This window comes from Plutella xylostella, chromosome 6 (genome assembly GCF_932276165.1).
Source record: "Plutella xylostella chromosome 6, ilPluXylo3.1, whole genome shotgun sequence".
Lineage (NCBI taxonomy): Eukaryota > Metazoa > Arthropoda > Insecta > Lepidoptera > Plutellidae > Plutella > Plutella xylostella.
In genome coordinates, this window is record NC_063986.1 from 11,519,359 (window position 1) to 11,763,151 (window position 243,793).

The 243,793-nt window shown below is 39.7% G+C and overlaps 15 protein-coding genes and 5 long non-coding RNA genes across 25 annotated transcripts; 10 read left to right on the top strand and 10 right to left on the bottom strand.

Moving 5' to 3' along the window:
• Positions 1 to 1,900: 1,900 nt before the first annotated feature.
• LOC105387856 (pro-resilin) lies at positions 1,901 to 16,839 on the top strand. Of its 2 annotated transcripts, none has more exons than XM_038120170.2 (4): positions 1,901 to 2,052; positions 2,544 to 2,587; positions 14,915 to 14,990; positions 15,264 to 16,839. In XM_038120170.2, exons 2-4 carry the CDS (start codon positions 2,564 to 2,566, stop codon positions 16,544 to 16,546), a joined length of 1,383 nt encoding a protein of 460 aa, XP_037976098.2. In that variant the 5' UTR covers positions 1,901 to 2,052; positions 2,544 to 2,563; the 3' UTR covers positions 16,547 to 16,839. The 2 variants fall into 2 exon arrangements, with proteins under 2 accessions (XP_037976098.2, XP_037976099.2); XM_038120171.2 differs by having other exon boundaries at positions 1,902 to 2,052; positions 15,285 to 16,839.
• On the bottom strand, positions 12,687 to 14,194 carry LOC119693220. The gene is made up of 3 exons (XR_007266349.1): positions 13,570 to 14,194; positions 12,861 to 13,425; positions 12,687 to 12,823 (listed from the first exon to the last, which is right to left on the bottom strand). It is a non-coding gene; the product is annotated as an uncharacterized LOC119693220 (long non-coding RNA).
• A 648-nt stretch (positions 16,840 to 17,487) lies between the features above and the next one.
• LOC105387857 (high-affinity choline transporter 1) lies at positions 17,488 to 42,087 on the bottom strand. The gene is made up of 11 exons (XM_048621667.1): positions 41,569 to 42,087; positions 40,462 to 40,646; positions 36,010 to 36,117; positions 35,430 to 35,585; positions 32,083 to 32,381; positions 31,516 to 31,645; positions 30,804 to 31,002; positions 30,317 to 30,451; positions 26,292 to 26,425; positions 25,570 to 25,708; positions 17,488 to 19,381 (listed from the first exon to the last, which is right to left on the bottom strand). Exons 2-11 carry the CDS (start codon positions 40,625 to 40,627, stop codon positions 19,066 to 19,068), a joined length of 1,782 nt encoding a protein of 593 aa, XP_048477624.1. The 5' UTR covers positions 40,628 to 40,646; positions 41,569 to 42,087; the 3' UTR covers positions 17,488 to 19,065.
• A 510-nt stretch (positions 42,088 to 42,597) lies between these two features.
• On the top strand, positions 42,598 to 51,962 carry LOC105387858. Its single transcript, XM_048621566.1, has 14 exons — positions 42,598 to 42,743; positions 43,887 to 44,010; positions 45,017 to 45,163; positions 45,778 to 45,953; positions 46,336 to 46,530; positions 46,798 to 47,013; positions 47,127 to 47,307; positions 47,493 to 47,706; positions 47,954 to 48,098; positions 48,467 to 48,598; positions 49,653 to 49,801; positions 50,245 to 50,485; positions 51,407 to 51,553; positions 51,823 to 51,962. The coding sequence occupies exons 1-14, from the start codon at positions 42,732 to 42,734 to the stop codon at positions 51,886 to 51,888; spliced, it is 2,145 nt and encodes a 714-aa protein (XP_048477523.1). The 5' UTR covers positions 42,598 to 42,731; the 3' UTR covers positions 51,889 to 51,962.
• Positions 51,963 to 55,037: 3,075 nt separating this feature from the next.
• Positions 55,038 to 99,994, bottom strand: LOC105387876 (mitogen-activated protein kinase kinase kinase 4). Its single transcript, XM_048621565.1, has 32 exons — positions 99,658 to 99,994; positions 95,684 to 95,815; positions 92,111 to 92,220; positions 89,834 to 89,946; positions 89,132 to 89,308; positions 87,457 to 87,617; positions 86,955 to 87,061; positions 85,726 to 85,904; positions 85,141 to 85,277; positions 83,592 to 83,761; positions 83,087 to 83,294; positions 82,607 to 82,721; positions 82,101 to 82,213; positions 81,333 to 81,492; positions 80,902 to 80,987; positions 80,414 to 80,495; positions 80,067 to 80,203; positions 78,202 to 78,318; positions 77,648 to 77,789; positions 72,264 to 72,422; positions 70,969 to 71,088; positions 69,704 to 69,891; positions 67,878 to 67,959; positions 67,551 to 67,667; positions 66,993 to 67,104; positions 66,292 to 66,482; positions 65,106 to 65,270; positions 63,725 to 63,890; positions 58,657 to 58,779; positions 56,944 to 57,044; positions 56,367 to 56,546; positions 55,038 to 55,519 (listed from the first exon to the last, which is right to left on the bottom strand). Exons 1-32 carry the CDS (start codon positions 99,741 to 99,743, stop codon positions 55,463 to 55,465), a joined length of 4,293 nt encoding a protein of 1,430 aa, XP_048477522.1. The 5' UTR covers positions 99,744 to 99,994; the 3' UTR covers positions 55,038 to 55,462.
• LOC125488599 lies at positions 59,325 to 60,842 on the top strand. Of its 2 annotated transcripts, XR_007266328.1 has the most exons (3): positions 59,325 to 59,774; positions 59,886 to 60,051; positions 60,358 to 60,842. It is a non-coding gene; the product is annotated as an uncharacterized LOC125488599 (long non-coding RNA). The 2 variants fall into 2 exon arrangements; XR_007266327.1 differs by having other exon boundaries at positions 59,325 to 60,051.
• Positions 99,995 to 102,809: 2,815 nt separating the features above from the next.
• LOC125488627 (uncharacterized protein DDB_G0283697-like) lies at positions 102,810 to 104,693 on the bottom strand. The gene has a single exon (XM_048621685.1). The coding sequence runs from the start codon at positions 103,724 to 103,726 to the stop codon at positions 102,989 to 102,991; it is 738 nt and encodes a 245-aa protein (XP_048477642.1). The 5' UTR covers positions 103,727 to 104,693; the 3' UTR covers positions 102,810 to 102,988.
• On the top strand, positions 104,556 to 105,443 carry LOC125488677. The gene has a single exon (XM_048621872.1). It carries the CDS (start codon positions 104,556 to 104,558, stop codon positions 105,441 to 105,443), a length of 888 nt encoding a protein of 295 aa, XP_048477829.1.
• A 1,516-nt stretch (positions 105,444 to 106,959) lies between these two features.
• Positions 106,960 to 107,967, bottom strand: LOC105383109 (formin-1). Its single transcript, XM_048621686.1, has one exon. The coding sequence runs from the start codon at positions 107,887 to 107,889 to the stop codon at positions 107,077 to 107,079; it is 813 nt and encodes a 270-aa protein (XP_048477643.1). The 5' UTR covers positions 107,890 to 107,967; the 3' UTR covers positions 106,960 to 107,076.
• A 1,092-nt stretch (positions 107,968 to 109,059) lies between these two features.
• On the top strand, positions 109,060 to 110,181 carry LOC125488678 (nematocyst expressed protein 4-like). Its single transcript, XM_048621873.1, has 2 exons — positions 109,060 to 109,068; positions 109,159 to 110,181. Exons 1-2 carry the CDS (start codon positions 109,060 to 109,062, stop codon positions 110,176 to 110,178), a joined length of 1,029 nt encoding a protein of 342 aa, XP_048477830.1. The 3' UTR covers positions 110,179 to 110,181.
• A 3,728-nt stretch (positions 110,182 to 113,909) lies between these two features.
• Positions 113,910 to 127,814, bottom strand: LOC105383111 (scavenger receptor class B member 1). Of its 4 annotated transcripts, XM_048621687.1 has the most exons (12): positions 127,609 to 127,814; positions 127,501 to 127,574; positions 121,561 to 121,636; positions 119,859 to 119,953; positions 119,070 to 119,233; positions 118,550 to 118,697; positions 117,661 to 117,861; positions 117,294 to 117,418; positions 116,519 to 116,787; positions 116,187 to 116,305; positions 115,646 to 115,771; positions 113,910 to 114,818 (listed from the first exon to the last, which is right to left on the bottom strand). In XM_048621687.1, the coding sequence occupies exons 3-12, from the start codon at positions 121,613 to 121,615 to the stop codon at positions 114,582 to 114,584; spliced, it is 1,539 nt and encodes a 512-aa protein (XP_048477644.1). In that variant the 5' UTR covers positions 121,616 to 121,636; positions 127,501 to 127,574; positions 127,609 to 127,814; the 3' UTR covers positions 113,910 to 114,581. The 4 variants fall into 4 exon arrangements, with proteins under 4 accessions (XP_048477644.1, XP_048477647.1, XP_048477645.1 ...); XM_048621690.1 differs by lacking the exons at positions 127,501 to 127,574; positions 127,609 to 127,814 and adding an exon at positions 122,442 to 122,720; XM_048621688.1 differs by lacking the exons at positions 127,501 to 127,574; positions 127,609 to 127,814 and adding an exon at positions 122,406 to 122,720.
• Positions 127,815 to 134,982: 7,168 nt separating this feature from the next.
• LOC125488476 (synaptic vesicle 2-related protein-like) lies at positions 134,983 to 140,810 on the top strand. Its single transcript, XM_048621874.1, has 9 exons — positions 134,983 to 135,142; positions 135,410 to 135,571; positions 135,857 to 136,019; positions 136,369 to 136,490; positions 136,691 to 136,926; positions 139,456 to 139,604; positions 139,922 to 140,072; positions 140,206 to 140,486; positions 140,675 to 140,810. Exons 1-9 carry the CDS (start codon positions 135,022 to 135,024, stop codon positions 140,808 to 140,810), a joined length of 1,521 nt encoding a protein of 506 aa, XP_048477831.1. The 5' UTR covers positions 134,983 to 135,021.
• Positions 140,811 to 141,135: 325 nt separating this feature from the next.
• Positions 141,136 to 149,822, top strand: LOC105383112 (synaptic vesicle glycoprotein 2A). The gene is made up of 10 exons (XM_038119981.2): positions 141,136 to 141,447; positions 141,860 to 142,021; positions 147,225 to 147,387; positions 147,612 to 147,733; positions 147,902 to 148,137; positions 148,324 to 148,472; positions 148,633 to 148,777; positions 148,886 to 149,166; positions 149,313 to 149,440; positions 149,742 to 149,822. Exons 1-10 carry the CDS (start codon positions 141,315 to 141,317, stop codon positions 149,795 to 149,797), a joined length of 1,575 nt encoding a protein of 524 aa, XP_037975909.2. The 5' UTR covers positions 141,136 to 141,314; the 3' UTR covers positions 149,798 to 149,822.
• LOC125488628 lies at positions 142,142 to 143,862 on the top strand. Its single transcript, XR_007266359.1, has 3 exons — positions 142,142 to 142,759; positions 142,796 to 143,325; positions 143,455 to 143,862. It is a non-coding gene; the product is annotated as an uncharacterized LOC125488628 (long non-coding RNA).
• A 142-nt stretch (positions 149,823 to 149,964) lies between the features above and the next one.
• LOC105383113 (synaptic vesicle glycoprotein 2B) lies at positions 149,965 to 175,368 on the bottom strand. The gene is made up of 12 exons (XM_038119980.2): positions 175,022 to 175,368; positions 168,904 to 168,957; positions 158,481 to 158,642; positions 157,952 to 158,096; positions 157,297 to 157,436; positions 156,854 to 157,101; positions 156,375 to 156,574; positions 155,970 to 156,090; positions 155,435 to 155,570; positions 154,647 to 154,806; positions 150,466 to 150,593; positions 149,965 to 150,091 (listed from the first exon to the last, which is right to left on the bottom strand). Exons 1-12 carry the CDS (start codon positions 175,041 to 175,043, stop codon positions 150,030 to 150,032), a joined length of 1,578 nt encoding a protein of 525 aa, XP_037975908.1. The 5' UTR covers positions 175,044 to 175,368; the 3' UTR covers positions 149,965 to 150,029.
• A 5,559-nt stretch (positions 175,369 to 180,927) lies between these two features.
• On the top strand, positions 180,928 to 190,196 carry LOC105383114 (synaptic vesicle glycoprotein 2A). Its single transcript, XM_048621592.1, has 10 exons — positions 180,928 to 181,280; positions 182,600 to 182,809; positions 183,654 to 183,816; positions 184,255 to 184,439; positions 186,580 to 186,764; positions 187,209 to 187,360; positions 187,895 to 188,124; positions 188,528 to 188,720; positions 189,128 to 189,255; positions 189,590 to 190,196. The coding sequence occupies exons 1-10, from the start codon at positions 181,166 to 181,168 to the stop codon at positions 189,643 to 189,645; spliced, it is 1,617 nt and encodes a 538-aa protein (XP_048477549.1). The 5' UTR covers positions 180,928 to 181,165; the 3' UTR covers positions 189,646 to 190,196.
• LOC105383145 (mothers against decapentaplegic homolog 6) lies at positions 190,060 to 212,924 on the bottom strand. Its single transcript, XM_038119761.2, has 5 exons — positions 212,567 to 212,924; positions 203,164 to 203,220; positions 197,110 to 197,190; positions 193,442 to 193,629; positions 190,060 to 192,583 (listed from the first exon to the last, which is right to left on the bottom strand). The coding sequence occupies exons 1-5, from the start codon at positions 212,832 to 212,834 to the stop codon at positions 192,239 to 192,241; spliced, it is 939 nt and encodes a 312-aa protein (XP_037975689.1). The 5' UTR covers positions 212,835 to 212,924; the 3' UTR covers positions 190,060 to 192,238.
• A 14,968-nt stretch (positions 212,925 to 227,892) lies between these two features.
• LOC105383115 (heterogeneous nuclear ribonucleoprotein H) lies at positions 227,893 to 243,514 on the bottom strand. The gene is made up of 8 exons (XM_038119991.2): positions 243,246 to 243,514; positions 242,748 to 242,876; positions 242,280 to 242,444; positions 241,283 to 241,421; positions 239,187 to 239,323; positions 238,514 to 238,638; positions 237,388 to 237,495; positions 227,893 to 229,827 (listed from the first exon to the last, which is right to left on the bottom strand). Exons 1-8 carry the CDS (start codon positions 243,361 to 243,363, stop codon positions 229,717 to 229,719), a joined length of 1,032 nt encoding a protein of 343 aa, XP_037975919.1. The 5' UTR covers positions 243,364 to 243,514; the 3' UTR covers positions 227,893 to 229,716.
• LOC125488622 lies at positions 230,530 to 231,512 on the top strand. The gene is made up of 2 exons (XR_007266355.1): positions 230,530 to 230,924; positions 231,157 to 231,512. It is a non-coding gene; the product is annotated as an uncharacterized LOC125488622 (long non-coding RNA).
• On the bottom strand, positions 234,022 to 235,953 carry LOC125488623. The gene is made up of 3 exons (XR_007266356.1): positions 235,857 to 235,953; positions 235,338 to 235,446; positions 234,022 to 234,199 (listed from the first exon to the last, which is right to left on the bottom strand). It is a non-coding gene; the product is annotated as an uncharacterized LOC125488623 (long non-coding RNA).
• Positions 243,515 to 243,793: the final 279 nt, after the last annotated feature.

Consider the following 243,793-nt stretch of genomic DNA (forward strand, 5'->3'; position numbering starts at 1 on the left):
GTAATAAAGATCACTTAAGATTATTGCTCTTATAAATAAGTGATATAAAAACTCATTGGAATATTTTATATTCGTTATATAACAATAAGTATTAATTATCAACATCCTAATCCTAATCCTAACTAATATTATAAATGCGAAAGTAACTGTGTCTGTCTGTCTGTCTGTCTGTCTGTCTGTTACTCTTTCACGCCAAAACTACTGAACGGATTTGAATGAAATTTGGTACACATACGGTCTAGACCCTGGGAAAGAACATAGGCTACTTTTTATCCCGGAATTCCCACGGGAAAACTTTTTAAGGCGAAGCGAAGCGCGCGGGAACAGCTAGTTGATAATAAAATTGAATATTGCAGGTGGCTTCATATAGCAAGATTTTGAAATTTGGTGATATGACACTGAAACTTTTTCATTGCTCGTGAGTATATTATGCCCCGACGCTCGACGACGGGGGCGCGTGTTTGTGCGTGTTTTGTTCATGGTGTTGCAAAAGTGGCACAAAGTCGTAACAGAACATTCCTTCTCCATAAATACGTGATCAACAATGTCATGTGACGTCTCTGCATGGGGAATTCATTTTTTTACGAATTTACATAAGTCGTAGAGCCAGTCATTCAGAATGCGGCCCAGATTCAACCTTCATATCTTTATCCTATATAATCTTCATCCTTCGTCATAATACCCTTTTAGTAAAAACGAAATACTGATTCAAAAACAGCACAGGCATGAAACGTTCTTGAAAATGTACTAATTCTGAAAGCTAAGGTCTTTCCGTTGCTCGCATCATGTACTCAGCTCCTGATTTAGAGTTCTATGACACATCCTGCGGCCTTGGACCAACTGAGCTCACCATCGCCCTACTTTTTAGATCCTTTTAGGATAACATTAGGCATCACATACACACAATAAGTGAATGAGTAGAGCTACACATGCGAATGCTAATTTTAGCAGGCACTTTCCTTAATTGTATGATGAAGAATGTACAGAGCAAGTGTATGGGGCTTGGGAGATGAGGTGTACGAATCTCTTGTCCAAGGATGCTTGAAGATATAGTGCAGACATAAATTGAGTTAAGGGTGTTACTGGAACTAACTAGCGCCACCAATAAACAAAAAAAAAACTTTACTTAGCGGTTTTCCCAAAACTGCTAGGTGCTAGGTCTGTTCGTCATACTAATTTTAAAGTAGACCTTACCTTTTTCCTAGTACCTTAATTGAACATAAAAGTTGATTTCATTTCCGTCAGAAAAGAAATACCTAGTTAATAACTATTTTTTTAGCTGCTAGGTTAGTTTTACCCAAGGATCAAATGTGCGTACAATGATTTGTATCATCTTCCTCTTACCTCTAGGTATATTTGGATGATTACGAGTTACGATGTGTACGAGTATATTGCTAGTTTCTACATACATATAAATTCAATTATTACCTTCCTTCCTGTCAATTCAGATTTCGAAATTGTTTAAGAGTAATACTTAAGTACTAGTAAACCAAATCACCTTAAATCATACCAACCTCTCATGCAAGACAAAAATTAAAGACATCAAACAATTTACTATTTATTAGAATTAACTAAATTACTTTACCAAATATATTTCATAACTGAATAAAAAATATGCGGTTTTGAAATGTACAGACCTACTATAAGTACTTAAATACCTGTATTATCTTATAGCCTGTTATCACATAGGACTATATTGTCATATAGCTTGGCTGTGGAATTATTGTACTTACTAAATTAGATTAACAAAAACCTAAAAACAATTAATCAGACAAGACCCCATAAATTCAATAATTTAGATCTCAAGATGGGATCTTGCAAAAGAATAATGTAGTTAAACAAAAGAGTACGGAGATCTCCCCCAATGGGTGAAGAGGGGATCCACGTATATACCGCGTGCGCGCGCGCAGCCCCGGCACAGTGCGGCCAACGCACGCACAGCAGGGGACAGCGTTCCAAATTCAAACTTTTGACAGTTCAAAGTTGCCAGTTAGTGCGGTTTTTTTTCCACGTTGGTGTTTTCCCCTTAACTCTTGGATTGGTGCCCTCCCGGTGAGTTTGAGTGAATCAGTGAGGGTTTTCCGAATTTCAGTGATTTCATTGGAATGTAATTTTCATGAGAAAAACATCGAGTATGTTTGTAAATAAATTTAATTTGAACGACTTGTAAATACAGTATAAAAATTATAATGAAGAAAAAGGGTATTTAAAAAATACTTTATTGATCAAAATAATAAGTTAATTTCCGGATACCTATTTATTTGGAAATAAATCCCTGAAAAATTACACTTTGAATATAATTTCAGTAATATTACCTCTGATACAACTTCAGTAACTTGATAGCTATCATTATTCCTATACGTGATATTTTGTTACTATCGTCTTAATATTATTAGTAGTGCGTTAAGGAAATCCCTATACCTACTGATCTGTGCGGAATTCTCAGTACATAATTTTAGTACTCATTTGGTTTTCCATTAATAAGTTCCTTTCAATATAAAGGTTTAAATATTTATATTAACTTGTAATACTTAATTTCGCAGCAGTTCATCATCAACTCTACATGATGGCTTTCTTCAAGAGTTTGGTGAGTACACTTATTATTTAAATAAAATTTGAATAAGGTATAAATAACTCAAAAGTGTATTAAGTACTGTAGCTCCATACAACTTGATAGTTGCTGAAGTGGGCTGCGATTACAATACAATACAATTTATTTGTACCAAGAACAGAAATTACAACACAAAACACACACTTAAAAAACAAAACAGTACAAAGAGGCGGCCTTATTGCTTATAGGAATCTCTACCAGACAACCTTTGGATGGAAAAGAGTGAGTCTATATACTATTACACTTGCTTTGTCAAACCATCTAATGTTAATCTTTGAAATAATGAATATTCAATAAGCGGTTTGTTAGTTTCAGAAGGTACAAAATTGCATTGATGCATTCCTTGTCAACTTCAGAGCTACCAAGTTGTTGGAACCGAACTACGAATATAATACAAAAATTCTTAATTCTTGTATAATATTAGATTGTATAAGATGATAGAATTACGGATACGCGTCGCCACTGATGCGTGCGGATTGCTAAGTATTATGATTAATGGCTCTGTGTCGCTATACCACAATACAGTGCTAGTCATGTTACATGTTTTATTCCGAACAACCAGCATAACTTTTAGCATCAAATTTACAAATAATCTTTAATATACGTATGCTACCTAAGCTAATAAGAATAAGCTAAGATATTATAAAAACTAGCTTGTTAATAAAGATTGAACTTTACTTTTTATATTATAGTCATTATCACTATATTATCATAACTACATAGTACATACAAAGTAAAGTCGCTTTCCGCGTCTCTATTTCTATACCTATCTATGCTTAGATCTATAAAATTACACTATGGATTTTGAGGCGTTTTTTTTTATAGGTAGAGGTAATTTAAAGGGAAGGTTTATTTGTAATTTTATCCCGGAATTCCCACAGGAAATCCATTTAAGGGTAAAGCTATAGTTAATTATTATTATTGTAAAAAGTGACACATATACATTTGAATGTACAGTGCGACAAACTTACCTGTTCCGGTGAGAGCGAATTAAATTGATCCATATCTCATTACTTGGCCATTGGCCACAGCATCTGCTCTAGATGGGAGTTGCAGCACTCGTAGGTGTATAACTTAAAATCTTATAGAATGAAGAAATATTAGACATTTACGTGAGCTCTCACCGGAACAGATAAGTTTGTGGCACTGTATACCTGTCTTATAGCTGAATCGCTTGTCACAATAAAAAGGAAAGTGCTCTGTTGTAATGTAAACCTAATGTTTTAATAAAAGCAGGATTATCTCGAGGTACTCGCTGAGAAAGTGAATGAAGTATTCATCATCAAAGTGATGGGCCGGGACCTACAAATTATATTGTTTCGCTTTTGATTTCATCGGTTTTGTGAAACGATGCATGAAAAATATTGCCAGAATACCAAAAAGTTATAGTCATACGTAAATATTTTTCGTCCGTTATAACTAGCTATTACGTTATTTTGTGTTCTATAAGAAAAAAAAATTGCACGAAGAAAATAAACAATTCACAAACCCTTTTCTGAGTGAGCTACTGTTGTAATCAATGTCAATATTGCATACTCTCGTGTACATACAAAGAACTGTCCACTGTCCGTCGGTAAAGTCATACACAAACATCATATTTATTTACAGTTCTCGTTAGAGACGTCCACTGTTGCATAATGGACAACTGATCCCATACGACTTGTGTTGTTTATGTCAAAAATATATATAATTTAATGTTAATAAATATAAATTAAGCAATAAAAATTAAATGGTGCTAAACAAACATCATTATTAGCATTCTTTTGAATACATTATTGATGTTCCTAAATAATCGTCTGATATTCCGAAAAAACAAAATTAATAATGTTTATTGGATAATAAACATAAAAATAGTTTATTATGTTGATAAAAATTCACCCTGAATCTATAAATGCTTCATTGTCTTAATAAGTAATGCAGTGGCTGATTTAAAAATTAATGTTAAATCGAGGAGTAAGGTCTTTTAAAAAAAACTGTAATAACAAAATTTGATAAGTATCTAAATCTATTCACCGCGGTAACCTATTTCCAGCCTGCCAAGAAAAGATTTGTTTAACCTCTGAAAAAAAGACTGTTCTAATAAGATTAAAAAGCTATCTGGCTACTCCGAAACGGACATCGGACGGATCTTTCATAAAGTGATTCTGATAATATTATTGTAGTAAACAATAAAACGTGAATCTAAGGGCAACAAAGTAGACGCTGTAAGGGCGCGCTCGCAGCTTGCGTCACCCCAATCTGTCGGGAAACCGCACGAAGTTGCGTCACTCCGCAGGGCACTATTATGACGCATCTTTATTAAGCTAGCAGTCTTTCAATGTGGAGGTTGAACTAAACAAAGCCCTCAAAAAATAGAACAGTTTTTTTGTTTTTAACACAAATAGTAAAAAATATATCTAAACTGAGATGAGATGGCCAAAATATTTCAAATTAATCTTTAAAACGTATGATTGTACCTGATCCTAACAAAAAACGCACCACACCATTCTCAAACTATCCAGATAACATCCGATTTATGAATAGGTCAGAAGAGTCAGAACTCATTAAAAACACGGTATTTTCACCTACTCTCCTCAAAGAAAGCCTAAAAGGCCAAGGCCACGAGATGTGTGCCGCCGACACTTCCTACACCGGCGTGACGCAACACACACACATACACTGCAAACACAAAACCTCTTCTATGTAGCGTAACGCATTTACTCTCTACGGTCACAGAATTTGGTTAAGCGTGCCCATAAACAATAAACGGTTATGTCAGCTGTACGTGTGAGCTTGTCCCGTACTAAGATAATTCACACGAATGCGATAGAAAAGGAAATGTATTTAAAGTAGTTTACATAATAAATTGTGTTTTGTGTGTATACGGCCTAACGCCATTGACGGAAGATTAAAACTAAGCACTGTATTTTACTTGCAAAACTACAGATTATAACTATTTTAGCATGTCGTTTCTTTTTGGCCCAGTATACATTTATGTTCTTGCTTGTACCTATGTAATGAAAATCCAAACTAAAAATATACGATATTAAGTTCGAAAGTTATTAAGTACTCTTTTTATCATAACAAAAACTGCATAGGGTACGTATAGGTATTATATTAAATTTTTGTGACGAGTTTGGTCGAAGCGTACTTTGTAAATGACATAACTCTCCTTATCAATTTTGCATTCACAAATCGAATCACGTCTGATTTCGATTCATGATTGACACCGACGGTACAGTGGGTAGATCCGGAGATCACGATAGGGATATCGTCTTTCGCAACATTATAAACATACAAAATGTATGTAAATGATTTCGTCCGTCCGAGGCTGCTATAGTTGTTCACGAACTAGCGTCGTGACGGTAGTTAAAACTAAAATCTCCGTGTCAAATTGAAATTTGTAATCCAAGTTTCTGTGGGAACCAGCTGTTTGTTCCATAATTGGATTCAGAAATATACAAAATCACAATTTTTAAGAATTTAATAGTTTAATCGGGTTATTTTAACATAAATAAGAGTAAAAAATATTCTATTCCGAGGGTCGCTGTTTGAAGAAAAAATACAGATGAAAAGTTTACCACCTAATTGAAAATTTAATGTTAACTGCATGACACAAGCAATAAATGTTGAATACAATAACTTTGGGATGCTGCAATAATTAAGTGGTCTACACAAGTATAGTTGAGTTCAAACAACAAATAGGTATACATTCACAATCCATAGTTGTGTTTGATTAATCATCATGGTAATCATATACGACATAAGTTGACTTGACATGACATTCCTGTCGGTCGCCTCAACTCCTACGACCCGTGAATAGCTGGCGGAGATGCGACGAGAGCTAACGACCACAGACGAGCTTTCTATTGTCACAGATTACAATCAGTTATGTCACAGCCTCACAGATGAATGTGATTGAGGTCGCATCGCGCGCCGCCGCCGGGAAACCTCGCAAAATCTAACAAAAATTATGCAACCCAAATTTTGTAAAGGTCACACATTTGAAATGTTTAATTTCCCAGATTGCTATGTCTTTTGTAAATAGTTTTGCAATCAATATATTATAGGGTTTTGCTGGATTTATCGTATTGAATTTACGCAGTAAAGTTATTGAGTAACTCTGTGTTTGTTTCTGTGGCCATTAACACATCACACTTTAACGAAGAAAACACTGGGTCAACAGTTCGTGACACCGATCAGAGGAAATTAATCAAGCAAATAACATACCATTACGAGCTTGCTTCGTGTAAGAACAGTATTCACATTCCATTTCGGAGTTGCAAGGGATCTATTGGTTGTGCACCTGTGCTAGCCGTCAATGTAAAATGTGCATTTGTATGCATTCGGCAGATTGTTCTAACATTCCTCACTCTTACTTTCTCTGGGAAGCGCGTGCGCATCACGTGACATCTTACGTCACTTGATTTTGTTTTTAAACTTTAACGTACTTAAAGGCAAACGTAACTTGGCTATACAGCCAGCTCATTTGAATTTGGCATCGTTCGCATGTGCAAATTTAATGAAGATGTTAATGGAATCTCATTTGCGTAATCAAATATTTTGTGGTTTAAAAATATAAAGGACCTTCTTCTGGTTAATAATTTAAGGCGTATTTGACTTCCATGTTTACATAAATTTGGTTTAAAACGGTGTTCTGTAGATTTGGCGACATTTCGCAAGCCGTGATGGCGACACCGTGCGCCGCTTCCGTGTGCAGCTCCATTATGTGCTCATGATATTGAAATGCACTTCCTCACTCGCTTGTGGCGGAAAATCTCTATTATATTTCACTTTCGTCGACACAATGGACCAGATGAGAGTTTTCAAAGAAAAAGTACATAAATGCAACTGTTCGCAGCTGAACTACACATTCAGCTAACACACCGGTTTCTAATTAACCTTTTTTTCGAAAACATCATTAAGTTTGCGCGTCCGATGCCATTGTTCACCGCCACGAGAGCAGAATTCATTGCTAAAGTGCACTCCATTAAAAATAATAGATAATCTTAACAAATAGCATTATGTTCAGTCAATTAGTTTAACAATAACAATAGTTAAGATATAGTGGTGTAAACGTAATTTTGAACAATACCGTTTTGCGCGTTGCGTGTTGGCCATTGTTGCCGTTCCCATGGCAACGGCTGTCACTAGTGATGTGAACCACATTCTCGAGTCTACGCTGTGGACTGTGGTGCATCAGATATCTGCACTATTTCTGATTTCACTGTGATTTGTGGCGGCATTGTGTTTCACTACATGTATGCAGTGTTTCATCATGGTTCACGTGTGAGGTAAATTTGTGCATAATATAAGACATACTTAAAGATAAATCACTATAATAAGTGCTTTATGTCAAGAGATCAGTGGATACTGGACACTCGAATACCCGTGGATCTATGGAGCTTTACCACTCCTGAGTCATTAAATAAGCACTTAGAGTTTATATTTTTATTGAGTACCTTGCAGTTGAGACCGCATCACTCTACGCCTTAATTACGTATCTATAAACTGAAAAAAGAGAATTTAAACAATAAGTCTGAAAAAGAAGAATGCGAATTGCGTAAATCAGATAAAATCATCTATTTCCGTAATTCGAAATTATCTCCTCTCTATCGCGACAGTTGTATCGTTTTTTATTAAAGAATCTTTGTATCCGCCTTTATGTGATTAAGACGATGACGGGCGAAGAAAAATAAGAAGTCTTCACACATTGGAAGTTATACTTACCTAAGTAGTTTTGACTTTTCCGTGGCTTTTACGTATTGCGTAGCTTAGTGCAGCTTAGTAACTAAGTACCTATAGTTAAATACGAAAGCTTAGTTTTTCCTATACTTACCATCGGCTATTGTTATGAATACAGTTTTGGTAAAATAAACAGACCCGTTAGTTGTCGGTTAGTAGCTTTCACCTGTCAAAGTGTCACCCCTATACCTATACTAAATACACTCATTAGATAAAATTTATCAATATGCGCAGCAAAATTTCTCAAAATGGTAATTTATTTCAAAATGTCTTAAAAGCATGTATGAATTAGGTAGAAGATACCATGAAAATTTTTCTATTTTTAATAAATTAAGTAATTCAAAGCTTTTTTTTCAGTTTTATGAAGTTTTGTAACTGACACATTACATATTACCACATGGCCACTTATACCAAAAATAATTAACATATACGATCAAAAGTAAATACGTACGAATTAAAAACCGTGAAATTGCATCTCAACATCTTCACATGTTAGGTTTAGACATTCTGAGACTTATGACCTCCTTTTTACAAAGACTGGCTGCGGAGAAAGTGCTATAATACTATTTATTATACTTTAGTGCATAATAACCTCACTAATGGAGATCTCATAACACTTTTATTATATTTCCGTGACATAATCTGCCGGTCGCACGGTGTCAGTGTCATGGTTTACTACAGGGAGATGTTTATAGTTTGCGTGGTTTACTTTATATGTTTACTACCTGTCTAGTTAACGTATGTGCTTCGCGAGATAGCTGGATGTTTTTGGCTGCTATATTAAGTATATCTAAAAGTTACATAATTTTTAAATGCTTAGGTGTGCATTTGTTGAAATTAGTAAGTAACTATGTTTCAAGGTGCTCATTGCCACATCTCGCCGAGTCCCATTGTACGTGTTGTAATGTAGATCCAGGCCATTCTGAGGTTTTTCTCTAAGGATGTGTGTTGTAATGAAGTTTTTATTCAGACGAGAAGCAAGAAAGCAACTGTACATGTCTTTTTACAAAAAAAATACATATATTAAAAGTTATATTTTACAATATAATATTTAAGTGAGGGCTGAGGGTGCACAGGATCGAAAGGTGTGGAAGATGAAAGGGGAGGCCTTTGCCCAGCAGTGGGAAAATAAATAGGCTATACAAAAAAAAAAACTAAATAAGAGCGTCACTTGAATTAGGTACTTACTTACACCGAAAAACTGCTTTCAGAATTGTAAATCTGCTTCATTTTAATATACCTATTACATTTTGGGTTCCCTTGGTCTATTGCCGTTTCTGGAGTTTCCTTTATCAAACTCATCGTTAATAATAATATGATCATCAACCCTCTATTATTTCTGGTCGTCCGACCGTCTGACAGGTGACCTGGTGGTGATACGGTAGCTATTTAAAGATCTCTGCACTGCTGTATTCAATACCTTTTATGTCGATATTACAATATGATTGGGTAGTTAGAATATCGTGTGGTATCGAATACTTACACGTAACAAGGTTCGGAATGTCATCGACTTCAATTATGCATAGAATGGAGAAGTACAGGCGGTACGTGTGATTCACACGAGACACTCGCAAATATATCATTATTCACTTGTACGACTGTTGTATTGTTGTGGAGAATAATCTCTTTATTGATTAGGGGTGAATGCTTGCAATTTTTCTCATATGCATAGTAGATGGCTCACTACATGTGTATCCGATGAAACTGTGTCGTAATAATCATAGGTAACTAATACAGGCATATTCTCTCTCTCTTCTTATATCGACTTCTCATTATCACAGTTCACGAGAATGTTATAGTTTACGTATGGTGTTTTCTGACAATGATTTCTAAACCGAAGAAGTACTATTCCTTCACAATATTATCTTCACCTATCTACCAGAAACTTTCAAGGCTCGGATGCTTATCACTATAACTACAGCAAGCTTACCCCACAGGCACGAGCATATAATAAATACAATAGGGCGGTTGCGCAAGGGCGGACGGACGAAAAACTCACGTTTTATTTAGATAAACATCGCGTTTAGGTGGATACGCGAAAGCTGAATCCATTATTAGCATATGCAAGAGGCATTTACACGACACGCTTACTGAAGTCCGCTGTTTATGATGCCACGGATACAGTAGGTGTTGATTTACCAAGTGCGCCCTTACACTGGCGAACAATGAAGCAGTTCCACTCACAAAATACCAACAGCAAATGGTCCATTTCAAAACATTTCATTCAAAATTTTAATACCATGTTTCTGTGCTCTGTTAAATGTGAGTACTTCAATACATCAATGATAAAGTTCGGCTTCGTTAGCTAGCCTTTTCTGTTTAGGAGTAATTTGGTACTAATGTTACTGGAACTTTTTTATTGCTCGCGAATGTATCTTTACTTACTATAGTCTATTTTTTTAACAAACGAGTAGGTACTAAAAAAAATAGTCCCAAGTCGCAAGGTTGGGTAACATTGACATTGGGGACTTTTCTTCAATTATCTACTAACAAAAGAACAATGTTGTCTATTTGTCTACGTGTCTGTAACCTGAGTGCTATAATTTGCTGACATTGAAAAGAAAATTGCGTTAAGTAAACCATAAGCGATTTTGACAAGGATTTTCATATTTTTCATAAAAAGCAACACTCTGTGCGTCTGGGTCTAGACCAACCACCACCTAGGTCGTGGTCTTTCAGGGGTACCAACGGCGCTTCCAATGTATGCTCCATAATTCTCCGACTAACCTATTCCTAAACCACTGCACGTGAACAAAATAAGCACTCCATGCCCTACTACACTTAAAGAACCATGACTTGAATCCCAAATACACAATTAAATTGGAAACACTCTAAATTCTAAAGTTATAGCGTCTAAGTTTATCTCCGTAGCTTGACGAGTCTACGTGCTTTGCTCCCCAATTATCCAGTCGACTTCATCATTACATCATGAGTGGTTGCAACACCACCACTGAGGAGTGAGGAGTCAAGGCGATGGCGGATCATTGCCGCGTGATGACGCCTGCGTGTCCCGGGCTATTTGAGATCATTTGCGCGATTGGGCAAACACCGTTTTTGGATGACCTTCTGTTTTGGTGTAGAGGAAACTTTAATTTGTTGGTCAATCTTTTTGAAATTAATTACGTCTATGCCTACTGTATAAAAGTTTATCCTGTGTAACATAGTTACACCAGATGGGGAGGTCATCGAAAACGGTTTTATATCAGTTCCAAAGTCATATATGTATGGATACTAATATTATCAATGTTCTACATGTATTATATTAAATACAATTGAAACTAAATTTCGAAAACATAAGCACTGGGAACCAAACCCGATAAATATGAAACTGTCACATAATTGTTGTTTCATCTACGTACAAAAACCTATTATAAATGTAAATTGAGCACAGGCAGAGCTAAATATAGAAAGAATCGATACATGAAAGCTGAACGAATGAATGAGTAATGATCCACAAACTGCTCCAGAATGTAAAATGAGACGATTGTGTCGCAGAGGATCGAAGGCGGTGTAGATCATTTATAGAAAGACTTTTTGTGTCGAACATGAAAACTTATCCCAGCATTTCCACGGGAAATCCAAGTAAATTCGTCATTTATTGATAATTTTTAAACCTACATGAAAAGATTTTACGCAAATTAACATTTAGGGCGGCTTGCAAGAACGTCTTAAAACTCGATTTTGTTCAATTTGAGCTCAGTTTAAGCGTAAATCAGCAAAATCCTCTTGCACGATCTCGATTTAGTGTCAAATCTCGATTTAGAGAAACGTCAAAATTAAACCGGCAAAATCTCGGTTTTACGCGTAAATCGAGATTTAACTTCTTTGTCAAATGTCAAAAGCAATCTTTGAAGTATTATTTTTGTTTGTTTTGTTGTTAGTAATTAGAATTTCTAGTTAACTTACTCGGTAATATCAAAAATGTATTATTCAGACCGAGACCGATCCACTTGTACTGGATAACGAGAGCCTGCAGTCTGTTCCTCGCTTTGTGTACCTTGGCAGCACGATCACAAGCCAGGGTGGGGCAGACGAAGATGTCGCAGCTAGAATAAATAAGGCGAAAGCTGCCTTCGCACACTTAAGATCGGTGTGGGACTCCAACGTACTCAAGCGTCGCGTGAAAATCTCCTTCTTCAACTCCGTGGTGAAGTCGGTTCTGCTGTTCGGTTGTGAAACGTGGAGAGTGACTAAGGGATTGATGAACCAAATACAAGTGTTCGTCAACAAATCCCTGAGGTCGATCCTCCGCATCTTCTGGCCGAACACAATCCGGAACGCTGACCTGTGGAAAGTGTGCAAACAGTCGCCCATAGAGCAAGAAATCGCATTGCGAAAATGGAGATGGATCGGTCACACTATAAGAAGGGGAGCCGATAACATGGCAAGCATCGCTTTCGAGTGGAAACCGCTAGGAGGCCATCGGAGACGCGGTCGCCCTGTGCACACATGGCGGCGCACAGTGGACGGCGAGCTGCGAGCGCAAGGCTTGAGCTGGACGGAGGCCAGAGCGGTTGCTGAGGACAGGACGGCGTGGGGCACTCTCGTGAAGGCCCTCTGTACCACTGGGGTACCTTAGGACGACAACATTATTCAGACGACGATAAAGAAATGATTGAATATTTGAATACCCCTTACTTTTATAGGAGGGTTAACTACCAAAATAACAGATTTGTTTTGTGCTTATCGAGATGATGAATTTATAAAAAGCTTTCGTCTTACAAAAAATACCACAACAATCTATATAGACCAACCTCCTCGTGCCTTACAGTCTGGGAACAATGCAAGAACTTTGCTGATCAATAACTATTTTGCAAGGTTATAGCGTCACCAGTACCAAACACCAGTTGATTTAAAAACATGTTTATTATTATTAATTACCACTGTATATTATATCTAAATCTTAAAATATGACTTGTTGTTTTATTTTGCTTGATGATTGTTTCGCTTCTTTACTTAAAATATTGAATGTTGTTTTGGCATTCCTCTGGGGGGAGATTAACATCAGCCGACACCGTTTCCCAGTCTTGTCCATGGAGCTCCACTGTCTGAACTACAGACGCGTTTAAAACTTTGCTATCTAGGTATATCTGCAAACATAAAAATCCAAATAAAAATTTGAGTAAATCACAATACTCTAGCTACCTACATACTTTATTACCTACTATTATACAATTTATTGCCAATTTTATTTTGTAAGTAGCCATATGGCTAGATATAATAATAGAACTTACTTGAGATCTGCATTTTTTCACTTGAGTGCTGTTTTTTCGTCTTTGTTTTCAGGTTTTTGTACCTACCAGTAAATTCTCAGTAGTTCTGGGTACATAAGTGGTGTTGGCGTTATATTATTCTTTCCTCAGCATCTTCCAAGCCTTCTGTTTTTCGGCTACGGTCTAACCATCAGTTTTTTATTTATTTTCAATTATGAAATTATATGTGTCTACGAGGTTACATAAAAGCATACTTTCGTCACATGTAAAATTGGGTGCCCGTTGGTGTTTTTTACCTTCCATTTTTATAATTTATCAATTAGGTACCTATTTATATTTCGGTAACTGCACACGGTTGTTTGTTTATCAAGTGACAGTAACACTCGGTGACGGGACTGACATGTGACGACAAGTATATTTCATTTCACCCAAAATATTAGCCCACTTCATTGGAAACTATCAAATTTGAAATCAAATAGTGTATAACGAATCGTATAGACCGAATGAGAAATTGAATGATATCATAAACTAGGTTTTGTTAAATCTCTTTAGAAAAACCATGGCGCAAGACAGTTTTAAATCGTTTTAAATAAAAATCAGTTTAGTCTTAAGAAACGTTTAATAAAGCTATGCTTAGGGGTTCTTTTCTGCAAGCCGCCCTAAGGCTCAGTGAAACGTCACTAACATAGCACATTAATTAAAGTAATCAAAATAATAGGTAACATCTGTCAAAGTGATACTTAATTATTATACAACAATTACTTTGATGTAACATAATAACAATCGTAGTTCAACTTGTACGTAATGTTATCTATTAATCTTCACACTGTGATGTTGTGAAATAGAATTAAAGATGGAGAGGATAACAGTAATTTAACATTCAATCAATTGTTCTTTAGTACCCTGTTGAGAGCTTGCGTAAACTGTGCGTAACTTTATTTCTCAGAACCAAAAAACATATTCAGTATTTACATAGTGACAAGTATGATTCGATAAGCTCATCTTCAAATTAGCAATTGGTCACCTCTCATCACGATTATGTACTTTTATTTGTAATATTTGTACAATAAAGAGTTAAATAAATAAATAAATAAATAAAAGTTATCATCATCAGCCAATTCAATGCTGCACACGAGCGTCCTCTCACATCGATAAATAACACTGACTTCATCATTAAAAGATAGTAAGAAAGAAAAACGTTTGCTATATATAAGGCACCATGCATCCTTTATTGGTGTGCGCGAAAGAAACCTCCCTTAGTTACGGTGTATCAACCGTACTTTATACATAATTATATACCTATGTCCTAAGTCCCGTGAGAAGTAGAAAGTAGATGACTAATATTTACGTTCGTTCTTGTCTGCAGATGTTGACTGCGCTGCTGTGCGCCGCGCTGACCACCGCCGGCGCGCGCCCGCCGCGCAAACACTACAAACGTGATGGTAACTATCCTTTCCTTTTTATGCCCCATCAAATATATCATATAAGAGGTCCAGGTTCAGCTTGAAATTTGTTTCCGCTTATAACCATGTTGATTTTAATAGCCATAGAATTGATGAAGCTCTATTTCTCTCTATCTATAATATTTTTAATCTTTTGTACAGCCTATATGACATAATGATGGACATAAAATTTAACTTTACTCTATACGAACACATATCCTAATTTCATTACACTCAGGCCGCTGATAAAAAGCATACTAACCTCAATTAAAGCCCCCATTCCTCTGCACGCAGCGCCGCTCAGCAACTCGTACTTGCCGCCGTCGCGCCCGTCCAGCAGCTACGGCGCCCCCCCGCGCCCCTCCAGCAGCTATGGCGCCCCTTCCAAGCCCTCAAGCAGCTATGGAGCGCCCCCGTCCAGACCTTCTAGCAGCTATGGAGCGCCCCCTCCGTCATCTAGCTACGGAGCGCCGTCCAAGCCCCCATCCAGCTCCTACGGCGCCCCTCCTTCCAGCTCCTATGGAGCCCCCGCGCCGCGCCCGTCCTCCAGCTACGGAGCTCCGCCGAAACCATCCAGCTCATACGGAGCCCCCGCCAGGCCCCCAGCGACCAGCTACGGAGTGCCCACTGGACCTTCCTCGTCGTACGGAGCGCCTCCCAAGCCGTCCAGCAGCTACGGTGCGCCAGCACCTAAGCCATCCAGCTCGTATGGAGCCCCGGCCCCAGCCCCTTCAAGCTCCTACGGTGCTCCGCCATCTAGCTCCTACGGAGCGCCCGCTCCGGCACCCTCGTCCAGCTACGGCGCGCCGGCTTCCGCGCCCTCCAACTCGTACGGAGCCCCGGCCGCTCCCCCGTCCACCTCCTACGGAACCCCCGCCCTGCCGCCCTCGTCCAGCTATGGCGCTCCGGCCGCGGCCCCGCCATCATCGTCTTACGGTGCTCCCTCATCAGGACATGGCGGCGGCAGCAGTGGCTTCGGAAGCAGCGGGTTCGGCGGTAGCAGCGGCTTCGGAGGAGGCAGCTTCGGTGGCAGCGCTCCTTCCTCTAGCTACGGAGCACCCTCAGCCCCGTCTAGTTCATACGGCGCCCCGGCCCAGGCTCCCTCGAGCTCCTACGGGGCTCCCTCGCAGGCACCGTCCAGCTCGTATGGCGCGCCTAGCGCTGGCGGCTTCTCATCCAGTGGATCAGGATTCGGTTCATCTGGCGGCGGCGGCGGCGGTGGCTACTCTTCTGGCGGTTCTGGTGGCTACTCGGGCGGTCACTCCTCGGGCGGCGGCGGCGGCTACTCGTCCGGTGGTGGCTCCGGCGGGTACCCGAGCGGAGGCGGCGGTGGATACTCAAGCGGTGGATCGGGAGGCTACTCGTCCGGTGGCGGCTCGGGAGGCTACTCATCCGGTGGTGGCTCAGGCGGCTACTCATCCGGAGGCTCCGGTGGGTACTCATCTGGCGGATCAGGCGGCCACGGTGGCTCGAGCGGCGGCGGCGGCGGCTACCCCAGCAGCGTGCCGGCCACCATCAACCAGAGCTACGACTCCAACGGTGGCTACGTCTACTAAGCCAGCTGTAACATTCATGAGATTGCTATCGAGTCCTTCTGTCCGTCAGTCAGGTAGAGAGCGCGTTGTAAATTGGACGTCTAGATGTTGTTTGTGATCGGTTCCGTAGTTCTCTTCAAGCTTAGTCTCTCTATTTATTTAGAATCGCGCTCAAATGAAAGCTCTCGGCTGGATGTGTCCAACGAAAGGAAAAAAGTATTAATTATTTAATGTAATAGGAAAGAACTGTACAAAAATTTAGCGGTTAAGTACAAAGGTATTTTTTGTATGAATAAAACTTTTTGTAAATAATATCCACGACTTTCTTTTCTTATGTTTTATAGGAGCAGGGTTAATGAAAGTCGAGAACCAACATACTATAAGTTTAATATCTGTAGTCGCGCGGGCGCAGGGATGTCACAACATTATTACACATTTTTTTTCACATTTTCAAATGTTCAACAAGAACTAAGAATAGGTCAATAGTATATCTACTAGCTAACAGTGGACCGACAACTCTGTGATGTCAATGAGCATTTCTAAACAAATCTTTACAATATATCGCGATGCAATAAATAGTTACTTTTTAGTTATTGTGTAGATACGAGGAAATCCCCAAGGGCTTATGGTACATATATATTTATTTGTAAATAATTATCAGGCTATGGAAGATGCGAGATAGTTCATAGGTATTACAGAAAACAATCGATGCCAAGCTTAGTTGTGATATTACCAGATATTACACTTAGTATGCAATAAATCATTTGAATTTGAATATTATTATAGTCGGTATACATCTTTGCATAAGATAGGTAAATAAATAAAATATATCAATATACGGATATATTCATTTGATGACGATTTCATCACCTACATAAAAGTTATTCATGTTTATACATTGATTGATCATAATATCGGTATTTAAATAAGAGGGGTTCCAAGTTTCTGGTTCAGAAAACGCCTAATATTTATTCGAGTATGTATGTATTCAGTATTTACATGAAATGCGCAGAAACATCTCCAAGTAGCGGTCGAAGAACAACAACATGGACTAAATCTACACTTACACGTAATGATATGTCTCCATTTCACTCTAGTATCTATAATATTATATATTTAAGTCACAGGTCATGATATGTATAGTTTATTTTTAAGTCTTAGTGAAGAGTAATCGTAGAATCAGTGAATGTATCACATTCCCTGAACTGCGAAGGTTTTACATGCGTTTTCTAACCAGCCATTTACTTAATATCTATTTATAGGTTTATAAAACCATGATATATATAATATTTTGTTACGTGTGGACAGATACTTTATATAAACACATACAATTTGCTTAAACATCTACTCGATATGTTTTGATTACATTCATTTGAACGATAATAATTAAATTGTATACTATATTATTATTTAATATAGATAAATATTTTTAAGAAATATTGATTTTGTTTTGTAGTAATACTACTTACAAAACATTAATTTTGATATATTTTTTCTAAAAAGCTTTTTTTTATTTTAAACACACCAATACTTGATTAATTACAATACGTGAATTTAATTTGCTTGGTCGCTGAAAATCGACTCTTCATAATTTACCAACATTAATCACACGTAGATATAACATACTAGTTTATCAGGTATAGTCATACCTTTAAGTAGTAGTAGTAATAATACACATTTTTAAGTAGGTAAGTACACCTATCATGATAAAGCTAATCAAAAAGCGTAAGTACACAATAAAGATAATTAAAATATAAAAATTACTACATATTTACACAAAAATCCATAAATTCGATCACTCTCACAAATTGATCTCATAAATAAATAATAACAAGAAATCGCAATAAAAAAGCTTCGCCTATAAAAGAATTAAAGCTGCTAAGTTGTACTTTTCTATACATACTACATAATTCATTAAACATTTGATAAAAACAATGAACAGAGTCTAAACACTTAACTTTGCTTTTGAAGCGACTAGGTACGTTTCTTTCAATATAATATTCACTCTATTCTCAAAATATAAACTCGTTCTTTTGATGAAACATTTTGGTCTCGTGGAGGCGAAGTGTGCGTCGACCCTACCGTACGTTCATGACTCTACGAAGCAACATGAAACATATTATAATGTGCTTCTTCTCTACTTTAATTGACTCAAATAAGGAATCTTTTATTGATATAAACATTTACATACATTTAAGTATTTAGGTATAATCATCTCTAACGATTTACGCAAAGCCTTTTAGGACTAGAATTCACAATTTGATATGTATGAGTTGCGATAAACAGTCGCTTTCCTAACGTGTAAGAATACGTACAAACATTAAGTATAACATTCATTTAGATACTCTATTGCTTTTGCTAAGACATCGTGTGCATTTATATACCGAGTGACTTACACTATCACCATCCACTGTGATGCTGGAAGAGTCACGAGGTTGAGCTTAGTGGACTAGGTGATTCGATGTAGATCAGGCGACTCTGCCGAACTCTGTCGAACATTGCCGAGCACGCCCGAGCACCTAGTAGAGGTAATAATCGTCTCAGAAAGCCGTCTGCTTGCCCAGCGGCTGCATCGGCGGGGGGGCGCTGCTGCTGCCGAACAGGGGGGTCGGGCCATCATTAGGGTCATCTAAATCATCATCATCTTCCAAAGCCGGGTTGATGCGGCCCGACTTCTCGTCCGGCCCGACGAGGGTCTGCGCGGCGCCGTACAGCCGGCCCGGGACTCCCCCCAGCACCGACATCTGCTCGCCGGCTTCCGACGGCTCGTCCACGCGCCGGATGTCCTCGGGGATGTTCACCACACAGTTGAAGTAGTCCGACTCGGGGCTCAGGTAGCCGTTGTTGAACAGGTACCTGAGGAAGGAGCGGGTTAGTGTTGAGGTTTAAGGTAGGCGGATTGTTGGGGTTTGTTGGGCATACGGGAAATGCTACAAACTACTGGAAATGTACAAAGGTATTTCTTAAATCAAATAAAAGTAAAACGAATTGACCAAGTAGTATTTGAATATGATTGTTAATACGCCTAATTTATCACCTTCATTTATGTTACTGATATATCCGTGACATGATAGTAATATGAAAGCACTCATCGTAATTGCTAATAGACAATAGCAGGATCGACAGTCGAGATATATATTATATCTCGAACAAATAGTAAGTAACTGTCGTAAAATATTATCGTTGCGTTACGCTCATAATGTATCGAACACGATTGAGAGGAAACTATCAATACACACAACGATATACTGTTTCATATCGATGCCCACACGCGAAAATTCAAGCATGTTGTTCATCGATGAAATTCAATATTTACCTTTGAACAAACAAAGTGGTTATAGTATTGCTAGTGGGCAAACATCATTTGCTTTTGAAACCTGACTATGCCTCTACAGGATGCTTCATGTCTACGGTCTAGGTATCAAGAGTCAAATAAAAATAGAATGTGCATGTTTGTAGGAACTTCACATCACGATGCTATTTCAGTTAAATAGTAGTTATATTAATCACAAACCAATAAGTATCGATAGCTTTAATTCCCAACCCTTAGTTAGTTCCACTACAGAAATATTGTATTTATTCCCTGCACAGTAATAATATGTCTATTACAAATGGTTTGGTTAATAACAGAGCTGTCCACCAGCGATCTACATATTGTGCATGAATATTCAAGCTACGACTTTGTGACAAGAATAATAAGTAGGTAGTCAGTAAAGACTAGACACTAATTGAGACAAGAACTAATATAATATAGATTTGATTCTTTAATCACATTAAAATAGATGCATCGAAGAGCCAACTAAAATGTACAAATCTGAAAATACAACCACCCGATTCCTATCACTAGCACTCAGACGAAATGGAAAATCAATATGTCTGATTTACCGGACGAAGCTCGGAGTGATGTGTAAAGTTTTGTAGGTTTATTGGTTGTTTCACCTGTAGATGTGTTCAAATAACTCACGTGGGGCGCGGGTTTACTGGAGATGTGCTTAGGTTGAACGGCTAAACTCTTTTTGGATGAAGTTTCTCAGATTTCTCAGTTGCACGATAGCATACCTCACGCAGTAGTGGCGCTGTCGAGGCACACCTCCGCCTGCACCTACTATGCGGATGACACCGAGGACGCTATCGGCAACCTCGCTAAAACGGCAATAACAGCACCGAAGTAACGGATCCTCGAGTACAACCTAAAGATGGCAATAAAAAATCGGGACAAAGAGGTCGTTGCCCAGCAATCAAGGCTTTTGGCAACGCAAAATGGAGCGGAATAGGAGAATTTTGATTTTAATTTTATATTGACGGCCAAACCGTATTGCATGTATTTTATAGTTTTGTTATGTATAGTATATAGCATGTATTGTATAGTTTTGATATGTAGGTATTGTATAGTATATCATGAATTAATAAAAGTCATTCACATTAAAATCCTGGTACATTCAACGTCGTGACTACAGTGATGAAAATCTAATAAAATTCAAATCTTACGTTGAAAGCATTTCATTTTCTGAGGTCTATGACTGCGACGATCCAAACGCTGCCTACACTAGCTTTATAGAGCTATTCACTCTTTTATATAAACTGTGTTTCCCTTTGAAAAAAATAAAAGTTTCCCTCAGGAAAACACCTAAGTGGATAAGTAAGGGTATAAAAAAATGCAGTAAAAGGAAAAGAGAATTGCTTAGGATATATCAATATAATAAAACAACTGAGAATAAAAATAAACTTAGGATATATTCAAATAGATTTAAAAAAGTAATTCATTTGACACAGCGAGCTCAAAACGGCTATCTCATTGAAACTGCTGATTCTAAGTCCAAAGCTATGTGGCAAATAATAAAAAAATCTAAATTTAATAACATAAAAGAGCCTATCTCAAAAATTGACATTAATTCTCATATAATCACTGACCCAACTGACATTGCTAATGCTTTTAATAACTATTTTATTGACGAACCTAAATTACCCTCTAATGACATTAAACCTAACCTACTAGACAATGTAAATCATACTTTTTTCATGCCACCATCCATCCCCACTGACATTTTAAAGATAATAAAAGAGCTAAAGAACACTAATAGTGTAGGTCATGATGAAGTTACGACTAAGGTCATAAAAACCGTAGCTGAATCAATATCATTCCCACTAAGCTACATAATGAACCTATGTATGACAATGGGTGTATTTCCAAAGAGACTCAAAACCACTGTCATTATCCCCATTCACAAAAAGAATGTATTCAATATTATCGTCCTATTGCCCTGTTATCCATTTTCTCAAAAATTCTCGAAAAATATATTAATAATTCTATTTACCAGTATCTTGTCAAATTTAATATCCTTGTAAATGAACAATACGGATTCCGGAGAAACACAACAATAAACATGGCCATATTTAATTTTCTTCATCAAACACTGATTAACATTGACAACAGAAAACCCTGCTGTGCAATGTTTATGGACATGACTAAGGCGTTTGACTTAGTCGACCATAAATTCTTACTTAGGAAACTACATTCTTATGGAATTCGTGGCAATATTCATAAGCTTATTGAATCTTATTTAAGCGAAAGATTCCAATTGGTAGAAATAACCAAAATAAGTTTGGACACTAAATGTGAAACTACCTATAGGTCTCTACAGAGGATAAACAGTCGTGGTGTACCCCAAGGTAGTGTCTTAGGGCCTCTATTGTTCATTTTATATATTAATGACCTACCCCTTCACACAAAACTTCCAATGGTGCTATTCGCAGATGATAGCACACTTCTCATAGAATGCAATGATCCTCAATCTTATGAAATTGAAGTAAATTACTCACTTGGCACTGTTATAAACTGGCTTACAGGTAACAATCTTTTAATAAACCTGGAGAAAACTAAGCTCATGCATTTTTACCAGAGAAAACTACCAGATCACATAAATGTAAGCCATGACGGAAAGGTGGTTGAAACCACTAATGTCACTCGCTTTCTTGGACTATTGATTGACAGCAATCTGTCCTGGAAATTCCATGTAGACCATGTATGTAAGAGAATGAGTAAAGCTGCGTACGCCCTTCACAAACTTTCACGTACTACAAATCTAAAAACACTCCTAACTGCTTATCATGGTAATGCAGCTTCAATATTACGATACGGAGTTATATTCTGGGGCAACTCCACAGATAAAGATAAGGTATTCAAAGCTCAAAAACAGTGCATTCGAGCAATGTTTAATTTAAGAAGCACTGATTCATGTCGATCATACTTTATCAAAAACAGTCTATTAACATTTCCTTGCTTGTACATTTATGAGATACTACTATTTGTAAAAACAAATCCAAATTTATTTAAAACAATGACCGATGTCACTTTAAGACTAGGTCGCAACAGAGACAGGCTGTTCACTGAGCGCTACAACACTACACTCTTAACTAAGAGTATTGTGTGTATGGGCCCTAAGCTGTACAACAAACTGCCTTACAATATAAGATGTCTTGACATTATTAAATTTAAAAATGAACTGAATTGTATTCTCCAAAAAAAATGTTATTATACAATTAATGACTACCTAAATGACATTTTATAATTTATTATGAATGACTATTATTGTATGACTATTTAATTATTTTATTGCTATTATTGTGTTATCTCAGTTTGAACTTAATTTATATAAATTTGCATGAATTCTATAGTGTAGGTAATCCAAAAAGTTGTACGTACTGTATAGTGCAAAGCATGGAGAACTTATATTTTTGTAACACCATTTTATTTACCCATGTTTACAATAAATGAATTTTTATCTTTTTATCTTTAAAATATTATCTGTATAAGAACTAACCAATAAAATTAAGATAGTTTTAAGAACACTGTCACATATTAACACCAGGCAAAACAACAGCGATGACAAAAGGAGTGTGTGGCCACTGACAGGCGTCTATTAAGTTCTCTGAAGACAGCTGACACTGGCCCTACCCTTCAAATGTTTGTTGCCATTATAATTGTAAGTGTGACTGTGTGAAACAAAGAAAAAAAAAAAAAAAAAAAAAAAAAAACAAGAAATGCACAACTGGGGGTTTTTAGTCGGTTAAAGGCCGACACTACCTGGGTCCCCTTCCCAGGTGTCTGTGTAGATTTTCCTCCAGGAGCGCAAAAAAAAAAAAAATTATTAATAATATATAGGTATATATATATAAAAGATAAAATATATATATTATAAGCTTCCACATTGAGTAGTGAGTAGTTAAAAGATGAAGACAAAAAACAACCAAACTCTCACAATATATTGATCTCTCAAAAAGGCACGGACATAAAGTCTGTGGAGTGATAATAAAATCTTAAAAAAAAAAAAAAAAAAAAATTCTCAGATAGGTACAGATAATATGAAAAATATTAGTTAGGACTTTTGGAACGATCGAGATTCTTCAAAGTTTTTTTCATGAACTGATAGGTACTTTATTTTTTGGGGCGATCTAATTCAATTATTTTCATATAAGAAGTAATAGGTATAGGAAGGCAACTGGGTATGTACAAGATGCACTCGGGTGAAAGCTGGCGGGGCGCCAGGAGGGTGACTCCAACTTGACATAAAAAGAACGTACGAGAGATATCATGCAATTGGTATTTTTAATACAACGAGATAGAGTCGCTTACACTGTAACGCTCTGAAACTTCGTTGTACATAAGATAGAGTGAACTCTCAGGTTTTCAGATACTTTTTAACCTTTTGCATGGAAATGAGGAGCCGTGAAGATGCTCCGCAAGAGACGACGATGGCTCGGGGCGTCTTTTGTTGTTTATAAATGTGTCGCTTATTTTTTCATGAAATTTTCAGACCTTTGAACTGTAGCCGTGTAGGATGAAATGAAAATTTCTTATTTGGCTAATAATGTTAGAAATCCACGCAAAGTATAGATAAATGCAATATTAGTAGGTAAATACGTACTTTTGTCTACCCCATATTGCATGACATAGCAAGCACTCATGCTCAGGTACAACTTTTTGTTAGTGAGATTGAAGGAAACCTACAAAAATATAAGGCCAGTTTCAAAACTACTTAAAAATATCTGGAGCACTTTCATAGCGCGAGCGGAGCACAGCGGAAACTTGTCAAGTTCCTCACACAATCAGGAAACTTCTAGGATTCTGCCCAAGTTTCGCGATAGCCACTTTAGCGTGCACTATTGCACTACTTTTTTGACCCTAGCATACTATCTGTTAGGTCACCAGCAAAGGCTCTGTAAGAGCCCTACTTAGCTATGTATATCGAAATCGGTAAAACTATGCTAGACATTATAATACAATACAACATAGTAAGTAGCTGGGTATTGGTCAGTAGGGAAACGACATAAATGAGGAGCCGCATCCAATAAATATATAGAAAATAAAATGTTAATAAGAATACTTGAAGGTGAAACCTTTGAGCTTTTGTAGAACTTTCTAGTGACAGCGCTAACAGCGGGAGCGGAAGTAAAGTTAGCGACTTGAAAATGCAATTGAAGCAAGTTCTAAGAAGTAGTTTGCGTCGCAGGAATAAAATTTATTAGCTGACTCTGTGGAGTGGAGATGTCTTGAAAAGTCAGAGAAAAGTTTATTTAATGTATTATATCAGAAAGTGGTGGCACTCCACGTCATTCCTTTGCTCCCGTCTTCTTCTCAGCGTGTCGGCGGTAGATCCGGACTAGAGATTATCACTGCGGTAAGAGGATTTCTAGAAGCCGTTGAATCTCCAAGCTGAGCTGCAAGCTGCTAGGTATAAAATTCACAGTTGATACGTTACTTAATCGCTCCTATAGCTCCCCTGTAGAGTCTTTCTTCTTATCATATCGTGTCTATGTATGTAGAAAATCACCTAACACAAAATAACATATTACTTACGATAATACTAATTACACACTTTCCCTGAAATACATTCTGGTAACAGTGTTTACCCTGTGATCACAACCCATCACGTCCCCACTGATGCACAGGTCTCCTAGCTTCCAATGAAGGAATGTTTTTGAATTTAGTCCACCACGAAGTTCCTGTAGAGATATGTGTATGTATGAAATCAAGGTATACTCACACGGAGAGCCAGGACACGAAGGCGAGCGTGAAGAGCGACATGCACATGGCCATGGTGCGGAAGGGGAACAGCTGCACCTCGCTCTCGGGGTCCCAGCCCGGGTAGTGGATCAGCGGGGGCAGGCCCAGCATCTTCTCTCCTGGGGGGACGAAGGGAGATTGAGATTTGAGGTTCCTTTACCTGCCAGTTTCAATAACTCTATCTACCGATAGCTGGTTGTTATTTTCATACGATTTTGACAGTCTGTAACATTTAAATGTGTTAAAAACGTATGAAAGTAACTACCCAGTCATCGGTAGATAGAGTTATTTAAAACTGGCAGTAAGTCGCCATCGGTGATAGTGAGTACTGCTGCTGGGAAGTGACTGTTTTTTGACGAAATTATACGTAGTTTCAGAGATATATCATGTAATCGGTACTTACGTTAAATGCGATGAAACATATAAAAGGGTTGGTCTAGCTTCACATAAACGACTGAACGATAGCTATTGTGATATATGTAGATAGGTAATTTGCAACAAGATAGTTAGCGCAGCCGATCTCCAAAACTTCGTATATAATTATGTAAAGGTATGGTAACCCTGCTGACATATTGATTAATATGTTTCTTATTTCACGAACTCCCATGCAATTTAATTGTATGGATAGCCATCGTTACTCATTTCGAACTCTCAGTTAGTTAACGTTAACCTAAAACCGTGCACAGTCATGTAACGACAAACCTCCAGACAGCCTGACGGCGAACGCCACGATGTACGCGGCCAGTGACCCGTACGTGTTGCAGTACTTCTTGAAGTGCACCACCATCAGCAGCTGCGGGAACAGGATCACGTACACCAGGTCCGAGCACATCGACCTGGTGGGAGAGAGAGAGAGAGAGATTGGGGTCAGAGAGAGATACGCGGGTCACAGAGAGAGATGTATGCGGGTCAGAGAGGAAAATACGCGGGTTAGGAGAGTGTTTTGTTCCCACATTGTTTATAGTCCGTCTCTTGTATGTATATATTTATGTTTAATACATCTAGTTATAATGTTATGTATCGAAGGAATGAACATCGACCTCTATACTAATAGGGGTAAAAGAACAGAATTTTTTGTCAAAAATTAACAAGCAATTCTAAATTTCAGAAGCTACCTAACTGCTAGGGTTCATCAATATGAATTAGATATTATTATACTTACTGTGTTGGTAAAAATGCTAAAATAATCTACTGGTAACTACAATTACCTACATCTTGAAATCCTATCAAAGCCCTTATTAAAACTGAATGTGGGATAAACTACAGTAATCGTGCCGAGGAGCCTACCATCGCAACGAAGGTACAGTAAAGTAATTGGCGAGGATGCCATAAACAAGCCTATTTTAAGACAAGGTCGTAAGTATTATATTCGCGCGGTTACTTTCATCATTCGACCCTAATAAAACGTTTAGCAGATTTGTGGGAACCAACGAACCGGCTGGTAAAAATTGGAGGCTTAATTTATCGTGCGTCATATTTTCTACATTAATGCTATGGCACCTTATTATGGTGTGGTGAGATTCTATTCACACATCATCACTGATTCTATTAAAGTTTAGTTATACTGTGGGATTACTTTCAATAAAAGAATAATGTCATAAGGCTTTTCTTAACTTTATAACCGGAGTGCACAATTCTTATCAGCTAATGTAGAGACAGTATTTAATCTTACATTTTATGAGGTTCCCGTCAAGTGCAGATTTCTCCTAATTTCAATGCACCCGGGTGCACATCAGAAGCATAAAAATGCAATTTGACTCTACATTAGAATACTAAGTAAAATGAAAAGTGTATCAAAGTTACGATGTGATGTTTTACACATAAACATCCACTACAGGTCACGGCAATTTCTTGTGACAATAATTATAATAAATATTTTCATCAAAGATCATAAGACAAAATCATTAGCAATTTTTGTATGGAAACACTAGGGTAAAAGATTCATATTTCTAATAACTTCACGAAATCTAACTTAAAACATAAATACCTACAGTTGTATAATAGCCTACTATACATTCCCTAACAGAGCGGACCTCCAATGGTGCTGGGACACCTAAGGCCAGGTTACACATTGCACAATGACGATAAAACCATCATAAAGCGAGTAACGATCGCTCCCGTGCACCTCACACTCGCGGCGGCGGCGGCGGCGGCGGCGGCGGCTTGCGTCACATATAGAGCAGACGGGGTAGAGGATACGGACAGATGTAATATGCTAGCGGAGCTCCTGTCTAAATTGTTAATCATACATCCATCGTACTAATTGATGTACTTAGTTTAGTTGGCTGAATTTTACCAATAAAACTTTATAGAGCTAATTTTCAGCCGTAAAAAGGTGGAGGCATAGGGGAAATTCTCCAGCTTATGCTAGTCCTGCTATTACACGATATGTATGCCCTTAAACCTAAATGCAGAAATAAAGTGCTCTATATCTATAAGATATTTCCCTGAATTTTCTGTGTCAGGTTTTATTACTATTTCCGTCACAGAGGTAGAGACCATAATATTAGCTACAATCACTACAGTGCAAAGTCTGTAAAAGTCACAAAACTTTCATTAGACGCTATCAACATGTCAGCAATAGTAAACATAGCAGGATAATAATTGGTTGTTTGCACGCAATAAGATTTATTTTAAGCCTGCTACCATACAAAATTCCGTTATACATACGTTTATAAACCCCATAGCCCTAGCTAGAAAAGTATTGAATAGAATTAAGTAACTGCTCGACCAAGTCAAACCAGAAGATCACTCATATACATATTATTTCAAACATAATGAATTCTATAAAACTTTCATATAATCTTATGGGCTCATAGCGTAGTTTGAGGGTACATAGTATATCTCGTAGTGCGACAGAAGGGCGCACATCTCGAGACCGGCCGTCTCAAGGACGCGTCGTGATCATCGCGACAGTAAACTGCGGATAATCCGAACATTCGGCCATTTGTACCGACATCGTGACTGCTCGCCAACGTCGCTAATAAGTAATAACCATCAAACTGATACTAGTTAATTGGTACCTAATAGTTGCTGTTTTTCAACGTCTCAATCAGGCCGCTAATTTAAAATCCCCGAATAATATACCAAACCGGGTCCTAATCAAAGACAAATTCCTTGATTAGAAAAACTCACAAGTCGTTATTTTAAATTATAGTTACCTACCAATTAAAAAAATGTATGGATCAAAACGTGCCAGATCATGATTGAATATCAGATGTCTCTAGAGATGATCCCGGTCTAGATTACCGTCTGTAGCCGACAGATAATGGATGGTTGATCCGCGGACGAAGTTCTCTTGTGTACCTCGCTGTGATCCCCGGACGACCATCCACTATGCACCTGACACTAGCTGGGTATCGATCGTTCAGAGTTTGAATTTAGAAATTAAGATTTGATGCAGTATCTTCAGATAATATTGGTACTGCTAGGAATAAGTCATAACATAAAATAATGACTTAACCTATGCAGGAGTCCTGAAAAGGCACATAAGAAGCAGAGGATTGAAAATACCTTTCATAAATCAAAATTTGTCCTTACATGTATGTAGTTACTAATCGGGTCCGTTCCGCTAATGCCCTTATGCACATGCAGAAATGCAGTTCTTATTACAAAATTTAATATGCCATCTGATATAATATTCGCAGTAATAAAATATTTAGTTTAAGGCCGACTGACCCAGTAATGTAACTCACACATTAGCTGACAAGTGCAGTTTGATGGCGGGTTTAGTCGTCGTTTAGTTGTAGCTTGAGACAAGGGCCGAGTTGCGACATGCCTTAATCGTTGCTATCATATCTTATAGAGTACGGAGAATACAGTGGGTGCCGCTTATGGGTGAGCTAATGACAAAATGTTGCTGATCATTTAATATTCCTTAACGAAACAAAGTTATTGCTTTGTTTAATCCCACTTATTTGTTTAATCAGTTCATAAAGAAACAATTTTTATGATGTGAAATGGTTCTCAGACTTTAACTCAATATTAAAAGTTTCATTTGTATTCATGGAGTCTGCCAGAGTTTCACAATATCATTCTTGTTTCATGCGTCTTCAAGTCAATCAGAAAACAATCAAAGGCAAGATGATAACTCCACGTTAAGAGAAGATATTAGAAGAAGAACATGCTCTACTTATAGCGCTTGTAGTCTGTATTTAATGTACTATGTGTATGTGTGTCTGTGTGTGTGTGTGTGTGTGTGTGTGTCTGTGTGTGTGTATGTGTGTCGCCACTGTACTCCCGCTACTCTGGCGCGGCAGCGTGCACCTACGATCGGTCACGGTGCCTCGCATCATTATTTGTCATCATGAGACATAAACCCAGAATAATGTGACCGTCGCCGCTGCAACATTCACCGAATACCTGCAGACACCAGCTCAGAGCACGAGCGGCCTCGGCGATCACTTCATTACGTGTAATTATTTAGCATAGGGTAGTGTGAAGTACTATGCAGTGGTTACATTGACTGCAGAAGGAAAGGGTAAGATGCCGGGTAAGATTTTTGGTAAACACAGTTCATGGTTATTATTTGATCTCTTTGTCCTTAGAGAGATCTCTGTTTTACAAATACAGGTTTTCTACATAGTATCGGCGAAAATCAGGATCAAGAAGGCTGATATTATAATGATTTGACGCTCGGGTAAACCCTATGCGCAGAACTCAATAACAGGCTTATGATGACGATTACTAGCTTCCTTATTCATCCTGGTTGAGTCCAGTGTACTCACCAAAGCCCGTAGATGGAGGGGATGGTGAGCGCCATGACGGTGGAGAGGAAGCCCACCACGAGGATGGCCACGCGCATCACCCAGATGATCTCCATCTCGGACGCGCGCTGACGGAAGATCAGCTTGTACACGTTCCTGTGGGGAAATGGCGTGTGAGAGCGGACGTTCGCACGAGCGTGGCACTTGTTTTGGTGCGGACGTCCGCGCAACGCAGACTTATATGAGGCGGTGAGCGAAAATGTGGCTTATCTTTTGCAGATACAATTGATTTTAATTGTGTTTGCAAAAACATAGGCCACTTTGTTGCTCATTGCCTCATATAGTGCAGGATTTGGGATAAAAGGAGCAAATTACATTCGGCGCACACTGGTGAAACATCGATCGACACGTAGCAACATTTTCTTAGCTTATCCTTTAACAGCAGATACAAAAACTGGCCCAGACACTCTATGCTGTATATCACCAACTCGTCACTTCATTCACCTACCTGGCAAACATAGACGAAGCGCTGAGCACGCTGGAGTCAGCGGAGGACATGACAGCGGCCGACACGGCGCCCAGCCCGAAGAACGACACGAAGTCCGGCGTGAGGTGCTGCAGAACCAGCGGCAGGATCATGGACGTCTGGTCCGCCGTCAGCTCGCCGTTCTCTGTGAGGTCGCCCTTGAAGTCTGTCTCGTTCCAGGCTAAAGAAGATTGGTTCGCTATCAGTATTGGTGGTGGTAGTTAAATCAACGGGTGAGACAGACGCTTCTCAAGAAGAGATACCTAATCGAAAACACCACCTTCTTTGGTCCACCAATCTGCTGAGGACCAACAAAGGAGGTCAGGCCGTAAAAACACCTATGCAAAAAGCTGAAATAGAGTCCCTCAGACATTTGAACACATTCGGTCACATCGTGTAAATACACAATCTTTTTACCATCAAATTAGCAGGCTACAAAGCCCTCACTACCTGCAATACCTGTCCTACTAATATTATAAAAGTTTGTGAATATGAGAGTTTGTGAATATGAGTTTGTGTGTATGTTTGTTACTTTTCTCGTCAAAACGGCTAAACCGATTTTAATGAAATTTGGTATGGAGTTAGCTGACACCCTAGATTAACATATAGGCTACTTTTTATCCCGTATTTCCAAACCAAAACCTTTTTAAAGCGAAGCGAAGCTCGCGGCAACAGCTAGTCTATTACAACTCACCGGTCCCCTTGGCGATGGCTCCGATGAGCACGGGCGGGATGGCCATGAGGATGCAGCCCGCGGCCGCCACGTACGACAGCAGCTGCGCGCGCCCCGCCGTCTTGCTGGACAGCACGCGCTGGAAGTACACCTGCGGAGAGGACCAGGGTTAGGAGAGGTCAGGATAAAAATTGGTTAACAAGGTAAATTTACGGTACTAGCTGCGAGTGAGAGTTCGTGGATCGGTAGCCGAAGTGAATCATTACAGAGTCGTACTGGAAGGGGAGATAGAGCTTTTGAAGATGTTATGTACCTATGCTGCAAAGTTGGAGCGGCAAGAGTTGAGGTATATACCATATGTGAATGGTTCTGGAAAAAGATAGGTGATACAATTTTCTGAAGAAGGTTAAAAAGAGTATGTGACAGAAAATGTGATGTAGGTAGAGCTAGTCCATGACAGTGGAATGAGATTGATAGTTATAATATCATTCGCTAAGAATTAACCTTGTTTTATCTGAGGAATTATTATTATGGCCTGGATTCTGGACCTAATTTATGAAATTCAAGTATGTAGATTCCACCACCCACCTGCCAAGGAATGCCTCCAAATATGAGCAGCAGGCCATAATCCACATAGAACCAGTAATACGCCGGATCTATATGTCCTATCCAATCAACGTCCATGGAGCTGAGTGGCTTGACGTGGTCATTGGCCCACGCGAACGGGATGCACATCCACAGGCCAATGAAGATGCAGAAGAGCTGGATGACGTCGGTGTAGGCCACGGAGTAGAGCCCGCCGAACAGCGTGTAGAACACGGCGACGCACGCGCTGAAGATCACGGACGTGCGGTGGTCCATGTCGATGATCACGACTAGGGTCGCGCCTGGAAGGAAACACTGGTTTAGGGACTATGAAAGGAAAAATATGGAAGTGGAATTCAATTTAGAAACTGTTTTTGTACATAATAGGCACTGATTTCAAGTAATATATGGGTCATTCTATTTTATTCTCATAGGGGGTGAAGTTCCTGTACGTGGCTCTCTCGAGTGGAACCTTTGTACATATCCCCTTGATTTCAGCTCAGCCAGCCTAGCTCCCGAGTAAACTGGAGTAGCAAGCCTGGGTGTTGCAATAGCTGAGGTTGTTGGTCCAAGAATAGATAGGTAATCTGGTTTCTGTAGTAGGTGGACACGCTAACAGAATATGTTCAACCGTCTCATCTACTTCCTTACATGTCCTACATAAGGGACTAGTTGAGTTACCTATGGTATATAAGTGTTTATTCACGCAACAATGTCTTGTTATTAATCTAAATAAATAAATATACACATATATCTGATATAATTTAGGAGCCTCGCCCTTAAATAAAAACTTCTTGTTAAATATATAACGTTTATATGTAACTTATACCTAAGTAACATCACTAATAAAAAGGAAGTCACTGAATTCACTGACACCCGACCCCGCAAACATAATAGGAACTCGTACAATCCATGCTTACAACCCGCTTGAGCCTTTTCCGATATAGCGGTACATTTGAAATGTTCACAGGAAAATTGGAAAGGGAGTTAAAGTGGAATCCTTTTTCCTCCCCCTTTTTCACCCCCTTCCCCATCCCGAACCAACAACACAGCCACTACGGTATTACGAAAAAAAAAGTTCAGGAACGCTGTAAGCAGAGCTGGTATCGCTGAACCTAACTCTCTGTCTTTTAAATGCAAAACAATATTCATGTTCTTCAGCGCATTTTTTCCTTCGTTCTCGTTAGCCTTTATTTGAAACTAGATTTCATAAATCCGTACTTGGTCCTCACTCAGGTTCTGAAGTTAATTTATCAAGTTTCTTATTCCTTAACGAGATTTCGTCTGAGATTCCTTTGAAATCCTTTCCGCAACTCGGATTAGGGTATTAAAGTAAATCCTGTTTCACCTTGAAGATTGGCTCAAGTCCAAGTTGATACGAAAAGTACTATTTATTACTGTTATTAAAATGATTAGGTAGGTAGTGGTACCAATGGTGCCTACGAACTTTGAATAACATTTGGTTTTTGACAATAAAATGTAAGTGCATTTCACGTATTAAATATACTAACGAGTATTTTAAGTAATTATATTTTGCTGTTGAGACATCTCATGATAGTCTCTTATGAGTTTTTAAAGTACCTAGTAGAAGCACTATTTCAATTAGTTTATTGCGAGAAAAAGCAAACTACCCGAAGAGTATGTACAGCAGGAGGGAGGGATATTTATTATTTATCTTTAATTACATTCGCCATTGTAAACGAAGAATATCCTCTACTCTACTTAATTGTTTATTGAGCTGATGTAACACATTGATGTTTTTCTTTCTGTGGAATTGCTGAAGACAGGGCAATGTATTTCATATTTTCATACTGATCAATATTATCTAAATTAGCGAGTACCAATAGGTAAAAAAATGGGTCTCAGATGTTCTTTAGGATAGCAGTTAGTTCACTGATAAGGATTACACCCTGTACCTCTATATTAATTTCCTGCTATGAGTTTCAATTATACCTGGTTAAGTATTGTTATTTCTACTAGCTACTTATTGTACCTATACAATATATTATTACTACTTAACCCTGTCAACCCATTCAGGGATTACATACGTGAGCATAAGTAGTTAATATAATTAATTACGTAGTAAAATATATCCGTTCGTTTCTAGACGTGACATGAGTATGTATAATTTCAATAAATAATGAATAACAACAGAACAGTCCCCCTGCGTAATCGATATAACCTTATACAATCTTTATACTTAAACCACACTAATATTAGACTGAAAATCAATATGAGTTGAAGTAAGACCCAAAAATATTCAACCTGAAATGTCCATTTATCCTTTTATCCTCACAGTTCTGTTATCCTTTGCATAGAGAAATCTCATTTTGTGACTATTGGGACGTCACACCGTGAATACTATATATGAGAAGCAAGGCACCCCCATTCATCCCCTGAGTCGATATATGAATTATAATATCTACTTGTATTACAGAAACTACACACGCGACCACACATAGCTCCATGTAAATATGCGCTACAGTGTTACTCACAAATTGCTCACAAACCGTAATTATCGGCCGACACCCGCAGACTCGCTATCCTTTATAATTTAATAATGAACGCTGAAATTTCACCCCATTTCAGAAACTGAAATAATTAATTCGTGAAACCATGATGTGAAATACGTTACAAAGTTGTTATAGAAGAATAATGAACTTAGCTTTAGATTCAGAGCTATTAAAACACAATCTAAAAGTTCAACTTCGTATAGTTTACAGAAATATACATTAAAATGGTATCGTTATGTATCAAGCCTGTCCTTTTAAAATAATCTATTTTATAGGTACTTACTTTCAATTAAAATCGCAACAAAAATATTTGAGTTTTTAAACGTAACATAAAATGAAGAGCCATCGTATTATGTAGTTAATTACACTGCTTATGGAAATTCGTCGTTTAATCTAATGTAGGTATATTTTTTTATTTCACAGATATATTTTAACGTAAATTTCACAAGTTCAGTTTATTTAGGATCGTGAGTAAATGTCGTTACGTTTGGGTAAATATGGAACGGAACATTTTTATTAACGTGCACAGTGAACGAAATATAATACTTCTACAGTTAGAGAAGAGAGTCTAAATCTAGAAATAAATTATATAATATACATTTTCTATAAGTCCATGGATCTTTAAGACCAGTGAAATTGTTCGCTTCACTTGCCCAAGACAAAGAAAGAGCTTCAAATACGACTTACTATAACAACAATTATACTAATTTTACTTTATACTTCATAAATGCCAGTGAGTACCCCTCCACGTACCCAGAGCACCCAGTATGCCGGCCGTCCAGAACACCTCCACACTCACCCAGAGCAGCAAGTATGCCGGAACACCTCCACACTCACCCAGAGCAGCGAGAATGCCGGCAGCCCAGAACACCTCCCCGCACAGCGCGGGCAGGAACAGCAGCCCGCCCATGCGGCTGCCGAACGAGTCCTGCAGCGGGTCCAGCATGGTCACGTAGCCCTGCTTGCGCATCGGGTTCGCGAAGAATATGCCGCCTGTGGACAAGGGGGTAGATGATTCGGTTGCTTATCTACGTAGTGCGGTTTTAGCACTAAAACAAAAACCTCACCTTATTTTTCAATATCTGGTGAATGATGTTATTCTATGATATGTATTCTAGAGCAAGATAACAACATTACGATAGAATTTAGAGGCATCATGGCAAATAGCACTGAACAGATATGAATTAATGTTGGTAAAAAATAAAAAATATATGTAAGTATAAAGCTTTTCTTCCGAGCATGCCAGTGGCAAACATTAGAGCAGGTCTTCAAAACCGTGGCGAAATAATTGGCTAGAGAATTAGCGTCATTTGCTGACTGCCCAGGGTCCGCCTGTAAGGAATGGAACGGTTGATTCGTCAATCTAAGAAGCTCCTTTAGCCCTAATAATGATGATTAAGATCACAGCTTAACTCACCGAAGACGAGCGACAGTGCGTACCCGAAGGGCGCCTGGCACCACACCAGCCCCGACGTGTAGATGGCCTCCGCCGTGCCGTTGATGTAGCCGCCCCCCACCCACGTGGCTGTGGGGGGAAGAGGATGCTTTAGAATGGAATATAGAGGGTAGATCCATAGGCTGTGGGGGGGAAGAGAGCTTTAGATATGTAGGTATATTATAGAGGGTTGATTCATACATAGCTTCTAAAGAGGGTCATTTTGTAACCTAGATGAATGAGTTTTTGTTATGTTGCTAAGAAAACGTTGTCGCTTGCGATTTATCTTATTAGATTGAAAAATAATTGGCTGTATCTGTATCTACGTAGCTTCTTACTACGAGCATTATAAAACTGAATGTTTTCTTTTTACAAAATTGTGTAGCAAACTACCTTCTAACTAAAAACATCGGGATTTTCATCTACGAAACAACCAGCAACACGTAATTTTCGCTCCAAAATAAAAGGCAAAACGACCACATAAATCCGTAGCTCCGAGTTCTTTGGTTTCTTCTCATTTTCGGTGGATAATAAAGAAATCTGAGATCGTTAGTCTTTTCATATCTCGCGTTGTTAGACGGATTACATAAAAGAGGATTTTTTTATCCGTCTTCATAAAAGATAAGTACCTGCTGTCTTTATAAACCTGGCCTGAAAAAAGGGTGTTTGTTAGGACTTGTTTGTATGTCGTATCCTACGATTTTTAGGTCTATAAAGGATACCCTGATTTCATATGTGTGCTTTTAGCAGTATTTTTAGTGAGACAGTCAGCTAGTGAGATACTCCCCATTTGTTAAAATTAGCCACCTATACAAACCTATATATAATTACTTATGTTATCTAGAGATAATAATATGCTACAAAAGTAGATATGTATAATTGTATATTATGTGCCTATAACATATTTCAGAGAATTACTCTCCGGGGATGAGACGAGCTAATTTCAATATTTTAACATGACACATTAAGGGCCACTTGCACCAACATATTAAATCTAGATTAAGTGTTAAATCTCGATTTAGTGTCAAACTTTATATGGACTGACGTTTCTTAAATCGAGATTTGACACTAAATCTAGATTTAATATGTTTCTGCAAGTGGCCCTAAGTTTGGGATAAGCACATTAAGACCCTGCATAATATTATCCAACTTCTAGCGCGCTTGGTTACGTCCCCGCACAAATAAATATACCAACTTACGGTATATAAACATATTTTGTTTTTATTAATGGTAGGTATAGCCGTCGGCCGAGGCCATCTACACGTCGGGGCTGGTGTGGTGCCAGGCGCCCTTCGGATACGCACTGTCGCTCGTCTTCGGTGAGTACATCTGTGATCTTCATCATCATATTTAGGTTTATCGGTGGAAAATAAAAACATCATCCAGATTTTGTTAAAAGTTTTGATCGAAATAATTACCTACTGAACCAGAACCATACTGTCAGCTCAATCCACCAAAATATGTGTTTGTATTTATTTTTATGTTCCTGATTCGGGATCAGAATCCTGATAATGATAATAAGTATTTATATTACATGTTTCCGGACGCTTCCGTGCTTCGGACGGCACGTTAAGCCGTGGGTCCCGGTTGCTGCTTCGGCAGCAGTCGTTAAGACTAGTCAGAGGCCTTCGGGCGGCTTGAAAACATCTGACAGTCGGGTTGCCCACTTACCCGACAACTCTCTCAGCACAAGCTTGCTTGTGTTGGGGTCCACCAACCCGCACTTGGCCAGCGTGGTGGACTAGGCCTTAAAACCCTTCCTTCATTGGAAGGAGACCCGTGCCCCAGCAGTGGGGACGTAATGGGTTGTGATGATTACATGTTTATTTTTATGGTATTATTCCTCATCGTTCTTACATTACCATTTAAGTTACATGTTGTATAAATTTAGCGGCCCCTCCAGCCTCGTGCCGCTAGGGGAGGACGGGGAGAGATGGCCGTTCCGGTCAGGTCTTCATTAGTCGCATTTATTTATGTTTCATTTATTTATGTTTCATTTGCTCCCCTCATTTCTATTCGCGCGCGAGTTCGTTAGATGCTGTGTGTTTCTATTAACGCTCGTTCGTTTTATTCCACCTATCTCTGTTTGCTGTAGAAATAAAATATACAGATAATTTTTTTTTATATCATTTGAGCTTTATACAATACTGAAAAAAGAGGAAGAGTTATGTAGTTTAACCGCTTTACAATCATGATAGTGCCGTAAATTGTACAGAAAGCCTTCTTCAATAGTACAATGTGAGGAGAAACTACCATCACAAAGTAATAGCTCTTTATGTCCGCAGAGAAGTGGGAAAAGGCGTTACTAGCCGACGTTCCTACCAAACTTGCTGAAGTGCTGAGCCGGAGGATTACAGTCGATAGTTTAAGAGTTTTCGTCAGAAAACATTTTAGGAAACAATGGCTTAGCTATGAGAAGATTTACTTATGATTTTGACCATTATTTACAGTATTTCATTTCTTACATAATTACTAGACCATTTATTTTCTAGACACGATGATATACATAATTATATATCAAGTACAATTACGATTACTTATATGCATACGGCATAGCAAGTTTACACACTAGGTAGGTATATGTAAAATAAGATTTTAGCCCGCATTATTTGTAGATCATTTTCTAGACACTGATATTCATAAAATTTAGTTCAAGAATATACGGCGTAGGAAAGCTTTCGTAGCCCGTAGACGCCTACGCCGCCCTCGTAGCATTTGTCGTAGCAAGTACATCATTGTAATTAAAACAAGCCCATCACCTCTATGACTGGCACTAACACAAAGGAAAATTGTACATACAGGGTACATTTTATCGCCCAGTCATCTAATTACCAAGGTCCCAGGCAGAACAAAGGATTCCAAATTTGAAATGTCACAGGTATTCTCGCCCACGCTTCTGCAAAACGCCGCCCACGCGGGGCAGCGCGCACATCGCCACCACATCCGCTTCCGGATGGCGGAAGGATGAGATGTAAATTGGGGGGAAATTTGGGGGCAATTTGAAAACGATTTGAGCTGTAATTTTGGTAATCGCCGTGAACAACGTAAAATTTATGGCATTTTCTTGTTTTAGCCTGGTTTGGAAGTTTTTTAGTCTGTTTGTATAAATACATTTAGTAATAGTAGTTTTAAACTAATGCTTTTATATTGTCCTGGTGGATGAGCGGGGTACCTAGTAAGACAGGCTACCGCCTAGTACAAGGGCCCTTGCCACTTTTGAATGTAATGTGTTTATGACAATAAACTATTTTGATTTTGATTTTTTGATTTTTGTAATGAAATCGAAATTCTGTTAATAAATTACTTCAAATTACTTTGCTTGCTAGCAACTACAAACCTGCAAGCCCATAAATAAATTCAAACCAGTTCTGAGAACGGAGATTGTAGGTCATCATAATGCTCATAATTCTTTGACAATAAAACCTCAAGGCAGCTATAAAATAGAAATTCATTCAGAGCTCCAGTACTTTCAGTGCCGTGCGTAAACTCTGAGCAACGACAGCCTTCAGCTGAAGGTCAAAGGTCGAAGGCTAGTTATAGCTATTTACAATGCTCTGAGTCTAGTGTACCTAGACCTATTTTCATAGAAAGTTTATGATTTGAATGGCAGGCCATTGAAATGTGTTATGTGAAAATCACTTGATGCCTAATCTCTGTCATTGATGATGATTGATGATTTTATGTTTACGTGCATTGGTTTTGGTCGATGAACTGATAATATTAATGAAGGGTACTATACAATATTCTGAATTAACAATTAATAGTTGAGTTAACTAGCTAGTGGAGTCGTTATTAGAAAATTCTACTTAAACTATTTCATTCGAAAATGTATTTATAAGTTACACTTTTACCTTGAAGAATGAATTCGTCGACTTTAAATTACTAATCAATAATCACACACGTAGCTTTTAATTATAATAAGTACCTTACTAGTAACCTTGTATCCTACTAATTTATTTACTTAATTAAATTTATTGATTAACTCACACGTGTCAAATGTTGTGATAATTTCAGCCCCTATTAATTTCGGGGAAAGCTATTCTAATTATACTTGTTTTTCGATGTTTTCCGTAAGCCTGAAATATCTTTCGCATCAAACCCAAAAAGTGTATTCAACGTTTCAACTCTGTCGAGGAATGCCAACTATTATTATTTGACAGTTCACTTACATTCATCCCTGTTACATTCTTGGGGCCCTATCATGAAGTCAAAAGAAGTAACATTTACGAAGTAATTAAAGTCAAATTAATTGCAATTTGAATCCGAAAATCGTTTTCAAAGCAACTTTGCGACAGGGAGCCTATTTGGGTTCCCATAGTTAGACCAACGACACTCCGAAACCCACGGAAACCAAATTGGCACTTATATACATACAGCTAACATCGGATACTACTAACTGATATCTTCATTAACTCAGCAGCGACGCAAACTCACCAGTCATAGTAAAGATGCCGACGAACAGCCCAATGGACCGTCCAGCCAGCATGACCTCCTCCTCGCTGTCATCTCCCTTGGGCTTCTTCCTGCCGGCCCAGATGCCCACGGCCAGGATCAGCACGTAGAACAGGATGATGGAGATCACGCCGCCGATGTTGATCATGGTGGGGCCGGTGGTGACGCTGCGGGGGGAGGGGGGGGTTAGAATAATAAAAAAACTGATTTACATTCTGTGACCTGTTAGTAACAAAGTAATAGGGTAAGGAGAAGGGTAATTAAGGTACTTAAACCTTTTGTTTAGATTGAAAAGAGGTATATGTATTGTAAGTTAGGAAGCCGCTTGCTGTCGTAGCTTGTGTTATTGGAGATAGGAACGCACCTAGTAACAGCCAATCAAAAAGCTATACATATAAAATGTAGAGGTGCTTGGTCTCTAATTAATTGAGCAATATCTAAGGATGATTGGATATAGATTTTTAGATATAATATATCAACGGCGATATAAACCACTTTAGTGGTTTCAAAATTCAGACTTAAAACCTTTATAAAACAAAAAAGTTACTGAAAATTGGCAACCTGACTTAACTTAATGCATTAGTCTTCATAAAAACAAATGTTACGCGTAGAAAGGAACAAGAAAAACCTCTCTCAAAAATAGGGAAACTTTATAACAAATCACATTAAAACTTTCCTAACAGTTGGGCTGGTCAAAAGGTTTGTGATACTTACATCTATTCTAAGTACTTTGTTATGCTTTGTATGATATATTAGAACACAAATGTATAAGCTATCAGTGCATAATGTTTCTTTTAAGATTTAACGATAGGTCATAATGATGGGTTTATATTTTAAACTGGTAGGAAGGTACATGGCAGTAGCAGCTAAGTAAGTACATATTTTTTCCTTAAATTTGTTATCGGCTACATTACACAAAAACTTTTCACCTGAATCAGCTTGGGAAAAGGTTACAAGCAGGTAAAGGTCTATCGATCGTGATCGGTTGCATAATTTATACGTTTCTCGAAAACCTTATGTTATTCACTCTGCTAAGCTTAAAATATCATTTCCATTCATTGAAAAGGTTATAGAGTGAGTTGTACTTACGTGTTCACTCAAAATCCGACTGCGTCCGCCGCAACCACTCTCCTAAACACTTCTACAGTTACTCATTCTCACTTGTAAATCTATATAAACATTCGAACAACGTCCTTACCCCGATAAAATTACGATTCAAAATATATAATCTAAACGTGTCATCTTATTACTACGATATGTTTGACTCATCACTATTGGTGCACAGTTTAACAGTTGAACGAGATACTCTAGTGTCAGTTGTTAGGCCGAGAGCAACTGTCGCCCCATCGGAGGGAGGTTTTCTGCGACGGACTGTTTCTGGTCCTAAAGCTTAGCCCGCACATGAGCGCGAGGCGGCGCGGCCCGAGACATGAACCCGCCTGGTGGTCCACTGGCGCGGGTGGTGCTGGCAGCCGCGTGGTGACAGGTGCTGGCGCGGGCGGGGGCAGCTGTGCGCCCGATCGATCCACGTGACGTCATTGGTCGCAGCTCCCGCGGCCCGCGCATGCGCCGCGGCTCCGCCCGCCCACCACCTCTCCACAACGCCTCCTATAGCGCCCTCACCATCTCTGTGTGAGTACGGAGAGGGTACCGTATTAGCTGAATGTAGCAAGTAATGGTAACGCTCTGTGCAGATACAATCGCGCACAGGTAGTTACAGAGAATGGAAAGGTGAAATGGGAAGCGTGGTCGTTTATCCATTGACAAATTGATGGATGGTTCAAATGAGTAATGGAGGGTAATGGCTACTTGAGAATATGTTACAAATAGAATCAGTATTGAAATGGCTTGATAATTTCAGGCTTTAACATATAGGTAGAGACAAAATACATATATTATTATGGCATGGAGGGTACACCCGAGTCCGCGTTGTTCTATGATGGTAGGTGAATATTGGGGATATTCACGGGATATTGCATAGTGAAAATCACTTTTGATAATCTCGAAACAAGGCCTTCATCTTTAAAATTATCAAATAGGCTGATTATTGACATTATTGTTTTTTTTAAGACAATATAGATATCGATAATAACATGTCAGTCATAATCTGTCATAACAACAATGTAAATAATCCTCAATCAATGTAGGTAATGGATAATGTATTTGGAATATAATCTCAAAAATCTTGTGTATTTATTAGTTTTTGGCTTCATTTTTTATTTCCGTAAGCAGAAACCTCGGAGAAGGACAGGATGCACGATAAAGTAAGATGATAAGAAACCATTGAATTATATTCATTGCAAGAAACACAGTCATGTCCATCAACAGTGCTTCACTCATACCGACGACATTTTCCCCGTTAATTTAGTTTTAAGACAAAATATAGCTGCATATTAATAAAATGGGGGGATGAAACCTTTTTTTTATCAATGATTTCAAAATTTTATCGTTTTTCATTATTGTCATTCACATATAATATGTACTCGTCTGTCAATCAATACAAAACAAACACCTGTAAATTTCACGTAAACAGCATAAAATGAAATAAAATCGCCGTGTTATACTTTTTACCCCTTATCTCAATGTATTTCGAATGGAACATAAGACATTTCATATTCGTTGTTGGATTCATAATAATGTATTACAGTAAGAGGAAAAATACAAAAAAATGCACGATCAGGTAAGATTTCTGAAGTGGCCGTGACTCGTGGCTCGTGGCCAGTCAGATTAGTGTCACGTCAGTAGCTGTACGGTTTATCATCCAGTTCCTTTACATTTAGCTCCTTGATACAATGCCAATACAGTAGTATACTTCTGCCAGTGGATGGAAGTTAGCTGATGATAATGAAGCTGGCAAAAGGATATAAACATAAATAGAAAATGTGAGGGTGTGATGATTGACGTCATTGCATTCATTATTGGCATTCACAGTCGCCAGTGATTGCCCTTCAGGCCCTTTTAAGAAGCCAAGGCTTTAGCGCAGTCACTAAGAGCCTCTTAAATCTATCTTTAAAACGACCCCTTTGATTGTTATTAAAAGTTTCTAAGCATAGATTTACAATCTATAGAGACTTCAGGACTCAGAAAACTATTTTTATATTAAGTATATTATTATATTTTGCGGAATCTAGATAGGTATGCAGTTTTCCTTACCATGATTTTTTTCTTACGGTCAAAGAACTCATTGGTACATGTCAGCGCCGGGATTCGAACCCGCATCTCTGGCGTGAGAAGCGGCCGCTTACCTGCTACATCGCTCTAGCGTTGGTAAGCTTTGGTCTTCTTGGGCCGATGGCCTCTGACAGGTGCCGAGATGAGGGAGATCGATGAGTGTTATGGCTTTCTTAACTACTTCAGAGTATACAAGTAGTTTGTCTTACTGTACTGTCTACCTAATTGTATTTCAGATCAATCGTCTCCCGGAAGTATGGAAAACGTGTAATAAGATCCGTGCAGCTGCGTTCCGCGTTGGACTCAACTTATGGGACTGGTACCGCCCTCTGGACCCCGATGGCAACAACATTATATCAGGTACGCGTCAGGGAACCCTGGCGTTAGACGCCCTTGGGCCTACTGAAAAGATGGTCTTCGAGGTTAGCCGGTAATGGCTCCATGAGACAGACCGATGTCAGAGGGTTGTGATGTGAGATTTTCTAGCAGTGGACGAGTGTTAGCTGAAGATAATGAGAATGAGGTTGAAGTATCAAACATGCTGTATTTTAGGACTAATTTTCTTGTATCCTTCATCTACCATAGTAAGGATTGTACCAACTCTAGTGCCTTTGATGTTGATGAAATAAAAACGCTTTGTTGCTAGTTTTGGCTACGCCTTGTGAAGGAAATCTTGTTTAATAATTGAACCAATTGTTTCAACGTTAGATATTGATAACTTTTCACCATCTTAACAGGTTTTATTACCCTTGCCTTGTTAGCACCTCTCAGTATTCAGGAAGTAAACAAGAGCTTTCAAAGCTGGTGCACAAGCTCGGAATACTAAATAGAGAGCTTATGGTGAAGTTTTACTTTTTACTTTTATCTGCAAAGCTGGGCAGAGTCTGCTTAGTGAAACGAAGCATGCAGCGAAGGCATTAGCGGTATCATGGCGGCAATCTCTTTGAAATGGATAATTTTAGCGCAGGCGAATGAATTGTTGAGCTCATTTAATGTTTTATTAGAGCTTGAAAAGAAATAAAAACTTAGAGAGGATATATGAGGGAGTTTGTTTTATGAGTTTAAATTAAATTATATTTTATCTTACGACTTCATTGGCTAATAAAAGAAGTCAGGTCAGGTATAGTCAGGTAAGTACTTCACTTCTACGCATAATAATTATGTTTAAAAGAAGGTTAAAATATGATGACTAGGAAACTACCCGCCAAACATACCCACATCTTAATTTTACAATGGTCTCTTAGTTGCAAATTACAGACGCTCCAATCACCCCCAATAACCAAAAACTTCACTATCCCTCATTAAAATTCCACCCGTTTCTCCAACAGTCTGCATTCTATATTTACCCTTACCGTTCGGTCCTCAGAGTCGAAGTTCGTATCGATCCTGGCGGGGCCGCTACGCTCGGTGACCGGGCTGAGTGACGCGGAGATTGCGCAGCTGGCCGACTACTTCCGAACCCAGGATGGACGCGTGCTGTACCACCAGCTGTGCTCCGTTATACATGGGGAAGGTAACGTGTGACTGATGAATACCCGATACCCTAGTAGGTGATGACCATAGTAATGCAACTTTATCTACATGGTTATCTCGAGTAACTAGAACCTTTGTAACTACGTGGAACGATGCGATGGTTTTATTTAATTTATGCATGTGTCTGTCACCACGTAGTGCTGAAACAGATCGACCTGTACGAGTTGTTCACTAACTTTCGTGAATATATTTTAACACTTTCCTCTTGACTATACCTACAATAACGACTAAACATCAATATCAGACCATTTATAGATACCTAGATAGATAGATAGAATATTCTTTATATGCACACACACACATGAAATAAACTTACATAACTTAAATACTAACACATATGTTCAAAAATGGCGGCCTTATCGCTTAAAGCGATTTTTTCAAGACAACCTTAGGGTGGAAGGATATTATTACATACTTGTAAGATTACATTTATATTACATACTTGTAAGAGCTAAGTTACAGTCACCTTCCTCTTGTTTTACAGTTCCCCTGTCAGTACTCTCATAGCTGCTGCTAGTCTTATACCCATGTATGACTCCATAAATAGAAAAGCCTGTCCTTGATTAACCCCCTATATCCCCTACTATCCACCAGACCGCGCCACCAACGCGCAGGCCTCATCCAACTGTCTGCTGGAGGCGTGCCCGCCGCCGCCGCCGCCCGCGTGCCGCTCGCTGGACCGCTGGCAGCGCCGCCGCGTGTGCTGCCTGCTCGCCACCATCGGGGGCAGGGACGTGCCGCTGCAGCCCTACTTCCAGGACTATGAGCTGGTTAGTTAGGCGTCAGGCGGTATGGTGGTAGGAAGAAGAACCTTGGGGTAAACGAGTTTTTGAGTGGAAATCCCGAACAAGCAAAGGTAGCGTGCAGGTCTATGAGGTTGCATAATAGTTATGCATATCCATTATGTAGGCACTCCATTTCAATGGATTGACCAGCCTGATTTTACACAGGTTGAAGAAAAAGCTGCAAACGTCCCAAAACAGAATATTACTGGCCAATGATGGTTCTGATGTATTTTTAGGAAAACATGACACAAGAAGCCAATCATTGTGCAATTAAAATATTAGCTTTGACCATATTTTGGACCTACATCTCTCAGGTTATCAAACTGATTTAAAAAATGTTTATGACACACCGCTTGTCTCCATCCAGGTAGCCAAGAACGACGGTCGCATCACATTCGCGCACTTCGCCCGCATCCTCAACCACGTGGGGCTGCTGCTCGCGCCGGACGACTTCAACCTGCTGGTGCGCCGGTTCATCGTGGACTCCTACACGCTGGATTATGTCGAGTTCCTGAAGGAAATCGAGGCGGTGAAGAAGATGGGCATCGCTGGACTTGGGCCTGTACGTAACTGTATTATTATGATTTACTGCTGCGGTTGTGACAAAATTACCGTGTTGGCGCATCCTTAAATATACAGAGTGAAATTTTATCAGTGAAAGTTTCAAGTATGCCGGGGTCAAGATTTTTAAAAAGAGGCTCCTCTTGTCATTAATATAATTCCACCCCATTATGAAACAGCTAACGGCTTCACTATTTCTATAAATATTGCTGTATAAACTACACCCTCAAACCTGTTCAACTACGAGTAGCATCCGTCCTTCTTCCAGGAGTACCTCCACCCTCATGCAGTGCTAGACACGACTCCGGAAAAGCTGGCTCGTCCAGAAATAGACGCTGGTCTGCCGACCACGGCACTGGGACCCAATGACGTGTTCCATCCGATACTGAAGCCGAAACCGCCTACCAGACAACTGGTGGAGATTATGCTCAGGGTTCAGGAGTTTGTCAAGCAGAGGAGGATACGGATTTCAGAGTTTTTACGGGTATGTAGGGATTGGTGCCATTCTTGATCGTTTGTGAGAAATGATATTGGCGTTTTGATCATCGAGTCTGTGTCTTCTAAAGAACTTATCCTCTATATTCTACTCAAACCCAGGAGCACGACCCTCTGAACAGCGGTCGCATGGCTCCGGAGAACTTCCGTCGCGCCCTGGACACGTGCGGGCTGCACCAGGTTCTTACTCCAGACGAGGTGCTCTGCATCATGAAGCACTACATGGACCCTAATGACAGCAGGCGAGTCTGCTGGCGCACGTTCGAGGACGACTGCGATCAGGGTTCGTAGCTAACAAATCCAATAAGTTTATGTAGGTCTTGTATTTCTTAATATGATGGATAAAATACATTGCTGTATGCTTGTTGTAGTCTCCATAATAGTTTTATAAAATTGATTCTTCATTTCAAAAGAACTAATGCTTCAGGCCAGACTCATTGCTCTAGTTTTAATCCTTGCACCCCTCAGTATTCACGACAAAAGAGCTCGAGAAGCACCCAGACTTCGTTCCCGGCGGTGTCAGCGAGCTGGTGGCCGCTTTGCCGCCGGCGGGGTCGGCGGAGGCGCGCGGGGACGTGTCTGAAGACAGCCTGGACCTGTGCCAGGCCGCCATGCTGAGGGTCCGGGCTGCTTGCAAGGAGCGGTCAATTGATCTCAGGCCCGCGTTCCGGGATCATGATGAGTTAGTTTTCTGTGTATTTTTTATTCATAAGACCAAATTTTTTATCTCCAGGTTTGGCATAATTATGACGCTACGGGATTTAGCAGATCGCTTGCCAAAATATATATATATATATCCTTATCCTTCCAAATCCATCCTTCTATTAACCGCTTCAAACAACAACTTTAGCGTAGCTGCGCTTGCAGCCGTGTAGGTTTTCCCCAAACATCTCTTTTCCTCCCTTACTCCTGACTCCCTTCCTCCTCAGACACAACAACGGGCACGTGTCGCGCGCGCACGTGCGGCGCGTGCTGGCTCGGCTGGGCGTGCTGCCCACGGCGGCGCAAGTGAGGGCTCTGGAGTACCGCTACCTAGACGACTGTGGGTTCAGCTATCTGCGGTTGTTGGAGGATGTGAGTGTAGTAGTAGGCTATGTGTTGTTAACAATCTTAATAAGTTGATTAACCAATTAATTGGTAATCGCGAATCCTCTGTTACAGAAGACGTAAATACCCTCCTTGCATTCTATCTAAAGTTTTCCGCATCAAACTCTAATCAAAGGAAGTTCTTATGTACGTTTACAGTTCCTCAGCCAACCTAGGCAACTCGGGTTATCCAACACTACAGCATTAAAGTATATAGTCGTCAACGAACTCACCATAGTTAATTACCACGATCTATAGCGCCATCCAATGAACGGGCTAGTGGTTCAATCAAAAAGGAGATTCAACCAGATGCCTGCGACATATACACAGACTGATAGTCTTCCTATTCCACTCAGCTGGAAGAGCGTCCGGTGGAGAGCGCGGTGCTGGCGGGCCCCTCGGCGGTGGTGCGGCAGTCCAGCAAGTCACGTGGACCGAGTCCTCTGGAGACGGATATTGTGCAGATACTGGCCAAGATCAAGGGCAAGGTATGGATTTGCATTGATTTCTTCGACGTGTGGTGTTATTTAGGAAGATTCCTAAGAAAATCCTTGTGGTGTTCTAGGGATGCTGCATGGGTTGTATCATGGTTGAAGATCAGCATACCAATTCATAGTTTAGATTTTTTGTCATTACAGTTCAAATCATGTATTTTTTTTATTTTTTATTTTATTTATTAGGGACAACAAACAATTGTACACATACATTATGTAACACGTATATATAAGAAGAGTAATTTGGTGTACAATCCACACCGTTATCCACAGATTAAGTTTTTAAATACAATTGCAAGTAGGTACTTACAAAGAGTGACTAAATTAAACACAAAGACTAAACGCTAAACAACCCAGGGGAAGGGACGGGGAGGGGGAGAGGAAAGAGGATTGAAGTGACATTTAAGTAGTATGTGTGTGTGTATGAGTTACTACATGTGTATGTTATTGAGTGTTTCAGTTATATGTTTCTTATAACAATAGGGAGTAAGTGTGAACACGTCAGCGTCATTAAAGAGTTGATTATACCTAAGTTGCTACAAGGCGATGCAGTGGCGCGCGCTTGCCGGCGTTGGTGCGGCAGCTGGAGGACGCGAACGTTCGCGCAGCTCGCTGCCGGCCGCCTCGCCGCGGCACGCGATAGCTTATGGAGTTGATTAGTTCAATGGAATCGAACCGATGTCTACAAAGATTGTATAGCATCATGGCTCCGAGAAGTATCCGCCTAGATTTAAGTGTAGACATTTTAAATTTGACATGTAAGTTGACTTATAGCACAGAAGCCATAATTATTTGGGTGCCCTAGGTGCAATTGGATGTGTTGTCGAATCGAGTCAAGACCGAGTGACATCAACGATCATTATTCCTGAATTTACGAGTATCTAGACGGCAGCCATTTTACCACAGTCACTTCTTCTTCTTATCGTGTCGACGACAAACCAACAAAGTCGCTAATAATGCATGCCCAGAACTGGGCCACTGATACTGTACCGCTGGTAGCGGTCATAGTCACTCTATCCAACTGACTCACCCCTTATTACCTCCCCAGATGGTGCGTGAAGGCGTTCGCCCCATGGAGTTCCTGCGTCAGTTCGACCCTCACAATGAGCTTGTGGTGCCCCGAGCTGACTTCTACCGCGGCCTGGCCAGCGCCGGCGTCTCGCTCACCCCCGTGGAGATGGACACGCTCATGGAAGTGTTAGTAGAAGACGGAAGATCGGTTTATTAGTCAACTTGATGATGTCGTGTCTTAACTAACTATATCTTCAGACAGTGAGGCATATAACAAGCGCAACAACTCTATGTCCTCATTCATCTACTGCCGGTTACCTACTAACATAAACTACCTACCTATATATGGTCGTTGCACGGTCCCTCTACTGACATCCTACAGAAAAGGCCTATGTCCAACAGTAAACCTGACCCGAAAGATGATCAGAAAACTTATAATTCTAAAACAACGTATATACATATATCATTGAAGGCCATTAGTACGCAGATAGGAAAACTAGGTTTAGATACAACATCACATACAGCGCTTATAAAATCAATCAGCGAACATACCTAACTACAACCACGTTACAAACATACAGCGCTACTCATCGCCTCATCTCCTAACCCTTCACCTTCCTCCCCTTCAGCTTCGCGGCCCCAGCGCGCCGTCGGTTCATAGACTACGTGCGTTTCTGCGACACAGTGGGCGAAGCCCTGACGCAGGGCGGGCTGGAGCGCGCGCCGCTGTTGACGCCCGTGCCGCACATCCCGACCATAGACACGCCGCTCAACTTCCTCAACTTCGAGGAGAGGCATATTGTCTCTGGCGCGATGGCCAAGCTGGCTAAGTTTCCGGATCAGCTGTCCAATATTATGGAGGTTTTCAAGGTTAGTTGCTAATGATAATAACGGGGGAAGATACCTACTTTACCTAACCTATAAGTACATAAATACCTAATAGTTATAGCGTGATTAGGCTTTTATAGTTCATTTTGCTCTTCGATCATATTATATTGATCGAAGATTTTGCTAGTCAATTAATTACGAGTAACTATCGAACTTTTTATTATAATATTAGTTTGGATTTCCTTTAACTTAATTTATGCCACCTAACGCTTTAACTATCGCCTACGGCCTACTGAATATAACTATAATAATTACCTACTGTCTTTGCTTATATTACCGTAAAGTTACTGATAAAGATAGACCATCAGCGCGCCCCACCTACGGCGAAACCAACGACTTACACAAACTGCTGCTATCCATTGCTGCTTACTAGGGCATGCAATACCGCAATACCGGTATTCGTAATACCGGTATTAGGGACAAAATTCACGCTTTTTTCAATACCGGTACTGAAAGTTAATACCGGTATTGAAGTAATACCGGAATCGGACTTTTTTAGGCTATAATGAAGCGATTAAGATATAGTATTCCTATGTACTGTGAAAGCGCACTTGTTTCCAACCGTTTGATGCAGTTTTCGGCCGTTTGATATCTACTGTTGTCCATGCGTAAACGGACACTGGATGTAAAAATAATAATTTATTGTAAAATTTAAACTCTAATACTCAATTTTCGTAAAAATCTATTACAAAATACTGAATTTCATTGCTTTTTCTCGTTTTATTTTGACCTATACGACCTTTAATCACAATATATGCCATTTATTACAAGGAAATCTAATACCGGTATTAATACCGGGATCCCGGTATTGAGTTGCAATACCGGAACTCAATACCGGTATTGAAAATAGTTCCGGTATTGCATGCCCTACTGCTTACCTTCCACCACCACTTCTCCCCGCAGGACATAGACAAGCAGCAGTGCGGCTCGCTGCCTCGCGTGTCGCTGGACCGCGCGCTCGGGCAGCGGGGGCTGCTGCCGCTGCTGAGTGCCAGGGAGCGGGAGCTCGTGTACAAGTGCTTCGGGTATAGAAAAGGGTGCGGGGATGAGGTATGAATTTTATTAATACCGCCAACCATTGATGGAGTTCCCAAGAGCAATGTGTGTGCAAGATATGACGGATGATGAGTAGAACGAATTTTGGTTCTGTTTAGTCATTAAGCACTACTCTTCAACAAAGACGACTCGGGCATAATCATAGAAGCCTCAGTCCAGTTAACGTGTTCGCTTAATTCAGCATCTCCGCGTATCAGTGTCAGACTACTAAAAAATCTTATAATACCTACCAACCTTTGCTTGACAATTTATTGCATTTCCAGGTGAACTACCGTGCCCTGAGCAAGGCACTAGACATTTTGTTTGCGACTTCGAGCGCGCCGTGCTAAGGGGCCCGCTGCTTAGAACGAGTCACATCACGTCGTCTTCATCTCTGTTCACACTAAAACATCACGTGGTAATGTTAAAATAAGTGCTCCGTGTTGGCATGTGTGTTAAAATCAGTCTATCTGTGATAGTGTAAATTACATGTCAATGAAAAGAAAAGCAAATATAATAAAATACAACAGTTTATTATTCATTTCATAATTATAATAGGTGTGGTACATAACAATACATCCAACGTTGTGAAATACGCCTTTATACTTTACATAGGTAGTCATCAAATTAAAATATTGACCAAACACACATAATTTTACTACAGACAACAAAGTATACTGCAATAAGTCTAGGTCTAGATCGAGATAAACTAACTATAAATGTATAATTTCAATAAAATGTATCTCGAAAATATATATATTGTTACAAATGGCACTACATAAAAATTTCATTCTTAAGGGTCTGCAATAGGGAATCGAGGGTTGGCATTGTCATAGAATTATGTAGTAAATGATGCTCTACAGCCTTGAAAAAAATCACACAGGTAGTTGAAGAGTCTAGCTAGGTGCTGAATCATTCGAATTTAAGTAAATGATTATGGATAACTGTATATTAATTTCAGAATATCAAGAAAAACCAGTCAATCACACTCCCGTATTGTAACAACTGTGTCGTAATTATAAAGAATTTTCATATGATTTTTATCATATTATAAAGTTAAAGGCTTGGACTAGGCGCTAAATACCTTGTTTTTTAATAAACACACACTTATTTTGTGTAAATTAATCCCAAACTTGAGCAATTTTTTTCCCTCAAATCTTCATACAAATATCTATGGCGGCTTTCTGTGTTATAAAATCATAAACACAAGTGACGTTTGACTCAGTTGGCCGCTGGCCTCCAAAGAAGGGTCACGTCGGTTTAGGCAGCACTGACAGCTCGCGATCTTATCGTGTACAGATACAAAATCACTGCACATTGGTTGTCATTGCACTTTTTCAACTTTTATGACACCAACATAATTTGATTTGAAATTGAGGAAGCATAATTCTTCCAGTATATTCAATACATTAAATTAAATTAGATAGTGTGCAATATTCTCGTGATATTACAGTCTCGTAAAGGTCTGATGAGGAGCAGGAATATAGCGAATGGATCTAAGTGATGACAATACGCACGAACATTAGGTTAGGGATCAAAAATACAGTCTCTTGGTGCTGGTTGAGGTATGGTCTCGTGAGGATCTGATGAGGGCAGTAACACGGTGGTGGCTCAATTTTATTTCAAAGATGTTAATAGCTAAAAGCATCGAGTTTGGGCTATTAAGTATGTTTTTCAGAGAGAGAGAAAGATATTTTGTTTTTCCTCTGGATGTGTTAGGTTTACTGGGTTTACTAAGTTCATTCTGTTAATGGCATCAAGTTGTTATGTGTTCATAAGTAATAATTATTTATTAACAAAATGCTGTTGATTCTCCACGAAAATGTAAAAATAAAAATAAAATAAATAAAAATAAATTCGTAACGTAAAATTGTCAATGACGGAATTTCTTCTATAGACAGTAGCCACAAAAAAAACAAACGATAGATGGCGTGATTTGAAGATAAAGATACATTTTTTCGACACATAGACAGCAACAACAAAAAAAATACAGATTTAAAGAAAAGAAACACATACTTATACAAAACAACAAAGAAAAAAAAGGATACACATCAAAATAACTGGAAAAAATATAAGCCCCAATTTACTTGTGTGGGACAGGGAGTATAATATTTTTTTTGGGGTACCTACTCCCCATCTATGCGAAATATAAGCTTGATATCTTTACCCGTTTCTGAGAAAACTGTCAGTCAGACAGACGGACAACAAAGAGATCCTATAACGGTTGCTTTTTTTCTTTTGACGTTCGAAACCCTAAAATTAAGTTAAAATATTATGCTGCCAAAAAATGTACTTACAGGTATTGAAAAAGCGGTATATAAACAAATTATACCAGCAGAGGGTTCACCATTTAGCTGAAGGTTACTTAGAAAACGGCCTTGAGTGGCGGTCAAGTTGGTCCCCGCCTGCGATACTTTCCATTAACATTGGGACTCGTTTTCATGTTTTTAGCGTACAGTTAGGTTTTTAGTTTTTTATAATTGTATTTTTTTATTTGTAACTTTTTAGTTGTTTTTATTTTATGAAATTTTACGTCGGTAGGTAGTTCATGATCATTTTTTATTTCAATAATTTTGGTGTTGTTATTTAAATACCTTCAATATGCATATTTTTGTAATGTGAAAATCAAGTCCTTTCATTTGATACCTTACACGGCAAAGTTGAATTATTATTTTTTCGATCATCACGTTATGTCCTCAAGAGGGCGCTATGTACATTTTAATGGAACGTCACATAGCCTATAGCCATCGCGTCATCAATACGCTTCTAACAATACCTCATACATCAAAATCTATCAAGCCGTTTAGGCTACAGGAGGGAACAAAGAAACAGACAAACATACATATATACATACATACAATCAAAAAACATTACCCTCCTCCTTCGGCAGTCGGGTAAAAAGGAGTAAGACAGGGGGTCATTCTGAACTTTTGCTCTACGAGTTTTGGAAATTAACAAAAAAAAATCTTTTTCATAGAAACTTTGTTGGGCATGTGACTTTTTACCATGGAACGAATATTTTTTTTCGCGAATTTGCAAATCTCGTAGAACAAAAGTTGTTCAGAATGACCCCTTGAGTCATCCCCTTTTGGCTTAGTATAGCCCTTTTGCGACACTATGTATTTACTTTGCTTTGTCGTCGGGGTTCAGTTGGCTGGAGGATGCCCGAAACTTATTATCTACACTTTAATACTTTTAGTTACCTTTCTACAAGTAAATACCACATTTGTTTGAGGAAGCTAATCGGGTTCCGAGTATAGAGTAAAGTGGCACCCCTATTAATTTCTACTCTTTCCTGGTGCCTACCAGTGTAAGTAAGAATTATACTTACTTACCCTAAAATCACCCAAAATGTACTTGAACATAATTGTCAATAAAGTTGGCGAGTAAAAGTTTATCGACCCACTGTGCAAACTTACATGTGTGCGTGTCACTGCGTGTGCTGTGTGAAGAGCATTGAAAACCCAAAATTGGCGCGGCACGTCACCCTGTACGGGCCCTTAAAACCTAATTAAGTAACACTTTCAAACTTCATAAGTTTCATTCTCTCTAAAAACTACCGTATAATTAATTTGATTCAAGTTATAAATTTGACTTGACTAGCAAAGTGTATAAAATACCTCCTATAACCAAACATCCATTTCATTTACATAACATAGTATTTATGAATAGTTCTAGCGAAGGTATGGGGCGATTACGGGAAGACTGTTTACAAGAAAAGAAATTGTAGCTTAGCTAGTAGTTTGCTAATGAATGACTGGCGCTTAATAATTATCGATCTTATGTATAGTATACTGTATGTTGACATCATAAGACCACAAAACATGATCTCATACGTTTATAAGAACAATTTCCTGACTCTTGGAATGAAGAATAATGAATATAGGAATGAAGTTTTGACCCTTATTGCTATAGTTTTAAAGTTCACATCTTAGTCTTGAAGTAGCCTGGTTCGCAGTTGCAGTCGTCGTCCGATTTTATCTGTTTAAAGATAATAATTAAAATTATTCATTTGTTACAGCTAAATTGTTTGATTGTTGATAACAAGAGGCACAATATTGTATGCGTGAAATCGATATTATGCACGCAAATAAAGAAACAATATCAAAATGGCGAAATTACTTTTCAAAAGGTTACCTTTAGTGTTAACTAGAGGCGGAACATTCAATGCGTGAAATAATGGCGGACGGACTCCTGTAGCTTAATTCCTAGTTTCACCATAGTCTGTTAGATCATTAATACCCCTGTTACATTATAATGTCATCTATTATACGTCATCTTCATATTAAATTTTTGACAGATGTGTCAAAAGTCAACAACTAATACCTTGTTATAATCTAACAGAGTATGGTGAAAATGCTATTTTTGCTCATTAAAACTCCTACTCTTATGGCCACCATTTTCATATAGTTTCTGAATCTGCATCTGCAGCACTATCAGTGACTGACCATAAGGAAGTGATGCGTAGCCAGCTCATGAGCCGCGGGGCGCGCCTCGGGCTCGTGCGTGAGGCAGCTCCGGCAGAACGCCGCGCCCTCCGCCGACAGCGAGGGCGGGGGCTCGGGCCGCCCGCCCATGCCCACCACGAACATGATCTGGTAGTTGCTGTGTCTGATGATGATAGCACTAGTCACTAACCATGAGGAAGTGGTGTGTAGCCAGCTCGTGAGCCGCGGGGCGCGCCTCGGGCTCGTGCGTGAGGCAGCTCCGGCAGAACGCCGCGCCCTCCGCTGACAGAGACGCCGGGGGCTCGGGCCGCCCGCCCATGCCCACCACGAACATTATCTGGTAGTTGCTGTGTCTGATGATGATAGCACTAGTCACTAACCATGAGGAAATGATGCGTAGCGAGCTCGTGCGCCGCGGGGCGCGCTTCAGGCTCGTGCGTGAGGCAGCTCCGGCAGAACGCCGCGCCCTCCGCCGACAGCGAGGCCGGGGGCTCGGGCCGCCCGCCCATGCCCACCACGAACATTATCTGGTAGTTGCTGTCGTATTCGGAGAAGGGACGCTGGGGGGGAGATGAAATGGGATTAATTAATTATTGATTTAGAACCTCTTGAAACCACAGTCATGCACTGTCGCTAGCGGTAAAGGTATAATGCGGCCACACTATTGTCATTATATGTAAGTTTTACGGTAGCGGATAACTCTGCGGATGGAATAGACTGTTCAGATAGTCATCAGAGTCTCCGCTGAACATAGATTTGGTGTGATACTTCCATACTCCATCTTGCATTTACATTAATATTAAAAGATTTATTTTTACAAAGGTTTATTTTTATTAGGGCCGGTGGTTCAGGCCTTGAGACTATCAGATGTGAGCAAAAATTACAAATAATAAAGAATTGATAGGTAATAATCTAATGCACTAAAAATACCAAAGAAGAAGGAAATGTTAACCATACCTTCCCGGAGGCCATTTCAGTGACAACGCATCCTAGAGACCAAATGTCAGCCGCGCGACCGTGGCCTGAAGACTTCATGAACACTTCAGGGGCCATGTATGCTGAAATAAAAAAATACATTAATGTTAAGCATGAAATAATTAATTTTGGATGTATTACAAAGCCACCGGCCGCCATCAAGCCTCAGAACTCTTCCTAATCGTAGCGATGCATGGGTTTACGAGTGCTGATTCGAAGAGTCTTCTTGTAAACTCTAGCTCACACTTTAGAACTATAGCATACTTTGACGAGTTCGATTCAATATACTTGGATGTGCCGCGTGTTTTGAAACTATACAAGGCCAGAACGCAGAGGTTGGGACTGCTCGCGTATATTTTCAAATTAAAATGGTGCCATGATTTACTTGAAACTATACAAGGCCATTACGCACTAATCGCGTATATTTTCAAGTAAGTTGGGCCAAAATTATGGCTTGAAAATATACTGCAGCAGTTACCACTGCGTACTAATCGTGTATATTTTCAAGTGCCAAGCGGCAATACGAGCATTTGAAACTATACGTGATTAGTTACCAGGTAGCCCTTTTCAATTGTTGCTCTCTCTTTCTTTCATGCGAAATAGTAATAAGTCTATTGCTTTCTAAACATTGCATCATCATTCCGCACTTGGCATTGTTTTCGATACGTGTTTTTTGTTTACACCGTACAGTTAAAAATTAAATTGAAGAACTGTTGTAAATAGTAAAAATGATCTCAGAAGACGGTGTAGAACAATTCATAAAGACAATTACTTACGTTGAAATCAAAACTTGATGAAAAATATGTAATATGAATAAGTCCAAGTAGCAAAAAGTCAACACCAATTGATCCCAATTTTTTAAAACATTTAATTTAGTTGGTTATAATAATATTTTGATGCGCTGTTAAATGTACTTTAATATTGCCGACGGCGTCATTAAGCTAGTCTTTTCCGTTCAGGAGCTATCGTCATTCTAACTTTTTCATTGCTCGTGAGTGTAGTAGGTATTACTCTTAATTCATATAAATAATAAGATATTAGTATTCTTACTTGCAAGTATGATTGCTAATTAGAGCTTGTTCATCTTTATTTATTAACATTCTATAGGTATGACAGGCATAACAAGTAAATTGTAAGTATTCATGTAGTACATGTACCGAAATAGTTAAGTAAATCAGAATCAGCATGTAGGTATAAATTATATGCGACAAGTACGCCAATCAAGCAATGTGCGTAATAGCATTGTATATTTTCAAGAACGATTCAGTAAATCCCAACTTGAAAGTATACGCGATTAGTACGCACAAATCGTGTATATTTTCAAGTAAAATATAATTTTTTTTCACTTGAAACTATACAGTGCTAGTACACTATGGGTGCGTTCTGGCCTTGTATAGTTTCAAAACACGCGGATGTGCCCGGAAGGAAATATTTGTCGTGAGTGTATATATCGGATGCCCTTCAGCCCGCTGGACTGTACGTCTAGTACAGGTTTGATAGTTTGCCGAAAACTATAAAAGTTTCAGTTTTCTCGCATACGAAGTGGCGCGTCTAGCGGAAACTATCATGAAACTTTTGACAGATAATTTATGCAGGTGACAGAAGAATACGAAAACTTTTTTCGTTTACATAAATGCAAAACTCGTAATAGAGGCCCTGAATTTTAAGAGGGCTGTTGATATAAGTGTTACTGACCCTGCGTGCCGACGGTGCCCTGCAGCTCGCCGACGGCGGTGGTGTTGGCGCGGATCTTTACGGCGCACCCGAAGTCGCCCAGCTTCAGGCAGTGGCCCTCGTTGGTCAGGAATATGTTGCCGCCTGAAAAAGATAACACAAATTGTGGAAAGTAGTAAAATATCTTATACAGAATGGCCCTGTACATATGTCGTGGTCTAACTGCCAGTTTCAATACTCTATCTATCCATAGCTGACAGTTTCTATCATACGGTTTTGGCCATTGACAAAAGAATAAAGAGGACATGCCATATCAACGAAAAAAATGCGCTTACCTAAACTTCGGTGTCAATTAAAATGGCGGCTTTTTTCTTGAAAAATGTAAACAAATTGTTTGACAGCTGAAGTACCTTGTGTTTGGATGTCAATCTTGGTCAATCAACATGGCGACCGATCGCAATGTTGTAATTTTAGGCAAAGACAAAACTACTGTTGTCCTTTTTTACGTACGATAACACCAATAAGTTAAAAAGAGACGACGATATATTTTTAAGTACCGATTTTTATGCCAAGTCCTCTTTATTCTTTTGTCAATGGTTTTGGCACACAAAAAGTTGCATTCTGTCAAAATCCTATGAAGGTAACTGTCAGCTATCGATAGAATAGCAAGGACTTTGTATTATAACAGGGGCGCGATTCACATCTCAACCGAAATATTTGTAAAGCGATACGAACGAGTTACGAGATGAAATCCGCAATGTTTAAAAACGCGATTCATAGCACACATACTTTGATCTCGTTTTCATATCGCTAGTTCGTATTGGGATGGCTTGAGTGAAATGAATGAAACTATATTTTTTTTAATTGCCATGCAAAAATTATAAATACTACCACTAATTGTTTTAAATAATTTTGTTCCTACAATATATTTTGTTGGAATTAGTGTCGATAGCAAGTATCAAGAAATAGCTTTTTAATTCAACGTTGAAGAAATTCATAACCTGTGGCACTTTTGACAGCCGCCATGTTTTCTCCATAAAAACATTGATTTTCTTTGCTCATTTTCGTGTCAACGTAGTTTTTTTGGAAAATAAGAAGAAAGGAAGTTTAACTTACTTAGAGAAATACGACTGAGACATGTAAGTATCAATGTATTAACCTATTTTTTTTGAAATATAAATGTTACCGGTTGTAGTCAAGAAGGTATTGTAATTTACGATGTATCCAATTTCTGTTTTGAATTGTTTTAGAAACACAAGCAGCAGCCGATGTGCTTGAGTAGCAGAAGGAGCAACTGCGCTGTGAGAGGGCCACGGCTTCAGCCCTCACAATGATAGCTGATTAGCTGAAGTAATGAACAGACAGGCTGCAGTCAATGAGAGGCTTCTTGAGGAGGGGTTCCTCATATGGAAAAAGGTAGGTTATTCCTAAATGTTTGGCTAAATAATAGAATAGAATTTAACTTCATTGTTACCCCAATAATGTCTTAGGAAAACTGGTGTTGAATATTTATGTTACAGCGTAGTTTTGTTTAGTATCTGTCTGTAATTTTTTAGAACAATATCATACTGAACTTTTCATTTTGTCTTTTCTAGGCTAATGAAAGGAACAATCAAGACCAGACTTAAAGTAAAATAATACGTATACATAATTTATAATATCGGAATAAGTACAAAATATTTTTGTAGGTATATGTTTTAACTATAAATTGAAAATCCACAGATTTTAGCGGCGACGCAGTTTCGCGACCAGTGAAGCTCTGGCTCCGCGACCGGCGTGGAGCGCGCGGTCAGCGCGGCGCTGCTGCGGCTGCTGCGCGGGAGGATCCCGTCCCTGCGCATGCGCCTGGCCTTCAATGACCTCACGCCTCTCTTCTTCCTCTTCTTCATGCGTCAATTCAAACAGAGGAGCACCTGTGATTACTGATTACCTAAGTTCCTATATACAATAATAGTTTAATAATTGTTAACAAAATATTGTATATATAAGTATTAATAATTACTTATACAAAAGGCTAAAAGCATTTTGTACCAGCCAACCTATAGGAGAGAATATGAGAAAAATAATAAGACTTTAATCTTTGATTGCCATTATCTGTAGCTTTATTAAGTGGTAAAGGGACCTAATTACTACCTATATTTTTTTAGTATTTGTGATAATTCATAGAATTTATTAGTTCTATCAATAAATAAAATATACATGCATTACAATGTTCAATAATTCATTAACTTACAATTTGCACACTGAGGGAATGTGTATGCTTTCGGTTAAAATATTCTTCCTCATTCTGCGAGGGCCTCAGGCCAAAACCCACACCAATCAAATAAATATCACTAATACAAGCTTACTATAAAGGAAAATTACGAATTCGGTAAAGATGGAAACGTATCTCGTAGGGACGGCTGTCCGGCTGAAAAATGGCTTGAAGATCTTGGAGAGATGCGTACAAGGTCAATTTCACTTTTAGCAGTATTTTCTGAAAACGATTTAACAATTTCACCCTTTTCTTCGAAAGTTTAAAATCGCTAAAACGTCAAAATATGACAGATAAGCGATATCAAAAAGTTCAACAAAAATGACATGAATCGCGTCATTCTCCATTCCGTTCATTCATTTTGCGATCTCGAAACGATCTTACTATGTAGCTTGTTTTTAGTGCCATGTGAATCGCAATTTCATAGCTCGTTCGTAAAAATCTGAAAACGAGATGAAAACGAAGTTGTTTTTTGTGACACGAATCACCCTCCTGGACTGAGTACTGCCAAAATTTTAATTACTAAAACACGTCGTAAGCTGTTGTAATAAGATTCAATTTGGCAATCAACGTTTTAAGAGCCAAAACGAGCCGAGCGAGATAGCTAGATTAAAGGCCGTTTGTCCCTTACTAACGCTTGCCATCCCAAAAAAAAACGTGATAATTGGTAGAAATTATTTGATTTGATTTGAATTGAAAATGTTAGATTTTTATTTCAAACAATGATTTAATTATCATACGAACTCTAAGCATAACTTATAATTAAATAATAACTTTAAACTTACTAATAAGATTAAAGTTATTATTTAATAAGATATTATTTTGTATCGTACCTCATAATATGTTAAACCTGTCATTATTTCAAACACTTGGTAGTATTCTTTTTATTACCTCATGCCAACCCTTTCATCTGTCATGGCGGTTTGTTTTGAATTTATTTGTTGTTGTCTTGTCATACCCATTTATTTTTGCAAATTAGTAAGTTTCATTGAAGAAATTGAGAAAAAGTGCTGTGTACAAGTTTGTAAAAGTGAATCGTGTGGTGGTTGTGGCATATTATTTTACAGGTAAGCCGAGAAAGGTAATGTTAGATTTATAACAAATAGGGTAACCATGCGGTATGACATTACCTATTACCTAGCTTCCACTGTCTGCCCGTCTGTCTTTCAATGTGCCATGACTAACTATATATATTTTATTTCTTTGTCAGATTTCCCAAGAATGAAGATAAGAAAAAAATATGGCCAGCCATCCAGATTTTGTTCCGGTGTCACAATAGATCATCATCATCCAGTTCAATGTAATGAAGAACCACACATGAGTTCCAGTTGTGAAGGCATTAGCTAATTCATATTTAAATTTTAACATACTTATTCCATAATGGAAAATCTAATTCCTTAAAGAATTTAGGCAGTAAGATTGGCCTCCGGTAGAATTGTATAAACAATATTGTTTAGCCATGTTTAGTAATAATAAAAATAAATTAAATAAATACAGTGTCTTTTATTTGAATTTGTCATAATCTACTATATCTCATTCCACGGGGAAAGACATTTGATAAGTCAAAGTCAAAACAAACAAAAACTAGACTTATTCGAAAGTAATAAGGGTTCTGTCAGATGTCTTTCCCCGTGGAATGGGATATAAACTATCCTTGATAATCACAAAATAATTTTATTTGTCATAGCCAGCAATCCCGAAGATATATATATCTCCGATATACGCAACTCCGAAGAGTGACTAAGATTTTATCGACCTATGGTAGCGATTGTTTAGTAGAATTATCCATAAATTGTTTACCTATAAAGCAAAAATAATTTTTTTCGGTCCCAATTTTTGATCACTGTAATATTTATATTATTACAACAAGTCCCCAAAGTCCCACGTAACACAAATTTCGTGGTCACCTTATTAGAAAGGGACAAACGGCCTCTTTACTACACCTCCTGCTCGGCTCGCTTTTGGGTTCCGAGTACCCAGTCCTGTTATATATACAAAGTCCTTACAATAAACCATGACCGAAGGCGATCAAATCTGTGAACAAATCCGGAAATCCGAATACTCTATGCAATGAAGCTGTCATTTAGTATGTAAACTAATATTTTTACACGAAACGAACGCTTTGCCAACTTGATTGAGTCTAGTGAAAATTGAGAATGCAACTAGTTTTTATAAATCGGTGGGCCTTTCTGGCCTACCACCCCGCCAGAGGGGAACGTCTGCCTATGTCGTCTCCAGACCATTCATACTCAATGATATAAACTATCGCCGTCCTTGATAATCACAAAATAATTTCATTTGACATAGACAGCATCCCGAAGATACATATATATCTCCGATATATGCAACTCCGAAGAGTGACTAAGATTTTGTCGACCTACGACGGTAGCGATTGTTTAGTAGAATTATCCATAAATTGTTTAGGTACCTATAAAGCAAAAATATTTTTTTTTGGGTCCCAATTTTTGATCACTGTAATAATTATATTATTACAACAAGTCCCCAAAGTCCCACGTAACACAAATTTCGTGGTCACCTTATTAGAAAGGGACCAACGGCCTCTTTACTACACCTCCTGCTCGGCTCGCTTTTGGGTTGCGAGTACTCAGTCCTGTTATAATACAAAGTCCTTGTAGAATAGAGTTATTGAAAATTGCAGTAAGAGACACAAGGTGAAAGAGGACATCATTACGAGCATCAAGCTCAGTTCACACTATAGAATCAATGGAAGGAAGAGAATGCTATTAGCATTAAAATCTAGGCACTAAAACACCCTAGGTTCACGTCGATTATACACGTTCTTCTATACTCTTGGTATACCAAAAAGAGACTCACTCTTAATATCCCTATGAGCGATCTGCCGATTATGCAGCTCCAATATCGCGCTGACGAGTTGCTTCGTATACTTCCTCACGGTGGGCTCGGGCAGCCCGCCGGAGGTCGCCACCAGCGCCTCGAGGGACCCCTCCACGCAGAGTTCCATGAAGATCAGCATTTCTTCCTGGTGGGGAGAGGAGTTTGTAATGGATATTGAAATATACTAAAGTGGAATTTCTCCAAACGCTAAACATATTTAGTAGCCTGTCAAACGTCTGTAAGTTAGTACGAAATGAATTTAAAATTTTATTTAAATACAATTTTAAATACGTTTACCGTTTGGTTAAAGTGACCCTAAGTGAAACGCCTTGATATTAATTAAATCAACTTTTAAATACTGCGCACACGTTTAGTTTTTTACAGTCCAATCAGAAAGAGGGAGATATCCTAATGTTGGGGAAGTGGCCACGGAAAGATAATGACTGTCTAAAAAAATTCAAGGATCAAAAATTGGGGGTGGTCGACTTGGGCGGCTATAAAAACAAACCTAGAAGGCATAGTAAACTATTTTTGGAACACAGCGTTGCGTGACATGCTTGCTGGGAATGTTACATTACACTTCGTAAGTATATATTAAGTACTAGCTGTTCCCGCGAGCTTCGCTTCGTCTTAAAAAGTTTTCCCGTCTGAATCCCGAGATAAAATGTAGCCTATGTTCTTTTTCAGGGTCTAGAAGTCTAGACAATATGTATACCAAATTTCATTTAAATCCGTTCAGCATTGATCACTATGTACACAGTCACAAGTATACAGACTGACCCGGTGCAGCTCGGCGCCATGGTAGCGCACGAGGTGCGGGTGCGTGACGCCCTCCAGCACGCGCAGCTCGTTGCACGCGCGTGTTGATCACTGTGTACACAAGTATACAGACTGACCCGGTGCAGCTCGGCGCCGTGGTAGCGCACGAGGTGCGGGTGCGTGACGCCCTCCAGCACGCGCAGCTCGTTGCACGCGCGTGTTGATCACTGTGTACACAAGTATACAGACTGACCCGGTGCAGCTCGGCGCCGTGGTAGCGCACGAGGTGCGGGTGCGTGACGCCCTCCAGCACGCGCAGCTCGTTGCACGCGCGTGTTGATCACTGTGTACACAAGTATACAGACTGACCCGGTGCAGCTCGGCGCCGTGGTAGCGCACGAGGTGCGGGTGCGTGACGCCCTCCAGCACGCGCAGCTCGTTGCACGCGCGTGTTGATCACTGTGTACACAAGTATACAGACTGACCCGGTGCAGCTCGGCGCCGTGGTAGCGCACGAGGTGCGGGTGCGTGACGCCCTCCAGCACGCGCAGCTCGTTGCACGCGCGTGTTGATCACTGTGTACACAAGTATACAGACTGACCCGGTGCAGCTCGGCGCCGTGGTAGCGCACGAGGTGCGGGTGCGTGACGCCCTCCAGCACGCGCAGCTCGTTGCACGCGCGGGGCAGCCGCCGGTCGCCCGCGCCCACTGCGAGCTCCTTCATGGCGAGCAGCTGACCCGTCTCCGTGTTGATTACTGTGTACACCTGGGGAGGGATAACGGTAACATTAGAACGAAGATTTTGTAAGAATATTCAGGGGATATAGGGAATGATTTGACCCGAGCCACGTATCTATTAAATCTTATTTACGATAGGCGGAACCTAGTCAGCAACTTACAGCTAATCTGATAGACCATCCTCTTAGGCGTGACAAACGCTATTCCAGCTGTATCTGTCACCGTCATGCTTAGAAGAACTTATCCATTGCCCGCATCTGACTCCAACACCCTGCCTGCCTTGTTGCCGCGGAATCTAACCACGGCTCTATATCATTAGCTTATGTAGCATTAAATGTAAAAATTGCATGGCAGCTTCCCTTTGTTCGGTTTTTTTAAATCTAAAGTAACCTACCTAGTTTCTATCCAGATCCACAGTAGTAGAGGAACCTATGATTGCAAGTTTCACATCGTCCAACGACGTCGCGCTTATTTCTTTGGGGACCCGATTCGCTCATAATTTTATTATTCCCCTAATGTGCTCTCAGGTTCCTTACCTTCCCGAAGGTCCCCTGTCCTATCTTCAGCCCGCGCTGCCACTTGAAGGTGACCTGCCGCAGCTTGGGCTCGTAGCTGTGAGCGCCCGCGGCCGACTCCAGCACCCTGCCTACTGCCTTGTTGTTGCGGAGCGCCGAGTCACCTCGAATATCGGGCGACAATGGACGACATCGCCCGGTGTTTTGTGTCCATTTATATTAGTTCAATCGATTAAATAGCAGTATTTAATCGATTGAATGAATCGCGGAGAATCGTGGGTTTGTCAACATAGATAAAGATCCTATTTAGCGGGCGCATCACACAAGCCTATGATTTCGCGACGTTGTGAGACATGTTTATGTTTAGCAAGATTTGGCAACGACACGCTGTCTTCTTTGGGGTCCCGAATCGCTCGTAATTATTCCCCTAATGCCGCCTAATCTTACCTTCCCAAACGTCCCCTGTCCTATCTTCTTTGGTATCTCTGACATCGCAAGTAATTTTGACCCCTAATGTGCTCTCAGCTTGCTTACCTTCCCGAAGGTCCCCTGTCCTATCTTCAGCCCGCGCTGCCACTTGAAGGTGACCTGCCGTAGTTTAGGCTCGTAGCTGTGAGCTCCCGCCTCCGATTCCAGTACCCTCCCTACTGCCTTGTTGTTGCGGAGCGCCGAGTCTCGGGCCGAGTCCAGCCGTTGGATGGCGTCTTGGACGCGGCGGCGGTGCACTGGAGTTAGGAGAGAAATTTATGTTTATTTCAGACACATATAATAAGATTCGATTCATAGCTCAATCGCTCAAATAGTAAACAGTTGGTAGTAACAGAAAATAGCGGATCAGTGAAATCAATATTTAAACAATATTCAGTTCGACAGTTCTAGACAGTAGACAGTTAAACAGAAAATAGCGAAACAGTGGAAAAAATAGCAAAAAAGCAGCCTCCCTCACTTCCTGCCTTGGTGAAACATAAAAGAAGCTTTTCATTCCTGATTCCTGAATTTTTCAACAACCTCAATAGGTGTATTCCGCAGTGAAGTGTATTCTGGTCGTTATTTATTTATTTATACTTTATTGCACAATTTACAATAGTAATAATGTACAATCAGGTGGACTTAATGCTAAAAGCATTTTCTGCAGGAGATACAAAGAACAAAAACTACGTGTGTGCAATAGGAAAAAAATAATAATAAAAAATGTCGTTACTGACATTACGTAATGTTTCTAAATAAATACTAACTGGAAGTCTCAACTCCATGGAAGTTGAGCACTGGCTCTGGCTCAGTGGGAGGCGTGGGCGGCGTGGGCACCCCAGCCCCCGCGCCCACGTACACGCCAGGCGGCTTTGGACTCTGTGGAGAAGAGGGTAAGGGTCAAATTTCATCACACTAGAGGCCCTACTTTTCATGCGAGAAAACGGATACTTTCATAGTGCTGGGTACAGAATGCTGTAACGGTTGGGAGAAGCCTACATCCAGTCTTAGACAATGAGGATATGATAATAATATTCTGAGCAAACTACTTTTTGATTTTTTTTAAATCCATACATAAATGGCAAAGTTATATAGCGTCCTGCCCGTGCTCGGATTCAGTGCTATGACGTCACCCGCTCGCGGCTGGGACTGGCAAGCGTTTTTTGAAATACTACAGTTAAATCACTGTATCTTCGTCATTTCTTGTCCGATTTGGATATTTCTTTCAACATACTCCATGGTTTTTTACTGCCATCGATCTACATACTTAACAAAATCATGACTGATCCTCATTCTCATTCATTTTCACCTGGTTTCACACTCACATGTTTCCTGGCGTGGTGGCGGCCGTGCTGCGGCGAGGCGGCGGGCTCGGCGGCGCGCGCCGGGTCCCGCGAGCCGATCACGTGCGTGATGCAGCGGTCCATACACTGCTTAAGGTCCTGTGAGGAAGAAGAAATTGTTGAAATTAAACATTGGTTCGAATTTTTCTTTTGAAGTTACAAAGTCGATTTTGCATTTCGCTTATGATCTCTGTCAAGATAGGATCTCCAATTAACGAGACGAGACTGAAATGACCTGCCGACAGCGCATTACATGACTCGTCTAAATACTGTTGTGCAAAACCTGATTAAAGAAAGTTAGAGTCTTACCTCAAACTCGACATCGGTGAGGTATTTAGTGTTGTAGGGATCACAGGCAAGCATGAGAAATTCTAGGCCTTGATTGGCCCATCTGAAACAACAAAACGATAATAGATTAGTAATGTTTCTATAAGTCTTGAAAGAAAAAAAAACCGGGTTGCTAGGTTCTGTAGTTTATCCTAATCTTTTGCCGTTACTATTCATTGCTTCGTTACTGATGACATAAGATTCTAGAATAAACCGGGAAACCGGAAGTTTTAAAACTAGGCTCAGAAAGAACCCACTTTTGTTCGATCCATACGTGTGTATTACCTAGGTCTCAACCCTCTTCCTCGCTCACACCGCTCAGTCACAAACTTCATCCAGCACATGGCGAACTGCACGACCCCGCGCGCCGCGCGCCGCGCCCACTGCTCCTGCGCCTGGGCCAGGGCGGCGGCGCTGACGCTGGGCGGAGAGGGCTGGCTGAGTCTTCTTCAGCCTATAGTAGTCCATTGGTATTGGACTCCCTATCTAAAGCTTTCCGCTTCGAATCTTTTGGGACCTATTGTAATGCATCCTACTAATTTTATCGTCGTTTCTTACTCATTCACGGAATAACGCATAATTATAGAAAGCCGAAACCCTGGATTGACACATAGATACCTACCTATGCTGCTTTTCATCCCGGATTTCCCACTAGAAAAACTTTTAAAGCGAAACAAAGAATCTGGCAGCGGCTAGTTTAGGATACTATTTAGTTTATTACCTAGGTCTAAGCCCTCTTCCCCTCTCACACCGCTCAGTGACAAACTTCATCCAGCACATGGCGAACTGCACGACCCCGCGCGCCGCGCGCCGCGCCCACTGCTCCTGCGCCTGCGCCAGGGCGGCGGCGCTGACGCTGGGCGGGGAGGGCTGGCCGAGTCATGTCTTCAGCCTATAGCAGTCCATTGGTGGACGCACTCTCTATCTAAAGCTTTCCGCATCCAATCTTTTGGGACCTATTGTAGTGCATCCTACTAATTTTATCGTCGTTTCTTGCTTATTCACGGAAAAAGGCATATAGTAAGCCGAAACTCTGGATTGAAACAATAGCTATTTAAAATACTAGCAACGCCATCTGTTGGTCACTAGCACGCAACAACAACATATACTTTTCATCCCGGATTTCCCATAGGAACTGGCATTGGCTAGTTTAGAATACTATTTAGTTACATATAAGCATAGTTTATTACCTAGGCCTCAACCCTCTTCCTCTCTCACACCGCTCAGTGACAAACTTCATCCAGCACATGGCGAACTGCACGACCCCGCGCGCCGCGCGCCGCGCCCACTGCTCCTGCGCCTGCGCCAGGGCGGCGGCGCTGATGATGGGCGGAGAGGGCTGGCTATTGATGTATCCTAGCCTATCTATAGCAATCCATTGGTGGACGCACTCTTTATCTAAAGCTTTCCGCATCCAATCTTTTGGGACCTATTGTAGTGCATCCTACTAATTTTATCGTCGTTTCTTGCTTATTCACGGAAAAAGGCATATAGTAAGCCGGAACCCTAGATAGAAACATGGATACCTACCTATGCTGCGGACGGACTCTCTATCTAAAGCCTTCCGCATCCAATCTTATGGGACCTATTGTAGTGCATCCTACTAATGGTAAATTTTATCGTCGTTTCTTACTCATTCACGGAATAAGGCATATAGTAAGCCGAAACCCTGGATTGACACATGGATGCTGCTTTTCATTCCGGATTTTCCACTGGAACACATTCTAAATCGAAACGAAGCATCTGGCAGCAGCTAGTTTAGAATGCTTTATCCGAGCCTTATTAAGTTTATATGCAGCATATATTACCTAGGTCTAAGACCTCGGCCTCTCTCACACCGCTCAGTGACAAACTTCATCCAGCACATGGCGAACTGCACGACCCCGCGCGCCGCGCGCCGCGCCCACTGCTCCTGCGCCTGCGCCAGGGCGGCGGCGCTGACGCTGGGCGGGGACGGCTCGCTGTTGGAGAGGAGGAGCTCGATGGATGACGGGATCTGTGGGGAAGAGGGGAATTGCGGTTTGAAGGTTCTCTATTTAGGTGTCAGGGGACAAACACTACATATAGGGTTTGTTACCGGGGTGACAAGATAAGCGTCAATCGCTAACTGTACTACTACTTTCTGCCGGACGTGCATAAGGAACTGGGAAGCTTATTTCATGCACCCCGTTTCGTTCCGTATTCAAGGTTATTCTTGCACATGATTGGTTTTAAGCTGCGTACAGACCGGCCCAACGAACGCCAACGAACGGGTTTCACTGACCTTCGTTGCTGTAATCTGCCCTGTATTATGTATGATAAATATCCATCGTTGGGATAACCGTTGGCGTTCGTTGGCCCGGTCTGTACGCAGCTTTAAGTTCTTAATCCAGCCAATTACGGACAGTAGACTCTTGCCTGTGATTGGCCGTAATAAGAATGTAAGGCCAATCACGTTCAAGAATGACATTATTTACCTGTGTCTGCGTGGCCTCGCACAGTGGGTCGACGTCGTCGGTGGTGCTCTGCGCGCGCATCTAGCCAATCACGCGCAAGCTTCACTAGATACTTGTCTGCGATTGCCCGTTATAAGAACGTCAGGCCAATCACGTTCAAGAATGTCATTCCGTACCTGTGTCTGCGTGGCGTCGCACAGTGGGTCGACGTCGTCGGTGGTGCTCTGCGCGCGCATCTAGCCAATCACGCGCAAGCCTCACTAGATACTTGTCTATGATTGACCGTAATAAAAACGTCAGGCCAATCACGTTAAAGAATGACATTGTGTACCTGTGTCTGCGTGGCGTCGCACAGTGGGTCGACACTGTATGTACCTGTTAGTGGCCCTGACCCCTGACTGCTATGCCGGAGGTCCCGGGTTCGATTCCCGGCTGGGGCAGAGAGTTGTTTAAAGACAGATATTTGTACTCGGGTTTTGGGTGTTGATATTTATATTTAATATGTATCTATCTATGTATTTGTGTACATATATCAGCTGCCCGATACCCATAACACAGGCTCTGCCTAGCTTGAGGTCAGATAGCTGTGTGTGAGATGTCCCCACATATTATATATTAGATATATATACTGTATGTACCTGTGTCTGCGTGGTGTCACACAGTGGGTCGACGTCGTCGGTGGTGCTCTGAGCTCGCATGACGCGGGGCCTGCCGCGGGATACGGAACTGCTTACTGCCTTGTGGATCTCGCGGTGGATCTGTTAAATAGTTAGTTTACGAGTTAAAATATTGTGCAACATAGGTATGCTGTAGGGCACAGGGTACTTTCTACACCAAAAAATGTATTACGGCAATATGAAACTTGTATATTTATTTCGGAATGGCATTATTATACAATCGCTACATCTACAAATAAGTAATTATGTATATATTAATTGGCTTTGGATGGCTTACATAAAAAGTATCTATGTAACAAAAAAATCATGACAAACTAACTGCTGAACCAACTAAGAAAAAATGCTGTGAAAGTACCTATTATAAATGCGTATTATAAAAATAAGTTATTATCAAAAGTATCAATCACAAACACTGCAAAAAAGCTTATAAAAACACAAAACAAAAGTTTACACACACAGTACGCCTGTTTAAAAAACACATAAATTAATATTAGAACGCATCTGCAAGAAACAATGAAACAAAACAGCATCGACCACAAAATCAGCTAGCGCTGAAAAAGCCCGCCACCAAAACGACAAATTCAAAAATCGAACGACAACTTTTTAAACCCCACAGATTAGTTTCTTTCGTACCAGGGGGTTAAAGGATTCGTGTATGAGGACCGTTTCCGGACGCTTGCGTCTCATGGGGACCATTTCCGGACGCATTGGCTGAAGGGACGACGGTCTTTGCCTCCCGTTTGTCTTCTCATTCGCTCGGAATGGCTCTTCCACGAATTTGTACAGCTCTTTGTGTAGCTGTGGAGTTTGTTAGTAAGAGGTTTATAATTATATAAGAGTAATAATTGTTATTTTTATACATATATTATATATATATATATATATTATGATGTGTATAAATAAGAGTTCTGTATAATATGTAAGAGGTAATTTTTGTAAATAATTGAGAAATACATAGCTAATCTAATAAAATCTGGTGCATTGTGCGAAGTGGTATTAAAATCTTAAAAACTACAACATAGTACAATCAGCGTCATAACATAGGTATACACTTTTTAACCATGAAACTCATAAACCGCTTATTCATTCATTCAAACACTGTATGGTATACTGCATCTTTGGATAACTTTTGTAAAAAAGTGCTAATTATAACGCTGACCGTACTAATCTGCTATTCTGTGCCATTACAGTGTACAGTGTACAGCCGTACTAAACACTCTAAACCAACCTTAAACTTACAACATGCGTCACATTACCTCAAAACCCAGCCGGAACACCTGTAGAAGCAGCTCTCTAAGCCTCGCGTTGACATTCTCCACCAGTTCTTTTGACAGTTCCGCCGGCACGCGCCCGCTGCGCTCCACTATGCTGATGGTTTGTTGGACTATGCACTCCCGGTAGGACATTAGGCTCTCCTGAAATGGGAATTGAGTTGAATTAACATAGATTTCAGGTGAATAGCGAGAGTACGGCTCATGCATGACCTACTTATTTCTGCATATTGGCCAAATTACATAAGTTGTTCTTAGCGTGCCTGCATCTTTTAAATGAAAGACAGTGAGTATTCACAAATATGTTCTCCATCTCTGTTCTGAAGCCTCTCCCGTCACAGCTAGTACAATAAGTGTATATGTCGCAGGCAACTGGTTTAATCTTCTGTTTGATTGAACCACTAGCCCGTTCATTGGATGGCGCTGTTCAGTTGTATGACTAGACCGAACGTTGATTGTACAAGCGTCACAAAACGTCCAACTAGTTAGCTGACTTAAAATCAGTCAGGTGGTGAATAAAACAAATATGGCGTCTAACAGCTAACAGCTGACACAAATAACACACTATATTGTGAGTTTTTTGCAAATAAATTAGCTTTAAAGTGCGTTATTTGTGTTAAAATAGTGTGAAAACATGAATTAACCTATTAATACGCCGCGGGCGGATAGTTTCAAAGAAAAAAAGTGGCGAAACTGGATAATTATGAACAACAATATGAAGGTACGTTTATTGTTATTGTTTAGTTAATTTGTGAGATAAGAGCTTTGTAACATAGTCTTTTTGTTGACTCTTGTCAGGTGATGTTCACCCTAACCACACATTATAAAGTTGCTATACTATATCCCATTCAACGACTTCGCTGAATGACGTTCAGTCAAGACGTCGAACGTTACAATCAACGACTTGACGAGTTGTCCTTTAGTCATACAACTGAATAGCGCCATCCAATGAACGGGCTAGTGGTTCAATCAAACAGGAGATTAAACCAGTTGCCTGCGACATATACATAGTTTTAATGAATGGTTCAGCGAGTCTACTCACTAAGATATTATCTCTATCTGCTGTGAAGGCGAGCGGCGGCGGTGTAGCGGTGCAGCGAGTTCAGTATTTTTTTGTTGTTCCTACATTTTTACTGCCATCTGTCGGTAGTGGACGGTACTTGTAGCTATTCTAGTGACTATACTCACAAATATCTTCTCTCTCTCGGCGGTGAAGGCGGGCGGGGTGCGACACAGCTGGTACACGCAGTGTCTGCACTAGTGAGTGGCACAGCGTAGATACTGTGCGCCTCGCGACACAGCTGGTACACGCAGTGTCTGCACTAGTGAGTGGCACAGCGTAGATACTGTGCGCCTCGCGACACAGCTGGTACACGCAGTGTCTGCACTAGTGAGTGGCACAGCGTAGATACTGTGCGCCTCGCGACACAGCTGGTACACGCAGTGTCTGCACTAGTGAGTGGCACAGCGTAGATACTGTGCGCCTCGCGACACAGCTGGTACACGCAGTGTCTGCACTAGTGAGTGGCACAGCGTAGATACTGTGCGCCTCGAGACACATGGTACACGCAGTGTCTGCACTAGTGAGTGGCACAGCGTAGATACTGTGCGCCTCGCGACACAGCTGGTACACGCAGTGTCTGCACTAGTGAGTGGCACAGCGTAGATACTGTGCGCCTCGCGACACAGCTGGTACACGCAGTGTCTGCACTAGTGAGTGGCACAGCGTAGATACTGTGCGCCTCGCGACACAGCTGGTACACGCAGTGTCTGCACTAGTGAGTGGCACAGCGTAGATACTGTGCGCCTCGAGACACATGGTACACGCAGTGTCTGCACTAGTGAGTGGCACAGCGTAGATACTGTGCGCCTCGCGACACAGCTGGTACACGCAGTGTCTGCACTAGTGAGTGGCACAGCGTAGATACTGTGCGCCTCGCGACACAGCTGGTACACGCAGTGTCTGCACTAGTGAGTGGCACAGCGTAGATACTGTGCGCCTCGCGACACAGCTGGTACACGCAGTGTCTGCACTAGTGAGTGGCACAGCGTAGATACTGTGCGCCTCGCGACACAGCTGGTACACGCAGTGTCTGCACTAGTGAGTGGCACAGCGTAGATACTGTGCGCCTCGCGACACAGCTGGTACACGCAGTGTCTGCACTAGTGAGTGGCACAGCGTAGATACTGTGCGCCTCGCGACACAGCTGGTACACGCAGTGTCTGCACTAGTGAGTGGCACAGCGTAGATACTGTGCGCCTCGCGACACAGCTGGTACACGCAGTGTCTGCACTAGTGAGTGGCACAGCTGGTACACGCAGTGTCTGTACTAGTGAGTGGCACAGCTAGTAGCACAGTGAGTGTACTCACAAAGATCTAGACGGTCGAATGGCGTAGTGGTTAGTGGCCCTGACTGCTATGTTGAAGGTCCCGGGTTCGATTCCCGGCTGGGGCAGATATTTGTTTAAAGACAGATATTTGTACTCGGGTCTTGGGTGTTGGTATTTATATTTAGTATCTATCTATCTATGTATTTGTGTAGATATATCAGCTGTCCGACACCCATAACACAGGTTCTGCCTAGCTTGGTGTCGGATGGCCGTGTGTGAGATGTCCCCAGATATTTATTTATTTATTATTATTATCTTCTCTCTATCCGCCGTGAATGCGGGTGGCCTAGCAGTGCAGTGCAGCGAATTCAGTATTTTTTTGTTGTGTGAGAAGTTGTGCGCAGGAACGTATTAAAATATCGATTGATGTTGGTTGTAAAAGAAGTCTTTTATTAAATATGTCCGGTGCTTATATACCTATATTAATGCTAGCGCAGCACTACATGCTTATGTTGCAGTTCATTCTAACTACTAGCCAATTTGCAGATACTACCATGCTACACCTCCCCTTTAACTTCCTTCACCCTCGGGGTAGCGAAAGAAAAATAATTTCAATGTTAAAGAAATTATTTTTCAAACCTATAAGTTATGATAGTACTTGCAATTACAATATTGTGATATTCTACTCTACCTAAATGCATTGTTATAAATAAAAGTGCAAGGCAGAGCTATTGTAAAATGCTGACAAGTTTCCTAGTGTTAGATTGCTGTATGCTATTAACAAATTCTTGAACAAAATAATGACCTGGATAATTGCTATTTACCTGTCTTTAAATTTAATTTTGAATGAAATCGTTACAACAAGTTACACACACACACATATTTTATAACTAAAAATGAACATGTAATATAGAAACTGAACATGAAAATTTCTGTAAAATAAAATGTCACAATTTATACATGAAGTTTTTGAAAACACCTATAATTCGATAAAAAAATAATAAATTACTGATACATTTCTGAAACAAATATAATCGCATCTAAATATGTGTAACCAAAATACATATTACTTTTATACCTTTTAACTTCTTTATTTATCTTCACCTATAAGTACCATTTATAATCTAAAATAAACCATTATCATAATAATAACACAACACAACATATTATAAAGTACGTAAGTACCTATATGACATACCATTAGTTACATTATTAATATGACATGACATGTACAGAGTGATTCATTTCCTAGGCTTGTTATAACTGTTCTATAGTCATCCTTTCACATTTAATTTTACTCATTAATTTATTTACTTGAAAATAGTTCTTATCTAACTAGTGTCACGTTAATTAAAAAAATATCTAAATACAAAATCAAATACCTACTACAACTTCAACGCAATTTACTTGAACATTCCTATCGTGGTATCGGTATCGGTACATTTTCCCCATTCATACACATTTACACTTTTGGTTTTTAACCCATAATGAGCATCCTGTAGCTCTCAGTCATCACTCTGATTACTGACATTCTGAACTCTGGGAAGTGAGAACTACCGTAACATTTGGGTGATGAAACCAATTGCTAGTCAAAACTCCTTAACCTTTGTGTCCTCAATCATTCATTCTAATCTTGTATACTATTCACATTAATGCCTTACTACTAATTAATATTATTATGTCTTTCACTGAGGGCACGATAGTCCAAACACTATGATCAAGAACATAATTCTCCTAGGGCTGTATCTCTACACCCTTAATCTACTTTGTGGGCATGGTCACCCTACTTATTGGCATATCAGGCCACCTATTTTGTGCACCTGTATAATATAAAATAGAGCCGCTACAATTTAAAGCAATGGCCTCCAATCTGAGCTCCTCAACTCCTTATTATATATTTTACCAATGTACCGATCCATAAAACTTTCTATTTCACAACAAAAAATATCATTTACCTACTTATTAATTCATTTACTGAAAATCTCTATTCAATTGTCATTAGGTAGTCGGTTTTACTAACTTGACCTAGAAACTTTCTGCAGTCATTCAACTCTGAATGCATTACTTACATATTTATTAGCGATACCTAACTTGTATGCTATTTTTAGAATACCTATTCAAATGGTTATGTTTTAGAAGAAAAAAAAAATTTACTCGTGATTTGTGACACTAGATATTACAATTACTTAAATGCGAGATTAAACCCTTGTTAAAAAAAATATTTTATCAAAATCAAAATCTATAATTCTAATCCTTCCTGAATTAATTAATTTGACTCACAGTAACAATATAATGATGACGGCTGGGCGGACGTGACGCACGATGACACTGATGATTGCTCGATGCACGTGGTTGGTCATCTTCTTGAGTTGGCCGGGATAACCCTGGTCCGCTTGATGGCCGGGATAGCCCTGACCTGTTCGAGCCGGGATAACCCTGACTCCTCGTCCGGTCGCAGTATTTCTTCGTTTTTTCTGGTCTCACTTGTACATGTTTTCTTCAAGTCATTCACCGAGGTTGGTTGCCTTGGTGCTGCTGGTGTTTATTCTTGGCACTGGTACTGCAGGTGTTGGTGTTGGTGTGCTGGTTCTGGTCTGTCGGCCGAAGTTGATCATCTTCGTGGGCCGACCGGCGCCGCTACCAGCAGCGCCGGCCTGGCAAGGTCGCCATGTGAGAAGTTGTGCGCAGGAACGTATTAAAATATCGATTGATGTTGGTTGTAAAAGAAGTCTTTTATTAAATATGTCCGGTGCTTATATACCTATATTAATGCTAGCGCAGCACTACATGCTTATGTTGCAGTTCATTCTAACTACTAGCCAATTTGCAGATACTACCATGCTACAGTTGTTCCTACATTTTCTATCCGCTTTCACTGCCATCTGTCGGTAGTCACCGCTACTTGTAGCTACTCCAGCGACTCACAAAGATGTTGTCCCTCTCCTGTGTGAAGGCGGGCGGGGTGCGACACAGCTGCTAAATATTATAGTGTCTTTACTAGTGAGTGGTACAGCCAGTAGTACAGTGACTATACTCACAAAGATCTTGTCCCTCTCCTGTGTGAAGGCGGGCGGGGTGCGCGCGGCGAGCACTCGCGCGAACTGCACCGTCTGGATCGCCATGTCGCGGTGCGACGCGTAGATACTGTGCGCCTCGCGACAGAGTTGGTACACGAAGTGTCTGCGAGAAAGAAAGAAACAGTTACTTGACATTTAGTAATATGTAAGTCAATGAAATTGACGAAAGAAAACAAAGAGGATCCGGCATTAACATTGTTACTTAAAAATATATCGTAGTCTCTTTTTAACTTGTTCCAAACATTCAAGGAAATTTGCCGCCATCTTAGTTGACAGAGTTTAGGCACGCACGTTTTTTTCGTCAGAATGTCAAGTCCTCTTTTTTCTTTCGTCATTGGCAATGACAATAAGATATACTGACAATGACAATAAGATAAATTAATATACATACATACGAACGTACAAATGAAAATAAAATAATCCGCCGGAGCTTTAATATCCACGTAAAACCACGTACCAATTACCTATTTGTAATATTTATTGTAGTTATGTAGACAAAATATGTATTTACTAACCTCATAGCCTCAACGTCTTCCTCATCACTGGGGTAGTCCTCTTCCCTCTTGGAAAAGTCCTTGAAATTGTCCGTGAACTGTTTCAGCAGCCGGTCGATTTGGTTACACACAATGTCCCTGTGAAATGAAGTTAATAATATTATAAATAATTATGTTTGGATTAGGTTATTATAGGTTATAAACATGATTATGCGAGGTACTAGAGACACATGAATCACATGAAGCTTAGGACCGCCAAACACCAAAAGATGTAGTGGGGATACTTGGCGAAAGGCCAGAATCCTTGGTAAATTTCACAGTTTTCCTAAGCTGCGTAGACCAAAGTACCAGAGTTGCATGATTCAGGTGAAGCTAACTGACATCATTACAGGCATGCATTTGACGAGCTTCACCATTCAATTCAATTCAATTCAATTCAATCATTTATTGGTAATAACTTAAATAATATTACAAGTCATTTACATAGGTATAGGTAATTGGTAATTATGCACTAGGTATAATTAAGTTACTTATACAATATAACATATACTAGCTAAAGTAGGTAGTTATATAATTTTATTCATAAAGTAGAAGCATTGATAGTTAGGTATTTCTTTATACATATAAATAATTTAGTTATTAGGTAGTACATCTATAGTTTTTAGGTATTACTATTAAGTAACAATATTTCAGCATTATTTGCATATTTGCATTGTGTTTTAGTATGATAGTATCTTATTTAAAAGCTTTATACACACTGTTTTTCATCGTTATGAGAGTTACTGTTGGTAGTAGGTACCAATAGTGCATGGGGTGGCGAGGTGAGGTCAAAGAACTCATTTATAGTATAGCATGCCGAATTAAGCAACATATTTTTAAGTTTTTTTGTAAAGGTGGCCTCATTTGTTTCGTTTTTAATGTTCTCAGGGATTACGTTATATATTTTTGGTCCTATTATGTGGATGAGTTTATTAGACTTAGTTAGCCTGCAGCCGGGACAGTACAGCTTATCTTCACGGCGAGGGCAGGTGTTTGGACGAACATCCTTGTTTGTTGGGAAAAGGCTAAGATTACGCCTTACGTATTTAGCTATTTCTAATATGTATAGACACGGCAGCGTTAATATTTTGAGTTTTATGAATAGTTGCTTTGCTGGGGTGTCCCAAGGTACGCCCGCCATTATGCGCAGTGCACGTTTCTGAGATCTGAAAGCACGTCCTGCATCAGTTGAGTTGGCCCAGATATCGACACCATAACTTAGTATTGAGTGGAAATATCCAAAGTAGGCTTTTTTCATGTTATCTTCAGACAATGTAGGTTTTAATCTGCTAAGAGCATAAGAGGCTGATGATAGTTTAGAACAAATATTGTCAATTTGCGGTATCCACGTCAGGCCGGAATCAAAGGTGAATCCTAGGTATTTGACTGTGTCGACTTGAGGGACTAATAAGTTGTTACAAACGATGTTCAGTTCATGGCCTCTGGTTTTTCTCATTTGGAAGTGAATTATGTTTGTTTTTTCAACGTTTAACGCCATTCCGTTGGCAGCGAACCAGTTAGATAGTGGTATTACTATGCACCGGTATTACCTAGGTCCAGCCAGGTCCAGCAGTGGTTCTTGTTTGATAAGCAAGGTACCAGGAGCACATGACTCACGTGAAGATAAATCGTGCAGAAGCATGATCACAGGATCCGTTCAGGACCGTGAGAAATCCGGTTAAATCTACCAGGTGTGCATGACTCACGTGAAGCTAACAGGTGCGAGCACGGCGACGCACTTGACTCTCTTGGCGATCCTTTCCGGTCGTGAATCTCCATGAAAAGAGCCTATGCCTTCAGTAAGCTACTATGTCTTTTGAGCAAGGTACCAAGAGTGCATAACTCACGTGAAGCTAACCGGCGCGAGCACGGCGACACACTTGACTCTCTTAGCCAGCCGCGCGGTGAACGCCCACTCGTCTTGAAGACACGCGCGCGGGAGGAAATTGGCCGCTGAGATAGTCGTTAGGTAGGAGAGGTATTGCTGGAATGTGAATATGGATAAGTAGATTAAACAAAACAAGACGTTAACTGCGGGTGTTATAATCATGATCGAAAGATAAGAGTGGATTCGGAACGCGTCCTTGGCGTAATAGACCCATAGACCAACGTCCCAATGGCGTCGCGTGGATTCCACATTCCACAGTAATTTTGTCAGCCAGTCATTTGCCATAAGAGAAAACGGTGAGCTTACCTTGAGCACATTTTCTATGGTCGTATCGAATGTAGTTATGAGGAGAATTAGCTGTTCCTTCGCTGCGTCGCTGGCTGGATAGCTGCAACAGTAAATTATACGATAAATAGAACAGTTTTGGTAATAGTAGCTATTCTGCAGACAGAGATTAAAATTTTAACGCTGTCAAACTATAAATTTTCCTAACGAAAAAAGGAAATTTACGGGAAAACTCATAGAGTCAAATTTTAATTAATAGAATCGACTTCAATATGCACACGAGTGTAATCCCCGAAGGGGTAGTCAGAGGTGACTTGAACTTGAAAGCCATTGCACTCAAGCAATAGGTTGGGAGCTATATTACCATTTTGGTATAGGGATAAAATAGGTTTCCTTACTACATATGTATTGCTTTGTAGTCTTAGTTAGTATTTATAACACAACTGCCTAACCTTATACACGAATACTACGACTACACATAATATCTAGTCTGAGAGAATCAAACTCACCCGTCCAAGGCGGTTTCAATGTTGCGCACAAACACGGCGCGGATGTCCGTGGCTATGTCGATGCCCTCCTTCAGTTCGTGGATCATCTGCAATTCAAAACACTATGCTATAAATAGTCCTGGAACCAAGGAACATAAATAATTAAATGCATAAAGTTGACAAATTACTCCAGTTCCTGTAGTTTTAAGTTTCGTTAATAAACGCAAATGGCAATGAGTGGCTCGAAAACATCTGACAGTCGGGTTGCCCACTTACCTGACAACTCTCAGCACAAGCTTGCTTGTGTTGGGTCCACCAACCCGCACTTGGCCAGCGTGGTGGACTAGGCCTAAACCCTTCCTTCATTGGAAGGAGACTTGTGACCCAGCAGTGGGGACGTGATGGGTCGTGATGCCGCAGTATGTTATGTACATTATCTATACAGGGTGTACCTGTTTGATGGTGAGGCAGGAGGGGCGGTGCGGCGCGGCGTGCAGGCGCAGCGCGAGGTAGTCGTGCACCACCTCCATGCTGACGGTGCTCAGGAGCAGGAAGTGTCCCCGGTACGAGGGTAGGTTCATGGCGAGGGATTCCGGAGACCAGCAGCCGTATCTGGTGGGAGAGAGGTTGTTAGGCGGTGGGTTTTGCTGGATGTGTGGTTTTTGGGTGGGCACTCTGGGGTGAAAAGATTATTTATTATTATTATTATTATTATTATTATTATTAGTTAAAGTTTTATTTTTCACCAGGTTCATAATGTCATAGTGTTCACAGGCACCCCAGAGGCTGAGTGTTCTTTGCCATAATTTATCAAAATCGGCTTAGCCGTTCAAAAATTATGTGACTTTTAAGCCCTGTTTCACAATGTCTGGTTAGTGGCTACCTGTGAAATAAAATAAATGCTGTCACTCTCTGTTATTTTTTTTAGACAGTGACAGCATTGAAATGAAATGAAATAGGCCCTTAGTGTTGAAAGTCGGGGGGTTTTTAACATTAGTAAGGTTATAGATCAGAAACAACCACGCACTAACCTCCGCAACTCATACGCGTTCTTGACCTCCTCGTCCCTTGCGTCCTCGTCCCCCTCCCGCGCCCCGCCCCCCTCCGCCGGCTCCTCCTCTTCGTAGTGCTCCAGGATCGAACCCGGGACCTTCGGCATAGCAGTCAGGGCCACTAACCACTACGCCATTCGACCGTTGTAGAAACAACCACACACTAACCTCCGCAACTCATACGCGTTCTTCACTTCCTCATCCCTTGCGTCCTCGTCCCCCTCCCGCGCCCCGCCCCCCTCCGCCGGCTCCTCCTCTTCGTAGTGGTCTAGGTGGGCACTCTGGGAACAACCATGTCATATTACCATATAGGTACCACCATATACTATGTGAAGAGTTACTAGAACAGCCTGACGTATAACTTTTTCGTTATATACTTCCGGCACACAGAGACCCTATTCTGACTAGAAAATCATTACTGCACGGTGGAAAATCATGCGGCGCGGCGTCTCCTGATGTCTTTACTATCAGTAGTTTTGCAAGTTGCGCGGCGTCACTATGATCTGTCCCCTAGTAGATGATTTGTCACATAGATACTTGGCTTAAACCGTTACTCATCAATTAAAAAGAACAACATATTAGCCATATTTCTATTTTGAAAAACATTTGCAAAAAAAATGTTACAGCGGGATGGATGGATAGAAGATTAGTATAAAATATTATATATAACTCACATCAGGCTTCTCGAAAGTCATGTAGACTTTCTGCAGGATGTACTTGCGCAGCTTCTGTATGAACATCATGCTGCGCCGCACGCCCTGAGTCTTCAGGATCTCGCTCAGGTAATGTCTGAAACAATTACAAACTTTGTAATAAAATAATATTTGCTTCGTGCTTTTAGGTTCTTATTTTGTTAAAACTTGTACTGATTTACTAACCACCGAGATTAATAAAATACAAGCTCATTGCTGCACATTTGATAATAGAGATTAGACCAGACTTCACCTCACAGAGCTAATCATCCAAATCACAATACTTTTCATGTAGGGAGTCTTTATAACTTACGTTAGAGTAATAATATTAAGAAAAAAATTGCTGGGTAAGCCACAGGAGTGGTGAAAACTCCGTGACGAATCTGTGTCCAGATTTAGTATTTGGACGATAAAAATAGTTAGCCTATATACGATACCTCTCAGAAATAACAATCCGCTCACCTATACGGCGACACTTCACATTTAGCCAGCAGACTCAGCGACGTCAACTCTTCAAGCGACGTCAGATTGTATACATCATCACACACGATACTGTTCTTCCGTGGGACGCCGTCCGAGTGGTAGCCGCTCTCGTGGGACGCCGTCGTGTCCGTCGTGTCGGTGCCCGAGTCGGGTAGAATGATCTCGGGCGTGGGAGGCGCGCTGGGGTCTGGGGAGAAAAGGTATATTTAGGGGATGATTGTTCTGTTTAACTTAATCTCGAGGTGTGAAATGCAATCGCTCAGTCCGTTAAGATTGTAAATAATACTTACTATCGGAACAGTCGTATCTCAGAGCTGATCATATCAATCTTCTCTCCCGCTCCCTCTATCTTCTCTCTCGCTTGAGCTTGGTTTGGATTGAGGCAGGCGTCTGATTGTCCGCATCCTAGTTCGTAGGGAGGTTAGAAGTCACAGACACGCTAAGACGAAAGATGTAAGAGGGAACCACAGAAGAAGTAACTCACCGCTGTTGCTAACAATCTTCTCTCCCGCTCTCTCTCCCACTCCCTCCCCCTTCTCTCTCGCCCCAGGGGCGTCGTTCACGGAGCCCTCGCTGGTGCTGGAGTCGGTCGGGCTGCCGTCCAGCGATAGGTTGAAGCGGACTTGGCACGGCTTGAGGCATGCGTCCGATTGTCTATGGATAAAAAAAACATACAGGAAGGTTATATGAGGAAACCCTTCGATTGAGTTTTATAGTGCTCTTTGGGGGTGGACTGTACAAGCAGTAGAAGATTGTTGGCTGATGACGATGATGATATAGCTACCAACGATAGTGTTTCAAAGTATCTCTTTAAGAAATAGAAACGGTTATGACGACGGAAATGAGTATGTAAACAGAAATGATGAATTTCTTCACAACTTACACTATTCAGGATATTTTTATACAACTTTACAGGCTTTTTTATCATCATCATCATCATCATCATCATCATCAGCCAATAATCATCCACTGCTGGACATAGGCCTCTCCCAAGGAGCGCCACAACACTCGGTCCTCGGCCTTCCTCATCCAACCACTACCCGCCACCCGCCTAAGGTCGTCAGTCCAGCGGGCAGGAGGGCGTCCCACGCTGCGTTTGCCTGTTCGTGGTCTCCACTCGAGAACTCGTCTACCCCAACGGTTATCGGTTCTTCGGCAGATATGACCAGCGCACTGCCACTTCAGCTTGCATATTTTGACAGATATGTCGGTAACCTTAGTCCTCTGACTGATAACCTCATTTCTGATACGATCCATCAGAGAAGCCCCAAGTATAGCTCTCTCCATAGCACGCTGAGCGACTTTAAATCGGTGGACCTGTCCTACCGTCAGTGTCCACGTCTCTGCACCATACGTCATCACTGGCAGGACGCACTGGTTGAAGACTTTTGTCTTCAGGCTCTGAGGAATGGCCGAGGAGAATATGTGACGAAGTTTCCCGAATGCAGCCCAACCCAGTTGGATGCGTCTTGCAGCCTCCTTGTCGAAGTTGCTTCTGCCTAGCCGAATAGTCTGCCCGAGGTAGACATATTCTTGCACAACTTCGATTGTTGCCTCACCAACGGCGACCGGCTCCGGTTTGATGTGAGCATTGTACATGACTTTCGTCTTGTCCAAGTTCATACCGAGGCCTACACGTCGGGAAGCAGCATTTAGGCCACTTAACATCCAGCTGAGTTCCTGCAGAGATTCTGCCATAATAACGATGTCGTAAGCGAAGCGGAGGTGTGACATGTACTCGCCATTTATACATATGCCATGTCTTTTCCAGTCCAACGTCTTAAAGACATCTTCCAATGCATTGGTGAACAGTTTCGGAGATATTACATCCCCCTGTCTCACTCCACGTTGCAGTTGGATAGGTCTTGTCTTGTGGTCCTGTACTTGGACAGTCATAGTAGAGACATTTTTTTAAAATAAAAAATGTAGACTTATCCTATTGGCATCCCACATAGCACGTGTGATCCTGATGGTCGAATATTACTGCCTGATTTTGAGTATACTTCTCGTGCACAAGCAAAAATCACCCTTACCTGCTCGAGTCAGAGTCCACGCTCTGCAAGTGTTGGTAACGGTGTCTCTCCTTCAACATCATAGTCCTTATGAGCTTGCGAATAGCGACCATTTTCATCCGCATGTGCAGCGCTATGTTGTACCATAGACACATTGCCTGCAGGACGAAAGATATAATGTTATTTTTGGAATATCATGGTAAAATTTATTGTAAGGATGGGGAATGGGTAGCTTAACTTTAGCAAAGCCGGTAAAACCTAACTTCATCAATAATTAACTTCTTGTTCAGAAGCCATAGAAGGCAGTTCGTTATTGATCATATCTGGCTATAAAGAAGTAGACGAGATCTTGAGAGGACACCAGGTACGCTGTAGGTAGATGGGACGTTCACCAACCCTCTGGCACGACAGCCTTAGACAGGTAGCTGGTAGTGATAGGGCTTTGTAGAGGCCAGTTAGTTCAATGGTGGACGATTATGGGCTTAATAGTCTACATGAAAGCACACAAAAAGTTCACTAATAGACGTGCCCAAAAACCTCATATCAAGTAATAACGCTCCAAAACTCCACCACACACAACCAACAATATCCCTTCTTCCAACAAACCTTAAGTCTATTCTTGAACAGCGTGGTGGCTATGAGCGGGTGTTCGACAGTCATGGCCTTGCTCGAGGGGTATAGCGCCACCGCGTTGTAGAACGAGTCCAGTAGCGTGCCCACTTCGCGGAGACACTTGCCGATAGCGTCCGCGCAGGGTTGGCAGTCGAAGGAGAGGCAACCGTATTCTGGGAATAATAGAGGAGGATTTAGGGTGAATTTCTACACATACGATTTAATAAAAAGAAGAAAATGGTATCTATATTTCGATTATCCGTCTTTTCTCATACATATTTACAATGTGTTTTTTTTCGAACCCGACAAACTTTAAGGGTGTATTCTACGAGTGATTTCATCTGAAAAATACACCCATATGTGGGGTCAAATCTCAATATTCTATAAATGGCGGCCATTTTAAAGTTTTAGATACTTACCCCCAAATTCATACTGTGCTACCACAAAAAACTTTAAACATTGTTTAACAAGTGTTTAAAACTAAATTTGACAAATTTTGTAGGGGTTTGACAGCGCTAAACAACTGTTAAACACTGTCTATTTTTTTGTGGTAAGGCCCATAGACCCTAATTGTAAAGTTACAACAAGGATAAAATTTACTTTGACATACACGAGTTTCGACTCTAGACGTCAGCCAAAAAGTTGAAATTCGAATATCACAACGTCAATTTTAAACCTATTGTAAAGTGTCAAAAAGCTTTATATCTCAAGATTTAAACGCCTTACGGACATGAAATAAAATGATTTTATCCGCAAAAAGTCATCTCTATCCAATAAAAATATGCACAACTGCTAGAAAGTTACATAAAATAAGTTACAAGCACCTAATCTAGTTTTTTTAAAAACAGCAAAATTGTACATTTACTTGAATTACTTTGAAAATAGCCCCCCCTGTGATGGTATTTTTATGTATTTATTAAAAAGTATTTGAAATAAGCTAAATAATGATACCAAAACCGTATCACTACGTTGAGGCAGTCAATAATTATTGAAAGTTCAAAACACACCGTGTAGTTTTGACACTTTCCACCCTCGCCCCACCCCGCACTTCCAAACCTATCTTTGGCGCATTGGCAAGTCAGTTCCTATCTGACTGAAAATAAAATCAGTCTACCACCGCCACCTAAAACAGTTCGACGTGGTATTCCCCACTCTATACCCTAAACTAATTTCTTAAATACTTATCCGTTATATGTATATGAAACAAGGTGAATATCACTAACCTTCTTTTTCATCTTCAGTCTTGTCAAAGTCGCTGGTGTCGGAGTGTTCGCCCGCCGAGTCTGCCTTGCGGCGGCCGCGCGGCTCGCACGGCTTCGTGTTTATAAACCTGCAACAGATTATTACAAGTGTCAGAAAGAAGATTTCGCACGTACCGTGATAGAAATGAGGACAAAAGCCGCCATATTGTAAATGCATAGACGCACACGGGTGAGAGACCCTCATCTCAATGTAATAGGCATGATATCATAACCAGCCCAACAAGTAATTGATCTATGCCAGTAAAGTGGTCTAAGCCAACTTTCACTCTCATCTTCGCTTTCATCTGGGGTGGATTTTTTTTAACTGAATTGTTAAGTACCTGTGAGACACCTCACATATTATGACAACTCGTCTACTCCAACGGTTATCGGTTCTTCGGCAGATATGACCAGCCCACTGCCACTTCAGCTTGCATATTTTGACAGCTATGTCGGTAACCTTAGTCCGTTCTGTCAGTCTCACCTATACTCCATGATATTCTTCACAACAGCGGGCACGATGCTGCGCTGCGCACACAAGTAGGCGTCCTGCTGCGCCAGCGACCGCCCCGCTATGACCGCTTGCAGTTCTAGCCAGATCAGGTCTTTCAACTCGTTCTGCCACACTTGCTCCTCGCGGCTGATCTGTAAGCAGGTGGATTTGTGGATTTATAGTGTAGGGTAGCAACGGCGCCAAGTTCTTCATAAATGTAAAAAGTAGGTTTTCCATTGACCTTTTCGTTATGCGTAAGAGTCGTGTTTTTTAACTGTGGATGCTGTTGACAACAAAATAAAGGCAACGCATTTTTTTTAAAACGATTTGACATTTCAGTGCTTCTTCGATCTTACCCCTTGGCTGATGAAGGCGACTTTTAGATGACCTGATTAAAGCATAATATGCTTCATACCACATACACACTCGCATATATAACACAGCAGCTGGTGGCAAAACATTGAAGAAGCATACCTACACATTCGAATGACACAATTTTGCTCAAAACCTTACCGTCCTTCTCGCGCCCTTATCGCTCGCGCCCATGTTAATCAACAGACTGAACGTCTTGTGGAAGTTGACTCGTGACTGCGGCAGCTCGCGGCACTCGTCTAGCGGCTCCTGTTGCTGGCTGTCTTTCTTCTTAATTAGCATGACATACAATTTTACACTGGCACTTTTGGAAAAAAAAAAACATTTCACTAACCGTCCGTCTCGCGCCCTTATCGCTCGCGCCCATGTTGATCAACAGACTAAACGCCTTGTGGAAGTTGACTCTGGACTGCGGCAGCTCGCGGCACTCGTCCGGGGGCTCCAGCTGCTGTCTTTCTTCTTGATTAGCATGACATACAATTATACACTGGCACTTTTTGAAAAAAACCGACCGAGCCGGTTGACCGAGCACTTCAGCCGGGAGGTTAAAGACATGAAGCGGTTGCATGTTTAGATAAAACCTTCACTTACCGTTCTTCTCGCGCCCTTATCGCTCGCGCCCATATTAATCAACAGACTGAACGTCTTGTGGAAGTTGACTCTCGACTGCGGCAGCTCGCGGCACTCGTCTAGCGGCTCCTGTTGCTGGCTGTCGGGGGAACACTTCAGCCGGGACGTCAGAGACATGAAGCGGTTGCATCCTAACTAATATTATAAATGCGAAAGTAACTGTGTCTGTCTGTCTGTTACTCTTTAACGCCAAAACTACTGAACGGATTTAAATGAAATTTAGTATACATATGGTCTAGACTCTGAGATGAAATTTAGACCATAGGCTACTTTTTATCCCGGAATTCCCACGGGAAAACTTTTTATGGCGAAGCGAAGCTCGCGGGAACAGCTAGTGTTTATATAAAAACTTCACTAACCGTTCTTCTCGCGCCCTTATCGCTCGCGCCCATATTGATCAGCAGCCTGAACGTCTTGTGGAAGTTGACTCTGGACTGCGGCAGCTCGCGGCACTCGTCCGGGGGCTCCAGCTGCTGTCTTTCTTCTTGATTAGCATGACATACAATTATACACTGGCACTTTTTGAAAAAAAAAGATACTTTTCCTTATCGCTCGCGCCTATGTTAATCAGCAGACTGAACGTTTTGTGGAAGTTGACCGAGCACTTCAGCCGGGAGGTTCAAGACATGAAGCGGTTGCATGTTTAGATAAAATTTTCACTTACCGTTCTTCTCGCGCCCTTATCGCTCGCGCCCATATTGATCAGCAGACTGAACGTCTTGTGGAAGTTGACTCGGGACTGCGGCAGCTCGCGGCACTCGTCTAGCGGCTCCTGTTGCTGGCTGTCGGGGGAACACTTCAGCCGGGAGGTCAGAGACATGAAGCGGTTGCATGACTCCACCTGGAAGGGAGGGAATATTGGGTTATTGTGGAGGTCAGATAAATAAAGAAATGGTTGAATATTGAAGAGGAATGTTGCCCTGAATGTTGTTTCTGAATGAGGATGATTTATATTACAGGACGGGGTAAGCTTTTTGAGAACAGACAAGGTTTCGAATCCTGTACGATCATTGATAGACCCTTATATCTGCTAAGACAGAGAAATGCATTCCTTAATACTAAGCTTCATTTAGTATAATGTGTCGGTTCCTTGCACTTTCTATCTTCTTTTTAACGTAAGTGAGAGTGCTTCTATACAGACAGGGTTTGTCATCGTGCCGTGGTGAAGCCAATTGCAGTGACTTACACTGACTAAGTCAGTGGATGTAAGTGTAGTAGACTCAGTTGATGTATGTTATGTTAATTAATCAAATGCAGTAGATCTCCACCAGACGATAAAACGGGATTCGATCGCGCCATATATGTTTTTTTTTATTATTATTAATTAGCATACTGTGTCGGCCCCCGGGTAGATGAGTGTAGTTACCAGTGTGGGCAGCGCGGGCGGCGGGTTGCTGTCGGCTCGCTCGCCCAGCTCCAGCTTCAGGTCGCGCTCGCGGCTGCGCGCCAGCATCATCGTCGCTCGCTTCTTCACACGCTCTATGAGGGGAATATATAATATAATATACAATTTATTTATTTAATTAAAAACACAGATTTTAAGCCTAGCTACAGTCACTTAAAACTAAATTTTAATATCTAGGTAATTAAAGTAATTATCTAACTTATACAAGTTATCATTTGTATGTTAACAGGACTTAAAATTTATAATATTAACTACTCACCCCTGATACCTGAACTAGGTGTTAACCTGTATCTCAGGCACCAGGTATAATATAGATAACGAAACATTTATTTGAGACACTGACAATATTTAAAAAAAAAACAATGACAATATTAACAAGAAATAATACAATACAAAAGACACAAAAACGCAGTAGGTTGCTGTCTACTTTTCTGTTAATATACCCTTTTTGCAACACCCTGTAGAGCACCAAAAAGCCAGCTCGATATGTGCTGTGGCATGCATGCATCATTAGGTGTTAGTTATAATGAAAAACAATAGGCTTATGTTTCTTCATGATGAAGGGCTCTCTGTAGGGGAATTGTAGTAGGATCAGAAGCGAACAAGGTTATGAAGAATCATATACTTTGTCTGTTGGTAGGTATTACGACTTAAAAATGCTCATTGAAAGCTTCGAAATAAATAGCTGTGAGGTTTTGGGACTTGTGGAGGAGTTTCACATTGCCTTATAGAGATTCTACCTACATACATAAAACGTTTATTATTTTTATATGGGATGAAATTAAAGCACAGGCATAATATTGCCTTATTAATATTACAAAAGTGTTGTCTCGTCCATTATATCATGTAACTTTCTGAACCGGTAGCGCATCCAATACCGTGAACCAGTGATGTCTTCGAGTTATCAATGAAATGGCTGCCAAACCGGTTAAAGTCATTATTAAAGCTGCTCAATACTAATTTACATTCCTTGGTAGCAATATTTTAAATTGAAACTATGTATTATGTAGTTAATATTTGTTGTTTTTCTTATGTACCCTGTATATGAGAGGACAGAAGATGTATTCAGGGAGATGCAAGAGATTCTCGTCTAGTTACTTAATTTTCAGCAGGTATTGAGAACTTCAGTAAATATTGGAAACTCATACCAAAGGTATACCGAATAACATCAAACAATCAAATATAAAAGGTCAACATATTATAATACTCTCTAAACGAAATAGTTTTAGGAGTATGTTTTTTGTAATTGTAATAGCATAATGTTCTTGTAATTATCAGTATATTTATTGATCAGAATGAATATCTCTACGACGCCGACAGTGGTGGCGCTTTCACGTGCTATTTATGTAATCACATTTCAATGACACAGGCGAACGACCTCTACGGACGGTTTGTTATTATTTATATCAACTTCATATCGATTTTATATCCGCCGGCGATCGGTATTAGCTGCCCGCCGCTCATTTATTAATTAGTTTTGAAAGCATAGCTAGTCTAGAATTTATGACTGCGAAGAGTTAAATAGCCGGTATCAAACATGTTACATACGAATGTAAGGGTCAACTTTAGCGAGATATCTTCAAAAACAGGTAAGTTGATGTTCCTTATAATCTGCTCCTTTGGCAGGTGTGTTGGAGATATACTGATCATAAACTGGGAAACCGGCGGAGTTATTAAAATGTAACCTACAACAGTCGCGCCGCCATCGCTCAGCCGATAAGATAACAACACAGTTTGACGTGTGTTTAGTTTTTATCATAATTGAGTCTACTCCCCGTACCCACACGCAATATTATGAAATATCGGCGGACACTATAAATATGAGATTGTTATCTTGCAAAATTGGGGTGTTACAGCCAACCCGGGCCGTCATACCAGTGGACGCTACCAAGACGTTAGCTTTAACGAATGATAGGATGGGATAATAGAGCAATGTAAGTATATACGTATCAGTATCATCATTATCATGAGTCACGATCCATCCCGTCCCCATTGCTGGGGCACGAGGTACTTCCAATGAAGAAAGGGTTTAGGCCTAGTCCACCACGCTGGCCTAGAGCGGGTTGGTGGACCCCAATTAACACAAGCAAGCTTGTGCAGAGAGAGTTGTCGGTGAAGTGGGCAAATGTTTTCAAGCTGCCCGAAGGCCTCTAGGCTTCTCCCAAGGAACACCACAATACTCTGTCCTCGATCATCGTAATCCACTCACCACCGGCAACTAGTCTGTTTATATCTGACCTGGCGAGTCGATAATCTCCTTCTGATAGAAGTTGTCGACGGTGTTCCGTCTGTTGTTCCTGAACACGACCCCCTTCTGCGCAGCGCTCTCACACTCGCCCAGAATAGTCCTGAAAATAACAACAAGATATTATTATGTATCTATGAATAGAGTAACTGAAAGACTAACCAATTAAAATATTATTAATGTATTAAGTTTAATGGTATTTAAATTTGTACTGTCTTGCAGGAGTGTGTTAGGTAGTTGATGCAGCTAGATCATTGGAATGAAATCTATGTACCATCTATTATGTATAAAAGGTTTAAGGTCTATACTGTCTAGGCATATTGTAGAGTTTGTTGTCTATTTCCCACCTTTCCTTCGCATTTCTTGTTCCGATGAAAGCTTAATATTCAATAATCAATTCGGCAGTAAAAAGTTAGTAATATATTATTATCATTAATGTCCCTGACACGTTTTTAACTTCGGTTAAGTTATTCGATAGTTATGGCGTAATAACGTATGCAACTAGACGTTCTAGTATGTTAGAATCTAGACCAGCCTTGCATAGCAAACAAATCCCATATAAATACAACCGCATATATATGTATTATGTACGGTACAACTGTACATGTATGAATGATATTAATAAAGTTTTATCCAGTTCTAGGTTTTATATGAATTTACTAACTTACACAGTGTTGCTTGGCATAGGTATTACGAGATAGTGCTTAAGTCCGAGAGGGGCTTATCTTATCATTATCAGCAACAATAATAGCATTATTCAATAGATTACAGTTTCCAGTTACGAGAAAAGAAACAAGCATATAATTCGTAGTAGGGAAAACTTTTCCCGGAAAAGTGAGCCACTAGGTGTCAGTAAGGAGCGTCGTTGAGTAAAGTATCACCTGTTCCTTTAAATATGATGCAGAGGTGGATGAAACTCCATACAGAGGTTGGCCCTATCTGATAAAGATATTATTATTAAAGTAGTACAAATTTAATTATTCCAATATTATTATTATATTCACCATGTATACTAACACTAGCTCTTAAGAATAAATTGTACATACTAATAACTATGGATCTTGTAAATCTGAAATAAATAAATTGAATTGAATTATTAAATATACTTCCGGTGCACCCTGGACAGTCAACGACTGAGGCTAATCTGACTGGCCAATCAATTCTAAACGGTGACAAACCCTATAGTATCATTACTAAACATGATGCAAAGCACCCTACTCACCCTACGTTGCATTGATCAGAAGGGCTAGTACGGGCAGCATTTAAGACGTGACAAAAGTTTTGCCTCGCCGTCACTCACATCGCGCAGCCTCAAGAGTGAGCGCGACGGAGAACTTTTGTCACGTCTTATTAGCGCCCTATGCTACACGGCCAGGTTAGTTATCTACTAGGTTTCGCTTCTTCAGTCAGTATTTAACCTTGAGTACCTACCTATTACCAAAAAAACTCAAATTGTGTTAAGAGCACTTAGCGTGTACTGTGACTCAACAACACCCATCTGCTAATAAATCTACACAGTCATTGTAGCTGGCTGTTTTAGTGGCAAGTACTTGTAGCCCCACTTGCACAAACATATTAAATCTAGATTTAGTGTTAAATCTCGATTTAGTGTCAAAATTTATATGGACTGTCGTTTCTTAAATCGAGATTTGACACTAAATCTAGTTTTAATATGATTCTGCAAGTGGCTCGTAATGTCTAACTTAACGTGGTTTATCAGAGAATGCACCGTATATTGATATAATGTTACTAAACTAGACTTTTTAACACTTAAACGTGAGCAGCTCACCTCTGGTCTTCCGGAGGGGTAGTCAGTAGAAGCCTTCACTACGCGCTTATCCACTGGCATCTCCCTTCTATCACATTCACAAGTCCTTTACACATTTCTCCCGATTACTTGATACACTTATTGTTATCCTCCAATCAGAGAAATAAATATAATTTTGTCATTAACTATATTTTTGCACACCTTCACTACATACATAATATTATTATGTGTTTACAAATTTGTAAATATATTAATAAAAGCACTAAGCATAATATTTGCACTACATGTCAACACGGCACCCCCAATAGCATCCCGGCTAGCACTGGCCGCTCTGTTATCGATGTATCGAGTGACCTTCCGTACGTGGGTGCTCATGTAGATCTCTCCACTTGTGCACGTAAACTATAGTGTTTGAATGTAACTCTTACGATTATGGACACAAGGCATATGAGTAGATTGGTTGTCAACTCATGCTGATGCAGATCGATTTCTTGATTTTTCATGGGATAGATGGATAGACCTATATTATATTCTCTGTGGGGGTGTGTGTAGTGCCTTTTTAATGGAACCTTTGTGCATTATATCCTAGGTCTAAACTGCCTTCCTAAGCTTGGACCATTTCCCGTTTTGGTACATGTCAGCGCCGGGATTCGAACCCAGTTTAATCTAAAAAGTGGGAACTTTTCCACACAAATAATCGCCAAATTACCCTACAGGGAAATGAGCATGTTCATCACTGAAAACTAACAGAGAAGTAGGTACCTACTACCTATACTATTCCATAAATGATGAGAGTTTAGTTCTACGCATAGTGATACCACCAAGTTAACTGCTTCATTTATGTGTGTCGGTAATTTAATTATGTTTAATGGATTAACGCAGTTACCGCGATCGATAATAAATGTATCCTACAGACTATAACATCCGATGCACGATTTCATTTGTACTTATATTCATTTAGCTCAATCATTTAGAGAATCTGGATAAAATGAATTAACTAAGAAGTTTTACAAATATTTCAGATCTTACAAAATGGTTAAACCAGAAAAAAAGATAAAAATAAGTTCAAATGCCTGACCAACAGCCATTATTATAAGCGATATTTTTTAATGAAAACCAGCTAAATGCCATCACAGCACAACAGCGTGTTGGCCATTAGAGTGCGGCCGTGAACTTGGTTCCTATACAAGTTCGAATGAAACACATAGTAATTACTGAGCGCCGCATGCAATATGTAGTTACTCTTATTATATCACGTGTTTTGTATAAAATTTACCACTTATGTGTTTATGTTTTAATATTTATCTCTCTCTCTCTCTCTCTCTCAGCCTTCCGTAGTCCACTGTTGGACATAGGCCTCTCCTAACGATCGTTAATATTTATCATCTAATACTAAACCGACCGCGTTTGATGATCCACAGATGCAATGCGGATTATGATAAAGACTCTCTCATGGTGACTATGGGGTACCCCCTACTTTCAAAGGTCCAGGGTACAAATGCCAGCACTTCAAACCACCACGTTCCGTGGGGGTCGCTCTTACATGAGAAAAATATATTTCACAGCACTCCACAACGACTCTAACTCGTTATATGAAACGTACCGCCATGACAGCTCTCCCTTTCTTTATTTGTTTTCTACATGAATTGCCTTCCAGAAGCCCTAGTAAGGCGTAAGACGCGTAAGCTAAGACGAGACAAAAGTTTTGCGTCGCGCTCACTCACATCGCGCGGCTTTGAGAGCGAGTGCGACGAAAAACTTTACCCCTTCTGGATTTTATCACCATCCAAGTGCCCACCTGCGCTTCTCCTTGCTCCTGATCCGCGCGCGCGGCGGCGTGGTGCCCAGCAGGTCGGCCGGAGCCCCATCTCCCTCGTCCTCCAGCAGATGCAGGGAGGATCGGGGCCCGGAGCGCCGGATCACCACGTCACTGGAACAAACGAACGTCCGCATTAGTGCTAACCCTTAATCATGCTATGAGCATATGGAGGATCTCACATTGTTTTGAACATTAACCCTGTAAGTTAAAGGCGAAGATTAGTGAAAAGTGTGAAAAAAACCATGCCGGGTTAAGGGTTAAATGGTAGAACAACTTGATCGCTTTCGAGAGTTTAGTGCCCAGGAGGGAAACTGCATGTTAGCAGTTTACTGAGTTAGCAGCGGCAGCGTATCGGTTTAGTATGCCTATACAATGTGTTGTTTTTCGAACCCGACAAACTTTAAGGGTGTATTCTATGAGTGATTTCATCGAGAAAACATCCCCATTTGTGGGGTCAAATCTCAATATTCTAGAAATGGCGGCCATTTTAAAGTTTTAGAGGCTTAGTTTTCATAAAAAATCATATCCTTACGGAAATGAAATAAAATGATTTTATCCGCAAAAAGTCATCTCTATCCAATAAAAATATGCAGAACTGCTGAAAAGTTACATAAAATAAATTACAAGAACCTAATCTAGTTTTTTTGACAAAAAAAAACAGCATAAATTTACATTTAGGTACTTGAATAACTTTGAAAATAGTTCCCCTTTGATGGTGTTTTTATGTATTCATTAAAAAGTATTTGAAATAAGCTAAACAATGATACCAAAACCGTATCACTACGTCGAGGCAGTCAAAAATTATTGAAAGTTCAAAACACACCTAACGGAGCGCCGCAGCTCAGGTAGCAATCCATTGAGTGAAAGAGTTTTGATTGTAAATGAAATCAACTTACATGACCCCCGTTAGGTGTGTTTTGAACTTTGTATAATATAGTGTTCACAGTTTCCTATTTTGTTTTTCACGCGCCCAACAAGTGAGCAGTTTCACTACTGGGCACGCAGCCTAAGACGGTACACCTCTGATCAAGGAACATGACGGTCTCCGCTGATTCAGTTGTAGTCGGTAGCAAATGGCTTTCCAACTGTGATCGCTGTCTTAGGCTGATTAACACCTCAATTTAGAGGAATATAAACTTCTGAAACTTGACTGTGACTTGTTTCAGATTTATTTACAAACTTACGTAGGCAGGTAGGCAGCCTACACACTTACACAGTTTTCAGAATATGACATATTATGAAATATGTAGAGGTAAGCATTTAGCGCGCTCCACCTATGTACTTGTGATAATGCTGCCCCTGTATCCGGAGTAGAACAACATGATTCACATCGGAAATTAGCTTTCTTTCTTGTATTATCTTTAACCTGTGTGAGTTCTGATAAGATAACTTCATAGTTATGAGTGCTATTCGAGTCAATGGCATATTTTTGGATAACGGCATCATCTATAATAATAACTGCCCATAAAACCGTCTGCACTGAATTTGACTGAACGTTGTGACATAGGTGCGAGAATAACATAAACGTATCCAGCTAAATATTATGTATACGTCGTCGCATACCGTTACGATTTATCGTATTGTATTTATACTCTACTTTTTATGAGACTACACGGAATATTTTCCGATGATCATAGCCTGTAATTGTCCATTGCTAGACATGGACCTTTCTAGGGATCACCACAACACTCTGTCCTCGACCTTCCTAATCCAAGCATCAGCATCAGCACCCTGGCTGGTACAGCAACGGCTACCTAGCTGTTTAAAAAGGTTTTAGTGGTAAGGCCCACAACCTCATGGTAATTTTAATTATGTTCGGAATTCCCTTTGTACCAGATACTGAGTTATCATTGCTTTAACATCACACATTGCGAATAAAAATAATAGTTGGAAATACCTAATACATATTTAGGTACTCGTACATTATATATGTATCAGACGCATTGCATTAGTACCAAAGGGATTTCCCTGGCTAACTTCCTCGACGTGCCCATGGACTTTGTCAGGACAGTGAGTGCGATGGTGGATGGTTCACTAGGGCTAAAGAGGAGACTTGTGCCCGCTACACAGGTCCCTTTTCGACGTAGACAAACTTAATTCAAATAAAAAATTGACGATGTAAGCATAGACAATATACCTATCGCGATTCGCCATTGAAATACGGCTCCGTGATTATTGGAACGCACATTAAACGAGTTTATCGATGTCGATAACCGACCCGTGCCGCGTTTGTGCCGCTAACAAAAAGCGAACTGTTTTTGCTATAATTATGGAAAATGGAAACCTTATACAGTGCAAACCTCATAAAGTCGCAAGATAGGAAGTCTAAATAAACATACTAATCACACACAAGGTCAGGCTTGTGTTAAAACATAAAGTATTAAGATGTTTTTAGTATTGTAGTCGCATCGTAGCGGAAGCCAAGGATTGTAACCAATTTTAGGTAGGTTATCCATAACTAAAATTTTTATTAAATTCTTTATTGCACATAAATCAATTTGTACATAGGCGAAATTAATGCTTTCTCTTCAAGAAAATTTACTGAATGAGTTTCATTTCGCCTAAAAACGGTTTCACTTGACAATTTCAGGATAAAAAGTACAGCACTCATTGGTAAATGTTATATAGCATTTTATCTATTTATTTATTTGGGTTTACACATTTTATATTTTCTGTCCGTCTTTCTTGTCCGAGGTCATGGTGAGTTCCAGCTATTAAGTTCAATACAACCATCATCGCAAGTAAACATTAGGTACATTATATGGCTTCCATACATAAATAGAACTAATGCTACTGTTGCATATTTAATCACATAATTACTTAATAATACCTCAGTACCAGTTACATGCATATTGTATCCTTTTCTGGCTTAGAATTGTGGATAACTGATATTGTGATAGTGTGTGTCACTGATAAGGTAACACCTACTACATCAGATGCTTGGTCATCTGCAATCAATATAATGTGCAATATCTGCATTGAGGTTTGGCATAGTAGGTTTTTATAGATAAATAAAGTTCTTGAAATTTTGAATAATATGTTTCCCTATGTACTTTCTGATCAGTTGTACGGAAATGGAAACCTACAGATATTATATAACACTATTATTAACAGGTTGAATACAATGTTTTCTTTTAACTCTTTCAGATTGTGACATATTTTTAACCAACTTCGAAAAAAGGTTCTCATTTCGGCTGTATGTATGTTTTTTTTATGTATGGACCGATTTTGAAAATTCTTTTTTTGATGTATTAGGTTGAGGTCAGGGGTGGTCCCATTTTTTTTTCAGAATTTTATTCCACCCCCAAGTTGGTCCCATATTTCTTCAGATTACTTTGTCACCGCACCAATATCAAAAAAGAACAGTTCCTGCTTAGGTATATTTATACTGTCACATAGAATTGGTGTAAACCTTAAATTATTTCTTACTTTTTAGTGGGTTTTTGAAGTCAGTTTTTATTGAAAAACTGCTTCCCAATCAGGATTCAAAAGGTTAATATTTGTTGGAGAATTCAAACATTTTAACCACACCTTACTGTACTTTCTATCAAGTCTCAAATAGGTTTATGGATATGCATTTATAAATACACTCATTTAAATGAAATAAGAGTAATAAGACGCAAGAACCAATATCTACTCTCACAGCGACTTCAGTGGATCTTTTAGTCTGCAAATGAACATGATGGCACTTAATGCTTCAGTATTTGGGCAACTAGGCACGGCAATAAAACTTGAAAATAAGACAAACATAGGTAAGTAGATATTATTTTCCTTCAGGGATAAAAAATCTAAATACATAAGTACAAGAGCACATTAATGTCCTTGATCGCAACAGGCACTTGACTTGATGGGAACTTGCTCTTATACTCTTATCTCAGTTAACGACTCGTACCTACACATACAAGTGAACACAACCTCCGTCGCCCATCAGCTGATCTACAAAAAATACTCACAAATTATCATCCGAGCTCAGTTCCGAGTCGTAGTTGATGGGAAATCCAACAGACTGCTTCCAATCATTGTCGGAAACACTTTTCATCGTAACTATTGTAAATTATCACACGCAAAAACAAGCAAACATTCCTCGGCACTATCTACGAACAATCCTATTTATTGGTATTTGCTCATGTAACTGTCTGTACATCATAGAAGTAGTTGGAAATGAGCATTATTTAGTTTTATACGGTTTTTAATGTAGTTTTTAAACACTTGTTTCATTAAAATCACCGGCAGAAAACACGAAAACAACACTGCACTCGAGATTTTCAAATTGACTGAATGAACGAAATGAAATGAAGTTGACTTTGACAGTGACAGATGACGTATATAGAGATGAAAAAGTTCATGAATGAATGAATTACTGAGGGCTGCGTCCATTCATAATATTATAATCAATCGATTATGATTTTGATCAGTTTTCAGTTATTATTTGAAAGATTTGATTTAATGAAAAACTGATACTGAAACTGATGCTACAGAAATACTACTTTATTATAAACAAAAATAGGTAAGTACTTATATAACTTTATTCACAAAACAGTTAAAAAAAAGCACGTTATCCATTGAAAAAAAGTGGCATTCTGTAATTTGGATGACTGAGACTGTACCCTGGTTGCCACGGCCAGTAGTACTTTTGGTCCATGCGATTATAGCTTGTGTAGCCGGGGGGGTTATACGAAGGGTAAGGGTAACCCCCACCACCATATGCCCCTCCACCAGGGTTGTTGTAAGACATCCCACCATACCCTGTTTGATACGATGCGGGATAGCCAGGGTTCATTGGGTAGTTTTGGTACCCATTGTTATAGTATCCTTGGTATCCACCAGGCAAAGAGTTGTGCGCGCTTCTCCTATGAATGTCCTTGCTTTTGTAGTTTACGTATCCGTGCATTTGCGCCGGCACTATGGTCGGTACTAGTAGTAATAATAGGCATCTTATCTGTAAGAAAAATTAAGAGTTCTTATTGCATTCAGGTGGATAGGTATAGTAGGCAACGGTAAGGGAAACTGGGGCTTCTGATATAGGTACATTGAGTAACTTGATATCTACAGTAACTATATAGGAACAGTAGCTAGTACCTAGGTAGGTACTAGGTACCTCTTACTCTCTTACCTGTGCTTGCATATTGCAACGGCGGAGACTTGACTGCAGAATTCATTTCTTACAAGCCTTAAATAAGTGCACTAATACCTACGTAACTTCTTACATACGTCTATTATGTAGGTATACTCATGAAATAATTTATAGTGTTTTGTAAACAACTTGTTATGGATCATAATAATAATATCCTTGTAACAGCAGAGTTTTTAACCAATGTTGCCTAGCACACTAACCGCCCCGCTGTGGCTGCAGTCTCCATTTAAGCTAATCTTCTTCTTTTTAGCATGTCGACGACAAATACGCGTCTGACACTATGAAAGGATTATCCAATCGGAATTGCATCCGTAGCTGCTAACTATTAACTGTCCAGGGTGCGCCGGACTTTAGGGTGAGGCCCCGTTGAGCGTCGCGTCATCGCAGCGTCGTCGCCGTGGTCGTCGCTGTGTAGTTTTTCCAATATTTTTTATGACATCTCCCATTGTCGAGCAATGCACCAACGAGGCGTCATTAGGGCAGCCTTCTTTCGTGGTCCTCATTATGTAATTAAGTATGATTTGTCTTGGGTACTTAATCTTTATGTGGGGACATCTTACACACGGCCATCCGACCCCAAACTAGGCAGAGCCTGTAATATGGGTTCGGACAGCTGATATATATACACAAATACATGGATAGATATACATATTAATTATAAATATCAACACCCAAGACCCGAGTACAAATATCTGTTTTTAAACAAATATCTGCCCCAGCCGGGAATCGAACCCGGGGCCTTCGGCATAGCAGTCAGGGTCACTAACCACTACACCATTCGGTCGACGCTTTATTTTATTTCTTACTATTTTAGCGTTAAGCCTAGTCGTTAAGCCTAGATTGGGCAGTTGAAAACATCTAACAGTCTGGTTGCCCGCTTACCCGACAACGACTCTCTCAGCACAAACTTGCTTGTGAGGACTAGGTGACTAGTGGACTAGGCTTTAACCCTTCCTTCATTGGAAGCAGTCCCGTGCCCCAGAATAGTGGGGATGTAATGAGTCGTGATGATGATGATGATATTTGGCGTTTATATTTTTGTGTGTCACTACGATAGCAGGTGTGAAACTCAGCTAGTTCTCGCAAGGTGCATGTTAGGGCGCAATTTAGTGAGAATTGGAGCAGGGGGTTCACTACAGAAACGAATGAATGAACATGATAGAGTCGTAGTTTAGTTAGCGTAGTTAGCGCAGTGGCACCGCTCCGAAATAAACTATAGAGCGTTTCATCAAATGACATGACTAATTAAACAGACAAAATCCGACCTTAGTCCAATGTAATAAGGGTTTTGACAGATCAATTATCCGGTGAAACGGTATATATAATTAGGTAAAACGAAACCGTTGCACCAGCCATGTCTCTATCTCGTTGCATTTACTCTTATTGCCTGAAAATGACAACTCTAATAGGTACCATATCCAACCAATCCATTATGATTATGGGTCTCCAACATCATATTTCTTTACTTGTTTATTATATTACTTACTATCTAACTTTATGGTTATATTTGTAGTGTTAAATTATTGGTACCTTCTACAAGATCTGATGAAGGGACTGGAAGCTGAAAAAAACCAGTACGTACTTAAAAATCACCATCCAGTTTACGCATTGAATAACGAATTTTTTACAACAACAACAACAACTTTAGCCATGAAGCGGACCTTAAAACAGTATAAAAACAAATTAAGTTGGTAAGGTACCTATATTATACTATTGCAGTTGGTCTACTGATTTAAAGTCGCTCAATAAATACAATACAATCGAGGTAGACAATTTGTCAGGGCATGGTTTGAGGCACATACAATACATGTGGAGATGTAGAGTAGTTATGTACTTAGATACCTAGGTAACCTTATTTGAGAAATATCGTCAAGGTGTCTTCATAGTCTTTCATTAAGTAAGTACTCCAGAAATTCCAGCTACTAACAGAAATAACTACCTGAAAAGTTTTCACATCTAAAGGTGATAGGACCTAAGCAACGACATGATGAGTGACAAGTTCTGTTGATGCCACAATAAAATAAAATTATTATACTAATTTCAAGAAACTACTCGTATATTTTATTATGTGTACTGAATAGAAAAAAATAAAAAACGAATGTCTACAGACATATAAACATCCATTACATAAAATTAACAGAAACTCCTAATTAATCTTCATCATCATTACTATCTGAGTCTTCGCGTTTCTTAGACCGTCTTCTCGACTTCTTCTCATCAGAGGCTTCAATAGAGTTCTCCACAGTATCGTCCTGGGTCACCTTGATGTTCTTACCCATTTCCAGCCAGTCGCTAGCCTGCTCCTTCTGGATCTTCTTCTGGTAGACGACGTAGCCGTCCTTCGTCACATACGACACTACCGGAGTCAGGTCCTGACGGCTTTTCCCTGACAGCTTCCTGTTCATATTCTTCTTTATCCTGTCACTTGATCGCCTGTACTTTTCCGAGCTTTCGTCCGACTCCCACGAATCCTTGTCTCTCTTGGACTTCTTCGACTTGTGTCTCCTGTGCCGCCTCTTTGTCCTTTCCCGTTTCTCTATTCTGATGTGATTGTTGGACGGTATGGGCATCATCACCATAGGCATCTTGGAGCCTCCCATGCCCATCATGCTGTTGGTGAACTGCGACAACGCAGCAGGTAAGCCGCTGGGGAATTGAGGATTTCCACCACTGAGGGAAGGAGCGCCAGGTCCGGAGAAACTCATGGAAGTCATGCCATTTCCACTCGGAAAGGAGAATGGTTGGCCCGGATTGAACTGGCTGTATGCGTTGGAGAATATTTGTAACACCACTGACAGACGAAATAATGCATTATGGAGCCCCATCTGGAAAATAAAGTTTAAATAATATACTGATTTACCTATAAATATACTGAGGGATTTCTTCATTTACTCGTGTTAAGATTTTCAATATGGAGTATCAATTACCTCTGCCGAAGTTCAAGTGAAGTATTTTCGTGCTTCAGCCTCAATAAATACTGTAGCGTTATGTATTAACCCCATGAGTGATTATGGCACAAAAGGAGGTTGATTTTTTAACTGCCTTGTAACTACACTTCTTGTTACAAACACCTATTGTTTTTACTAAGTTATTACCTAATATTGTTTTTGTAGTTAATAATGAACGGGTTTTAGCAAAACTGTATTTTTTTATTATGATAATTTTCTGATGTTGTAGGTAGGTGTACTACTTACCTAAAGTAAATATTTTGATCTCGTTCAGAATCTGTGATTACTAACCATAATTACAGTAGCATTATTAATTAACTGTGACATCACTCTACCGGATTGAAATAGTATGATATGATAGCGGAATCCTTCTTGTATTAATTTAATCAAATATCGGTCCTACTCTCACAAAGACTCCATTGTCCAAAACTATTACACGACCATATTACGCAGTATGTACAGGTGTGGAAGCATTGTTCTGCTGTACTGAGTTAAAGGATACGGTGAACATAAAGGTCTGCTATAAATGTTTCTGGGCAGTCACCCACCAGAAGGCAATGCTACAAAACGGAAGTAGCTGCAACGAAAAAATATTTAAAATTGACTAGGAATAGGTATTCATTTAAATTTTTAAGTTTTCCAACCGACGTAAGTATCAGAACTAAACATCGTATTTAAAGGTGATGTACTTAGGTAATCGTGGATGGTTTGTATACAATTTTATATTTTTCAGGTCACGATGGGGAGAAAAATTACTCTGTTTACTCTAATGAGTGTTTTGGTTTCCTTTAATCTTGCTAAAGAGCCAGACCTGCCGCTCTGCCCCACCAACATCCAGTTCCTACCTCAGAAGCTCCCCATGCATTGCCGAATGCCGACAGCTGCAGAAAAAGCGTCTTCCAATGTCATGCCAATGCCCATGCCTGGTATGAGCATGGGCATGCCTGGAGGCCCCGCCCCCGTGGGCCTGCCTGCCCCGGGCCAGGTGCCGCTGCAGATGGGCATGCCTATGGGATTCCCCTACCCGATGCCACCACCGGCTCCAAAACTACCCGTCATAGTCATGCCTTTCTACTCTCAAGATAATAGTTTTAAACGTAGCTTGACTACCAAGAGACCCAAACACAACAGAGAGACCAGTAGTGGTGACGAGAGCTCAGATACAGATACAGATGGCGACACTGACACGTCTTCCGGATCCGATGATGGGTTCTGGAAGAAACGAAGAAGACACTCAAGGAAAAGGGGTGGAAGGAAACACACTAGAAGAAACCATAACGAAGAGGCAGAACATGGAATAAGAGGAGATATTCTGACACCTGTCTTGCAGTATATGACCAAGGATGGTTACGTTATTTATGAAAAGACTATTTCAAAAGGGGAAGCTAAAGATTGGTTGGAATTGAATAATAATCATATTCAAAAGGAAGAAACTTCTGTCAATGCAGACAAAGATAAACAAAATAATGCTAACAATAATGAAACTGACAAGATGAAGAGAGAGTTTGAGAAAAACTCATCTAACCATATAGATAGCGATAAAACCAATCATAAATCTAAGAAAACAAATCACCCCAACATTGAGCCAGAACTAACAAAGCAACAAAGTAAAAAAACCACCAGAAATAGGAAAAAGCAAACGGTTGTAAATTTTTAGAGTAGCTGATATAATTTATTGTTTTATATTTTTGTACAATTTCCTAATAAAGTAAATTAATTTAATTAAAAAGCTAAATAGTTTTTGATTACTCTCATCACTTCAGTTCAATAATGGACACATTCCTCAAAATTTAATCCCCGGTGCGGTGTGACTGTTACATAAATAAAATATGTATACGAGTAGGTGTGTAAGTAGGTTACTAGGGAATAAAGGCTTTTATTTACAAAAAATAAACATATTTGTGAGACATTGTAAGACAACTGCATTCGAAGAGTTACTCGCCTGCCATGTCTATTGATGCTGCATGCTGTATGTATGTAAAAGTCTTATTAGTATTTGATCCCATTATATGAATTGATAATTAAATAGCTTTCAATGCCGATTCAGTGGACATTTGTGACAGCGTGCACGAAAGGCACCTCCTCGGGTGACACATCTCCTGCTGTTCCTCATGTCTGGCGCACTCTGTGAGCAGTTAGGAGCGGATGCAGCAGTTAGTCAGGCTAGCAAATCATTTCACCACCGTAATGAAATGAAACATAATTATATCTAAGTATATATGAACTGTTTATATGACAAATAAAAATAACCTAATTATTAGTAAAGTAGGGTTGAGAATGAATTGGTGAATCAGAAAAAGAGACGGTGATGAAAATTAAAAATTAAATGATTCATGGCTAATTTATTCATAATAATTAAAAGACATAGAAAAACATAATTAGATATTATACAAAATTATACAAATAGCCCGCCCCAGGACGCACCCGACCCAAAGGTTCCCATCACGCTGGCAGCATTACCGCGCTGCACTGCGAGGGAGATCCTCTGCATCAAGTACGCCCCAGAGCGCTTGTCATGTCCTCGCTTGTCATGTCAATGCCCTGCCCTGTGTTCCCAAGACCCCAGTTGTCTCCAATGCCAGAGGAACGAATACGTATGAGGTCATGAGTGCGCGGTATTTGCCACATTTCTGCCTTGCCGCTGCCTCCGCTGCGGCACTAGTGGTTGCTGCAGTGAAAACTACGTGTGACTGCGCATAAGTGCAGACACATGTCGCGTCCCACAACAGACATCGCCCTCTTTCCCATGGCACCAGCGTTAGACCATCAGGACGCTTGCCATCGGTACGAGACAGGCCGGGTGGCTCAAGCACGCTTGGAATGTTCGCAGAAACAAGAGCCCTCCGAACTATGTCGTTTATGGAGTGGTGGCGCGAAAATCTGCCTGCACTTCTGACGCAGTACAAACCGTGATGCCCCTGTGCATCCACCCATGCGCCGCACACACAGCGATGCGGCTCGCAAATGTTGCAGCCCAAACGGAGCGCAACCGCCACGCGTAGGGAATCGTTATCTAACAATGTCCCTAGTTGGGGTGAGGGTAACGCATGAAGCCACACACCGGATTCGTGCTCAGCAGCTGCCCGCAGTCGCTCGAGCTCAGGTCCCACACTCTGGCCGACGAGCCCGTCAAGAGTGATCTTGCAAATTAAATTACTTAAAACGTTTCAAAATAGTTAAGAAATATTTATTCAATCACTACAAAAATACAAGTAGAGGTATAAAACTTTAAGTATAAAACATACACTGAAACCATCTAAATACTTAGTGTTATCAACTTATCATGGATATCATTCAATTTGGAAGGCAATAGACATATTCGTAATTTTTCTGTTCTCGGGTGGATTAAAAATTATTCGCTTTTTCCCGCGCGTCAGTTGATTCACTTCTGTGTTCACCCTGCGAGGCGCGTTCCTCCGAGCTCCATCCAGAATCACTTCTTCACCACTTGCAATAACCACCAACCGATTTTTCCCGTCACCATCTGATTTGGTGACAATCTTCACTGACCTCGGTGCGTCATCGCTTCTCGCAGACTTCTTGTCTCGATCGTTGAGTAGTTGGAACGCCTCCACATTGCTTATCTTAGTTTCGAAGTGCACCTTCCCGTCCCTCGCCACATATGACAGCACCGGCTTCACCAGCCGCGGCCGCTTCTTCAGACTCCTTCTGCTCTTCTTCCTGCTTTTCCTCCGCTTCTTCTTACCCCTGCCCCTGGGCTTCTCGTCGGAGCACATGGAATCGGCTTGAATCGATTTAGACTCAGAGGATGTGCTGGCACTGTCGGAGGATTCTCGGCAGTCGTTATTGGGTTTATTGGGTTTACAGTTGTCTGAGAATTTGATCATGGGTGGAGCCGGCATGCCGAAGGAAGGAGCGATGGGTATGGCGATCGCGAAGTTCATTCCGTCCATCGGGTTCTGTGTGGTGGTGCTAGTGGTGGTTGTCATGTCGCCGCCTTTGCCTCTGTTTCCAGTGAAGAACAAGGCGTAGGCTGGGGCTGGGGCGGGCAGCGGCATCGGGGGCGGTAGGAACACTGGGGGCGGCATGGCCATGAGGGGGGGCGCTAAGTACGGCATGGGCGGCGGCGGGGGCGGCATCATACACGGCGCCGGCGCGCACTGCTCGGATGTCGGAAATGCGTTCAGCAATGCGATCGCTAATGACAAACATATTTTGCTTCGTTTCTGTAAATTAAAACACCCATGTCACTATGATTGTAAGCAGTATAGGATAACAAGGTATATTGCTCTAAGTTGAATCTCTATTATGGAAAAAATACTTACATATATTTTTTGTGGCATATCAAAAACGGCACGTCCGATTCGTGCATTGGTCTGAAAGTTTCAATGAGCCTTTTATTCATTTTATGCAATATTATGCAGTGTTTGTGGTGTGTAGTAATTGTTGTTATGTTATTCCTTATTCGTAATGGCTAAATCTTTATTAGGGTTGCTACTCGCAGAGTAATTTAATTCGTATACTTATACTTAAACAGTACACTTAGATTTTATCTGTACATTCCAAAGTGTAGTACCTACTTTATAAATACTTAATTTATAAAGTAACAAGTCCAGCAGACCAGCAAATAACCAAGTATAGCTAAGTCACGTTCTTACCAATACTAGATGTAGAGAAAGACATAGAATCATAAAATAAATGGAGTGGGCTACCTGGTGGAACTATGTATTTTAGGTGATTTATATATTTTAGGTAATAATTGGTAAGTCTCTACCAATTATTACCCGCCATCATTTACAGAATTGTATTTTCTGTAAGTTTTGTTACGTGCTAGCCATTTATTTGACTTTTAATTTTATAAGTGTAAGAAATTGGTAACCCTGAAGTTTTTCAGTCGCAAATGATTATCTAATCGTAATAACGGGGTGGGTATTTAGGTAGTGGCCTATGATTAAGCACGATTAATATAACTTATATCTCCATGAATATGAAATTTAAGTATCAACAAAGTGGATTTAGTATCTTACAATATTTTATTCACAGAAGGGATTTCAATAAAAAAATCATTTTATCGTCTACATTTTATTAACAGAGAATTGTTTTGTTAGGAAACAGACCAAATAGGTTAGGTAGATACTTACTGAAAACTTTACTGAAACGTGGTTGATTATGTCTCGGTGGAAATAGGTAGGTAAGTATTAAGATTTTTTCAAGGATTATACAACTTCTTCGTAACGAATTGTATAAAAGGCTGCACGCAAATATGAACAAGCGACTAAAAAGCTGAGCGCACACACATCCAACTCACTAAAATGGCTTCTGTAAGTATAGGTTCATAAATGACTATAGGTACAAAAACTGTGATTCTTGAAACAATGAATATTCATACTAACCATCTAAATTGCTTACAGAATCGAAACAAGAAGTGGGAGTACCTAATGATGCTAGTGTGTCTGACTGTAGCAAACACAATATATTACCTCGGACAATTTATGCCACCTTTCGCGATGGGCATGGCTCCTCCAATGATGATGATGCCTCCTCCAATGATGCCTATGCCTCCGCCAATGATGGCTATGCCTCCCCAAATGATAATGATGATGCAGAACGGAGGAGCCGGTAGACCGGGAGGCTCTACTTCTACAACAACAACAACTACAACAACGACACAAAAATCGATCATCGGGTTTGCCGTGCCGGCTCCAGTGCCGATGCCGATGCCCTTCGCGGTCCCGCCCGGCGTCCCGCCCGCCTTCTGCCAGGCCAAGCCGAGACCGCCGAGCTGTCCGCCCTGCCCGCCCTGCGTCTGTGTGTCCTGTATACCTGCCTTCTACTCCTACTGCTCCCCGTGCCACCAGAAGTGTCGCTGTCGAAACCCTGACAACGCTCCGATACCCATTCCACCTGTCCCTCCTCCCATGTTCGCTGCTCCTCCTCCACAACTCCCAATGATTGCTGTAGCTCCAGCACCGCCTCAAGTTGTTCTGTATCCAATTCCTCCTATGGGGCCAATCAGAATTGAAAAACCAGTAAAGTCATCATGCCAAAAATCATCAGAAACCCATGGACGTTGCGAATCAGATAATGATAAGTCTGAATCTAAAGGTTCAGATACCGGAAAGTCCGAATCAGAATGTTCTGGTAGTGATTCTTCTGATGTATCTAAATATAAGAGAAATAAAAGGAGAAGGCGAAAGAGACTACGTCGTAGAAAAGGGTCCCTAGGCCGCACTTTCAAAGCGAAATTTAGGAGAAGCAGTAAGGACCGCCAGTACAATGTGAAACCTTTCTTGACGTACAAGGATCGACGCGGTAAGATAAAGTTCCAAAACGAATTGGATGATCTTGCGGCCATGCATCTTTTCTTGAATCATACAAATGAGAAAAATCACCGGCTTATGAATAAAAACAGTGACGACGATTTTTACTGAATATTTTATTTTGTTTTTCTGTAACTAAGTACCTAGTTCTGCATTTTTTCTTATTTATAAGAATATAACGTCTGAATAGTCACAAACTTACGCTCTTATTAGTTATGTAGTGAAATTATTTAGTCTTGTAGAATTTCCATGTGCTACCCTTAAAGGACTACAATACTCGTATCACTTACGTAATTTTGCATTCGTAAGTGGTACACAGATACAGTCAGTGATTATAACGTATACAAGTAATGTAACACGCAATCAAAGAATTGCTATGTAGCTGAAATACTCTCTGTTCATGTGCGTAGTTTATTATATACAGGGTGTCCCAAAAGTCAACGATATGCCTTGGAGGGTTGATAGACCAGCTCATGAGTGACCAGAATATCATAATATGACCTTAGTAAAAACTCGATAATTTTCGAGATATTGACACTTTTATAAATTTGCTGAAAATCAATAGGTATAATAAAGAATAAAGGTAATTCAGGATAAACAAGATTGAATTAAAGTTGGAAAAACCTACGTACTGCTATTTGCTTGGCTACTTCAATTAAAACTTACATAATAATATGTATATTGAATATTTTACAAAATGGAAATAGTATTTCTGGTCGGTGTCATTTTACCCGTGAAGACACAGTATGCAGGACCCTACATTAGGCTGTCCCGTCAGACCTTTTTTTTATTTCCCTTGCACAAGACCTCTTAAAAGTTGCGTATTGGGTCATATAATTATCATAACAATAGTTTTTTTTATTTCAAAAAAATATACCTTCAGGACTCTACCGATGTTCAAACTTTCAAAATTTTTCCTTTTTTTCAAATATCCACCATACAATTGTTTTACTTTTGAACTGTTTACACAATAATGTGCTATTAGTGTATGTGAATATAATAACAAATGTCAAGATCATCGATATTTGGATCAAAACTTAAATTTCAATCCAATAAAGAGCGAGTTATTCAATTACTGAAGTTTAACTTCGAAGAATATTTAAAATTGAAAAGATATCCCTTTAACTAACAAATTTATAGCTATTACTTAAAACATGAAGAGTTTTATCGATTATTTTGAAAAAAAAAAGCGTCTTTTGTGTTGGTATTTTTTTTTATTTTGTATGAAAGTTACAAAAATTCAAAGTGAGGTAGAGCCCCCAATGAAATTCTTTTTTTTAGCTATTTCGTAATCAGTGTAATATTACGCAAGTTTTGGTGCCTATTATGATACTGTAGCTAGAAAACGAAATTTCCCCATACTACGACGGGACAGCCTACCCTACATGCCTGCTCCAATTGTAGCCATGCCTCCTTCAGTTGTCGCGGTGCCTACTCCAGTCATCATGCTAATGGGAAATACAGGAGATGAGAAAACAGATCAGACATCGACCACATCCACTTAATTATGTTGTACATGAAACTAGATACCTATGTTTATTTGAATCAGCTTTTAACTAGGTACTTACTTAAATAATACTTAATTATAAAATTTCACGCCATAAATTTCGTTTATAAATAAACTTTTGTTTAAGTATTTATAACTATGGATGTATCTAAAATTTACTGTAATGACTCTTTACTTATTAAGTTATAAGTTTTACTTTAGTTTAACCAGAAATATACCTACACATAGAGGACCTATAAAATCACGTTAAAACACTGAACATATTTTTATGACTTCTAATGCAATAAAGCGATATAGCTGTTAGGAAATAACTTGTTTTACTGTGTTAACGTAGCATTTTCAATAGGTAGTATCAAAAACAAAGGTAATTCAGGATACACAAGATTAAAGTTGGAAAAACCTACGTACTGCTATTTGCTTGGCTACTTCAATTAAAACTTACATAAGTATTGAATATTTTACAAAATGGAAATCGTATTTCTGGTCGGTGTCATTTTACCCGTGAAGACACAGTATGCAGGACCCTACATGCCTGCTCCAATTGTAGCCATGCCTCCTCCAATAGTCGCGGTGCCTCCTCCAGTCATCATGCTAATGGGAAATACAGGAGATGAGAAAAAAGATCAGACATCGACCACATCCACTACCACAACTACAGAAAAACCTCAGATTAAAGTGTTTTTGCCAGCTGTTCTGCCGGTCACACCTGCTTTACCAGAATTATGCACAACAATGTCTAAATGTCCTCCAAATGCCGTGAAGCCAGTGCCTATGTACGGACCAGCTCTCATGCCAATGATGCCGGTTGCTCCCCCTCCAGCCCTGGTGGTGTATCCTATCAGACTTCCATCCATCACATATGTAAATGCACTGAAAACAGATTCCGATAATTGTGAGGAAAAAAGTAGGGAAAAAAAAAAGAAAAAAGGCAAATTCAGAAAAAGTAAGAAAAGTAGAAAACGAAAGAGGCGTAATCGTGGTAAAAACTATCGAAAAGGTTTTATGAAAAAATATAGAAGAAGAAGTGGTAGAGAGGATAAAATGCGAGTTAAGCCTTATTTAACATACGTGGACCGTCGCGGTGAAGTCAAAATTGAACACCTACTTGATGATAGTGCAGGTCTTGATCTCTTGATGAAAAACCCAAAGAAACATAATTAAATAGATACCTATTTTTATTAAAACTTAGTGACATAAATTACGTTTATAAATAAACTTTCGTTTATTTCTAACAATGGAGAGTGAGTAGGTACTTATGAGATCTTAAATTTACTGTAATTACCTACTCTTAACCTACTCGTAGCGTAGTAGTTAGTACCCTAAAGATTTAACTAATTTTGAAAAAGAAATATTTATAAACTATTTAATTAATTTATTGAACTGGGCAGTTCAAAAATGTATGGGCTCTTTGACGAGCATCTTTATTAAATTTGTAAAACAGAGAAACCCAGATCATTGCATATATATATACACATAACTTGTTGGTAAGTAGACTTGCATAAACCTGAATACCGTTTATGTGACCAAATTATTGCGTGTTGTAGTACAATACAATGTTTATAGTTTACATTGAACGACTATCGTTCACGTAACTAAACTACAATTTAAATACACCGCACCCAGCTGATTTTGGCATTGCTAAGAAGGTTTGAAGCCATGAAGACCCTCCCGGTTCTTTACCTTGTTCTATGTTGTTTTTTGGTACTAACAGAATCAGCACTTACTATCAAGAATCCGAAGAAAAGGGTTCAAAGTAAACTGATTATAAAGAAACCTCACGTCGCAGTCGGCCATCCCATCCGGATGAAGGGAATACGTCTGAACAAGCCCGGGTACAACTCGAAAATTAATCAAAACCGGAAGAGGATAAAAAGAAGCATCCTGCCCCAGGGTTACCCTCAAATGAACATGGTTCAGGAACAGAAGAGTGGCAACGTTACGAACAATGGAGGGACCTGTTGTAACTCATTCATGTGCTACCCGTGTCCAAGCAATGGCGGCGGTATGATGATGCCGTATCCTCAAATGCCACCACAAATGGTGCCACCTCCCATGACAGTGTACCCGGGCAGCATGGTCTACCAGCCGGTGGAACACCACCACCCGCACCCGAGGAAGGTCATGGCGATGATGAAGAGGGACAGGAAGAGGCGCCGGCACCACAAGCACAAGCATCGGTACAGTGACAGCGATGACGATGACTCTAGTGACGGCTCAGACTCAAGATATTGATGACTATGACGACATGATATACCTCAAGAGGGGCAGACGACGAAGGTTTTAATTTCATTTTATTATAGTGGAAGTGGGACAGTTCACAGTGAATAATCGACTCTATAATAATAGCATTTTATTACCTTTTGTTACAAAGTTAAAAAAATATTTTGATATTTTTATATACAAAAATAAATTATCTTTAAATTAATAATGTATTGATGAAGTTTGTTGAATTAAAAACTTTCTTATAATTTAGCATGCGAGACACTCATTTTATACATTAACACTTAATCTATCTATATCTAGATTCATGAGCAATATTATAAATGTCTAAGATTCGAGAATAATCTTATTATACTTAATATAATTAGTAACCGTTGCACCACAGCGGAACGTTACGTTATTAACGTAAATGTTATTACTAACTCTGAAAATCATGCTCATATCACAGATTGTATTTAACTACACCTAAGATTTTCAAAGAGTGAGCAGTTATTCCCGTATAAAGCAAAGCATCCCATTTTAGTTATTTACATTACATGACCGATACAGGCCGTTTCAATGGGAAATAGAAAGTTTAGCAGCCACGATACCATTTCCCAACCTCCAGAATAGGGAAAGAACCTCAAATGCTACAAATTATAGATTTATAATAGTTAACAGTAGTACAAAATACATCTTAAGTCTAATAAGCGTTTACACCCTCTCTGGAGTTATCCCAACATTGCAACATAGCTCCAACTACCGTTGCCTGCGCTGCCACCAATACGGGAATCTAGAATATTCCAGACTACTTCATGAGAGGCACGCCAGACGCCTGCAGCTTCTCCGCGGGGCTCAGAGGGAACTCCATGGCCCTCTGGTCTCCGCATATCGCTGCGTTCCATAGGATCCGCCTCATAGAGTACCCGATGATCGTGATCCCTATGAGGAATAATGCTATCTCCACCCCGAGGAATATCCTGGGTCCGGTGATGCAGATCTTGCGCAGGTTGTCGAGCTGAGCGTCGTGAAGGGGAGGTTGGACCTGGAAGTGATAATATGGATTATTATTGGGCCGATGCAATATAGATCAAAGAAGTAGAAAAATATAGGTAGTGAAATCTGCTTTACACATTTATAACATTTCTGTAGGAGTAATCAAGCTTGAGTGGCGGTGCAAGGTATGGGAAAATGAAATGAATTTCAGCTTGGTTTTGGTGGATAGTGTGGTGTTATTATGTACTTATGGAGGGTACTTTGTGAAATAAACCAGTGTTTAACCAACTAGCGTGTGTTTCACTACATGGTGACAGCGGTGGGATGCGAACCCACGCCCTTTCGGACTGGTGTTATTGTAAGTAGGTACTTTACATACCTCTAATTTAGTGTGTTTGATTTATGTTGGCTTTGTCTTTGTATTATTAATTATTAGGGTTTAGTTGTAGTTATAAGTTACATTAGAACTAGACTAGCATGTTAAATAACCTGTCAATAATAAAACATTCAGGAACTTACGCATATTTACCTATAATTATTTGTACTTACAGCTAAGTTATTAAGTGTTAATTAAAATTAAGATTGCTTAAATAGCTTTATTTATAAGGGGGAAGATGTGGTGTTATTATGTACTTATGGAGGGTACTTTGTGAAATAAACCAGTGTTTAACCAACTAGCGTGTGTTTCACTACAGATAGTAATTGATCTGGTCAATATTAGACTTAGGCCTTCCTCACACCACAAATCTCTGGTGGAAACACAACCTTTCCTGTATATAGCAGTAGCAGTATCTGTTTGTGGTATTGTAATGCAAGGAAGGTTTTTGACCTCGAAGTTTTCTTATCAATATGGAAAAAGAGAAGTCAACCACTTACAATCTTGTAGTAGGCGATGGGCACGACCATGTTGGAGAAGGCGCCGGCCTCGGGGCTGAAGGCCACGTCGTCCACCACCACGTTCACCTGGATCGTGAAGCTGGTGCCGAGAGCCATGCCCACCGTCTGGAGGGGGGGAATGTTAGAGGTTAGATTGAGTGTTATGAGATCAAAACACAATTCTTCACCTCCAAAAATATCTAAATATCTATCTATATGCTATGGACTCCGGGTAACTCATTCAAGGAGTACAAGAAAGACGCCTTATTGCTTTCAGAAATCTCTACCGTTTACGAGAATGTACAGGCAATAAACATAATAATAAGAAACTATCAGTACGGTGCAAGAAACACTATTCCCTTAACTGATGATTCCTTGGCATGGCATGGCAGAGAGGAGCTTATTATACTGCACGCATTGCTAAAAAAATATTTTTGTGTAATATGAGTCGTAATGTGATAAAATGTTAAAAGTTGAGCACGTGTCACATCCGATAATATTTAATAACATACTCCTAATTACAATAATAATATTATCTTACCGGTTCAATCAGGAAATGGCTGCCATGTTTCTTTGGATCAGGATTCAGTCCTTCTATTCTCCGGAACAGCTTCGGCTCTCCGTCCAAGAAGTGCGCATTCGAAATGGCCAGAGGTAACCCTAAAACAAACACACATTATTTAGCAACTTTGTTAGTTGGTCGCTAAATAGAAGAATGCAAAAATCAACACTCTATAAAAATATCATTTCACCTTTTCGTCTAGTTTTTCAACATTCAATTTTTCAATTTATTAGCACTAATTAACATCTCGCACGTGTATCTTAATTAACTATTAGCACATCCAAATAAAAACCAACAAAGCCAGCACTCACCCAAAAAACACGGAGACAAATCGGAAATCCCGTTGACACATACGCCCTTGTTGCAAAGGCACTCCTTATCCGGCCCATAGTTGTAGGTCCTGTTACTGATGGTATACACCAGGGCCTGGGCCCCGTACTCCTTATGCCGTTCTTCAACAAAGTCCAGCTCGAGGAAGCGACAGAGCACGTTCCTCCAGATCCTGACCTTGGAGTCAGGCGTCATGCCGGGCGGGTACGCTATGCCTTCGTACGCGTCTTCGAATGTGTTGCACTTGGTTCTGTAAAAGGTGATAGTTGTGAGTTGTGATGTAGTACAGGTTATGAATTCTATTGAAGATAAAGTTCTCTATTTACGTCTTCTATTTACAAATAAAAACTTGCCTTAGGTAATATTAGATATTCATTTAATTTTGTTGACTTTTTCCTAATGCATATAACTCGTATAGGCACTCGTCAGGGCCTATGTAAAGATAATTCAACAGAGAACCAACCTACAGCAACATTACGTGGGTGGCATTTTTAGCCGTCAGTCGACAGACGAGTGAAAGTAGACTTTTGAATACCGACTGAGCGTGAATGTGACGATGGTTGATTACCGAAGCATAATGTAAGGCTGCGTGGCTGCGACCCCAGTAGCTTGCTGCTTGCTAGTAGTAGTTTGCTGTTCTGCTCGCAATCTACGCAAATGACGTCACACGAACAGTTTAGTTCGTACTGTGATCACAGCCTTTCCATCCGGGATTAGTTATGTGTGGTAATGTGAGTTAGGTAAGTAGTATTTTACCGTCTTTCAGGATCATCGTAGTTCAGGGCCTTCATTCCTTTGGCGCCGTTCAGCGACCGTATCTGGAACTTGTCGGCGTCAGTGGCGCCCACCTCCAGACGATACTTCAGTGATGGGTCGTACAGCTGCAACAAGGGAACAATTATTATAGTAGGTAAGTACATAATAATTTCCGCAACATATTTCTGGCCATAATCTTATATTTAGACCTAAGTAGGTACTACACTAAAAATATATGCCAGTGTGTTTATATATGTTCTTTCGCCATTTCAATATTGTTTCTTTACCTGCAACTTGTAACTATCATTTCCATCCACTGTAGCGTTTCAATCCTACTGTCACACCTCACAATAATGACAAAACGCACCCGATCCATGATGCCCATCCTCTTGAAGTTAATAAACCCGGGCAGCACGGAGTTTCCGAACGTGATGAGCGGCTCGTCGTACCCCCACAGGTAGTTGTGAGCGTCAATGGACACTATCGGCTGCGTCTTGATCCGTCGCACCAGCATGTTGAAGGGAATCTTCGTGAACCCGCCGTATGAAGACAGCATTGACGCCATCGTCTAAAAGAATGGCGCGGTTATAGATTTTAAAAATGTTAATAATGAGCTTAGTGAATATTCAAAGAAATTTTATTGTAGTTGGTAATGTATTTTCTCATGTGACATTGTAACGCTGTTACTTGCTTTGCATAATTTTGCATAATGTTTATGATTATTCGTACAATTAGTTGCTGCTACGTTATTTAAATTTGATTGCTTTGTGTGTAAAAAGTCGTGTAAATACGTGTACCGGCCCATGTAGGTAATGTTTGTAGGTAAATCAGATTAATTAGCTTCTACGTTACTTATATTAACAGCAATTAGCACTCATCCAATCAGTGCCTGAGTACAAGCGGTGTACTGTCGAATCGTGGAGCTTTGGGAGGCCACTGATGTCAACCATAAATCTATATCTGCCACTTTCAGTCCGTATATGTCTATGTCAAAGTAAGGTTAGATTTAAGGTTGACCTTAATAACGTCCTTTGTGCAAGACAGCATGAGCTCCAATTTCTCCATAGTCGGTTATATCGTAACCAGGGAAAGGTTGATCAATTATACGTCATCTCCATATTAAATTCATGACGGATGTATCAAAAGACAAGCAATAAGCCCTGGTTATGCTCACCCAATATGGCGAAATTAAGTCAAGCAACAGACAATTATTGTCTGTTCACGATACATCTAATAACAAATCCAGAAGCACTCACAAGCAAGGCAATGTTAGGCATGGTGATATTGACTTCCCTCGGGTCAGCGACGGACTCCTCGGGCAGGAAGGACACGTCCGTGTGCGGCGAGTAGCGCATCACGCCCGCCGCTTCGTCCAGCTCCAGGTCCAGGTTTGTGCGCGTCTCCCTGGAACATTGTGAAGGGGTTTTGTTGTAGCCATACGAGTAGTTTTACGAATACCGTAAACATTGCTTTCAACTATCACCATAATCATACCTAGGGTAGCGGTTCGTCACACTGGTAGTAAAAGGATTGGCCAGTCAGATTAGCGTCACGCCTCATGTCCAGGGTGCGTCAGACTGTCCGCGCTCTTTGCACCCCATACGAACCTCATCAGATCATTCTTCTTCTTCTTGTGCCTCTCCACTACTGGAGGTTGGCGATCAGCTCTGCATACTCCTCTCTATTCTTCGCCAAGCGCATCAGCTGTTCTACGCTGGACACTCCCATCAATTCTCTTATCCATCCATCAGTTCATAACAGCACCAAAATACTCACTTATAAGTGAACGGCCCAACTTCCTCCACCTTCAGCTTGTGGTCCTCCCCGCTGAGGAACCTGTCCGCGTTGGTGACGTTGAAGAGGAAGGTCTGCACGTGCACGCTGTCCAGCCGCTGCTGCAGCACACGGTGTATCTTCGAGCCGTTGGCCAGCCGAGTGTTCTGGGGATGAGAGTGGGTTTGCTTGGGTTTGGCATTTAATTGGGGTTGAGGATTTTTGGGTCGGTGTACTTTCGAGTCATTTGATAGAATCGTGTTCTGGGGATAAAACTAAGTTTTGCTTTGTCTGTTAAACTTGAGGATGTTATTATTGGGGTACCTTCGAGCCGTTGGATAGCCTCGTGTTATGGAGATAAGATGTGGTTTTGAGGACTTTGTGAATGGTGTGACTTTGAGCTAAGTCCCTCAACTAGCTCAAAGGGTTGGGATTGTGAGGAATGTGCTTCTGTTTTTTACATACTGTGTGTAAGCTCACGCAATTTTTCCCAGTGTAGAGGATAAATACAGGATTCACGATCAGGATACTTGCCCGAACTTTACCTAAGTTTCCTTTGACCACGTGCTGACACATTTGTATGTACTCGTATTAAAGAAAGAAGGCGCTTCTTTTTCTCATACTACTTATCGTATTTCTTTCATATTTTATTTTATTGATGCGTGATTTTGTTTCGGTGGTGGATACTTTATTATTTAATTTTAATTTATTTACTTACGTATTGGGCCTCAAAACATTATACGAGTAACTTATCTATAACGTAGACCCGAAATATAGATACGGAATACTCACATATCTGGACAAGATAGCGATGGGGTCCATCAGAGCCATGGTGATGGAGGTGACGGCCAGCGCCAGCCCCACCACGCTGAAGATGCAGAGCCTCCCTGCAAGTAGCGGAGACGGGTGTGAAAAGGTTAATTGAAATAACTGGTAACACAAATAAAAATTATGAGGTATTTAAATTTTTGCTGCCGTCGGTAGACCCACGATGCATCGCGATGATGAGGAGCTGCTAGACCACGGAAGATATTATTACAATTAGTACCTACATGTATATTGTAAAATAAATGTTTCTTTCTTACATTGGAAATACCTGAAAATGTGAAAATACTACACCAAAAAGTCCACTACACCAATCAGCCCCCGGATCAACTAATAATTTTGAAGAATTTTAATGAAGTAAATATATTATTATTATTATTATTTATTACGAATATGACAGACAAACATGTGTCTTCAAGTATTCACCTACTTATTGCAATTCGCAAGATATGAATCGCTAATAGAGGTGATAGGGGAAGGTTCAGTCTTCAGTCTGATTGACTAACAAACACGTGAAAACCCAAGGATAATCTTGTCATCTTACGCTCGTCAAATACAACATGGATTTAAGTAAATTATGTACGTAATATGTGTAGATAATAAATAGAAAATAGGTATTTTTGAAGCGTCCGTAGTCGAGCGGGCCTCAGTGATCGTAACTGATCGCTGAGGTTAAGCAACAACTGACACGGTCAGCCATTGGATGGGTGACCAATTTGCTTTTCTGGACGCTTCCGTTCTTCGGACGACACGTTAAGCCGTGGGTCCCGGTTGCTGCTTCGGCAGCAGTCGTTAAGCCTAGTCAGAGGCCTTCGGGCGGCTTGAAAACATCTGACAGTCGGATTGCCCACTTACCCGACAACTCTCTCAGCACAAGCTTGCTTGTGTTGGGGTCCGCCAACCCGCACTTGGCCAGCGTGGTGGACTAGGCCTAAACCCTTCCTTCATTGGAAGGAGACCCGTGCCCCAGCAGTGGGGACGTAATGATGGGTCGTGATGATGATGATGAGGTATTTTTGAAATATGTATGTACGGTGGCCTGCGCCTAAAAGTATACAGGCGGAGTTTTTAAAATAGCGATCTCAAGCTCACATGCTGCTCGAGCACATCCACATAAACACCACTGCTACACACATCACACACAACACGTCCCCGGATTTATAACAGATGTAGCTGGTCCCTTCATCATCAAGGATCGCTATTTTAAAAACTCCGCCTGTATACTTTTAGGCGCAGGCCACCGTACTTCATATTTCACAAATCATACATAATCATCATTTACTAGATACATTAACATTGAATAAATACTAGGCAATCGTGGAATGCACTGGGTCATTCAATTGTACATCAATCACTCAGTGCTCTGCATGGTTTCCCTCGTGCGTCTTTTCATTTAAAAACTAACTGGATCAGTAAACCGGTGCATCACGTATAGGACATAGAGATGACATTTAATTGATCTAAATGTAGGTTAAATCAATAAGGCTAAATAGTTACCTTGTGTTCCTACTATGATATCTGTGTCCATTTTCTTCTGTTCATTAATAGGTAAATGCAACTTTTAGCGGTAACAATAACAGTTACCCACAGACAGACACATAGGACCCACTTAGGTAACATTATGTATAACATAATATGACCTTGTTTTTCATTTGAGAATGAAACTTACGTGTGTTATACGGCGAGGGCGGACTGCTGGTCTCTCCGCCGCTTATGAAGCCCATTCTTGCAGCTTACAGAATTACCTGAAAACAAATAATTTCCCCTTTAATTTATTTTTTTGGTACTTTTAACTTTAATATACCTATTGGGTAATAATAGGAAGCCGATAAAGTAATGAATAGCTAGCTTTACTATTCGAAAACTTAAAATCTAGTAGAATCTAACTATGCCATGTTTGTACAGATGTCCTGCCAAGGTAAAGCCACTACACGGTATATTTTACATATTATGAGTGTCCACTTATGTTACTCCAACGTAGTTAAGGCTGATGATATCGCAATCCATCTATTTTCACATCTTTTACCATCCGTATAAAATTAGTTTTAGAAGTGTATTTCCCATTTAGCGGTCCATTAGAATAACTATCAGAACTGTTTCATTATTATTAAGGCTGCAATGAATTAAAATTTCATTTAGTAGATAAGTATGCGGAACTTCTAAATTCACAATGACCATCGTTCAATTGGCATGACGTATCCTGCCGATTGCATCAATATAATTGACCGTGAGTGGAGCCTCGCTCATGTGGAGCTTGGCTTATCAATCGATCTGGATGTAACACTCGAAATTCTTGGTTTCTTGTCTTCATCACTCCAAATGGACCATCTCTGTGACTGGTCGTTGCCCTCATTGAATTTTTGAATGTTTTTTTTAGGTTTTTGAGACAAAATATTACAACTTATAATATATTATTCATGTACATTTTGTGAAATGTATTGTTAGTACCTATTAGTACCATACCATTAGATATCAAAATCGTCTACACACAACGTACACACTCGGCGCACCTACCTCCGTTCACATTATCGCTGAGCAAACAAAACACACCTCTTCTGCCACTTGTAAACGTAAATTCTTGAATGGTTTCTCGTTTAACTGTACCATTTCTGATAACAACATTGTATACATAATACTAAGTAGGTACAATAGTTTATTCCATGGCAACTTTTCCCAGTAATTGATATTTTTATCAGTTTCACATAAGTTTTCGTATGTTTTATCGGTGGTTTAAAACAGTTGGATATTGTTCAAAGTATTGGAAAGACCACATGTGACACACTATAGAACTGGTTAGCGAGGCGTGCGGCGTGCGTAGGGCCTGCGACGTAACTGCATGCCACTCTATACTCTATGGAAACTGCTCCCACTTGAAGTGAAGGTGGCTTCTCCATAACTGATTAGGTTTCAAAATATTTTGCTCGCGTGAGGCTGAACAGCGTTGTTAGGATGCAGTTTATCAAGATTCTTGACGCTCAAGAAATACATGAGAATTATACAGGGTGTTGCATAAGGGTCCACACTACTCCACACAACTATACGGTCTGTCAATTCTGTCTTACTATGCCGGGTATATTGATATGCCGAAGGGAATCACTTACACTGAGAAATTCTATCCTGTACAGGACGTGAGTGTTCTTAATGAAGAGCCTTTATTTTAGGTAAGTACTTAAGTACCTAACTGTAAAAAATATTCAATATGATAACAACAACAAAAGCCTAGGCTACGTAAATAAAACAAAATTTAATTACTTAAAAACATATAAATTTAATAAGTATGTAGGTAATTTAAAAAAAGTTTACCCTGTTGATTAAATTCAACTAAAGCTCGGTATGCGCGTTCATTGTTTTGTTATGGGAAGATTTTGAAATTATAAGGTTGTAAAATTCTTAAACTCGAAGCCTGCGCTGTCAGTTAAGTATTCAAACCTGCAGTTACCGCGAATTCGGGTTTAGCTAGTGGTCCGGCAAGGCTGTATGACGCACGAAAATATTTTTTCTTTTATTTTCTTTTCTCGAAGCTGCATTGTACATTCGAGAAACTTGAACGAGTAATTATTATTATAATGGAATGTGCAGAACTTACAAGTACTTAGCAGAACTTAACTTTCGAACAAAAACAGGGGAGTCATTCGTTTGCAATGTGCTCGGTAAATTTATCGCCCAACTCAGTGTAGATACTGAAAAAAAAAATTACTATATCGAAATGTTGTTAGCAATTATACGCACGTAATCAATACTTTGTAAAATTTACCTATATATTTGCCAAAGGCCTTCAATAGGTGTGCTAAATCATGATGGTGTGCTAAGTCCTACTTAATCAATGTCGAAGTTACAGAACTGAACGAGTAGGTAGACTCATCACGATAATAAGTAGGTACCTATATTATGTAATCTGAGCCGGTGTCATTGACCCCGACTTGTCCTGCTGACCGTACAAGTACCTACACCTACCTACACACAGTTAACTCGAAAATAACTCGCTTTATCCAACTTCCTCAGGATCTGCCGCTTTATCACGTTAACCTTCATTTATCAGCAAAATTTTGAACTCGAAAACTGTATGATTAATTTTATTAAAGGATACAATTATTTTGTTTTATATTCATAATGAATACGGCACATAAAAATACTTGCCTTAAAAAATATTATAAGGTAAGCACTTACTAATTTAACAAATTTTCATATCATGGATAAAAAATGGGTTCAACAACTTAAATAACTCTTCACATTGCATTTGCAAAGGCACATTTTATTTTTAAAAATAATATGGTTACTGAAATTAGTTTCAACAAAAAAAAACGAGTTTTAATTTTGTCTGTAAATATTTTTTATTTGTACCTAACCTACTCCTGTATATAGTTCGTTAATTTAAAATTTTTATTTAAGTATATTTTTATAAGTTAATTAGGTCTGTTCCTACTTAGCTTAGACGTACTTACATATTTAACAAATCTGAATTATAATTTTATAAAAATTACATGTTTAAACTTTAATGAAAAATGCGTTCAACAACTTAAATTACGTTTCGTTGGATATCTTGGCCAGTTGTGGGCCGTATAATATCGAGACCCGTGTAAACTTCTCCCACACAGCCTTGAATCTATAAAATTGGCGCGACTTTCTGTCTACTCCTTTCTATCCTCGTGTTAAGTAAAGGAAAATTACTTACCTACATACAGATATGATAAACAAAAAGCGTGTATTTTGTTGGTTTTCAAATCTAATCCACGGAATTAAATTACTCAGTGTACTAAACACATACAGACCTATATACTTAGTCTAAACCGATCCTGTGACATAATTAATTAATTCTGATCAATACTTGCTTTCTAATTAATATCTTAATCTCAATTTTTCATAAAACTGCGTGTACTATACGATAGTAAGCCGAAATACGATTAGTTAGCGGAAATACTTACATAATATACCTACTTAGTGTTTGTTTCAGGTATTTTCCTTGAAGATAATCAACAAAATAATATTATCATTTAGAATTAAGTACCTATGACTGAAAATACGCGCACATAAATTGGTAAAATAAAATATTTTTCAACGCAAGTTTAATAAGTAGGTACCTACTTGTGCTAACGTATATATATGCATTTACTAATTGTTGAAAATATAAGCTTTTGCTTTAATTATTATAATGTCTTGAACGAACCCGAAACGAACGAACCACATCCGGTGCAAGTGCAGTAGGTACATCCGCTATTTTTTCTATTCCCTATGTAGGTTCTACATGTAGAACTTTAAGTTCATGTATGTATGTACCTAAACCTATGTATATTTCTGTTTGTGATGTGGAGCCAAAGTTAGCATTTATTCAGCATTGTGCGAATATTCTGAACCAAAATGAAATCAAATATGATATTATTTTAGACAATTACAATTAGGTATTTATATCTGCTACAAGATAAACGAATTAAAATACAATAGAATTTTGATAATTCAACAAATTAATTCTACATTGTGCAATGTCTAATATTACTTATTTTAATTACTTTTGTACATGTTTTTGCGCGTAGGTAATAATTTTATAATTTTAGAAACGTAATTAATTCCGGATTACTTCTCTTAAATAAAGCTTCTAAGCAGTGTTTTTTGTATAGGTATGTATAATTTCAAATTACCTATATACAAGTTGTTTGGAACGAACTTTATATTAAGTTATCCCTCTTGCTGTTTTTAATTATAGATTCAGCAATGAACGTAAAATCTACGTTTATAAATAAACATACGTAAGTAAGTACAACGTGAATTAATTTCAACTACACGCAGGCAGGTTCCAAAATAGTGGAAAATCACGTCTCAGTTGCAAACATAGACACCACTTACAATTCAATAAATTGACGCGCCCATGACGCAGAGGGACGTACGTGTGATTGTTTGCTATTCATCTGTCACAAGTAACGGTGAATTACACGTAATTGGCCTATATTCTTACCCCCTTATTCATAGACCGTATTGTAAATTTACAACAAGGTTAAAATTGACTTTAAAACACACGAGTTTCGACTCTTTACGTCACACAAAAAGATGAAATTTGTATATCACAACGTCAATTTTAAACCTATTGTAAAGTGTCAAAAAGCTCTATGAATTTGGGGGTTAGATTGTAGTCGATACGGTTCACAACTTATGCAAGGAAAAGCGCGAGGCTCAACTACAATGGAAAGCTGCTTGATGATACTTCGGAGCATACAGTCGAGCTTCATAGCTATTTTATGCTCAGTGAATTGTTTAGAATGAACAGTGAGCTCACCTTTACGGTCTGCTGTAAAAAAACTACCGCCTGTATAAAGTTAGGATATAAAATACACATCAGGCATGTAATTTCATATGAAAAATGTTATCTCGATACCGGCAGATGGTCCCATGACTTGCTCAATTCGTCGAATAATTTAATGGCATTAGATACCTACCTACCTATAGATAAATAATGTATTTAATAATGCCTACATCGACACGACAACAAGTGGACTTTATTAAGTATATAAATATTATGTTTTAGTTTAGGTTGGATGAGGAATGTCGAGGCCGGCAGTAATCAGGTTACTGGCTGAAGAATATGATGCACATCTATTGAAATCGCTTCGTTCGAAACGGAGATAGACCATATACAAAAAGAACGCTGAAAATTTTGTCGAAAAATATCTAAAGTAAATAATAAGTTTCCAGCTTTCTTTCTGTACGTATATGGCCTTTGGCAGGAAAATATTGTTTACACAAACTAGGTCTAGGTTTGTGAAATTATTCTCAGCTATTGTCGTTTTAATGAACATAATTAATTAATGATTACTAAGAGATTCAATACCTACCTTTTCCAATAGTCAGATTTTATATGTTTAGTGGTTAAATCTAACTGTCTGTTTCTCTAATGGAATGTATCTTGAAATAAGCAGATTATTTTCCCCTTGGATTTAAGATTAAGAACTTACCTACATGGTGAAAATCTAAAATAAAATTGGATAAGTTCATATTTAACTATGAATACACATTTGCACCTGCCTATCTAACTGATTGATCATCTAAGTATCGTATAGTGGACATGTAAAATTCCCATGCGGTGAATTAATTGGCCATAGGTAAATAGTCACATACTTAGTTAAATATTATACCTACACCTATAGATGGTATTGACATAATGTCTACGCACTTAGGTGATACAAACTTACTATTGTTGAAACAATAAAACAGTCTATATTATGTAGGTAAAAAATCTTGGTAAGTACCTACCGTCCGAAACCAAAATAATGCATTTTATTTTTTGTGACAAGTACGTGTACAAGTTTGCTTTTGTTACCAAAGTGTAAAATTTGCAAAAAATAGAATGACCCTTTACCTACTAAAAATAATTTTGAAAGAATGTGAGTTTCAAAAATATAAAATTTACATGTCAAACTAATTTGATTAATGAAGAAAATTATTTCAGTAAACATTTGTAAAATTATTATAAAGAAGCCTACCGAATAAGGTAAGTATTTATGAGTGAGTTCATCTACCCGACGAACCACCCACAGGTGCAGAACGCAAAATTCTTAAAAATTCCGACATAAACGCATATCTTTGATAAATAGCAGATAATATGAATAATAGAAACACTTACCGTAGTTACAAAACTCGTCACCACACTCGGTAAATGCCTGACTAATCACAGCACCGGACAAACAGTCAAATACAAAGAATCAAAGAATCAAAGAATCAAAGAATAGTTCACAAATTCATACAACTGTCCTCATGCGCTGGCGCGTACCCACATATTAAACTCACGAGAAAAATAATTAACAAAATATTCTGACAGACCGACAAGCACTCGGATTATTCACAATACTCATGTCGTCTGACGGAGATAAGGCTGTGAATGGCTACACTTGTGGAGAGAATAGCGCTCTCGTTGCGTATTACCAACATAATGACAATTTTTCTTAAACATTAGGCACTTAGCCTCAGTTAACCTTCGGTTAAGGCGAAGCCTGTTTTGTCGAGCATTGGAATGTGGGGTGATTTGATTTAAATCATTGTAAATAATTAAACTGCATTGGCCCTAAACTATTATGAAAATGACATTGTGATAGTGATTGTACTACAAACTTACATCATATAAATCAATTTAGTTTTGCAGAGATGATCCATATCGATTAAATTAAGTATTGTAATATCCGTATCGCTTCACCACTCTGGTAATAGATTTGGGTAGTTGGCTGCTATGCCAACCATCAAGCCAGTGATCTATTCCCGTTGTTAATGATCATCAAATAAAATACAAAAAGGGTTTAATTTAATACGAAAAACGCTAGGAAGTCCAAAGCGTTACTCTAACCTCTTACCCAGTTTAAACGAGTCTTCTACTATTCGCATGCTTCATTGCAAAAAAAAACAACATTTCGCTTTGAAGGTTTTCAAATCACCATAAAAAACAACTTGTTTTGTTCGCATAAAGATTCAAAACAAATCACATATTATACTTATAGCTTGGCCTTAACAATGATCAACGATTGAAGCCATGGCATTGCAAAATCAGGCTTATCACTTTGCTTTACAGGCGGCTTTGCGGAAGCGCGACATGTAATCATCAAAATGCGGTCACGATAATATTGTTATCACTATCAGTGATGGCGTGATATTTCACTATCAAATTTTAATAAACCATTGGCATAGACATGTAAGAAGGGTACCCTATGGGAGACCACGTCCAGTATTTCGGCCAATCGGTAGTAAATCATTGCCTGGTTCTAGAATTGTAATGTCATTGAGTTAGCGACGTTATGATGAGATGGGGCGGAGTGATGCTGGTTCGAACCCCGGATAACTACATTTGGTACCAGTTTAAAAAGTGCTCAATTGGAGTTGACGATTGGAGATATAGGATCTAGGTTTTTTACCGCTGAAAATGACATTATTATTGTAATAATGATGTAGTTTCTTTATTTTATTGAATCAACGAAATGTTAGTAGAGCTCTCGGGTGACCAGCAGCAGTGTTCATCGCTGTCTGTTGGAACTAGAAACGGATGAGATTATGGCAGAAGAGATATTACAGAGCGAGAAAATTATAAGTAGGTAAAATAAGAATACCTGCGCCTACGTTATTAACTAAAAACTATATAAATAGGCGATATTAATATGCGTATGCAGATTTCCATAAACAAATACTTACAATTTCTATAAATAAAATATTTAACAACCAATAACAATGTGGCGTGATGTTCATTGACAAGTTCAATTCCACAACCGGTTCACTCGCGTTCGTCAACAATCATGATGACCTGATGACGTCATCCGACGCCCAATCGCGTCATAGCCTGGGGAGTCATTAGATCGGTTTGAAGCATACAATTAGAAGGTAAGTACCTACCCTACGTACTGTGTCATACGTAAGATCTTTGGTTGAAGTAAAATTAACATTTCAGCTACAATTTTCCGAGTCGTTTTCATTGCTCCTTCCTCCAAAATAGGATAGGAAAGTAGTGACGTTACATGTGCGATACAAAGACGGACAGACTTATTCGGATTTATCTATAAAAAATAAATAAAATAGTCATTTATTTCAGGTAATGCATAGGTACCCATATTGTCTTAAAAATAATTAAAATTAAAATTTAAAATCTACATCTACAGTCTTAGGTCTTACAATAATAACTAGTATAATGTAAAGGGTTACACTAGTTATTTGCAAAAGACAGTCATTTGCGATTCGCGTCCTGATGAACAGATATCCAATGCTTGTAAAAAGGATTGGTGATATCTTGCGATACAGCATTCAAGATTGCATTTCCGGAGCCGCTCAGCCCCGACCAGAAAGAAGCGATACGTGACCTGAGGACGGCGAAAAAGTCGGGCACCCCCGCCTCCGCGAACATGCTCGACGCGCTACAGAAGCGTGGCAGCCGCATGAGCGTGCGGTATGCATCATTATACTGCACCCTCATGGTGCTCATCGCCCTTCTGGTGTACTTGATCCACAGATGGCAGGTGTACATATTTTGGCAGTATGCTTTAAAAAGAGTAATTTTGACATCACTGCTGCATCTGTGGAATCTACGCGCGAGCATGTTGCATCTGATTGAGAGTGCCCGCCTTTCCCGCTCGATGTCACACTCGTCTCTCAGGTCCTCCGTCAAAATATGGCCAAGGTACTTGAACCGCTGCACAACCCGAACTGGTGTACCATTCAGAACTACCTCAGGGACCCTCTCCGGACCTCTGCCAGCCCTAAACACCAACATCTCCGTCTTAGATACGTTGTACTTCAGCCCGTGAGAATTGGCATAATTCTCACAGACTGAAAGTAGCTTCTGGAGACCGTTGATCGAGGGGCTGAGGAGCACCATGTCATCCGCATAACTGAGGTTGTTCATACAAACCCCCCCGACATGACAACCGACCTTGGTGCTCCTCAGACCCACGATAAGCTCATTGACGTACAGGTTGAAGAGGTCCGGAGAGGTGAGCCCACCTTGACGCACCCCGCAGTCTAACCTATACTCGTTAGATGTCGAGTCGCCCCACCTTACACAATTGGTTTGGTTTCCGTACCAGAATCTCAAGAGACCCACAATTTCTTTAGGAGTATCTGAGCGCAGCAATTTGTTCCAAAGAATATTATAATTCACCAGATCAAATGCCTTGCTCAGATCCAGGAAACAGGCATACACTGAGGTTGAACGCTTGACGTAATAGTTTACGGCATGCTTCAGACTCAGTATAGCCGAGTCTGTTGACAGACCGGGACGGAAACCAAACTGAGCATCATCGATGTCAAGCTTGCCTACCAGTTCAGGTTGTAACAGCCGCTCAAGCACCTTCCCAATGATAGTACCCAGGGAGATAGGGCGATAGTTGCCAGCAGATCCCAGGTCACCTGTCTTATTCTTCGCCACCGGCACGACCACAGTTTTCATGAGTGCGCTGGGCAGGTAACAAAACCTAACGCACATGTTGAACAGGCTGCACAACTTGGCGTAAACCTTGTCGCCCGCACACAGCACATGTTCCACGCTCAGCCCGTCCAGGCCCGGCGCCTTGCCGCGCTTCATGCCGCGCACGGCGCGCGCCACGTCCCGCGCGCTGAACTGCAGCTGCACCTGCTCGGGGGCGGGCGGCGGCGGCGGCGGGGCGGCGTGAGCGCCTTCCACCTGCAAGGGCGTTACCTTGAATCTGCCGGCAAACATATCGGCGATCTCCCTGGGATCCTGTAATCCTTCTACTGAGACAGGAAGTCCTTGTTTAAAATTTAGTTTGCGTGTTGAGTTCCAAAATTTTACAAAGTTTTTGTTCTTTCTGTGCATAGCAATGATATTAACTTTAATAGATTCTTCATTCTTTTGACACCATTTTAGTTTATTTTTGAATGATTGTCGACTATGTTTCATATTTTCATAGATTGTACCAGACTTTGGTTTGCCGGCGACTAACCAGCACCGGAAATGCAGTCTCGCCAGTTGATGGGCGTCTTTCACATGAAAGTTCCACCCTAAAACTTTTTTACGTTTTCTACTCGGTTCATCAGGACGCGATCTCGAACTAACAATCGCGGCATTCTGAAATATATTCACAATTTGCGTATATAAATTATCAATCAATAAGTTAAAATGTTCTGTCAGATTCATACAACAACCTTTCATACAATCCACACAGCTTACACTATCTTTCACACTATCTAATTTATCATTACAATAATTAAAATACATATCACATTGACTGCTATCTCTATCACCCCATATAATACGCTTAGGTATCACCGTGTCATGACTAAAAAACTTTTGGGGAACAGACTCACAGATATAGTGGCACTCTATGGCGAGCGGTAGATGGTCCGACCACGCCGCGTCGTACAGTACCCTCGCAGACAGCACGGTACTCCAGGCCGCTCCCGTCGTCAGGCAGTGGTCCAACCACCTACGTGTGCCGTGAGCCTCACTAACAAACGTGAATGTGTCTGAGTCTATTCCTAATAATTGTATATCCGCACAAGTCCATAGCACCTCATTACAAAAATTTGACATTTCATTTCCAAACAAAGTATAGGGGTGAGCGTTAAAATCACCTAAAATATAAACACTTGGTAATTCGTATGTGTCAATAATCGCACTAATCCGAGCTAAACAACTAGTAAATTCAGTCAAATTATCGACACAATCGGTAGGCATATAGACCGAGAATACCAAAAAAGAACGAGTACCATTTGTAACTTTAATACCTATTATGCGGTCACAGTCACAGTCTACGATACTTACATTTGTAAACATTGATTTGCGCCATAATAGTGCCAACCCACCGTAAGGTCTCCCGCGCAATATACCCACCGATGTGTCGACTGATGACTTAGCCGTACAGTTGAAGTCATCATCTATTTCGTTAACAAAGTTAAGCTCATGTGGAAGCAGCCAAGTCTCCTGTAAAGCTAAGACATCATACGATTTACATAGCACACGGATATGTTGGGCCGATCTCTTTATATTTTTACAATTAAATGATACTAAATTCATGGTCTTAGCTGTACTATCCATACTTAGTTAGTTAGTTGCTTTTTAGCGTAGGCCGCACTATCACGGAATCGCCTGTATTTTACACCCGTAGGCCAAAAGTCACTGCATAAGAAGGTACTTAGTTTAAGCTGGTCTACAATAACTTTAAAAGAATTAAAGCTTGTTTCATAATTTTGTTTTAACAATTCTACTTGAATGCAGTCCTCTTTCATTTCTCGGATGTGTTCCTTAATGTCATCTACGGTCGTAGTTTTCATTAGCCGTGAAACGTAAATAATCGCTGGTAACTGCGCCACCTGTAGTTTGCTCGGCTGTTGCGCAGTGCCATTCATGTTGTTATTCCGCTTGTTACGTTTTTTGCGCTCAACTAAGGTAAAGCTATCTTCGTGCATGTTGTTTCTGTCCTGACGGGTGATATTCGCTTGCAGTGGCGCCCGAGTAGGCATAGCCGACGTCGACGGTAGCAGTGCGATATCTCTGTACGACGGTACGCGAACCGGTTCCGTGTGCTGTTGACTCGGCTGAGAGTGCCTACTGTGGCTCGGGTACCCGTCGCTCCGCTGAGACTGAGTTAACTTTTCCTTATCACTACTATCGCTTATTATACCTTTTCGTAGTCTTTTCGGGCTATTTTTCTTAGATGGTGTTGGAATAGGCGATAGTACGCATTGTTGTTTATCAAGCTGTTGAACCGACGAACTCATGCTTTGTAATCTATAAGAATTTATATTTAGGCTTATAAAGGATTTATATTAAGGCCTTTGGATTTTATCATAATTACTTACCTAATTAAAATGGGTTCAGCCCAAAAGTCGGCAGACCGCCTCAGTCGGTATCTCGCTGCTGAATCCTCAAAAGGATAAGTTTTTGAACATACCTAGGTACATAAATTTCAGTTTATGGCATTTACTAATTGATTATAAAATAAACTAATAAAACATGGTGGATAAACTGAATGATAGGATGGAATATAATAGAGAATTGTCAAAAAAAATATAACTTGTAAAAAAGCCAAGTCTCGCAAATGATTTCCTCAGTCATAAAAAATCGTAAGATCCACGTTATACCTAGCCTTTCGGTTTGTTTATTCAGTTTCTACTTAAGGGTTCTCCTATCTTAAGTTATAAACTACTTCCCAAACCTAACCACATATTCTAATGTCCATATCAATAGATATACCTAAGTACCTCATTAAATATTGTGACAAATGAATTAACATTATTTTATGAGTATTTATGAGCTATCAACGCATAGGGACGCACTAATAAAGAGTACCTACATAAACATTTAAGTACTTATTATAACTAAAAGGCATCTCTTGTTAACGGAGTTTAATCTGAATTTTAATATGTATCTTATACACTAATTAGTTAGGTACTTTACTCTTATACAGATCCAATTTCTGGCCATCGCATTCCACTGCTAGATAAGATATTGGACATAGTGGTTATGTCTATCACGGTCTCATGTGCCAGGTAAGTAGGTACTATAAAGTTCAGGCGAGTGAGCTTAAAATCTATTTACCATACTAAACAAGTAGTACTCAACCTTCATGCTGAAGATGCTCTTGAAAACACAAGAACAGTTTTGGTGACTTTTTTATTATAAACAAAAATATAAAAATTAAATATCTACTTGCCTTTTGAGTGTTTTGAATTCTGAGCACTTTATTTATTTTATTTTAAACTCACGGTAGTAGTTATAAAGTTAATACCTACTTACAATTTCTCAGATATTTACATAAGTAGACAGATTATTTTAAAAACCCAATCGCAGATTCTCAAGTGTTATAAATTTTAGATAAGCAGCTTGATGATGAAGCTGCGTAGTCTTAGAATAGAATGGCATTCCCAGGGTACCGGGACCATCAGTTCACTCCTGGAAGCGATTCATGCTCAGCGAGAATTATCGAGATTGGCGATTAGAATATGCATGAAAAATAATAATTAGAAGTAAAAAAGTCAGAGGTATATATTTTTTCAATTCACTACGCAATTGCCCTACTTGTAACACCAAATTAGTTTCTCTTTAGCCTGAAATAAATATATTAGCTACAAGTTGAATTTCTGCAACTTGCCATGCAAATTTGTTAACACCAAAACCAACTTGACTCATTTTCCCATCAAGTAAATTAACAGCTGTGTATTAAGGTATCAAATTGATTTATAATTTTGTTTAAGTACCTAAAACAACTTTGTTACAAGTACCTATCAGTTAATTGAACTATGTTCACCCACACTCATTAAATTCCATTATCCTACTAATATTACTCTCATGTTTGTTACTCTCGCGAGAATAATAATAAAGATGAAGCATAGGAAGCTGACACCTGAATTAACATTTAACATACAGGTTATTTTATTATCGGATTTTCTACGGGAAAACCGCGTGAAATGCTAGAGTGATACCTTCCCTTCTATTTATGTGTACCTATGCTAATTTTAAATGTTTGATTATAATTTAGCATACATAGGTATGTAATTACGATTATAATGGAACTTTACAAAGAAGTTTAATAATGAACACCTTTTAATTACCTACTCAACAGGTGATAATAATACAGTCAATATTTAAATTTAGTACGATAGCAATAGAACGGTTTCAGTCTCGGTTAAATAAAAATACATAGAGGGTATTAAAATGGTGGTTGGAATAAAAGTGAACCGTGCTAATGATAACATTGTTGAAAGTCAAAATAACAATATTACACCAAAATGTGTCGATAAACTGTACTCGTACGAGGAAGCAATCACACTAGCTGGTAATATAACTATTAAATTTTACTCATTATCTTTGCTCTAATGATGGGTGAAAGAATCTTGTGGTGAGCTCCCAGTGTAGGAACATTATGCCTAATGCCCTTTCCAACCTTCTGTATCACATGCAGTGGCGTGAAAAACGTAAAGTCAATCATGCGATCTCTGAAGGAAACCAAAAAATTGCGGAAAGCCAAACCTTATTTACCATATGCAGTGGCGTGAAACATGTAGGTACATATAAATTGACGAGAGCCATCGTTGCCCTGCAGGTCACGGGGCCTACAGCCGGCGGCTGCTGCTGCTGCTGAGCCTGGCGCTGCTGGCCATGGGGCTGGACATGTTCGGCTTCTCCGTGGCCGTCGCCGGCTGCGGCTGCGAGCTGCAGCTCACGCACCGGCAGAGAGGCATCCTCAACTCCATGCCTTTTGCTGGTCAGTACGATCTTCTTCTTTTTCGTCGTGGTCTTTAAAACTTGCACGCCATACGGGTTTTAAATAGTCTGGTCTTCTCTTAGCGTGTGGGATATATGAGAGCTCTGGAGTTCGATTTGTCTATGTGGTGAAAGGATTAACCAGTCAGACCAGCGTGTCACTATCTTGTCTATCCAGGGTCCAATGGGAGAGACTTAGTCCATCAGCAGACAATTACGGGCAGATCACGACTGCAACCCCTTCTAAAGTACTTCAAATAATTCTTCTATTGCACTTGTTGTGCAGGTCCGATCCTGATGTCGTACGCGTGGGGCTACATCTCTGACACCATGGGGCGCCGGCGGAGCCTGCTGGCGGCCATGTTGGGGGCCTTCTCTTGCTCCGCGCTTAGCGCGCTCGCCCCCAACTGGATCGTGCTTGGAGTCATGAAGCTCATCGGCACTAGTTTGTATGTGCCACACCTCTTTATTATCGTAGAAAAAATGTTATGGATAATATTATTCCTGTTCAGCTTGTTATCGTCCACTGCACATAAACCTATCCTGAGACCCACAACGCTCTACATTCTTTCTTCCTTATCCAGCCACTAGGAAATCTTCATCTAGTGTAAGGCTGGATTGGTTGTAATTTTTTGTCTTTAGACATTGAGGAATGGCTGAGGAGAAAATGAGAAGACGCGATACTTATGTATGCAACCAAAGTGGTGTGCGCCTTGCAGCCTCCTTCTCAATGTTGCTTCTGCGTAATGTGTAGGAGACGTATATTATATTATACACTAACAGGGTAATTTGTCACAGTGTAAGCTGTGCGCAGTCGTCCACATACGCGTTGCTGGGAGAGTCGTGCAGCGAGCGAGTCCGCGGCTCCTATATGCTGCTGATGACCAGCGTACTGCACACCACGCCATTCTTCTACTTCTGTGAGTAACCTCTGTTTAACTTCCATTCTGCTTTTTAAAGCTGGTAATAATATACTTATGAGGACAGCATATACAGGCGATGTGGTTGGCGTGATGTTAATACCTACCTACTATTTCTTTAGCTTGTTCTCTTTGCTAAATTGACTGGTACAACGACTCGATGGTTTTAACGACGATGGTTTTCCACTTTCCACTTTCAGTGCTCGGCTACTTCGTCCTAGGCCTGGAGTCCTCGTACGACCTCGGGTTCATCCAGTTCACTCCGTGGAGACTGTACTCACTGCTGTTGTCCCTCGCACCGCTACTCGGCTTCTTCTCCATGCTGCTATTGGTTGAGAGCCCCAAGTTCCTAGCCAATCAGGGCCGAGAGGCTGAAGCTCTGAGGTGCTTGGAGAAAATTTGGACCATTAATGGTGGTGAACCGAACATGTACCCCGTGAGTATATTATGTGAGAACATAAACTTAAACTTTGGTTTCAATGCTAGGCAAAGTCTTTAAGGGTCGGCAATAGGGAATCGAGGGTTGGCATTGTCATAGAATTATGTAGTAAATGATGCTCTACAGCCTTGAAAAAAATCACACAGGTAGCCGAAGAGTTTAGCTAGGTGCTGAATCATTCGAATTTAAGTAAATGCTTATGGATAACTGTAAATTAAATCTGAAAAACCAGTAAATCACACTCCCGTATTGTAACAACTGTGTCGTAATTATCATGAATTTTCATATAATTCTTATCAAATTATAAAGATAAATGCTTAGACTAGGCGCTAAATACCTTGTTTTTTAATGAACACACACCTATTTTGTGTAAATTAATCCCAAACTTGAGCAATTTTTTTCCCTCAAATCTTCATACAAATATCTATGGCGGCTTTCTGTGTTATACTCGTAAAATCATAAACACAAGCGACGTTTGACTCAGTCGGCCGGTGGCCTCCAAAGAAGGGTCACGTCGGTTTAGGCGGCACTGACAGCTCGCGATCTTATTGTGTACAGACACAAAATCACTGCACATTGGTTGTCATTGCACTTTTTCAACTTTTATGACACCAACATAATTTGATTTGAAATTGAGGAAGTATAATTCTTATAATATACTCAATACATTAAATGATAATGTTTTTTATTAGTTACATGGTACTTCTTGATTAAATTATAATTATTAATGCCTAACTAAAACTAACTAATATAAAATTAAAATTAAACTAAAAAGAAGATGCTGGCCAGATCGCTGCCACTGTCGGGTAGGGTACCCAAGACGCCCCGGCCGCGATACCCCGCTGTATAGCGATGCTTAGCCTTTGTGATAGGTAAGTGCCAGCCCTAGGTTCCCTTGAGACTTCTATTAGTCTGCTGCTGATGTCTTTAAAAAGCTGACGTGCCTCCGGCCCTGGGATGAGGAGCAGGAATATAGCGAATGGATCTAAGTGATGACAATACGTAGGAACATTAGGTAAGGATTCAAAAACACAGTTTCATGGTGCTGGTTGAGGTATGGTCTCGTGAGGATCTGATGAGGGCAGTAATACGGTGGTGATTGAATTTTATTTCAAAGATGTTAATAGCTAAAAGCATCGAGTTTGGGCTATTAAGTATGTTTTTCAGAGAGAGAGAAAGATATTTTAGGTTTTCTCTGGATTAGTTAGGTTTACTGGGTTTACTAAATTCAATGTTATTGCATCAATAATTAAAAAATCAAGAAAATATTCAAAGTTTCCATCCTCGCTTTTCACGCACGTACACAAATCACAAACTCATGCATTGTTCTAGGAGCAGGGTCTACCCTGGTGCATTTCCATGACCACTTTTCACTAGCGTCCCACTGGTTTCGGTGCTCAGTGGAATAGCACCATTAACCATTATTATTCTGAGATATCATCACTTCTTATTCTGAGTTATCCAAAATAAAATCACGCCATCTATTGAAATATTTTTTTAAATTAGGATTTGTCTATGGTGTGGTCCCCAAATTTAAGGGTAAAAGCAAAATAATTATATTTTAACCTTTTTTATACCTATTATATTAAAAAACCTATTCAACAATACCCTACCTACACCATCAAAATAACCGGAAAAAATATCAGCGCCAATTTACTTGTATGGGAGAGGTAGTACCCCATTTTTTTTTTGGGTACTCCCCATATCTATGCGAAATATCAGCTTGATATCTTTACCCGTTTCTGAGAAAAAGGGCGGTGACAGACAGTCAGTCAGACAGACGGACAACAAAGAGATCTTATAACTGTTTTTTTTTTCCTTTTGAGGTACGAAACCCTAAAAATAATAAAATATATTTTCTGCTACCAAAAATATACTTACAAACATACATACATACATACAATCGAAAAACATTACTCTCCTCCTTCGGCAGTCGGGTAAAAACAAGTGAGACAGGGTTTCATTCTGAACTTTTGTTCTACGAGTTTTAAAAATTAACAAAAAAAAAACCTTTTTCATAGAAACTTTGTGGACACGTGACTTTTTACCATGGAAAACGATTATTTTTTTCTCGAATTTGCAAAACTCGTAGAACCAAAGTTGTTCAGAATGACCCCTTGAGTCATCCCCTTTCGGTTTAGTATAACTTATTATCTATACTTTAATACCTACCTGTAGTTACCTTTCTACAAGTAAATACCACATTTGTTTAGAAATCTAATCGGGTTCCGAGTATAGAGAAAAGTGACACCCCTATTAATTTCTACTCTTTCCTGGTGCTTACCAGCGTAATTAAAAATTATACTTACCCTAAAATCACCCAAAATATATTTGAACATAATTGTCAATAAAGTTGGCGAGTAAAAGTTTATCGACCCACTGTGCAAACTTACATGTGTGCGTGTCACTGCGTGTGCTGTGTGAAGAGCATTGAAAACCCAAATTTGGCGGTGCACGTCACCCTGTACAGGCCCTTAAGAAGTAGGAGGAACAAGATGCATTTCAAAATATTATATGTTGTTTCAGGTGAAAAGTCTTATTCTAGAAGAAAACACAATGAATAAGAGTGTTTCTCTGGCTGAATCTCTGCGGGACCAGACCGTCCCTCTATTCAAGCCGCCGTACCTGAAACATACTCTAATACTTTATTACATAGTAGCTGTCGTTTATGGCTCGTAAGTTAAGATAAATATACAGTAATTCGTGGATGGTTTATAACCTACTAGCTGTGCCCGCGAGCTTCGATTCGCCTTAAAAAGTTTTCCCGTGGGAATTCCGGGATAAAAAGTAGCCTATGTTCTTTCTCAGGGTCTAGACCATAATCGAAATTTCATTCAAATCCGTTCAGTAGTTTTGGCGTGAAAGAGTAACAGACAGACAGAAAGACAGACAGACACAGTTACTTTCACATTTATAAAATATTATTTAACTTAATAAAGTTAGGATTAGGATTGATTTGATATAATGGTAACAAAACATGTTTTTTTTACAGGAGCAACAGTCTTATCACATGGTTGCCATACATCTCAAACGCTTACTTTGGACCTAAAAGAACTTCAATGACGAGTGTCGGTGGACTCTGCGATGTGCTGAGTGCAGGAAATGTGGACAACAGTTACAGCAGAAATATTACTGATTTTTTTGTACGTATGTAACTAGTTCATCCTCAATTATACCCGTAAAGATCTATTAAATACATAGTTTGAAATAGTAAACAGGTATTGCTTGCTTTTATTCCAACAGCAGAGTTTTGACCATTTTATGTTCTTATTTCAGGAGCCACAATGCAGCAGTAAGCTTGAAACTAATACGCTATTCGCTGGAGCAGCTCTGGGCTTGTTATTCTCGACCATCAACTATGGAGTTTCATTCGCATCATCCAGGAAGAAGTTGATCACAATTGTGACCTTCTTGCTGGCTACATGTGGTAGCGTCGGCGTGATGTTATCGACTCAAGCGCTGCTGGTGGTGCCATTCTACGTGATGGCTGCGTTAGCTTGTCTGGGGAACGGCCTAGTTTCATCCTACTACGTTTTGTTGTTTCCGACTTCTTATCGGTGAGTGGTTTTATTTATAAAAGGACAGTTGAAAGTTTTTATTTTTGTCACTGATCACGTGATCACGCTTCCTCACGGCACCTGTTTCCTTTATGTTCTCCGTACCATGGGCTAACATTAATTTACCTAGAAAATCCTTGACCACATTTAAGACCATAGATCATTTTTTAATTGGTGTTTGTCTGCAGCGGCATGGCGGCGTGCCTGGGCGTGGTGGCGGCGCGGCTGAGCGCGCTGGCGGGGGTCAACCTGCTGGCGGCCGGGATGCACTCCACCTGCCACCTCACCTTCGCCGCCCTGGGGCTCTTCATCTTCTGTGAGTGATGACGTACCTATTTCCTCATCAGGAAAGTTGGTCCTATCTATCTCTTTAGCACGTGGATTATAAAAAATTGTTGTGACCTTCGTGATAAATAAATGTGTAACTTTCGTGTACTAATCTGGATGCATTGCTTTTTGCAGCGGGGGCAGCTATGGCGTGCTTCCTACCTCCCGACTCGGTCACGAATGAAGTGTTATTGAAGTGATTAATACAAAAATTAATTATATGGGTTTACAGTATGAAATAGTAGGTGGCTACTAGCCTATTAAATGTAGGTACATTCAAGCAAAACATCACAAAGAGCTATGTTCATAAAAATATAGATATCTCATTACGTTATTTGCATAAGATTCTGCATAAATAAACAAAAATGTTTTAGAGATAAGTCAAATAAATGAAATTGTTATGAAATACTTCGTATATTATAATATCATCGGTTAGTTTCTGCTCAAATGACGATAGAAGACACAACAGACATGCGAACGAAAAAGTAACAAAAAGACAAAATGGTAGCCAAAAAAGTGAACTGTGATAAAGTAGTTGTAAGTGAAAATAGAAGTAAAATACTATTTGACAGCGATGTGATTAGATGTGAGGATAAACTATTGTACTCGTACGAGGAAGCACTTACGGTGGCTGGTAAGTTTAATATCACTATCATATTATCAAAATACTCATAAACCATTTAAAGTGACTAAAGTATGAACCTATACCCTAGCAGACGCGCATATACCCTGATTACACCTACCGAGTAGAATGGCAAGACAGTATCCTCGCCCGATCCTCGACCAATAAACAGCTAGCAATTGACCGAGTGCTCGGCCGAGGATACTGTCTCCCCACTCTACTCGGTAGGTGTAACAAGGGTTATACAAAAAGTCAAGTCAAATGTTTTTATTCATCGTAGAAGTAAAAAAATTTCTGATGTACGTAATTTTTTACAAACTAAGTACTTCTTACGGATAAGGGGCTCTTTGTCGAATGAAAGACAGATAAAGAGCGGTAGATATAAGTTACTTTGATGATGTAGAGTCGTGGCCGAATGTTCCAGGGCACGGTCGCTACAGCTACCTGCTGCTGCTGCTGCTGAGTCTGACGCTGATGGCCATGGGGCTGGACATGTTCGGCTTCTCCGTGGTGGTCACCGGCTGCAGCTGTGAGTTCGAGCTTACGCAGACGCAGAAGGGGATCCTGGGGTCGATGCCCTATGCTGGTAAGTACATGTTAGTCGACATGGTTGTAGTGTACGAAAGGAGTAAGCTATTTTGCAAATTAAGCTATTGAATACACTCCTCGTTTGGTTTCGACCACATCGCTCATCTCAGGGTGATATGTGTACAATACATGCACATGAACATAGATTAGTTCCTAATTCAGTCGCATTAGAACCACCGTACTGTCAATGTGTGTCTTTATTTAGTGATTAAAACCTCAATATACAGTCCACTATTTAAACTTAATTATGTGGTTTTTATTTAAACGACCAGCACGCCACATAATATGGTCCATCTTCGCCTAAATTAATAATTAATAAAGACATCAGTGTTGCGGTTCCATGCGGTGTTCTGTGCGGCTCACAATATCAACCGCCATATTGCGTAGTGCGGGACTTAAAATAAATTGCGTCGTGTGTGTGCGCAAGTGCCACTTCAATAAGTGACTATAAACTTTACTGTGAAAAGCTGTGCTTTTTAAAAAACTGTGACCTGTGTTGCTGGTGTTATTGGTGTCATAGGACTCAGGCTGTGCTATTGACAGCAATTATAAAAAGGACATTGTTACCGTGCTGTGCCATTGACAGTTATCAGCCACGCATTGCGTGGTACGAGTAATAGTGCTACCTAGTGTTAATCACAACATACTTACTGTGTTCGGGCTGTTGCTATTGAGCAGTATTTTAATACGAACATCAGGACTAAACAAACATAAATTCAGCCTGCTATTGAGGCTGGTAAATTATACATAAGTACTACAACAAATATTGTAGGTGCATATCAATCTTCATAAATATCGTCATTCGAATAGCAGAGGACAAGGTGAGCTGACTGAGTTCACGGTCAAGGACGGGAGCGGGAACATACGTCATCGACTGATTCACACAACTCCACGAGGCATCCGCCTTTGACAAAAGGAGCGGGCTATATCGTGCTGCAACGGGTAGGAGCGAGACAGCGAGACGTCGCTGTGCGAAGAACCCACCAATTGCGGACGAGAGCGGCCTCGGTGAACGTTTCCGATTGGTTCGTGAATGAAGCAAGTTCGCGACAATTCATTCAATTTCATTCCTTGACGCGCGACGCGAGCGCCTTTGAACTGTGACTGCTGCGCATTAACGCCATTTTGTTTTCTCTGTTCTCTTTACTTATTACGCAGTGTGCTCAGTCACGTTTTTTTTTTATTAAAAGTGAAAACTATAGTCGAATTGCACAATATAACTGTATTAATTAATTTTAAAAGTACGATTCACAATGGAAGACGATTTAAAACGCATGGTTGCGACCAGAGGTCAATTTAAAGGTACTATCACTAGACTAAGTAACCTCAAATTAGAAAATGTAACAAGGGAGCAGGTTCTCGTTAAAAAGGAACAGTTAGTGTCTACCTATCATAAATATTGTGAACTAACTATTGATATTTCAATTCTAGACCCGAACGACGACGAAAAAATTGACGAGTATGAGGATAAATACTTGATAACTTTGGCGGCACTAAATCAATGGCTCAATGAACATCAGTCAGCAGGTAACATTGAAGGGCCTAGCCAACCCCCGAAGGTATCCAGTATGACTCATCAGAGTCTTCCACGGATCGAGATTGGAAAGTTCAATGGCCAGGTAGGCAAATACCACGATTTTGTAAACTTGTTCAAAAGTATCATTGACAATGACACTAGGCTGTCGCAATGCGATAAATTTTATTATTTAAAAACCTTATTAGAAGGTGAGGCTGCGGATGTGGTGCAGCATTTAAGCTTAAATGCCGAAAATTATAATGTTGCTTTGCAATTGTTAGCTGAGCGCTATGATAATAAGTTTAGGATAATTAACCATCACATAAACAACATACTTGATCTACCTGTTATAAAGAAATGCTCTGCTGCTAGCTTAAGAGAGATTGTATCCAAAACTAAACAACACTTGTCAGCATTAACTAACCTAGAAGTTCCCACACAGCACTGGGACTTAATGATTTTATGTATTTTACAGCGTAAGATTGACATGTACACCTTTAGATGCTTTCATCTAGAATTAAAAGATAACACTTTACCTAAACTAGATTTATTTCTGAAATTTCTAGATCAGCGAGCATCTGCACTTGAAACTGTGGCAGAGGTGCAACAACCGTGTACTTCTGTGAACAAATACCATGGAGCGAGCTTAGTGGCGGCTGCTGAGGGCCAAATAAGCAGATCATGTACCTATTGCCAGTCCAAGTATCATAACAAGCTTCATCAGTGCCAAAAATTCAAGCTAGCCTTGCCATCTGACCGCATAAAATTCGTTGAATCTAACAAATTATGCAAGCTTTGCTTAAACTCACATAAAGGTAAGTGTTACTTTGCGTTTAGGTGTGCTACATGTAAAGACAAACATAATACTTTAATTCATGACAGTGATAGTGTTGATTTATCAAAACAAGTTGCTTTATCAAGAAATTTAAGTGAAAATATATTATTACCTACTGCAAAGGTGAAGGTCTATGATAAAAATGGTAGGCCAATGTACTTGAGAGCCCTTTGCGACTCAGGTAGTCAAACTTCATTTATTTTGTCCGATGTGGCAAACAAAATTGATTGTCAATTGTTTAATGAGAAAACCATTATCAGTGGGATTTGTGGATCTAATGAAATCAAACAAAAGGCATCATTAACTGTTTATTCAACAGTAAACAACAATACACAAGATTTAACCTGTTGTGTAGTTAAAAATATAACTAGTAACTTGCCACAGTTTCCAGTTAACAAACAAAGCTTAAATATACCTCCAAATGTGCAATTAGCCGATCAGCAGTTTCACATTAGTGATAAAATAAGTATTCTATTAGGATGTGATATATTTTTCAGAATATTAATGAGAGAACAGCTGCCAGTGGCTCCAGGTGGGCTATATTTGCATAACACTATGTTTGGCTATATTGTAGCAGGCAAGTTACCACAGCATGGTAAGTATAAACAATGCCCGGTTAGTAACTTTTGTAGTAGCACAAGTAATATGATGTTAGACTCAGAGTTTGATCAAAATGAGATACAAAGGTTAAATTCAATTGACAATTCACTAAAAAGGTTATGGCAGTGTGAAGAGGTGCCTAAGGTCTATACAGAGGCCTCCTCAGAGCAGGAACTTGCTGAAATTCAGTTCTGTGAGTCAACAAAATTAATAGATGGTAGGTTTGAGGTGTCTTTACCTTTAAAGCAGGACTTTAAGGATATAAGGCTAGGTGATTCTTTATCACGGGCTCTTCAAAGGTTTTACAACCTAGAAAAGAGGTTCATTAGAGATCCTTCGTTACAGGAACCCTATAAAAAATTTATAGATGAGTATGTACAATTAGGGCATGGTAGATACTATGATATTAGCGATTACAATTTAGAGCAGGACCCGGTGTATTTCTTACCACACCATCCAGTAATTAATCAAAATAGTAAAACAACAAAACTTCGGGTAGTGTTTGATGGGTCAATGTTAACTAATGAAGGTGTTTCATTAAATGATCACTTATTAAATGGACCTTGTGTTCAAAATGACCTATTTAGCATTTTGATCTTATTTAGGTTAAATGGTAAATATGTGTTCATTTCTGACATTAAAAAAATGTTTAGAAATATTATGTTGAACAAAAAACAATGTTCACTACAAAACATACTGTGGAGAGACACACCACAGGAAGAAATAAGATGTATTCAATTGCTAAGTGTAACATATGGTCTCCGAAGTTCAAACTTCTTAGCTACAAGGTGTTTAAATGAGTTAGCTTACCGGTTCAAGGATAAGTACCCTCTGGGGGCAGCTACTTTGTTAAACAATGTCTATGTTGATGATGTCAGCGTAGGGAGTAATGATCTTGATGAACTCTGTGAGATTAAAAAACAGTTGACTGAGCTACTGAAGTTAGGTAGTTTTGAGTTGCACAAATGGAGTTCCAACCATCCAAAAATATTACAGGATATTCCTAAGAGTGATCAAAATCTTGAGGATATTGAGTTTTGTCAGCATGAAGATGCCTTTGTTAAAACATTAGGCATAAAGTACAATGTAAAAAAGGATACCTTTAATATAGGGTGTTCACAAAATGAGGTTCTTACAGAATATACCAAAAGACAGATTTTAAGTTTTTTGAGTAGTGTATTCGACCCGTTAGGTATAATAGGGCCTATAATTGTATTGGCAAAAATATTCATGCAACAGACATAATTTAAAGAAAATGTAAGAAACTATTGTTTACTGATGATATTGTTACAATTTCATGTCAGCTATCTACCTATATTGTTACATAAATGTAATTTCAGTTTGGGAGCTTAATTTTTTTGATTTGTCAAACAATTATTGTTATTTTTGCCTTGGGCCCCAATTATGTACAATACATGCACATGAACATAGATTAGTTCCTAATTCAGTCGCATTAGAACCACCGTACTGTCAATGTGTGTCTTTATTTAGTGATTAAAACCTCAATATACAGTCCACTATTTAAACTTAATTATGTGGTTTTTATTTAAACGACCAGCACGCCACAATATGTATATCATCTCAGGATAGGTGGGCGGTCCAGCAGATCGGAGAAGGCCCTACCTTTACGAGATTTACACTCTATATTTATCTTTTCAAGATTTACAATCTATATTTACCTTTCCAAGTTTTACAGTCTTTATGTAAATATGTTAGAAATAGGTAAATACTAAAATTACCTACGTCTGTGCACAAACTTGAAACCGTTTTATAAGAAAAACATAGGTGGTCTGAAAACTTGTTGAAAATGTGAAGTGATCGGCATACTATATGTAATCTTATTCAGACGAGGAAGCACTATAATTATCATTCAATGTTTGTGTAACTATGACAAGATTTGTTAATTAAAGCAAGATAATTGTATCCCAAAACAAATAAGTTTACTCACGTCTGAACATTATCAAACAGCTCTGCTTGTTATGATTGCAAAATATTATGAGTTTGGCGCTTCGAAGGTGTGTCTCCAAAATCTAAACACGCACAGGCAGGATGTGAAAGACCAACAGATAATGATGTACAAGTTTGTATTAATACTACAAAAATGAATTTTTTCACCATAACGCACTTATTTTTCACAAAATAACAAATAATTGAATAGGCCTAGGTATATCAGAGTTGAATGCAAACATTTCCTCCGCACTAGAAATTAAGTTCAACCACCGTAGTAACCATGGAACCACTGCATTACAGGTCCAATAGTGATGTCCTACACATGGGGCTACATCTCTGACACGCGCGGGCGCCGGCGCAGCCTGCTGGTGGCCATGCTGGGAGCCTCCGCGGTGTCGGCACTCAGCGCGCTGTCTCCCAACTGGGTCGTGCTGGCCGTCATGAAGCTAGTGGGGACTAGTTTGTAAGGACCTTTATTATTGCTTTCATTAGGTACGCGATGCCTTTGGGTAGAGCAGTAAGCCGTAAGCACCCATGAAAACTAAATTTGTGGGAAAACCCAGTCAGATTTTCTTTACACCTATTTGTACCTTGAGTCTACCTTCATATCTTTCATGTGGCATAATGGAGTGATTATGTGATGGTGTACTAAATTATCAATGAATTTACCTGCATCTATTTGATCAGTGTCAGCTGCGCGCAGTCGGCCACATTCTCCCTGCTCGGGGAGTCCTGCTGCCAGCGGGTGCGCGGACCCTACCTCTTCATCATGAGCACCGTCATGCACACATGCCCTATTATATATTTCTGTAAGTATTATACAATATACATATATAATGATCTTTCTCTTTCTTTCCACCACCATCAATTAACAATGACTCTATTGCATAAGTTCCAGGGAATATTTTAATGACCAGCATATTTGTTTTTGTTTTATGTGCATTTTCCTTACATCTTACATTTTTTTTTTGTTTCAGCTCTTGGCTACTTGATCCTCGGGTTGGATTTCTCGTACGACGTCGGATTCATGCTGTTTTCTCCATGGAGGCTGTACATATTGATCCTATCACTGGCGCCCTTAATCGGATTCTTCTGTATGCTGCCATTGGTGGAGAGTCCCAAGTTTTTAGCCAATCAGGATCGAGAGGAAGAGGCTTTGAAAGCTTTGGAAAGAATTTGGGTCATTAATGGCGGTGAACCTAATATGTACCCCGTAAGTTCTACTTTTTACAATACAATTCTAGCAACCCTACTATGCCCTACATACAAGAAAAGGATGCATTATTATAATTTAGGCTGGATAAGAAACGTTGAAGGACAAAGTGTTTTAAGAGGGCTATATCTGACGTCGACGAATTTGATGCATTGCCAATTATTCCTGACAACTTTACTCTTTTAGGTGAGGAGAATAATCCTGGACGAAGCGCCGAGGGTCGAGGTGACGTCCCTGGCGCGGTCTCTGTGGGAGCAGACCGCGCCTCTCTTCAAGCCCCCCTACCTGAAGTACACTCTACAACTCTACTACATCACTATTGTTCTATATGGAACGTAAGTTTTCTGTTACTGTTTAATTTTTCTTCGTCAGTTTAGTAGAAACATCCTCATCTAAGAGCCTGCCTGGCCCTAGGAGCTTTATTTTCAGCTTTTTACATCGAACTCATTTTAGGTCTTAGATTGATAATCTAATCATGACTCCTTTTTATTATAGATGCAACAGTTTGATGACGTGGCTACCTTTTGTTGCAAACGACTACTTTGCATCGACAAAAAGCTCTGACAACATTGGACTCTGCGATGTCCTGGGTGACAATGACGTTGATGCGAATTACAGTAGCAATAGCACTGATATCTTTGTAAGTATACCTCTGATTACATATGTTACGGTAAAACCGATTACATCTATTTGGTAAATGACCAATATACTACTAGGCAGATTATTACAATGAGGAAGTTTGTTTCAGACACCAGAATGCAGTAGTAAACTAAAACAAGAAACGCTCTTCGTAGGAGTGGCTCTTGGCACAACATTTACCACTATCAACATTCTGATGTCATTGGCATCTTCAAGGAAGAAGTGTTTATCTCTCATGTTTTCCCTACTGGGGTTCACGGGGACCATCGGAGTCATCTTTGGAACAAACCCCGTGCTGGTGTTGCCATTTTATGTACTCTGTTTAACAACTTCTATACAGATTGGGATACTTTCATCGTACTACGTTATCTTGTTTCCTTCTTTAAATCGGTAAGTACGAGTAGTTTTACTTATGTTATTGTTGGTATTTATAAAAACATAATTAAGACCTTTTAAGGATATACTTATATTGCTTTAAATTTGAAAAGTCTCAGCAGTGGTCCCAATGAATGTTAATCTCCCTTCTCTATCTCCAGCGGCATGGCGGGCTGCCTGGGCGTGATGGTGGCGCGGCTGAGCGCGCTGGCCGGTATCAACCTGGCCGGCGCCGCCATGTTCTCCGCCTGCCACGCCACTTTTGGATTCTTTGCTGTCTTCATACTCAGTGAGTGCAGTGATAAGGCAGCGATTGCTAGTGTAGCATCTGTGTATGATAGGTACAGCGTCATGGCGGGCTGCCTGTGGATGCTGCAGTGGAAGCAGTTTTAGAGAAGTAAATTTGTAGAGGATGTAAAATAGATGGATGGAGTGGAGTCAGAGTTTAAAGGTCATAATTATAGTTTAGCTCAGGGGGTTATTGAAAATCGATATTCCAAAAGATATTGAAAAAAGTACTGCTGATTTTTAAGACATCTTAATAATTTAGTTCAGGTGTAATGTTAACTTTGGCTTTGTTTATGTTACAGGTGGTGCTTTGATGGCCTGCTTCCTACCTTCTGACAATATTTCAAAACTCTTGTAAAACAATGTGCTATCTTTAAATTGACGAATTTTAAATACACCCTATTGTATAAAAAATAAGTATATCTCAACAATTAATTTTGTAAAAAATAAAAAAGTATTAAGACAATTACCTAGTTAGTATTTCCTACTCCTGATTCTTACTAATGTAACTAATACATGGACTGGTAGCGAAACATAATTAATTTATTAATATAAAAATATAATAATAATAATAATTAAACCACAGTTGATCATATCACCGGCCGCTCCGGCCGCGTGCTCTTCGGGAGTATTATACACAGCAGGCCGCTCGCTGCAACAAACAAAACACATAAGAATTACTTATGGAAAAGGAAATAGGAAACTCACACTCGCCTCTTTAGCTATAAATATAGTAGGGCAACTCAGAAATTAACGGGATGATCGGTCCCTCCGCTCTTTATTAAGCTACATTTACAGTAGTAAAGCTATTTGGATATGTGGAGCTAAAGCCATCAACTTCAAACACTTAGCGGCCACGGCGGTTGAAAACAGCTTGAACTGTTTATGTTGTGTATTTTGCTATAGACACCCAGTGTTCTCCTTTTAAATACAAATTAGGCTTTTCATAATGGCGGTGTGGTCATCAAGCACATGTTTAAGCACTGCTTGAGTAAAATATATGTATTATAACTAAAGGCAACTCACATATCAAGAGCGTGCCGAACATGTAGATGGGCACGACGCAGTGCTGGTCCACGAGCGCGCCGAAGATCACGTTGCCCACGATGGCGCCCACGCGCCCGCACATCACCGTCACCGCCATGGCTGTCGCACTGTAAGAGGTAAGGGTTAACCGTGAGAGGTTGTAGTCTGCATAAGAGGATGATTACCTGGTGTAAGAAATCTCAAAGAAAAATCTTGTGCCTAGCTCTACAGTTTCAAAATTCGTTGAACATAAAGTTGTTCAGAGAAAGAAAGAAAGAAAGAAAGAAAAGTTATTTATTTCTTACACACACAGAAACAACACATACTTACATTTAGAAGAAAAGGTTAAAAAGTAAATAAAAAAAATAAGTTATTAAAAGCATGAATGTTGCTTCTCGGTGCTGAAATGGGTTCTAGTTCAGCTTGATGCTATGGCAGGTATGCTAAACCACACCATAGCGCTGGTTTTCAACTAGAACCCTTGGGTGAAGTCACGGACTGACTTGACTGACTGACACAAAAAAACATAACATAAAAAAAAAAAAATAACAAACAGAATAAAAAACAGTAACATATAGGTACTTATATGCTTAAACAAAGCGTCTCGGTTGTCGCGTCGAAACCTTCGTAGTCATCCACGTTCAGCCTACCTTTTTTTAAAACCCTGTATAATCTACTCTTCATAAGTTTGGCTGACACCTTGGTTAAAATTTCGGTCAGGAGGATAATAACATAATTTTAGGTAGTCGTGGATAGTTGAAGCGACATGTCAATAAATAAATAAATAAATAAATATGTGGCGTATTGGGTTGTTATTTTATGACTACTAGCGCCATCTAGTTCGTCTCTGTGGCATTACTCGCAGGGAGCGCTGTGAAGTATCGAACGAAAGAACGAGTTCAGTGAGTGAACGAAGTGAGTCAGTGGTTCGGTCATCGCAGGAGCGAATGATCAGCTCATTCTACCCTGTGACACCGACTGCACCGCACGTGTGCACTGACGACTTACTAAAAATTGCAATGGCGGATGACGAAGATCCAGTCGCCGGGTTAAATCCGTTTCCATCCGCGACAGCAGCGGTGGGATCGGAACAACGCGCCTCCAGCGTACCCTACCATCCTTCGGCTACCACCAGCGAGGCATATTTCAACGATCCAGCGCCTGATATGCCTGAAGAAAATTTCCAAACTACCTGCAATATTGAAAATCAAACCACGTGCCACGGGAACGGAAATACCATGCCCACTATAGAAAATAACCAAGCCAATCCTCCTTCGGCTATGTGGGCATCGTTTCTTCGTGCCATGGCGGAAGGATTTCGTGCTAATGAAACCAGCAGTACGACACCGAAGACGGTTTTGAAGAAAATGAAACCGAGTGATGTTTACATACCTTCTTTCGATCCTGATGACTGTGAATTCACGGCGGCTCAGTGGTGTGAAGAAATAGATCACCATCGAACACAGAACGAGTGGACCGACTACGAAACGAGGAACGCCGCGTTTACGCACTTACGCGGGCGTGCTCGCAAGTGGGCTTCGAAGTCGTATCCTTTGTGCAAGACCTGGGTCGAAGCTAAAGAACGACTCACGCGCCAGTTCGCTACTACGAAGAGATTCCACGACCTGTTCCGGGACATGGTGCAGTATACGAGCGACAAGGCTGCGACCTACGTGGAGTATTCAACAAGCAAGCTGGCGATGATCGACCGGCTGGAACCGGGCTGGAGCGAGGCGAATAAGATAGAGGTCGTCATCTCAGGTATTGTCGATAACCAGGTACGTTCCGATTTGTTGAAAAATACGCCTACGGATTTTGTGGCTCTGGATAGACACCTTGGTACTTACTGTAAAATTAGAAACCTAAAGCGTACCAGCACTTCCAACTCTGTACCAAGTGAACAGAAAATACGTAGGGCAGATTCCGATGAACGTAGTAACGTTGTGTGTCATAATTGTGGTAGAGTCGGACATTACAAACGTAATTGTAAATCTGAGGCCCAGGCGCATATCCACTCCGGAGAGCGCTCCACTAACGGAGAGGCCTCTTCTAGACCAGATACTAAGCCTTGTCCTGAGAAAAATATTCAATGTAGCTATTGCAATAAAGTAGGCCACACAGAAAATGTATGTTTCACCAAACAAAGGGATGCTAAAAACAAACAAACAACAAAGTCTGTTAGGTAATGTGTGTTCGTAGTCAAAAGCCCACCTCATATCAATGCTTTAGTTCACGAGTATAAGAAACTTGATTTTCTTGACGTTAGAGCGCAGGCTAAGGTCAGGATGGACGAGCAAGCATGCCTTGACAAAATCCGATTTGACAAGGGCAAGGCGAGGATGCGTCTGTTCAATGTCGGCGATATTGTATTGGTCGAAAAGAACCCCAGAGTAAACACTAAATTGGGTGAGAAGTTCTCTAATCCGTGTAAAATTATCGAGGTTTGTGACAATGAAAGGTACAAGGTGGAGCCTATATCCGAAGGACGTGTTCAGTATGTTTATCATGAAAAATAATACGTAGATTCCCTTCTGGCTTAGCAGATTTGTCGTGTGAATAGATTCTGATGATGCAACTGGGAATACGGTGTCTGGAGACATTTCTTTGAGTTGTGATTAACATCTTTAAATTTATTGTTTTTTTTTATGAGAGTTTATTTGAATCGATGCATAAATTGTTTGCTAATCTGATCATAAACAAATCATAGCAGTTCTGATACGAATCTGATAGTTTTTTTTTAGTGTGTAAGCTGATTCTATACTGTACTGATTAATTCAATTTAATGATTTAAAAAAAAAAATGAAAAGCCACCTTTGTTATCCTCTAAAGTTGTAACTCTTTGTACTAATTAAGAATAAAAATAATTTTCGATGGTAAACCTAGTTATCCTATGCTGAGCGTCCTGAAACTCCCTGGAAACTCCACACCTTTTGCTACCGTAAATTGGAAGCTTCGCGCTTCGTGTAGCTCCGTTGATGTACATTGGAAGCTTCGCGCTTCGTGTAGCTCCGTTGATGTACATTGGAAGCTTCGCGCTTCGTGTAGCTCCGTTGATGTACATTGGAAGCTTCGCGCTTCGTGTAGCTCCGTTGCCGTACATTGGAAGCTTCGCGCTTCGTGTAGCTCCGTTGATGTACATTGGAAGCTTCGCGCTTCGTGTAGCTCCGTTGATGTACATTGGAAGCTTCGCGCTTCGTGTAGCTCCGTTGATGTACATTGGAAGCTTCGCGCTTCGTGTAGCTCCGTTGATGTACATTGGAAGCTTCGCGCTTCGTGTAGCTCCGTTGATGTACATTGGAAGCTTCGCGCTTCGTGTAGCTCCGTTGATGTACATTGGAAGCTTCGCGCTTCGTGTAGCTTCATTGTAGTGTAATGGAAGCTCCGCGCATCATGTGGCTTCATTGTTGTAAGTTGGAACTACGTGTTTCCTGTAGTTAGTTCGGTCACGTTGAAAGCTACGCGCTTAATGTTAATTTGTCCATTGAAAGCTCGGCGCTTTGTGTGACTCAGTACATTCTGGAAACCGTGCGTGCGTGTTGTTGATGGAACTCCCGTCGCACCTTGTGCGATTCACAATGAGAATAAAAGACGCGCGAGAACGCGCTGTCTGTCAGGATGGTCGTGTGGCGTATTGAGTTGTTATTTTATGACTACTAGCGCCATCTAGTTCGTCTCTGTGGCATTACTCGCAGGGAGCGCTGTGAAGTATCGAACGAAAGAACGAGTTCAGTGAGTGAACGAAGTGAGTCAGTGGTTCGGTCATCGCAGGAGCGAATGATCAGCTCATTCTGCCCTGTGACACCGACTGCACCGCACGTGTGCACTGACGACTTACTAAAAATTGCAATGGCGGATGACGAAGATCCAGTCGCCGGGTTAAATCCGTTTCCATCCGCGACAAATAAATAAATAAATAAATAAATAAATAAATAAATAAAAAAATAAATAAATAAATAAATAAATAAATAAATGAATAAATAAATAAATAAATAAATAAATAAATAAATAAATAAATAAATAAATAAATAAATAAATAAATAAATAAATAAATAAATAAATAAATAAATAAATAAATAATCTTTACGTCAATGTGTTTTTATGAAGGCATTGGACTCGGGACCCTCGGCACAGCAATCAGAGTCACTAACCACTGCACCATCGAGTCATCGGAAGACACTTACGCAACTTTAGTGGGGAATATCTCGCAAATGACGCAGAACAGCACGGCCTCGGTGCAGCTCACGATGGCCTCGAACACGCACGACAGCACCAGGTTCTGGAGGGAAGACTGCACCAGGTTGAGGCCCAGTGCTGCTAGCCCGGAGCTGATCAGCATCATTACTGCGAATGGAATAGAATGAATTAATGGAATTTTAGCTACAGTTAAGGCTTTGTCAAACAAAAAGCGACCAAATCAAATAACAACCCTATTCCTGCCCCCGTATTTTGTAACTTTTTGAGAGTTAGCAACCGGTGATAATTGGTATCAACTTAGAGACTTATTAACCGAAAACACCAAAAATCTTAGTGAAAGAAATATGCAAGAAGCCTACCCATATATCCATACATTCAACATAAACGTTTGTGAAATCAGATAAGTCAGTAAAAAGTTATGAATTAATAATGCTCTAAGTTAGTTGTCAGCCATTTTATACCAACCAACCCCACTCGGAGTTACATAATACGGGGGCTGGTCGTTATGGTTAACCACCAGGAATAGGGTTGTTATCGATTATTACTGGAATGGAATAGAAGCGTTCGATCACTGAGGGGAATTTCAGTTACAGGTTAGCCTTGAATACACTTCTAGTGGCACGAGTCGGCACGACCTCTGTGATTTACATAATTATATTATTTTTACGAACTCTCAGACAACTAAACATTAGCACTAAGTGCCATCCTGGCAAAAAGATGATGCTTCACACGGAGGCTCATCCGTCCTTTCTCCACTGTCTCCTGTATATCTTACCGAGCATGGGCTTCTTGCCCACCATGTTGATGGTGAGGCCGATGCACAGCGAGGTGGGCACGCAGGACAGCGCCACCAGCAGCGTGTGAACGTACACGTCGCTGTTGATCTTCTGCTGGCTGCAGTCCGTGCCCGGCTGGGGAGGGAACCAGATAGTTAATATAAGTGAAGGAGTCCACGGAAACAGTTAGTATGAGTTGTTACTATACTTCATATAGGTACGTTCTGCTCATCCATGAACAGACAGCGGTGACAGCTAAGTTGACAAACCCTATTCCAGATCTAACGGTTGATACGTTAATAGGAATAAGAGAATCTGAAGTAAGGAAAGCTCTGAACAATAGTTTACAGAATGAATTTAGAGTCTAGAGTCTGGAATGTACTAACAATTCTAATAATGAATGCTACAAATCAATGGCATTGGGAGATCGTTTATCTGAATGATAAAGAGAATCACCTTAATGCTAGAGACAGTGTGTCTGCAGCAGTACCTAGATGATATATTTTTAATGGTTATTCCTCGTGCAAAACTCACAATAAGCTGCGTGACGTTGGCGGTGACCTCGCAGACCCCGGCGGACACGGTCGGGTTGATGGACGTGAACTGAGAGAACCGCTCGAACAGGTCCGGGAACCACATCATCAGGGTGTAGTAGCTGTGGACGCGGAGCATAAAGGGGCGTTATTACTGGCATAGATCTTTCGTAATAGTCCAGCATGAATAGGCTATACTTATTGCACTGCAAGTGTTTAATCGTCTTAACCTCTAGAGACCAAGAGACCTCATACGATGACATAATGTGGAGACCCACGACAGGGTTCAGAAAAAATTAAGTTGGCAGCCGAAAACTGAAAGATGTTAAATTTTTGTTCTCTGATCTGAAGATCATTCATTCATTATTGAACCTTACATTATTATGTCATCAAAGTGCAGTCCTACCTGAACATCAACCCAAAATCGACGAAGCAGCACAGAATAAGCAGTCCAATATACGGCGGCGTGGTGAGCATCTTCTTGCGCGACCAGAAGTTCTGCCAGCGCTGGTTCCACGTGAGCGGTGCCTTGGTCTCGTTCCCGTTAGTGTCAGCGGAGACCACCTCCTCGTCGTCCCCGCCGTCCGCGCTGATCATTGATTCCACCTGGAAGATGGAGATAAGTGATGGTTACTGCTAATAAATTTGTATGGGCCTGTTAATGGTTGAAAATCTTATGTTTTTGTCTGAGGGTATGTTTAGCTGTTAAAGTATCGCACCGGAAGATTACCAAGATACAATAGAAAAAAATGACTTATCTCGGAGGGTTCGCAGGATATTATTTTCTACTAATCCAAAGAAAATATCAATATAACCACTGGAAACCCTAACTTTTGCTCTATCCACTTCTTAAAACCAACTATACCGTAGCATTAAAAAACTTACCGGAAAGTCTTTCTCATGCAGCCTGGTATTAACCACGAAGATCCTCTGCAGCACAGTCAGCGCCTGCTCCGGTCGGTTGGCATACAACAGGTACCGAGGACTCTCGGGGAACGGCATGATGAGCAGCACGACTAGGAGGCTGGGCACCCCGCAGGCTGCCACAAACACCCGCCAGGAGGTGTAGGTGAAGGTGGCTCCTACGGCTGTCAGGTTGAACCGGTCGTCCTGGATGATGAGGTAGGCTATGCCTGGAAAATTAAAAGAGGGTTGGGATTACGAGTACATCGTGAGTTTGAGGTGAAGGAGTTATGAGGACATTGGCAAATGGTTTGCATACGTAGAAAACAGTTTCGTAGATTTGCAGCCTCCTGAAAAGTAGACCTCATTCCAATCAACCTTAACAAACTGCTTTAGCTAAAAATACATTTAAGTATAATACATACCAGGAAGCAGTATGGTCCCAAGCGTCCAGAAGACCTCGAGCCGGCACAGCATGACATCACGATGGCGCAGAGACAGGAAGTCTCCGAAGTACGGGAACACCAGCCCGGTGGCGCCGATGATGCCGAACCCGGAGAAGAACCTGCAACCACACGACACTACACCGACACGTCACGCACGTCACGCATGGAACGCAAGGCACGTACAGAAAACGTAAGTAACATAATGAGAGAAATGAGTGTTAAAGGTTGCAAATTATTTTCATAATTACTTCCAGAGCATAGTTGAGATAGGTTTTCAGCATAGTTAAATTGAATGAATTTATAATGAGACACTTTATGCGTCTTTTTATCGAAAAGCAAGCGTTTATCACGTGTTTCTGAATAATTATGACGGTGTAATCTTGCTGTTGAAAACCTACTTGTAATTCCATTAACATTGAGATTAAATTTATATTGTAAGAAGACAGTTGCCATAATAAAGTCTCTAGGAAATGTCAATAAGAATAAAATATAATTTCTCCCAACGGCAATCACTTTTCCGTCACTCCCTGTTTCGTAGCCAACGCTCTCAAATAATCACAACACCACTGTAAACCTAGACAGTTTGTTGTCTCCAAGGATCTATCCTGTAAGCTCAGCCTATGCAGCTCAGTACCTGCAGGCGAGGAAGGCGGGGAAGCTCTGCACCACGCTGGACAGGAAGGCGGCGAGGGCGTCCAGCAGCAGCGCCCCGATGATGGCCTTCTTGCGGCCCCGCGCGTCCGCCAGGTTGCCCCAGAAGTACGAACCCACGCACATGCCTGGAAGGGGGGGAAGCAGGGTTTATTGACAGCTCAATTAGCTGGTTAAATAGCTCCAGTTTTTACTGTTATAACCAAGAAGAAGAAGAAGAAGCATCCTAGCAATCTATATAATATAGTGTCAGTGACAAAACAAGAGGTAGATTAGAGCTTGTAAGCGTGGTGAAAGAATTGGATACTAAGTCAGATTAACTTCACTTACTGACTGCACCTATACATAATGCACTTTCAAGTAGGCATCTTTTGTGCCTTTTTGGTTTCCGTTGCCACAGAACCACTACCTTAGAGTCAATACGTGTAACCTGGACTGGCAGTGACTGCTGGTCCCTTATCACTACATGCACCACATCCATCACAATACCATTAATCACACAAAGTTCCAACCTATAAGCGGCGTGGCAGTGAGCCGTCCCTTGTCGCTGGACGACAGCGAGAAGTCGCACTCGGCGGCGGGCAGCACGAAGCTGAGCGTGGTGGTGCTCAGCGCGCTGACCGCGTAGACCGCGCCGCATGATAGCAGCAGCAGCCACTGGAAGCAGCCGTAGCCTGGAATGAGAAGCAATGCTGGTTAGTAGTGTAGTCGGTGACAAATACCAGAGCCCGAACAGTACCCTGGAACGAAGGGAAATGCTAATTAGTATTTATATTCTATTCTGTGTGGGGGAAAGTGTATATTCTCAAGCACTAAACTGCATTCCTAAGCTTGCATTTTTCCGACAACGCTAGTCCATTGCGCGTTGGTGGGTTCACACATCTAGATGTGCTAAATCTAGATATGCAGGTTTTCTCACGAGGTTTTCTTTCACCGTAAGAGCAATGGTGTACATTGTACTCAAATTCAAAGAACTGTCGCGCCGGGATTCGAACGAGCATCTCGGGCGTGAGAAGCGGGCGCTTACCCAACTGAGCTACCGCTCTTTAGTTGCTGGATGAGGAAGGTTGAGGACAGAGTGATTTGGTGCTCCTTTAACTTTATCAGTCCGTAACGCATGAAGAAACGGCAATCGAATCGTATCAATCAAACGGGGCATCGGTACTTTTTTCAACTAAGTAATTTGAGAAATGCTAAGTTGCCTAGGATCTAATCAATATCCCTTCAATTTGTTAAGTGAGCACCATGGTCAGCCCGGCTCGTTAAGATTTACTATCAGTAACAGGGACGGAGCGGCTGACCTTTGAGCATCGGGAATCAATATTGAACAGCGATGGGAGCGGTGATGCGACACGCAAATATCGAATCAGTAATGGCTGAATTTCACAGAATTATACATAGCATCACTCTATACATGAACACTATTTTTTTCTAGCCATGCCCACTGCGCTACCTTTTTTGCACATTTTGATCGGAATATCGGCTAATATTAATAATGAATGTGGTAATCGTCACTAATTCGCCATACAATAATCATCCACAACTAAACATAAAACTCTCCCAAGAATCAAAAAATCTTAAGACTCTTTTCAATACCTTACTCATCCAACCACTATACTGGCTACCAGTGCGCAGTGTAAGACTGTGAGCTGGCTGTAAGGCGTCCCAACTAAGCTCTCCTACTTATTCGTGGTCCCCGCTCGAGAACTCTTCTACCCAATCGCGATCAGTTCTGCAGCTAACTATTATAAATGTCACTAACTGATCACTTTACATTATTGAAGAATGTACATGATTTATTATATTATTCGCTAGAGTAAAAAGTCCACGTGCATGAAGCTGAATGGCGGCGGCGGCGGCGTCTCGGCAAGTATTTGGCAGCTCGGCCCATCTGTTTACAACTACGGGACCAAAGTCCAGAAGTCGCATGCAACTGACATTCCTCTCAATCTACATCATATCATCATCAGATTTTAAATCTTCTTGACACTTCCAATTACAGAATTATCGTAATAAGTTGGAAACTAAAAAAAATACCCGTAGTTGAAGTGCTTTCACAATCGACTCCCTCTGCCTTTCAGGGGCCCTATCGCGAAGTCAAAACTAAGCAATCTTAACTAAGTAATTAGTGCCAAATTTAACTTTACAAAAGACGGGTGAATCTGCGGCTGTCACTCCTAGCTGTTACTGCGATGATCGATCAGTGATGTGTTTGCACGGACGTCGGACATTGTTTGTGTGTCTACGTGTGTGTGTGTGTGTGTGTGTGTGTGTGTGTGTGTGTGTGTCGGCGTCGCAGCCTCGATTAATTGGATATCGCAGTTCCCTAACTTAATCCTATTTAGCTATCAGTTACATGTATACCGTTTACGCAAAGGTCAAATCTGGCTAAAGTCGTGGCGTATACCTTCGTATCTACTTTAAATAGTTGTTTTATAAACACATTCGGTGTTTACAAGAGGGTGGTCTTATGGGCCTTTCCCAAATACGCAGAGTTCATCCAGCCACTATCGATATCGGCTACCTGTCTAATCATAAGTGCAGCAATGATTTCATACTCCAATTTATTCTATCAATGGAAAGTCCCATTGACTAACTAAATACACACACACTACATATCAATAAAGCTCGTAACATTAAAACGCTACCCTTCATAACAAGATCAACATCAATTAACCGTTGCCACGTCGGTTAACTGGACAATCACACTCCCGCTATTAGGATCATGATCAATAACTAGAGTATAATTTGTTTCATGGCGTTTGACAGTTCATAACATTCTTAGATTAACGATATAACGGACTAGATGGAGTGTCAGTGCAAAGTAAAGTCTAAAGTAGTCTAGACAAATAAATAACACCCCCTTCTACCATTGAGCTCTTACTCATTCATTGGTACAATGGCTGTCACATACAAAAACATAGTACAAAACTGTGCGCATTTGGTTTACTGTCTAACTAGCCGTTTTAAGTTCAATCTATTGACTACCATTGTAGCAATGAGTAAGGTCACAAATCTTTTGACAAAACTAACTCAAAATACAATCTCAGTGGTAGAAGTGGTTATTTATCGAGATGTTTCTTTTATACTGACACTCCATCTTGTTCATCATCATCATCATCATCATCATCGGCCAATAATCATCCACTGCTGGACATAGGCCTCTCCCAAGGAGCGCCACAACACGGCTTCCTCATCCAACCACTACCCGCCACCCGCCTAAGGTCGTCAGTCCAGCGGGCAGGAGGGCGTCCCACACTGCGTTTGCCTATCTTGTTCGTATATTGTTGATCTAAGTTGATAACATTAATTCAGCCTCGCGTTAGTTCCGCTGTGGACTTCGGTCCGACGCGAGGTTTCTATATATAAAACTGCACCGACATTGGCAACTCATTTGTCAGTGTGTTTATCATCAATCGCGATCGGGATGTCATTTTCGTTGGTACAATACAATACAATACAATAACCCCCTTATTCATAAAAAAGTTACTGGACGGTTTAGTTATTGAACTGTTTTGTCACTCTCTGTCAAAGAACAAACAGTTCATTAGCTAAAACGTGCAGTAACTTTTTATGAATACGGGGCCGGGGGTAAGACTTTATTAAAAAACTTACAAAATAAATTACATTACAAAGTAAGCTTAAGCACAATAGGTGGCCTTGTCGCTAAAAGTAATCTCTTTCAGGCAACCTTTGGATGAATGAAAGACTTTGGAATAAAAGAGGAAGGCGTACACATATTGCATTTTATTTATTATAGGAACCTATTCATGACAATTATGATTTCAAAGCTACCTACGTTGATTTTTTAAAAGTTGTAGCGAAAGTTTTCAATTAAGATTCACGTTGCCGCGTGCACTGACTGAAAAACATCTGAAGAATTATTTTGTACCTATATTTAGGTATATATTGGTTGGAAATACATAAAGTACTAAGGAGAGAATTTGGTTGATAACAAAGACTCGCAAAACTGCCCAAACTCCACACCTCCTCCCAAGAAGTGGGACGATCTGTTTTGGAATGAGGCCGACGACGACGGAAAAAGCTCCAGTGAGTGACATTAGCTGACACAACATGTTTACCAACGACTTAGATTGACGATATACGAACTAGATGGAGTGCCGGTGCACGAGAAATGTCTCGACAAATAACAACCCACTTCTACCAAAAAAAAAAAAAAACACGCACTCACGCCTTGTACTAATGTACTCCCTTGTGGGGTAGGCAGAGGTGCATTGCTGCACCCACTTTTCGCCAGAGTGTTATGTTAGTCCCAATGTAATAGGGGGCGGGCCTATTGCCATTTTACGGGCACATCCAAGACCCGAGAACAAATATCTGTGTTTAAACAAATATCTGCCCCGGCCGGGAATCGAACCCGGGACCATCGGCTCAGTAGTCAGGGTCACTAACCACTACGCCATTCGATCGTCTTATTTATCGCCACTTCTACCACTGAGCTCTTATTTATAATTAGTTCGGTTAGATGATTATTGTGACTTTATTAATTTGGTGCAATGGCTGTCATTAGGTTGAACTTGAAATGCAAACAGTATGTACTTTGTTTTTGTATGTGACCATTGAGTATGAATGGTCTGGAGACGAAATAGGCAGACGTTCCCCTCTGGCGGGGTGGTAGGCCAGAAAGGCTCACCGATTTATAAAAACTAGTTGCAGTCTCAATTTTCACTAGACTCAATCTAGTTGGCAAAGCGTTCGTTTCATAGAAAATGATTTGTTTACATACTAAAATGACAGCTTCAATTCATAGAATATCCGGATTCCGGATTTGATCACAGATTTGGTCATGGTTTATTGTTATTAGCTGTTTCCTAGCAACCAATGTCAAAAAAATGCAATAGTGATGTACCGGTATGTAGATATGTATTAATCGACAAAAAAGGTCATAGTTGAGAAGCGTCCGTAGTCGAATTGGCTTCAGTAATCGTAACTGATCACTGAGGTTAAGCAACAACTGACACGGTCAGCCATTGGTAGGTACAGCATGAGTTACCGATTTCAAATGGTTCTTTTCTGGACGCTTCCGTGCTTCGGACGGGACGTTAAGCCGCGGGTCCCGGTTGCTGCTTCGGCAGCAGTCGTTAAGCCTAGTCAGAGGCCGCCCGAAGGGGCGGCTTGAAAGCATCTGACCGTCGGGTTGCCCACTTACACGACAACCTCAGTGCATTGTACTCATTCAAAAACGGCGATACGGCTCGCGCCCTTCACGTGAGTATAAATCTACAGCGAAAAGCGGGTGACTTCGTTTATTAATCATTCCTAATTAAATTTAACTATACCTAATTAATTTTAAATTAGTATTTCTAACCCATGTTCTCGAATTCATCGATAACACTTATCGATAATTGTTACATCCATTGGCAAGAAAAAATGAAGACACTGTGTTCATTATTAAATGTCACTTCACGTAACCCTTATTGCTGGGTATTAAAACTCATAATGATATGTCCCATGAGACATAATCATGGTAAACGGTAAAATTTCCCCCCGTAAAAATTGGCAGACTTTTTTGTATCAAGAAAGTTCGCTATGACGCTTCCCGAGGGTACACCCGAGTCCGCGTTGTTCTGTATGTGACATACCATTTGTTCGTATATTGTAAATCTCAGATCGAGGTGGACATCTACAAATCGCAGTCACCTGTACGCCAGATGCGGGTTTTATACTCATCAATTTTTCGAACCACAGTTGGCCCCTCCTTTGCAACTAATAAAATGCACACAAATCCCCATGAAAATATCGACAAGACAAAATTACGCGGGATCCCACTACTGACAAACGTCAAACAGTACTGTTCATCACATCTAAGATAAGTATACAATAATTGTATATTGCAGTTCATGTTCAAAAGAGAGTTACTTATGGAATCTTTACATCTTAAAATTTATGATAATTATATTCAATAGCTCATACAACCCAAGGTATTTTGTACTTATCTCCAGACAATCTGTCACAAGACCTACTACAAGATCGAGAGCCCGTCATGAAAATAAAAACTTGTCTGTATTTCTGACATAGAAACGAAACATTATTCAGCTAGCAACCACCTGAAATACTTATATGAATATGTTCAACTTCATCAGTCATTTTGTTAATGAAACGAAACGTTTTCAGTTCACTGAACCCGAGGGCGGGCGGCGCCCACGACCACAATTTACTTTTACACTTAAATAAATTGAAACGTTTATATGTGACTGTTCTGAATATTATTTTATCATATTTATAAGAGAGATTTTTATAGGTCAATTGTTTTTTTTTGCGAGTGGGTTTCTTTTATTGTCCAAATTGATGACAAAGTAAATCGATTTACCTATCAACGACTACAGTGATAACAGTAAAAGTTCATAAACTATTGAAAAAACAACTATTGAAAATAACGATAGACACACAAAAAAATCAAGATGTTCTAAAGTCTGCTTAGAATTTAATGACACGCGTGATACTAGCCAGATAATTATTGATGAGTTTAAAATTAAATAAAATCAGAATAGAACCTGAAATAAAATATAGTAAACGCGGATCGTGATATTATTATCTATAGCAATATTGACGAGACGTAAAACACTGAAATTTTTGAGAAAGCAACATTGTCGCTGTAAGGTTGTAGTATCGAGCGACGAAAATTTCTGGAATTCCCGTAGCCTTGGGTAGGAAACCCCAACAAGTTCTCAACTTCCTGAAATTCACCCAATCTTTACAAATAAAATACTTACAGTTTTAATTAGAGACTCGTTTAAAGTACTTATTTTAATTCTGCAAAGCAATTTCTGTGAAGTTTTTGTTACTATGTTCTCAAAACATACGTAACGAACAAGCGAAATGTATAATAATGCTTGCTACCGTACCAACACATCGAACATTCAGCGATTTTCTGCATTACTTATATGTCAAAACGGACACAATTTGTATGGATCTGACAGATGTTTGACAGATAAGGGATGCTGAATAAGGATTGTTGATTGCAAATGTGTCAGTGGTATAAAATTTATTGTAACTCCAAAAAGCGCTGAAATCTTCAGTGTCTGAAAAATTAGAGCAATTTACGGCGATCTTTTAACGTTTATTGGTGTTAAAGCTGAACAAAGGCAGGTTACGATCGTGATCAGCAGATGTTTTACAATCCAACTCTTCCTGCTCTGTCTCCGAACAGAAATAAAATGTATTATTTACTAAACAATTGGGGATCTGCGAGAACTTCTGCTAATCGTTAGCAAGTTTAAAGATGATTTGGACAGGTAAGAATCCAACCTATATCTAGTTTTATGAAAAAACACGTCAACTTATAGCTTTGTACTATACCTGATACCTGATTTATAGGCCTATTTATACGTATACTGTATTCATTCTTATTTGGCACAAAAGGTAAACAATCTTTGTGTGTCTTTTTAATTAAAATACTAGTAAACAAATAAACTACGGGCAAAATAAATGGTTTAATTACGAAATCTATCATTATTGCTTGTAAGTATTTCATTTGTCATTATGTTTTATTTTATAACTTCGTTTTTAAATTAATTCAAATAAAAAGTCACTCAAAGACTGCTCAAAATCTACCACAAGTAAGAAAAAATAGATTATATCCAAATGTATGTATATGGGTAAGTAGAATAATATGGTAGTTTTTGGCTATAGGCGTAAATATGATAGGTTTGATGAAAATTAATGGATTTGACTGTATAATTAAATAAAGTAATGGTTTTGACGAGGCCGAGGTAAAAGTTATAAAAACCTAGGCGATGACGTTAATATTACCTTAGACACATACAACGTGGCTTGTCATTTGTTTTATACACACCCACATTAGGCCCGGTTTCCATCAAAGCGGAGAGGAGAGATGTCTCATTTTTCTTCGCTTGATCCATTTCTACCGAAGCTAAACTGAGAGGAGATGTGAGAATAACGAAATCTGGTTGGTTATTCAAAACACATCTCCTCTCGTCTCCTCTCCTCTTCACTTTGGTGGAAACCGAGCCTAATACATCGATATTACCACAAATTTAAAATGATTTTTTACGTAACTATAACTACGCCTAAGAGCCTTATGATTAGAAGTTTGATCAATAAAAAAAATAACAAACGTTAGTTCAGGAAATCAAGTCCTCAATAAAAAAACTTTTCATAAAAACACACAGTCACATTGTGGAATTAGGTGGTAGTGAGTTCATTAGTTACAAATGTGACACCCTGTAAGGGCGCCCTGTAAATGATAATACTGCACTGAAACTGGACTATGTTATCATTATTTCAGTCCAGTCGTGTTCGTTTGTTTTTTTATTGCACCGTAACAATGGTCGTGTTAGGCGCCAACTGGCCAGTTTGGAAAAGTACCGACTATTATTTTCTAAATATGCAAGTTCTTATACTTCGACCAGCAACAACAGGTTGTACTGGGTAAAATGTGTCGGATTTATCAGTCTTCGCGACACGTACACGTACAACATCTGAACATTTCCTGAAAAAACTAGCAGTAAGCCGAAATGGGGTGACTCAACAACTCGTAATTCTTTTTCCAAGATTTTAAAAAATTCTGCTCCGAAAAATTGAAAAAAAAACGTTTTCAGAATTAACATTAACGTGGCTTGCAACACCTTTTTATACAACCCTGTATCTGCAAAGCCTTCAGGGGCACCTCGTCTACTTTCCTACTTTTTCCCAAAAAAAAACAATTGTGCAACTTGTATTTCATGAAGTTATTTTCAACTGTACCAGACACAGTTATACCATGTTAAGTACGTACCTCATTGAAGTAAAACGAAGGACGACCGAATGGCGTAGTGGTTAGTGACCCTGACTACTGAGCCGATGGTCCCGGGTTCGATTCCCGGCTGGGACAGATATTTGTTTAAACACAGATATTTGTTCTCGGGTCTTGGATGTGCCCGTAAAATGGCAATAGGCCCGCCCCCTATTACATTGGGACTAACATAACACTCTGGCGAAAAATGCACCTCTGCCTACCCCGCAAGGGAGTACATTAGTACAAGGCGTGAGTGCGTGTGTTTCATTGAAGTAAAAAATCCGCCTACCCTCAGTCTCTCTCCAATACAATAGACAACCAGAGACAATCCGAGCCATGTCTATTTCCATCCCCGGAGTACCTCCTGAAGGTCAGTGACGCATCGCCGCGCCCCGGACTAATAGAGGCCATTACGGACCGTTAATGATTGTGTAGGGTGCAGTTTTATCAGTGCGCCATGTTAAAGTACAGGGAAGTAGGGGTTGTAGTTAGTGAAAATTTCCCCATAAACGAACGACCGAAAACTAGTGGTGAGTGAAACCAGACACGAAGAAATTAACTTGTGGTGAGTGCCGTGGAAGTTCCGACGAAGGCAGCCGGAAGGCACAATGTCAAAAATAATTATAATCATCTTCTTTTTTTGTTGCATTATTCGGATACAAAAAAATAGTTCAGAAATTCTGGGAACCAAAATATATTTATTTACTTATACGTCACGTAATCGTCAAATAATCGTCGTTTTTTTCAGTTTATGGCGATATAGGCTGACTGATGACTCGTACACTGATAAAATTCAACCCCATATACGAATACACCACCACCTACATTCAAAAACGACCTTTAGAAGATACATATATGTGACAGGACCTTTAAAGGGCGGTGAAAATTATTGAATGAATCAGCCTTCAAGCTCTGAATACTTCTAGATCATTCAAACCTATACGCTATCTTGACTTATTTCCTCAACCACTGCAAAAATCCAGGACTTACTTACGTATTTATTTTATTTTAACCACATACATGCGTTTGCGTTTGTGTGTATGGTTCCTAAACCAAAATATCTAAACAACATCAAAAGAAAATCGATTTTAGCTTACACTAATGGAAAATATAGGATTAATGTGGTGAGACAGTAAACACGTTAACTTTATTACAAAATAGCCACCATAAGTAACTGCCGGAATCTTCCTTCTATTACGTAGATATAGGACGTAACTGGTCATTGGAGTTATATGCGGACTGGTTTCATTTACGACTGCGTTTACGTTCTATTGTCCGGGCTAACGGCGCGGCTGGTGATAGGATATACGTATACATATTTAGCGTGCGATGAAAAAACGAATTTGTATGCTGTATTTTAATTAAGGATTTTTAAAGTATTGGATTTGTGTGACATACATACAAGTATTTGTATCGACTTTGAATTAGATTATCCCTAAAACGTCCTAAAGCTATTTTTCTTATGTTGGTGACAAACACAAGAGCTAGACCACAGAAGGTTTTGTCACCGTTGCGAAGTCAGTCTAGCATCAGTCGAGTCGCTGACTGCCCAGGCTCCACCGGACGAATATCAGGAAGGCTCCTTTTGTGAACCCCAGCTAATCAAACCTAAAAATACAACAGCCTGTACACAGTGCTGTCAATCACTATCAACCAATTAGGATAGAGCTTAACTAGCCGGGGCTAAGCCGAGGTGTGGCGGCCTCGACCCTGGGTTCAGGTGGCGTCGGGCTTCGGGCTCGGGCTTCGGTCCAAGGTCGCGGGAGCCTCACGGTCATGGGGGCCGGGATTGGAGGTGATAATCTTTCTAATCTTTTGTTTTAGCTTAAGTCTGGCTGTTTGTTATGATTGATTGAAAGTGTTCCTCATTGTAAATTGACGTTAGTATTGACTGACAGTTTACCCTTCGTTTGTTTCAGTTTTCAGACCAACTGTTATTAACTAGCTTAGAGTTATGGAGTCCCGATTCTGAAGCTACCTCAAACTTCTTACCTTAGCTCCTTCGTCATGCTTCCGTTACAGCACAATCACGACGTCACGACACTCACCGTGACATCACACAGAAGCCCTGACGTAACGTGGTACACTCGGCGGCACATAACGTGTGCAGTACACTCGGCGGCACATAACGTGTGCAGTACAGTCGGCGACACGTGTGGCGTGCGTGGTACACTCACCGGCATGGTGCAGGGCGGTCTCGAAGGGTGCCCGCTGCACCCGCTCCTTGCTCTCTGCCAACAAACAGAAATAGATCTCAGTACGGCGAGTGCCAAGCGACGCGACGCCGCGACGCTGATAAACATTACATCTAGGCCGGAATTCTGATGGTAATGTATGGCGTCTTGATAAAGGTAGGAAATGAATAGCAACCATCACAAAATATTAAAAAAAGTCGCAGTACACTCTGCTCCAATGCTGTTGCCTTAGTAAGAAAAAAAAAAGTTTGGAATATTTGAATTCCTGACATGTTAAATTCATATTATGCTGCAGTTCGCTGTTTTGTCAAGTTTTACCCCCAAGAGACAGCAAAGCATCAGCCACGTTTTACAGCTATAATATCCTTTCAGTATGTAAATATACAATAGTTATGCCAATCATTACGTACATAGTGAAGCACTCTTATCAAATGGCAATTAAGGCTGAAGTGCAGTCGCTAATGTTATGAAAGAAGCGGTTATTAAGCCCGCGCCCGCGTTCAGGGAATACCGATGTGAACTTGACAATGCACTAACTCGTTATTGTCTGCAAATAGACTGTCTGAGACCTATATAGTTACTAGATAGCTAGCCATAGTTTGAATATTTTGTCAATATGAATATGCCTAGGTTCGTGCTCCGAAAAGAGGCGTTGCCAAAGTTGTATCCAGTGGCCCATAAGGGTAAAAAGTTGGCTATTCAGCCCTTCAACAAATCGTTGGCTGTTCAAAAGTTAGGTAAATTATTATCAATCCTGCTAACGTCCGACTGTAAAGTTGGGATGATATTCAGGCCCATGAGGCCATAATGCAGCTGCAACACGATAGAGCGATTTATATTTGTTATGATTTTCCATATAATCGTTTCAGTAGTACAAAAGTTGAGTTATAAATCATCTTCAGCTGTTAATAATTCCAGCATATTTTACAGCCGACCTAAAAACCACCCCAATAAAGCATGGTGAGGAATGAGGAATGCAATTACGGAGCTGCATGCGGCCTCCCTTATCTTCATCATCAGACACCCCCCTCGGGGAAGCCCCGGTCGGCGACCCCGCACCATGCCATGTTTAAAACATCGACGCATTTTCCAAGAATTGCTGCTGTTGTAATTCACAAGCGCCTGTAGGGCTTTTCTTTACGTGAAACCGGTGTTTTCATGCAAGTTGACTGAAGTTATGTGTCGCTACGTCGCTACTCAATCAATTAAAACTTCATCGCTCAGTCCTATTAATTTCATTCTTTTTTGTCCGAATCTCTGTAAATTTAGAATTTAGTGTCTAGGAGTAACCGTAGTAAGAGTCAATAAATTAAAATCAAACAAAAATATACTTAATTATATGAAATGTTAAAAGAACGGAAATGTTTCAGTAATAATTAGCTTTTTAAGTTTTTGTCACCTACGTCGAGTCACCTCTGACTACACCTTCGAGGATTACAGTCGTGAGCATAATATACTTAATAATTTGTATGTATGTGATGCTCTCTGGGTGAAGCCTATTTCCAGCAGATTATGAGGCGGTTGATGATGGAGAGGCGACGTGTGAGCACCGAGCTGGCGGATGCACCTACTCCGGTCATGACATTGAGCGCTGTCATTGACAGAGACTTCGGATCAAAATAGACGGCCATCAGAATTTTTATTCTAGGAGACGGTATAATGTATTGTGATAGTCCGGATATAAAGTATATTTAAAAAAAAAAGTAAGAAAAGATGACTGACGGAGGTGGTGTGTGTGTGTAATTTTAAAGGATAACCGAAAGGAGATGACTCAAGAGGGTGTAAATCTAAACAGTTTTTATTAATTTCGCGGAACCTTCCGACTTAGGTACAGAGGTGGTATTTTACAGTGAATTTCCCTACGCAGGTATAATTATGTACTGAACGGTAGGATATTACGCTCACCTTTAATTGTGTTTATCAAAGTAAGTAGTAGGTACATACATATTACAGTTTTTCTAATGCATCAAGAACTAAACGTGAACATACACAAACACATCGCATTGTTGAGAGATTCCCGCTTTGAAGTGACTTTATGATACAATATAATTTCAGTGGTGGTATTTTTATAATGTTTTGTTAAATAAGATTTGCTTTGACTCGAGAATTTCTCTTTATCTTTCTTTATGAGACTATGACAAATAAATTAACTATAAATACTCGTAATCTGGTCAGCAAATAAATATACAAATAATTTAAGCATTCTGATAGTTTGTGCTTTTAGAAATTCGCATTGTTTGTTGATGCTTAACGTGGCTCGCGGCCCAAACAGGATCTCGCTTTTACACTATATACTATTGCTAAAATACGTAGTTAACCATACTAAAGTGACATCGGCAAGTTTCATCTGTGATTATCTAAACAAATCAATTGTCTCAACACACAACAATTCACTGTAATTGCCGCGACGACACTCTGCCATGGCTCGGCTAATCAAAAGTCCTTAAAACTGGTTTAGTCCGGTAGTTTTTGGCTTTCAGCAGATCAATCTTGGGAAAGTTTAACGGAAAAATTTTATTCATGAACTGGTGTGGGGCAGACCACTACTCGGCTTGGGATCGATCAGTACTTCGACAATTGAAGTCATTATGGACCCATACAACTTAAGCCTAGTTATAAGAAAAGGAATTGAATTATGACTGTGCCTGAAAACGGTTCTAAGCTCCAGCTATATTAATTTCTGTTATATATATTAATTAGTTCTATATACCTATATTCTGGCATATATTTTTTTATTTATATCTTTGGTTAAATTCTACTGAGTACAGTGATGATTTCGAAAACTGTAAGTTTCCCTATTTTCAGACTAACTCTGCTAAATTATCATCGGAAAATGAAGTAAGTACATTGATAGCGGAACTACCATGAAAAGAAGGATGACATCGTCCACGGCCATGGACATCCATCCAGCACCTATGGGCATCATCGAATAATTTACCATACACGACCGTGCAGAAGAATCTTCAATATCTCAATGTGTTGGCCAAATATGGAGGAAAACTGGTCAGGTGCATGGTCGTTTAAGCGGCTTCCTCTAATGCGAGTGGCCATGGATCCCAATTGTGGGTATGCCCCTATCGGATTCTCACTTTGACCATAGCAGCTATTCACCTTCAGCCTCGAGTAGCGCTGGATGTAGTGGCAAATGTCAGGGGTTTGGAACCCGGCCGGGGCAGAAATTTGTTTATATACAGAGGTTAATAGGTATTAGCTCTCGGATCTTGGAGGTCTTCTGTGAAAATATTTTTTGACGTTCCAAACACACATTGTATTTGTTTATTTTTAGAAACGACGTCACGAACTCGATAACATACACGTGTGATGAGAAAAGGCAATAATTTGGCAATAGTTGAGTAGAAAGCGGTGTGTGATATGTTCGTACGTTGATGAGTAAATAATTGCTGATACTGCAGCTTATCTCCGCTATTTTATTGCCTCTCGATATTGTAATAGCATTTGTAGCGTTATGTCGATTACAGAGAGCTTTTGCGTAAGCTATAGCTACATTATTTTTGTAGCATTTTAGATACCTAACATACAGCTTTTTTAGACTAAAATCTGTTATTTTATTACTATTCTCGGTTTTACCGCGAGCTTTTCTACTCCTGAAATCTGGGTAGCCTATATTGTGTCATTGCTGCAACTGTAAAGATTCATCTATATCTTTTGAGTACTTTTTACTAACTTTCGTCAGTCACTAACTTTCGCCTTACTAATTATTATTGTAAATAAAGTAAATCCCCAGACAGCTGAGATAATAAATGAGCACGGTACAACTTTAGATTATCTGAATCGATTATACTATACTTACATTATAAATTCATCTCTAACTTGTAAACAACTGTAACCGAATAGACCCATCCGCTTCCGAAGATAGACTCGTCAATCCAACTTAATATACCCATTTTTTCCAGTTACGTATTCTTAGGTAAATTCTATCCTATGATGCGTTTAACCTAGACATTGGTCAGCTATTGAACTTGCGGGCAAGGTGACAGTCACACACGCGGGAGGGCAACTGACCTAATATTTATAAAAAAGTTGATTCACCGCGAACGGTCAACTGCAGACGAGATAACGATTTCTTATTACGACGTATGACTGTGTTTAAATACATAATGTTTATGCAATTCAGCTTGCATGTGACCGGTGTAAGTATGTAATTGTTTGTTTTTATATAAAAACTAGAATCTGAAACTCTAATAAGGAACAGACATTCGTGACGAATGGTTGCTAGGGCCCTATTGCGAAGTCAAATCGAAATAACATTTATTCAATACATTTTGAATCCGAAAATCGTTGTCAAAACAAGTTCACGATAGGTACACTGGAATTTCACTTAATGTCTGGGATAGAAACAAGAATGGCCAGGATAGAATATTATTTACGGAAAACTAGAAAAGACAAAATAAATAAAAGTTGCACTCCATGCTTATCTACTCATTGATGTGTGAATAATTTTGGCACACAACATGGTCCTAATTGACATATTTATCTGTAGCGTTATCATAACCCTTATTATCATCGGGTTAAGTGTTAGTTTACCTCAAATGAAAGTTTATTCAAGGTTGCCTAGCATTCAGGGTCACAGTGTATTCTTTTTTAATATTGTTAGTACAGTAAATATTTTGGTTGTTTCGATATAAATGTAAATGTTAATATTTGTTTAACTATTACTTTTAGCTGGGGTATTTTCTTAAAAATTCATACTAAAAAAAAACACACACACTCACGCCTTGTACTAATGTACTCCCTTGCGGGGTAGGCAGAGGTGCATTGCTGCACCCACTTTTCGTCACAGTGTTATGTTAGTCCCAAATTCATAATAAACCTATTTTAAAAAAAAACTACATTTATTTTATTGCACTTGCCAGCAATAAAAAAGTAGTTGGAACTTTTTTGCCCGCAAGTGTATAATATGTATTATATAGATCCAATACATATATATATATATAAAACGTTTCTACCTGGTAACGTATAAGAGGTTTAGTATCATTAATTAATTCCCCATAATTTCCTGTCCCACTTTAACTATATTTACATTTACAATCTACTTTCCATCGGTACACTGAGCGTGCGCATCGATCTTTCAGAAATAGTATTGTCATTAATCAACTCACGAACGTATTTAGAATGTAATGTAGGACAAATATTAGGAAGAGATGGCTTCGGTACTTTAGCTGAAGCTTTTAATTGAGGGGGGGATATAGGGGGAGGTGGGAATAGAAAGGGTAGGCTACTTCTTCTTATCATTCTGAAATCCTTTTTTGAGCGAAGTTAAGAAATTAGGGATATAAAATATTACTTAACATTTCAATATAGCAAAAAAGTCACCGGTGATATGATTTTTAGCTTCTAGATATTCATATTCTATACATCCTTTCAATGATGTTTCGATTATACTTACTTCCATTACTTCCATTCCTTTGAAAAATATATGATATTTTTTAAATATTGTTATTATTTTTATTCATTTATTTATTATTGTATATGATTCGCCAACAAAGATTACATTAAACTAATGCTTAATAAAAAATACAGTAGTTTAATGATAAATTCATCTTCAATAACAGGCGAATACTGCATGCATTATAAGTAATAATTAAATTAAATTAATTATGAACCTATAAGGTAATCAATAATATATGCGTGAAATATATTCAACAATTTTTCTTCTTAAAGCAATAGGCAATCAAACTAACAAAACACAATGAGCTGAATAGTTTTGAGTGTTGGACCTTTGCTACGAGTGTAGCGGCGTAGCACTGTCGTAGCACTTCCGTCGACGGACCGCGGCTACGCGGCGCCGTAGCTGGGAGGAAAATCTGCCTCTGCGACAACTGCCTAGCAGATTTTTTTAATTTTTAACATCTAATTGAACAGTAAAACGAAGATATCAGTAAATTACTAAGTTTCATGCTAATATAAATCATACACAGTTTTGTCAGTGTAATTTTAATAGAAAAAAACGAAATGATTTCCCGTATTATAACTTTACTTGGCTGGAGTTCAATTTTCCATCTTGACCTTACTTCTAGAAGTAACGGAATGACAACTGCTTAGAAACTTCGCGAAATTGCTGAAGAAGGAAAATAATTACCTGCTTGCCCCTGTTCCTCCATAACTTACTATTCACAAATAACACTTAAAAACTAAAAATTCACGCTAAAAGTCACTAGAACACTTAAAAGAACTACTAAAACAAACTTAAACACTAGTATCACACTAAACTGAAATGTCTAAATTGAAATCAGTTTTTTTTAAATAATCGTGTTCCGAATTTGAATTATCCCATTGAAGGTGTTCGTTGGAGATTAGAATTATCGTTCTATTTTTGAGATTTATTTTAATTTGACGCGTCTACGAACTTTCGGCCGCATTTGTGTTGACGCGTGCGGCGTGGCTGGAGGTTGGCCGAGCACTGGCCGAGTGCGCACTACTCGGGGCCACTTGTTGGACATTGGCTGATGTTGGCCCACCAGCGTCCACCGTCGTCAACCACTAATTGATAGGGAATTGTTTAGTCTGTGATGTACTGAGCTGAAGGTATTTCTTCAGCGTTAGTTTTGGTAGTGTTAACGTGTCATACGGGCCGATGTATTGATTTATTGTTGTGTAGATGTGATCGCTCAAACGAAACCGTGACTTGAGTGCAATGTTTACAAATAGTCTCTTCTACACTTAATTAATATAATTTATTTTAGAATAGAGAGTTGTGGTCTCTTTGCCTGTACTAGACGATTATTTAGGCTGGTGATGTAGCAACGGTATTTTTCCTTCAGCAACGATTCCATCGAATTCTACCACAAGCCTTTCCTGTATCAGGAGTTGATCATTGTCATTGCATGAAAGCCTTGTATTCGTAAGCTTTTCAAGGAAGTAAACAACAAAAACTCAACTCTACGAATGCATTAGCAGTAACTCACAATAACGACGCGCTAAGAGAGGTGTTTTGTCAGAAACAAGCACGTCACTGGCCAATCAGCCACTGAGACTACTTCATTTTGACCAGAAAATCCTTTCACCATGATGAAAACCACTATCCCGTTCTAGTTTTGGTCATGGTCACACTAAGAGGAGGAATATCAAACTTTATAGCAACATACATACTTATGGGATACTAGAGGCCCGTATACATTTGTATAGAAAGTCAGTAACAAAGCAAAGTGTTAGGAACTTTTGCGTCGTGAACCGATGATGTCATCAAGCCCTTGATGACAGGACTAACATCTAAGGCCTTGGTCTCCTATTTACTCCGTAGGTGGCGTCTAGCGTCACGCCGTAGGCCGCGTCACGATGCTCCCTATAGAAATGTACTGATGCGGTCTCCCTCACACGCCGACGTTGGCGCGTAGACATAATGAGCATTGTGACGCGGCCTACGGCGGTGACACTTGACGCGACCTACGGAGTAAATAGGAGACCCGGGCCTAAGGCCCGGGTCTCCTATTTACGCCGTAGGTTGCGTCCAGCGTCACGCCGTAGGCCGCGTCACGATGCTCACTATAGAAATGTACTGATGCGGTCTCCCTCACACGCCGACGTTGGCGCGTAGACGCCGTAGGTAGGCCGTAGGACGTTGATCGAAACGTTTACGCCAAAGTCGGACGCCGCATATAGCATAAAATAGGAGACCCAGGCCTAAGGCCCGGGTCTCCTATTTACGCCGTAGGTTGCGTCCAGCGTCACGCCGTAGGCCGCGTCACGATGCTCACTATAGAAATGTACTGATGCGGTCTCCCTCACACGTCGACGTTGGTGTGTAGACGCCGTAGGACGTTGATCGAAACGTTTACGTCAAAGTCGGACGCCGCATAAAACATAAAATAGGAGACCCAGGCCTAAACGGCCCTCAAACCAGGGCGACCATGGGCAACAGTAGGGTTGAGCTTGGCTCCTTACTGGTCTGACGCAAATCCTCACTGCAAATTTGATCAAATACCAGACAGGTGTAGTAGGTACTAATCAAATGATTCCAAACAAGGTGCACCTCACATGATGAGTAACTGAGGTTACGGAAATATTGTGTTTTACACTTTTTTGTGCAGACTATATCCGGTTTGAATATTTTGAGGTACTTACTTCATATTTTAAATGCAGTTTGACGACTAAAGTCGACTAAGACTCTACAATGCAGATTTTATACCGAAGAGTTAAGAAAAACACACAGAAAGGTAACAAAACGCCCGCTGACCAGTACCTAGGTACTTTTACTTCTACATGTCGTCCTTATTGTCTACATATAGGTGAAGTAAACACGAGTAACATGACAGTGACTAGTGAGACCCCCTCCCCCTCCCCTCTCTAGCTACACCCCGCAGGCCGCGGGGAGGGCCGCCCTTGTTTGTCCGGGGTGCGTGGAGGGGGATGTCATTCATTACCAAGGTTAAGTTTTCTACCTGTTGTGTTCGGTTAAATTGATTATGTATGTTGTATGGATTATTGATAAAGCAGCCAAAGTTTTTTTTCTTCTGCAGTAAGTTATTTGTTTTATTTAAAATCAAATAATGTATAATACCTATCTCTAATAATCAGAATTTGGCAGAATACTCTTGTAAACTAAATAAGAAGCACTATACAATTTTTTTCTGAACAGAACTGAAATAATTTCAGCGTCACCACTTTCAGGCTGTAGCTAAATAGTTCATTATTATTGCTTTTATCTTCCGTTCTCCAATAAATTATCTAAGCATTGACGTCACGCTGTAATCGAAACCTAGGAAGTGCATTAAACAATGCGTGTTGAGAGCCGAGTGTGTGGACTGTGGAGTGTATGGAGTATGTAGTGTATGGAGTGTGGGGTCTGTCCCGCTGAGTCCTACTCTTATTTCAACATAAATATTATAACACATTTAGAAATTAATATTCGGCTCTTTTTGGTCTGTAATAGTTTATTAGAGATAACTAGCATAGTATATGTTTTGTAATGACTGTTTGTAGCCAAAATAAAGAAAATAAATTAAACACCCTGTTGGTGATTGCTGAACATTTTACTAAGTCAATTTGAATGGCAGCCGAATCTTTTTATAATGAATGGATATATCTAAAACAAGGTAAGTATTTCGTCAAGTGGAGTACATAGGAGTGGAGTGGAATAAAATTATACATACCTAAGTATTTTATATCTTAGTTAGGTAGGTATAACACTCCGCGCCGATTTCGGGTAAAAGCCATGAACAGGCAGAGGATTCGACCTAGGTCAATAATGTTGAAGAAAAACCCTGAAAAATTATCTCCAATGATAAATTATTAGCTAATAATGTAAGCACTTCTAACTTCAATAGCACCAACTTTACCTATTAGCAGTATCGTAAACTAACCCCCTTATTCATAGAGAAGTTACAAAACGTTTTAACTAATAAACTGTTTTGTCCCTCTCTGTCAAAGAACAAATTGTTCTTTGTCGGAGAGGGACAAAACAGTTTATTAGTTAAAACGTTTTGTAACTTTTCTATGAATAAGGGGGTAAGTATATATTTATTTTAATATCCCCATATCTTTCAAGGCGGGAACAGCAATCTAGGAGTCTAAGCCCCTGTTTCCCAATGTCTGGTTAGTCGCTACCTGTCGGATAAAATACATGCTGTCACTGTCTAAAAAATAATAACAGAGAGTGACAGCATGTATTTTATCCGTCAGGTAGCCACTAACCAGACATTGTGAAACAGACCCTTAGGCTCATTTTGCCGCAAAGGTTTATTCCGAAAACCTAGTTAGTAAATAAACAAAACACCCATTCAGTGGTCACGTAGACGAGCCGTGAGCGAGTGTCGGCAATCAGCGGTTGTGGAGCTTCTCCAATCAACATGTACTTCCCAAGACGGACTTTGGACCGGGGGGCAGAGTCCAACTCGCATCACGCCATAGGAGGCTGAAGGGTGAAAATACTCGGGCAAAACATGAATACCTGGTTCAAAAAGCTATATGTAGAAATATGAGAAATGTGACAGGTAATAACTGAACTTTATAACGTCTGAAACGATTTGGTTATTGGAATATGAAACGTAGCCACGAATCTAAACTCCAATTTTCAATATTGACCTCTTAAATCCCTCACGAAGATCATTAGTTATAAAATAAACATAATTATAGGTACCAACCTATTTAAAATTATAAACTGTAAGGTCAATGCTCCGGTGGAGCTAACACTTTCGCACGTTTATTTCAGTTCAGCCGTGAAACTGCTGAAGAGACGGGCTGTCAGCGGCCTGTCATTAGTGGGGAATGCACCTGGAGGGCCACTCTATATGACCACAAACTAAGTTTCAGAGTGCGAGCCACGACTCTATATTGCACAACAGCTCTCGTTCGTTCGTTTTTCGTTAGTATAGAGTAAAGTAACCCCCCGGGCGGCTGCAGGAAGCCAGGAAGCGTATTTATAGTTTTGGAATGGACAGGAAAGGGGAATAGACACGTGATATACCGGTCTTGTATGATACGAGTCTTCCAATTTTTCGGAAAAAAAAAACTTAACTGTTAATTCTTGATGGCCATCACAGGCCAGAGATGTACTAGACATGAGAAGTTTCACGTTAGCGTAGGTAGCTGGCCAGAGCCATTCAGGAGACATTTTAGTATTATTCACAAATGCAGAAATAGGCCTGTGCACAAATTCACAGATGCTGGCTGATGATGAGAATTATACATATGCGAAGAAGACCAGATTATACTGTGCATTAAATAAGTGCAGTGAAGTAAGAAATTGTGCAACAGTGCAGTAATCAAAACAAAACAATTTTTTATCTTTAAAATAGACGCGCACAAAACACTAGAGAGGAGACAATTTTTTCTTTGTTTTAGGTCAGTATCCTGAACTCAAGGTCACTCGCGCGATAACAGAGAGTCTTTGCTCTATTCGGTATTACGATACTCTTTTGCATAACACACGTCGCGTCATAATTTTGTGCACTTCTTTGGAATCGTCTGCATTTGTTGTAATTAATTACTTTTTATTATAATTTAGAATAATTAGGGTGCTCGCAACAAGGTAGCCAGCCCTAGATAACTTGTTATCAATCCATTAATAGGAGATATTTATTTATTTCTTTATTGCACACATATAAGAAATAAATATACAAAAGGAGGGCTTAATGCTAAGAGCACAAATATACTTACTCATATTTTATGGTCAGTTTCAGTAAATTAGCGTACCAACAATATCTTACATAGGTTTTTTTCAGATTGACCAGCTATCATTTGAATCGTTAGATAGAGTGATAAAAAAAATCTGCACCTACTGAAACCAATCTGCATCTGCCTCAATCAACTTCATAAGTGATGATACCTATTCCACTTGTTGTCATGCGCCCATTTTATTGGTAAGTATTTATTTGAAATGTAAATATTGTTTAATTATTTATGTAAAGAGATATCTAGACTAAATAACACTGTTAAATAAATAATAGATATGTACATAGTGGTGTGAGTAAATGGGATGACTGTTTGTATTGTTAGAGTAAATTGTAGTAATCGCCGATAACTGGTTACGAAACGCCGGTTTCTTAAACGGCCAAAGCGGAAACTCGAAGTTACACAAACAATGTCACTGAATGTTGATGAAAGTTTCAGCCAACCGCAACGTGGCAACGTACTACTATAACAGTTAACTGTTACCTGCCTACATTATGATTTTATTGGAAGTAACATAAATGTTGCTTTATCTAGATTTTTTATCGGGATCTACCTATACATATAGTACTACCAAATAAATGAATTAATTCGTACCTACATAGTTGTTTTAAAAACATAAAAAATACATAAAAGTACTTACTTCTAGAAAAAAAATATTATGCACTTGTATAAAATTTCAGTGTATCAAATATTGTAAAATATTATATACTAAAGATACTTAATTACTAAACGTTAACAAAATTGGCAACAATTAATATGGCAATGTTGACACTTATTACGCCAGAAAATCTCCGAGTCGTTTGTTCAAGACAAACTTGCAAATCCTTCAGCAAACTCCCGCTTCTGTAAACTTAGTCACCGTCGTATATAGCAGAAACACAGCCTGCACTATCACAAGGCATCGTACACTCAGTGAGAATGCCAGTAGCCATTGTGATAAAATGGGATAGCAAAGTTTATTACAACGAACTCGATATTCGGATTTCAAATAAAAAATCAATCAATAACTATTTTGATAAACATCTTTGATGTTCTAGGAATATTTTTTGGCTTTAAAAACATTGATCTCAGGTCGTGGTTAAGTTAAGAAATTTGTAGTGATCAGGGTAGCGAGATGGTGGCTCAGGGGTGTGACGCGGAGGCGGCGGCGCGGGGGGGGGACATCCCTCACGACCACCTGTTCAAAGTCACCGGCCTGTCGTCCAACAACCTGCAGAAACTTGCCCAAGGTTTGTCAACATTTACTTTAGCATTTGTTTTCATTAGCTACCTGAAGTGACCATGACTATGCAATTTCTTCGTTGGCAGCAGAGCTCTGGACTGGAAACTACGAACGGGCAAACGTTGTGAATGATGTGTAAATGGCTTCTGGATGTGTACTCATGACTTTTGGCTATAATTATGAAAAAAATTCACCGATACCACCATAATCTACAACCAATCTTCCTTATCCTCACAATCAGTACATCCTGTACTGTAATAGCCCCACCGACTCAGACTTTAAAGAGACGGCGTCAAATTTTCCAATAACACGGGCCGATTCAAAACAAAATATAAAGTGCGTCTGAAACAACGTCTACCGAGACGGTCTGGATGCGCGCCAACAGCGCGGCGTCAAGAGAACATCTACAAGGGGAAATAAGAACGTACTTACGCTTAAATTCTGTCCCAAATGTGTTAGTAGTGGACGATTTAAAGCTACTGGACATACTGAATGTTACATGGAAGTTAATAACCAGCGATGAAAATTTCAAGCATTCATAACGTATCTGAGAGGTTTTCTTCATGCAATATCACTTCCTCCACCTTTCATTGTTATTCTGGGATACATCTTGATGGTTATCTTATTAGTTTGCCCTAAGTCCCGCACTTCAACAAGTCCACTTCTCCTTTCCGCTGCACTCAAGAGTTACAGGAAAATGTCCCGCTAAATCTTTATGGATCACTTTACGATTGTATTTTGAACAAATGAACGGATTGACGTATTTTCAGTAACTATTATTATGTGGGAATATGTGCTAAACCGTGGATTGCCTTGGATGCAGGTGGCGGTTTTAAGACCAACATAATAACAATTTTGATCACAGTTCTATGAATAGAGAACTAACTTATTAGCAGCGTGTCGGTGGAACACTAGAGTTAGTTAAGGATTTAATTTATTGTCAACCTTGATGAAATAATTTTTTATATCCATTTTTCATCATGGTCTTCAGGATACCTACTTCCAATAACTGTTTCATTACATATCTCAACCAGCTATCCCGCTATGTTTGCCTGTTCGAATATATAAATGCTCGTGGTGACATGGACGTGGGCCACCTCTTGGTCAACTTCATCTTAGCGTATATGAAAGTATCTCAGTCGCTGACTTTACCCATGATACAGTTCATACGTCACTCAAGGAAGCTCCGTTTATTTAACTCTTTATTTTACAAATATTATAAAATAAAAGTGCTAAGGGTGGACTTAATGCTAAAAGCATTTTCTGCCAGTCAACCCGCATGAGGTACAGGAAAAATACTTACTTATCTCCTCTCTCAACCCTCAGACGCTGCGCCCGTGGTGTCCGACTTCGAAGCAGCCATCGCGGCGACGCAGTACGGCCGCTTCAACGTCTTACTCCTGGCCTGCTCCCTCCCTGCCTTCTGGAGCGCCGTGTCGGTCACCAGCTCCGTGTCCTACATCTTCACGAGGGCCAAGTGCGATATGGATTTGAGCCTGTTGGATATGGGCACGGTTACTGCGATCACGTATGCAGGTTTGTTCAGTTGTGGATCTTGTTAGTGTGTAGGTGACGAACATTAGAGGTGAAACTTTACAGGGTGCGCTGAAAGTATGAATAATAGAAATGAATGATTCAAGCAAATTATAGTGTAAAAAGTGCTATAAGTTAATACCTAATAATAATTTAATTATTGTTTCAAATGACCTTTTACTTATATTTATTAGAAATGATCTAGAAGGGGCAAATTCGTGGCAAATCATGACCAAAATAATCCTTTTAACAAGGTCTTTAAACCCATGATGTTTTATAAATAGGTTGTAAATATAGTAATAATAACGTTGGAAAATTTACTATCACACATGTTGGTAAACTTCAGCTATTACGGGTGATGTGTAAATCCTTCAGTCTACATCCGAGCGCGATCAGAGATAAAACCAGCTGATAACCTTTCAGCGAACAGTCAACAGAGAACAATGAATTGGAAATCACAATTTAATGTTTAGCAAATGAGTAAAGCTAATGTTTGCTGTCTGACAGACTGCTGTTCCCAGGTGGTGCAATGCAAGATGTTCTAGGTAGTTTGATCAAAAGCTGAAATATTTTGCAATACATCTAATATCTTTTCGCTATTGCATATGAAGAGCAGCCACTCTTAGACAGGTGGTAGTGGCTGGATGAGGAAAGCCGAGGACAGATTGTTGTATTGTCTTGGGAGATCCCTATTTCCAGCAGTGGTATAATATAGACAGTGATGATAAAGATGACTCATGAAGAAAATGTATGGAGTACGTACTATCAACTATGTATTGTTACGGGCTGAAGATACGATCCGAAAAACGGTAAACTTGTTAAAGCCACTTTAATATCTTTTACCCAGGCATGATAATGTCGGCGATGATCTGGGGCTTCCTGTCTGATACCCTGGGCCGCAGATACATCATGGTGTGGGGGTTCCTGGGTGCAGGGGTGCTGGAGGTGGCCGCGGCGCTCAGCCAGAGCTTTGCGATGCTGCTGGTCACCAGGTTCTTCTGCGGGTTCTTGTAAGTTGGAAATTGGTTAGCTACTTCGGTTCTGTTTGGTATATTTGTGGTGATACAGCGCTGCGACAGCTGTACGTGCCATCGCACTCGATGTTTATGATAAGGATGCTGGCTCTGGTAGCCCGCTTAAGGGGCTTGAGTGAAACTGCCACACTTACTTACAAATATGTATGTTTACTCCATCAAGGATTGAATACGGCATGGTGAGGCACATAAAGAGCAACCAGTTTCTCTAATAGTAAAGGTTCTCCGTTCCGTCAATTACGGACACAGACAACACTTCCAAATAATGTGTGCAGAATTAGTAAATAATACTACATATCCGCGTAGTGGACTAGGCCTTTTAACCCTTTCTTCATTAGAAAAGACCCGTGCCCTAGCAGTGGGGAAGTGATGAGTCGTGATGATGATGATAATAACCCTATCCTCTCCTCCCAGGTTCAACGGCCCCTTCGCCGTCCTCCTCTCCTACATCGCGGAGCTCCACCGCACAGAGCACCGCGCGCGCGCACTGCTGCTCACCAGCATGTTCTACACGCTGGCCAACACCACGCTGCCGCTGCTGGCCTGGGCCTTCCTGACTCATCCGGAGTGGGATGTCGAGCTGTTCGGAGGACAGATCGGTAAGATGCGCTCGAGAGCTATACTTTTGCCTTTAAAAGTTATCCCGTAGGAATTTCCCGATGAAAAGTAGCCTACACCAAGGTGTCACCTTCCTATCCTCACCCACCTAGGATGTCGTACTGTTCGGCGGGCAGATTGGTAAACTAAGTGTTGCTAGCCGACAGACATACTTACCAACATACTGACAAACTTTTGTGTCTATAGAGATAATATTAGTATTAGGATTACAAACGATTGTAGGCTAACTGGGGCAAAATCAGTGTAGTACACATAACGACTGTAACGACATCAATGTTTAAAAAATAAAGCTTTAAAAATCCTCTCTCATAATATTTTATCGTGAATTTTCAGCCTCGAAAATGAGAACAAAACTGTAAATGTTGGCAGAAATCGTATATTAGCACACTTTGTGACATTGCATTCCTGAAATTCTGTATGAAATATATGTATATCGGCAGTAAAATTATGCTGTAAATACAAATCTTTCTTACAAAAAAACATCAACACATACCGTCTTCTGCCGTCTTAACTTCCCGACAAAAGGAAAGATTTGTACAGATAACTTTACATTTACCCGACTGATCGATCGACTGTCGCTTGTTTAATATTTACATTAGGCTACACCGAAAAGATCGGGAATAGAATACTTAGGAATAAATTAGAGTGAAACCTTTTTGGTGTATCAAATGTAGTGTTTTTTCAAACATAATTCCATTTTCGAATTTTAAAAAAAGTAAAAAATAAAAGAGTATTGACCATTTGAATTTGACAAGTCGGTGTAAAAAATGGAGCTTACGCGGGAACATTTCCGTGCAATAATTTTTCACAACTTTCGTCGAGGTTTATCTCAAGAACATTGTCTCGCCGAGCTTGTTTCTATTTATAAACTTGAAGCACCAAGTAAAACGACTATATATCGTTGGTATTCTGAGTTTCGCCGTGGACGTTCCTCTCTTACCACAGTCCCTTCTACTGGTCGGCCAAAAACAGCGGTAACACAAGATAACATCGATGCTGTACGCCAGTTAATAAAAGAAGATAGACATGTGACATACGAGCAGATTCGGGCTTCTCTCAGTATTGGTATGACAGCCATTCAAACCATTTTAAATGAAGAACTGGGTGTCAAGAAGTTAGTTTCGCGCTGGGTGCCCCACCGTTTGACCGAGGAACAAAAGTCGGCTCGTGTTAATTGGTGTCGATCTGCTCTGCAACGGTTCAATGGAGGCAGTTCAAATGCTGTCTACAATATCGTCTCTGGTGATGAATCGTGGATTTATTCATATGAGCCCGAAAGAAAACATCAATCGGCAGTTTGGGTCTTCGAAGGTTAGGTCAAGCCAACAAAAGTTATTCGCTCACGCAGAGTGTCGAAAAAAATGGTCGCTTCGTTTGTATCGAAAACTGTCCATGTGGCTACGATTCTATTACAAGAACAAAGGACGGTTACTGCTGATTGGTACACAACAGTTTGTTTGCCGGAAGTCGTAAGAGAATTTCGTAAAACTAACCCGAATCGTCGTATAATCCTTCACCACGATAATGCAAGCTCTCATACCGCTCGCAAAACAAGAACGTTTTTAAATATGGAAAACGTGGAGTTGATGGACCATCCTCCGTATAGCCCTGATCTGAGCCCCAATGATTATTTTACATTCCCAAGAATTAAAGATATGCTACGTGGTCAACGGTTTAGCGGCCCAGAAGAGGCGGTCGAAGCCTACAAATCAGCTGTTTTGACAGTATCCACTTCAGACTGGAATTACTGTTTCAATGATTGGTTTAATCGAATGAAAAAGTGCATTGAATGTCACGGAGACTACTTTGAAAAACAATAAAAGTAAATAATATTATGATATCTTTGTACTTTTTTCTATTCCCGATCATTTCGGTATCGCCTATATGCCAGTTTCAATTAACTCTATCGATAGCTGATAGTTACTTTCATACAATTTTGACAGAATGTAACTTTTTATGTATCAAAGTTGTATGATAGTAAATAGTAACTGACAGCTATCGATAAATAGAGTATTGTAACTGGCAGTTATAAAGCATAATAGGTATTTAAAAAGTTGTGGTTATAGTGAGTCATCCTTGTGGATTGACTCCTATATGCATAACAGCGTCCTCTTTCCCCAGTGATCCACGCGTGGAACCTCTTCCTGCTAGCCACGGCGCTGATGCCGCTGCTCAGCGGAGCCGCCTTCGTCTTCCTCCCCGAGAGTCCCAAGTTCCTGATGTCGCGGGGCCGCAACGACGAGGCCATGGCCGTGTTCCGGGGGATCTACAGCATGAACACAGGCCGGCCTGGTGAGGAGTACCCGGTCAGTTTAACATCAGTGGTCTATCGAAGTTAGGTATATTCTTGAAAATCCATGAAGAAGAAAGAGGACACATTTAATAGTAGAGTGAACCAGCCACCTACTGTGGTAACAGATTCACGTAATTTGCTGACTGCCCAGTGTGTGTATGAGGACCACGAGGAGCAGTTGATACGTGCCTTAAGGAAGCTCCGTTCAAGCACATCTATTAAGAAGTAAAAGAGAATGCACATGAAGAAACAATGCACATTGCGCAGTAGGCTTTAGCTTCTTACCCAGCGTTCGGGCAAGGCAGAGACAAAAAATATCACAATTTTCAGTTGTCGGTGGCTGCAAACTGCTGCTTTGTCTGAACCCTGTCGTTGGTCTCCCCAGTATGTCATCGTATGAGGTCTCGGGGTTAAAAATGAATAACTTAGAGCTGATGTAGACGATGTCCTATTCCAGATAGAAAAGCTCCACTCGGAGAGGGCGGGCGAGCTGGCGGGGGGGCTGGCGGCGCTGCGCGGGGGGGGCGCGCAGCTCGCGCCGCTGTTCCGCGCGCCGCACGCCTGCTGGCTGCTGCTGCTGTGCGGGATACATGTGGGCTGCATGTTCGGGTACGTGTCTGGGTCTGGATATGCTGCTATAGATTAGGGTTTTGCGAAATGATGTGATGAAAGGCCTTCGGGCAGCTTGAAAACATCTCACAGTCGGGTTGCCCACTTACCCGACAACTCTCTCAGCATAAGCTTGCTTGTGTTGGGGTCCAACAACCCACACTAGGCCAGCGTGGTGGACTAGGCCTAACCCCGTTCATTCATTGAAAGGAGACCCGTGCCCCAGCAGTGGGGACGTGATGGGTCGATGATGAAATGATGTGCCTATCTATCGTGGCGAGCTTATTTTCCACATGCACCTTCGGAGGTTGGTGGTTGCGTGGAACGACAACAAAAAAACAACCTCAGTCTTAGATTTATCTGAAAGATTCTGAAGATCCAGGGGTTTTAGCTAGCAAGCCGTTGCTATGTAACAATACACAGGAGGTGGATTAATCGTCCTCCATGCTCTTTTGCAAAGAGGCTTCCACTTCCAGTACGATAGCAAATTCATAGTAAAGTAATCAACTTCTTGTTCATCTTCTTTCTCTCCAGTTCAAACACCCTGCGTCTATGGTACCCTCAACTGGCGGCCATGATCGGGAACCACGTGGACGAGAGTCTCTGCTCGGCCATCGCCCCCGACGCCACCCCCCCGCTGCCTGCGGACTGGGAGGGGGAGGGGGAGCCCTGCCAGCCCATCGACACCGACATGGTCACGTATCTGCAGAGCGTTATAGTCGGCTCTGGATCCATACTGACGTATGGCATTGGAGGGATGTTAGGTATGTTAAGGGAAACCTGATAGCTTTAAATTATTAGGTGATTAGTTAGATTTTTGAGGACAGTCAAGTTCTGAATGCAGCATATTTAGGGTTGGAATAAGATTGGAATACTGATCAGGATAGGTAACATGCGATTTCTGCAACCAACAATTGTATATTGTGAAATTCACAGTAATTTATTGATTTCTTCTGTACCTCTGTAGCTTTTATGACATAATCTATCAGCTCTATTTCTTATCGGCATAGCAGAGGACACTGTGTTGTGTGTGACGCCGAAGACTACTAGAGATAATTGGAAATGTGAAGCTTCTTTAGAGTCCCACGTTCAGGAACGTACCATTATTTACTGACAAGTACGAAGTAATGGTGATGTGATGGCAATAACCCAAACCTTCCCCCACAGTGAACAAATGCGGCAAGAAGCTAGTAACCGCAGTCTGCTGCTGGGTGGCGGCCGCTCTCATCATGACGATGCCGGTGCTAGGGGCTGGGGCCTTCAGCGTGGTGGCGCTGGTCACTGCGGCCCTCGCCTTCACCTCGCTGAGCGGCGCGGCGCTGTCGAGCATACCTGTTGATCTGTTCCCGACTGATCTTAGGTGAGTGTTGAAGGTGATAGTAAGGGTGGATGGTAGGTCGATTGCTGGTGCTTTGTTGATGGTCAACAGAGAATATTAATAGTCAAACGTGAAAAGTCAAAGCTTGGCCCTCCAACGACAACCACCGCAGGAATTATGACCTTAGCCAGGTGGCCTGTAGTGGATGCATGAGATGTTCGATGACAGAGTGTTGTGGCGCTCCTTGAGGTCTATGTTCAACAGACACTGCGGATTAAAATATTTTTATAACCTCTAGTATTTTATTTATTTATAGACCACCGAGAGAGCTGGATTAGCTCTCATAATACAGGCAAAGTGTATGTCGCCTGTTAAACATTGTTAATCTGAAAAAAGCTTGAGTAAAACTTAGCTAGATGTGAATATAACATAATTAATCGTCCTCCCAGGGTGATGGCGCTGGCGATATACCTGATGACGGGGCGAATGGGGACCATCCTGGGGACGGTGGCGTTCCCCGCCCTCATGGACTTCGGCTGCTATCCTCCGTTCATCGCCATCTCTGGAGTCCTCATCGGTAAGTACTACACCTACAACTCAATATGAAAATATTGAACAATGCCACCTAGTGGAAATAAGTTATACTACGTTCTTCGATGGTTTACATTCACAAGATAAGAATTTTCAAATGTTAGTGCAAGGTAATTAAATATTGTTTCATGCTGCTTTCGTTAGTGTTTGATAGATGGCATTACTAGTAAAATAAATATTGGGCCCTATGGCGCAGTGGTTAGTAACTTCGACTGCAGTGGCATGGATTTCGGGTTGAATCCCTAGTGGTAGGACAAATATACTTACGCATAGATATATAGTTATGATTTATTAATATTTATCAACCGATTTTGTTGCAGTGTGCGGTGCCGCTTGCCTCCTGCTGCCCAACACCACACTGAAGAGAATGGAATAAACGAGTCATGTAAATAACCTACTTACCAATAAGTATTCATTGTAAATATTTTCCTCTGCATCCATTTTTTATTTTTATGTCCTTTAGCCTAAGCCTAAGTAGATACTTATGTACAGTCTGTGAGTGTCGGTAGTAGGTACTCATTGTGTAGGATATTTTAAGTTTTTCATCCAAATATTGCCTATAAAAAAATTATCTTGTCGATAAAGCCAGTCGGTAAAGTTAAGCATTGTCCTATGTTCCTAGTATATCATTTATGTAGGTAATTACTTATAACTTGTGTGGTACGATACGATGCTATGTCCTTTATTGTTATATTGTGTACCTATAGGTAGGTTACTAAATTCAGACAAAGACTGCATTATTTTCCATTAAAACACCTGAGTTCAAGGAAATGAAATAAAACTGCTCGAATTTAAAAATATTCTCTTCTTTTATTTTATCGTTTAAACCTAATCTCATTCTCCGACCGCCTCGCCTCCGGAAGAACTCTCACAAACTGAGACAGAAAAGAGAGAAGAATTAAAACTATTCTTATCTCTTTTCTATCTTGAAAAGTCTAAGGTTCGATAAAAAAGTCGGTAAGCTTTTACAAGAGCTTTAGAAAACCGTTAGGATCTTGACGAATAACGATGGCCTTTTGTCCGGTAGTGTAGAATAATGTTAGGTCATTTGTACATGTTTTATTGAAACCTTAGACTTTTTAACTTTTATTTACATGTCTGTCCTATTATAGGTAATCAGTACATCAGTACAAATAATGACTAACTGCACAATTCACTTATATTACTCGTAGTCCCATTTCATACAAAGGAGCAAAACACATACATTTTGCTTTTGTGACAGCATAGTTGTTGTAATAAATTAATATGGTATTTGTACAAACAAATATTGGAATATTTACACATTTAGCTATTTGCTGATTCTGGAAATAAATAAATTGGAGCTTGCGGGATATTGCACTAAACTTACAAAGTTTAAACTGGCCGAAATTGTGTATTTTATAAATAGAAAGAGTGTTTCCGAGACAAAGTAAGATTTTAAAGACTAGAATGTAATTTCTTATTGTCAACTCGCTTACTTTGCCCACACTCACAACATGCATTAGGTAATTCTTAAATTCGAGGTTATCATGGGTATTTATATAATAACTACCAATAACTTCGTAAACATTTAATTTAACGAGGCCAGTGAATATAAATTGACTGTTTATTTACCCTAGGTATATACTCTGCATACAACACAAGGCACAATATTACATACCTACTTACCTAACTGTATTGGACAATAAATATGTCTCTTTATATTTAATTTTAGAACATTGTTTACTCTGACTTGCACTAAGTTAGCTTTCGTTAAAACTCTTAAAATTCTCTAAAAATCTATAAGAATGTCTCTATAAAAATTACTTCACTGGTCTGGTTGTTTGTTTGAATTTTAATGATCATTAAGATGTTAGCGTGATTAGCAGATCTTTCAATACAGATTTATTATGATCAGAAAAGATCATTGAAAATATAAAGAAATTAATGAATTAGTTACCTATAATTTAGCTAATAAATTTTGTCTTTTGAAAGTTAAAGTAATCTAACGGTAGGAGACGGAGCTGAAAATCTATGAATTTGTTATTTATGGTGTTTGTGTTTGGCGCCGACTGGCGGCCTCCCGACAGTCGTGAGGTCGTCGGGGACCTACACTAAGGTACACTTCATAAAATGCGTGGTCACACAGCCTGGGTCACTTCAACAGATTCCACTTGCTCACAACATTCGTCGTGTCAAATATTTCATACACTTATTTACTTTTGTACAAAAATATGACTAAAACTACCCTTAAACGTAACGTATAAAGTAAGGCATATTCTCAATTAAAAATAAAGTTACAAATATTTATAATACACATAACTTTAAGTTTATGTACAGTCTCGCAATTTTTTAAAGCCGAGTTCATCTAAATATATAGTTATTTTTATGTTATATACAAATTTTATGCAAGTATATAAAAGAGTAGATGACTCCACGGCATATATATTTACACAGCTTTTCAAGGCCTCATAATTTGGATGGCATAATTTTTGACAAGATGTGGGAAAACCTAATACAATTTATGTATTTTTCACTCGACACAAAATTGGCTAAATCCCAATCTGAGCGAGAGAAATATTAATATGACATAATGGAATGAAGGGAACGTGAGGTTTAATGTGATTTTCATTAATTTATTACAGTTTTCCCACACTTTCTTATATTTAATTAGAAATTCTTTATATTCCTACCTACAGCGTGCCAATCACAATGCAGCTTCAAATAAGTTTACAAGGCCTCCGTACATTATGTTATTTTGTTCATAAGAATTATCAAACTTGTGAATTTCCCATTGCAGATAGGGATGTCAATTTTATTCCACTTTCTAATGAACCCCGGTATAAATACACGTTCTCCTGAACCTTCACTCATCCACTGTACAAAAACGTAAATAACGTCCAACAATAATAAATTGTTTAAATCTGCGTTGCAGTCTTTCATATCAAAATGTCTTCACTTCATCACTTGTAGTCTTTTGCACTGTTCCCCTCGGATGCCCTAGTTTCGCGTCAGCTAGGCGGCGCCAGCATCACCTCGAGCCAGCAGGGGCAGGCCGTGACGTCACGCCGGTGGTACTTGGGCCCCCAGCCCTTGGCGAAGGAGATCCGAACAGATCGGGGGTCCACTGGGCCCACGTGGGGCTGGCAGCGGGGCGGGGGGGGCGCGGCGGGATCGAAGATGCAGAGACAGTGGCCAGGGGCCACTCTCCACACCAGGAGAGCCTTGGCAGCCGCCGCGTCAAGAGCTGGGGAGCTCACGAACACAGGTTCTGAGCTGCGGTTGTACAGCCACACCCCGTCTGCCTCCAGAGACAGCGTCACGCCCAGACCTATCTTGGCCTTGGTCTTCCGCACCTGAAAGAACGATAACACCAGCTATTAGTTATGGACGAGAGAATTTCCAAGCGTTTGAGCTACACAAGTGGTTCGTAATTTTAGCCGCTGCAGAGGCCAGGGATCAGGGCCCACTTGACCGATAAGGGGAGACGGGCGAAATCCTGTGTTTTATCTGAAAGCTAACCGCGCAAGATAACGCTCTCGTAATCTCAAATTGTATTCTGATACAATTACGCATAGATGAAGTCATGTAGCTGCATTTTAACTTGGTTAGGTTAGCATCTACAGATTTATGTAAGTATCTTGATGATGTGCTTAATCAAACGGATAGTTTTAAATCTTCAGCAACATAGCAATAAAATCAATAAGAACCCCAAGATGCTATAACTGCAAATCGTATAGTATAGTGGGTTTGGTGAATAATTCACTGGTTATCGCCGTCTTATCGCGGACTAGCGGAGGTTATCAGCCGTGTCCAGCGCGGGCGGCTGCTTCAGCTTCAAATCAATATTTATTATTTATTTCTTGGTGAATTTCGCTCGAGAAATTGAGATAAGGACGCTTGTGCATTGACATGTGACTGGACGGCACTAGATTACACACTTTGGTAGCGCCATCAGACAGCGCTCATTGAAAACATTGATACAGGCATGTATGTATGCAAATGTTTATGTGCAAAGGTAAATATAAATACATGGCAAAATCAATCTAACGTTCTCAGCCTCTATGGTAAATATTTTCTGTACCCAGGCGACTGACTAATTCAGCCGTCACTTTGGTCAACCCAAAAAGCAAACTTTGTGGGTCAACCTATGCTCTTATGCCTCTCGATTGAAACGAAAAGTACCAGGCTATCGTATCACGGCGGAGGTTTACCTGTTCAATCTGCGGTGCGTCGGGCTTGGTCTCCAAGGCGTCGAGGCACAGGCCGTTGCCCGCCCCCGCCCCCGCGCCGCCCCCGAACACGTCCACGGCCCGGAGTCGCACTCCGAACTGCCTCCCGACCCGGGTGGTCAACTCCCAGTACGCCAGCCGGCACCATTCTGACTCCCAACTTGGCTTTTCTGGAAATAAGCAGAGGAGTCTTTAATATTACAACTTACCTACATGTTTGAAAGTTAACACAGGGGGAGGTATAATGCCAATAAATATAGCGTTCAAAAGAATGAGGATCTAACATACCTAAAGACACCTTGATATTCATGTACTTAGTGGTCTTAGATCTCTTTAGCTAGAAAACATCCTCCTTGCTATTCCAAGATTATTTAGTTTAGAAAGTACAGCAAAATAGCTGCGTCTAGAATTTATAAGAAGATCACATTCATTTGGTTGTTACCATTTTCAAATCCTGATGATTTCATAAGTCTCATTACTATTTCAAACATGATTGTAGTGGTACTAACGTGTAGTAGAATGTCCGATTTCCTACAAAACGGATGTTGATTTGCAGTTCTGCGTTTTCGATTGTTTTAGTTTCCAACTTGCAAAATAAACTTCCTGTCCCATGGTTCATGTAATAAGATATTTTAAAATATACTGCATATTACGTACGATTTAACTTTTTTACACTTTCCGGTAAGGTTTTTGTTTCATTGAAGATACCTCTATAATATGTAGTGTTTTACAACAAAATTATGAACATTGGCCAAGTTTCTTAGCAACGCCTCAAAAACCAACCTAATAAAACAGTTTAAAGAAAATTGAAGATAGCGGGTGATTGGTACAGAATTTATCGATGACTTCTACCGGATTGCTCAATTTAATTAGAAAGTACTAATAATACTTACCATAGACACAGAGATAAGTACATCTAGATCGGCCGCCAATATAGGTACCTTAAGCATAAGCTAAACCAATTAGATTAGATACTCAAAGAACGCGTTTTCAAGCCAACTTTGCAGAATTCCCAGTCACTTTACCCAGTTAATTTATTATTGACGTAATGTGTATTAAATTAAGCTGACTGGAGCGATTCGTCCAGGATATTACTGAAATGCACCACAAGTACCTAGCGACTCACATCCGCTTCGCTATATTGCAGAGAATATTAATGAAGCTTTTAGCTGAGTACCTAATTACAGGTAAGTATGTATTTACAACCTTAGGTGTTTTGCATTCATAGCATTTTTATGTTAAGTATGTAAAAATAGGGAAGATGTGTCGCATATTGTATGTACCTTTGTACATTATACAGTAGGGAGAGAGGCTGAACAAATTTGTGAAAGAGTATAAAGTGTGGGTAGCGTATTACATAGGCTACATAATATTTTAAACACCCTTGGGATTTAAGGCTTCACGAAACAGCAATCTCAATCGCACCAAGCAATCGCTCTAACTTGCTCGCAAAATACAAAGATATGGTTGAATGTTCGCCACTCATGGTGGTAGCTAGGCGGCGGCGGTGGTGGCGAGCTGGCGCCGCGCCGGCGGACGCCATCGATCGTCAAGGTTACCACGTGGAGCGAGCCCCACTGAGGTACCACCACCACCGACCTAGCCAAGTTCCGAGTGGTATCTAGTGAATTCATGTTTGTGATGTCATATTATCCAGAGATCTTCTAGTTACTATATACCTACCATGTTGAAACCTAAAGAGTCCTAAGTAAACGTTACTGTGTTTCTTAGGAAAAGTTTTATGAGGAGCTGCATTCTACAGAATACATCATACGTTAGAACTTCGTTACCCAACTCTAACTACCACAACCGCTATTGTGATCGATTCTTATCATTAGCAAAACGAGTAGTTAAGACAGTCATGAAGGCTCGAACTGAATGCGATCGGAAACCAACCCAGCTCCCCAGTTTACAGTCCAATAAACATTGATGTGTAATCTATGCTCGCCGCGCCGCCGCCGCCGCCGCCGCCGCCGCCTGACTGATCCCTGTCTTCGTCGCGGAATCGGCTCGCAGCACGCGATGACGCCACGACCCACTAATAGAATATGTAAATCGTCCCGACTCAAGCCCGCCTGGTCAATAACACACGAGGTGGCGCTTCAACACTAATCTTGCGACGGCTTATTGGTGACTTTTAAACTTCAATACTCAATCGTTTATTGCATCCATAAGTTTAACAGGTATTCACTACTCCTCATATTTCTGGCAATTCAGCTCAAGTAAAACCTAATCATGAATACCTAAGTAGTATTTTATAGGGCCGAGGATGATCTGATGTAAAGTTTCATGATCACGATTAATTCTTATGCATGAAGAGAACATGCTATGTAATGCAGGCTGAACATTTACTTCGGTGATAGAATCATCCATCAAAGTTAGTGCTGCAGTCGCAATGAGCGGTTGACTACTAATACATCTTTATTTCTTCACCAGGTGACAACCGCTTTTCCAGTAATAGTGATTTCCACCGACGCGACACGTTAAAAGTACACAAGAGTTTTTTATGTCAATCTACATAGGTATACTAGGAGGATTATTAAAATAAGCAAAAGATGATAATTTTCATTCATAATGTCAACCACTAAAGACACTGTCGTCATAACAGTTAAGCAGTCAGTGACCTCAAACCAGTGGATATCAAATTTACCTGGACTAAAGTCCTTCTCGGTTGATTTGATACCAACTAAGCCTCCATAATTATTAGATTACGGGTGTCTTAGAGCCATTCACATTAAATTTCCAGGTCTGTATTGTAGTAAGTACTTATACTTATAAAGAAGGTCATCAGATCATCCGGAATACCTAGGTCTGGTGGTCGGTTGCCGGCACATCACAGGTAACATTAATCGCCTCGCCCGACCTCTACAGGGGTTATCATGAAAACTTTTCACAGCCTGACCCTACCGCATGATGTCAGCTTTAATCTAACAAATTGCTATTTATTTCATCGCACCCACTGATTGTTGTGAGCCGAAATCAAACGAAAGAATGCCGTCAGAGAAAAAGGTATAGCATTATTGTTTATTGAATGTTATGACATGTACCTACTGAATATGGATCAAGTTATCTGAAATAAATGAATTTAATTTTTTTTTTTAATTATCAAGTTTGAATAACGACCAAGTAGGTAAATACAATTAATTTATGTGTGGGATGGAATCGTAGGGAAAGTTGTAAGTAATCGTGAAGCACTTAGTAACCATTATCGTGTCTAGTCTGCTCTAGGCATTATCGCATGTTGTAATAGGTGACTCAGTTTACACCTACAAGTCATAACTATACCTAGCTGATACAGTAGATAATGCTCTAGGAAACTAGGGTTTATAGTTCTTAGTGGCGCCCCATATTTCAACGCGTCTTTTAGTTTAGTCATGGCTCAAACATTTCATCAAAGTACTTTTTGCGTGATAACTTTATACCATCACTTATCAGTTTTTTGGGTTGCAAGAAATAATATCGCTATCGTCACTGACAAAAATAATCGTCCCTTTCTAATTTCTAGCTACCTACGTCATTGTCTACAGTTCAAATAACATTTTCCTGTGCATGGTCTAGTGGTGCAGGAATTACATATGGTGGGTGGCACGAAAAGAGCCTAGGCAAAGGAGGAGGCACCAGATTTGGTGGTAAATGCTTGGAGTATTTACCTTCCCCGTCAGTGGTGAGCGAGCCGGTGGGCAGCCGCTCGTGGTCCGTGCGCCTTCCGTCGGTGCTGCTCGACACGTGCTCTGGAAACAACAAACACACTCATTCAAATATGTTTAAACGAAAAGGTCATCAAGATATACAATTATACACATTAAATCGACATTAAATTCATCTCCGATAGTTGATAGTCTTCTGAGTAAAAAATACTAAAAACCACGCTAATTCTTATGAGGCTCAATTAAGGCATACTAAACGTGTTAAGTGGTAATTACTGGTAGTATTGATACTACTGAAATGTGAAAAAAGCCGTTGATAAGATCCATTGACCAACATGCCATAATGGGCTCTGTGTGTGGTCTCACCTTTGTTTAATTACTAAATATCCCCTTTTCTTTTCTTGCACATAGAAAAAACATGCAGTGTTCATTACAAAGGGTGTAACTTACACAGCAATTAAAGATCATAAAAAATATTTCCGTTTTCCCTGCGGAGGCAACTGTCCGGAGGCCCAACATTTGACAGAACAGACCGGAATAGATGGAATATGCCTAGATTAGCAAACCGCCAACCGTCGAAGACCGGCAGAGACCAGTCTATCAGGTATATGAATGACATCACACCAGTCTGGACACCTGCGTGACGCACACACTGACACCCAGACTTGTCGATATTTTATATATGTGTATTCGTGCATAATTATATTGTAATTTATTGTAGCCGTGGGACTCGATCTCGGAATTGATTAGGATAGGCGAACCTGCATGTGAGCTGACATAAAACGATCATGTTTTTTGAAAGGGTACACGGCCATTATCGACTCGGTCTTCAATGTCTCGCGATTCCACAGGGTAATAATATGGAAATATTGCTCATGAATGTGACATTTAAGAATGGACATGTTAATGGACATAATAATGAGACAATCAAAAATCAAACCAAATGTGGAGATGATGAAGACATTGTGAATTTCGGAGTTAATAAAATAACTTGACCACAGTTGTAAATCCGGTCGTTGTTTGAAAAACATCGTAAATATCCGGCGACAATCTGGCAATAGCTCATAAAACATCAAAACAAAAGGCGACCTAACTAAGTGAACAAGTTTACATTTTATTTAAAAATATCATAAAAAATACGTTTGTATGCGTTGGTTTTTTGGATGACATTTACGTATTGATATTGGCGGCGCCAATAACAGCACACAAAATTTTCAAAAATATTTTAATGAGTAGGTATAATATTATAAATCTGTACAACTATGAACATAATCATAGCAAAAATTTTGTTCAGTAAAACTATTGGTTAAAAATAATTAAGCCACACCTAATAGATAGGTACAAATGGCTACGTATATTAGTTTTTACTTGATCAATTTAGCTGCTCCTTTAACCTTGAATCTATTATGTATGAATCACGTAACATTTACTTGGTTATAAAAACGGTGAACAGGCAAATTGTATTAAGAAGAGGATCATTCATTCATTACTGAGGCACACGATTGCCTTTATACTTTGTTTCTGAGATGTATTGGACCTAGCAGCTGATTCGTGACGTTAAATTTCTCAGATATTCTAATTTTACGTAGCGTCATCCAAATTCAGTTGTTTAAGGCCCGGGTCTCCTATTTACTCCGTAGGTCGCGTCAAGTGTCACCGCCGTAGGCCCCGTCACGATGTACACTACATCTACGCGCCAACGTCGGCGTGTGAGGGAGACCGCATCAGTACATTTCTATAGTGAGCATTATGACGCGGCCTACGGCGTGACGCTGGACGCGAACTACGGCGTAAATAGGAGACCAAGGCCTTAGCTTCATGCGGAGCTGACATATTGAAATAATGAATCCATGAAAATAATAATGGAATGTTATTCCAGAGAATTTAAATTTTCTGCACCAACAATTCTGACACGTGGAGAATAGTTTCACTTCTATTATTATTTCATAACAATGTTTTATGTAAACTATAGAGACTTGTATTCTTACTTGTACATTTCCCTATGTCGTGGGGCCAAGAATGTTTGCTTGCCAACTGAGCATTGTTTTCTAGAAAACAGTTGTTTCTCTCATTGGCGATTGCTTTCTTAAAGATATCTCAATAAGATCACGACCTAATAGTTAGGTGGCTAGAGAAGGTAATTAGAATTCGTATAACAAATTTCAAAAACTGAACAATTCTAATATAAACTGTCACGTATCCGTTCTAGTCGTAAAAAAAATATTTCAAATTTACAAATAGCAGAGCCCCGTACTAGCCGTACGGGGCTCATTTAAAACGTGACAAAAGTTTTGCATCGCGCTCACTTACTTCCCGCAGCCTCAAGAGCGAGCGCGACGGAGAACTCTTGTCACGTCTTAATGGCGCCCCGTGCTACACGGCCTGGATAGGTACTTTTGTGATAAAGACAAAAGATTTTGTCTTCTTCAATACGTGCGAATTGAAATCGTAGATAAATAAAAACTGTACAAAGTCCAAATTGTGCTAGAAACTGAAAGATATTTGCTAAAGAGCCAGTTGATAGAGCTAATGACTAGAGCTATACTGTAGCTAGAGTTTGTAGAGCTAGTTTGTAGAGCTATACTATTGATAGAGTTTGTAGAGCTAGCCGAAGAGCCAGCGGTGGCCGCGATCACGCAGGGCCACCAAATAGCTGAGAGCACAATGACACCGCATCGCTTTTACTTCCTGCGCCGCCTGCCCTTGAGCTTCTTTACACCTTTCGGTGCTTTGCTGATCATACGATGAACTTGGATCTTGTATTTTTTTATCATAGTAACCTACGTTGTTTCTGGCTGTATTTAGGTACGACTTTCAATAGCCTCTTTTTGTTTTAGGAAAATTTTAACATACTTATCAATGTGAGGATACAATAAAAAAGAAGCCATTTTCAAATAAAGGTACCTAAATACTAAATATAGAATTTAGTTTAGAGTCGTTAGATTTATGCTTTGAAAGAGTCGGCAGCTATACCGTACTCTATCGAACAGTGTTAATATCTCTAAAACAAGTTGACACAGTAACGGGCCCGCGGGTATATTCTCCGCCTCGTATTTACAAACACGAAGGCAGGCTATTGACGGTGGGTCAAAAGAAAAGCGACAATACAATAGAAATGCTTTGAAGATGATTCACTTCTTTAAAATGATGTGATGAATGACGTTGTGATTGGTAACATCTTTGCTGGCTCGATTTATTGGATGATAAATATGATGTTATGCAAGCTTTCATAGCAATCAGTCAATTTTGGGTGGTACGACATATGCAATACAATAAAAATTTACAGTATACACTGGCAGGTACACTGAAATATATTTGTAATCCTGAATCAGCACTAAATGAGACGTTTACCAATCAATTAAACATGCAAATCATCAAAACATAAAACCTGACACACGTGCGCTAAATGAGACATGGCTTCTGACCACCCTGAAAAAACTTACCAATTAACAAGATAACTCTTTCATTACCGATGAGAAAAACTACTTTGAGAGCGGATGTAACACCCACATGAGTGTAGGCAGTAGGTAGGTACAGCGTGAGGACAACAGCCTCGAGACAAGACAAGTGCCGGCGGAGAGCGGCGCCGGCGCGATAACGAGTGATAAACTTAATGGAGGACCGCGACACACGAATCAGACGAGATATCGGAATCGAACCACTTAACAGCCATGAATGGATTCGGAGAAGCACGTGAGACGAGGCGCTAATGGACGAAACTGTCACAGACACAAAAAGTAAGGGTTAATTGCCGCGGCCCATTCAGCCCGTTTATTATGTGATTCACAGATCACATCGAGCATTTCGAATCGGTTTGATGGTCGATATTTAAATCGTGTTTGGGGAACCGTTGAAAGGATCTAATGAAGTCGGTTGATGTTTATGGTGGGTGTGACGGAAGCCGTATGGTTTTCTAGTTATTATTCGTGGTGCAGGGTGGGGTGGGTTCATGGCAATGCAAATAGTGTCTAGACGAAGGCTGCGGGCGTCAGGGAAACCCAGTGATGAGGAGCGGTTGGGAATACCGGCAGTGCGGCGGCGGCGGCGGCGGCGGTGGAGGAAATTTGCACCCCTCGGGAGCATTGATTGGAATTGTGGAATTTCCTGTGACGAACTCTTTACTTTCAGTACAATTTGAATAACTACTGAAACTAAACTTATAAGTGGTGAGATGGGTAGAGAAAGTGGACCTATTTTACGCTTGCCTATACTAAGTATTTAAGTAGGTGGTGTACCTATTCATGTAACACAAGAATGGATATTCATATTCCTATATCACCAGACTGCCGAAAACAATCAAGAACAGTTAGTACACCTACATAGAGTTTAAGATGAAAGGATGTAAGATGCACCTCGTTATTTCAGAAACTCCCATAAGGAACCCGAAAATCCTCATTTCGGGCTTGTTTGCTGAGCGGCCGTAAACAGTAATAATGTAAGTAGTTTAAAGATGTCTGCCGCGGAATGCGCCGCCGCCGCCGCCGCCGCCGCGCGGGCCGGAGACGCTAGGGCTGCGCGCACATTTTTTGTTTCAAGACGAACCATTTCGAAAAAAAAAGAAACTTCTCGTTTATAGAGCTAACGTAAGTAGAGTAGAAACACTCTACAAGTATCAAAAAAAAAACTATTTCTTTAACGAATTCAAAAATAATTAAATTGGCGAAGTATATTAGTGCTCAATAAAACGCTGTAAATGTTTGAGCCCAGTGTGAGCTAGGTATAAAATTCTAATTAGTTTATTTTTAGGTTCACAAGGTATGGTTGAGCTGGAGAATGAACACTGAGGTGCCTCCAGCGACGCACTACGACCACGACCGACAGGAGGGTTAATCTATAATCCTACTGACGAAAAACTAATGAACGGGGGTCGTGCAATCGGCACGTTTAATACAATGATATTAGAGTCGTAGCTACCGCAGCCAGCAGCAGCGCTCCGAAACTTCGTTTTTCGTCATAAAGAGTGACCCCCCCCAGTACAACCCGGAGTGAGCCGACGCACAAGCTGCGCGGGCGCACATTGCCTATAATATGTCGGTATTTAATTAGCAAAGATAACTCTGTTTGCGAACGAAACAACGTACGCTTATCAACGTTTTATTATCTGTTTGTAAAGCAGTAATGTTGCTCAAATATGTGATTTTGGCGTGTGATTTCGTGTTAACTTGGAATAACATACATTTTACTATTTGTGTTGATTCTGATATCGGCGCCGGCGCTTGAAAATACGAAATTCACAAAGAAAGAATTACAAACTAATATACCAAACCAACCTACATTCACCAAACCTATTGTATGCATCAAAAGCGTAAAACAAAACCTTAATTCCCAATAATCGCCGGCACCCCGCCATACGGTTTTCAACGACATCCTGACATCAATCTCTCCTAGCCCTAGTCGATAAAAAACCGTCGACAAAAAAAGCCGGTAACCGCCGAAAGTCGATCAGAATGCATCACTACTGATTCCAAGAACAGCGGTCGGGCGCCGGGAGAGAGAGGACTTTAGCTTACAAAAAAGTAACAAAATCTGAAGTTTCATGCCATCGGTATTTCTAACGTGAAGAGATAGAGTCGTGGTTAGGACAGCAGTGATTTAAAACTTGGTGTTTAGTTAGGTGGAGTGATCCCGGGTGCGACCACCTTCACTGAGATGCCCGCGTGGTGGCCTGAGTACACACTGATAGGGGGCCTTTTAACGTGAATACTGAATAGCTTAGTTTTAATAGACCTATGTATTGCTGACGGGAATTAATGCTGACTTTACCCCTTTTGAAAAAAATACATTTTAGAGATGTTTACAGATGATGTCACTAGACTATTACATTTAACTAAGATAAATCTTACGGTAATAATGATTGTAGATCGATCGTAAGATCTAGAGTCGGCCATATCATACACATACGATAGCTCTATTAAGAGTCCTGTGGGAGTCAGAAGTCGATACAATAAATGAATCCTACATTTTCGTATTACTTAATTGTACTTATATTGGTATGCCATAGTTATCATGGACTACGTAGGTATTATTTACAGGGCAAATAGGAAATTGTAAACTAACCTTTAGGTTTCTTTATTTCGTCCATCGCGTACCGGCTATAGGGAGGTGGGGGGGTTTCTGTAACAAAGTAACACTATCATTAGTACTTATAAATAATGAACAATACCTAATATACTAAAATAACACACCGAAAAACACAAATTTCAATATTAAAGAGTGTTTAGAGCTACGATCTTTCAGTATTCCAATAAGTATTTTTTTATGATTGCCTTATTGCTGCTCACAAGGGTACGGACACGATTCTTGTCGTTTTGCGAAATTCATCGAATCGGCCACTTAAAATCCCAAAAGAGCAATAAAAGGAGTTAATCGAAAAACAAGTTTTTCAATATCGAAACTTATCCACTGCGTTACCCATTGTGCTTAAAAAACATAAAAAAAACCTAAAACAAACAACATGAACCGGCCCAGGTAAGGTTTTGATCCCTGAAGCTCCGTAATTATACCTTGCCGGGATGTGAACCTGGGACGCCGGCTCGGCAGGCAGGTCTAACCTATATTTTGGTGTAGGTAGAGGTAGGCAGGGTACAACTGTGGAATGTCGGCCCATTACACCGAGGATCCAGAATGACGCATGACGAACTCAACATTTTAGCACTTCCATCCGCATTCAGTCAAAATTAACTTATTAATAGTTAAATAAAATCCTAATCGGAGCTGTATTAAAAACTTTATCAAAACAAAACACAAAAGTGTTTTTTTTTTAAGTAAATAACATTTATTTTCTTCACTTGTAAGTTCGGAGACTTTATCTGAATATCAATAGATTTTTGGCGCCTTCCTTGTTTTAAATTTCGAATCAGGTTTTGAATTTTCCATGAATCTGCAATTACAATGCGCCAGCGTGAGTGGAGTGGCGTCTTCCTTTTTAACCGACTTCAAAAAAAGGAGGAGGTTCTCAATTCGTCGGGATCTTTTTTTTTTTTTTTTTATATATTTTTTTATGTATGTTCACCGATTACTCCGCCGTTTATGAACCGATTTTGAAAATTCTTTTTTTGTTGTATTGGGTTGAGCTCCCAGGTGGTCCCATTTTTTTTTCAGAATTTTATCTCACCCCCAAGGGTGGGTAAAGGGGTAAAAACAGGGTATGAATTTCCATTTTGGGCACATATTAACCGATTCTAATGAAATTAAGAACGTAAATATAGTTCTTATAACAAAAAAATATGATGGTGACCTTGAGCTGATCTGATGATGGAAACGGAAGGCAGTCAGGGGAACTCCTCAACGGTATATAGCAACTACTTCGTGTTTAGGCTTGAATGATTCGTATTGATTAGTAGGACTTTTTGGTATCATTTGCACCTTACTTTTGATTGAAAATTATTACAAATAAACTAAAAACTATTAAATAAAATAATAATTAAAAAAATTAAAAAACCGACTTCAAAAAACCACTGAAATGTAAGAAATAATTTAAGGTTTACACAAATTCTACTCGTATGAGACAGTACAAATATACCTAAGCAGGAACTGTTCTTTTTTGAAGTTGGTGCCATATTTCTTCAGATTACTTTGTCACCGCACCAACATCAAAAAAGAACAGTTCCTGCTTAGGTATATTTGTACTGTCTCATACGAGTAGAATTTGTGTAAACCTTAAATTATTTCTTACATTTCAGTGGTTTTTTGAAGTCGGTTTTTTATAATAAACGTGAAATATTTCTACGAACTCGATAGATAGACAGGGTGTTGTGTATGCGACTACCTACCCACAATATCCTTTTACTACACTACAGAACACGTTTATTTCCTTCTAGAGGTTCTTATATTCCTCCGTTAGTATATAATGCTTTAGCCATGTAGATGTAGATGTAAGGACCTCGCCTGTACTACCTCTACCTATCTACTAGGTAGGGATCGGCAGCAGTTTCTGAGAAACGCTAAACTATGCGTTGTTTGAGAATTTCGACACAAGCCGTTGATGCAAGACACTGCAGAATATCTATATAATACCTATGAGTATAATATGAATACATAATGTGCAATGTATGTATGTGTGTTTGTGTACAGAACAGTACATTCCCCAGGTGTTTGCTTGAATCTCAACATCTAGCCTGTTTGCCAATTAACTAGTTAAATAATAATAATCGTATAAACTTGTAATATATCGATTGATACAGTCAGGATTGATGTTTAAATAATAATAATAATTTAAAATCTACATTAAGTACTTAGGTATATTATTAGTCCATTTTTTTCTTATGATTTTCTATTAAATTGAAGACAGTAACATTTTCGTATGTGGAGGAGATATTATCTAAAATGATATCAGCCATGAAAAAAACGTGATTCACAGTCTGGGCTCTGCAGCCTGCAAGCTACAAGCCCTTCAGCTGAAGTAAATGACCCTACACTAGGCGCTTCAGCAACATCTCCAGATATAAATAATATCACTTGTTCCTGCACCAGTGTACACACACACACACCATCCTTGCCCGAGGGAACAAGCTATTTGCAACTCTATTACATCACAGTAGAGCCTTCAATCACTCCTGGATCCCACGAGAGATCCCACCTTCTAGTTATGAGAAAGTCATCCACATAAAAATAAGAACTAGTGGCGTGACTAGGCCGTGCAAAGCTGTTATGTCATATGTTACACATTAGTTCAATACACTTTAAGCCCTAAAGTAAGGAGGATCGAGTTCAAACTGCCACGCATTGCGGCAGCATTCATTAACTCATACTACAACCGTAGTACGTACACCGACTTGCTAATATAACGAACTGAAATCAATTTTATGACTTTTCAACGAAGGTTTAAATTCCAATGAGGTTCACGGCTGTATCTTGTTTCAATTATAAAATGCTGTCAATTAAAAACGTTGTTTAAATAAATACAAACAGAGTTTAGATTGAAAGGGAGGGTATAGGAATTTGAATTGATGAGCAAGATATACTACACAAGTTGAGAGGTAAGGTAACCACCAAGCCAGTGTGGGCAACTGGGCACCTAGTACAATGTCGGTATATTTTGTAACTAGCTGTTCCCGCGCGCTTCGCTTCGCCTTAAAAAGTTTTCCCGTGGGAATTCCGGGATAAAAAGTAGCCTATGTTCTTTCCCAGGGTCTAGACCGTATGTATACCAATTTTCATTCAAATCCGTTCAGTAGTTTTGGCGTGAAAGAGTAACAGACAGACAGACAGACAGACTGACACAGTTACTTTCGCATTTATAATATTAGTTAGGATTAGTTAGGATGAAACTGTCCGATGTTGTAGGTGTAGTGTAAGTGTAGAGACCGTGTGGCATCGTGGTATATCCTCAAGTGGACTACGCTTGGCAACTAGGTAGTTACTATGACAACGTTTTCTATGGTACAGTTCGCTCCAAACAACTCCAAATAGTTCCTGAAGTCAGCTGCGATTACGCTTCTGTGCTTTTTTCCAACTAACAAACTGACAATCTTTGAAAGAAAGAATAGGCGGTTTGTTAGTTTGACAAGGTACAAAAGTGCATTCGTCACCAACTCAGGAACCACCAAGTTATTTGAACCGAACTGTACTTATACCTTTGATCTTTCTTTGAAATTCAGGATTAAACTTGGAAATATTTGAGTATATAAACAATAGGACATGGAATGTTATGAGCTTGATGATGATGAACTTAGCAGCTAATCGTCAGTTTCACAGCTGACTACGTAGATAAGTTGAGTTTGACTATGGAATGTAGAACTGTGATTGTCCGAATAGGTCTTATTTCATGCTTAGGTTGATTTAGTCATTTGAGAAAAAATACCTTAACATAATTTTAATGAATAATTAAGCATTTTTTTTATGAAAGATATAGGTTTAAACATATACTTAGGTATAAGTAGTACTACCTACTTATACCTAAGTTAGCATTTTATCATTTCTTTTCAATTAAATCCAACATAAAAAACAGAGTTTAGGTTTAGGAAGTGCATACGGTGCTTTCAAAAATGGAAAACATATGACGGCCGTGACGTCACCCGCCCTTCTCTCTCTCACTCATTTATGTGCAAGTATCGGCATCCCGCTCTCAAGGGCAGTTGCGCGCAGGCACAGATCTCTGTGCATAGATGAAGCGGCGATGGATTTATAGATGTGAACTATGGTAAATATGCTTGACGCTTCATTGATTCTGAAATGTGTGTTGTGATTGTATTGTATTGATTATTTGTAATATATTATTTAAAAAATTCGTTGTTTTTTTTATTATTTAGTTACAATTACAGTGCTGGTTTCCAAGATTATAAATGTATCTGTTACAAAAGCTATAATTACTGTGAAATATTGTAACTTTGAATGCTATTTGTTTACTTTATTGTTTATGGTGGCACCTAATAGTTAATAATTGGTGACATGTAGTCATTCAAAAACATTATATTTGTTTTTATAGTAATATGAAAGTGTTGATTAATTTATTATAAAAGTACCAATATAATATAGGTACGAGGCTGTTTTACAGGTAATTTATGTTGACAGTATGTCATAAAATTGTAATAATATTTATTTTTTTAATTTATAATTTAGAATTCAGATCTATTCAATAAGATAACACCAAGTACCTACTCATATTATAGTAACACTAACATTAATTTAACTGGAGCGCGCTGAAATCAAGGAACTTACAGGGTGATCCCTGATCGCGCGCAACAAAAACATAGCTGTCATCAAACGAGCGCGCCTCGCTGCACAGAGCGAAATGTAAAATTCAAAAAACGAAATACGCACGGAGCGGCATGCGCGCGTGTAAATCGACAGAAATAGCGCGCCCAAATTATAACATGGCGGATGGCGCCAGCCGCGGCGCCGGCCGGCCGCGCGGGCCCACGCCGCTCCAATCAACCAGCATGCACATGTCAGCCGCTCATTACATCGACTCCTTGGATGTCTAGACGAACTGTGTCAGCAGACTCGGAAGTCCCACTGCAGGAAGGAAGTGCTGAGTTGCTGACATATCTAAGGTCTGTCTACTGCTAGTTGTTTACATGCATTCATCGTGTCTGCATTTTTCACGTGAGTAAACAACTAAGTATTTACAGCAAGGATGGAAATCTATTTGAACGTATGGTAACTAACGAACGTTCGACGTGTGGAAATAAATACTAAGAACTTGATCAAGATTACGTATTTTCTGCTTTTGTGTAAGTATTATTACTGTAGGTATATTGATTGAAACAATATAAACACCAATGTCAAAAATATTAATATGATTTAGGTAAGGTAAATTAGGTATTAACAATGTGTTGTGCATACTTAGTTGAAAGTATTGAGTATAATACCGATAAATAATTAGTATATGTCTAAAAAATATATCAAAACTCGTTTTATAAAATCATTTTTATGACAAGTTTTAACGACGCAGTTAATGAAATATCACGTTGATTCCAAGAAGGCCCCAGAAACTCTTGTTTTAACATTATACTGATGGACGGACAGTTGGAATTCTTGTGTTGCTGTAAAAAAGATAATCACTGAGTCAGACTTGTGTCTTTATAGTTTAATTTTGTCTCTGAAATCATTATGCTTTAGCAAAAAGTGCGCTTCGTATTCTTTACCTGACAGAGCCTGGAGCTATAAGACATTTTAATTCTTTTTCCTTTTTGTACAGTGCACCTTTTTACAAGTACTCTCAGAAATTACGTTATTTAATTTAAGTTACTGATTCCGTCGCAGCTTACCAAAACTTATATCTTTAGGTTGTATAGAAATTCGTATAGATATGTAGGTATATCTTCTTATTTTTTTTAGTTTTGCAAGATACGGTGTTGAGAGCCACCAAGCAAGTTAAAAACCGGTCCAGCCCGCAGGTGCCTATAAGCATCAATGGGCAACAATTTGTAGGCTAGACGATCTAAAAATATAGAGATTAAGTCATCGATATTGATAACTCTCTAAGCAATAATCTGAAAAGAAACAAGTTTACAATGCTTCAATATATCCGTATTTTAAAGTCCTATCTACATACTTGGGAGAGAGAAAATATTTAACTCAAAATGAATATTTAGTAGACAGTGAAACACAAAACAACTAACTGAACGACACGAAATAACCTTAGCAAGCCATTCACTTCAACGAAATCGAACATCCAATAGTTGGGAATCGACAAAGGCCCTTAAAAATCTGATCACGAAAATCGAGTTGAAGTTACACGGTGTAGCAACCGTACCTGCGGCGGCGCATGCCTGCCCCTCCCCCGCCCCCTCCCCGGCCCCCCGGCGCCGGCGCCAGTCCGCCCGACAAGCAATTATGGCTAAATAAATATCGGCCGCCGTGCCGCCGCCTCCGACGCGACGCACCGCCAACAGATGGAGTCTTGTAATTGTAACTCTTCTAAGGGTATAACTATATAGACGACATCGTGGAATTTCGACTTGCCCGGCAATCATCCAAGGGCCGTGTGGAGACCAAAATTACTTTAAAATACTGCGATTACAATAATACAAGAATGGAACGTGAGATAGAGTGTGATTGCCGAATGTTGGGTAGCTTTTTCCTTCAAAGCTCTGTAGCAATAGAAAAATGTGGCACCAAACGTTAAAGATATTTTCAAAACATTAGTCGTTATGTAAATTGTGAAGTTCACAGTTATCTTTGATTATTGATCCTCAGACTCGAAAACGTCGACGACGACGCGCCAGCTTGATAAGATAAGCATCCTGCACTCAGCACCCCAAGCTCCACCAACAAAGGTATTCTCTCTTAGAACTCAACCTACGACATCTACATTGATTGATTTGGCATAATCATAAGTACTGTTGTAGGTAAATAAACTTGTACACAGGATTACTAATATCAAATTGATTAAAGAAAAGTTTGAATAAGAATGAACATCAAAGGATAAAGGGGTACCCAGAAAAGTCTGATCTTTTGGAATTCTTAAGTATCCAAATTCTTTCAAACCATAACAATTCAAGAGTTTATTAATAATCGAAGTTAAACACGACTGATTTATGAGACCACCACAACGTAGTTGACGGGATAGATTCATAGGATTATAAAGGCGATAATGCTGCACACAAATCAAAAGAACATCCAATAAAACATGGTAGTGCTGTGGCGCCGACTATATTTAGTCTCGTCGCGCCGGCGGCGGCGGCTCGTGGGAACTCGGTTTGCGAAAGTTGACGAAATCGGCGACCGCTGGCTGGCGGGGGGCGCCACGACTCTTCAACAAACACGGCAAAAAACCTGCGCAGGTGAGGTCCGCCAGACAGGACCGGATGGGTAATTTGCGAACGATATTTAAGAATGCCTCTGTAGACGGTCAAATTAAAATGCTTGACAAAAAGCGATTAAAATTGTCTCTCTTTAAATGAAGGGCATCATCATGTCGGATATGGAATAACGATGGAAAATTTATAGAAAGCTGAACCGAATCTTCCAAAAACGTTTTCCTGGGTATTTTTAATTAATATGGTAACAGGCATTGTCAACACTCCTACGCTTGCATCTGAGTGCCTTAATACATTCAGTGTGGGTGGATCGGTTGTAAGCAACTCAAACTGCGTGCGAGCATCGGTCACGGCCACTCATCAGTTGAGAAATCTCAGTTATATTGATTCTAGTTTCCTACAAATCAATTCATGTAAACTTCAACTATGATCTAACAACATTTTTTAATAGAATACAAAATCAAGAACTGCAGAAAAACAGATTAAAGTGGAAGGCCAAAGTAAGAAGGTAGAAAGGCCTAACTTTAAACAAACGGCAGAATATCAACATGATAATAATAGCTTAAATTATATCTGATAATAATACGAACTCTTGCTCACATATTAAAATACATCAACATGCTTATCAATATTCTTGTGACCAAATTCCATAGCGAATGAGTGGCGCCAAAATTCTGAAAACATTTACAAATGTACGCTCAGAAATTCAATAGGCATAAACATTTGCAAAATGAATAGTAATGAGAGCTAATCTGTCTGCTAAAACTACAGTTAGCTCTCGCCACTAAATTCAAATATGGAAGTAGGAAATCCAACAAAGCCATTCAAGCTAAAAGAGTACTGTACATTCAAATCAGATGCTCTTATAAATAATGACGTAAGGCTCAACAAAGACTTTGAAGACAGCAAAAAAGGTGTTGTTGACGTGGACAAAAGAGTTGCAGCCGCCGACTGACGAATTAAAAAGTTAACGGGTGCCTGGGCGCCGGTGGACGCGGCGCGCCGGCGCCTCCGCTTGACCTTGTCTACTTATCGCGAGCGGGTGACCTCAAGGCGCTAGATTAGGCGATATGCGCTCACCCACGCCTGTCTAAGTGGCCAGTTCTATGTCCTCAAGGTATACCGAATGTGTTTGGTCGCCGTCATCATTTATCATGACGATGGTATTCCAGGCCAATACAGCAGCTACGGCCACTGCTGCTGATTTGGAAGGCGCCTTTCATGCGCATGATTCAATTGAAATTTCAATATTGGTTTTGATAAAATTCTAAATTTACTCTATATAAACAATTTACTCTACAAAAAAGATTGTTATTAATTATTCCAAGATTGACTCGTTAATTATTCAAACAACGATAGAAAGTATAAAAATATTGGTATCTGAAACAAAATATCTGTCTCCGTAACATTTTTGTAAGATCTTCTTGAGATGAATACATCGTGTAATCAAGGCGATTATAAATTGTGCAACGCATAGAGAAGCTGATTCGTGTTCCCAGAATTCTAAATGAGATTGAAGAGCCGGTTCCCGAGAATTTAAAGTTCAAAGACCATTTCCTGAGAGAAACAATTCTAGGCGTGCAGTGATCCGTGCGTCGGCACTCGTCAACACACTGGTGACGTCACCATAATGTACGTTCGCTGATACCACCACGGATTGTACTGATGCCTGATAGTGATGAATTGATAGCAATGCAACACTATTTTAATTGCAGAGTAGTTTGAGGTTAGAATTCAAGGTTAAAAACATTTCTGTGTAGAAAATTAAAATTGGACGAAGACAACTAATTTGGGGAACGAAGTTGATTTTTTTAGACTTGCGTTTGGAATTTGGAGAGAATTCAAGGAACACGTGGGACTTTTGAGACAAAATTGGGGTCTGGATGTGACTTTTCATCAGTTACATTATCAGTTATTGTGCATGTATTTGTAAACAACGAATATGCAGGTTTGGGACTAGTTGGGCGCCAACAATCATTTCAGACGAATTCACATAGGTTATAGACACTCCCTAAAGATACTTATGTGCAGATCCAACAGCATTTGAACAACATTCCTTTCACTATGTTGAAATTCCAATAGCAATCGAATCTCCAGCTAGAACATCTTCCAACCTTCACTTGTATACAACAAAAGCATCCGATACACTTGTAAAGGGCACATCACGAGGATTTACGAGTGGTTTCACTGAAAGATCGTAACACAAGCGCGGTTCGTGTTTACACTTGTTGCGCGGGTCATTGGCCGGCACGTACCGGGCTCGCACAGGCGGCTCCAGTGGTAAGGGTTGCAGCAGTGCGGGTCCTTGCAGAGGGGCATCCGGCGGAGTTCAGTCGCGTCCTTCAGGTCTGGCCAGCGGCAGGCGCGCGCGGCGGCCAGGCGCAGCGGCGCGGGCTCGGCGCTGGGCACGCAGTCCCCGCCGCCCGCGTCCAGCGCCCGCGCCAGCCCCCGCAGCTGCTCGTCAGGGACCGCCGGCGCGCCCGCGGCCACCAGCCGCCGCCGCAGCGCTCGCCTCCGGAACATCACATGCCGCCGCCGCCGTCACGACGCGCGCTCACTCGCATCTCTCGCTCGAGCTCTCATCGCGCTGAGTGCCAGCACTCGACTGACGCGCGCCACTAACGGACGCCCACACCTGCATCATTGTATTACCCCACTTTTTTTTAACAGTTTGTTGGGAAATTTATTTTTGTTTCAAGTTTATACCTATATGAGTTAGTGTTAACTCAGATCGTAACTATAGTTATATTTTGCATGTTTTATTTGTATATTACATATTAAAAAAATAATTATGAAAATTTCAGTTTCCGGCTTTTCAGGTGCTTCAGTTAATAAAGAAAAGTTAATAAGTATAATCACATATTAAATAAAAATATGATTCGTTTTTATTGATTTATAGTTGGTAGGTATTTAAAATGTTAAATCAAAAACTAAAAACTTGATAACTTACGGATAATTTATCAAAATTCCAACTTGTATACTTAATTTAATGTTTGCAAGGCTCAAAAACCAATACGAACAAGCAAACCTAACTTCACTCCAAAATTTACCCTAAAAGCGACCTGCGAAATTCCCTAAAACGCGTGGTTTGTTTTTACGTTGGTCACCCCGGGGGGCGCGGCGCGACGCGCGCGGGGGCGGGGGCTGGCGCCACCGGCGGCGTCAGGTGCCCGCGCCTGTGTGCGTGCGGCGCCACCGACCGCATCACATGCATACAATAATCAGAGGACAAACAGCCGGCTCTCTGCCGCCTGCCGCGAGGAATGCTTGACCGTTGCCGCGAACTGTTTCCTTTATAAAAGGCTGCTGAGCTCCCGTCACTCGCGTGCTTAACGATACTTGCAATCGGGAATAGTGGTGTAGATTCTTATACGATACGATGTCCTAGCTGCAAGATGAACTGAAGTAAAAGTATGTTTGTCAAGTTTCTAAATATGAAAGTCTAATGCATCATTAATTCATTAATCAATATCCAATGTCTATGATACCGAAAGTGCAGTTTGATTAAGCATTAAACATAGAAGACATACTGACAATACATAATTCGTGATCGTGACTCATTCATTACTTCTGTACATAAATAAATACTTTTTTTATGCAAGGGCACATCCGCCCATGTTTATATAAGATTAGCAATTACATTATTTAACTAGTTTACAACACTTTCGATTTTAGCGATTGTATCTAGGTATTTTGTATTTGATAAAGTTTACGTACAAAATTTTGTTTTTTTTTTATTATAGGTTATTTTTTTTTTGTTTAATAAAAAATATACTCCATAACTCCTAGCTTTTAGGCAATGATGGGCAAGATGCAACGGTGTGTCACATCTGCGGATTCATCGAGCTACTCTTTGACGGGCCGAGTACCGGCGTGGAATGCGCGCACTAAACACATATCAAATCAACTTATAAATTACGGTCTACTCTCGGCCGCTCCGTGTGTACTTGATAACGCACCCGTCTCACTCACACAATCAAGAAACTCTTTTTCTTTCTTTTTTAGGACTTTTATTATGTGCCATTGTTGCACCCATCAAAAAGTTTTTAATTGCCCAAACATAATTATAATTAGGACATGTGGAATGCTTCCGTAATTAAGTAGCTCCTTTGTTTAATTGCGAAATATTAAATTAGATGACTTTTTTGTTAATGCTATTTTGTAACAAGTGCTTATTAAAACAATTATATTTTTTATGAACTGGTTGTTAAATGCATTCCTTGGAGGACCTTGCTTAACTTTTGGACTGATTAGTTACTTTTAGCGACATCTATGTAGATCGGTGAATTTCTTACATAGCAACTATGAAGCGAGAATGTCTTAGTTTCTGCTGTAGCCTTTAGATGGAGTTACTAGTATTGAACAGTCCCACAGTAAGTTAAGTGTGTACAGTCAGCTTAATCATAAATAAACACGTATTTACCATATGTCATGGTAAAATAATGAATAAAAAGCAATAAAATAATTTTACGTTGTCAAACTCTCAAAAACATTGCGGGTTTGTGAGTTTGCCAAGGTACAATGGCTCATATCTACCTACTAATGAAGCGTAAGCGTCATCGTTAAAATTATGCTTAGACCACGATCAATCTTATATAGATAGATAGATAATACTCTTTATTTGTACTTATATAGGTACTATGTATTAGAAATATAGATATTTATACGGTATAAACAATCATTAACATTTATATTTCTGTAACTGTTTTAATAAAAAATCTAACATCATTTTTTTTTGAAAATTTATAATAACAAACTTTAATTTATATTATCATAGAAATTGATAAGTTTCGGATAAGTCGCCATCAATGTATGGTTAAATTTACATTGAGGAGATCATTTGCAGTCGGCAAATGATCTCCTCTTCAACCTTTTTAAATGAATACATAGAATAACCAATCACCCTGTATAGATAGCTGAAGTGACAGTGGGCCGACCATACTTGTTTACTCTAGACTCTCTAGAGGTATATTCCGAAGAACCGAGTGGGCAACGAGTTCTCGAGTGCAGACCACGGACAGGTTAGCATAGAGTGGGAATGGGATGCCTTCCAGCCTGCTGGACCGGTGACCCTAGGAAGGTAGCCAGTATGTAGTGGCTGGATAAGGAAGGCCGAGGATAGTGTTGTGGAGCTCCTAGGGAGAGGCGTCCAAGCAGTGGAAAATTACGGGCTGATGATGATGTATATTTTAGTGATAAAATTAAACTATTTAAAACTCACCAAATAAACTTTTTTTTCTTTTCCAAACTTCACTTCACAAAGAGTTAGTAAAAACGTAACTACGCCATAACATTGACTTAAATAACTCTAATTACCATCTAATAACATCAATATAAACAAGGTATGAAACAACGTGTAAAACGGGAAATATTGTTACTGTGATTGACACTATGAAACGAGATAATTTCGCGCGTAAATGTTGTCTCTTGGGCGGGCGGGCGGTGGTGTCTGGGCGCCGCCCAGGGGCAGAATGGCGGGAAATCTCCTCCACCGCCGTATTTAAGGCAGAATTTTCTGAATGAGCTCCGTTCATGCTGCTGGACCGAGAGTTAGGGTTTTTGAAGAACTAGGGTTAAGTCCTAAATGCAAGTCTAGCAGCTAGCACTGCCTAAGTTTTCAAATAAACGGCCTGTAATATAGACAAATCAGAACTACAAATGAACAGTAGTAAGCTAAAGTAAATAATATATAGACTGATTAAAAAGAGAATAAGTATTGTAAGCCCAACTCAACTCATAGCTTGCATCTAAGATCTACCCTACAAACAACGCGTGTAGATTTATTTATAAATGGAACCTGGAACATCTATGCAATCTGGAGCACGTGTACTGTATCCAATCTGCGATTGACTTTGAAGCTAATCCGTTTTAGATTCTGAATTTCTTCCTTTCACTTCGAATGCAAACAGAAACCTTAGCTCAAGCGTTTGTCACCAACACAGTCTGACACGATAAGAAGAAGGCAACGGGAGCAATGTTTAACAAATGAGATGTGGTGCATTTCTTTCTTTCTAAATTTACTTATATGCATGAAGTACATGTAACCCGTTTTCAAAACTACTTGATATAATTATAATGACTTGTAATTCCCGATGACTTGGTCATAAACTACAGGCATGGGAGGATGCATGAAGTACAGTCCAAAAGAGTTAATGTAAACAGTCTGTTGATGTTGATGAGTGCAGGTGGCGAGGCGGCGAGTGATGTAAACAGGCAGCGGACAGACGCCAGCGGGCGCCGCATCTCGGCCCGTCGGAGGGAGCTGCTCGATAGTTCACTGCAGGATCAGTGTGGTAAGTAGTTTCTTAGTTTGTAGGGTAACTATGAAAAAATATGAGTTTAATCATTGAGTTACGTTGGATGCATTTACTTCAAAAATATTGCGTTAAAAATTAAAGCACTCCTTTACTCTGTAGCAAAACCACAATGGCTTGTTGTTTTACTTGATCCTTGTACCTACGGTATTTGTAGATACACTCAAGAGCGATAATAAAGATCTCAATTTGATCAAAATATTTTAGTTTTCAGCTGGTAATGTTCTGATGCGCTGTTAAATGTACTTCAACGTTGCAGACGGCTTCATTTAAGCTACTCCTTTCCTTTTAGGAGTATTTTTTGTTTCACTGGAACTATTTCACTGCTTTCGTGAGTGTGCAATACCCGGGCCGGGTGTAAGCGGCGGGCGGGCGCGGCGCCGCCGGGCGGACGCGCCGGCGCGGCTCCGGGCCTCCGAGGCACCCACACGCCCGCTTTGTTATCTCGTCTGCTACAAACAACTATATTACCCACCGTTCTTGCCTTTTTGTTGTTGTATGGAAGCTTTATGAAGGCTTGTGAGACAAAGGGGGGTAACAAAGCTAATAATGGATGATTAGAAAGGAGGTGTTCTTGTTGTTATACCCAGGGTTATTTCTGTCCGGCAGTGTTAAATTTGTTTTGGGTATAGGTATGCAAAAGAATCAGTATGCTAAACGAATATACATTAGTTCAAAATGGCCTAGGTTAGAATTCTAACCAGTGATTCAATAAACTGCGGTATTTTCTACCATATAATAGATCGATGCAATGAAGGATGGATGGTTGCGGGGTGACTGGAGAGTTGCTCTCATTAGCAAGTGGGAGCGTGTGAACCGTAGACTAATGTGTGAACGAAGCTTCCTGCAGTAGAACGTAACTTACGGGAAGAAAGTATTTGGTAGCAGGAACAAAAAATGCTTTAGTACATTGCCAAATACGTTGTGCGAGACTCATAGGTAAAAAAAAATAAATTTATTTACTGCTATATAATGATACTTCAGTAAGAAATTAATTTATAGTCTTGTCTTAGAACAAAGTGAGGAATATTCATATATCTTTTCATAACAACCTGAACTTTACATAATTATGAAATAAATTAATATTCTTCAATACTAAAGAGCTTCCAACATACATGGCTACGATCTATCCATCAGGTACCTCTATTTCCAGTTAAACTATTCCAGTCTATTACTGAATAATTTGTCGATGGATGGCCTCACCCCTCACGGTGATCGACAGTTTTAGCATCATCAATCTTGTCTGCAGACAGATTTACCTTTCATACAGAAATATATGTTTTTAATACGAAAAGGTTGAGAATTCTGCGTTTTAGAGTTTATGTCATTACAAAGGTACACAAATTCTTTCGTAAGGTAGGTAGTAAATTTATTAAAAGTATAATCAAGTCTTGTACCTTTACAATAATTAAAAAAGTTTTTTTTAAAACTGCTACGCCGTCGCTACGCGTGCTACGAGCCCCGGCTACGCGGTGGGACCCGCGCCCGTAGCGCCATACAAACGACATAAACGCGTTGCATAAGTTTTGTAAGTTTAGGACTCGCAGATCATAAAGTTTAAAATGCGAATTTGTGTGTGGTTGTGACTTGTGATTTAAGATATACATTAATTTATAAGTAGGTACCTTACCTACATAATATGGGTAATACAAAATAATAGGATCTGTAAAAACTAATCTCTACCATTAACAAACGAAATACATGGATGAATATACAGTAGGTAACCCTTGTACCAAATTTGAGGAAATAATACTTATACCCCCGAATTCATAGAGCTTTTTGAGTTTGTGACACTTTTAAATAGGTTTCAAATTGACATGGTGATATACGAATTTCAACTTTTTGAGTGACGTAAAAAAGTTGATTTTAACCTTGTTGTAAATTTACAAACGTTCTATGGGTTAGGTTATACTATAGGTATTCCATAAAAACATTAAATTCATACCTGATAAATGTCACGTAAGTTACTACACAAATATGTTGGGTATGGTTGGGTTCAACGTACCTACGTGTTTTTCCACAAGAATCTAATAGCACCGGTTATTCCATTACTACCGCTTATAACAACGTTTGTAATTTGATACGTGAATAATTAGTAATTTTTCATTAAGTACATGTAGTTTTGTTCAAATAAAACTAATTAGCGTATAAACTAATACATAGATAGACACAGTCATATCTTCTACTTACAAAGAACAGTCTTCAAAAGCTGCTTGGGCAGCCAATAGTATATTTATCTATACCTAGGTAGTATTAAAAAAAATAGTTCTGCTTGGTTTATAAATATAAACTAATCAGAAAAATATATATTTCTTTTTTTTAGGATTATTTGCCCTTACACTAGCTGTAAAATTAAACACTTATTACTACAGCCCTGTAAGGCTAACTTTAATCAAGCAAACCCTTTATTTTATGCAAATAACGGTAATCCTTCTTATTATTGAACACCGCTGCACATCGGTCCCAAACTCACCCTAAACAGAGCTCCGGCTATAAAAATAAGTGTACCAAATAAATCATAAGCCATCATTAGTACTACATTTCGTAGGAGGGTGTGCAAGAGGAAGAAGCGAGCGTTTTGCTTCAAATGTGCATAAAATATTCTACACATAGCATTTTATGGACGGATATTAATTTGAATTAATATATAGGTATTTCAACAAAATTTCATGTACCAATTTCATGGTCATTCATTACTAACAGTATCGATGACTATTTTTAGGAATAATGCTTCACTGCTTTGTCGGTTGTTAAAAGAAATCAAACTAATAAAATTTCTTCAAAGCTTACACATTTTCTTTATAGGCAGACCTTGCATCGCACACCAATCTACCACTTATATCTACATAGGTTAGCCATCAGAACCATAACCCACTATCGTCCCCGCTGCCGCCCCTGCCTTACCCTGCCCGTAGCCCCAGCCGGGCCGGCGGCGGGCGCGGCGACGCCGGCCCGTGGTGGCGCCGCCGCCGGCCCGCCCGGCGCCGCACGGTGAGGACTCACTCCCGCTGCCGTGAGGGGAGATGGTAGTGACATGGACTGGAGGGTGGTTGAGTGAAGGTGAAGGCGGTTAGTGATGGGTCAACAGAACTATCGTCAAAGTGGTAGAGTCCACAAGTTCCATTGTTACTGAATGATGGTGCATATTTATGCTTACTACAAAGTGTCAATCAGTTAATTTTCTATTTATGTCTGTACTTAATGTAAACAAGGCAGTAAATACCGTATATAATACCTACGTAAGTATATTCGAATTAGCAAAAATTTATATCTTCTATTTGTTAAGATATGCAAAACAAAACAATATCTCACGAGATCAATCCACGTAAGTAACTTAACCGGGCCCCGTTCCATCTCCTAAAAGCGAACGACCGTGAATAATTGCCAAAGTTGGCTGAACTATCAATACAATTAATAAGTCCACACAATACATTAATCAAAGGAAGGTGGAATAGAAAGAAGGTTTGTTTACATGTCGCGCCACGCTGCCGCCATGGAGCCGAGCCCGCGGCCGCTGTTTGGCGCCAAACCCAGTGGCGCCGCCGCCGCCGCCCGCCATCTTGTCACGAAAAGTGACTCATTCGACGCACACTATTTAATATTATTATCTGTGTACTTATCTTGCTGTGAAGGACCTGTTTCTGGCAATAACATGTTATGTTGTTTGCTTCTTCATTTTGCTTAATTCCGAGTTCGGTGCTTCGTAATGAGGCGTTATAGGTATGGTATGGGTGCCCAGCGGTAGTTGGGAAGTCTTTCAGTTTCAGAGTTTTTATATGATTTCAAATATGTGTAACTCTACACTGTAATGAACCTGAAAAATATAACTACTCGGGCTTTACTCTGAATAACTGAGTAAAATCAAATGGCCATCTTGTAAAATTTGCAGACAGTGACCGGCCGACGACATCGACGACAGCGACGTCAATGACTAAATTTCACTCTGTATATTTTATTTATTTAATTTTGTCAAGTAATAAGCATAAGTTAATTGCTGTCACTTTAACAATTTACATCTGATATAAAATGAGTGCATCTTATAATATTTCTCATAGATCCGTTAACTTATTGCACACATAATCCCCACTTGGCTGAATGACCGTGGCCGCGGCGGCGGTGGCGGCGGCGGTGCAACGCATACTAAACACTCACTTACTGAAATTGAGACCATGGGCAATATGGACATCCAGCTTATTAGAAAAGTTATAACTATGGATAAACTTTTATTGCTTTTTTACTTAGGTATTTAAAAATATAAAATATATTACTTATGTGCTTGCCTACCTAAATACAAGTGAGTAACTGTGTATTCACAGATTCTATACTATAGCACTACGAGCATTTTTTTTTTGTAAGTATCTATATCATCAACAACTCTTCCTTTAGCTAGCAGAGATCATTACGTAGCTCTCTTTCAGGAGCACCACAACACTGTAGTCCTCAGCCATCCTCAACTCCTCATCCAAGCACTAACTCTCTAAGGTCATCATTTATTTTTATTTTTCTTTACTTTTTTTATCAATTCATCGGGCCAGATGGCTTAATTTCTCACTCTAGTTAGGAAGTCAGCTTACTGTCAGTGGTCTCCGCCCGCGAACTCGTATTTATTATTATCAACCAACAACGTCCATAACGGTATGTGCAGAGATACCTACTTATTTACAACCTCTCTGAAACCACTAGTTACCATTGTCCTCGACCTTCCTCAACACGCTGTTTCATTTATTCCCATTCGGACTAAAGTTATGTCACGAGTTCACGACTAATAAACAATAATAATAATAAATATGTGGGGAAATCTCACACACGGCCATCCGACCCCAAGCAAGGCAGAACCTGTGTTATGGATGTCGGACAGCTGATATATCTACACAAATTCATAAATAGATAGATACCTACTAAATATAAATATCAACACCCAAGACCCGAGTACAAATATCTGTCTTTAAACAAATATCTGCCCCAGCCGGGAATCGAACCCGGGACCTTCGGCATAGCAGTCAGGGCCACTAACCACTACGCCATTCGACCGACTAAACGTTCGTTACCACTACCTATGCTTAAAATTAGAATAGTGTCAACTTATATTCAGATTCAGATAGGTTGGTTAGCTACCTACTATGCGTCATGCTGAAGAGAAGTCGGCTTGGATATGTCACCGTGTGATTTTATCGTTAAACACACACAACTAATTTCATACAGTAAAGTTACAGTTAAACCTTACCAATAAGCATCAACATACAAGTCACAGAAAGAAACTCATAAGATGCTAATGAGACTAACTCCAGCCCTACCCCACTTGTATTAAAATAACATAAAAAGTCCCCTTTGTGAATCAATACTATTTGTTTGACTTCGCCCCCTAATTTATATAATAGTGGCCCGGCATCTCCATGCAACGAAAACACTCAAAATCGGTTGGACAGAAAATAGTGCGGCCATGAAACGAGAGGCAGTTACTTATTAATTTATAATTAGTGAATTTGTTGGCATCTTTTGTTTTTGGAGAGTGTCTGTGATCTGTTACTTGCTTACTCCCTTTCTGCCTTTGCCCTTATTATCTTGATTTCCAAGTGTGATCCTACGTTTAAAGTAGTATAAACTTTAGGTAGGTATACTTACTTTATTACGTGACTAGCTATCCTATGATTAGGTAATCCTTTCACCACGGCGACAAACGCTAGCCAACTCTAGTTTGTGTCATCGCCACGCAAATAAAAAGCTATCCAAACGTTGACAAATCTGAAGGTGTTCCACTTTTTGTCTGCTTCGGCTAATTTGTAGTCATAGCACGGGATTTACCCTGGTATTGGCATAGAGGGGCCAGAGGGGTCACTGTAGCAAAAAAGGTAAAAAAGTACCTACCTACATTATAATACCGATACATAGGTAAATAGAAAAAAAGGAGAGCTACTGAGCAAACAATTAGGGTAACGTAACGTACCTTGGGACGCTTGTACCTCGGGACATCGATTGTATTTTAAAAACCGGCTAAATAAACACAATAAAATTCTACCCTACGCATAGTATTTTACTCGCTTAGCAAAACTAGTGAGTCTCGTGATCATACCAGCATCTAGTGTGTGGTGAAGACAGTATGAAGTTTTTTGGAGTCAAAAGTAGCTTTTGTATAGTTTTTTGTGTTGCTTTATCTCATTGAGGCATGCTCAAAATAAAGACATGAATGTCACGTATAACTTTTCAGTTATTTAATTTTATGACATGGCAATTATCTGAAAGATTCCTATTAATTAAAAATAAAGATATTTAAATTTTGGTTAAATACTGCTTTTTTGTACCTTGGGACACGATTAAATTTGTACCTTGGGACACTGTTTCCTATGGCTTTGTACTATGGAAAATGCAAACATCTAAATAACGCCTTATATCTCTGTTCTTATTAGTGCCAGAGTGAAACTAGACAGAACAGAGATGCAGTAAATAAATAAGAACAGAGATATAAGGCGTTATTTAGAAGTTTGCATTTTCCATAGTACAAAGCTATAGGAAACAGTGTCCCAAGGTACAAACGTGTAACGTACCTTGGGTCAAAACAAGCATTTTTACTTTTATCTTAATTTAATAAAATCTGGCCACACTAAAGCTTAAGCACAAATACAAGTGATAATAGATTATATATCCTACCGAATAAAGAAAATTTCACATTAATATCTTAGTTGTACGCTGCGATAGCTTCATTCAAAGTTGGGGTAGTCGAAAATGTCCCTAGGTACGTTACGTTACCCTACAATCGATGCCGATGGCACTGCTGCTCACATTCGCTTGTTTTTTATTCTCAAGCTATAGTACATATACATAGTAACTTCCACCACAGGCGCTAGGACTCCGCCCTTCCCCTGGCCGGCGGCTGGCGGCTGGCTGCCGGCCCGGAGCCCCCGGCGGCGGCGGCGGCGCGACTCGGCGACGCTACGACACCAGCCTTGTTATTGCTTCCTTAGATTACACTCTATCTATTTACTGTTTAACGTGGTGTGGAATAATGGAGATATGAATTGTTGTGCATGTTGTGGAATGTTTAGGAGTTATGATTGTCAGGTGTAAGTATAGTTAATGGGAGAAAGACAGTGTAATAAGTACTTAAGTACCTAGTTAGTTAAGTAATACGTTTTTTTTTTAGTTTTTTATTTACTTACTTAGGTAGTTAGTTGTGGTGTTGGTTTAGTGGTCACTAAATTTTTTTGTGGATGTAGGTACTTTCCAAAGTTACGCTCAATAATATGAAGGAGTGTAAGTAGTTGGTCAGAGCGATTACTCTAGTGCCGAATTACCTACCTATGTCCCGGGTTCTTAGGTAGGTACATACATAATAAAGTACTTATTATCTTATTTACCTACATATTATTTGTTGCTATCAATCGCATCATTCTCGTAAATTATTTAAATTCTCTCGAGTCTAGGATGTAAATTGCATTCATTCATATTTGGTACAAAAGGTATCTAAGTTACCTAAACAATCTTTGCTTAATACCTACTTGATTACCCATTATATTGCTGGGTATTGCTGGTTGCCCATCTATTCTCTATTCTCTATTCTCTCTGTGGGGGTGTCAGTACCTGCACCTGGCTCTCTCGAATGGAACCTTTGTGCATATCCCCAAGGTCTAAACTGCCTTCCTAAGCTTGGACCATTTCCCACCACGCTGGTCCACTGCGGGTTGGTGGATTCACATATCTAGATGTGCTAAATCTAGATATGCAGGTTTCCTCACGATGTTTTCCTTCACCGTAAATCAAATCAAATCAAATCAAATCAAATCATTTTATTTGTGAACATAGGTATAGTCATAACAGGTGTTTTACAGTATTTTTTGCGCTATGTTCTGCACGTAGGCATACAAAATTTATTAAACATACAAATTAACATATACAAAACATGCATATCTTTTAAACTATTCCTATTAGGTATGTATAAATAAAGCATGCATCTAGATATAATTGTTTCATTCCTACAATAAAAATAAAATATATTATAAACAGTCCATAATTATGTCAGATAAATCTATATAATGAAAAAACAACATAATAATAATAATACTAGGAAATGTCAACAGAATATAAATATGATTAATTAATTACAATGAAATGTCAGATAAAAATTCAATAACAGAATAATAACATTTTCCGACTAGAAGATTGAAAAGCTTTTTCCTAAACTGTACAGTATCTAAGTCTTTTATTACATTTGGAATTTTATTAAAAATTGATGGCGCCATGCATGATACATTGTTTCCCATTAAAGCAGTCTTATGTTTTGGTATGCTCAGTCTATGTCTGTGCAGAAAACGTGTTCGGTTTGAGTATGGTTGGGGTGCTTTTTTAAAGAGAGATGGATTTATTTTAACAAACATTGCTATTTCATATATATAGAGAGATGGCATGGTCAGTAATTTTAATCTTTTGAAATGTGGAGCACAGCTGTCTGTTGTTCTAAGGCCACACATTGCTCTTAAGCATCTCTTTTGCGCCCTAAAGATTACATCCTTATCAGTGCAGTTGCCCCAAAAAATTATCCCATATCTTAAAGTTGATGATACAAAACCGTGATAAGCATTAAGAACTGTGTCATGACACACAATTTTACTTAATTTGTGCAGCATGTATGCGTGCTTACTGAGCCTTTCGCAGATTTCGTTCGCATGTTCCTTCCATAGTAACCTATTGTCCATTTTGAGACCTAAAAACTTTGTCGATTGTACTTCTTCAATCTGTACCCCGTTATATTCAATTTTCAATTCTGGATTGATTGTCCTTTGGTGAAATTGTATTATTTTAGTCTTAGACAAGTTTGCAATTAAATTATTTTCATTGAGCCATGTCATTATTTCTTCCAAAGTGTCATTAATTTCGATTTCATATATATTTATGTCAGTACATTTTATTATAGCAGTGCTGTCATCAGCAAACAACACCATTGGGCGTGAAACGTTATTAGGTAGATCGTTAATATACAAAATAAACAACAATGGGCCAAGCACACTGCCTTGTGGTACACCGCAACCAATCATTCTAAGAGTGATGGTATACATTGTACTTAAATTCAGAAAAGAACTCATTGGTACATGTCAGCGCCGGGATTCGAACCCGCATCTCTGGCGTGAGAAGCGGGCGCTTACCCGACTGAGCTACCACCGCTGGTTGCCCATATAGTGATAATGCCTAAATACATAATATTTCTGAGTAATTTGTACCTAGATAGTGCTGCAGTCGACGTTACGCCGCAAAAATTTCATGCAAAATACATAAATAGGTAGGTAGGTTCTACCACTTCTACCTTTTTTGGCATAAGATTTTTTTGCCTAATCTCGTATTGCATAGTAACGTTTGGTCAAAGTCTCGTTACGCCGAAAATCGTATGGCATAAATCTCGTTTAGTAAAAAGTTATTTCGCATAACATTGTTTAGCCTAATAATGGTATGGCCAAATCTTGAATAGCCTAATAATGCTATGGCATAGGTTTATACAAAGTAATAATATTCGTTTGGCTTTAACTTTGACGGAGCGTCTCCCTACATAGCGCAAACTGGTGCCTTGTATTGTTTCCGCTGTTTGGAAAACGCTCCGCTCCGCTTCGCTGCGCTCCGCTTTGGTTTTGATGAACATGTGCACCTAACACGCTCCTCCTCGCTTTGCTTTTAGGTTTTGATCTCATGGGGTTTGTAATAATTATATTGGTCGTTAACTTTCGATTTTTTGATCATACAATATCGTGATTTTCGGGATGTAGGAGAAAAATACCACAATTTGTACATTTACTACATACCTACTTAATATATTATTTATTAAGATAACATTAGGAGAAACAAGATTATAAATAGGTATAGACGAACATAAATTTGAGCAAACGAAACTTAGGTGTTTAAAGATTGTGCCTAAAGAGTTTTAGACGAAACGAGCCTTATGCCACATAAGTCTTGGCAAAGTGATGGTTCGGCCAAAAAAGTTTAGACCATACGAGTTATGAGAAATGAGTTTTGGTCAATAAAGATTATGCCAGATGAGCGGAACCCAGGTAGGTAGTTCACAGGCAAAATTTCAAGTATCAAAGTCAGTTATGTTTCGCTATATAGGGTGGCTACATGAAAGATACCAGTGCCCTCATTTAATTTCAGGACTTTATAGTTCAGCTGTACCTCGCGAAATACGTTTCTAACAAACAAATGACTTTTAGTACCTACCTAATTATTATAATCAACAACATAACACACGCTCACGCCTTGTACTAATGTACTCCCTTGCGGGGTAGGCAGAGGTGCATTGCTGCACCCACTTTTCGCCAGAGTGTTATGTTAGTCCCAATGTAATAGGGGGCGGGCCTATTGCCATTTTACGGGCACATCCAAGACCCGAGAACAAATATCTGTGTTTATACAAATATCTGCCCCAGCCGGGAATCGAACCCGGGACCATCGGCTCAGTAGTCACGTCACTAACCACTACGCCATTCGGTCGTCAAATTATTATTATAAATTATAATATAATATCATCGAAGTATCAATTGGCTCGACTATAGGAGCAAAGCTAAGCTATCTTACTTTAGCCGACGATGGACGTTCGGCTTCAAACCAGTTTTTCATAACGGATTATCGTAATGATTTTGACGGAGATTTACAACAGTACCGTGGGTGGTCAGGGCTGATGATGCACGTCTTCATGCTTCAGTTAGGCGCACCCTAGACCTACAATAATATTGTGCAATATACATGTATTGTGCAATAAGATTGAATAGCGTTTTGTATCCAAATGACGTTTGCGCATTCTTCAATATTAACTCTAGACGGTCAATTATATTGCACAATCATCAATATTGCGCAATAAAATTGATCGTCTAGGGTGCGCCTTAGACATCCACAATGACGAAAGAATTTATTTCGTCATTGGACATCCGTTATTCATAGATTTATGTATCTATGTATTCCTACAGGACTATTGTATTATTCCTTTATATTATTGAAAGACCATTTTGTATTATTGAAAGACCATTTCAAGCAGAATATGGATGTCGAAACTATAAAGCTGGATGGTTTTGAAGTCATTCCCCAAAGGTATAAGGGATAAGGTCTCTAGACCTGGTCAGAGGCCAGGTCTAGAGACTGGTGGAAGTCATGTATCTGGATCGTGTACGATCATCTCCAACGACTGGAGTAAATAATATTCCAATTATTAAGAGAGAGGATGGTATTTTATTCTAATTCGGTGACTATCGAATCGAATAGGTAAGTAATGGTTTCAATATAAAATTCCAAAATTTTTAGTATAATATGATTTATTAAAGTATAAATGAGACTATAGCTAGCTTACGAAACATACTCCATCTTTTTAATTAAGTATCTTAGCGTTTCTATACATATTATTTTAAAGATTGTCAAGAGTCAGTCTAGATGATGTTAACAGGAGAATAGAATATAGATAGACCTTCCACAACATACCCCCACAAACAACTCAAGACAGTTCAAGCACTTGTAAGTAGTGACAAATATTAATAATCAAAAATACAATAAAATAATCTTGTACATTTGGTAGGTAATCGATATTTTGACCACGAATCACTGAGACGTGAATAAGATAAAATAATCGCTTGCACTTCATTCAGACAAATTCGAATAAAATATACACAATAATAATTGTAAGCCTATTTCGATGTATAGAAAACTAAACACTGTTGAAATACTAACAAAAATCATAATATATTTAATTTTATGAACTAACTACATTTTTAAAACAATGCTATTATGATAAATATCATCATATTTTACTAGCTGTACTTTCAATTTTGAAGACGAGTATTTACTTATTCATAAACATTACGTATTATAAATATAATTTAATTTAAATCGCTTAATAAAATAAGGTCGGAGTAGTGGGGGGATGGTACAATTTGTCGTTACCTAAACTATCCTACATTCTTATATTTAATTAAAACATAATGTACCTATAAAGATGAAGATAAAGGTCTAAAAATCATTTAAATATAAATGATGTGTGAAGCCAAAACTTTAAAATGACTTATGTATTATGCTTGCATTCCATAATTGACAAATGAACCTAATTAATTGCGTACCTACCTACCTAATTGTCTACCACACAAAATCTGATGATAGAACTAAGCAAAATAAATATATTTGTAACAATACATTAGTGGTTTCCTGAACCTTTTAAAATATTGGAATTTATCTTTTTGAGAAGCAGTAGGTAGTAAATTGATGAATGAATTTACAACTAAGTACATACTACAATTTATAATAGTTTATAATGATAAGTTCTCTACATACATAATTAAAGTATAAGTAGAAACTTGTTGCCCAATTACCACAAGAAAATATTTCTATTTTTTTATTTCATGGCATGACTTTTGTATTTTATTGGAAATTTACGACGCAACAATGCATTTTAACATTTAAAATATTTATAAACCGAAACTTGAGTACTACATGTTGTTACAACATGTTGTTACTTGATCATTTAAAATGTGCTAACTCAAACAGTGCGTTCATATTCATCTAACAGATCAAATTGATGAACAACTACGTAAGGACCAAAATCGAATGTATGTTGTTAAAGGTGCCACGTCGAACCAGCCAGCCTGTGATGGAACCAGGTCACACAGCTGGTACATATACTATCCTTTGTAAAATACAGCAAGAGCCCTACTATGACACCAGTCAAGTCCATTTTTTTATAAGTAGGTACATTTGTTTTTTTTCAAATTCCAAAACACGGGTTCGTTATCGACGTTTAAAACGTCACTACATCGCGACTCGCCATGAATACAGGGCTGTGATTGACGCAATTATCATACATGTATGTAGATTAGATGGGTTTATTAAAACCGCAAGGGCGAATTACCACTTTGGGCAAACTGGCAAAATATTATAGAAGAAATATTAGTCATTTATGGGAGCTGTCACCGGAACAGATAAGTTTGTGGCACTTCATAGACGTCGATAACGAACCCGTGTAGCGGCGGCAGCAGGTCAACCAAAGGGGACTCTTGCTATATTTTACAAAGTCTAGCCTATTTGCAAGGCCACACGGCCGGTGTGTTGGGCTGTAGTGGCCCCTAGTGGCGCAGTCAGTTGCGGAAGGGCCGCGGCTTGAACCCGCCGCCGCCGCCGCCGGGCGACGAGTTGAGGAACAGCTCGATGTAGCGATGCTCCATGTTGTTCTTGTCGCGACGCATCGCCTGAGGGTAAGGGGTAAGGGTTAGAGGATTTGCTGTAGGGAGGTTTAGGTGTAACAAAGGCATTATTAGGTATATTATTGGCTAACGGTCGTCCTCTGGTGGATATCAGGCCCTTAAGCCTCATCATTTAGGACTTCCAATGCGGTGGCAACCCTTCAACCTTGGACTAGCTCTTATAAGTACCACGAAAGATCTGATGACGACGATGAGCTTACGACCAAGCCGCAACTACCTAACGGCTAGCGTTTGGAATTCCTATTTTGTTGCAGCTCTTCAATACCGCGATGTAGGAATTCTTCAGCGCATTTCGCTTCACTTTCATCTGTTGGTGATAATCGGAACCTCGCATCACTACATTTATAAAGAGTGTTGCAATAAGGGTATTTTTCGCAAATTTTCAAAGGCTTAGAGCCAAAGTTGTTCAGCACGGCTAGTATGGCCATAATAAGACAACATGTGAAGTGACTGATTAAATTGAGTCACTTTTTGATATCAGTCTTAAATGTTAGCATAGGGTGTACATGGGACTCATTTTAGTTGTGTGATTGGATATAAGCCACAGTGACACTGAAACTTTTCTGCTCTGTGGAAATATGTATTTCATTCGTTCTTTTTTTTTGAAAATCCCTCATTTGTGGCTCTTGTTTGTATTGTCTATGGTTTTTTGACAATTTAAATGTCACCTAACCTAACCTGTTCGCTGTTTGGTGCGTTCGAGTGAAATATTTTGATAATATTACCATTGCATTTTTGCATTGCGCTACCCCATGGACTCATTAACTACTTTCTTGAGTTTCTTGGACGTCGTCACATGAAATAATATACGACCGAGCTTGCTCCCGACCAAGCACGATCAGATTCCTTGGGAGTTCTTCGGCAGACGATTTCTATGCACCGGCTCCATGAGACGAAGAACAAAACAGCATGCCACCTGACTGATGACCCACCCACCGTTTACCCGGCCCCAGGAGCTAGAAGGCCTTGAGACAAAAGCTCGGGCAGGATTCTGATGGGCGCAACAGAATATCATCTACGATGCTTGTCCCACGGCCTGACTGAATAATATTTGTATAACCAATGGAAGGAAAAAACAGTAGGTAAGTGCCAGTACCAGTCAGATGTTATTGTAATTGGGCACATGCACACAAAACAACTCAAAAAACTTTTTTCACTTGGCAGTACTTGGTCAACTAGGCCATTCATTGGAAGGAAACCCATACCCCAGCAGTGAGGACGTGATGGGCTATGATGATGAAGATGACAATAGGAGTCATAATCTTAGTTCATAAGTATAACTAAAATCTAATAAAACATTTTTGTTTGTTACAGAACATTGAAATTGGCTCGTAGGCAAGACGGAAGATGGTCAAAACCGGTCAGAAAATGATGGCCTAGACACGGTTGGAGAGCTCTTGTTGGCAGAAACCACCTGAAGATGGTCAGATGACATCAGCAACCTTGTGGTGATACAATGAACCGGAGCGGCACCGAACTGAAAAAGTTGAAAAACTTGGCATACATACTATGAGACCTATTTGATGACTGATATAAGCCAAGTTCAGAGTGATTATTGTGATAGTTGATAACTAAGAATACCTAATATGCTTTTATGGTGTGTGAAATAGTATACTTTTTATAATTTATTAATTAAAAGTTTAATAAATGTTTTACTTACCTAAAGAAAATATTATATTTTTATAACCATTTAATTTAGTTGTACATGCTAGTATATCCACTTATTTTTTTATAGTTAGTGTGTTGTTGATAAATAATAAAGCCTGACTAGGGTTTGTCGCTGTGGAAAAAGGATTAGCATCAGTCGCTGACTGCCCGGTGTGCCGGACTTATTAAATGTACAGTTTATATTATGATTTACATTTCTTGAACTCCACATTTAACATTCAAACTATTCAATTAGCCACTTCATTTTAGTTAGTGTGTTGTTGGTAAATAATAAAGCCTGACTAGGGTTTGTCGCTGTGGTGAAAGGACAACCAGTGATCATAGCATCAGTCGCTGACTGCCCGGTGTGCCGGACCTATTCAATGTATATGATTTACATTTCGTGAACTCCACATTTAGCATTAAAACTATTCAATTAGCCACTTCATTACCTACATACTTTGGCGTGAATAGGCAAACTTAAAGTATATGGGAGACAACTGAAAATCAGTGGTTTGTTCCTAAGGGCAAACATATGCACTGAGTTGCTTCCAAACAAACTAATGTCTATCTATCTAACTTCTTAGCACATGTGAGCGACAGGTTTTGAATCCACATTTCTTCCGTGAGGGGCGGGCGCTTACCCGTCTGAGCTAACACCGCTACATATAAGTAATATACTTAATGTATAATTTTAGTCAAATAAAAAAGAGGATGTGTGTTTTGACAAATGTTGTTTTTAAAGCATTTTCAACGGGTTATTAGAGTCCCGGATCATCCTCCCTATAAGTATTATAGTAATTTTCCTTTCCTGCATCTCTTCTTGTAGAGCAAGGATGAAATTAACAAAAACTAAACAAATAATTATACGTGCCTCCAGCTATAATCCTCCAAAATTTAAACTCAATAGAAACGAATTCTGATGATGCCAAAAAATAGTCGTGAAATAGTCATAAATAGTCGTGCTTTCCAAAAAAATAGTCGTATCATACTTTCGGAGTTAGAGCTATACTTTATGGAGGATTATAGCTGGAGGTCTCCAGCTATAATCCTCCAGCCTCTGCAGAACAAACGGTAAGGCCTATCGACTTGGTTAAGGTCTCAAAAAATAGTCGTGAAATAGTCGTAATGACATGCCAAATTTCAGAAATAGTCGTCAAAAGATAGCAAAGATATAAAGGTACTTTGCTGCAGCCCTGGTGGAGGATTATAGCTGGAGGTTTTGAAAATATCGAATATCTTTGGAACTACTATGACTATCGGTTTGAATTATGTCTCGAAAAATAGTCGTGAAATAGTCGCTTCTATTTATTATAATTTTAAGCTTGATAAAAGCTGTTAAATAATTATATCAAATTCTTCATACAAATCAAAGTGGACGAGAATGCCAAAGCAAGCCAGTACACAAAAATAATGGCACCGTAGCATTGAAGTACTCATGTCGAATTTATCTACAATAAATCATTTATTTCGTCATACTTTGCATCAATAGTATCTAAACTAATCTTGGGTATGACATTTTATTGCTTTTGCTCTTAGCCTTTACCTTACTGTGTACAGAGAAAACGTATGCCTATACACGCACACATTTATCTCTGTTATCTTGACAAACGATAGCGATGACGACTACGGCGAAGTAGTACCTAGGTCAGTTATTGTCATCCCTTACTATTCCGTGATCAGACAAATATTGCTATCCTTGTCTCCTTTCTTACCGGCATGCATCGCACGCATAGAACGCGTGAACGAACGTGTCATCGGTTTTATCTTGACAAGCGATAGCAAAGCGGTATTTATTACGTCCCTTACTATCCCGGGATCACACAAATAGTGCTGTCTTGTTTTTTTTATTAGCGTTGATGTGGCCGTCACCTCCGCCGGTGAAATTGGGATTAGTTTTATTGAAGACGCAGTACAGGGTAGCACTCAAGCGATAAGAATAAAATACGGTGTTTGAAATATAACTCATTTAATTACAATCACCGGCCGAATGTTCTTTTATTTATACTTAAGTTATTCATTAAACAATCTTTAGGTAGATTAGGTTTTATACAATTATCTCAGTATTATTTGACTATTACCTATAAACATATTTAGTTTAATTTAAAATAATCACAGTTATTTTATTGCTAAGTAATAATATAATATTGACGTAGTTCAATAAAAAAAACATGGTATGAACTTAAATATGTAATTATTTTACTATTAAAAAATAATTATTTTTTAGCCCTATATCATAATAAGCTAAGCTAAGTTGAAGTAATCACAGATTGTTCATTAGTAGGTTTAGGTAAGTATAATCACGGTTATTGTCATAATGAAATACAACTCATTTAATTACAATCACAGGCCGAAAGTACTTTTATTTATACTTAAGTTATTCATTAAACAATCTTTAGGTAGATTAGGATTTAATTATTTTTATTCTCCATAGTAAAAAGTCACGTGACCAACTAAGTTTCTATGAAAAATGATATATTTTTTTCGCGAATATTTAATTTCTGTTTTCAGTTTCGGGCTTACTTACTTAGTATACCCTTTTTGCCACACCATGTATAATGGTTTTAATAAATATACCTAAATAACTTCGTAGGTGATTATAGGGTATCTATAATGCCCAGATAACTGAATCCTGTAGGTGTAGAACTTGCAAAAATTATCAACAGCCACTGTAGCTTGCGACGTTATTGAAGAACACACGTAAGCTGCGCTGAAAAAAAAATAAGGCAAATCAACGTCTTATTAATAAAAATATTTGTTTTTTTTTAAATATTATAGACATATATATATGACTAGCTGTCCCCGCGCGCTTCGCTTCGCCTTAAAAAGTTTTCCCGTGGGAATTCCGGGATAAAAAGTAGCCTATGTTCTTTCCCAGGGTCTAGACCATATGTATACCAAATTTCATTCAAATCCGTTCAGTAGTTTTGGCGTGAAAGAGTAACAGACAGACAGACAGACAGACAGACAGACAGACAGACAGACAGACAGACACAGTTACTTTCGCATTTATAATATTAGTTAGGATTAGGATAACTTATATATAAATCTATAACTTTAAAAAAAATAATAAAAAATTACATCATACTTATATAAATAATACTACATAAATATAAATAACTAGCTGTTCCCGCGAGCTTCGCTTCGCCTTAAAAAGTTTTCCCGTGGGAATTCCGGGATAAAAAGTAGCCTATGTTCTTTCTCAGGGTCTAGACTATGTGTATACCAAATTTCATGCAAATCCGTCCAGTAGTTTTGGCGTGAAAGAGTAACAGACAGACAGACAGACAGACAGACAGACACAGTTACTTTCGCATTTATAATATTAGTTAGGATATACGAGTAGGTAGATACGAGTAGTAATAACGTTATTTCACCTAGACTATTTGTTTGGTAATTTATTGTCATTTGGAGACCACAGCAAACAGTGGAGTAAAATTTCTTATCAGTAACTTATTGCAACAATTACTTGAAACTGCGAACTTTTGTGCGAAAAGGGTAGAGTAGAAATACTGTTCATTAGTGTATTCGCCTTTTTCAATATATATGTCCCATAACCGACCTCTATTGTTTTTGAGCGAAAGAGATAGCTGAGAAAACAATTTGGCTTTTGTCCAAAACCGGTTTGGTCGGACGGTGCGTTTGAAACTTGTATGAAATTTCACAGGGTGTGAATTACTTACATAGGTATTTAGTTCAGAAACACGTTTTTGTCGCTTGTAGCTGATAGGTACAAATGAGTTTTGACAAGTAAATTGGCTGTTATAACTTTATCAACTTCAGCACCACAACACTGTATAGGCCTAGCATAAGCACAATACCATATAAAAATAGTGATAAATTCTTACCCAGGATTTGTTATCTGGTAATCATGTATTCGGAGCCATTGCAGTTTTTAAGCGCATTAAGAGTCATGATAATTTATCGGCGCATTACATCGATAGGCTGTGTTTTCACCTGAAATAATAATGGGTAGGCTTATAGGTAGGTTACACATATTTTTTTTTAATACATATATTTATTTGCCTAGTTTCATTCAGAAATACAAACAATAACGCCTTTTTTTGCTATTGAGGGGTAAATATCCACATTTAACCAAGACTACCATATGTAGGTAATCGATGATACCCACATATTTTCGTATCTACTAAGATATGTACATGAATACCTTGATTGCATGTATGCACAATTTACTCGCTCATAGTGTAAAATTGCTAATTTAATAACAATCCCCATACATATTAAGCATAGATATTAAAAAATAATTTGGCTACGTTACTTCAATAAAAAATCATGTTAATAAATAAGCTGAGCATAACAAAATGGGATGGCTGTCTTTGATATTGAGTATTAAAAAGGATACTTACTTGCAATATTCAAACATAGCACTCACTAAACACTCTTATCTGCATCCACTAATATCTTTTAGAATATAACATCTTGAATAGGTATTCATTTGCGTATAGAGCACTCACAATATTTTAACAACCAAAAATAACACCGATCGTGACCATAGTTTGCACTAAACTGTAAACAAATTATCAAACAAAACATGTAAAATACTAACCCCAACTTCACCGGTGGCGGCGCGCGGCGGCGGTCACATAAGGGACGTAATAAATACCGGTTTGCTATAGCTTGTCAAGATGTTATGCGGTCGCTCACGCGTTCTATGCGTGCGATGCATGCCGGTTAGAAAGGAGACAAGGATAGCAATATTTGTCTGATCACGGGATAGTAAGGGATGACAATAACTGACCTAGGTACTACATCGCCGTAGTCGTCATCGCTATCGTTTGTCAAGATAACAGAGATAAATGTGTGCGTGTATAGGCATACGTTTTCTCTGTACACAGTAAGGTAAAGGCTAAGAGCAAAAGCAATAAAATGTCATACCCAAGATTAGTTTAGATACTATTGATGCAAAGTATGACGAAATAAATGATTTATTGTAGATAAATTCGACATGAGTACTTCAATGCTACGGTGCCATTATTTTTGTGTACTGGCTTGCTTTGGCATTCTCGTCCACTTTGATTTGTATGAAGAATTTGATATAATTATTTAACAGCTTTTATCAAGCTTAAAATTATAATAAATAGAAGCGACTATTTCACGACTATTTTTTGAGACATAATTCAAACCGATAGTCATAGTAGTTCCAAAGATATTCGATATTTTCAAAACCTCCAGCTATAATCCTCCACCAGGGCTGCAGCAAAGTACCTTTATATCTTTGCTATCTTTTGACGACTATTTCTGAAATTTGGCATGTCATTACGACTATTTCACGACTATTTTTTGAGACCTTAACCAAGTCGATAGGCCTTACCGTTTGTTCTGCAGAGGCTGGAGGATTATAGCTGGAGACCTCCAGCTATAATCCTCCATAAAGTATAGCTCTAACTCCGAAAGTATGATACGACTATTTTTTTGGAAAGCACGACTATTTATGACTATTTCACGACTATTTTTTGGCATCATCAAAAATAGTTTCTATTGAGTTTCAATTTTGGAGGATTATAGCTCGAGGGACGTATAATTATTTGTGTCACATGTTATCACCACCTTCGAACTTGAGTGATATAATGCTACCTAAACAAATGTCAAACTGAGACATGTGTGGATAAATTGGTACACCCATGTTAGGAAATAAGACAAATCTTCCAATCTCGCTGTCAAAATTGTAACTCACATCTTGTAGTGATTATTTCGTGTTTGCCATGTTAGCGTTTGTGAGGACAACTGGTATCACACAATTTGTTGCAACTAGCTGTCATTTATATCTTGTCACCGCCATACTGTGCTACGCGTGCAGAATGGGTCACTGAGTCACCCCATTTCGGCTTGCTATAAGTATTGGCAACACCCTGTATATGACTATGCTAGGTATATTACCCGCATGGCGTCCTCGTGGCACTCGAACTCCACGTCGGCCTCGCCGGACGGGCGCCCGCTGTTGTCGTACAGGATGTCGATGTTCATCGGACGGATCGGCTTGAAGAACTGCAAGAAAGACGTTACGATGTTTTTCTTGGTAACAAGTCATGGCAAATAGCAAGGTGTGTGTCAGATATACAGGGTGGGGATTTATCAGTACATTGCGTTCAACATACTAAGTAAGTTTCATTTTGGTAACACGAAAAAAGAGATATTGCATACATGTCGCATGAGTCGGCGGTATTATCTTTACTATGAAAGTTTATGCACGAGGTTAGTGCTTTTGAATGCTGTGCAGACGGCCCCATTTCTTCGATTCGCGGCTGGGTAAGATATTTTTTGTTCTCAAGGTGTTACAAGATGTAACATGTTTGTTGAAATTGAAAAATTGAAAATTGAAAAATTAGTTATTTAGTATACTAAGTCTCAGAACACATACAAACTAAGTTACATCCTAACTAATATTATAAATGCGAAAGTAACTGTGTTTGTCTGTCTGTCTGTCTGTCTGTCTGTTACTCTTTCACGCCAAAACTACTCAACGGATTTGAATGAAATTTGGTGCCCGCGAGCTTCGCTTCGCCTTAAAAAGATTTTCCCGTGGGAATTCCGGGATAAAAAGTAGCCTATGTTCTTTCTCAGGGTCTAGACCATATGTATACCAAATTTCATTCAAATCTGTTCAGTAGTTTTTGCGTGAAAGAGTAACAGACAGACAGACAGACAGACAGACAGACACAGTTACTTTCGCATTTATAATATTAGTTAGGATTAGGATAGTTAGGATTTAATCTTACAAGAGTTAATGGGTAACGTTGAAGACCAAGATAGGTGTAGACCTGAGTTTTGGCCTCCAGCGCCGTCCGCCAAGCAGAGTGCATAAATAATTCGAAGAGAAAAATGGAATACATGCTCAAGATATCAAAGACACTAACTTGCACAGCACACAGTGTGATTCAAATTTAACTTTTTTTGTATTGTTTAATCTCCTCTCTCCTGCTCCGTCTGCCAGATTATATATAGAGTGCAATGTCCTGCACTAGACTACCCTACAGACGTGTTTGTCTATGGTACTAGTACTCACATAGGCGATGTCCTGTGGCGACGCCTTGAAGGGCAGGCCGCGCATGTGCACGCAGTGCGCGCCCCCCCCGCCCCCGCGCCGGAACCCGCCCCCACGCGCCGCGCCGTAGCCGTAGCCGCCGCCGCCTGGAACATACATACATTGTTATGATCACCGCACATGTTACCGTAACCATAACCACCAGTAGAGCTCGCGTTCTACTGGTTGACAGAAAGAAAAAGAAGCGATCCCTTTACGTTAAGGTTATAATATGTGCGGTGACCTTTATACATAAATATGTAATTATAATAATTGGTTTTGAGATATATTGTTGGGGTTACCACTACCGAACTTTAGCAAATTAATAGTCGAAAAGCGTCGCTCGCTTGTTTTATCTGACGTGCCTTATATGGATCGATAACTGTTTGACATGTAGTAACCCCTCTGGTCCAGAGATATAAAGTGTTTCAGCGTGCTATGGAAAGTGCTAGCTCGAGGTTTCAGATAATTTTGTAAATTAGGTAATTTGCACTCCTATCAAAATGCCTAACTAAACCCTTACTTTATTGATCAAAACACACATTTAATCATAATTTTAAAGTGAAGATGGGACAATAGACAGTATTTTCGCTAAAACTATCCGTTCAAGCCAGATGTACCAGTGTGATTAGTGTGGTTGCAATGCAATACATACTTCCTCCATGAGGCATGGCGCGGGGCGGGCGGCGCGCGCGGTCGCCGCGGTCGTAGGGCGCGGGGCGCGGCCGCCGCGGCTCGCGGGACCCCCACGAACGAACCTCTTCGGCGGAACTCAGGAACACTTCTATGTACCTGGAGGGTTGGATAGGTTAGTAAATGGAGTGGATGTGTTGAGGAATGAGTTTTTGATACAGAAGGCTCTCCGAAATGTGTAACTTCTGTCCGAGGATTATAACAGGTCTAGAACTGCGAGCTTTAGTGGCAGTGGTCAGTTCGTATCTGATGAAGAATTGAGGTAAAAGAAATTCCAAATGGGGAGAGAGAGATCAGGCAAACATAGCGGGTACCACTTATTGTCTCGGTGGTGATCACTTTATCACGTCTGTGGTGTAAACATTTGGTTGATGGGGATGATCACGAGTGTTGTGGCGATGTTGTTTGATGATGATGATGATGAATAAAATTATGATGAACAACAGAGGAAAGTTGCTACATATTAAGTAACAAAAATACAATGCCCGTTTTCACCATCAAGTCATAATCTCATGGGGTTATTGGTGAAAAAGGGCATTAAATAAGTACATTCATTGCTACACAGTATAAAGCGGGGTTTACACTGGCAATAAAAGCTGAAAGTCGACCAGTGCAAGAGTGAAACACGGCGTAGTTAACTTGCAGAAGTCGACTTGTATATTTTATTGCCAGTGAATCCCGCTTAAATATAAACATGAAGAGTTGATACTGCAGTCCCCACGTCGCCGCCGCCATGTTCCTCGCCCCGCGCCCCGCTCCCCGCTCCCGCTCCCACCCTCTATAGATGAACCTGTACTGCGCTTCCTATCACTACCATTTTCATTTTATGGTGCTTATTCAAATTGTGTAAGTGTAGGTAACGAATTGTTTCATGTTTATTATAAGCACCTGTTAGAAATGTATACATATATATTTTTGTATGAATGCCTTCAAAAAAGGTGTTAAGTTGTGATTTTTTAATGGAAAAACAGGATCTCATGGTCTAATGAGGTCAATATTCGGTTGGCAGATATAACAGTGGTGTGTTTGCATTAATTCCTCTTACTTTTTGCATAGAAATATACAAATGGAAAAGCAGTACGTAATTATAGTTTGTGTATTAATTTAGTGTGTAATTTTGAATGTGAATAAATAAGTGATTTTCTAGAAGTATTCGTATTTGAATAAGCACAATAAAATTGCATGGGCAGCAGTAGAAAACATCATCGTAAGCCAATGATTAAAATCCTCCCTCCCTGTAACAGTTCAAAAGTAATCAATCCCATATTTTCAAAATAACCCTCCCTTATGTCTGTTGGTCACCCAAAAATAGTACTCAATACTGATATTCCCAAAGACTGGTAGTTTTTTTTTCTATTTGAAAGTGAAATTCCCATTTTTATGCAAGGACCAACAACATTTAGGAAGAACTCAAATTATACCCACTACACCATACCGTTAAAACCTGTAAATAGTGTTTCAGTATAGACGTCCCATTTAAAACCCTGTTGTAAGGTAATGTATGTTTATACATTTTTATTCCTTGTTCTCAAAACTGATATTCTTATATTTTCACATAATATCTATGGCAAGGCAAAGATTTTGTGAACTTATTCATCAGAACGAAACATCTCTGAAACACAATTGTGGGCCCAGCTTACTTGGCATTGGGTTACGAAAATCTCATGGAGCGGGCAATAATAAGCTGAGAGTGGTTGCCTCAATTTTCATTTTAGTTTTACTGTATGCAATAAAAAACGCACGTTTTTATTGTAACAATCATTGATTATTGAAATTTTATTCTAACATGATACAACTCTAAAGTCATGCTTTCAGATTTAACTGAAAATGCTCTGGACAACTTTCATTCAACTGATATCTTTACAGACAGCTTAATATTAATAGTTCCGGCTTAAAAACCAAAAACAGAATCTTTAAACCTTCTCTGATCACCAGGTCACTTGGTCTCAGGAGATCCACTTCGGGTCGCTGAGCCAGCAAAGTAAGTACTCTGGCCACCACCTTAACTGCAACCACAACGACCAAGCACTCCGGGCCATTTCAATCAAGTCCCCCCACCTGTGTCCTATTTTCTCTCTGTCTTTCGCGAGTGCTTCCTGCGCGGTGGGCTTGTCTACGAAGTGTACGAAGGCCTCTCCGGACGCGCGGCCCGACTGGTCGCACAGTAAGTGTACCCCGTTGGGAGCCACCCGCAGCCCTGCCCGGCGCGGAACAAACGTTACTGGATGTTGGCTTGGGAGAGTGCTTGTGGTGAATTGGACACTTGTTGAGGAAATGGTATCTTTCTCGACTTCAGTTTATAGGTAATCTTAGGTATCTATTTAGTTTTTATGTTTTCAAGTATAGATCCAAAATTAAGTTATACTCGTCCTTGTCCTCATAGCACAGGAAATATATATTTTGAATAACAAGGTTTTTATTAAAAACATTTCTTTACTATTTTATTGTATGATTGGTGGCTATGGATTATTCAGAAGTTGTGTCTTGATCTTGATTTACTGATAACAAACCACAATAATTAATCATATTATCAAAAGAATGTTAACATAGTGCCAATCCATCACAAAACACTGTGCAAATATAGCCAAATCCTCACACTTAAGATTCAGCCATGATGAAGTGGAAAAAACTAGCATCTGTGCATTTTAGCCTTAACATTAGGACTACTGACAGTAGTTCAGATCATAAAAATTAAAATACTGTTAACATCAAATGGGCCAAAAGGTACTGATGCTCACATAGGTAGATGTTCACAAGCTTGCATCATAATTCATTGGATAATGCAGATTTATTACTGGATGTAAAATTCAGGTTATTTTTATATGCTTATGAGCCAGCTGTGTGGACAACTACTAGTGCCTAAGAAGAGGTTCTGAAAGTATTCAAATTTCTCCCAGAATTTCATGAAAGGTGAAGATTTGATTGCATCATAATTTGTATCACATTTTCTGTGATTTGTATATTAAGCTTTTATCATCATGATGAAGTTATATTTCATATCAAGGGGACATCACATTGTTAAACACTACTAGTAATCAACAATATAGATGCTCACCATTAAAGAATTGTACTATTTCCTCCTTTGAACATCCGAATGGCAAACCCCTAAGTTTGACAACTCCCATCTCATCAGATATGTTGCCGGGGGCTTCAAAGCCATTGGCATTCTGCCTCATGGCATTGAGGGCCCAGTCCATATCCTGTCTGTCCGTCGAGAACACTGAAGAGTAAATACATAGTGGTTAGATAATTTAAAAAGCAATATAGATTTGATGTCTATACATTACATTATATCTACTACAGATATATTTTTGGATCAACATAGCCTATCATATAACATAGCTATTGCCATGCCTGCTGCTCCAGTTTACTTGGGAACTAGGTTGGCTGAGCTGAAATTAAGGGGTTATTTACAAAGGTTCCACCCAAGACTCCTGAGAGAGCTATTATGGTCAGGATCTTCACCCCCTCTCAGAATGAATAGACATCTACTACAGATATAAGTTTTTAGAACACGGCCAACCTTCAATATATCTCTTCCCCATATTCTCTTTGTCCTTCCTGAGGGCATCGTCGACATCCTGCTGGGACTCCACCTCTACAAAGCACTCCCCCGAAGGTCGTCCTGGTCGCACCTCTGTCAGGTGCACTCCTGGAATTGTAACATAGGGTTTAACCACTGTTTGTAGACAAGAGTGAGCAAATGTATGCTTACACAGCTTATACTGTGAGGGTTGGATTGGAATTTATGCAGCATATTTTGTTGCAATTGCTGCATGCTAGGTGGATAACCAATATTATACATCATGACATAGGTTGACACAGGCACAGGTGACACAGGCACAGGTGGATAATTTAATCACAATGAAAAATATGTATTAATAGTGGTTTGTTATTCATCTTTGTAGGTATTCCTTTTGTGCGTAAAACGCAGCCATTGATGACATATCGGTCCCTATGTCTAGCAGCTGTATTGTGAAAGTATAGTTGGATTATTATGGTTGGAAAGTCTAGAACATACCGTCTTTGCCTCCAACAATATTGACGCCTCCAAGAAAGTCGATCACGTCGTCTACGGTGGTAGAGAAAGGTAGACCCCTCAACTTCACGATGTGCCCCCCATCACCGGACCCCAACATGGTTGCCGAATATTTTTACCAGTATTTTTATCAAGAAACTACTCAGGTACTTAAATAAAATGTGATTAAAGTGAGTTTTTTCAAAATAATCACGAAAATTCACAATTTTACACAATCACCAAGCAAAGACGCTTATGTTTTAGTGATGTCAAATTTGAAAAATATCTTCTAAGTCTAATCAACAACAACATTCGATCGATTCGATTATTGGTTTGAAATTTGAGACTTATCATAGTCATCAACTACATTATTTTAATCTCGCATGAACTATTTATAAAGTCATAATTTTGCTCGTAATAAAATAAATTTGATAGAAAAAAAAATATCTGAAATTACAATGTTTGTTAAAAAAAAAGTTTACAGTTTTGGAGAAAAAGATGGCGTTGCCGTTGTCTGAGTTGCTGTCAAACCCTCAGAAAACCGATTTTAT

Coding starts and splice junctions, on each gene's coding strand:
- LOC105387856 (XM_038120170.2), top strand. CDS start 2,564: ATGATGGCTTTCTTCAAGAGTTTG. Junction 2,588..14,914: donor TGGCTTTCTTCAAGAGTTTG/GTGAGTACACTT, acceptor TCTTGTCTGCAG/ATGTTGACTGCGCTGCTGTG. Junction 14,991..15,263: donor CAAACACTACAAACGTGATG/GTAACTATCCTT, acceptor CCTCAATTAAAG/CCCCCATTCCTCTGCACGCA.
- LOC105387857 (XM_048621667.1), bottom strand. CDS start 40,627: ATGATCAACATCGGCGGCGTGATCTCCATCATCCTGTTCTACGTGCTG. Junction 35,586..36,009: donor CGCACTGTCGCTCGTCTTCG/GTGAGTTAAGCT, acceptor CCTTGTCCACAG/GCGGCATATTCTTCGCGAAC. Junction 32,382..35,429: donor CGGCATTCTCGCTGCTCTGG/GTGAGTGTGGAG, acceptor GTTTCCTTCCAG/GCGCGACCCTAGTCGTGATC.
- LOC105387858 (XM_048621566.1), top strand. Junction 44,011..45,016: donor TGGCAACAACATTATATCAG/GTACGCGTCAGG, acceptor TTCGGTCCTCAG/AGTCGAAGTTCGTATCGATC. Junction 50,486..51,406: donor ATATTATGGAGGTTTTCAAG/GTTAGTTGCTAA, acceptor TTCTCCCCGCAG/GACATAGACAAGCAGCAGTG.
- LOC105387876 (XM_048621565.1), bottom strand. CDS start 99,743: ATGAAAAGTGTTTCCGACAATGATTGGAAGCAGTCTGTTGGATTTCCC. Junction 80,988..81,332: donor CCTGCCTCACCATCAAACAG/GTACACCCTGTA, acceptor TTTGAATTGCAG/ATGATCCACGAACTGAAGGA. Junction 77,790..78,201: donor GAAGACGTTGAGGCTATGAG/GTTAGTAAATAC, acceptor TCTTTCTCGCAG/ACACTTCGTGTACCAACTCT.
- LOC125488627 (XM_048621685.1), bottom strand. CDS start 103,726: ATGAAGAAATCCCTCAGTATATTTATAGGTAAATCAGTATATTATTTA.
- LOC125488677 (XM_048621872.1), top strand. CDS start 104,556: ATGAGTGTTTTGGTTTCCTTTAATCTTGCTAAAGAGCCAGACCTGCCG.
- LOC105383109 (XM_048621686.1), bottom strand. CDS start 107,889: ATGATGCCGCCCCCGCCGCCGCCCATGCCGTACTTAGCGCCCCCCCTC.
- LOC105383111 (XM_048621687.1), bottom strand. CDS start 121,615: ATGGGCTTCATAAGCGGCGGAGAGACCAGCAGTCCGCCCTCGCCGTAT. Junction 115,772..116,186: donor GCCATTTCCTGATTGAACCG/GTAAGATAATAT, acceptor CCCCCCCTCCAG/ACGGTGGGCATGGCTCTCGG. Junction 114,819..115,645: donor CCATCGCCTACTACAAGATT/GTAAGTGGTTGA, acceptor TATCACTTCCAG/GTCCAACCTCCCCTTCACGA.
- LOC125488476 (XM_048621874.1), top strand. CDS start 135,022: ATGGTGGTTGGAATAAAAGTGAACCGTGCTAATGATAACATTGTTGAA. Junction 135,143..135,409: donor GGAAGCAATCACACTAGCTG/GTAATATAACTA, acceptor GTTGCCCTGCAG/GTCACGGGGCCTACAGCCGG. Junction 136,927..139,455: donor GTGAACCGAACATGTACCCC/GTGAGTATATTA, acceptor ATGTTGTTTCAG/GTGAAAAGTCTTATTCTAGA.
- LOC105383112 (XM_038119981.2), top strand. CDS start 141,315: ATGGTAGCCAAAAAAGTGAACTGTGATAAAGTAGTTGTAAGTGAAAAT. Junction 148,138..148,323: donor GTGAACCTAATATGTACCCC/GTAAGTTCTACT, acceptor TTACTCTTTTAG/GTGAGGAGAATAATCCTGGA. Junction 149,441..149,741: donor CTTTGCTGTCTTCATACTCA/GTGAGTGCAGTG, acceptor TTTATGTTACAG/GTGGTGCTTTGATGGCCTGC.
- LOC105383113 (XM_038119980.2), bottom strand. CDS start 175,043: ATGGAGGAACAGGGGCAAGCAG. Junction 157,437..157,951: donor CCCGCCTTCCTCGCCTGCAG/GTACTGAGCTGC, acceptor GTGTGGTTGCAG/GTTCTTCTCCGGGTTCGGCA. Junction 156,091..156,374: donor GATTTTGGGTTGATGTTCAG/GTAGGACTGCAC, acceptor CCGCGTCCACAG/CTACTACACCCTGATGATGT.
- LOC105383114 (XM_048621592.1), top strand. CDS start 181,166: ATGGTGGCTCAGGGGTGTGACGCGGAGGCGGCGGCGCGGGGGGGGGAC. Junction 184,440..186,579: donor GCTGTTCGGAGGACAGATCG/GTAAGATGCGCT, acceptor CTCTTTCCCCAG/TGATCCACGCGTGGAACCTC. Junction 188,721..189,127: donor CTGTTCCCGACTGATCTTAG/GTGAGTGTTGAA, acceptor TCGTCCTCCCAG/GGTGATGGCGCTGGCGATAT.
- LOC105383145 (XM_038119761.2), bottom strand. CDS start 212,834: ATGTTCCGGAGGCGAGCGCTGCGGCGGCGGCTGGTGGCCGCGGGCGCG. Junction 203,221..212,566: donor GAGCCGCCTGTGCGAGCCCG/GTACGTGCCGGC, acceptor ACTTTGTTACAG/AAACCCCCCCACCTCCCTAT. Junction 192,584..193,441: donor ACGCACCGCAGATTGAACAG/GTAAACCTCCGC, acceptor TCGTTCTTTCAG/GTGCGGAAGACCAAGGCCAA.
- LOC105383115 (XM_038119991.2), bottom strand. CDS start 243,363: ATGTTGGGGTCCGGTGATGGGGGGCACATCGTGAAGTTGAGGGGTCTA. Junction 242,445..242,747: donor GGGGAAGAGATATATTGAAG/GTTGGCCGTGTT, acceptor TTTACTCTTCAG/TGTTCTCGACGGACAGACAG. Junction 238,639..239,186: donor CGCCATGCCTCATGGAGGAA/GTATGTATTGCA, acceptor TGTATGTTCCAG/GCGGCGGCGGCTACGGCTAC.